Source organism: Dermochelys coriacea, chromosome 6 (genome assembly GCF_009764565.3).
Source record: "Dermochelys coriacea isolate rDerCor1 chromosome 6, rDerCor1.pri.v4, whole genome shotgun sequence".
NCBI lineage: Eukaryota > Metazoa > Chordata > Testudines > Dermochelyidae > Dermochelys > Dermochelys coriacea.
In genome coordinates this window covers 39,383,161-39,656,274 of record NC_050073.1, presented here as the reverse complement: position 1 = coordinate 39,656,274, position 273,114 = coordinate 39,383,161, and the positions used below count along the sequence as shown (strand labels likewise).

At 41.1% G+C, this 273,114-nt stretch overlaps 3 protein-coding genes across 7 annotated transcripts; all 3 read right to left on the bottom strand.

Annotated features, from left to right (window-relative positions):
• Window positions 1-14,751: 14,751 nt before the first annotated feature.
• CCDC34 (coiled-coil domain containing 34) lies at window positions 14,752-42,153 on the bottom strand. 3 transcript variants are annotated; one of them, XM_038406011.2, is made up of 7 exons: window positions 42,056-42,153; window positions 41,238-41,482; window positions 34,549-34,678; window positions 30,922-31,029; window positions 20,166-20,324; window positions 17,616-17,757; window positions 14,752-15,703 (listed from the first exon to the last, which is right to left on the bottom strand). In XM_038406011.2, exons 2-7 carry the CDS (start codon window positions 41,465-41,467, stop codon window positions 15,489-15,491), a joined length of 984 nt encoding a protein of 327 aa, XP_038261939.1. In that variant the 5' UTR covers window positions 41,468-41,482; window positions 42,056-42,153; the 3' UTR covers window positions 14,752-15,488. The 3 variants fall into 3 exon arrangements, with proteins under 3 accessions (XP_038261939.1, XP_038261938.1, XP_038261937.1); XM_038406010.2 differs by lacking the exon at window positions 42,056-42,153 and adding an exon at window positions 41,989-42,051; XM_038406009.2 differs by lacking the exon at window positions 42,056-42,153 and adding an exon at window positions 41,983-42,038.
• A 13,389-nt stretch (window positions 42,154-55,542) lies between these two features.
• On the bottom strand, window positions 55,543-176,354 carry LGR4 (leucine rich repeat containing G protein-coupled receptor 4). Of its 2 annotated transcripts, none has more exons than XM_038407450.2 (18): window positions 175,505-176,354; window positions 119,472-119,543; window positions 95,833-95,904; window positions 93,532-93,603; window positions 78,990-79,205; window positions 77,978-78,049; window positions 75,810-75,878; window positions 75,152-75,223; window positions 74,988-75,059; window positions 72,009-72,077; window positions 71,120-71,191; window positions 68,803-68,868; window positions 66,789-66,860; window positions 65,265-65,336; window positions 64,820-64,945; window positions 62,676-62,797; window positions 61,488-61,568; window positions 55,543-58,329 (listed from the first exon to the last, which is right to left on the bottom strand). In XM_038407450.2, exons 1-18 carry the CDS (start codon window positions 175,987-175,989, stop codon window positions 57,053-57,055), a joined length of 3,159 nt encoding a protein of 1,052 aa, XP_038263378.2. In that variant the 5' UTR covers window positions 175,990-176,354; the 3' UTR covers window positions 55,543-57,052. The 2 variants fall into 2 exon arrangements, with proteins under 2 accessions (XP_038263378.2, XP_038263379.2); XM_038407451.2 differs by having other exon boundaries at window positions 61,488-61,562; window positions 175,505-176,307.
• A 20,584-nt stretch (window positions 176,355-196,938) lies between these two features.
• Window positions 196,939-216,687, bottom strand: LIN7C (lin-7 homolog C, crumbs cell polarity complex component). Of its 2 annotated transcripts, XR_005293556.2 has the most exons (6): window positions 216,520-216,681; window positions 205,515-205,633; window positions 203,982-204,053; window positions 203,450-203,659; window positions 200,276-200,354; window positions 199,611-199,717 (listed from the first exon to the last, which is right to left on the bottom strand). XR_005293556.2 is itself a non-coding variant. In XM_038405891.2 (5 exons), the coding sequence occupies exons 1-5, from the start codon at window positions 216,554-216,556 to the stop codon at window positions 199,601-199,603; spliced, it is 555 nt and encodes a 184-aa protein (XP_038261819.1). In that variant the 5' UTR covers window positions 216,557-216,687; the 3' UTR covers window positions 196,939-199,600. The 2 variants fall into 2 exon arrangements, 1 of the variants encoding a protein (XP_038261819.1); XM_038405891.2 differs by lacking the exon at window positions 200,276-200,354 and having other exon boundaries at window positions 196,939-199,717; window positions 216,520-216,687.
• Window positions 216,688-273,114: the final 56,427 nt, after the last annotated feature.

Sequence of the window (273,114 nt, the reverse complement as noted above, 5' to 3'; positions counted from 1 at the left end):
TTCTTTACTCCACCCCCAATAAGGGGATTAGAGCTGAAATCAGCCTTGCCAGGTCGAATTTGGGGTACTGTGGTCACAATTCGACGGTATTGGCCTCCAGGAGCTATTCCAGAGTGCTCAGTTGTGACCACTCTGGACAGTGCTCTCAACTCAGATACACTGGTCAGGTATACAGGAAAAGGCCCGCGAACTTTTGAATCTCATTTCTTGTTTGGCCAGCGTGGTGAGCTCACCTGCACAGGTCACCATACAGAGCTCATCATCACAGGAGACCATGCAGTCCCAGAATTGCCAAAGAGCTCTAGCATGGACGGAATGGGAGGTACGGGATCTGATTACTGTATGGGGAGATGAATCCGTGCTGGCAGAACTCAGTTCGAAAAGACGAAATGTCAAAGTATTTGAAAAACTCTCCAATGGCATGAAGGAGAGGCTATAACAGGGACTCGCAGCAGTGCCGTGTGAAAATTAAGGAACTCAGGCAAGCCTACCAAAAAACCAGAGAGGCAAACGGTTCAGAGCCCCAGACATGCCGCTTCTATGATGAGCTGCATGCCATTCTACGGGGTGCACCACTACCCCAACCCTGTGCTTTGTCCAAGGAGTAGGAGGCAACACGGAAGTGGGTTTTGGGGGTGAGGAAGATGTTGATGAGGAGGAGGCTGTAGATAGCTCACAGCAAGGAAGCGGAGAAACCAGTTTCCCCAACAGCCAGGATCTGTTTATGACCCTGGACCTGGACCCAGTACCCCCCAAACCTACCCAAGGCAGTCTCCCGGTCCCTGAAGGCGGAGAAGGGACCTCTGGTGAGTGTCCCTTTGTAAATATTATACATGATTTAAAAGCAAGCATGGTTTAAAATGTTTAATGATTAATTTGCCCTGGCATTCGCAGCCAGTACAGCTACTGGAAAAGTCTGTTAATGTGTCTGGGGATGGAGCAGAAATCCTCCAGGGACATCTTCATAAAACTCTCCTGGATGTACTCCCAAAGCCTTTGCAAAAGGTTTCTGGGGAGGGCAGCCTTATTCCGTCCTCCATGGTAGGGCACTTTACCACGCAAGGCCAGTAGCACGTAGTCAGGAATCATTGCAGAACAAAGCATTGCAACATATGGTCCTGGTGTTTGCTGGCATTCAAACAACATCCGTTCTTTATCGCTCTGTTACCCTCAGGAGAGTGATATCATTCATGATCACCTAGTTGAAATAGGATGATTTTAGTAAGCGGACATTCAGAGGTGCCCGTTCCTACTGGGCTGTTTGCCTGTGACTGAACAGAAATCTTCCCCACTATTAGCCACGTGGTGGGGGGAGGGGTAAAGCAATCATCCCAGAGAATTGTGGGGGGGGGGGAAGAGGAAAACTGTGTTTAGTTGGGTTTCTGCTGCACATGAACCTGGAAACCGCAGCCCCTCCTTTTAAATTGCCAACACATTTTTAATGGCCATCCCAACAGCTACTTCATATGGGAAATGAGGGTGCTGCTGTTTAACCTTCATAACATGTGAGAATGGTTTCAAAGAAGCCAAAAAACTGGCTTACCATGACTGCCTGCAAGCCGAATTCTGCTGCCCAGCCCTGTGTGAGTGATCTCACACACCAAACCAGCATACCCTCAATAAGCAGTAAAATGCGACCTTGTAATGAAAGCACATGTGCTATGTAATGTTAACAGCAAGGTTTACCATGAAAGAGTGTACCCATTATTCTATAAAATGTGTCTTTTTTAACTACCACTCTCCCTTTTTTTCCCCCTCCACTAGCTGCATGTATTTCTCCTTCCCAGAGGCTAGCGAAGATTAGAAGGCGAAATAAACGCACTCGTGATGAAAAGTTCTGACCTCATGCTGTCCTCCCACACTGACAAAACACAGCAAAATACATGGAGGCAGACAATCTCAGAGTGCAGGAAAACACAATATGACTGCGAGGAGAGGTGGTAGGCTGAAAATGGTAGGTGGCGTCAGCTTGCTGAAAGAAGGCAGGAGTCAATGCTCAGGCTGTTGGAGGATCAAACTCTCATGCTCCAGCGTATGGTTGAGCTGTAGGAAAGGCAGCAGAAGCACAGACCGCCGCTCTAGCCCCTGTGTAACCGCCCACCCTCCTCCCCAAGTTCCATAGCCTCCTCACCCAGACACCCAAGAGTGTGGTGGGGGGGCCTCCGACCACCCAGCCACTCCACCCCAGAGGATTGGCTGGCATTCAATAAGTTATAAAAGTGCTGTGTGGCCTTGTCCTTCCCTCCTCCACCACCCCTCCTGGGCTACCTTGGCATCCCCCTATTTGTGTGATGAATAAATAAAGAATGCATGAATGTGAAGCAACAATGACTTTATTGCCTCTGCAAGCGTGATCGAAGGGGGTAGGGGAGGGTGCTTAGCTTACATGAAAGTAGAGTGAAACCACAGGTGGGGAAGGGGACACTGTAGCCTGGCCATTCCTGAAACTGGTTTTCAAAGCTTCTCTGATGCGCACCACTCCCTCCTGTACTCTAACTGCCCTGGTGTCTGGCTGCGCGTAATCAGCGGCCAGACAATTTGCCTCAACCTCCCACCCAGCCATAAACGTCTCCCCCTTACTCTCACAGATATTGCGGAGCGTACAGCAAGCAGCAATAACAATGGGAATATTGGTTTCACTGAGGTCTAACCGAGTCAGTAAACTGCGCCCATGCACTTTTAAGCACCCAAATGCACATTCTACCACCATTCTGCACTTGCTCAGCCTATAGTTGAACAGCTCCTGACTACTCTCCAGAGTGCCTGTGTATAGCTTCATGAGCCATAGAATATCAGGGTTGGAAGGGACCTCAGGAGGTCATCTAGTCCAACCCCTGCTCAAAGCAGGACCAATCCCCAACTAAATCATCCCAGCCAGGACTTTGTCAAGCCTCACCTTAAAAACTTCTGAGGAAGGAGATTCCACCACCTCCCTAGGTAACGCATTCCAGTGTTTCACCACCCTCCTAGTGAAAACGTTTTTCCTAATATCAAACCTAACCCACTGCAACTTGAAACCATTACTCCTCATTCTGTCATCTGCTACCACTGAGAACAGTCTAGATCCATCCTCTTTGGAACTCCCTTTCAGGTAGTTGAAAGCAGCTATCAAATGCCCCCTCATTCTTCTCTTCCGCAGATTAAACAATCCCAGTTCCCTCAACCTCTCTTCATAAGTCAGGTGTTCCAGTCCCCTAATCATTTTTGTCGCCCTCCGCTGGAGGCTTTCCAATTTTTCCACATCCTTCTTGTAGTGTGGGGCCCAAAACTGGACACAGTATTCCAGATGAGGCCTCACCAATGTCGAATAGAGGGGAACAATCACGTCCCTCGATCTGCTGGCAATGCCCCTACTTATACATCCCAAAAAGCCATTGGCCTTCTTGGCAACAAGCGCACACTCTTGACTCATATCCAGCTTCTCGTCCACTGTAACCCCTAGATCCTTTTCTGAAGAACTGCTGCCGAGCCATTCGGTCCCTTGTCTGTAGTGGTGCATGGGATTCTTCCGTCCTAAGTGCAGGACTCTGCACTTGTCCTTGTTGAACCTCATCAGATTTCTTTTGGCCCAATCCTCTAATTTGTCTAGGGCCCTCTGTATCCTATCCCTACCCTCCAGCGTATCTACCTCTCCTCCCAGTTTAGTGTCATCTGCAAAACTTGCTGAGGGTGCAATCCACACCATCCTCCAGATCATTTATGAAGATATTGAACAAAACCGGCCCAAGGACTGACCCTTGGGGCACTCCACTTGATACCAACTGCCAACTAGACATGTTACCATTGATCACTACCCGTTGAGCCTGACAATCTAGCCAACTTTCTAGCCACCTTATAGTCCATTCATCCAGCCCACACTTCAACTTGCTGGCAAGAATACTGTGGAGACTGTGTCAAAAGCTTTTCTAAAGTCAAGGAACAACACGTCCACTGCTTTCCTCTCATCCACAGAGCCAGTTATCTCGTCATAGAAAGCAATTAGATTAGTCAGGCATGACTTGCCCTTGGTGAATCCATGCTGACTGTTCCTGTTCGCTTTCAACTCCTCTACATGCTTCAGAATTGATTCCTTGAGGACCTGCTCCATGATTTTTCCAAGAACTGAGGTGAAGCTGACTGGCCTGTAGTTTCCAGGATCCTCCTCCTCACCCCCCCTTTTTTTTTTTTTTTTTTTAAAGATGGGCACTACATTAGCCTTTTTCCAGTCATTCGGGACTTCCCCCGATCGCCATGAGTTTTCGAAGATAATGGCCAATGGCTCTGCAATCACATCCGCCAACTCTGTTAGCACTCTCGGATGCAGCGCATCCGGCCCCATGGACTTGTGCTCGTCCAGCTTTTCTAAATAGTCCCAAACCACTTCTTTCTCCACAGAGGGCTGGTCACCATGGCATTAAGGGGTAGGCTGGGTCCCCAAGGATAACTATAGGCATTTCAACATCCCCAACGGTTATTTTCTGGTCTGGAAAGAAAGTCCCTTGCTGCAGCTGTTGAAACAGACCAGAGTTCCTGAAGATGCAAATGTCATGCATCTTTCCCAGCCATTCCACATTGATGTTGGTGAAACGTCCCTTGTGATCCACCAGTGCTTGCAGCACCATTGAAAAGTACCCCTTTCGGTTTATGTACTTGGCACCGGAGCACGAAGGCAGCAAGATAGGGATATGGGTTCTGTCTATCACCCCACCACAGCTAGGGAATCTCATTGCAGCAAAGCCATACACTATGACCTGCACATTTCCCAGAGTCACTACCCTTGCTATCAGCAGCTCAGTGATAGCACTGGCTATTTGCATCACAGTAGATTTGCCCACTCCAAATTGATTCCTGACTGACCGGCAGCTGTCTGGCATTGCAAGCTTCCACAGGACTATCGCCACTCGCTTCTCAACTGTGAGGGCTGCTCTCATCTTGGTATTCTTGCGCTTCAGGGCAGGGGAAAGCAGTCACAAATTTCCATGAAAGTGCCCTTACGCATGCGAAAGTTTTGCAGCCACCGGGAATCGTCCCAGACCTGCAACACTATGCAGTCCCACCACTCTGTGCTTGTTTCCCGGGCCCAGAATCGGCATTCCACTCCATGAACCTGCCCAATTGACACCATGATGTGCACATTGCAGGGGACCGTACTTTGTGATAAGTCTATGTCCATGTCCTCATCACTCTTGTCACCGCGCTGCAATCACCTCCTCCTCACTTGGTTTCACTCTTCTTGCAGGTTATTGTTCTGCATATCCTGCGGATAACGTGCGCGGTGTTTATAGTGCTCATAATTGCCGCGGTGATCTGAGTGGGTTCCATATTCCCAGTGCTATGGCGTCTGCGATGAAAAAAGGCGCAAAACAATTGTCTGCCGTTGCTCTGATGGAGGGAGGGGCAACTGACAACATAGCTTACAGGGAATTAAAGTCAACAAAGGGGGTGGCTTTGCATCAAGTAGAAACAGAATGGCCCCCTCAAGGATAGAACTCAAAACCGTGGGTTTAGCAGGCCGTTGATTTCATGGAGGGAGGGAGGAGAAAATGAATACAAAACAAATCTGGTCTATTTCTTGTTTTGATCCACTTCATCTATCTTTATACACCTTGCTGGCAGCAGACGGTGCACTATGACTGCTGGTCATCATTGTCTCCTGGCTGCTCATTAGAAGATGGTGCAGTAGGACTGCCGGCAGGACTGAATCACCATGAGATGAAACTTAAAAAGGAAATGACCTGGCTAAGTCACTCCCATGTTTGCCCAGGCGCCCCGACCGACCTCACCGAGGTTGGCTAAAAGAGTACGACGACGGAGTACGGCCCTGGAGTACGGCGACGATGGCTACCAGTCATACTGCACTGTCTGCTGCCAAAAGGCAATGACCTTCTGCTGTGTAGCAATGCAGTACTGCATCTGCCAGCACCCAGGAGACGTATGGTGACGGTGAGCTGAGTCGGCTCCATGCTTGCTGTGGTATGGTGTCTGCACAGGTAACCCAGGAAAAAAGGCACGAAACAATTGTCTGCGATTGCTTTCACGGAGGGAGGGAGGGAGGGAAGGGGGTGCCTGACTATATGTACCCAGAACCACCAGCGACAATGTTTCTGCCCCATCAGGCATTGGGATTTCTACCCAGAATTCAAATGGGTGGCGGAGACTGCAGGATAGCTACCCACAGTGCAAGACTCCAGAAGTCAACGGTTGCCTCGGTACTGTGGACGCACTCCGCCAACTAAATGCACTTAGAGCATTTGTGTGGGGACACACACAATCAACTGTATAAAAACGCTTTCTACAAAACCGACTTCTATAAATTTGACCTAATTTCACAGTGTAGACATAGCCTGTGACAGCTCTTTACTTACAGCAAGTGTTTCTCACCTGGGCAGATCTGAGCCTTGAGTAGGAGATCAACTAACGCAACTAGCACATGTTGAATCTTACCCAAGAGACAAGAAGTCTTAGAAATGTAGATACGAGACTCGTCTCACCTCAACTTTTCATTAATTGTAACCACAGAAGATAGGACACAGCACATTAGGCTACTCCAGTGTTTTGTAAGAGAAGCAGACTGCCTGTCCATAGGGGAGGCACTGATTATCTTCATCAATGTTAGGCCCAGCACCTCCCGGCTGCCTTGGGAGCTGAACTCCCCACTGACACTTTTTTATAGCACAAATAAATAAGCATTAATTAGCTACAACATATGAACTTGCATTTTTTCAGTCTGAACAATGAGTCAAGAGCATTTCTATTCACAATTTTTTTTTGAAAGCCATACAGACCAAACTGATAGTTGAGCCAAGTTTCAAGCTCATACGGAATCCAGAAAAAAATAAAGTTCCACTTATACAACATTCCTTATATTCAAGCAGGATTATCAGTGCATAACTTTAAATTCAAAAACTTTGGGTTTTTTTTTGTTTTTTGTTTTGTTTTGTTTTTTGTTTTTTTTTTAAAAAAGCACTCAGATTGGTCCTAAATCTGCACCTATTAAAATCAATGGGAGTTTTGGGAACAAAGTTAGGCCAGTGCTGACTCTGAGTGCTTTTGAAAAATTCCATCCTTCAGTTAAAATTGGAAAGCAAAACAATCATGTTTCTTGACTACCCTGGTCTAATTTTATTCTTCATAAGGGGGTTCATTTTGTTTGCTTGGGATTTTTTTAATATTTCTTTGTGCATATGTACACATCAAATCATATGAACATAAGACACTATACAAGCACATATTAACATGGCATATAAAGAAATAAACTGCATATGAAATAATCTGAAATTCAGTTTTACAAACTCCCATATATTATCCCTGATTCACCTCTCACACTAGTTTTGCACTAGTCTAATGAGTCCATTGACTTCTGTGGACTTTCACACTTATTACTAGAAAATCAGGCCCCATGTGCTCACAAGCTGGCCTGTTGAGAAAGAGGAGGTTGCTCACCCTGTGCAGTAACTGACGTTCTTCGAGAGGAGTGTCCCTGTGGCTGCTCCACTTCAGGTCAAGGTGTGTCCCAGAGCCTTTGATCGGAGATTTCTACAGCAGTACTCCTATGGGCTGTGCATGCGCTGTGCCTGCCTCTCGAGCTGTCAGTGTTCTAATAGTGCATGCACAGCCTGGGTTCCTCAGTTCCTTCTCTACAATGGAGTGTTACAAATTCCGAAGTAGAGGGGAGGAGGGCAGGCAGTTGAGCATCCACAGGGACACTCATCTCGAAGAACGTCAGTTACTGCACAGGGTGAGTAACCTCCTCCTCTTTGAGAGTGATGTCCCTGTGGGTGCTCCACTTCAGGTGACTGAAAAGCTGTATCCCTTAGGGTGGTAGGGACTTTGGATGAGGCAAGAAGGCTGTTGACAAGGCTGTCTACCCAATCTGGTGTCAGACGCTGCAGTGTGATTGGCGAAGGTAAGGTTTGATGCCCAGGTAGCTGCTTTGCATATGTCAGACAGTGGGACATTATGGAGAAAGGCCGTGAAGGTGGAGACAGCTCTAGTAGAGGATGTTCTAATTGATGTAGGAGGGTGTATTTGCCCGAGTTGGTAACAAAGGCGTATGCAGTCAGCAATCCATTTGGAAAGTTTCTGTGTAGAGATAGCACTCATGAGGAGACAAGTAGTAGAAACAAAAAGTCTGGGTTTTTTTCTATCCAGGTAAAAGGATAATGCTCTGCGAACATCAAGAGTGTGCATTGCTGTTTCAAAGGTGTTAGCATGAGGTTTTGGGGAAAATGTTGGGAGGTGTACAGGCTCATTGAGATGAAAGTGTATCTTAGGTAAGAATTTTGGATGCGCGCGGAGTGTTACCTTGTCGCGGAAGAACGTGGTATATGGAGGGTCCACCATAAACGCCCCCATTTCTCCTACTTGTCTGGAGACATGATTGCTATGAGGAAGGCGGTCTTCATGGATAGGTGAAGAAGGGAGCAGGTAGCCATCGGTTCAGAGGGTTTATCCATCAGGGCTTTGAGGACTAAGTGTAAATCGCAAGGTGCAGCAGGTGGTTTCACATCTGGGTATAATTCTGGATACCCTTCAGGAACCTTTTAGTGATTGGATGGGCAAAGACTGTAATGCTGTCAATCTTATGGTGGAAGGCAGTGATTGCCGCGAGGTGGATCTTGAGCTCATAGAGAGGCCAGATATTTTAAGGTGTAACAGGTAATCCAGTATCAGTGGGAGTGAAGCAGAAACTGGAGAGGTCTGTTTGCCAGCGCACCAAGATGTGAACTATTTCCATTTATGCAGGTAGGTAGTGCATGTGTTGTGCGTTCTCCTGTGTAGCAAGACAGTGCGCACTCAGTCCGAATATGTTAACGCCTCATTAGAGAACCATCAATCAGCCAGGCCCTCAGGTAGAGACATTGTACGTCGGGGTGAAATAGTTGTCCCCGGCGTTGATAAGAGGTTGCTGAGTGGGGGAAGGGGAATGGGTGACTTGACAGACAGGCGCAGGAGGAAGGGGTACCATGGTTGTCTTGGCTACGCTGGGGCTATGAGAATGATGTTGACTCCGTCTGTTCGTATCTTCTGAATGACTGTCTAATAGAGACATGCATAAGAAGGCATACATAAGAGCTTCGGTCCAAGGGAGCATAAAGGTGTCTCCCTCTGAGTGTTTTCCCAGGCCCGCTCTGGAGCAGAATGTCAGGCATTTTGTTTGTTTGTTGCTGGGGCAAATATATCCAGTTGGAAATAACCCCAGGTCTGGAAAATGTTGGAAAGAATGGCGTCGTTGAGTTCCCACTTGTGCTGTATGGGAAAGGATCAACTGCGCTTGTCTGCAGTGGTATTCTGAGAACCTGGCAGGTAATGAGATGGAGATATGCATATTGTGTTGAAGGCACCAGTTCCAAAGTTTTACCGCCTCTGTGCAGAAGGAGTGGGACCGGGCTCCCCCATGTCTAGTAACATAAAACATGCATGCGATGTTGTCGGTCATGATTTGAATTCAACGGTTTTGGATGATGGGAAGGAAATGGAGGCAGGCATTGCATACGGCCCTGAGCTCTAGCAAATTTATGTGAAGCTTGTTTTCCGAAGTGGACCAGAGTGTTTCTGAAGCGGTCCTGAGTGGTGAGGTGGCCCATATGTGCTCCCCATCCTGTGAGGGATGCATCTGTGGTGATGGTAATTGAAGGGGGATCTTGTCGGAAGGGAATCCTTGTGCAGAGGTTGATGGGAGAGGTCCACCACAGAAGTGAGTCCTTGACTTTCTGGGGCATAGTTAGTAACTTGTTTAGCCTGTGCTTGTTTGGTTTGTATACCGTGGCTAGCCAACCCTGAAGGCATTGCATGTACAGGCGAGCATTTGTGACCACAAATGTGCAAGTAGCCATATGTACTAAGAGCTTCAGGGAGTCTCTGACTATAGTCTGTGGGCTGGCACATAAGTGGGTAATAAGGTGGCCCATTGTGTGGAATCTGTCCTGGGGAAGAGATGCAAGACTAGTGGTGGAATCAAGGTGGGAGTCGATGAAGTCGATTTGTTGGGTAGGTTGCAAGGTAGATTTGTTTTTGTTTATTTGCAGACCCAAGGTGCGGAAGCAGTGAAGGATTGCAAGAGTTGCGTGGTTCACTTCTAACTGAGTGGGAGACTTGAGGAGACAATCATCCAGGTAAGGAAATATGAGGATCCCTTTTTTTCCCTGAGATGTGCTATTACAACTTCTAGTACCTTGGAGAAGACATGTGGTGTGGTGGAGAGGCCAAAAGGGAGCACTCTGTATTGGTAGTGGTGCGCTACAACAGCAAACATTAGGAAACGTCTATGGGCAGGGTGGATAGAGACATGAAAATATGCATCTTGGAGATCAAGGGTTGAAAAACCAATCTCCTTGCTCCAGCATCGGAATTATTATTGGGAGAGTAACCATCCGGAATTTCTGTTTCTTGATGAACTTGTTCAAACATCGAAGATCGAGGATAGGGTGCCAACCGCCATTTTTCTTTTCCATCAAGAAGTAGTGGGAGTAAAACCCTTTCCCTCTGTGTTGAGGGGCTACCTTCTCTATTGCTCTGAGATGTAGGAGATGTTGTACCTCCTGACAGAGCAGTTGTTCGTGAGGGGGGTCCCTGAAGAGGGATGGTGTGGGAGGGAGGTAAGGTGAGGAAGGGGATGGCATAACCAGATCTGATAATTTCCAGGATCCATCTGTCCAGGGTAATGGTTTTCTAGTTGGGTAGGAACGGATGCAAATGGTGTCCAAAGAAATGGTTGGTTGGAGTTGGCGCTGGAAAGGGTGCAAGGTTTTCTATACCCTCGATCAAGACTTCAAATTGTTTATTTCGGTTAGGAGGGTGGGTCGCTGTTGCTTGCAGAGGGCGAAGTCATCGGCTCCTGGGCCTATGTCACTGTTGTTGTTGCGTCTCATATGGTCTTAAAGGTGGATGTTGCATAAAGATATGGTAACACGGTCATTGACATGGCTGATATCTATATTGTCTTTTCTTTGAGGCAGGTGTTTGGATGCCTAAGGATTGGAGCGTGGCCCGGGAGTCCTTTATGGAGTGAAGGACCTCATTGGTTGTAGAGGCAAAGAGCTTGTCTTCATCGCAGGGAAGATCTTCGACCATATTCTGTATCTCTTTTGGAAAGGAGGAAGTAATAAACCATGAGGCCCGCCAAATGATGATGGCCATGGCTGTGGATCTGGCCACTGCGTCCACAGCATCGAGGGTGGCTTGAAGAGCTGTCCTGGAGATCAATTGGCCCTCGAACACTACTGCTTTAAACTGTTGTCGTTTATTGTCCGACACATCATTAATAAATTGCATTACCTTAGCATAATTTTTGTGGTCATATTTTGCTAAGAGCGCCACATAGTTCGCTACTCTAAATTGCAAAGTGGAAGAATACACTTTGCGGCCCAAGGAGTCCAGTCTCTTGTTATCTTTGTCCAATGGAGTGGACCGGAAGTGCTAATATTTGTTTTTCTGATTGGCCACGTCGACCACTAGTGAATTAGGTGAGGGTGCATAAATAGAAACTCAAAATCCTTAGATGGGACAAAATATTTGTGGTCCGGTCTCTTGTTAGTGGGGGTTATTGTGGATGGGATCTGCCAAATAGATCGTAGCTTGAAGGATGTTCTTAAGCTCGTGGCGTATTTCAGATACCTCCTCCAGAGTAACCTTGAGATCCTCTATTACTCTCAAACAACGCTTGAAAGCGAGTGAGCTCATCAGTAATGGGAGGGGGTGGTGGGAGGAGATGGTGGGGGATACCGTGGTGTCTTGTGCTGTTATAGCCGTAGAGGTGTGCGGTGGAGTTGACTAACCAGGAGTCAGTGCCGGTACAGGAGTAGGAGCCGCTGAGGTAGGCACAGCAAGGGAGGCTGGAGAGCTCAGGGCGGTTAGTGCTGAGAGTAGCTGTTGGAAAAGCAGCGCCGCAAGATCAAAGGATGGTGCCGCAGCTGCCACCATAGTAGCAGAGTTGGCTGAAGGAGAGCTGAAGAGGCGGGCAACCGGAAGCCCTGAGCCTCGGCACCGTGTAGTGGGGCAGCCGACTCATGATCGGTACCCGAGGTGCCTGCCGCATTGAAGGTGCTGAGCCAGAGTTAGCAGAGACTGGACAGCCGGTTTTAATTTTTTCCCCCAAGGAACGGCTCCTGATGGGAGAGGAAGCTAGCTGGGTTTTTTTGCTTTCTCTTTGCCTCTGGAGGTGTCACAGAGGTTTGCTGGCCAGGGTCAGACGCAGGTCTGAGTGAGTTTTCCAGGAACAACATTTTAAGTCTGAGCTCCCTGTCCTTGCGGGTTCCCGCTTTCAATTTGTTACAGTGGACACATTTTGGGGGTTCATGAGACTCCCCCAAACAGCGTACACAGTGAATGCCCATCCAAGATGGGGATGGCATCCTTACAGGAGATGCATCTCTTGAAGCCTGGGGAGCCAGGCATGTCCGAAACCACGGAGGGCACCCCCCCCCCGCCCCGGCAAATAAATAAATATAACAGTCAATGTAACTTATCTAAGTAGTAACTCGAATGACTGAAACCAACTAACTAAACTGAGAAACAAACTAGCTAATCTCAAAGAGCACTGAACTCCGTCTCTAGCCAGGGACGGTAGAGAAGAAACTTAGGAGCCTGGGCTGTGCACGCTCTATTAGACCACTGACAGCTCGAGAGGCAGGCAAAGCGCATGCACAACCTGTAGGGGTACTGCTGTAGAAATCTCCAATTGAAGGCACTGGGACGCACCTTGACCTGAAGTGGAGCACTCCCAGGGACATCTCTCGAAGAAGAATACTAAGTTTAGTCATAGATCTGTATTGATATTATTAATAATGCTGTTGCACAAGGAAAGCAGAATTTTTTAAATCTTAGAGGCATGTTCTTTTTAGCTGCCTGGTTAAAAATGGAGTCAGTAAAATAAACCGCTGCTGATTTATCAGAGGGAAATATTTTATTTTTAGAAAAATTATTGAGAGGCAGGATAGTCTAGAGCAGAGGTTTCCAAACTTTTCTTATTGTGTATCCCCTTCTGGATCTATCAGCTGCCCGTGTAACCTTAGCCTTCTCATCACAGATACTTTGTGTGTTCTTCTTAACACTACCTTTTTAACACCATCTGTTCATATTTCACAGTTACATACAGATGTAGTTATAGTGTGACGTATACAAGCAAAAAAACCCACAAGTTCTGAGCTCAGTTAAACTGGACAGCTGGTGGGCAACTGAACCTGCTCTATATGGTGATTGTATGTGAGAGCTCTAGTCAGCATCTCTGTGTTCTCATTGGTACATCTTGAAGTAAATTAACTACCATATTTTATATAACAGAGTTTTAAAGCTTTGTCTGAGTAGCCTATTATGAAAATGCAATAAAAAATAAAATCCACCATTATACACTTTCTCCCACATACCCCTCAGAGGTACACGTACCACAGTTTGGGAACCACTGGTCTAGTGGATAGAGGTCTGAGCTGGGAGTCAGTCCTGTCTCAGACTCTGTCTGACTTTGGATAAATCACCTCACCTTCTCTGTGCCTTTGTTTCCTTTCCTACCTTTTATCTGGTTTGTCAATTTAGATGATAAACCCTCAGGGCAAGGACAGGCTTGTACCATGTGTACAGTGCCTAGCACAATCCTCCAGATGCCACGGTAATAAAAATATATGTTTCCAGTGTTGTTGTAGTCATGTTGGTCCCAGGATACTAGAGAGACAAGGTAATATCTTTTATTGGACATAATCTAATCCTCAATTGCCCATTTCATTTCAAATGACCGCCTACAACATGCATTACCCATTATCCTTAACGATCCGTCCCAACATGTATTTAGCTCAGATACTCTAATTTCTTTCCCCAGATTTGAAGAACTCTGTGAAGCTCAAAAGATTGTCCCTTCCACAAACAGAAACTGTTTCAATAAAAGATATTACCCTTAACCATCCTGTCTCTCCCATACAAAAAACAGCATTTATTCCCTAAAATAAAAGTCATTGCATTCTACAGCAATTCATTTTTAAATTTTTGATTTTTGTAAAGAAAAACTTATGTCCACGATTCTATTTAAGTTTCACAGACAAATTAAATGGATTTTCATGAAAACTTTCAACACTGTTTAAAAAACAAATGAACAAGAAGTAGTTTGTGAAAATTTGTTTTAGACATCATACAAAGAAACAAGTTTATACATGATAAATCATTGACAACCTGTAACAAAATATCTATTTGCTCTAGCAACAGCTTACTGTCCTAAAGCATGCATCTTTCACAAAGCCATCAGACACCACTCTTTAAGGCTATAGCAACACTAGAAAACTTACAGCGGTGCAGCTGCACTGCTGTAAGCCCTGTAGTGCAGCCACTCAAAGCCAACAGGAGAGAGCTCTCCTGTCAACTTAATCCACTCCCAACGAGTGGCAGGGCTCTCCTGCCGACATAGTGCTGTCAACACCGGCGCTTAGTCGATGCAACTTGTGTTACTTGGGGGCAGAGCACTATTCACACTCCTGAGCACCGTAAGTTATACCGATATAAGTGGCAGTGTAGACAATGACCATTGCCGACAATGGAATGCAGCATCTTAGGCTGTTGGCATTATCTAGAAAATATTATCTTACAAGTATACTGTATAAACTAATTTCTTTAAAAGGCAAAAAAAACCAAAACCTTCAGTCCATTGTAAACTACAACTTCTGTGTTCTCCAAATAACAGTTTAACAAAGCTTTCTTTCCCTCGATCAGCTAGAAAGGAGCTGAAGTTGACTACCATTCTTACAATTACTATCCACAAAGAATAATTTTACTTTAAAAGAAGCAGATTTATTATGTTGGGATAATGCAATCGTTTTATTTTTGGCAATCAACCAAAGAGTCTAGATAAGTATAACTCATATAATACATTTACTGGTTAACACAACACTGAATTTGTAATATGTGTAATGGGTCCCATGTTGGTTCTGTAATATTTACAAATTAAACAGTAAGTACTGGTATATTTCCTACTGTAGCATAAAGTTTTTGAGTCTGGGAAATGAAGTTTCGTTCCATTCCCCCTTATCTCCCTCCCCCCGCCGTGGCCTACTCCTCCCCCAGTAAACCACCTGTCAAAATTTGCTGCACCTGGCATGTTTAAAACAATAAGCATAATAGACCAACTAACCACTGAAAACACATTTAAAAACAAACAAAAACACCACACCCCCTATGAAGACTCTCAAAAACTAATCACTAATGTTTTATTGATATCAAAGAGTGGTTTCAATATAACTGGCTACATATATATTTTTTAAAAATAAACAAAGGTCACCTAAGTGACTAAAAAACTGGTTCACAAATTTTTTTAAAGATAATTTTCTAAGTGTTAAAATAACTGAGTTTAAAAGTCTTTGGAAAGATATTCCTTAGCTAACATTAAATGATCATAACTGTTAAAAGATGATAAAATTTTGTCTTTCAAAACTGTATTTTTAACATTTAAAGAAACACTTAACCAAGAAAACTTTTGTACTTTAAAACCTAGTTAAATCAAGCTAATAAACAAAGTTATTTTGCTTCCTACACTATCTTTGTTTTCTGTGCAATGATCCAATACAAAGATTGTTCTTGGGCTTATGGATTACCATAGATGAGGATCTATATGACTGACTGGATATAGGTCTCTTATTTTTTTTCACTGTAACATTCTTGTCTTCCTTAGGAGGTGGCACATGAATTGGTTTCCAGGGAATAGGGTTACAATAGGCTGGAGCTGGATATGAATTTCCATCAGGGTATCCTAAAATATTTAGAAAACACAAACAATTAGAAAAAAATATTTTTTACACTGAAAACACAATAAAAAATTGAAGCATACTGGATAATTTTTTTTTAAGCCAGAGGCATTTCCTGCCTAGCAATTCTTTCTTGGGCTAAATTAAATAACTTGTTTATAAATAGTATCATTTAGAATAGCTTTAAGATCTTTAATGGAACATGGCATGTAACAGTTTAACACAATTTATCAGTCTCTACTGATGGCTATCAGTCATCCACTCCTGAATTCACCCAGTCAATACATCCCCCATTTGTATTTTTAAAGAACACCAACATAAATGTGTCAAATACTGTATAACGAGAACAATGCTTGTCAAGGCAAACATTAAAGGAGCATGTACACGGTTAGGAAATTACCATTTGGTATTATTTTCAAACTTAATTTATAAGTGTTGTTTCCCACAGCCTTGTCCTGGAATTCACCCTTCTATTTCAATCTTTGCTTAATTGTTACCCTTCTTCAAACAAGGGAAAAAACATTCAATATCTGCAATTAATGATCTGAGCGCTAAACCATGAAGCCTGAACCATGACAACAGGAATGCATTACCCTTGCAATGGCAAGCCACTTTGTCTGTAATGAAATTTCAACACATACTTCACCAGGGTGGTCAAAACAAAGTCTGGAACATGTTCCATTGTGTGAACTAAATTGGGTATAGAATTATTTTTAATAAATCACTTAGACAAGGGATGGCAGCTGTCAGCAAGTTATGAGGTTCCAACACAAAGCTTGAAAGCAATATGTATTACCATCTAAAATCAGACTTAGCCAAAAGAGCAACTGGTTGTGTGTCTGGTGTGTGAGCTGTTTTGTGTTCAGATCTTAGAGACCGGTAGTCTCCCTGTCAACAAATATTTTAAGTTTTAAAATATAATATCAGCAATTTATAATTTAAAGAAAAATGCAAAGAAGAAGTATATATTCAATATCCATTAAGGCCTCACATTTATAATACAACAAGTCCATTTGTAACAGTTTTCCATTTTGTCCTTCCTCCTGCCCCCACCACCCCACAGAAACTGAAGACAGAGGCCCAGGAAACTCCATGTTGTGATTATCAAGGACATTCCTCTTATACTTCCCTCAGAGCAGGAAGAGAATGAAGAATAGGGCTGTGGAGATGGACAAGAGCATGGGCTCCATGTGGATCTCCAGACTTGGAAAGGAGGGCTGGCTCTGCATGGGGATGACCTGCCAGGATTCTGCCAGACCTCCTTTAGGAGTTATACTCCCACTGGCTCCACCACCTCCATAAAACATCCTTCTCTGAGAAGACTGCATATGCAGTGAGAACATTAAGCTGCTTTTTGCACCATTAACTTTGGGAGGGTGTCCACGTAGGATATCTGCCCAGCAGAGCATGCTGGACTGTGGTGATGCCCCTCTATGCCTCACAGTCCATCTAGGAACCATGAAGTGGACACAAAGGGGTACCATCAGGAAGGTTCTCTCAATAAGAAGCCTCAAACTTTTTCTTTTCTGATTTTCATCCCATTACCCTTAATTGTGTTCCATTCTCTTCTCCTTTCTCCATCTCTCACGACATCACTGAATTTCACTATCCAAAGTGGATGAAAATGCACAGTAAACAAAAAAAAACCCACAATATCCTTGTTGTCTAATAATTCTGAATGAGTATAAAATGCATATTTCAATATAGCCCTCATAGTGCAAAAAGGTATTACATTTGCAATATATCTGTAATATACTATATCTGTTATCTACTCACTAATGTGACAATATTAGATTCAGGATGAGAATGTCAAATTAACTTCCATTTAAATAAACTGGAAAAAAGACACTATGAAGCCTGAGATTCCCACAATATTTAAATAGACATCATGGTATGGGTCTAGTACCATGTACAAACCTGAAAGTTTCCCATTGGTATAGCCATAACTGTGTAAAACTGGGCGGGGTTTATTTCTGGCATGCTGTAGCCACTCTCTAAAGATCTTCTCTGATTTCTCTTTTTTCTCCTGTAATTCAGCTACCCTTTTTTGTTCCTTTTCCTAAAAGTGAAGAAAAATAAAATGTCCAGAGACAGAATTCTAGAAAATATGCAAAAGTTCTTTACTACTACAAGGCATTTCCCTACAACCAAAACTTCTATCATAATGTTCAGCAACTACTCGTAACAGATCACTTCACTTTTAAAAGGTTACGAGTTTTTAGGCTAATGAAGTTGTGTGTGTTTTGTCATGATTTGCAACAGCATCAGTGTTTGCTACTTAGTCACATTCAGGATAAAACTGTTGTCGTTGTGTAGAAAGATATCTGTTGTGTATTCATTTGCCGTAGCACAGTCAACAAACAAATACCCCAAGGTTCAGAGACTGAAAAAATGATAATTTCCCAAATGATATGGCCAATGTTAAGTAGCTTTTGTGAAAGTTAAATACTTGTGCACGTGAAACCTATGGAACATGCCTACTTTATGACCGTTGTCCACAAATAAACTTGATCATTGAATGAATATGCACATACACACAAACACTACTATTTCTATGCAGCTGCTAATAAATCATTGTCCCATGGATATCATTTGGGGTGGGCAAGTGCAAAGGGGGAAAATATGCCATCCAACAAGGTTCTCACTGTGGTAGAAAGACTAATTTTCTCCATCGTTCAGCTGCATAAAATAATTTAACATAAGACCTAGGCCTTGTACTCCCATCCAATTAGAAGTCTCTAATATTTAAAATGGATTTAGTATCAAATTACTATTCAGTCTGGGTTCACCGATGACCAAGTTATTACAGTAAACATAGCAGTACTGCAGATGGATTGACTATATTTGTCCACCCCAAAGACAATGAGCAAGTCTTTACTCTAACATGGTAAAGAATGGAAACATTTACCATCAAGTGAGCCAGGGTGAGATCCTTACCTTCCTTCAACTCCTTTACACTGGGTAAAAGGGTTCAGCAGTGTAAAGAGATCTTAAAAGCCCATAAGCAGCTGGGGGAGGATTTCCCCCAACATAAAAGTATTGTAGAAGAAAGCCATAAACTACCTTCTCAGGACCTTTTTACAAACCCTAGTGTAGCGGGGCATAACTCACAGCACCACAGATATGCTGGATAGTACTGCAGCCCAGAGAGGCTCCCAAATTTAGATCAGTCTCCAGCAATATTTAAGTTACTCCAAGGTCCTCTCCAACACTTGGAGAAGTCCAGGATTAGGAGGGTGCAAGGATGGCTTCCTACAAGTTCCGTGCTGTGCCTCTGTGCTAAGCCCCTAAGAATCTCACCCACAGCTGCATACGTTGCTGCCATAAATAGGTCTAGAAGAAATTACTTGGTATGTAGAAGGTTTACAAGTTTGTTATAATAAAAAACCCACTGTACTCATTAAATCAAGTGCTTTTTGTTTAAGTATAAATCAAATTTTTATAAACAAATTATTTTTCTCCTTCTTGCTATGAGCTCTCAGTTTTCTCAAGTATCTCTGACATCAATCCTGCAAATCACTAAAAGATTAACTGGAATATTATAAGTTTTCAAAAGTATTTGGCTCTGAAATAGTTGTAAAAATCTCCCCAAAAAAATACAAAGTATATCAGTGGATCACACTAGATAGCTATTTGCTGGTATTTGCACCTTATTAAAAATGACAGAACCACAAAATTCTGCCAGCCTTAAGATGTACTCAAGGAGATGGTTGTCCCTGAAAGTAACGGTGACACCACCTTCCTTGAAGGTAGCTTGACTTCATTCCTACTGGGAACAACTGGAGATGGTGGCCATTTCAAAGAGGGACCTTTTTTTATTTGTTTTTTGTTGTTGCTGTTTTTCTAATAAAGATAGTGACAGCTCAGTTGCATTGTTCCCAGTGAGAATAATAGGAAATTGCAGACATTTTGAAAGAGGGGATTTCTTTGTGGAATTTTCTGTAGAAGAACATTTATCAGGCCCTGCTGAAGGAGAAATTTTCAGTTACAAAGAGTGGCAAGAAAATGACCATTTATCCTTTAAAAAAAAAAGTCTTGAAACTTTGCCAATGCACAAGATTTCAATGAGTTTTAGTTATGTTGGAAGTTGGATGGGGCTGCATTATTAAGATCATTCAGGTCATAAAAGTGCTCTGACACAGGCTATAAAATTTCTTAAAGAACCAATTTTTTAAATTAATTCAACTAATTAACAGCTTTATTTATAAATTCTCAGAAAATTCATTCAGTGCCAAAGACTAAGTGTTATAATTTCAAGAATATGTTGTTTTAAAGTAGTTAAATTCCTGCTTTAAACTGAAACTCATCTCAGTCTTAAGTATGGAACCACAAGGGCTTCCATAGTGTGTGTATGCGCATATGTATATATGCGCATACATTTTTTTACTAATGTTAATTTAATCAAAACAAGGCCATTTCATGTACAACAAGCCTGACAAGCTGGTATCAAAGATGAATGATTTCTACCTCCTCTTTCTTCTTCTTCTCAGACTCTTCAACTCTTTTCTTCTTTAGCCATTCTTTATACTTTCCTTTAGCTTTTTCCTGCAATTGGATTCTCTCTAGATCTCTCACTGCTTTTTCTGCCATCTTTTTGATGAGCTTTCGTTCCTTTTCCCTTCTTTCCTACATGAAACAGGTCAAAGAAACAGTCTTTTCAGTATTTTCAAAAGGTCATTATTGGCTTCTTATTATAATGAAAAGGGGTTAGCTAACTGTGTAGGAATTAACTCCAAGTAGAATTGGTACAAGCTGGAGAAATCACTGTTGCAACCGTTTAGAATTTTGGTTTGAGAAAAGCAGCTGGACATCACCTTTTGGAGATAAAATAGCGTTAAAGCATAAGGTTGGCATAAAATATAAGTGAAATCCAACTTCAACTCTCACTGTAATATTTTATGTTTACTATAAAAGAAAACAAATAAGACACACATTCCAAACATAACATTACATTGAATAATAAATAAAGAATAAATGGCACATTTAAAACTGTATAATGAAGTAGCAATTTTATCAGTGAATCTCTTAGACCCAAATCTTTACCATTTTGGCGAGCCACAGAGATTTGTGGTTTGTTTGAACCCGAAATGCCAGCGTGTGAACTGATGTGGAAATCTAATTTCTTTTTTAAAAAACATGGCTCTAATGAGAACAGACTGACATTTCATGACACTTCATGATTTTTCATATGCAAAATTTACTTGTGAACCAGACTGACAATTGATAAGAAATCAATTTTTAACGGATCATGAGTTTAAAGAGAGAGAGAGAGAGAGAGAGAGAGAGGGGCATTCTTTGGTCTGTAAACTGAAGATCAGATTGATCACTGTTAAAAGTATCCATGTACGAAATAGTGAAGGAAAATTTACTTCCCTTGTAATGCTCCTTCTCTGGAGATACTTTTACTGGATTCTTACTCCCTTCCCACCTCCCCTTAAAGTTTGCAGATTTGGGAGGTTAACACTGATGTGTGATTGTCATAAATGTAAAGGGAAGGGTAACCACCTTTAAATCCCTCCTGGCCAGAGGCAAAACCCTTTCACCTGTAAAGGGTTAAGAAGCTAAGATAACCTCGCTGACACCTGACCAAAATGACCAATGAGGAGACAAGATATTTTCAAAGCTGGAGGGGAGGGAAGAAAGGGTCTGTCTGTCTGTGTGATGCTTTTGCCGGGAACAGATCAAGAATGCAGCTCAGAACTCCTGTAAAAAGTTAGTAAGTAATCTAGCTAGAAATGCATTAGATTTCCTTTTGTTTAATGGCTGGTAAAATAGGCTGTGCTGAATGGAATGTATATTCCTGTTTTTGTATCTTTTTGTAACTTAAGGTTTTGCCTAGAGGGATTCTCTATGTTTTGAATCTGATTACCCTGTAAGGTATTTACCATCCTGATTTTACAGAGGTGATTCTTTTACCTTTTCTTTCATTAAAATTCTTCTTTTAAGAACCTGATAGATTCATTGTTCTTAAGATCCAAGGGTTTGGGTCTGTGTTCACCTGTACCAACTGGTGAGGATTTTTTTATCAAACCTTCCCCAGGAAAGGGGGTGTAGAGCTTGGGGGGATATTTTGGGGGAAGACGTCTCCAAGTGGGCTCTTTCCCTGTCTTTCTTTAACATGCTTGGTGGTGGCAGGATAGGGTTCATGGATAAGGCAAAGTTTGTACCTTGGGGAAATTTTTAACCTAAGCTGGTAAGAATAAGCTTAGGGGGGTTTTCATGCAGGTCCCCACATCTGTACCCTAGAGTTCAGAGTGGGGAAGGAACCTTGACAGTGATAAAGAAATAATTAGGAAACTGCATGCTAAAGAGGTCATGAGCCATTGAACAAGATTTAACAGGTTTCCCCATTGAAAATGAATGTAAAAGGGCCACAAAGGCAGTACCAGCCTCCAAACTCTTCAGTGGCTGACTTCATTTAATCAGCTTTACACATGAAGCACTAGCCCCAAGGATAGGCCATCTACTTTCCCTATCTTATTGCCGTAAACACTGACTTTCACTCATCCTAGAGGAGTACTGCGCAAGATGGCATGAAGTTAACTAATGAAAGCATATCAATTACTGAATGCTTTATGTTGCATAAGTATCTGATTAAACATCTGATTCGAAGTGTACTGCTGTGAGTCAATATTCATCAACAAGGTCTAGGTCCAATGTATTTAAATGTAAATGAAAAGTTTCTAAGTTAAATACAGAGTATGATGGGAAATAGAGAGAATATATAACTTGTTCATACTTGGTGTTGTCAGATTACTGTCACAGTACTCTTGGATTCAGGTTCATGATAGATTGTGTCTGTTCAAACTGCTGGGGGGGGGGGGAGGAGGGGCATGAAAGGTATTTGGTGTGGGTGTCAGACTCAGAAAATCCCAGGGGAGTAGGTGCATTTCTTAAATCCCTTCCTCTGCTCCTGGATGAGCACCTAGCATCACACACACACACCTTAAACCCTTCCTCCACCCAAAAATGATGATATCAAAAACTAACTAAAAACAATCCTAACACTAAAAAATGAACACCATTAGAAATTAATTAAAATCTATCTAGAGCTAAAGTCTGACCAATTCAGACCCGAGTACTGCCTGCAGTTATTACACTGTCTATGGAAGTAAGAAAGGAACTGAAGTGGTTAGGGCTGCACCTCTCATGTAACAATAAGGACTGGAAAGTTCAGTGTTACAAAACATTAAGAATGCTGCCCCCGCAAGAGATACTGCTTTGTAAAATGTTCTAGAAACACACCATTGATCCCAGTGGGAATATGCAGAGGCCACCCCAAAGAAGCTAAAACTATTTAAAATTCTGAATTTGTCAGTAGCTAATTGCTAAGCTTTTAGCTTTAGTAAATCCCACAATGCTCTGTCCTACACATGATATCACCTTATCATTCTCCCTACATGGCTGCACAATGGGGCTCAAGTATAGAGTGATGCTGATACTGCTCCTGAGACAATCTGCCTGAAAGAGATTGTCTCACTGAAGGACAGAGCAAGATCCACCCCAAGAAATCCTGCCCTTAAAAAAAGCTTACACAAATAGGAGAAAATTGAAAGTGAGCAAGAAAAATGTAGATCCTGCAGTTTTAGCATCTCTGCCATTTTTGCATTATTCCATAATATTTTGCTAATTCTAGGCTTTTAGTTTTGATTACTTTCTTTTTCTTATGTAAAGATCCAGTCAATGACTAACACTGATATCTCATTCACCCCAATACAGTGAGAACATCAAAGTTTAAATGGGACCATTTCAATACTATTATTGTTTATTTCCTCCCTCTATTTAAAAAGAAGAGCAAGAAAATAAATCTCTCACACAAAATCCCACCCTATGTAACTGCACCATTACAAGCTGATTAGTAAAATATTACAAGTCAGAAAATGCAAAAAAGAGTAAAAGTATTGCCAGCAATGTTAACTCAGCTGTTTTGCTCATTTATAATGTTTTCTATTCAGAGCTTTTTAATAATATAATCCATTACTCCATCATAAAATATTCAAGACACAATAATCAAAATTAATGTTGCTGTTAGAACTTAAATTTACATTTTCTGATTTTGTATAATTTCTTTCACTATAATAATCTCTGGTGCTAAGGGACAATGCATTGCTTGGTCTTTGGGGTGAGATGTAAAAGTGCTGTAGCTTAATGTCGCATTAATGTGGATTCTTACATTTGATAATACATAAGTTACAGTTTTAAGATTGCTATATTGATAAAAATGTTTACATCTCATGTCGTTCAGTGCTACATTTATGATTTGCAAAGTAACAACAGTAATTATTCTATTTGCATACAGTCAAACATTCAATACTTGGAAGTTCAGTTATTTTTAAGAAGTTGTATTAAAAGATAAAAATAAAAAATACGCTATATTCTCTATACCCATCATAACTTAGAATGGTGGTATAATTGAAACTAAAGGCAAGTCAACGCTACAAAATTTAATTGACTTAAGTTACATCGATGTACAGCGACAGCAGTAATTGAATGGTTTTATAGATCCACACTATGTTCCTGTGTCAGCGGTGCGCATCCTCACCAGGAGCGCTTGCACCAATTTAACTGCCAGTGTGGGAGAGTTTCTAAAAGACAGCAACAATCGATGTAAACAATATAGCGTCTCCACTGAGACTGCAGCAACCTAACTACATCAAGTTAAGCACTACGCCTCTCGTGAAGGTGGAGTTATTAAGTTGGTGTACTGGGCAAGTTACATCGGTGAGACCTACATTTTAGTGTAGGCACTTACAGAGTTAGGTCGACGTAAGCTGCCTTATGTCAATTTAGGCCTGGTCTATGCTACAAAGTTAAGAGTCAGACAGGTTAGATTAGTGAATAAAGGTGTGTTTAATGGGATTGGAAGATAAAATACAGATCTTCTTACCAAAGAGAAGATAAGAGGGTAGAGCACATTGTCAAAGAGATTTTTTTAAAACATTTAAAGCAAAAGCTTTTGTCTCATTCTTCTTCAATAATCCTTCTAACCCATTTTATTTAGCATTTATTCATGAGCGTCTCACTATTTTATGAGATGCTTCTAATTAATCAAACTATCACACCAGTTTAGCTATACCTGTGTTTAATGATACGCCTCATCATTCAGTATCAGATATTCCAGTTGGATAGTAATCAGGCTACATTCAGGAAACTTAGACCATTTAGGTCCCTATCGTGCAATCACGATAACTGAAGGCAATGTAAACTGAAGAGGCTCAGTACCTCGGGATCAAATCCTTCAAGTAGGTAGAAAAAACCCAAACATACCGCTATTATAATTCTGGCAAGGCAAAGGAAACTAACTCACATATAGCTGGAGTTCTCCAAGTGCAGTGCTCCTAAAGATAAATGCCCTTGACAAGTGTGCAAGCCTTGGATCCAAAAATTATCTAGAACTACTGAGGCCATGCATGTTCTTATGGAGGTCTGAATGTCTGGCATAAGACTGGCATACAAAGATCTGTAGCCCAAACCGTCCTCAATCTCTTTCAGTTTTTGAAGTACCACTAAGGACTCAGAAGAAGCAGGGAAGAACGATGGGCAAGCCTAGGTCGGCAGAGGCACTATACTTAGAACTCTATTTGTAGAGAGAGAACTCTTTTGCCTTTGCAGCCCCCCACTCTTAGGAGATGGCCCTTCTACAAGGTTGCTACTATTGGCCCAAATAATTACAAATAAAAGGTTTGCTCTGCCAAAACAAGCATCTGAATTAACTAATTCAAGGAGTAGCGGTGGGTAAAAATGTGACAAACTTCATGTAACAGCTTACATATTTCACAGAAAAGTGTGTTACAGAAACTGCCTTCAACCAAGCACAATATGATAGGCTCTCAAGTGCTAATTCATGCTTGGTCATAGCAGAATTGATCTGAGAATCTAATCCTTTTGGACAATTTCTGAACATAGTTTTCTCCTCATATTATAAAAAGATGGTTAGCTATGAATGAGAACTTAGTGAGTAAGTCTTTGTTGATGCACATGAACTCCCCAACACAAGCTGGTACTCACATTTCTGTTGACAGAACAAGTTCCCTGGAAGGAACTATCCACCAAAGGAGGTGTTCTTGAACTTCCTGAAGCATTGCCAACCCTATTTGCAAGATACCCCTCCCATAACTGTTAATCAAGTCTGCGCCTGCTAAGTCACAAACACAAAATGCCATCTTCTATGCAAGTCACAAAGAAGAATGGAGTCTCTGCATTTATGGAGTGCTTTTCATTTTCAACACACAAATCACTAAAGTGGGTTCATTAATCCTCCAAATAGTCCTGACAGGTAGAACAACAATGGAAATAAACAGTGTACATAGTTGTTAGATCACTACAAGCTATTTAAAAAAAATCTAAAAGTTGGATGTTGGACAGACTTCTTAATATATTATATCAACTGTTACAATTTAAGTGGGGGTTGATTTAAGAACAGCAGCATAAACTTGAATGAAAAAAGCTGACAATTATTATAGCAATTTAGAAACCAATACAATTTACACACATACTTTACATAAGTTTACCATATCCTTGCTTGAAACTAAATTGAGTCCTAAATTCACTTCATAAAACATGCCTTACTTCTGCAATTTTAATAATTTCCTTATAAGGATGGTGCAATACATTCTGAACAAACAGTGGTCTGAGCTACATTGGTTTCAAGCCAAAATAAATTATTCACTATGCCAGCAAACTTTACCCTTTTAAAAGTTGTTAGAATTATCAGAAAGAAAAAAAGTTAATAGATTCATAACCTTTAAGATTAAGGAAAAACTTTTTAATAAAAGGGAATTTAAGACCCATGAAAAGTGCCAGACTCAAGTTCTCTATTTACAAAAACAAATGAGATAAAACACAAATAACTGTACAGCAAAGCAAGTTTCCCCACAAATTAACTCTGACCAGGAGAGATAAGACAGTAGTTTGTTTTCCACACCCTGTCAAGTCTTAGGCCTCTCTAATGAGATGGCAAACAAGAATATCTTTAAAAAAATGCACATGTCCACTAAGTATTGCCCTCAGAGAGCTCCATGTGAGACTGGGGGTTATATACAGTACTGGACTTGACAGACAAATGCATACCTAACATAAACCAGAAAGAGACTGTAGCAAAAAGTGCTCTCTAATTACCTGCATCAGATTTTAATGGCTCTGTTAACCTATTTCCAATTCCTGTGCCATTCAGTTCCCCCTAAAGTAAAGGCTATTTTAACACTGAAATGGCTTGTTGAGTGTGTACAATCATAATTAATCTGCTTATAAATTATACATGGAAATCCACAATACCTTATGGTATTTTTATACATAAATCAGAAAGTAAAACAAAGGAAAAGTGTGTCTGTTACACACACAAAGATCATGCTGTTCTTCATTTCGATCAAATGTTTCCACTGGATTCAAAATAGTATTCTGTTGGTTTTTGAGGCCAGTGTGTTTTGATCTGTGTTCTTTTGATTTTGTAAGCAGTAGAGACATACTACAGCTTAACCAACACAAGTTAAATAGATAATCTGCCTGCCCACAAATGACTCAGTACTAACTTGACAGAAAAACAAGTCTCCATTTTAGCTCGATGGAGAGTTTTAGACCCACCCACTGGCCAAGCCCAGAGGGGATCTCAAAGCCTAGGCTCCAGCCCAAACGTTTATACTGCAATTTTATAGCCCAGAAAGCCCAAGTCACCTGACCGATGCCAGCCATGGCCAGGTCTTTTATCGCAGAATCCTAAGAGTACTGTATACTAAGCATTTGTTCCTACTGAAATGCAAAATTTCATGTCAATATAAATATCTTTCACAACTGAACACAGTGCTTTTTGACAGCGCAGTGCCATAAAGAGTTATTTTTAAACCCACAAACTACCTCTAAAAATTGTAAATTATGTTTACACAGAAGCATGCCAACTGGTGAAGTTAACTTTATTTATTTTCCTAATAATTTAATTTAAATTAATTTAATTAGTAATTTAAACAAGATGACTAAGAAGATATAGAAGTCTCCATTGAGTAAGATATTATATAACATTTTAAAACAGGAAAAAAAAAATCCCTCACTGCAAAAGTCTCCAAATTTCACCTTGTAGCACTCTGGTGAAATGGCTAGATTTCACAACTGGGACATCATAATTGATATTTAATATACATGTATTGTATATTACAATGCAAGAAGAAAAAAACTGTGGTTCTTCGAAATGTGTTATACACATGTATTCCACTTCTGGAGTGTATGTGCTCCATGTGCCCGATATCAGAATCTTTTGTCCAGCAGAGTCCATTGGGGCGTTGCATATGCCACAAGTCCTTCGTGCCTAGTACTGAGGGCACAAAAGAGGGAGACCAGACCCAACTAGTTCCTTCACCAACACAGAATTCAATTGTTCTAGGATTCCATGGTAGCAGGAAAGGAGGACAGGTATTGGAATGTATGTTGACAACACATATTAGAGAGCCACAGTTACAGTAAGGTAAGCAAGTTTTCTTCTAGTCATTGTCAACATATATTCTACTTCTGGTGACTCACAAGCATTAACCAGATGTGAAGTAGGTGGGTGTTTGAAGTCTACTTAAAAGATTTCAGGATGGAGGCATCAGACCTCAATGCCTCACAAAGATATAGACCAGGGGTAGGCAACCGAAGGCATGCGTGCCAAAGGCAGCACACGAGCTGATTTTCAGTGGCACTCACACTGCCCGTGTCCTGGCCACTGGTCCCGGCCACTGGTCCCAGGGGTTCTGCATTTTAATTTAAAAACCTTATTTACTTTACATACAACAATAGTTTAGTTATATATTATAGACCTATAGAAAGAGACCTTCTAAAAACGTTAAAATGTATTACTGGCACACAAAACCTTAAATTAGAGTGAATAAATGAAGACTCGGCACACCACTTCTGAAAGGTTGCCGACCCCTGATATAGACCAAGCCCCACACAGAGCTTTCTCATGCATGTCACAGACGCTGCCTGAGCCCTTGTGGAGTAAACCCTAATCTGTACTGGGGAATCTAAACTTGCCTGCTTATAACAGATCTTGATGCAGTTAGACATCAACTTAGTCTCTGGATTAAAAAAAAAAAAACACAAATCTGACACTTTAACCTGTCTGTAAATGCCACAATTTTGAAGAGTCTCTACGTAGAAAGGACATCTAGAAAATGTAGTCTAGCCTCTCCTTGACTGGACTGTAATTTAGGAAAAATGTTTGACAAATGATTCATCTGAATGAAAATCAGACTACTTTTAGTTAAAAATCTGGGAGAGGGCTTAAGGGTGACTTTATATTCTTAGGTAACATGGCCACAAGTGCTTATATTTCCCCTCTTCTTCAGGATGATGTGACTGCCACCAAAAAAGCCATTTTCATGGACAAGTGATGAAAGGAGCGAGTTGCCAAGAACTCAAGAGTGTGTCCCTCATTAAAAGCACCAGGACTACATAAAGGTCCCCATGTAGGAGCAGGCTGGGGGAAGAAGGCTTCTGGCAGCCTACCTATTGTTGCTTGGGGAGGTGAAGTTCTGACAGCAATAGAAAAACCCCTCTGTTGCTGTAGTCCGCATCCATGCTATGCGGGTTAAACGGCTATGCTGCTGTAGTAGCGTAGACAAGCCATAAATCCTGGTACTGCGGAAAATTTACTCCCCGGAGTCAGAGAAAAAAAAAATTATTAAAATTGCCAACAGGCAAACTATACTACACATTACTAATCCTATTTACCTAAAAAAACCATATACATAAAAGTTTTGGAAACATGTTGAAACATGGACATTGCAGTGGCGCCATAGACTCATAGACTTTAAGGTCAGAAGGGACCATTATGATCATCTAGTCTGACATCCTGCACAATACAGGCCACAGAATCTCACCCACCCACTCCTGCAATAAACCTCTCATTTATGTCTGAGCTATTGAAGTCCTGGTATTGAAATCAAATCATGGTTTGAAGACTTCAAGGCAGTTAAATTCTTGGTGCAGTTCAACCGCTGATGTGCTCCATGGAAATTCTAGCCCTTATGGCTTGGCCTAATCTGGAAAGAGTTTTTACTCAGATCCTCAAAGGCTGATTTCAATGAGGGTTAGGTGCCTAAATACCTTTGAGGACCTGGGCAAATTTTGTTTAAATAAAATCAAATCTTCCTCCCTGGGAGAAGGTTATGTCAATGAAAACTAAACCTGGCTCTATGAAGAGATTCAAATATAAGAGACCAGCTTTGGCAGATGGCCTCATCCAGCATTTCATGTACAAGGAGATGGTCAAAAATCTAGCCAGCCACCCATCCATCCTTCTCCACTCCTTCCGCAGAAGGCAGCGTTTTGGTGCTGATTCCATGGCTCACAGTTAATACTGCTTCTTTTCTTCTGCTATCTGAATAGTAGCAGCCAAAAATGTCCACCATCCACTTGTACTTCCTGAATGTCAACAGCTCATCACAATAGCCCGGGGCAGCGAGAAGGGACTGTGGGATAAATGGGCCCGATCTGCCCTTTATACCTTCTGTATGGGGTCTCTGGACATAATCACATCCACAATGGATGCTGAAGACAATTTAATAGACAAAGACAAAAAATATATTTTTAAACTCAGCACTGGCCATACCTGTGGACACCCAGAAGTCCAGAAAAATAAAGTTTAATTACTGGTCACCGGACAAGCTAATGACTCCATCACAAATGGACTTACTGTTGATTCACTAAGATTCAGGTCAGGTGTAAGTGGCCTCACACCTCATTTATTCCTATAAATTCCACGAGGCAGAACAAACATATGATTTGCCTGATACTTATCTAAATCTTTCTTGGCTCTGCTCTACTAGATGCACCATATATTGCATATAATTAACACATATGCTCTCCCAAAGTTCTTTTGCAATGGGGTCCTAGGCACTTAGCGAGTGAGACACTTCACCAAAAAAAACAAAAAAAAAAACAAAAAAAAAACCCACACCACACACACACACCACAGGGACATAGCAGGATAATGTGCCAGAACAGTCAGGCTAGCCATTAATCTTCTGAATTTTCAAATACAAATTTCCCTTATCAATTGTAGCAAGAGTGAGCCACAGAACATTTTGGGATACCGTCTTAACTTCAGGGGGTGTGGCTTTTTTAAGTTTCTTATTAAAATGTGTGCTCACTTAGAGAAAGAAATATGGATGCTTAAAAAGTCTGAGTAAAAAGGACAGATTTAAATTAAATTACTGGATATTTGAGTATTTTGAACTACTGCAGTATTTACCTCTTCTTTCTTTTTCTGCACCCATTCCTTGTGTTTCTCTTCAGCAATCTTTTTTTTCCTTTCAAGCTCCTGCTTTTCTTTTCTTTTCTCCAGTTGTAAATTCATTTCCTAATTAAAACAAATTTACATACATAAATTACTTTCAAATATAATAAAAAGAAAAGGAGTACCCGTGGCACCTTAGAGACTAACAAATTTATTAGAGCATAAGCTTTCAAATATAATATAAGCCAAAGTCATTTGAAATGTATAAAATTCAGATTTAACAAAATCATTAAGCTGCAGTGATTCCCAGAACTAGCTTATAATAAAGAATCTCAGTTCCTTTTATATAATATATAAATTTAAAGGTTTTTTTTTTTTTAAAGGAAGTGCAGAAAATAGTTTTTCAGATATGAACGTTACTGGTTGACAATAAGACACTAGAGATGCTTAAGCTGTCACTGCTAAGCACCACTTTCTGAAATCAATTCTTCCATATGTATGCCGTGGCACCATTGAAAGTCACTGTACCAATTCAAGAGTTCTAATGATTTTTTCCCCAGTAGAAACTGCTTCAAATTTCTTGCAATTACAAAGGCTGTCAAATATATAAATTTCTACATGACCAATACCGGGATCTTTACAGAAGATATAGGGCCAATGTAAATCTGCACAAAAATGCACCAGCAGTGGATGGCCTAACGCAGACAGGGTGCTGGTTGATGCTAACATTTTAAACATCATTTCAGTTACAGCTGTTCTGAGCAGAATTAGGTGGGCTAGAATTTAAAACAGCCATGACAACCCATTTACACTAGCACTTTCAAAGCTGCTAATCTTGGTGGTGTTAAATATGGTAGGAAATTCCTGAAAGTTTTCCCTAGTTCAGAGAGGGTTAAAAATCAGGGAGGAGGGAGAGCAAGCAAAGAGGGAAAAATCCTTGAGGAATATTTCAGTTTTTATGAGCTGAAAATGTTTCCATTAATTTAGAGTCAAACAGCAAAATGCTATTTTGCTGCTATCTCAGCTTATTTAACTGCCTCTTCATCCATCTGCACACATTGTGGCAGAACTTTCCTACATAAAAAGGAACATACATGGTAAACCTAACTGCAAAAACCAAGGCCATTCAGAGGTAGATGGCATGTCACTCAGCAGTTGTGAGTATCTATCAGTGATAGCATTACAGGAATGTAAGGACCTCGTGGAAGCCCAAAGCCCACTGAAGTTACTGGAATGATTTCAATAGGCTTTGGATCAAGTCCATACTCATGCAGAAGTATGTGTTCTGAGAGTCTCTCCTCAGGACACAAGTTGGTGGGAGTTACTCATATCCTGCCAGGAGGGCTGAGGAGGAGTAGTGTGGGGACAGGTTGGGGGTGGAAAAGGAGGTTTATCATCATGTCCAAAGAGTGTATTCTGCAGTCAGATTGCAACAAGTCAGATCAGGAGGTGCGAACAAGATTTCAGTGTAAATTTGTCAAGTAAATTGTCATCACCAGAAAGGCTAGAATGAAACTTCATGTTTTTAAATGAATTGTTTATATTATGGAAAATATAACAGTCTGTATTATTCTTTCTATATAGTTATTTCCCCAACACAAATTTTTAGGGTCCATATATTACAATCAATTTTCAAGTGAGAATTTCAATTTCCAGTGGCAATTCTTGGGTTTGAAGTTAATACAGATAAAAAATAAATTTGCCCTTAACTTTTGTAAGAGCTCAAAAGAAAAAACACAATATAGTCATTGTTTAAAAAATTAATTAGCGATGTGTTTTAACAAGAGCCAGGCAATTGCCACCTCATTAAGGACCAGAGGAATCTGCGCTGTAGGCATGTTCCTCTGTTAGACTGATACCAAAAGAGTCCTAGGACAGCAGTTATCAACCAGGGGTCAACACAGCCCCTGGGGGAGCCGCAAGGCCGCTCGGCTGAAGCCCAGCTCCCTGCGGGACTAAAGCCCTGAATCCTGGTGCCCCCCACGGGATCCTGGAGTTTTTATATCATGCTGGGGGAGCCTCAGAAAGAAAAAGGCTGAGAACCTCTGTCCTAGAAGATATATGCTGAAAGAAACATCCATTGCAAATCACTTTCTACATATTCCCTTTGTTTAGGATAGTTTTAATGTCACTCATTCTGAAAAAAAAAAAAAAAAAAAAAAAAAAAAAAAGCACAACACCACACACACACACACACAACACAGAAGCTTCTCAGGATCTTAGTCTAACGCTATTAAAAAAATCTAACGTGATATTTTAAAAACAGATGTGCTTTTCTCTTCTTACAAAGAAGTTTTTATCAAAATCATTGCAAGTGTCAGAAAAGTGAAGGTTCCTAATGTCTAATATTTATAGAACTATTTTAAATCAATTAAATTCAGAATTTTGTTTTTTCCCGTTCTACTGTTTTCTTTGTTGCCATGTACTATTTTACCAGGTCACTAATTTTTAAAATCCATTTAAAACACAGTGAGACATTCCAAGTTGTGTACTAAATAGACATTCCATTGTTTCAAGCATATAGAAGTAAATTACTTTGGTTCTGATCCAGTCTTGATGAGTGAGGTTATATATGAATCACATTTTTCCCCACATACCACCAGAAATTAGCTTGGATCAAAATTTTTTTTGGGAGGTGGGGTGGGGGAAATGAAGTGGGGAGAAGAGATGAGTGCCAACTTAAAATCTAAAAGGAAGTCCAAAATATGTGCTGAATGTTAGGGAAGTTAGATCAAGTGATTTTAGTTTTCCATTGACCTTTAACAAAAACATAAAACATAGAACACTTCTCTAGAGCCTTCCAGCTGAAGACTGCAAGTACTTCACAAACACCAATGAGTTAAGCCACAAAAAACCATCTGTGGTGTATGTTATACTCATTTTACAGATGGAGAAAACATAGCACAGAGAGGTTGACATTTGTTCAAGGTACATGACTAACCAGTGACACAGGTTAGAAAGGAACCCAGTGATCCAGCTTTGATTCTATTGCTTTAACCATTATGATATGCTTCCCCAACCTGATTGTAAATGATAATAAAGCTTAACCAACAGGACTGCACACACACCAATTAGGAAAAGATGGCTCACTTAATTCTGCCAGTCCTACTATTCAGGAGTAGATTATTTATAAGAAAACAACAGATGGATAAAGGAAAAGAAATTCTGGGGTGGGAAGCACTTATTGTGAATATTCTGGGAAGAAGCATCAAACAGCTGTATAACAACATACCTAGGTGGCTGTCAACAACATGTCTCATGTCTAACCATGTACCTTGGCGTTCCTATACATAACGCACGCCCTGTCGTGTTTTATTGCTTAAATGCAGGCGCATGTAACCATGAGGAAAATCAAGGTACCAATTACACAGATATGTTTTAATCCTTTAAACCTGAACCATTACCAGACACTTGGAAAAGCAAAATATATACTCCACATTTCCAGTTAAGCATAACATTTAACAAAAGAGAAATGCATGGGACATGAATCACACTGGTTTACCCAAACACAAAAGCTAAGCATGTCTAAAGACATTAAAGAATAAATGTATCTTGTTTTCACAATAAATAGTAAAAAACCCTGCAATTCAGTGCCTGTTAATCTGCTGTCAAATCTAAAGGAAAATAGTCAGAAATATTCACCTCTAAAGCTCTGGCTTGTAAGCGGACACGTAGCTCTTTCTCTTTGCAAATGAACCATTCTTCCCACGGTGAGAGATTATCTGTCGGAGGTGACTCCTTTCTCTTTTCTGTTACATTACAGCTTTCAGCACTACAGAATTACAAATGAGAAATATAAAGGGAAGAATGTTTGGTGGATACTATTTTCAAATCAAATTTATTTCAAAATTAACCAGTGCAACTGACACTAAATAATGACATGCATTTATACCGTGGGTATTCATGACAACCATGAAACAAACACCTTTACTTCTGCAACTCTGTGACAACCTGTAGAACCAAGTGATAAATTATATTTTTTGGCACTTTTGATTATCTCACTTTACTCTGCCTATTAGCCCATCTTCTTAAGGACTAATTTTAATGTGCCAAGCTATGGTGCAGATTCAAACAGCTACCATTTAACAATAAAACAAAAAACCTGTTCAAGTGTTTCCTTCCTTCTCCTGAAGTATGGATCAAGGAAAAGCAAGGAGTTAAAATTACATTTGCTATATTCCATCTTTGTTGCTATATTCCATCAGTAACAAGTCCAGTATCTCACATCCCTTCACAGCTAGTAACAGATTTTCATGTCCCTTCAAATCCTGGTTTCATAGTACCAAGTCCTTTTTACTCAGACTCTTTAAGCATAAATTGTTGGTGGAAGAGTCAACATGTTTTTTGTAAAAGGGAAATCATGCCTTATCAATCTACTAGCATTCTTTGAGGGGATCAACAAGCATGTGGACAAGGGGGATCCAGGGGATACAGTGTACTTAGATTTTCAAAAAGCCTTTGACAAGATCCCTCACCAAAGGGTCTTAAGTAAAGTAAGCTGCCATGGGATAAGTGGGAAGGTGCTCTCATGGACTGGTAACTGGTTAAAAGACAGGAAACAAAGGGTAGGAATAAATGGTCAGTTTTCAGAATGGAGAGAGGTAAATAGTGGTGTCCCCAAAGGGTCTGTACCAGGCCCAGTCTTATTCAACATATTCATAAATGATCTGGAAAAAGGAGTAAACAATGAGGTGGCAAAACTCCTCAAGATAGTTAAGTCCCAAGCAGACTGCGAAGAGCTACAAAGGAATCTCACAAAACTAGGTGACTGGCCAACAAAATGGCAAACGAAATTCAATGTTGATAAACGCAAAGTAACGCATTGGAAAACATAATCCCAACTATACATATAAAATGATGGGGTCTAAATTAGCTGTTATCACTCAAGAAAGATCTTGGAGTCATTGTGGATAGTGCTCTGAAAACATCCAATCAATATGCAGCAGCAATCAAAAAAGCAAACAGAATGTTGCGATTCATTAAGAAAGGGATAGATAATAAGACAGAAAATATCATATTGCCTCTATATAAATCCATGGTACACCCACATCTTGAATACTGAGTGCAGATGTGGTCACCTCATCTCAAAAAAGATGTACTGAAATTGTAAGAGATTCAGAAAAAATGATTAAGGCTATGGAACAGCTGCCGTAACAGAAGAGATAAATAAGACTGGGACTTTTCAGCTTGGAAAAGAGATGACTAAGGGGGGATATGATAGAGGTCTAGAAAATCATGACTGGTGTAGAGAAAGTAAATAAGGAAGTGTTATTTATTCCTTCTCATAACACAAAAACTAGGGGTCACCAAATAAAATTAGTAAGCAGCAGGTTTAAAAACCAAACAAAAGGAAGTGTTTTTTTCCACACAACGCAGTGTCAACCTGTGGAACTCCTTGCCAGAGGATGTTGTGAAGGCCAAGACTATAATAGGATTCAAAAAAGAACTAGATAAGTTCATGGTCCATCAATGGCTATTAGCCAGGATGGGCAAGGAGAGTGTCTCTAGCCTCTGTTTGACAGAAGCTGGGATTACCTGTTCTGTTCATTCCCTCTGCAGCACATGGGGTTGGCCACTGTTGGAAGAAAGGATACTGAGCTATATGGACCTTTGGTCTGACCCAGTATGGCCGTTCTTATGTTACAGGAAAAGTAACATGAAGAAAAGATATAGCTTGGTGAATTAAGGAAATAGATTAGTAAGTATTTAAAGGGTGTAAAAACCAAAACAAAAATTATTTAGGGTGGTAAAAGAGAGACTAACTATGAGTAAATCAGATCAAGTTAAGCAGAGGAAAATATAGGCTGAATATGATCATGAGCCATTATACTGGTAGGATAAGATCTCAAAAAATCAAAAGATCTCAAAGGCATTAGCCTAATTCTACTCCTATTGACTTCAACCCTCCGTAGCCTCCCAGGAGATGGGATGGAAGCCATATCTGGGCTATTTAGACTATTATAGACCGGATAAAACATATTGGCTGAAAGGGAAGTCTCTCTATAACCTAGAAAAATATGTAGAAAACTCACAGATGAACTCACTGTAATTTTATAAGTTAGTTTTGATCATAAGCAAGAATAGTTTGGCAAGCACTTTCGCACTGCCAAGGACGGAGTCTTTTCCATCTTTTAGATTCACAAACAAAGAATTCCCAAAACATTAGCCACTAATGTGTCAAATCCAAAGCAATTTTGGGTAGTGTATTTTGTTAAAGCAAAGAGCTTTTGCTTAAAAACATCAGGCTCATCTGACAAAAACACCCTTTGTAACAAAACAAATTGATGTAATGGAATCTGAAACAGGGATGCAGTAATCTTAAAATTCAATTATTTTTATTTTATATTGCCACCTAAACATGCTGTACTCTGTACTATCTACCAGTTGCGATTCATTATCAGCTAATGATTTTGTGATACGGATGAGCTGAATACTGCTTGCCGATGTCTGAATCACGTAAAAGTGTGATAGAAAGTCATAGGACCACTTTCTGAAGTAACAGAACAGTGGTTTTCAACCTGTGGTCTACAGGTCTATGGGGGTCGGCAGAATTATGTGAAAGAGGTATGCGAACGGTGATTATGAATTAAGTCTCAGATCCCAGAAAAGGCATTCCATTTTCTCTGATCAAAAGTATGTGAATATCCCCACCTATAGGTCAAAACCTGGAAATGTTGTCGTTACTATAAAAGTCCATAGTTTAACGCCCTTTCTCACACTGCATCAAATGCCATGCTGAGCATGTGCAACTTTTATAGTTGAATTCTATTCAGCCAGTTTTCAGTGTAAAAGTTCTAAGGTTGGGGTCCATGGACCACAGGTTGAATTTCCAAAATTTATATTAGATTAATTCCCTAACTCAAGTTATATGTATTGAGTCAGAAGAACTGAAATTTGATTAAATAAAAGTCACTAAGCTTTCTATAACAGTACATTCACTAAGTCAGTATATCAGAGTAAATCTATCCAGATGCCTGCTGAGAGCAAGTGGCCCAGGATCATAGGTGGAGCTAGCAGTATCACCTATAACTAAGGTTGCCTAACATTTTTCATTATAAGACTATTTTCAGTTGTTTATAAAACTTTGCCAAGCTTTAATTGTTTGAGCTGAAATTTCCAATGATGAGTGTCTTCCTCCCTTTTTTAAAAAAAATTTCAAAACAAAAGATTGACCTGTTAAAGAAATTGAGATTAGAGAAAAATACATTGTTTTACCAATGTTTAAAGATTCTTAAACGTTTCATTCAGAAGTTCCAGAGCCACCATGCTTTGGAGCAGAGATCTGAAATTTGGCCAAGTTGGCAGGAGGCTAAAGAGGTGCTATTTGCAGTTCCTGTGATAATACACCCAAATTTCGTGGAGTTATAAGTGTCTGAAAATTGTCATATATACATGCTCAGTAGAGGTATGTTAAGAGTTTGGCAGCAAAATTATCCAAAATTCTGTCAGTAGCGAGTATACTCTATCCCCAGGGAGCTAACCGAGCACATTCCAGAATGGGACTGAGCAGGGACTGTGATGGGATGTCTCTGCCCCACACTAAAAAGCAGAGGTTGAGGACACAGAGAGACTCTGTGGCAACAAGAGGGTTAAAGAAGCTTGTGGATCCAGCTGACCCCACCCTGCTATATTTGCAGCTATCAGGCATGGAAAGGGGAACTAAAAGAGGGAGAGCTAGGCCACTCCAGGGCTGACCAGGAAGGAGAAAAGAACTATGCTACTTCTTTGACAAGGGAAGCCTGGGTCCGATCAGGAAGACCAATCAAAAGGGATTAGATGCTGTCATAAATATAAAGGGAAGGGCAAACACCTTTAAATCCCTCCTGGCCAGAGGAAAAATCCTTTCACCTGTAAAGGGTTAAGAAGCTATGATAACCTTGCTGGCACCTGACCAAAATGACCAATGAGGAGACAAGATACTTTCAAAGCTGGGGGGACGAGACGACAAAGGGTTCTCTGTCCGTGTGTTGCTTTTGCTGGGACCAGAGCAGGAATGCAGGTCAGAACTCCTGTAAAGAGTTAATAAGCAATCTAGTTAGATATGCATTAGATTCTGTTTTGTTTAAATGGCTGAGAAAATAAGTTGTGCTGAATGGAATGTATATTCCTGTTTTTGTGTCTTTTTGTAACTTAAGGTTTTGCCTAGAGGGATTCTCTATGTTTTGAATCTGATTACCCTGTAAGGCATTTACCATCCTGATTTTACAGAGATGATTCTTTTACCTTTTCTTTCATTAAAATTCTTCTTTTAAGACCCTGATAGATTCATTGTTCTTAAGATCCAAGGGTTTGGGTCTGTGTTCACCTATGCAAATTGGTGAGGATTTTTGTCAAGTCTTCCCCAGGAAAGGGAGTGTAGGGCTAGGGCGATTTTGGGAGGAAAGACGTTTCCAAGTGGGCTTTTTCCCGTTATTTTTGTTAGACACTCGGTGGTGGCAGCAATAAGGTCCAGGGACAAAAGGTAAAATAGTTTGTACCTTGGGGAAGTTTTAACCTAAGCTGGTAAGAATAAGCTTAGGGGGGTTTTCATGCAGGTCCCCACATCTGTACCCTAGAGTTCAGAGTGGGGAAGGAACCTTGACAGATGCCCAGAAACAAGGTCTGAAGCAGACAAGCAAGAGTCCTTTCAAGAAACCTACAGATGACACTTTTCAGAGTAGCAGCCATGTTAGTCTGTATTCGCGAAAAGAAAAGGAGTACTTGGGGCATCTTAGAGACTAACAAATTTATTTGAGCATAAGCTTTCGTGAGCTACAGCTCACTTCATCGGATGAAGTGAGCTGTAGCTCACGAAAGCTTATGCTCAAATAAATTTGTTAGTCTCTAAGATGCCCCAAGTACTCCTTTTCTTTTTACTGATGACACTGATTCTGAAGCTTAGGGTTCTTAAGTTTTTGGGCTCTGATACCCTAGAAGGGGCAAAAGCATGCCATAGCCAGAGGGCTAAAGCACCAAGCTCCATAATCTCCAAGGGGTGACACACAGGGACCCACAGTGGGGTGAGTCACGCTCTGACCAGCCACAAAAGGGTGCTGCTCAGACATGGTTACAAGGACTTTTTCTGCATCGGCATTCACAGCTGCCAGGGATTGCTGTAGTAATGGAGCATCAGAATTGAGATCCATAGAACGGTTTCTTTTGCTCTCTCAGGATTCTCCCAGCTGGTGTTCAGGCAGCATGGAGGAGGAGACAGTAGCTTGACATGAAGGTTGAGGAACAGAGATCCTTGGACAAGCTGGTGGGTGGGTAGTGAAAAGAGGAACAAGGACAGGAGTAAAGTGAAACAGGGACCTGAGAACTTCCCTCAGGGCTCTAAACGTGCCTGGAAGGGGGACTGGGCCAAGCTTTATCAAGTAAAAGTGCTGTGTTTACCATTCTTTTTGGCTCAGTCCTCTTGAACCTGGAGAAGTTTTCCTGGAGTCATCATCTTATAGATAAAGTAGGATGAAAGTTCTATGCAGAAATTCATAATAATGAGATGTTTAATGCTGCCTTGCCAAGTTCTTTATATTTTCGTCTCTCAAGTGGAAATGCTTATTGGTATCCAAGCAAGCTTTTGAGTCCAATGCATAAGAGCTGAAGAGACTCATTTATTTGAAAGAGAGTCCCAAATTTTACAGAACCATGCTGTCTAGCACACACATTTTGACTAGTATCTTGCTAACTGTGCCTATTCTTAGCCAAGGTGTAGATCTGGTATGCTTTTCAATGGAAAGTGTCCTGGCTGCTAGGTCTTCTCAGCCACCTTTTGAGGAATGCATCGGATTATTCAACATAACCCTGTTCCCAACCACTAGGGTGGGGAGAGGAAAGAAAAACAGATGGGGAAGGAAGAATTATTTGAAGAAACGGAGCAATTAAAGAACGAGAAATGGAAAGTCCAAAACCCTGGAAGCCAACGCAGTACAATTGATACACCTCAAATCCCTGTGTTGGGAAGTAATTTTATATATTTCAGAGAAAATAACTTCTAACCCTTAACGCACATTCGAAAAGTAGGCAAGTATTATCGTTCCCTTTTAACAGAGAAGGAAACTGAGGCACATAGAGATTAATAACATTCTCAAATCGTGGATATTTACAGTCCCAAATCCATTGTCTAGGCACCTACAGTAGTGATCTGAGTATATATCAGAGTATATATCAGAGATGAAAAACCGAGGACCTGAGACTCCCACTGACCTGAACAAAATGGAAATTATAATGTCTCACTATCTCAAAGTTAGATTGTCTTCATTAGGTGACCACATAAGTATTTAGCTGTGTAACTACCTGCTGGGCCCTTCTATTTTAGGAAAGACCGCCAGGGAATGGGAGTGCATGAAGATTACCTATTGCGTTTATTCCTCTTGAAGGTTCTTTTCCCTCTAGCTGATGGTGCCGTTTCCTCCCTATCCTCCTCCTTCTCCTCCTCACTGCAGCTCTGGAAGCTCTGATGGTAAATAGGGGAGAGCAAGGAATAAGTGGAGGAGCTCAAAGGCTGCTCATCCTCAGAGGTGGTTGGGGACGAAGTGGGGGAGCAGGCCACCCTACTCCTACTTCTGGGTCGAGCACTGAGCATGGAGGCAGTAAGTACCTGTCAGGAGAAATTAACAGGATAAGGGCAGTACCCTTTCATAGGCTTGTCACCAATGGATCTTACCCTCAAGCTACACCCCCACCATTAGCCAAAATCCTCAGCCCTTCCATCCTCGTCTCCTACTCTGCCAAGCCACAGGCCCCCATCACCTCCTAGCCCCCAGCTTCCAACCCACAGACCCCTAGCCCCCAGCTTCCGACCCACAGGCCCCCCCACTACCCCCTAGCCCCCAGCTTCCAGCCCACAGGCCCCCCACTACCCCCTAGCCCCCAGCTTCCGACCCACAGGCCCCCCACTACCCCCTAGCCCCCAGCTTCCAGCCCACAGGCACCCCACTACCCCCTAGCCCCCAGCTTCCAACCCACAGGCCCCCCACTACCCCCCAGCTTCCAGCCCACAGGCCCCCCACTACCCCCTAGCCCCCAGACCCCGCCCCCAGCTTCCAACCCACAGGCCTTCGCCATCCCCGGCCTCTCAAACCACCCCCTAGCCCATACTCCTGCCTCCAGTCCCATCAGCGCCCTCCCCGAGCCCCGCCATAGTCGCGAGGCGAGGACAGGGCCGCTCTACCTAGTTGCCGCTTTGAAACTCGCAGCGTCGGCTCCGCGCTCCCATGGGCCCCCGGGGCACCGCCCGCTCCGCCAATCAGCGCCCGCAGCGGGTTCCATGGCAACGGGGACGCTTTGACGTCTCCGGCCGCCCTACTGCCCGCCAGCCAATCCCCTTCTCCCGCAGCTCCCCTCCCCCGCGCTGGGCTGCCTCCTCCCAGCCGTGGCGCCTCCCGGGTGGGCACTGACCCGTGCCAGCGGCAGCCCCGCGTCCTCAGGCGCGCAGCAGGAGGGGGGCGGGGGCGGGCGCGGGCGCCCTGGGCGAGCAGGGGCAGGTCGCTCTGTCACGGCGGGGCTGGGTTAGTGGGGACGGAGGCTGTGGCGTGGCTGAGCGGGACCAGACACGGGAAGGGCTCGGCCTCGTTGCCAGCCCCGCTGGGCGAAGAGGGGGCAGGTGGCTCATTCCCCGACCCCCCACAGACTAGAACTAGGGGCTTGGGGCACCTTAGAGACTAACAAATTTATTAGAGCATAAGCTTTCGTGAGCTACAGCTACATCAGATGCATCCGATGAAGTGAGCTGTAGCTCACGAAAGCTTATGCTCTAATAAATTTGTTAGTCTCTAAGGTGCCACAAGTCCTCCTTTTCTTTTTGCGAATACAGACTAACACGGCTGCTACTCTGAAACTAGGGGCTGGAGCCAGACCGGAAACCCCGTGGAAAGTTTTTCCCCCACGGTGACAAGAATTAAAGCCCTTGCAACAACTGCTGAGGCTTGATGAAATTCTCTTCCCCGCGTTATGCGGGAGGTCCAATTAAATGACCATAATGATCTCATCAAGCCTTAAAATCCACGATATCATACTCAGCAGCGATCTGACATGCATGTGATGCAACTCGGTCCTCAAGTACTGCAGTCACCTTGGGTGGAATCCACAAAGGTACCTAGACACCCAAATCCTGTTTTTAGGCCTCAGGGGACACCACCAAACTCAGCTCAGCAGCCACCCCACCAGGCAGGCACCTAAAGTGCCTTGGCACCTAAAGTTTTTGCTGCTGGGCATATGCACTGCAGCCTTGCTCTAAGAGCCTGGGCCCCTGCTCCTGCTCGCTCAGACGTTCTACTGCCTCCTCCAGGGCAGCTGCCCGCCCCCCAAGTCCTGGAGCAACTCTCAAATTGCCCACATGTGGGGCCCTAATCCAGTAGCTGCCCTCTGAGCATAGCTACCACCTCAGGCCCTTCACCTTAGCAGTGGCAGGTCCCTTTTCAAATTCCTTCATCCCTTACATGCTGTGTGAGAACTGTATCCACCAAGCTGAAAGTTATAAGGAAACTGCTTTCTTTCGGGCCCTACCTGAGATTGATGCAGCTGAACACAGCTTCATGGACCACTGGCAAAGCTAGGCACCTATGGAGCAGGGCTTCCTGTGATTTTCTAGGCACTTAAAAGCCATTCAATATTGCCATGTATAAGTCCTTTTGTGGATCCCACCCTATAAGTAGAAGGGTAGGTATTAAATATGTACAAAACACTTTATCCACCACTGAAATGCAGCCAAATCTGACCTGGAATGCTACATCTACTTAACAGCAAACAGCTTTTAATGACAAATGCCCTGATCTTGAAAAAACTTACTTCACATGTGCATAAATGTTTGCAGGAATGGGGCAAAAAAGATAGTATTAATCTGAAATGGGAATTTAGAAAAAGTAATTATCAAAATTAGAATTTGACAAAGATACAGGAGTTATGCTGCCAGGATTTACTCCCTCTACCCAGTCCTGGAATGTGTTCTAGTAGATGCTCCCCTTGTATATCAATTTGTCTCAAGAATCCCACTGGAGGTGGTGGTGCGATTTTGTATATTCAGGCGTGACTTGATCCCGTCTCATGACTACCTACAATTGGCAATTGTAAAGCCTGAGATTTTCCTCTTGAGTCACCCCATCATTATGCTTAGCTTTCTCTTTGCCTTTTGAAAAATAGTTGGCATGTCAAACACATTTTTATATCAGGAAAATAAAACCACTGCTTTCTCAAAAGGAATCTAGACTACAATGAAAACTGTCCCCTTTGGACCTATCTGGACAGACCCCTCTTTCTTGCTTCTTTAGTCTATTTCAATGAAACTTCCAGGTTACAATGCATTTGGACTTTCAACTCATACCACTTCCAGCCACATCACCATTAAAAATTCTGAGATTTTGGGGTAGTTGTGAAATCCCTTAGAAGCCCAATTCTTAAACCAAAAGCCCTTCCTGCCTGAAGATTCCCATCACTGCCCAGCACAGAACTCTCCAAGGGGGCCCAGATTACCTCAGAGGCAACTCATCTCCCTTCCAATTTGGCAGGGCAGATCTGAGCACAGAGCACCCCCTCTACGTATGGATCTGTGGAACCTGAACTGTTTTCTCTCTCTTTTAAGTGTTCATACCCCTTTCTAGTGTCATTTGATTGCAAAATGAAAGAGAAGATGCAGAAAAAAAATGAAGTAATTCCTTACCAATTTCTTTAGACATATTTCTGCTTTAGCACTGCTCTGCCATGCGCTTCCCAGATAATTGGAAACTGAGTAAGTTGCAGGATAATGGTATTCTTTGCAGTCCGTTTAGTCCACAGGTGATACAAAAGAGCCAGAATCTTCAGCTGGTGTAAATCAGCACAGCTCTACTGAAGTCAGTGATGATTTGGTCCAAGATATTCGTTACAGACGGGGCAGAGTTTCACGATCTGGTTTGATCTTGCAATACACAGACATTTTTCCCGCACAAGGACTGTAGGATTGGGCCCCAATGTATTTTAACTTGAACTCGACGATAACAGAATGTCAATAAATAGGACTTCTTGGCATCGGTAGGGTACCACAACATTCAAAACATCATAAGTGGGGTATTAAACTAGGGTTGCCCTCCATTTCTTCTTTATTATTAAAATATATTTTTCATAGAAACAGAGTTTATGCAATTTTTGGTCCCCCTGTCCATGCAAGATTGTTCCATACAATGTATTTTCTAGTGATTTATGCAATTTAGTTTTAAATAGGTCACACACTTCCACCGCTTCCCTTGGCAGACTATGTTATACTCTAGCAGATCTAATTCTCAAGAATAATTTCTCCTAATATGCAGGTTTTATTTTCCCTTTCTTAATTACATCCCTTTGCTTTTAGCTATACATCCTTTGGACTACCTTAAATAATTCCTCTCTTCTCATGATGTTTTTACCCATTAAATATTCATACAACTAGGGTCCAATTGTATTCCCAGGTACTCCACTGAGACAGGATTGGGCACTTACATTTCAGCATTATTGTCTCTTAGTCACACTATACATATACAGCACTTTAATCTTTCCTCATCAATCAGTCCTTCCTTGTTGCTCTTCTGTGGACTCTTCAGTTTGTCAATATATTTACTGTATTAATGTGCCGAGAATTAAGTGTAATATTTTTAGATAAGATTGTTATCTCTCTACTCCATGAGGTATATGCCTCTATATATGCAGGAAAATATTCCAATGACCCTTTCTGCTACCAACCATCAGACATAGTTTTTTCAACATTTCTGCTTTCCACATGTCCACCTCCAACTGAATATGTTTCAGCTATTTCCCCCCAAATTTACTAACAAGGTGAATTTTCTGTCATTGTATCTGTGTTTCTAATCTTATTGTCACTTTGTTGTTTAGCAAATTTCAGAGTATGAATTTAACATGCCTATAATTGAAGGAAGTGGAAGGAAACAAGCATTTGAATGGCCTAACAGTGATGGTTCCAAGGGTACCCAGGACTGACAGTCACCTTGTTACGTACCTGCCTGCAGAAAGAGGGAGATTTAACTGGGTGTCAGCAACCTAACACCACCGGCCTTTTACCCACCAAAAACATCTCCTCTGGACTCTGCCAGCCCTTAGTTTTTTTTTGCAGGTTAACAATATAGTTACATCCCATTCCCCAAGCCTCTTTGAGGTGTCCTGGAGACGGGACACTTCACCTCTTGTGAGTGTCTCTGGTGGGCAGGGTGTGATACTACACTCTTACCTGGTCCTGGCACCCCTTGTAGGTTGTTGATCCTGCTAGGTGGGTCTTGGGTGCTTTTCTCTCAATTTGCTCATAAAACTTACCTCCATTGTCTTAATGCAGAGCTGCAATTAAATCTCATGCTTCAGGGCTACAGTCAGCATTCTGAAGGGATCAGGAAAGAATCTTTATCCTCCAAAGCACAATTGACCAGATGTATTGTGGATTATGCTTTGGTGTTTTTTCACCTTCCTCTGAAGCATCAGAGATTTGCCACAGCTGGAGATGGGACATTGGACCGGGTGGGCCACTTGACTGAAATGGTGGAGAGAATTCTCTTTTTTAGAAGCTTGGCTGATATATCTTGCTCACAAGTTCAGGACCAATCTGGTTGCCCAATTTGGGATTGTGAAGGAATTTTCCTCCAAGTCAGATTTGCTAGGACCTTGGGGGGGGGGAGGGGGTTCACCATCTGCTGTAGCATGCAGTGAAAATCACATGCTAGGATCATCCAGACATTTTACCTTATCTATTCCCTGCCATTGCAGGGGACTTGGGTATTGGTGGCACCTTGGTCTCTCCCATTCTCTGCCTATGGCACACAGCAGTTTAGACTCCCGAGGACTGAAATGCTTTAGTCTACCTAATGTCATTGGGCTCAATATAGAGATATTTGGTGAAATTTAATGGCCTGTGATAGAAAAGGTGGCCACACTAGAATAATAGAAGATTAGGGTTGAAACAGACCTCAGGAGGTCATTTAGTCCAACCCCCTGCTCAAAGCAGGACCAACACCAACTAAATCATCCCAGCCAAGGCTTTGTCAAGCCGTGCCTTAAAAACCTCTAAGGATGGAGATTCCATCACCTTCCTAGATAACCCATTCCAGTGCTTCACCACCCTCCTAGAGAAATAGTATTTCCTAATATTCAACCTAGACCTCCCCCACTGCAACTTAACACTATTGCTTCTTGTTCTATTTTCTATCACCACTGAGAACAGCTGAGTTCCATCCTCTTTAGAACACCCCTTCAGGTAGTTGAAAGCTGCTATCAAATCACCCCTCACCCTTCTCTTCTGCAGACTAAATAACCCCAGTTCCCTCAGCCTCTCCTCGTAAGTCATGTGCCCCAGCCCCCTAATCTCTGCTGGACTCTCTCCGCTTTTTCCACATCCCTTCTATAGTAGGGGGACCAAAAGTGGACACAATACTCCAGGTGTGGCCTCACCAATGCTGATTAGAGGGGAATAATCATTTCCCTGGATCTGCTGGCAATGCTCCTACTAATACAGTCCAATATGCCATTGGCCGTCTTGGCAACGAGGGCACACTGCTGAATCATATCCAGCTGCTGGTCCGCTGTAATACCCGAGTCCTTTTCTGCAGAACTGCTGCTCAGCCAGTCAGTCCCCTGCCTGTAGCAGTGCATGGGATTTTTCCTTCCCAAGTGCAGGACTCTGCACTTGTCCTTATTGAACCTCATCAGATTTCTTTTGGCCCAATCCTCCAATTTGTCTAGGTCACTCTGGACCTTACCCCTACCCTCTAGTATATCTACCTCTCCCCCCAGTTTAGTGTCATCTGTGAATTTGCTGAGGATGCAATTCATCCCATCATCCAGATCATTAATAAAGATGTTGAACAAAACCGGCCCCAGGACCGACCCCTTGGGCACTCCGCTTGATACCAGCTGCCAATTAGACATCGAGCCGTTGATCACTACCCGTTGAGCCCGACAATCTAGTCATCTTTCTATCTACCTTATTGTTCATTCTTCCAATCCATACTTTTTTAACTTGCTGGCAAGAATACTGTGGGAGACCATATCAAAAGCTTTGCTAAAGTCAAGATGTATCACATCCACTGCTTTCCCCATATCCACAGAGCCAGTTACCTCATCATAGAAGGCAATCAGGTTGGTCAGGCATGACTTGACCTTGGTAAATCCATGTTGACTGTTCAGGATCACCTTGCTCTCCTCCAAGTGCTTCAAAATGGATTCCTTGAGGACCTGCTCCATGATCTTGTCGGGGACTGAAAGGAGGCTTACCAGTCTATAATTCCCCGGGTTCTCTTTCTTTCCTTTTTTAAATATGGGCACTATATTTGCTTTTTTCCAGTCGTCCAGGACCTCCCCCAACTGCCACGAATTTTCAAAGATAATGGCCAATGGCTCTGCAATCACATCAGCCAACTCCCTCAGCACTCTTGGATGCATTAGACCTGGACCCATGGACTTGTCCATGTCCAGCTTTTCTAAGTAGTCCTTAGCCTGTTTTTTCACCACTGAGGGCTGCTCACCTCCTCCCCATAATGTGTTGTCCAGTGCAGCAGTCTGGGAGCTGACCTTGTCTGTGAAGACTGAGGCAAAAAAGGTTTCAGAGTAGCAGCAGTGTTAGTCTGTATTTACAAAAAAGAAAAGGAGTACTTGTGGCACCTTAGAGACTAACAAATTTATTTGAGCATAAGCTTTCATGAGCTACAGCTCACTTCATCGATGAAGTGAGCTGTAGCGCACGAAAACTTATGCTCAAATAAATTTGTTAGTCTCTAAGGTGCCATAAGTACTCCTTTTCTTTTTTGAGGCAAAAAAAGCATTGAGTACTTCAGCTTTTTCCACATCTGTCACTATGTTGCCTCATCAATTCTGTAAGGGTCCCACACTTTCCCTGACTTTCTTCTTGCTAACATACCTGTAGAAACCCTTCTTGTTACTCTTCACATCCCTTGCTAGCTTAAACTCCAATTGTGCCTTGGCTTTCCTGAATGTACCCCTGCATGCTCTAGCAATATTTTTATACTCCTCCCTAGTCATCTGTTCAAATTTTCACTTCTCGCAAGTTTTCTTTTTGAGTTTAAGCTCACCGAAGATTTCACTATTAAGCCAAGCTTGTCACCTGCCATATTTGCTATTCTTTCTGCACTTTGGGATGGTTTGTTCCTGTGCCCTCAATAAGTCTTCTTTAAAATACAGCCAGCTCTCCTAGACTCCTTGCCCCCTCATATTAGCTTTCCAGGGGATCCTGCCCATCAGTTCCCTAAGGGAATCTAAGCCTGTTTTTCTGTAGTCCAGGGTCCGTATTTTGCTGCTCTCCTTTCTTCCTTTTGTGAGGAACCTGAACTAAACCATCTCATGGTTACTGCTGCATAGGTTGCCACCTACTTCTACTTCCCCTACCACTTATTCTCTATTTGTAAGCAACAAGTCAAGAGGAGCACGGCCCCTAGTCGGTTGCTCCAGCACTGTACCAGGAAGTTGTCCACAACTCTCTTCAAAAACATCCTGGATTGTCTGCGCATTGCTGTATTGCTCTCCCTGCAGATGTCAGGGTGATTGAAGTCCCCCATTAGTACCAGGGTCTGTGATCTAGAAACTTCAGTTGTCCGAAGAAAGCCTTGTCTACCTCATCCTTCTGATCCAGTGGTCTATAGCACACACCCACCACGACATCAACCTTGTAGCTCTCGCCTCTAAACTTAACCCAAAGACTCTCCACAGGCTTTTCTCCAGTTTAAACTGGAGCTCTGAGCAATCATACTGCTCTTTTACATACAAACAACACCTCCACCTTTCGTCCCATACCTGTCCTTCCTGAACAGTTTATACCCATCCATGACAGTGCTCCAGTCATGTCAACCAACTTTCTGTTATTCCAATCACTTTATAGTTCCTTGACTGTGCCAGGACTTCTAATTCTTCCTGCTTGTTTCCCAGGCTTCTTGCATTCATGTTCATGCACCTAAGATAACTAGCCAATTGCCCTACTTTCTCAGTATGAATCAGAAGGCTTCCCATCTTGTACCCTCCTCCTTGTCCTTGTGTTTCCTCCCGGTATCTCACTCCTCCACTTACCTCTGGGTTTAGGTCACCATCTAATGGTTTCTTCTGGCCTGCAGCTCTATGAAATGTATGAAATCATCATTGAAATGTAGCTGTAATGATAATTTAAGGCCTGGTCTTCATCTAAAACTCATGCCCAACCTGTGGAAAATTCACTCCGAGAGACAGGTAGGTCGACCTAAGTCCCAGTACAGACACTGCTAGAATTCTTCTGTCGACCTAGCCACTGCCTCCCCAGGGCATAGTTTAACTACAGTGATGGAAAAACCCTTCTCTGTGCTGTATCAGGTATCTACACTCAGGCACTACTGCGCTGTTGCATCTGTGATGTAGACATACTCTAAGTCCCTGTTCCAGGAGGCATTCACTAAGGAGACATCTCTTTTGGTGATTTGATTATGTTATGTCTTGACTAGTGGGCTTTGGCTTAAACCCTCTAAGATCAGGCTACTTATTAATTACATATATTTTCTATTGCTTATTTTTTAAAACTATTTACAAATTTTTAATTATAACTACCCAAAAGTTATCCCTAGAAAAACTGAAAAAGTCCTTATTAGATACTAGAAAATATATGCTACTAAATAATCGTACACAAAAAGCAATTAAGAAAAAAACCCTCCTATAAATAAGGGAAAAAAGGGCAACTAAAATATTTATGAAGAACAGCATTTATTACCATGTTGACATTTGGAATGAAAGATATTTAGATTGTTATAAAAATAAATCCTTTCATTATATTCTTATTCTTTTAATAGCATAAAATTTAAAAATAGGATAACTAGGCATTAATCTCATTCCTAGAAGATCATGATTTACACACAGCAGAAGTAGTCAATTTAGACTAAAAACGTCTTCTGGCGGAGTTTCAGATGTATTAATCCTTATTTAAACGTGCAATTTTGCAGATTAAAAAAACATGTTATCTGTATACCGCTTCAAGACTCAGACATTATAGCATTCATATTTTCTTTCTGTGGATCCGTCTGATGTGAAGAATCTAGAAATATACAGACTTCCCAATTAACCAAAATCTTATTTCTGAATTCTCATGCAAGTTAACAAAAATGGAGGGAAAAATATTATCATAGTTCATCATATTTCACCAGAAGCAGCATCAAATTAAAATAATGTGGACAACTTATTCGTAGCTGTATCTAATAAAAGGAAACATTAAATTCATATTTTATATTGTTTTCAATAGATTCTCAATACCAGGAAGTATGTCTAAATCTTGAAAATCTTCTTCTGAATCTTCTTTTAATACCACATCTAAAAATTTTAAATTCCATATATTCCATTTTTTTGACTGTCCATATATTTTGGTGTAAAATTATGCTGTCTAATCTCTTCATTTTCACCATCCTCAGACAAATTCACAGATTTAGTATTTGGTCTTTAAATCTGCAGTTTCCAGCAAAGGGAGGAACAGCAGTCCTTTGAGCCAGGGAGAAAGCCACCTGGCCTCATACCCATCACCCCAGCAGACCAGGCTCTGATGGCCCACCCTGCAAGCGTCTACCTTTGTGAAGATGTATTGGCTGCTTTTAGTTCTTTTTGGTCATATTTTTTTCAGAGGCTGTGGAGTTTTGGGGACCTTAATTATAATGTGTTTTAGCATCTCCTCATAGCTGGTATATTTAAAACTTCTTTCCACTGCAATGGAAGTAGCCTAAAGATGGGGACAATTTCTTTCTTCTGTGGGAAAATTCTGAAGGAATCTGTATGGAATATTCAGAGTGAAATCCATGGCAAGACTCCCATTGACTTCAGTGGGTCAGGATTTCACCCTGAGGGTACGTCTACACTGCAGTAAAAAAAACCCAGGGCACTGAGTCTCAGAGCCCAGGTCAATTGACTTGTACTTGGGCAGCGGGGCTAAAAATTGCAGTGTACACATTCAGGCTTAGGCTGGATCCTGACTCTGAGAGCCACCCCCCTTGTGGGCTCCAGCCCGAACCCCAATGTCTATGCTAAAATTTTTAACTGCACAGTCTGAGTCCAAGTTGGCTGACCCCCAGATGTGGCCATGCCCCAGGTCTTTTATTACAATGTCGATGTACCCTCAGTCTATATGCTCATGCCAAATTAGTCTAATTGTTTTTAGCATTAATTACAGGTCACTATCAGTCAGTCAACCGTGTGGCCCTTTTTTCCTTTTGCAACAAGTCTTCACTTGAATGATCATCTAATTGGAGTAAAAACTCCAATTAACAATATGATTCTTTTTTTTTTTTTTAGAACCGATCATACAGTTAGATTGAGCATTTCAGAGGAAAATGCAGGTAGTGCCTTGTGGCTTTGCAACCCAATGAATCATCATATTTTGATATAGTAGAACTCTGCTTATCTACCCAGAAACAAGATAGTGTACTGTATCCCCAACTCAAAACAAAGATTTTATAGGAAATGCAGCAGTATATTCCATTTACAAAATCTATTACCTCTCATTTCATATTATAAAATAACTTTAATACATTAAAACGAATCATCCATATCTAAGTTATGGTATGTGAATGCCTCTACAATTTACAAGAAACAATATTATGCAATATCTTCTCTTTTCAATTTTTTTCATTCACTCAATTAATTGTATAAAATTCAGTCATTAGCAACAGGTGTCCCAGGCTTTAGTGGAAATTAATAAGCTTCTTCTGTATATAACAGTGACTAAGAAAACCTCCAGCCAAAAAAGAAATTGAAACTTGGAAGCTAGCAGTAAGAGATCAAAAGCACCTAGATAATTAAAAAAATATAATTAAATTGAGAGTATGATATTTGAGATATGGATAAGCTTCTGAAGAAAACTATACATGTTTTGATTAATTAAAAAGTATTAGCTTGAAAATTAGAACAGAAGGCTGGTAAAAACTGTTCAATAAAAGTCAAAAGAAAGTGAGAGAAGTTAGACATAAAAGGATTTGTGTGCAATTCTGAAAAACGTATTTATAATTACAAAATTGAACACAGGAGATTCAGCTGGAACGGTGCAGCTTGAACTGAAAACTTAAGGCATGTAATTGAGAACTTGAGACTTGTGTAGAAAAATGTACATCACTTAAACTGCAAAAATGTCCTACATCAGATTAAGAAAACAACATTTGTACATGATAGATTTAATTCTGCAGGTTAAACTAGTGTTTGAGTTTAATTTTTTTTAAAAGCATAATACAAAAACCCATTTTTGTCTTTGATCTATGTTAATATTTGAAATGTTCTTATAAAAGCATGAGCTTGCAGACGTTACTTGCGTAAAACTTCCATTGAAGGAATAACTGCATGAAGTCTGCAGGAATGGACTCCCAATTACAGATTTTAAACTCCAGGTGATCACTCATGCACAACAGCAAACTGCCAAAATATTTGAAGTAGCTGATTTCAGTAAGCATCCAAAATGGGAATGCCTTTTTTTTTTTTTTTGCTTTTTAATACATTTCTTTTTAAAACAAATAAAACTAACTAAACAGTGAACATAAAAAGTTATTTCTAAGTGGAGACCTTATTACATAAAAGATTTAGCAGTTTCTGTCTTCAGTATCCTATGACAGTCTAAACAAAAGGTACCCCACCCCACCAGCAGGAGACAAGAAAAATAGCCGAAGTTCTCGTAGTGTCACTACACCTATAGAATGTGATGGATAGATGACCCGGCTCAACTGTTTTCCTGTATCCCGCATATTGGGTAAGTTCTTTCTGGCAGGCTAGGTTCCATTTTCTTTGTGGGACTTCTCTCCAGAGCTTGTATTTGGCAGAATTTAGAAAAAAGCTCATCCTTATCCTTGCTGTGTGGATGGTTTTAAGTCTGTCAAAGTAATGGGAAGGGTTAGAAAATCAGTGATCCGTTTGTTCTGTTTCCTGCAGAAACCAAGAAGGGTTTAATTTCCTAGGATTTCAATTACTTTAAGTTCAAAACTGAAGTCAGGAAGCTATTGTTATCAGAAGAAAAGAGGTTCTGCCTTCAGTGAACATTAATTCTGTAAGTAATGTTTTACTTGACTGAAAAAAGTAAGTTACTCACTAAAACTATGTAAGACACCTGTGTGTCCTTATTATATTCACCTCTTCATATCATTATTGGGGATGGGGAGCCACAAGATGCCACTTTTGGAAGGTGGATGCTGACAGCTGTATTCTTTGTTGGTGATTTTTCCTGTACCTACCCTGTGGTTGTTCTAGCATTGAGGATTACTACTTCAACTAACTTGTGAGGCATAAGACATTGTTGGCAGACCTTTCCTAGCATTTAACTGGATTTCTCCAAGTTCTCCTGTGCAAGCCCACACCTGCCACTTTTATCTTGTGTTGGTGGAGTTGGGCCCCAGCTCAGTTTTGCAGCCCTCTTTCTCAAGGGAGTGGCTTCAGGGGACTATTGCTTGTATTTCCCACCCCCCATCTCTATCTGATGGTAGAAAGAAGCTAATTCATGTTGGCTAGCTTTGGAAGAAACTGGGAGGAATACAATTAACAAGCACCCATTAAGTCACAGTCACAATTAACAAGCACATTACAAACCAATATTTTCCAGGGTTCAAAATGGAAACATTAACGTATCAACTGAACAATATCTGACAATTTTACTAACACTTTAAAGAAAGGTATCAATATTTAATAAAGACTGATTTTTAAAAAAAAAACACTTTGTTGGTCTATACCCTCTTGAAGAGGTTCTCAAACTGGGGGTCCAGAACCCTCTGGGGGTCGCAAGGTTATTACATGGGGGTCGAGAGCTGTCAGCCTCCACCCCAAACCTCGCTTTGTCTCCAGCATTTATAATGGTGTTAAATTTATAAAAAAGTGTTTTTAATGTATGGGAGGGGTCGCACTCAGAGGCTTGTTATGTGAAAGGGGTCACTAGTACAAAAATTTGAGAACCACTGCCCTAATGGAAGCTTGACAGTTTTTCTTTCCCTACTGACTGTATTTTTCCATTTGAAACTTATTTTCCTCTTTTCAAATAGAGCTGAAAGTAGCTACATATACGTCAAACAGTTATTTAACTGCTGCTACATTGCCAACAGAAGGAATGTTAAACAGATTGTGCATCTCTCACACAATGGCTCAAAAAAAGTGCATCTTGGCAATGAAATGATGGGTTTTAAAAAAATAAATATTTAGCATCTGGATGACCTTCCAAGTCTACTAAAAATGTACAGGTACCTTTGGGCTTAAACTCTACTTCACAATGAGGAGTGCTTTGTAAACATCCAGAGAAGTGTTTGGATTTTTTAACTTACTGCAAGTCTACAGCATTAAGTTTAGTTCATAAATTCACATTTAAACCGGAACTCTTTTATTCTGTTGGCACATCTCTTTCCAAAACTCCAACCATAGGTTGTATCTGACACCATATTTATGAGCATAATTTCCCATGCTGATTTTGTGCATCTGGAACATTTCCAAGATCTTAAGCATTTTTTAAGAAGTGTCATTTCTAGAAATATCCATGTACACTTTATTTGCTTTTACTGAGACACTCCATGCCAACTTAAGATGAAATATTTATGAGTATAACTATAAGAAAAGCTAAAACTCTGGGATGGTTTTCTTCTCTCTGCTTTTGTTTGTTTTTACTTGATTAGTTTGGCTTACAAAAATTACAGCATATAGTAAATGAAACCCTCCCAATATTTTGTACAAACTACATGATTTGATATACAAGGATTCTGTTTTATTACAGTGACAATGTACAACCATGTCTATTTACAATGCAAAAAAGTATATAAACCACAATTACTGGCAGCCACTATAGTTTAGGAGGTAGCTTTAATTAACAAAATGAACTGAAGCCATATTTCCCATCTTGTGTTCTATCAAATAATTTACAATACAAAGATAAAAATTCAGTATATGCACAGTATGTACAGTTTAATTCTCAAAACAGCAATCTAGCTTAAATCTTAACAAGAACATTTCCAGAGTAACTGGTATGGCAGTGGATTTGCTATTGATTCAGCATATTGTTCAAGAAACTTCTATAATTACTTTGATCATGCATTCATAACTTTATTTTGATCAAACTTCAAATGAAGCACAGATAAAAGGATAATTGATGGTAATTAAGTGATACTTGGGCTTAGATGCTTAAGAAAAAATTTAAAATTACCGGTAATTCACCAATTCATATGAAAATTAGTCTGTTTCACCACACTGTATTTTACTCAGGGAAAAATAATTGGCAGAGATACAGAAGTTTCTATATTGAAAACTGCTTTTCATTGCCACCCCTTCTGGTTAAGTCTCAAGATGCTCAGACACATCATTGTGTGTATAAGCACTGTTGCAAACAGTGAATAGGGCTGCAAAATATTTTGGCTTCTCTCTCTCTCTTTCTAAATAAGCATGCTAACCTCACACACGGACAGCACTGATGATATACACTGTCTAGCCCATGGAAATTTCTTCTGGTAGTATGACCTTACATAATACTGAAGAATGGTACTATGGTTTTCACCTGAAGCAGTATCTCTCCACTGAAAACCATGTGCAGTTCTACTGACAACTGTTAATATTCTTATTTCATACAGTCTGCAGATCTTGAGGGATGATAAAAGATTTTTTTAAATAAAAATAGTTCTTATTAAGATCAAATCTTAGTTTGAAATATAAAAAACAAAAACGTTATACCTATATTGCTCTCACAGTTCTGTATGGGAGACTTAGTCCCTTCTTTGGCCCTGCAGTAAGTCATCCTGAGATTAATGCTGAAAATACTATACAAAGCTAGCAACAATTTTTTTCTTAATTATAGAAAATCACATTTAAAAATAATTTCTTAATATTAACAGCTGTCCCTTATATTGTGCTTAACCAGAAAGATTGACAGAACTTGCCTCACACAACAGTAGAAGCAAAATACAATGGGAGTTCAACATGGAAACAGACCTTTAGCACATAAAAACTGTATAAAAGAAACCACTATTGCTTGGAAAGAATAAAAATATTGGTTACAAGTTTTGTTTTACCAATTATTTACAGTTGGCAACTTTTCCCACCCCCCTCAAATGTATGGCTCAAGAAATTTACTGCCCACTTCCCTTCTTTACAAGTGACACCACACAATGATTACAAAAGTGCTTCCTGGTTGAAAGGTCAGAACAGGTATGGTCTATGAAACATTGTACTTCTTCCTTATGAGAACAGCTTACAGCAAAGCCTTTCAGTCTTTAATTCTTGGTATATTGTAGGCATAACGAACCAAAGGGAATCCTCTGCTTTGATAGAAACATGCGCGACCACAGGCCTGCACTTGGTCTGAACTGTCCGACACAAAAGAGTCGTCCTCATCTGCATAATCAGAATGGGCAGACTGCGTGCCACAGTCTGACCAATACCCATCTGGCCGTTGGCAAGGCACCACTGCCAGTGTAGGACAACTGTGTGATTTTATTAAGTGTTTGCATGGTACAGGTTTGGATAAAAGAAGTGATTCACAACATTCACATATGGTAAGGTTACCCTGCAAATGTGAATACATGCCACAGTCATAGTAGAAATCCTGTGTCACACAGCCACCTTGCGTATTGACAGCAATTGCCACTGCTCCATTTTTTTTGGTGATACGCCGTCTGAGCAATTTCCAGTCTTCCTTGAACATTGGGTTGAAAAAAACGTACAGGACTGGATTCAGACAAGCAGGTAATGGGAAAAATATTAGAGTAACAGACTTCATTATTTCAGGGCTGATAGAGATTGCAGTTATCAGGGGTGCAAATGAGAAAAATGCAACAGGACAGAAAAAAATGCAGTTGGTGAAGATTAGCCAAGCGACATGCTTAATCATGCTGGATTGTGTATTTTCTGAGAGGTCCTCTTTTTCCAAGTTGCAGTAAAGTTTAGTATAAATAACAGCCATTAGCAAAAATGCTAATGAGTTTAGGAGCACTAAAGTTACTGTAAACCCTAGTGAAGGTATTTCTCCAGTAGGGAAGGACAAGCAGAGGGGTGAGGCTGAATACTCCCCTTTATGGAAAAGTGGTAAGCATCCAGCTACCATAGCACACAGGAAAGCAAAAATTGCAGCAATTTGGAATTGTTTTAGGTGATTGCTTTTCCCATTTTTAATTATCTCTTTTGCAGAGAAGCTTCGTTCAACAGTTGCCAACATCAGGAAAAAAATGGCACTTTCTGATGAAAAGACTGCAAGAAACCCAGTAACTTTACAACCACGGCCAGTCTCCCACCATATGCCAAATTCAGCAAATCTTCCCCAAGAGATCGCATCCAAGAAAGTTAATATACCAGTATAGATTCCCATAAATAAATTAGAGACAGAAATCAGGCCTATAAACAGTTTGGAGGAAGACAATGGAGTACAAGATGCAAATATCGTTAACATGACAAGCAGGTTGAAGAACAGGGCAACCAAAAAAATAAACCAGACAGTAAGTCGAATCATCCAACTTCCCAGTAAATATTCACAGGGCTTAAAAGCACCTAGAAGAAACACAACAAAAAGGACAAAGGATTAAGAAAAATAAAATAGCATTGAAAATCTTGCATAATTAAGCACTATTACAAGCACAGAACTCATTATTTCTGGAACAACAGCACTCATCTGAACTCCTAAATAGGTCAGTTGAAAGTAAACTGTGCTGCTGAAGCTATTTACGAATTAATTAAGCCTGAAGAGATAATTACTAGGAAGAATGGTCATTCAGGAAGTTTGTGTAAACAAAATAAATAATTAAACCCTAATTGTCTTTCTGCTACTCAATAGAGCTTTTATTAGGGTCACCTAAATAACTTATATTTACCTCCATACTTTTTATAAACACAATGGTACAAAGAAATAGAAATACTTTACTGTTCAAATTAATCCTGAAAAATTTGCCCCACTCCTTTTTTTAAAAAAACAAAAAACACAAAACAAAACAAGTTCCCATATTATGTGATTCACAAACAGTCCCTTTGGAGTAGCTCTGGGTTACTTTAAGTTGTCAATGTTTCTTCTTTTAAAAAAAAAAAAAGTTACAAGGAAAAACACTTTTGTAAAAAAATTTTTTTACTTAACCAGGGACAGGATTTCACCACAAGTTTTCTGTTCTCAGCCCTGTCAGTGACACACTGTTACCTTGGGGAAGTCACAGAAGAAAATTATACTCTACATTTTTTGCCATGGAGATGAAGAAATGAGAGATAAATCAACTTAAACCATAAATCTGTCACAAGGAAAGGGATTGATCTTAAGCAGCATCATTGCTCCCACACTCCCTCAAATCCCCTCCACATGAACTCCTATAGGAGATCACATGGATGTCATGAAGGTTATTTAATGAATCTATCTAGTGTATTTTGAAAGTCAATGATAAGATGTGCATGCTCTCTCTAATTTATTTATTTACCTACCTATATATCTATATATGCAAAGTAATATTCTTGGGAGTCCTCAAAAACTTTGTGATAGGCCTTGGCCCTTGCTGTGTCCCAAGCACTGACAACTACACTAAACATCGTAAGTGGCAATCCCTCTTGCATATGAGGAATCTCAGATGGCCCCAGCTCTATGCCACGTGCCAGTGGCCGTTGGGTGCAGTGAGCCTTCTAGGGCAAGGAGGAGCCTGAGCAGAAGGTGCTACCATTTTGAACTGGTGAAAAGCTGCTGGAGGCTGATCCAGCCAGCACAAGGTAACCCCAATTTAGAGTGTCAAGAGCCACAAATGGCCCCAGGACTACACAGTAGATACAGTATACTCCAAACTCTGAATGAAAGTTATTGTGGAAAACCATCAGAAGGTCAGTGCTAAAATCCCTCAAGGTCTTAACTGCCTTTTTGAACTCTGCTTCAGAACCCAGTAGAATTTAATCTTGCCTCCAGTTTATAGCCAAGACAAATGTTCTTCTGCATTGAGTAAAATCAGTTTACATAATGGTACAGTTGGATCATTAGAAAATAGACCAACCAAAACAGATGACAAATTTCACTTTTTTGCAGTAGTAGATTCCCACTGTATTATTCCCAAGTAGTAGATTCCTCACTGAATAATTATTTTCAAACCATATTTTTTTCATAATCACATGAACATACTAATGTTAATCAGAATACTATAAAACAAAAACTGCATACTATTTAGGAAAATAAAAAGGGAACAAACAGTGTTGACAGAAAGGGAATTCAATATTTCCAAGACCAAATTGCAAATAATTTTCTAACAGCTATAGGATATGCTAGCGGCTATCTCTACCACTTAGACAGAAAAAATCCCCTTCTGCCTTCAACCACCTTCATCCATTGCCTTCGCTGCCACATCAGGTTTCTCGTTCCCCCAGGAAAAGTATTCCTTTTCCCATTCTCAGTGCAAGCACATGGGTAATGTCGGGAGGGAGGAGTTGTTGATGATTCTTATTGCTGGCTCCATTAGTTAAGTGATTGGCAATCTGTTCTCTGCAACTAGGCAAAGTGAGGAATGGACCTGATGTATGAACAGTGATTCTGTATTTACACAGAGGGCAGGTGTCCTACTCAAGATCGGAGCAACATCTTGAATTGGGAAGAGATTATGAGCTAGGGAGGGGGGCTGGAGTTATGCAGTAAGCTTAAAAAACAAGTAGCTGTGCTTAGCTCCTTAAAGAGCCGAAGCATCACCAGCATGTGCAAAATGAGAGAGCTAAAGGCTGTAAAGCTTTTACCATAGCACATGAATTAGAATTCCTGTGAGCAACCTAAAATCTAAAAGCAAACAAGCAGAAAGCAGCACAGGTTAAATTCATTCCTAATGTAACTCCTGAGTTCAGTGCAGTTATACCAATGATGAATTTTTCCCTATAATCATAAACTGCTTTTCCTGTGACCCAGGAAATCTCTTTAACACTCCACATATGAAAACAGAAGCTGGCACAAAAAGACAAAAGCCAGTCTGGTGAATCCAAATAATGGATTCAAAATATTGCCCATAAGAAGCAGAGATAAAATAGGTGCAGGCCCCTCTCCGTCTTGTGGCAATTGCCTTGACAGTATGCCTCTGTGCAGGGAAGCAGGGGGATGGGAGAGGAACGGGAAGGTGGCAGGTACATGGCAGGAGCCATATTAGCTGGCTGGAACAATGTGCAATGGTTCTCAGCAGGTCTGCAGTAGGCAGTGACTTACTCGGTAGTATGTCTGAGCCTTCTGGGTGACCTGGCAAGGAAGGAGTAGCAGCTATGGAGAAGGAAGATAGGTGGGCAGAAAGAGTAGCAATGGAAGCTGTCTGTGGTGTTTCTTTGTAATATCAGAGAATTTCAGCAACTCCACAAGCACTGTAACCCTTTATAGTTGGAGCAGTTCGGATGCACTACTAATGTGGTCCACAGCATTAAAGGACAATAAGTACTGTCAACTCTAAATATAAAGGTTAAGACTCTGTGTGCACTGAGCTTGGGAACCGCGCATGGACTTTTTCCAACACGGCTCTCTACTACAGTGCTAAATTGGGCCAAATCCTGTGGTATTTACTTATCCAAAGATACCATTGACATCAGTGGGAGTTTCACCCAAGCACTGCAGGACTGTGTATACACAGGGACCATGAGGCATTAGAGACATAATTCAATAGACAGCAAAAGCACAATGAAAGGCTAGAAGTTCAGAGTACAACTAAAGTGGTTGTTTTAGTTACCTGTTGTGGGTGTACAATGAATAATTGTCTGACCCAGTTCTTCATTCTCATCAGTGTTTGGAACATCTGCATCTGCTGTAGCTGAGTAAAAGCAGGAATTTTAGTCCCGAAATAGCATGAGTTTGATTTTTTCTAATATTTTTAGCCAGATACTACTTTTTTTTTAAACCACCTAATTGAGCATCAAAGTATTTTTAAATCATGAAGCAATTAACTCCTTTCTCTGGGGATTATATATGCTCAATGCTATTTTAAATATCTATCTATATTCCACCCCCCGCCCTTCAAACACTCAGACTATTTAGCTTCTATTTTGTTCTGAGGGACTTGAGGAACTCTGCGAAAATCCCCAAGACAAATTCCATGGATGCTAGGACCCAGCAGGAGTTCAAGAAAGGAAGGGAAGGAGCAGGCCACTTACTCCCTTCCTCCTGTTGTTGCTCCACCCCTACAGTAATCCCATTACATCTTGTTTCTCCCCTCTTTTATCCCCTTCCCTGTACAGTACTACTGGGCCCTAAGATGAATGCTATGTGCGAGAAAGAGTTGGGAGATGCACTCCCATCAGCAACCCCTCTCCTCTCTTTGCCCTACACATTCAGCACTCCCTACTACAACATACAGGCAAGAGTTCTTGCCATGCAGCAATCCTTAGTGCCCACAACAAATTGTGGGATCTGGCTGGCTCCTGGAAAAGAAATACAGATGGACTTTGGGTCCCAGGAATAAGAAGGGTTGAGAACTACTGCTTTAAGACAAGGCAGCCCCAGCCTCCATATCGAGAGGAGAACGTAGAAACCTGAAACCAGGGATTGAAAGCTCACAGTTAAGACGCTGTCTCTAAAGGGAGATGGAGATGCTAAGACCAGCAGGATATTTCTTAGAGAGAGCTCTGGGGAGCAAGTGAATAGCAAGATAACTGACCCTGCCAATTTAGTACAATGGAAGAAGAAAAATTTATTTTCTAAATAAAACAGGGAAGAGCCTATGTTAGCCAACAAGACTCATCCCACCTGTTTGGAAATAGGAATTGAATCATATAGAACCAACTATTTTGTAGGAGGTTCTCATATAATAAAATGTCTTTAAATGAGTTTCTACATCTGTTTGTTGGAGAATGTAATTATCTCCCTGGTCGGGCCTAACTTATGCAATGCAGCATAACATCTAGTACAATGGAGCACTCACCTCTATCATGATCTATCAACACACTCTGATCGTGGTGGCTGGAATCTTCCATGTTAGAATTCAAATAAGAGTCACAACCCCAAAATGCACAGCACTGGTAGGCATATGGAACAGACAGAGACCTGAAATACAGGCAAAACAATGAACAATATTAGCTGGCAGCATCTATATTCTTTTTAAAAGTGGGATGCCTCAAAGCTAAAACTGTTCAAGAGCAGCTTCTTTTTGACACATTCATTAATAAAGACCAACTTCAAACTAGAATCAGTTATGAGAATTTCTGAAGAGCTTTTACTTTAGGATACTAAAACTGACTAGAGATGGGAAAAGAAAGGGTGTTCTTAATTTTGCAAAAGAAACACTAAAGCAGAGGTGGTTTGGATCAGGATTCCTTTTCATCCAAGCCCTCAGTCTGCGGTGAAGGTAAAGAAACATTCCTCTGGGTTTGGCTCAACTCTGTCTTATGCAAAGCAAGTTGTTACTAGTATTCATGTTATCACTTGTATACATAGAAATGAAAACTAATCAAGCTGGCTGGAGTGTAACTTTGTTGTGCAAGTAAGTTAATTCCCAGGTGACCATGTTATTAAGCATGCATCTGTCATCCTTATTGTTCATTTTGTTTACATGAAATCCTTCACTGTGTAAGTTAGGATTTCCTGGTATGCACCTTCCTTTCTGCCAGTAATGGGACATGCTAAAAAATAGTGCAAAAAAAGGACGGGAGGGGCTGACCACATATAGAGTTCAGCACTAATTGGTTGCCGGAAAAATTTTGCAAAAGCAGTGGCCTCATTGAACTTTATCTGAATTTTTCAGGTAAGATGATGTAGCCAACCTGATTGCTAACAATGTACCCAACTGTTCTGCCTCTTCTCAGTCAATGGAACAGATTATATTGCTAACACTGAAGGATATTTTTCTTTTAAGATAAAAGAAAATTAAGGTGGAAGGGTGGGGGGAATAGTACAATAAACCACACTTATAGGAAATGGGACACTGAAGAGATTTAGAAAAGGGGTGCATATTCAAAGAACCACCACAAGATTAGTCAGGTAGGTTGCACTTTGATTTCTGAAGCATGGTCTCTGTAGTCTAAAACAGTGGTGCTTCCTCACCACTCTTGCAATTCCTACATATGGAAAGTGGAATTTTACAAGGTTCATGTCAAAATATGGTAACTCTTACCAGTCTAGAATGTCCCTGTGCTAATCAATATTAAGCAATGTACATAGGTATACAGTATTTTGAGATGGGCATACTTCTAATTACCCTTACAACAAAATCTCACAAAACCAACGTCATTCTGAGTCAAGACTATAATGGAAATCCTACAAGAACTGTATTGTGCCTGGACACTATTTATATGCTCATCTTGGAGGAGTGTCAGAATACAGAGTGCCATGCTACAGTAGTTTTCAGCTTGTGGATCAAAAAAGCTGAGTCTCTTGTTAACACATGACTGAATATCACGAACTCCTGGGATTGAATCCTAGACGTCTCTGACTCTTTCCTCTGGTCTTGGGCAAGTAACTGTCTTTGTCTCAAATTTTCCCATCTGTAACAATTCTTACCTGCTTCATAGGGGACATAAAAGAATTATGTTTCTATAGATCTTTGAAAATGAAAAAATCTACATAATGGTCGATCCAAAGCCCACCAAAGTCAATGAGAGTGTTTCCACTGATTTCAACAAAGCTTTTGGATCAAGCCCTAACTGCCTACTGTCGTTATTGTGCTGGGCCTCACAGAATAACCAACATTTGTATAAAGGGTTTGGGTGGTGGAATCATAAAGCCAGCTCCCATTTTCCAGATTTTAGGAAGCGGAAATGCTCAGTCCCTAGCAAATGGGTCTTCACAGGTGTCCAGAACTCCATCTATACAACTACTCCACTTCAGATATAAGGGGTAGGGTGGAAGTGTGTCAAGGATTCCAAGAACAATAGGTGAGAGGAGTCTTATGGAATAAGAATGGTCAAGATCCCACTTGACTTCCTACAAAACTCCAGCACAACTGAGCTTACTTAACAGGAACACAGTGGCCTTAACTGAGGTGACTTGACTTGTGTCACATTGTTTGTTCATCTGAATGCTATTTTAAACGTTCATCTGAACAGTCTGTAGTTTTATCTACCAACATACCGGAGCTTCACAAAGTCCTTTGCTGCCAATGCGTCTTTCAGCTCAGAGTTGCCTGCAAGTTTAAGCTGGTTTAGTCCATTCAGTCCTTCAGTTGGAAATGAAGTCAGCTCGTTGAAACTTAAGTCTCTGAAAGGTGAATATTAAAATTGTTACACACAATAAGTCTGAAGATCCCATGGCATGTTTCATTTGAGTAGGGATCTGCTCTAGTGTTTTTTCGCTAACAGTCTGTCCTCCAAAACCCCCATCAAGCTGCATGTTGCATGACAGCTGTCCTCCACACAAAAGAGAGGAGTGCCTCATTTCATTGCGGTGTGTGTGTAGTTTGGGGATCTATAGGGATGAAAAGTGATATGAAATGCACACACACATCAGGTTGGAGTGAGAAAATTTTTACCATTTCAGCAATTTAGTGCTGATTTATTGCACAAAATGGCCTACTTACAGATTAGTTATAGCACCAAGTGTAGTAAATGCTTCTTTGTGAACCTGCTGGATCAAGTTTCTACTGAGATCACTGCAATTAATAAAAAATGCCATTTAGTTAGCAATTTCATTGAAATTTCAGAACCACCATTGTTTGGGAGCTCGGCAAGTGGCAGTCACATTATACCTCTCACAGGAAAGCCAAGCAATCTGTATGGTTTAGCAACATTTTGGTAGCTCCATGACATTTTCCATATAGAATCATGTATATATGGGCTTAATCCTGCTAGGTGCTGAGCATCTGGAGAGAGGTGAGAACATAAGCTCTTTGGGACAAGAATGTGTCTTATTTTATATCAGTTCAACACAATGGGACTCTGACTGGAGCTTTGGAGTGTTACTGTAATGTAAATAAGATGGAGAGAGCAGTGAGTTTTCACATGCAGGATCAAGTCTGGAAGCCTTACACTGTAGTGACCAACTACTGCTATTATTTACTTAATAGCAGCAGTGAATTTCTGGGATCTCATATCTCCCTTTTATTAGCTCCTCAATAAGTAATGTACACTTTTGTATTATCAGTCACATTTTAAGTCCTAATGTTTACCAATAAATTGTTTCATATTATAAATCTGCCAACATCAAGTAAAACACAGACAGAAATGCTTCAGTAAAAACATTAACACGAAAGTGAACAGCCAAAAACATCTCCCAAGAAATTTAACCTTGATAGTTCTCAAACACCTTACTATTTGTCCACTCAAAAGTAGGCATGTCAAACCCATGGGGAAAAAAAACACAGAAATTGGGCTCGTTTTTGGATTAATTGGCTTGTGAGTTGCTTGTTGGCTAGTTTTTGGCTTGTAGCTTGTTTGGCTTGTAGCAACTTAGCTCTTCTTTTTGATCGGCTCCCGGCAAGTAGGGGCAAGGGGCAAGCAGGGGTGAGAGAGAGTCAGGGGTGCACAGTGGGCCCACCACAGTCCCTGACTGCACACCGAAGGGATCTAGTCACAGAGTGTTGGGGTTCTTAGGGACTGGCTTGTTTTGGCCTTGTTTTGAAATGGGATTAGCTTGATTTTTGGTTTATTGTGAAAGTCAGGTGCTTATTTATTGCATGAAAGTTGGTAACTGTGTTCATGTTTACTACTTTAGGTCTGGGAGAACAACATTTGCCCTACTTTACTTACACTGCTTTTTGCAATTTACTTTAGGTAAAAATAGTTAACTTAATTATAAAAAAACAAGAACCACTTTTTACCAAACTTGGCATGCAAAATACATATTTTCTTGCAATGTATTTATACGAATATATAAACATTAAGTACAGAAAAAGAGTAAAACTGGTGCCTAATAAAAACAGTAATCATCATATAGATCACGGTTAGCTTTGTCTTGGATATAGAACATCTAGCCTATTAATACAAGACAGATTATTACCTTCAAACCCCCATATTTAATTATGAATCATAATTTATGTCCCACAGTATTCAGAAAGTAAAAATATATATAGTAAAAATAAGTAAATAAAAATATATATACTTACAGGATGCGTAGGGAAGTTAGTTCCTGAAAGGTGTCTTCTTTGATTTCCTGGATTTGATTATGTTGTAAGGAACTGGAATGTGGGGGGGGAAAAAAAAAAAAAGTTATTTGGAAGCTAATTTCCTCCAAAATGAGGGATATTTGGCTTTTGTTTTTTCCCCTCATCTATTTGTATATCATCATCTACTGCTTTCCCCAGTCTGTCGCGCAACTAAGCAAATCAGAACAATGGGAATAAGATAAGAAAGATACTAATCAATACCACTGACTGATGAAATTATTTTTCTGATCATCCCTCTATTTTGAGCCCACTGTTTAAATAACTGTTCTCCACTTCACCACAACACGCATGGCTATTTTCTCTTGAAAGGTTAATTCAATATTTGGAACCCCCTTATGGAGTTTCCAGCCCATTTTATTCACAACCCATTCGGCAGAGGTGAACACTGACAAGTGAGGTTTGAACTACTGCCAAGCAGTAAGTGTCACTTTGTGACACAGATGCACCTTGGCATTTAAAACAAACCTACTCACTTCCAGGTTGAGATGATTTAGGCCAAGCTCCAACCCAGAGTGAACTATTACTTCTTAAAATATGGATTTATAAACGGAAAACACTGTGAGACCCTTCATTATGCAAGAGCTAAGGGACAGGTTTTATTTCCAATTCATTCTCTTCCTATGCGCCCATTTGACAGTCAACATTCATTGAGGGGCTCCTGCATTCTAGGCCATAGATCTGAACTCTAAGGAACATGAAAGCAAGGTAGCTTTAGCAGAGGGCAGCTGGCCCCAGAATTTGCTGCCCTTGGTAGAAAACTTGATCTCTTTTGCACTTATAGTCAGGGCACAGGACAAGATTAATCTGTTTACTCCACCTGCTTGCCGGTGGATGAAATATCAACACTTTTCTCTAAGGGCACCTGGGGATGGTGCATTTCTATGCTGCCTTCAACCACAGGACTGTTTCTGGCAGTGGAAGAAAGTGGTGGAGATTGGAGGGTTGTTATTTAAAAAAAAAATCTATTTTTGAATCAGGTAAATTTATCCTTATTAAAAATCAAATTATGTGGTCTCATAAATTGACCAGGCACTTTATAATGTGCAACATATTCCCTTACGAACTCACAATCTGAAGGCCTAAACCTGCAAGGTGCCTACTACCCTCAACTCTCAGTTATTTCAGTGGAAGCTGAAACACTCAGCATGTTGCACGATTGAACTCTGACAAGAAAGCACATGACAAGAGAATAAGGCAAGAAGGAAGGCAGGCTGGCTGGATACTTGTAAAAAGTAGGTTTTATGGGGGAGATAATGGGGTCTTGACAGGCTTTGGAGACAGATCCAAGACTAGAGCGTTACACATTGGAAGGTGCAAAGCTGAAAGTGAAAGAAAGACCAACGGCACAAGAAGAAAAGAGGACTGGGAGAGCACCCGGGGTAGAAATGGGAGCAGAGATATAAGCAGGGGAAAATATCATATTGGGCTTGGAAGGAGAGGATGAGGAGCTTTATCTGATGTGGTAAAACACCGGAAAAACAATGAAGGGATTTGAGAAGGAAAAGTGTTTCTTGGCTAGGAAGAGGACTTTTAACAGTGCCATGTTGGATAGATAGAGAGGAATGAGAAAACTTGGGAGGGGAGTGGTGAAATGTAGGGAAGAGAAGGTTACAGTAACCCAGGGATTAAGAAGTAGGGATACCAAGGATGAGGAGTGCCTATTTATAAATATGACAAGCTTGCTATGAAAAGCAGAATTACTGAGTCTTTCATTCTTTTTGTGTCTAAATAGGAAGAAATGTTAAACCTCTGACTATGTGAGTGAACTCAACGGGTGAAATTCTCTGGCCTATGTTATACAGGGAGTCAGACTCATTGCAAGATTTTCTTCTGGCCCTAAAAATCTATGACAGTTTCTTACTGTCAAACGTTAAGTACAAGAACTCATTATTGGAAGCTGTAGACTCAGTACACTAAGGGTTATTAAGGATAACGTACATACATTTCTACTTACATTTCTTCTAAGGAACTGCAGCCCTTAAAACTCGAAAGCTCTTTTATGTTATTATAAGACAAGTCCCTTGAAATAGACAATGGAAAGAGTGTGGTTAGTTTAACTCTTCTCTGTTTGAAACGTTACTTTACTCCAACCATAAATTCAATAAAAATCATCCTGCATATGAACGATCCAGCTACCATAGTTCTAGAGAAAAACTGAAGACATTTTAAAGACACACAAAAGTCAGTGGATTTACAGCTATGCTCTCCTCAGCAACCAGCCCCCATTATGTATACTGGCTCTACATATTACAGACAAAAAGCTATGAAAAACAACGTAAAGGTTGCAAAGTCAAGCTTCAAAAGTGAGGAAATGCCATAATTAAGGTTGCTCATAAAGCATCCCTAAATCCTAGCTCCGTGTTTTAAACGCAGGAGAACATTCTCTCTGCTGTTGTAATATTGCAAAACCATCTATTTTTCACTCTCACTCTCTTAAATGGCTAAACCATTTTTACTTAAGACTTTTCAGAAATATTCAGCCCGAGACTGACAGCAAGCATGAAAAAAAAAATTCAGCCCAAATGGCTAAAGTTTGGCAAAATTATAAACAACTGAAACTATATAATGGAAAGTGTCGGGAGTATTAAACGCAGGTGTTGCTATTAGCTCCGCATATAAAATAGTGCACAAAACATGGCCAACTAACCCATGCAATGGGAAAATAACTACTGTATAAATCCCCTCAATTTTGATAATTCAAAATTAAAGGTGCATATTTGCCACAAGAAACTGAAGGAATGTGGACGTAATTCAGATCTGTTGAAAGGGTGCAGATCACTCCCCATCCAAAGCTGGGAAAGTTTTCAGATTTTTTGCGGGGCGGGGGGAATGGGACAGAAAGGGGCAAGAAAGGGGGCTGGAAACAGCCAAACTACCATTAAACTACAGATTCAAAAAGCCAATGGTTGACAGAAAAAGCACAAAGCTCTGCTGTCTTTCCCTTCTATAAAACAGAAGACATATTTCCCCCCCCGCGTCTTTTTCAGTGAAAAGAATTTATCCTTTGATATCATCTTTTCCATACTCCCTCCAAAACCTATCCTCTTTCTTAAATACATTTTTATTTTCTAATTTGCCTTACCATCATTTACTTTTACATTCTGAGAGCATGCTTCCCCTCTCTCTCATGCACTTTATCATTCTTTCCCTCCACCACCATTTTCTATTCTCCATTGGTCTCCTCTCCTCCACCACAGTAATTACGAGTGCCGCCACTCTTTACTCTCTGTGATACATGAAGGGCGGGGGGGAGAGAGGAGTAGCAGCTCCCTTTGATGGGCACCCAGCCAGCCAGCCAGCTGTAAAATCCCTCTTGGTAGCTGTTCTCTGCTTGCTTTACATGTAAAGGGTTAACAAGTCTCCCAGGTAAAGAAAAAAAAGTGGGCACCTGACCAAAAAAGCCAAAAAGGTAGAACTTTTTAAAATTGGGAAAGAAACTTTCCTTTTGTCTGTTGGTCTCTGGGCTGGAGGGACAGAGCAGCCATGCTATAAGCAGCTTAAACCAGGTATGATCATAAATTATCAGATCATGCCTAGAACTACTTATCTGAAGTACAAATGTGTAAGTAGATCAGAATGTTTAGTTAGACGCAATTATGGTTATTTCTTTTATTTCTTATTGGCTTGTGAACTCCCTTGTGCTAACTCCAGATGCTTTTGTTTGCTTGTAACCTTTAAGCTGAACCCTGAAGAAAGCTATTTTGGGTGCTTCGTTTTTGGAATTGCTCTTTTAAAATCTAGCAAAAGCCTAAGTTCCAAAATGTATTTTCTTTCTTTTTGTTTTTAATAACATTTACCTTTTTTAAGAACAGGATTGGATTTTTGGTGTCCTAAGAGGTTTGTGCATATGTTGTTTGATTAGCTGGCAGCCACAGCTAATTTCCTTTGTTTTCTCACACTCTCCAAATGTGGATGATGAGTGTGGTCTGGAGAGTGAGTGGGTGGCACAATGAAATGTGAAGACATTCCCATGCAAATGCTGTTACACTGACATCCTTACAGCGGTACACAGCCACAGGTGAAGAAACACCATGTACTTCAATAAATGCACTGCTGTCTCAAGGATTTGATTTGGTACATCAACATACTACTCTGCAGCACCAGGACTCCAGAGGACTCAAAGAGGGATCAGACATTTGAACAATTTTGGGGCCTACCAACGTTGACAGAGTGACTTTGAGCAATGATACTTTCTTTAAATATAGTGCAATAGTTCTCTATCAAATTATTTTTTACTGTTGGTAAAACAGGAGCAGGAAATATTCACTTACAAAGTCCGAAGCGTCTTTTGTTCTTGGCATAGGTTAATGGGAATGCTGCTTATCTTGGTGCCTGTAAGAGTCCTGTGTTAAAAACAAAACAAAAACACACATACATGTTTGAATGCTCAAACAGTATATAGTAGGTCTCAGAAATGTAGGACTGTAAGGAACTAGAAGACCTCTGATGGTCCAAGACCATGCACTGGGGCAGGACCAAGTAAACTTCGACCCCCTCTGACAGGTGTTTGTTTATCTAACCTGTTTTCCAAAACCTTCAATGATGGCGATTCCACAACCTCCTTTGGTAACCTATTCCAATACTTAACTACCCTTATAGTCAGAAAGTTTGTCCTAATATCTAACCTAAATCTCCCTTGCTGCAGATTAACCCCATTACTTCTTGTCTAACCTTCAGTGAATTGTGGAAAACAATTGATCACCATCTTCTTTATAACAGCCCTTAACATATTTGAAGATTTATCAGGTCCCTCCTCCTCAAGTCTTCTTTTCTCAAAACTAAACTTGCTCAGTTATTTTAATCTTTCCTCAGAAGTCACATTTTCTAAACCTTTTTATCATTTTTTTGTGCTCCTCTGGACTCTCTCCAACATATCCACATCTTTACATCATAAGGCACCCAGAATTGGGCACTGTACTTCTCCTGAGGCCTCACAAGTAAATACATTCAAAATTGTGAGGCACTCCATTACTTTGGTAATAGCAGTCATATAATTACCTAAAATAGATAGACAGGAATAGATTCCAGATCTCCTGGCTTCCAGCCCTGTTCACTAAGCCACACTTCTACCATTGGAAGTTAATTTGTAATAATAATTGTTCCAAGAAGAGACAGAACAAGAAATTAATTTATTGGCAGTGTTTGGTAGAAGATACTTACAGGCTCTCCAGATTACTGGTTCCTGTCAAATTAGGAAACCACTGCACCATGCTGGCACCCCGAACGACCCTAAATAAAAAAGATCATCTGTAAATTATATTAATCCTGGACGCCCCATCATCTCAGGCATTGGCACCCTGACAGCAGGATTGTATGGCTATGTAGACTCCCTCCTCAGGCCCTTCGTTACCAGCACTCCCAGCTATCTTCGAGACACCACAGACTTCCTGAGGAAACTACAGTCCATTGGTGATCTTCCTAAAAACACCATCCTAGCCACTATGGATGTAGAAGCCCTCTACACCAACATTCCACGCAAAGATGGTCTACAAGCCGTCAGGAACAGTATCCCCGATACTGTCACGGCTAACCTGGTGGCTGAACTTTGTGACTTTGTCCTCACCCATAACTATTTCACATTTGGGGACAATGTATACCTTCAAATCAGCGGCACTGCGATGGGTACCCGCACAGCCCCACAGTATGCCAACATTTTTATGACTGACTTAGAAAAACGCTTCCTCAGCTCTCGTCCCCTAATGCCCCTACTCTACTTGTGCTACATTGATGACATCTTCATCATCTGGACCCATGGAAAAGAAGCTCTTGAGGAATTCCACCATGATTTCAACAATTTCCATCCCACCATCAACCTCAGCCTGGACCAGTCCACACAAGAGATCCACTTCCTGGACACTACGGTGCTAATAAGCGATGGTCACATAAACACCACCCTATATCGGAAACCTACTGACCGCTATTCCTACCTACATGCCTCTAGCTTTCATCCAGATCATACCACACGATCCATTGTCTACAGCCAAGCTCTATGATATAACCGCATTTGTGCCAACCCCTCAGACAGAGACAAACACCTACAAGATCTCTATCATGCATTCCTACAACTACAATACCCACCTGCTGAAGTGAAGAAACAGATTGACAGAGCCAGAAGAGTACCCAAAAGTCACCTACTACAGGACAGGCCCAACAAAGAAAATAACAGAACGCCACTAGCCATCACCTTCAGCCCCCAACTAAAACCTCTCCAATGCATCTACAACCTATCCTGAAGGATGACCCATCACTCTCACAGATCTTGGGAGACAGGCCAGCCCTTGCTTACAGACAGCCCCCAAATCTGAAGCAAATACTCACCAGCAACCACACACCACACAACAGAACCACTAACCCAGGAACCTATCCTTGCAACAAAGCCCGTTGCCAACTCTGTCCACATATCTATTCAGGGGATACCATCATAGGGCCTAATCACATCAGCCACACTATCAGAGGCTCATTCAACCGGCGCATCTACCAATGTGATATATGCCATCATGTGCCAGCAATGCCCCTCTGCCATGTACATTGGCCAAACTGGACAGTCTCTACGTAAAAGAATGAATGGACACAAATCAGACGTCAAGAATTATAACATTCAAAAACCAGTTGGAGAACACTTCAATCTCTCTGGTCACTCGATCACAGACCTAAGAGTGGCTATCCTTCAACAAAAAAGCTTCAAAAACAGACTCCAACGAGAGACTGCTGAATTGGAATTAATTTGCAAACTGGATACAATTAACTTAGGCTTGAATAGAGACTGGGAATGGATGAGTCATTACACAAAGTAAAACTATTTCCCCATGGTATTTCTCCCCCCCACCCCACCCCCCACTGTTCCTCTGATATTCTTGTTAACTGCTGGAATTAGCCTACCTTGCTTGTCACCATGAAAGCTTTTCCTCCTTTCCACCCCCTGCTGCTAGTGATGGCTTATCTTAAGTGATCACTCTCCTTACAGTGTGTATGATAAACCCATTGTTTCATGTTCTCTGTGTGTATGTGTATATAAATCTCTCCTCTGTTTTTTCCACCAAATGCATCCGATGAAGTGAGCTGTAGCTCACGAAAGCTTATGCTCTAATAAATTTGTTAGTCTCTAAGGTGCCACAAGTACTCCTTTTCTTATTACGGAAATTGTGAGAGATGGGGGGGAGTGGAGGGAGGAAGGGGACAATTCTTTCATACTGTTATGAAAGCTTTCATGAGAAAGTTACATACTAATAAATTGATTGCCTCAATGAATTTTGTTTACACCATAGGTCTAAAGACACTTGTTGAATACACTTAAAGTAAAAATATGTTTAATCAAATGCTATGAAAGCATGTGATATTGCTCAGTGGGTTTGACATACTGTCAGAATCATGCTTGGAATTCAGAACACTGCTAATGTGCTAATTTTCTGCAGATGGTGCTGTGATCCAACTTCCATGGCTGCTCCATTCCAACAAATAAGATCAGTGCTGATTTTTACATATGTGCCATTTGAAGGATCAGCATGAAGGAGGCATCACAGTAGTTCTGCAAATATCAGCCCTCATTTAACATACTAGAACGTATGGTCTTTGATTAGGAGAGTCTGGCATTGGCACCCAAGTGGAATCCTGCATTTGTACCTAAGCAGGATCCATCCACTTGGAAGTGCCACTTAGATATACATTCTGAATATAGTATAAAGTATGCAGTATACTATAAAATCTTTTGATTGTAGCTCAAATCTTGAAGTTTTTAAAGTCAGTTTTTACTTACTCATTACTCAGAACTCCGAGACTAGAAATCTTTTTTGAAATGTGCATGTACTTGCCTGCAAACATATTCCCAATGTCCATCCATATTCAGAAATATACATAGGCTCCATTGGCTTCAGTGGGAATTTGTCTGGGCAAGGACCTGAGCATTTGGCTTTAGGTTACTTTTCTTATGCGAGTTAGCTAGGAGAACAAAAGATTTTAAGACTATCCAACAGACTCTCAAACTACTGGACATTTCAAGAACAAACAGCAAAGTTTACTAAAACTAAATGCAAATAAAAATTGTATATGAAGTAACATCTGACCAGCAAAATCAGTTATTCTAGGGGCACAGACACGCTATTTCACTTCAGATATTGTTTTATAAATTGAGAAAGTACTTACAAGGAGTGCAGATCTGATAAATTCTGAAATGCTGAGTTCCCCACAAGAGAGAGAGGATTATCATACAAATGTCTGAGGAATTAAAAACAGATTTCAGTTTCCCATCAGTTCATACCATCACTGTCTGGTAATTAGACTACAAATACACACATAATAATACTTACATAGTTCTTAGAAGGGGATTTCCCCCAAATGCACCATTGGGGATTATGGAAATGTAATTACTGTGAAATCCCCTAAAAATATATTGACAAAAGAGAAATAAATCTTAAAATATAACATTATTAGAGTCGATCAACTGTCATTTTGCTTGTGTTCAAATAATACACAAACTCAGGGCTCAATCCTGCGAACAGTTGCACCAAAGTCAAATGGGACTATGCACAATTGCAAGAATAATTCTGAAGGATCAGACCTTTGTCTACTATATAGCAGTAGTTAAAATGGAAACATTTTGGGGAGAAAGCTACACTCTGCATAAATCTGTGATAAATGTTTTTTAAAAAAGCATAATGATCAGTAATTACATAATTTTGCTACTGGAGACCCCAAAACAGTGTCAGAATAGCTGATGGTTAAGATCTATGTTAATGGCTATCCTGAATAATTTGCTTATTTTTAATCACTCCAAAAATAATAGGCTCTCTCACTAACTGCTGATTACGCTCTCCTGTAATTAGAGCATTGCTTAGCATAACCTAATCCATTTCAGATTACTGGGTAATGAGACAAGAGAGGCATTCCTAACCTTGGAGTTAGGATTGCTTTTTTATTTACGAAAAGGATAAAGAAAATGGGTAGAATAAGATGAGTAATACTCACAGCTCCTTTAGGCTTGGAAGTGCTTTAATGGCTTCAGGGAATTCTACTATGTTGTTATAATTTAAATCCCTAGAAGAAACAGCAGCATCAGCAAACACTCAGCGCTAGCTACATGTTTTCACACTGGACACCTCATGTTAAATTGCTTGATCTCTCTCTCTCTCTCTCTCTCTCTCTCCATATAGTGAAGCTATATACTTCTTTAGACAATGATTTATCTTAATGATGATTTTATCCTTCAGAAGCCTTTAAAATGAAAATATAGTCTTTTAAAACACTCAAAAAAGTGCAGATATGAATGACAATTTTGCATAGCCTATTCAGAAAATCTCTTAGGTTTTATTATAAAATATACACCAACATCAGCCACGAGAGAACAGACCTCGTAGTAAAGACAACTATTCTAATTGAACAAAAGAAGAGGTACAGTCAAATAAATCCTAATATACAAATCCTTGTTACATTAGCAAAGTGGATTTGTTGGAAACGTTTACTGTTCAGCTACACCAGAGGTGGGCAAACTGTGGTCCACGGGTCACATTCGGCCTGCGGGACCGTCCTGCCTGGCCTCTGAGCTCCTGGCCGGGGAGACTAACCTGTGGCCCCTCACCTGCTGGCCCCCCCACCCAGGCAGCCTCAGTGCGCCGCGCCACCACCACTCTGGCCCACCGCTCCTGTCAGGCGGCACGTGTGGTGGGGCTGCAAGCTCCTACTACTGTGACCGGCATGGTAAGGGGGGGTGGGGTTGGATAATGGGCAGGGTGTTCTGGGAGCAGTCAGGGGACATGAAGCGGGGGCGGGGGTTGGATAGGCGTGGGAGTCCCGGGGCGGGGGGCTGTCAGGGGACAGGGGTGTGAATAGGGGTCGGGACAGTCAGGGGACAGGGGAGGTTGGATAGGGCGGAGGTTCTGGGGGGGGGTGTCAAGAGATGGGGAGTGGTGGGGGGGGTGGATAGCATGGGAGTCCCCGAAGGCCTGTCTGGGGGTGGGGTGTGGATAAGGGTCAGGGCAGTCAGGGGATGGGGGGATTGGATGGGGGTGGAGTCCCGGGGGTCCTGGTAGGGAGCGGTCAGGGGACAAGGAGCAGGGGGGTTGGATGGGTTGGGGATTCTGAGGGGGGTGGGAAGAGGCAGATAGGGGACAGCGGCCAGGCGGTTTGGGGAGGCACAGCCTTCCCTACCCGGTCCTCCATACAGTTTCACAAAGTCGATGTGGCCCTCGGGCCAAAAAGTTTGCCCACCCCGAGCTACACAATAAAATAATCACAGTTGCTCTATCACCATTCCAGCTCAAGAGCCACTCAAGCTCTCAGTTTTATGCTGGCTGTTTGTTTCACAAAAATGCACAAGGGCAAAGGGCAAAATTGTGCAGCTTTTCCTCAGACTACGTTCTTATTGATTTTTTCCCTGAGAAGGGCTGGGCCCAAAGAGCGTACTTTCTTTCCAGCTGAGAAGTAAAAGATTTATTTAAAAAAAAAACAAACCGAAAACCCTATAACTGGTTTCTAACTTTAAAAGATTATCAAATTACAAATTTACCCTGATAACTGACTGTTCTAAATATTAAATAAAGATTTACAGGGTTTCTGGAGCAAGTAAAGTTCCAATACTCCTCCAAACCCTCACAAAGTAGGAGTAAAATGCCACCACCTCCTTTTAACTAGTGGGAGCTGTCACTGGTTCAATGAGGCCAGGATTTCACGACAGATATTTTTTGCATTCTTTAAACGTAACAAATTTTTTTGTTAGTGAAATATTGCTTACTAGACATTCACGAAGCAAGCTGAAAGGAAATCTGCAGTCCATGAAATATCATACAACACACTTAAATGGCTATAAATTTTGCTTCTGAGCCCTCTATCTTAAACTCAAGATTATTTTATCCACTGACATTCAAGCATATCTCACTATTACACAAAGACTGAAGTAATTAGTATTGTCAAAGACAATTGGCAACATATATTTTTGCAATATGTTTTAAATGAGTTTATTGCTAAAGGTAAGTTGAGGTAACAAGTATTTATCAACTATAACACTAATTATAAACACAGGGATATCTGAGCAATTTTTTCCAAGTCTTTTGTCAGAAGTGCTAGTTTCCATAACTAGTCTAGCTACAGAGATTTTCTACAAACACAGACCAAAAAATTAACACAGAAAATGTACTTACAAAGTTTCTAGGTTGTCTAATCCATCAAAACAATGTTTTCCTATTGTTTTTATTTTATTGTTATGAAGATGCCTAAAGAGACAACAAAATCAATTTCAAAATAATCAGTTTCTCATGGATAAGTTATAAAATTAACATACATTTGACTATTTGATATTACAATAGCAGGATGTTTTAGAAAAACCATTAAAAGATGAGGGGAAGTGATACTTTACAAAAGAATGCCCCTATTACCAGACAAGAGATGTCACAATCTAGGATGAGAGCAAGCATAATCACAATTACCTACCTGAGACTCCATTCAGCACTCCTGATTCTGACAAAACTGCAATTAATTTCCAAGTACTGAAGTGGGGCCTTCAGATTATAGCTAAGGCTTTTAAACAGTCTTCAAGCAAAATGGTGCAAACAATTAGAGCAGTTCAAAAACAAAAACAAAAACCACCTCCACAAAAAAAAGTCATGAAAGTTTAATTATTATTTTTTGCTGGCTTTTTGAAACTGACAGAGCTTTTTGAAAACTGAAAACTTCCAACAAGCTCTACAGTTAGTTGAGAAACCCCCAAGAGTGTGATGAAAATTTGAATTAAACAAATAAATTCAAAACATTTGGACCAGCTCTATTGTTAACACTAGTCCCAGGCACATTTAAGACTACATAAAACATTAGAAATATATCCCATAAGGAACAACCCTGTTGAAGAGGATATTTCCATCTCTAAAAACTACAATGCCTTCTTTTGCCAACATTTTTCAGTTGTCAATTTTCAAGAATGAGTACGCTACCAAAAAGAGATGCAAACAAAAATCACGGAGCAATCTCAGTCATGGCATTTTTGATTTTCTGGTAGCAGACCTGTCTAACACAGATGATAATTGTACCAGTTTGTGGTGCTTCTGGGTTACAAACTATTAACCAACAGAGCACACTTCTCATTGCAACCCTAGCTGAATCAGGTCCACACTTGGAGGATCAAACTGAGTTGTAAAGTGAAATGCTGCTAATACTCACAGAACGACGAGACTTGAAAGGTTTGTAAATGCAAAGTCAGGAATGTGCGTTATTTTGTTAAGAGCCAGAGTTAAGGCCTGCAGAGAAGGAAGATTGCTGAGTGGATGAATGGGAACTTCTGTCAAGCTGTTGTCATCCAGCCACAGGTGACGTAGCTGGACAAGACCCTCAAAACTGTCTTCTGGGACTGCAGTAATATGGTTAGCATCTAAACGCCTAAATGGAAACAAAAATAATTGAAATTAGTGAAATTCACAAGCCTTTGTTAAGTACAAGTATGGATTAACACACACAAACATATTTAAAAACTCAAATAGTTTTACTGGAAGAATTCATCATCTGAAAGTTTTGAGAAGCTGCTGAAAGGGCCCCCCCACCCTGGAGCACAGGCCAGCCCCCATTATGCCCCCAGCCCCAGCCGGCCACAGGCAGCCGGACGTGGGGGTGGGAAGAGCTTCCCAGGAAACATACAGCCTAGGAAACAGGAAGCACAAGAGCACAGCACAAGAAACAGGAAAGGGCCTGGGGGCAGAGTGTGGGTGGGGCCATGCAAAGCTGTATGGGGAGGCACAGCCTTTCCCTGCCTTCAATACCCACTGCCCATGCTACTTGCTTACAAAATCAGACATAAAAATACAAAAATGTCACAGCACACTGTTACTGAAAAATTGCTTACGTTCTCATTTTTACCATATAATTATAAAATAAATCAACTGGAAATAAATATTGTACTTACATTTCAGTGTATGGTATATAGAGCAATACAAACAAGTTATTGTATGAAATTTTAGTTTGTACTGACTTCGCTAGTGCTTTTTATGTAGCCTGTTGTAAAACTAGACAAATATCTAGATGAGTTGACGTACCCCCTGGAAGACCTCTGCGTGTACCCTTGGTTGGGAACCACAGCTCTATGCAACAAATCAACAACAAATTCTTATCTTGAGTTGTGAATCATACAAATGTAGGGCTCAAAGGGACCACAAGAACTCATCAAGTCCAGCCCCCGGCACTGAGGGAGTAAGTAATCCTAGAGCATCCCTGACAGGTGTTGGTCCAACTTGTTCTTAAAAACCTCCAATGAAGGTGATTACACAACCTCCCTTGCAAGCCTATTTCATAGCTTAACTACCTTTCTAGTTAGAAAATTTTTCCTAATATCTAACCTAAATCTCCCTTGCTGCAGATTGACCCCATTCTTGTCCTACCTTCAGTGGACGTGGAGAACAATTCATCATGCCCAGTTATTTTAACCTTTCCTCACAGGTCAGGTTCTCTAAACCTTTTATCATTTTGATGGTTCTCCGCTGGACTCTCCACTTTAGTCCACATCTTTCCTAAAGTGCAGAACCCATTGGACATAGTACTCCAGCTGAGGTTTACCTATGTCAAGCAGAACAGGGACAATTACCTCCCTTGCTTTAGATACAACATTACTGTTAAATGCACCCCAGAATATTAGCCTTTTCTCAACTGCATCACATTGTTGACTTGTATTCAATTTGTGATCCACTATAACTCCCAGATCCTTTTCAGCAGTACTACTGCCTAGTCGGTTATTCCCCATTTTGTAGTCGTGCATTCAACTTTTCCTTCTTAAGTGAAGTACTTTGCACTTATCTTTATTGAATTTCATCTTGTTGAATTCATAGCAACTCTCAATTTGTCAGGGTCCTTTTGAATTCTAATCCTGTCTTCCAAAGTGCTTGCAACCCCTCCCATGGTGTCATCTACAAATTTTATAAGCCTACTCTCCAATCCTTTATGGAAGTCATTAATGAAAATACTGACTAGTACCAGCCCCAGAACTGACCCAGGAATGGCCACACTAGTTTGACAGGCCTTCCAATCTGCCAGCAAAACACTGATAACTATCCTTTGGAAATGGTCTTACAATCAGTTGTGCACCCACCTTATAGTAATTTAATCTAGACCACATTTCCCTAGTTTGCTTATGCAAAGGGAGTTTGGTGTTGAAACAGTTCAAATCTTTAAGATGTTTTGGGAAAAACAGCAGAAGCTGAATTCCTTTTTAATAATAAAAGCTATGAAATGCAGCAAAGTAAGCCACAAGCATACAGGCATAGGAAGTGGGAAATTTAAATGTTCTGAAGCCCAAGGTTTTTTTTTATTTTGTTTGGTTTTGGTTTTAAGATGAACAAGGTGTCATTACCTCTAAAGCTATACATCAAAGTTAATTCCTATAGTTCATATACTGGCAACTGCATATCATTGGCCAGCCCCATGAGCTGGCAGGTGTGTACATCTTTATTTGTGAATACTTTTAGCCTGCACTGAGACTAGAACATTTCAGAGAAATTAAATGACTGGTGATAAAAAAAAGCCTACGGCTCCCTTAGGGGGAAAAAAAAAATCAACTAGAAATTATCTGTGTGTCTTTCTCCACCTCCTAAAGTCACACACCTCCCTGAAGATCAAAAATTATTTTCCAATGGAATAAATATCTCCAGCTCATTTCTTCAACAAATGCCCTTGTTCTTTTTTTGCAAATCAACATACTTTTGAGACACATGCCTCTCGGTCCTTGTGATTACTCATCGACAGCTCTCCTGTTTCTGCTGCAGGGAATTGTGTATTTTCAGAGTCTCTTTTCTAAATATGCTCACCAAGTTACAGAGTAGCAGCCGTGTTAGTCTGTATTCACAAAAAGAAAAGGAGTACTTGTGGCACCTTAGAGACTAACAAATGTATTTGAGCATAAGCTTTCGTGAGCTACAGCTCACTTCATCGGATGCATTTGGTGGAAGTGAGCTGTAGCTCACGAAAGCTTATGCTCAAATAAATTTGTTAGTCTCTAAGGTGCCACAAGTACTCCTTTTCTTTCACCAAGTTATATTTGCTCAGGCATATTCGACTGTAAAAGGTCTCAGTGAGCTGTCAACTCTACAGCTAAAGGGCTGAAAAAGGATGGAGCCACGCAATGTTACGGTTATGATGTAAGCCAACTACAGCACTGAAATTCAAAGTAAAAGATGACCGATACTTCATCACTAATTATCTCTGCTAAATTCTGTCACAACTTGGATGGCATTGGGCTTACTCTGCAGCAAGGGAGATGTAGGCCAGATATTAGGAAAATGTTTCTAATTGTAAGGTAGTTAAGTTCTGGAACTAGTTTCCAAGGGAAGCTGTGGAATCCCCATCATTGGAGGTTTTTAGCAACAGCCTGGGCCAAGACCTGCCAGGGATGGTCTAGGTTTACTTGATCCATCATAGGGGAGCGGGGGGAGGGAGGGGGAACAGGGGGGAAAGGAGGGGGAGAGAGGGACTGGATGAGATGACCTTTCGAGGCCCCTTCCATCCCTACACTTCTACGAATCTATGCTCAGACACTGTTCTGAGATTCTACAAGGCTTAGAACCTGAGCTCCAAATGGGATCAGCCACTGGTTTGAGTATTTTACTATTCCCATATCAGTGATGTCCAACCCCTGGCACTTAAGCCACAAATGACTGTTCTAGGCCCCAAAGAAGAAAAAATGGTTCTGACTAGTCCCTTGCATCCATAAATTTTGAAGAGGGTAAGCAGAGGGAAAAAACCTCCCTCAATTATCTCTGATAGAAAGATGTGAAAGGTGACATGGGAAATGTGTTATGGAGTCATAGGGAGTAAGAAAAATAATCATTGTGTCATGCTCACCTGTGATGTTGATATGGTGTTAACAGCATTAAGTACTGATGCAAGGTCATGAAGTCAGCACCGCAAAGCAGTGTTAGAACATTTTTCTATGATTATTTTGTGCCTCTCAGCAACTCTCCAGTTACAAAGTGACCTTCCATTTCTTTAACACTGAGTGTCATTACCCTAGGTTTTTCAGAGGTCCAAGGGGCTGACTGACAAAACACTTTGGAAATATAAGCATTATGTCTAGAGTTTTCATAGAAATTCATTTTTATAGTATTAGGGATAAACCTATGCCATAATACTTTGTAAAATGATATTAAAGAACCAATCTGGATATTTTTATGGTTACACCAAATGGACGGATCAAGCTGCAGCTGTGCCACTGTAGCACATAGTGTAGACCTTACCTGTCCTACGCCAACTGGAGAGCTTCTCCCATTGGCGTAGGTAATCCACCTTCCCGAGAGGTGCTAGCTAGGTGGACTGAAGAATTCTTCGATCTAGCACTGTCTTTGCCAGTGGTCAGGTCAGCATAGCTACGTCTCTCAGAGGTGTGGATTTTTCACACCGCTGAGAGATGTAGTTATACTGATGCAAGTTCCTAGTGTAGACTAGGCCCCAAAGTGTTACATTTCTGTTTTTGTTTTATGGCATTCAGAACTTAACTAGATTTTAATAGTTGTGCTACTTTTTGTTTCCCAGACTCAGATCTTGTATGCCACAGTTTAGTCTAAATCTATTTTTCCCCCCTTCAAATGACTAATTCTTACCTAAAGTACTCTCAAACAGGGCTATAATGCAGCTATTGAATCTGAACATGCATTTTTTTTTATTAACCTGTACTATACATGTTGGTATATCTTAAGGATCAAACTGAAAAGAAAACTTAAAACAACAAACCGCTAAATATTTGGTAACTCTTTATAATATTCTTGCTAAAGAGAACAATCAATATTCTTGCTTTTTGGAAGGTGGGATAGGGAAAGGTTTACTCACACTAAGTAGCAGAAGGGGGCCAATATTCCTCAATGGGTTATAAGTTTACAAAAATTGTCTTTTTTGTCCATTAAAACATTAAAAATAAAACTTCATGTTGTTTAAATTACAGCTTGCAGCATATACTTAAAGTCCTTAATCTTTTAGAAGCCATTCCAATTCCAGCTTCCCTATAGGCATTGGCTTGCGAGAGGCCTACTTTAAATTCTAGTTTATAAATTCAGAGTTTATTTGCTGAGCTGTCATCTTTACTATTATTACCTTTCAGGTTCCATACTCACATAAAGCTCAAACTGCACAAATGGGGAGAAAGAGAGAGAGAGAAGCAGAGAAACCCAGGTGTCCTGTAGTTCTCATAAGAGCACAACATTAAAATTAGATGTAAACGATAAAACAAACCTGTAAGCTAAACAGCTTTCAACTACCAAACTGGCTTTGTTTAGAACTAAGCTGTCAAAAAACACAAGGAGCTGCTGTTTTATCCTTTCCAGATATTTCTTACTCTCTCAGAAGTGGACACCAAGCTGGTGGTTTTGAATTATCTTTTTATTGCAACTACCAAGTTATGGTTTTGAATCAAACATTTAAATTGCTTATAAAAACTCTCTAACACAATCTGCTGAGGATGCATCAATCATGGAGGGTGCAACGCAATTCTGGGATAAACATGACACATGGACCACTACTTTCCTGAACTCAACAGGAAACAACCTTTAGTACAAACACAGATAACCACTAAATAAAGAGGCAAATGCAGTGGCTTTCTGTTGCACAGGGAGCCCAACAAAATATAAAACAAAGCACCATGAGGTTGCCTGTGCTGTCCCTTTGGAACAAGCCAACCTTCCTCAGTTGCAGCCCTAGAAACCAACCCTACAGTAAAAGGCTCCTCACAATCAGCACTGACAGCTTGATAAGACAGTGGCTTTTTGAGACATACAATGGTAGAGTATAAACCATCAAGTGCAGGTCTACACTACAAGTTTACATAGGCACAGCTTCATCGATACAGATGCACTGCTGCAGCCCATCTGGTGAAGATGCTTTAAGCCGACAGGACAGAGCTCTCCTGCTGACATAGGGGGGCTAAGGTTGGTATAACCACGTTGATCAGGGGTGTGGATTTTTCATACTCCTGAGCAACGTAGTTATACTGAAGTAGGTAGGTAGTATAAACTAAGCCCTAACTAAATACAACCATACAAGAATTAGCAGTTCCCCAATAACGCTGTAACAACAGCGGATTACTATAACACACATTAAGCACACAATAAAAGGTCACACAGCAGGAGCATTCTAACAGTAATGCTCTCCAGCTGAAGGTTCTGGGGAGCACTTTGTATCAGAGCCAGGGGAGGAGCTCAATGGGTTAAAGCACCTTGGTCATCTGTCCAAACGGTGATGCCCTGGTATAGGCCTATTTCTTCCTGTAGCAGGAGTATCCCATATTTGGGACTTCTCCTGTGACAGTATGTGAGCCTTCCATTGCCTGCCTAGTCCATTTTGTGTTATTTCCCCAGCCTGTTCCTTTCCTTCACTAACTTCTGAAACATGACAGGAAGGAGTCTTGCACTCACAAAAGGAGAGCTTCATGCTCAGTTTAATTTGTATTCCTCCCCCCACCCTCAACTGATGCTCAGCTCACAGCTGCAAGCCTTCGTGATTGTCAGAGCAGGGAGACTAACAATTAGTGTGACAGTGATTGATTGAGGCGCACAGGATGGCACTTTGCAGGTGTGCATGATGCCAGCAGGATTGGAAGGAGGTGAAAAACTGAGGGACAAATGTAAAGCAAGACAGGAGGGGAGGGCAAAAAACAGCATGAGGGGAAAAAAAACAAAATCCAATTCTTCCTCCAGTTCTGTAGTCTCTCTTCCAGCACTGAGCAACTCTCCATCCAGCCTGTAACTGGTATTTGGCTTCTCTATTTTATCTCTTAAAAGAACAATCAATCAATCAGATGGCCCATCACCCCGGTTGGCTTCAGATCTCCCTTAACAGACCCGGGCCACAGAACCCCAGCAAAATCCATCAGGCCAAAGTGGCCAACAGATCAAAAATCTCATAAGCATGATTTTGGTAATGTTAATACAAATGTATTCCCAGCAATTGGTCAAACCCCTCCCTCACATACATTTTGTTTGTGTTGTTTCCTTTAAGAGGGAAGAAATTCAGAGCTTTGTTTAGGACTAAGCTCTCAAAAAACACAAGGAGCTGCTGTTTTCTTTTCCAGGTAGTGTTTTCAATCACACTACTCCCTCCCCATTCTTCAGTTTACATGGTTCTGGAAATGTAACAGTATTATACTAACAGGGAAAGTTAAATGTTGATATTAATAGAAGGCAATCACTACTGAGTGTACACTTGTGTTAAACTACTTTTGGTCAATTGCAATCAGTAATGAACTTTGCTCCTTTCAAGTGCTACTTCAAAAACCACAAGGAAAATCACTCAAACAACTCTAGAGTAGGTTTTAGATTTTCAAAGTGAAGTACTGTTAAGCCTGGATACAATGGAAATTCTGTTAGAATGTAGGACAACTAAATCCACTGTGTTAAGAAAAAGCACTTTAAAAAAATATTCTAACAAAATGACTTCACAAGTACCATTTGCTCATTACATCTAGCAGCTGCTCGCTATATCTCAAGTACTAAGGGACACAAATGTATGGATTTGCTCCACTCAAAGTATGGAGGTTTCAGCAAATATCCTAGTGTTTCATAAACTAATTTATTCAACAGTCAAGTTTGATTTGCCAGGTATGTTTTTCCATATGTATGATCTCGGAATACCACCCATCTGACACATTTAAAATTTGCTACAAGTTATCTCCACACGTTGGAGTTGTGTTGGGTGTTAATCTTTCACCCACATGCCTTGTAAATAGAACCATAAAACAATTGATAGGCCAATCGGAATGACTACTACTTAGGTGAACAGTCAACTGTCTTCTGCAGTTATAGTTTAAAAAAAAAAAAAAAAGACGCTCGTGCATTCAGTTTCTAAATCACTCACTCCCTGATTCTTCACTCAAACATTTAGACTGTAATTCCTCAAGTAAACACAATTAATATATAAGGTACAAAATTTGAAGGGATTCCTGAAGCTAAAAAACACCCCACAATTCAGATTAAAGTGAAACCGGCTCCTGAAGGTACAAACACTATATGGAAACCTCACTCAACAATTCTGTAAAGTCCATGAAGGAGTACATTTAAACAGCTGCATATTAAACAATCATTTATTTCCTTTAGAGCACAGCTCGAAAGAGCACTCAAACATTTACTATTCTTAAAAAATGTAGGGATGGAGAAGCAAATTCAGTGTATCTGAACTTGTATTTCTTTTGCCGGTTAAGTATAAACATACTGAATATTCTCTGGTCCCCACCACCTTCCTTCTTGCCCATCAGCACAATTCTAGTTTACTATATATTTACACTTATGAGCAGATAATCTTTAACCCTTCAGTAATAGTGGAGAAACAACAAAACAGAATTGAAAACTTCAGGGGGAAAAAATCCCCCCAGATTAGTTAGTTTAAAAAAAAGAGGACTGCATCAAAACACATTGATGCTGATTACCTTAAAATAGTTATTGGTGCTCACTGTTATATTCCTTAAATCCATCATTCTTTAAATCCATCCGATTATCCCGAGAGAGAATGCTGTAATGCTAATGCCCCTACTCTACTTGCGCTACATTGATGACATCTTCATCATCTGGAGCCATGGAAAAGAAGCCCTTGAGGAATTCCACCATGATTTCAACAATTTCCATCCCACCATCAACCTCAGCCTGGACCAGTCCACACAAGAGATCTACTTCCTGGACACTACGGTGCTAATACGCGATGGTCACATAAACACCACCCTATATCGGAAACCGACTGACCACTATTCCTACCTACATGCCTCTAGCTTTCATCCAGATCATACCACACGATCCATTGTCTACAGCCAAGCGCTACGATATAACCGCATTTGCACCAACCCCTCAGACAGAGACAAACACCTACAAGATCTTTATCACACATTCTTACAACTACAATACCCACCTGCTGAAGTGAAGAAACAGATTGACAGAGCCAGAAGAGTACCCAGAAGTCACCTACTACAGGACAGGCCCAACAAAGAAAATAACAGAACGCCACTAGCCATCACCTTCAGCCCCCAACTAAAACTTCTCCAACGCATCATCAAAGATCTACAACCTATCCTGAAGGACGACCCATCACTCTCACAGATCTTGGGAGACAGGACAGTCCTTGCTTACAGACAGCCCCCCAACCTGACGCAAATAATCACCAGCAACCACACACCACATAACAGAACCACTAACCCAGGAACCTATCCTTGCAACAAAGCCCGTTGCCAACTCTGTCTACATATCTATTCAGGGGACACCATCATAGGACCTAATCACATCAGCCACGCTATCAGAGGCTCATTCACCTGTGCATCTACCAATGTGATATAAGCCATCATGTGCCAGCAATGCCCCTCTGCCATGTAGATTCATAGATACTAAGGTCAGAAGGGACTATTCTGATCATCTAGTCTGACCTCCTGCACAGCGCAGGCCACAGAATCTCACCCACCCACTCCTACGAAAAACCTCACATATGTCTGAGCTATTGAAGTCCTCAAATCGTGGTTTATGTACATTGGTCAAACTGGACAGTCTCTACGTAAAAGAATGGAAACAAATCAGACGTCAAGAATTATAACATTCAAAAACCAGTTGGAGAACACTTCAATCTCTCCAGTCACTCGATTACAGACCTGAGGGTGGCTATCCTTCAACAAAAAAACTTCAAAAATAGACTCCAGAGAGAGACTGCTGAATTGGAATTAATTTGCAAACTGGTACAATTAACTTAGGCTTGAATAAAGAACGGGAGTGGATGTGTCATTACACAAAGTAAAACTATTTCCGCACGTTTATTCCCCCTCCCCCCCCCCCCCTCACAGTTCCTCACACATTCTTGTCAACTGCTGGAAATGGCCCACCTTGATTATCACTACAAAAGCTCCCCTCCCCACCCCTCGCTCTCCTACTGGTAATAGCTCACCTTACCTGATCACTCATCTGATGAAGTGAGCTGTAGCTCACGAAAGCTTATGCTCAAATAAATTCGTTAGTCTCTAAGGTGCCACAAGTACTCCTTTTCTTTATGCGGATACAGACTTACATGGCTGCTATTATGAAACCTTTAAGAGGAAGTAAGCCAGGAAATAATGGCATTTAAAAAAGTGATTTAAGTTTTAACAAACACATATTTGAATATTTTTTCACACTTCTCACTAACTTAATATGTAAAAATGTTATGAAGACAATAAGCAAAAATCCTTTATTAGGTACAGCACATTGCAATGCTTTCAGCTACTATAGAATACTATAATTATTCACATATATATGGGGAAGGCCACAGAAGGAGTCTATCACTGCCGGAAGAATAACAGGAGTTCCTGTACTGCAGTTATGAAAAGTCATCAGTACAATGCACTTCTTTCTCATACTCTGATTGCTACTGACTAAGATTTTTAAAGCCGACTCATGGATTTAGACCCCCAAATCCCATTAAAATGAATGGGAGCTAAGTGTCCAAATCCTATAGGCAGCTTTGAGAATCTCAGCCAGTGTTAATAGAGTTGAAAGTTAGGATTTTGAGGGAAAAATGGAAATGTGGTAGAACCAGAAAGCAGCAGGAGTGAAGCTGCAGGGACTGAGCTCCATATGCAGACAGCTCTTTTCCTGTAACTGAAGGACAAATGGTAGAGTAGTTCTGTTAACCCAACTTGAACATGCCTCTTATCCCTCCACTTAGCACACCTGAACTCTTCCACTACAAATAACTCCATGCAAAACAGTGAAGCAGGAGCTTCTACTTAACGCTACTTTAAAAATATTGAAATATTTGAGAGGAACTTCTCAGCTTCTAACATTCTGTTCAAAACATTAAAGATGGTCAGTTTAATTTTCCTTTCAGGAAAATGATATCTGTCAATGCTGTCTGGGTTTTTTAGAGCAGCAAAATCTGTTAAGCAAAATCTGGGTCTCTATTCCCTGCTGACCTACTGAGCCAAGCCCTTCACTTCGCTTCTGTGTGAAATAATGGGATAATACAATTTTATAAAACATTATACAGACCTTGGATAAAAAGATTATTCTATTTTGCATACCTAAATGCGGCATATCAAGGTTCATTATATAGTTTTAGCAAGTCAGGGTTTCAACACAGTTAGGGGACCTGAGGAGAAATCCTCTGCTATGACTCCAACCTTGGAAGAGAGTTGGTAAAAGTTGCTTTAGATTTTGGACTGGCTGGGGGCTGGCATGGCCTTTGGCATAAATCAGAGTGATACAGGGGTTGCTCTAATTTACAGCAGCATCCCAAGGACTCCCTACAATTTGTATTACAGCCCAAAAATCAGCCAGTGCTATAGAGATACCCACCCTCTTCTCCCAACATGCCTCTGATGCTGTGGCTTGTGAGGTGGGCATGTAGGGCTGCCTATGGTGGCTCTGTGCAGGCCCCATACCAGGCAATTCTCCATTAGTCCCCAATTGCCACTGTAAGCTGCTGGAGCTGTGTATATGGGTCAGAGTGGAAGAGAGACTCTCCTTTGGTTTCTATCTTTGGCACCGCCACTGACTCCTTTTGTGACCTTGAGCAAGTCTAACTTCTCCGCATCCATTTTCTAATCTCAGATGGGAACAAGGTCACTTCTCTACCTGTGTAAGCTATAGATGCCAAACATTTTAAGTGACAAGCATATACTGTTAATATTTGGCAGTAAGTCAAAAAGCAATAGTACCAATTTTATTAATTGGGCTCCACATTTGACAGGTTCCTGTTCTAGCAACACCAGATATAATTTCAATAAGAAAAAACAAATTGGTGCATTTTGTCTTGGTAATTTACTTGAGAGCCATGTTTTTGCTCAAAGAGATCATTGCATCTTGCAATGTGAAAACACATAATTGCAGATAAAGCATTCTGAGGTGTTTCCATTCACTGTAACCCTTCATTTTGGTAAACTGCACTCTTCATAAATAATGACTATATTCTAGCTTTCCTCAGGAAGAGAGACTTGGGAAAATAGCCAATATCAACAGAAAATATAGAGTTGCCATTGTGTATTCAGAACCACACTGGCTACTTTCCAGCTATCATGAAAACATTAAGAATTGTAAAGCTTCTGTAATTATTTTATTTATTTTCAACCAGGTACATTTATGGGAATCATGAACACATACAACGTGGCAACTATCTATGCAGTCTGCACCTTCATGCAATAAAACAAAAGCTATACAGCTATGCAGGAACTGCAAACCAAATGGTTATCAGTATATCCTGAAATGTTAAGGAAAGAATAATTTGTGTCCTCACCAAGAAAAAAATCTCCCTTAAAGCTTCCTTCACAGCAAGTTGTGGAACTGCCAAGAGATAACCCATTAATTGATGTTTAAACATGTAGTTTTTGAATGGAGATTATATAAATAAATAAAAGTCAGCAACAATTTTCTAGCATGCATCATGCAAACAGCTATCTGTTTTATACAAAGATCATCCCAGCTGAGTGGCCTGAGATTTTTTTTTTTTTTAGGGCAAATTCCTATGTCAAAGGTCATCTTATTAATACAGAAGGACACTCATATCAATGTTTTTATATTTTCTGACATGGAAATTACATGCCCAATCCTGCCCACTGTGAACTCTGACATGAGAGTTTGCAGGATCAATCCCTAATTTATTGTGGTTCTATTATAAATGGAAACTTTAGTATCCATGAAAGAGATAGTATATTCTAAGGCCCAGCACAATTTGCCTTACATGTTTTTTCCACATACACATCTACCAATGCACCTGTCTCAAACTAAAACATCACCACAGTGTTGATATCAAGTGGCAGCCAATTGTAACAAGTTGTGGTGTTTGTATTGTGGACAGATGTCCTCTTGGGAATGGAGTGAAACAGAAATCTAATTTGAATCCATCTCTCTAGAGAAAAAAATAGTCTGAAAAATGACTGCTAACATGTCATTGTGGGGTTCCAACATTTATGCTCAATGATATCCAGATGCTTAATACATTTTCTAACTGATAGTCCTGTAAACTCAACTTGGGATCTGAAAAGGGGGAAAAATAGGGTTGTTGGTTTTTTTTGTTAGTGTCCTCCTCTTCAAACTCTTCAACATTCACATTACTTACAACTCATCTGTCCCCAATACAGCTGTAGGGTGACTTTCACTTAATTCATTTAATTTTAATAAACACATTATAAAGAATGGCTCTGGATAATTTGTTCATTCACTGCTTTTGCCTTGGGTTTTTCTTCTTTCCTTTTTATCACAAATTGTTATCAAAACCATCAACTGCTGGGTTAAATAATCTAAGGCTTAATCAGAGGACTGTTTAATCAGAAGTGCTGTAGGTACTTGAAAACAGAAGCATATTCAGTACAGATCAAAAGTATATATTCCAGACCGTGAGACTATTAATGGATATAATATTTTCTGCAACATAAGCAGAATATTGATATTGAGTAAAAAGTTCTTTTTTCTTGGTAAGGAGCACATCACAACAATGAAGCATTATTTGAAGTGTTTTCTTCTTAGCATGAGGCATCCCTAGACACCAGCCTATAGTCTTTTTAAATTCAGGCAGATAACATACACTGGAGTATAATCTCTCCAGAGATATGTACAGTAGTTCCCCATGAAAATTAAAGTGGTTCACTTGTATGTATCAAGAAAAGGCTGCATAACTGATGGGGACGGGGGATAGCACATATCAGCCCTACTCTTGGATCCACAAAGACTGGATGGTCTATAGACAGACTCTCACCACCAGCTGTTGAGAAATGTCTATGTTTTATTCTGCTGTGCTCAAGCTCTGCCCACAACCCCAACCACCTTTCGTGTGTGTAGCATCCAAGAAGCAGCAGAACAGCAGTGGGGAGGAGGTGCAGAGAGGCTGCATAAATCAATGCCACACACTTGCACACTGTAACCCACTGCTCCACAGCAGCGCATGCTGTAGCCAATCCTTAGACTGTCTGGGGCAGTTTCTTTTGGTTTCCAGAGAAGGGGGGAAAAGGCAGGGGCGTAGCAGAGCACAGCCTACAGGATCAGAACTATGAGACTGCAGTGCCCAAGATCTCTGCTTATGGAGTGGGGAAGCAGCTGTGCAAAACTTGTAACTGGTGCTCCATGACCAACTGCAGAGTTGGAGGGGAGAGGACCTTTGTGCAGAAACCAGGATTTTGGCATGCGAAGAACAGAAAGTAGATAGGAAGAGGGGAGAAAAACATTCACCTTGTTCAGAGGTGCAATTGACCATCAAGATCTGATCAAAATGCCCTGCAAGAGGAGCCAAACCACCAAAAGCCACAAGATAATAAAAGCCCCTGTACAATACTTTGTGGGTGGCTGGAAATAATGGTGGGGATTTCCTTAGCAACCTACAGGATTTAAATGAATTCCATTAAAATTAATGCTATGAAAATCTCAACCAATCAGCAAACGCGTCCTCCCCAACCATGAAAGACTCGCAAACTTCTGCACAATTCTTTAAGTTGCTTAATACCTTAGGACATGCTGGACCATCCAGTGTGGACCTTCCTTATCTGCACTGTATTTACATTCTTTTTTATGGATGGATTTATGAAATTATTCTTTTCAGAGATAACATTGAGAAATTCCTTTCTATGTTTGAAATTTCTGCTCCACTTCAAATTAACATATTAAGCCCACAAGCATTATTTTACATAAATCATTGCATTTCAATGTATTCTAGAATGCAGCAAATATGTATATAGGGTTGTAGAGGCAGGGGCAGAAGCGGGAGAGAGATAAACAGAGAGAGGGAAGAGGAATAAATAAATAAAACTTACAGAGATTGTAAACCACTTAGTCCTCTAATGGCCTCATTAGGTACAGTCTTCAGCTGATTGTTCTGTAGGGTTCTGTAGAAAAATCTTTGTTAGTGAAAGATTTTCACAATAATCTTTAAAGTATCTTCTATTTGACATAAGAGATCATATTCCTTGTTAGTAGACTTTTTGCACAAGAAAACACATTTTGGAATTCTCAAGACAAAATACTCAATCATTTTAAAAGAAGCGTGAAAATGTCTTGCTTCAGCTCCTTACACAATCACTCCATTAATTGAACAATCTATATCAATGGGCCAGATTTCTTGAATATAATGGGCCAAAATCATCTCTGATATAAACTGTTGCAATTCCCCTTGACTTCATTGGGAACTGCAACAGTTTACATTGGAGCTCAATTTGCTCCAAAAAATGGCATTTTATTATTTACCAGTGCTTGCATTTTCATGGTTGTTTCTACTGATTCCTCTATTTCTAGAAAAATGGCACCAAAGTATAATTTATTTTAATAATTGCATTTGCATAGTGTGCTGATTATAAAGCATTTTTGGGCACATTCACAGTATAAAATACCACACAGAAATGTTACTGAATAATGTCAGCAAAAAAATACAAAATGGTAGAGAGTCTGCAACGAACTATTCAGGAATCCAGCCTGTTCTCTACCGCCATGTAACCCTTCACCATTCTCTATAGCCTCACCCACACTTGTCTTTGCCCCTCCATTTTGTTCTATAATGGAACCATACTGTGGGATGTACATTGTTGATTTTATAGAGATTTTTTTTAAAGAAAGGTAGTGACAGTCTACATTAAGTTATATCAATTCTATAAGTTACCTTGTAAGACAATATTTTGGTCATGGTGAAGAATATTTTTTTATCAACAGCATTTTAATGGTTGATCTGTTTGCTGTTACGAAATGGGTCAATAGATGGTTTGTGTAAGTGTAACTATGCAAGTACATTAACAGTCAACTAATATACTTAGGTTTAAATTTTGTAAGAATTGACAAAAAATGTTGGATGCCCAGCTTGAGATCATAGGCACTGACTCGGTGGGTGCTCTGAGGCTAGAGCACCCACAGGGAAAAAATGGAGGGTGCAGAGCACCCCCAGTAGGCTCCCCTGCTTCCCCACCGATCAGCACCTTCCCCTCCCTCCCTCTCCACGTCTCCCACGATCAGCTCTTTCGCGGCATGCAGGAGGTGCTGGGTGGGAGGGGCATGACACACTCAGGGGAGGGGGTGGAACAAAGCAGGAAGAGGAGGGGCAAGGTCTTGTGGAAAGGGGTGGAGTGGGGGCGGGGCCTGGGACAGAGCCAGGGATCAAGCACCCCCTGGCACATTGGAAAGTGCTAGTGCCTGTGCTCGAGATACCTTATAGGGCCTGATTTTGAGTACCTTCCCTGCACTTACCTTACAAAACCTCCAGATGATGAGTTTCTCAGACCTCCCCTCTTAGTCCTGGGCCTATGCTTCTTTCCTCGCTGAAGATTTCCCTTTTTTCCCCCTCAGGGGCCTTCTCTCAATCTCTTTGTATCCCTGCTCTATTGGGCCAGTCTTCGTGTAAATATACCCCGTTACCCAAGCGCTAAAATTTCAGGACAGAGATTTGTTTCATTTTTAAAATCTGGTTTATAACAGGAAGCTAGTTTCAGCCTTAACTATAGAGCAGCAGCTGTAGTGGATATTCTCATTTGCTGGGGACAAATAGGGCACAGCAAGAGTGGCACTGCCTCACTTAGAAATCCTTCTACTGGTCAATTTCAGTTACAGGAGTGCACTACACTGTTATATTCTTTTCTGAGGGAGTTGGAATGGCACCCCAAAACTATTTAGGCGCTCATACTACATACATTACAGTAGCGTCTGAACTCCTGACAGGATAGAAGGAGAAAAGCCTGGGTGGCTTCCTCTGAACCCTCTTGGGTCCGTTGTTTCTCTCTGTTTTGGATAGCCAGAGAGGAAGGAGAAAAAGAGAAAAAAGATACACCCTATGGTCTAACAGTTAGTATTTTTCTACCACAAGACATATCTGGGAGTCAAACACTATTACTCCAATAAAATGTAATAATTACAGTTTAATCTAGGTGACAACTGTTTTTATTATTGAATGCACATCGTCTTCAAGATTAGCACTCCCAAGGGATTATGGAAAAAAATAAAGCAGTAAAGATTTTCAGGTTACTGTACTGTCTGAACAAAAAATTCTGTTTCTGTACAGCCTATCAGTAAACATGCTGACTGTGCAAGAAGAAAGTACACAGCTAGCTGTGAAGCTCTAAAATTTGATTACTTACAGCACTTTGAGTTCTTTCAATCCAGACAAGGCCTTCGTATGGATAAAAGAAAGGTCATTGCCAGCCAGTCGTCTGGAAAAAAATTGTAATAATAATTCAGACTCTGAAAATACAGTACATTTACCACTGTCTAATAGATGAAACCATCAATGCATCAAAACTTGCATCAGATTATACCATATCTGCGATCCTTACATTTACCACCATTCACTCACAATTCACAATTCATTCACAATTACACATTTTTAGTAAAGCATAATGCATTAAAATTACTTATCTGGACTCAACTTTGTGATCAACCCATGTAATCATATACTTTCCTCTTACTTTTACTATAGTTATCGGATTAATGCAATACATGAAGAAGCAGCTCTCAGAAAGTAGAGAGCGCTCACACAGACTCTTTCCGACTTGAGATTTTCCTTTATGATAATTTAAGAATATGTTTATATTCCCACCCAGCCACCCTTGCTCAAAAAACAATAAAGTCTGGTATCACCCCAAAAACATAATGCTGTAAAAAAAAAAATCAGAAGGCCTCCTCATTCTTCAGCCCCTTATTTATCAGCAATTAAAGGAGAGACTGAAAATGTAAAACTAACACACCAATGGATGAGTTAAGATTCTTCTTATGAACCTGGGTTTGAAAAATGAGTTAACTGCTATCAGTTTGTTCCTGAGGCTTCCAGAATAGTCTTGGTGAAAAGAATACTCAGTTATCCATGTTTTTAATCTAGCCACCAGCTTCTACAGAAACTATGCAGTCAAGCAGCAATAGTTAGTTGCTAGACAGAAGGATGTGGAAAAAGGTTTGTGCTGAACATCTTAAAATTCACATGATGTTTACTACTAGATTTGGGGCGACCGCCTGGATCCACTGAAGTCAATCACAAAGCTCTCATTGATTTCAATTTGGCCAAGTCTCTCCTAGATACTAATGCAATCCACATTAACAAACTAACATTAATAGTCACTATAATAAGTATAGAAATTTCTTCAGAACACAAGGTGAAAAAAAACACTCCAGTAACAGAATTTCAGCTACTTATTTTTCTCCTTGTATTTTCTTCAAACCTTTGCCAACTTCCAGATCTGTATTTGCTGCATGGTCTAACTTTGCTGAGCTCCTAATATTTGCGACACTAGATATTTTATTAAGGTAAAAGATAAAATGCAGAACACCTGGTAATCCCTAGCTGCCAAAGAAAGAGAACATTACAATAAAGGATCATGTTAGCCAAAATATTAGCTTCCTTATTTGCTTTATTATCTAAATTGAGATCTGAAGACATCAGTGTAGTTTATATAATGGAAACATACAGTGGGAACATTTGTACAAAACATAATTGTTTCTGACTACTATCACTCACTCTTCATAAAAAAAAAAAAAGTTAACAGCAGATTACAAATGATCATCTCTGTTCCAGAGAATTGTAAATTGATCCAGCATCAAGAAGAAAACACTAGCACATTGTTTCTAAAGGGGAGATTACAGTAATAGCAACAAACCCACCTACCTGATTAATAGGTAGCAGGTTTAAAACTAACAAAAGGAAGTACTTCTTCACATAATGCTCAGTAAAGCTATAGAACTTGTTGTCATGGGATGTGGTGAAGGCCAAAAGTATAACTGAGTTTCAAAAAGAATTAGATAAATTCATGGAGGATAGGTCCATCCGTAGCTGCTCGTCAAGATGGTCAGGAATGCAATCCCATGCTCTGGCTGTCCCTAACCCTCCAACTGCCAGAAGCTGGGACTGGATAATAGGGGATGGATCACTTGACATTGCCGTGTTCTGTTCTGAAGCATCTGGCATCTTTCTGAAGCATCTGGCACTGTCAGAGACAGTATAGTAGGCTAGGTGGACCACTGGTCTGACCCAATGTGGCCGTTCTTATGTTTCTTCACTCGAGTCTTAGAATGGTAAAAAGGTAGCAAAATTACTATTTTGTTCATCTCATCTCTGTAATCTCTCACTGTGCATAACAGATCATCCTAGATATTAGTTTTGTCTGCTACGGAAATCTGCCTATGATTGAATGCATGCCAAAATAAACTGCTGCATTAATTAGCTTTCAATCCACCTGACAACAATAGTATTTTTGTATATCAACAAATGGAGGAGTGACTATCCTTCATGAACAGGAAGGTGATGGTGTAACAAGTGTTATCAGTGCCCATGTACTAGCAAGCCAAAGAAAAAGGGAGTTTATTATTTTTGTGAATTTGTTCCAGATGTCACTTGAGACTCTGGTGGCATGAATAAACCCCCCAGGTCTAAGGTTTGATGACATGGTTTAGGTAGTCATGGTCAGAATCCATCCGAAGAATTGCAGCTGTAGGCCCCGATACTCCAAAGATTTAAGCAAGAGTGTAAAAAGCATGCAAGAAAAGAAGCCTTACTGAAATGAATGGAACTATTCAAGTCACAAAGACTTAGCAGGATTGGAATTTTAATATGCATAGTTCAGGCACACTACTTTTTTTAAAAATTACAGTAGCACCTAAAAGTCCCAATCAAGGCCATGGCCCCATTGTGCTAGGTGCTGTACATGTTTTCCAGATTCAAAAAAAACCTTACTCTTTCCCACCCTCTCAAATAGAACAAACTGCAGAGGTACAAGTATACAGTGTTGCCAACTCTTTATTATTGGTAGCATTACTCTAGCACCTAGAAACCCTAGTCACGGATCAGGACCCCATTGTGTCAGGCACTGTGCAAACTTGGAACAAAAAGATGGTCCCTGCCCTGAACTGCTTACAATGCAAGTATAAGACAAGAGAAAACTCTCTTGTAATTTTATGGCAAGTCACATTGTCACTGTGTGTTGTTCTTAAAGCCCTGTTTCCTGGAGACAGGTAAATAAATACACAAGACACTCAGCTTTTTTTGTTTGTCTTTGTTAAAATCAGTTTCTATCCCTCCGCTTACAGAGGGTACAGAGAAAAATTGAGGGCATGCCCCAAGTGCAGTCTAAAGGCTTTGACACCAGAAGGCCAAAAAACCTAAAAAGATCTGACATTGATCAATATATTTTTTTTAAATCTCATGATTTTTTATTTTTTAGAATTCAAACTGAAAAACTTGCATGGCAATGAAAAACAAATAACTTCAATGCTATGTTTCCCAGCCAGTTGCTGAAAATGGTTTGTACTAAATTTAGATTTTAATTTTTTTCTTGAAAAAGTATGCATGTCTTTCTTTTTAACGATTTCCTAAAAAATGCACTGAGAACTAATATGTATAAAATGTATTGGCTCCCTGCAAAGTGTATGAGTACTTATGAACCTGCATTTTGCCAGTTATCTCCAAAACGCAGCTATTTATTAAAAGAAAATGCAAACTGATTTTTAAAAATCAAAACAGAAACTCTTACACAAACAAACAAACTGAACATATAGCACCAAATTATATCAGCAGACAGTTATTGACATTGATAATCTAGCATTTATTCAAAAAAACACTATTCCCCACAAATTTATGAACAACAGCAGTTGTGGTTCCAACAGCATTAGACTCCCTCCCTGCTTAGGGATTTGGACAAACACCTGCTATAATATTTTTTATTAAAAAAAAAAAAAGTTGAACATCAATACCATCCACGGTCACGGAAGCAACATATTGTGCACTAGAAACAAGATGCAACTAAGCAAAAGGAAGGCTTGCGTGACTTTAAATAGAAATACTTAGTCTACCTTAAGGCAACTCCTGTTTATTCAGCCTGTTGCAACCAACCAACAGAAAAACTGCAATCCATTACATTTCCGTTTAGCTCAAGTCTGGCAGCCTTCCAGGAAACAGGATGCAACTGGCCAAGTGTGCAAAGGCTGTACTAATCAGTTTTCCAAATATACATTTATCATGCCTATACTAGCCTTGGGGACTATGGCTTCTCATCAGGAGGTTCCAACTACCGTTACCCAGTAGGCTAAGACTAAAATATCATGCACCATTTTAACAAACTTTCTTCTGCTGCAGTGGTCAGGATGGGGATATTTTTCTTCATAGAATAAGGCTTCGTTTAAAACCAGCCAAAGAGAAATGGGGGGGGGGGGTCAGGTCCACATCTTCACTTGTTTTGCATATGTGCTGTAACTGAAAAGCCCTAAGTCAGATTCTCAACGTTATTCTTAACACATGTTAGAGGAGGAATTAATGAAAGATCAACAGATTGTTTGAGCCATGCCCAGGGTTTTTTGGTGGAAGATTACAAACTAAATTAAAAACATACACAAACAGGCTCAGTTTACACTTTTAACTTCTATTGGCATAGCTATGTTGCCTCAGAGTGTTGACTGATTGTAGGAAGGCCGGAGACCAGTCAAGAGATTCATCTCCCTACCCGTATCTATCATCGGGTTTAAGATTGCCCAAAATAGAAACCAAGAAGGGAGTGCAGGAGTAAAACACAGGTACATTTATTAGACCAACAACAGTTAAATAAGGTAAGTAAACGGGGTATACTATAAAGGACTCCCAACACAGGTAAATAGGTAAAGGTGGCACTACAACTATACTGACTGTGACCAAAAAGGGTTTTCTCTCTCCCTAAGACAGGTCCCAGGTGAGGGGTATGGAAGACTTAAAAGGACCCTACCATTTCTTGCAACTTCCGTCTGGAGCCTCATGACACAAATCAGGTCTGGAACCAATCAGGTCACTCAACATGGTGAAGAGTGGACCTCAGGCAACAGGCAAGCGATAACTCTGCTTGATGCTGGTGATTCTTCTTTCTCCCTCCCCGTGTCATCGTAGGTGCAAGTAAGATCCCGATGAGAGAGTGGCCCCTAGCAGCTCACCCTTGCATGCAAGTGTGTTAAACCCTCTCACAACCCTAAGGCGCCCTGCTCTGTCTTACGCACCCAAGTAGACCACACTGCTGTGGCCCAGCACTCAGCCACTCATATGGGCAGCCCCGTCCTTCTGGCGTGCTAGCCCTTATATGCCCTGCTGTTCCCGGGCAGATGACATGTCACATGGCTACTTGGTTTCCCACCTTTTCGGTAGAAAGAGTGGGAAACTATACCTGAAGAGGGGGAAGAAGGGCAGCCAAGATGGATTCCTAGTTGTTGTTGCCAGAAATTCAAGATGGGCACGTGGGTATTAATGCCAAAACAGAAATCCCCCCCCCCCCCGGACAGTGAGTATGAAAAAAACCACATGAACAGTGGACATAGCTATAGCAACAAAAACTCCAGTGTAGACTCAGCTACGCTGACAGAAGAGTGGCATAGGTAACATTGTTCGTAGAGGTGGTATTCCTAAGCAGGCAGAAAAACAATTTTTGTTGGTTTATGCTGCATCTACACTAGAGGGCTATGCTAGCATAGCTATGTCAGCACAGGTTCTGTAGCGCAGTCATGGCCTATCTACCATCTATTTGCGTGTCAGTTTGTCTCGGTCTTTAAGGAAAAAAATCAGAGCTTTACCAAGGGAGAGAAGTCTCAAAACTAGGGAGGTAGTGCTGCCAGACCAGTCTAGAGTATTGATCCTGGATGTTGGAAGCAAATGGGTGATGTTGGGGGCTGTGATTGGTGGAGTGAGGTGGGTGGGATGTATGTCAGGATTGCTGGGATGGGGAGGGGTCAGGAAATTTCAGCATAAGTGAGAGTTGGTAGAAAACCACTATAAACCTGCTCTGATCAGCTAATTAAATTAGCTTTATGGAGTGGCCCAAAAATAGGTGAAGCATACCAATTAATCCTGCCCTTATTTGAAGTTTGTAGAGACTATTTACATTGCAAAAACAATATTTAACATGCACCGCCAATGGGCTTTTTGACTAACTATATGTGTACTTCAGATGTGCCTTGCTCAGGGGCAGCTCTACCAATTTTGCCGCTCCAAGCAGTCGCCACCGAATTGCCGCTGCGGGACACGGACTGCCACCCCATTCTAAATTCAGCCCAGAAAACCTGCTTGCAAAGCTGGTGCCTGCAGCCGGCCCTGGCCTTGCTACAAAGTCTGGCACATAAAAGCTGGGTTATGAGTGTTTTATCTTGATATAGTATGTGTACTTATCACTAACATATACAGTCGCATAATCGCTATTGCACTGATTTTCAATGAAATAAAATTTACTGGAAGAAGGTTAGGTGATGAATAGGAGTGCTTTATCGTGTGTGATATCATATAAGAGAATCTCCAAAAATTTCTTCACACATGACAGAATTACCAACTTCAGGTCACATCTGCAGGACTCCTGCACTATAAAAAATACATCATTGCTTAGTACCCCTGAAAATTCTTTAAAAGAAAAAGGGTGAGAGCTAAATTTTGCTGTAAAAAAAAAAAAAAAAAAAAAAAAAAAAAAAGTAAAATATTTACCCAGTCCAGCGAGGTGTTGAGTGCCTCCTCCCTGCAATGGAAGTGGATGACAACTCCACACCTCAAAGGAGTTACCTTACCTTGAAGGACTGGTCCCTAAATATCTATAGTTTAACACAGAAATCAAACTTTTCTCCAGTTCGTCAAGAATAGTCTTCAAGGGCTAGATTTTGACCAGCCCCAAAACAGCCAACCAAGGGAGTAAAATGTCCCTTCCTAGGATAATTACATTAAGGCTATTAGTTCTTGCCGTGAGTGCTGGGGGGAATGCAGGGGTTGTGCATCAGATGTCCCTTCCCAGGAAACAGACTGGATGGGCACTAGGCAGAGCTATTATTCCATTGTCCTCCTGCCAGGCATGGCAACAACGCGGGCCTGCTCCATGGTGGGGCCAGGGAGAGGCAGTCCTACACCCTCAAATGGACTGTAGCAAATTCCTCCATCCTGATACCAACAGAGGGGCCCTGGGAAGAATCAGGCCTCTCAGAGGCCCGGTAGTTCGTGAGGCTCTTCCTGAAGCAGCACAGCTTATGCTGTTTCCAAAGGGCTGCACTAAAATGCACAATCTAGCCTAGAGCTGTTTTTTTGGCATTCCCTTAATTTCTTTGGCAAAAGACTGATGAAAAATACAGTTATGCTGCTGAGTGATGAAGCAGAAGGAAATCAGCTATCAAAAGATCTTGATTAAATGCAAATATTTATACCATAAATGACAGTGCAGGGAATGGTACAGCTGCTAAAAATCTCAGTAACATTACTTTCCCCGTACAACCTTGCAAATATTTTGCAGATTATTCTGGCTGTCATCACTTCTGGCTCTAAATACGCTTTCACCTTTCATTTTCTGAAATTTTTTAAAACTGAGTTTGGCTATTTCACTTGCCACTCTGAGCTGAAAAATTAAGCATCTTGACGTATGGAGGAAGGTTTGTAATCATGCACTTACTGAGAAACTTTACTATGAAAGAATCACTAAGAATTTCCTGTTCAACACATTGTCCCATGGTCTGTTCTCCTTACATCAAAATAGACACTTCCAAACTCTCCAGAATATCACACTGGTTCTGTTAAGAACACAGATATCTGGAGTTAGCCCAATGGTCTTGTCTTAAGTGTTCGCCAATGTCATAATACACAAAGTTAATTCATTGTCTCTTACTTCTCAGGCAGGAAGGGGTAGGAGCATTGCAAGGACCCAACCTGAGGTGAACTAAGTAGTGTCTTGCATTGTTCAGAAAAATCACTCCAACCAATAACTCCTTGGCCGGAAGTAAGTGGAACTTTAAGTAAAATTGTGTGCATGAATAACTTGGAGGCTCCAGCAGGGAAGTATCTTCCCCCAAAGCCTGGTAAAAAGATTAAAAAGAAAATGGATGGGAGAGTCCCCAGGCCAGCCACTGAGGAGAAGGGCATGACAGACGAGGACAGATCCTGTGAGTCAAGCTGTTAATAAGTCAAGCAGACTGCGTGCTACAGAGAATTCAATGGATAATGGCTAGTGTTTAATGCAGCTAATTAGCAACAAGGGCTGCTCCCAATTGCCTTAAAGATATTCTTGAAGAAGAAGGAATGTGGCAGGGTAACACCAGGCATTTTGATAACCTCATTTCTTACTATCAAAGTCACTCCCGAGAGTACTGACTAAAGATGTCAACACTTCAAAGAATGACATTCAGAGCACAGAAATGCTGACATGCTGGTACTGCACCATCAATTCAAGACATGCTATTTGGGAAGTAACACTACTATACAGATTACAAAGGCTTAAAAATCAGATTGACCTAGCTAAGCGCTCAGGATTGTGAAAAATGTTGCATCTTGAGTGCCATTGCTAGGTTGACCTAACTCCTGGTGTAGACATGGCTAGGCTGATGGAAAAATTCTTCCATCAACCCTAGCTACTGCCTCTCAGACAGATAAACTACATGATGGAAAAACCCCTTCTGTTGACATGGGAAGCGCCCACATGACGGCACGATAGCTGCAGTACCGTAGTTGTGCTGCTGTAATATAGACAAGGCCCTAACGCCACTAGCTCCTGCAGGTATATAGCATGCAAGCGACCTACGTATCAACTGACGAAAGTATACTTCCTCTGTGTTCATCATAGGCATCCTATTGGGGTGCTATATCGATGGAACTGCTACTTATAACCTGCACTAAAGGAACTGCTGCATTAGACTGTATAGCTCAGAGTTGTAAGAGTAAAACAAATTACATTTAACTACTTCATGATGTTAGGTTCTCTTTCATTCCTATTATTATCTGTACTACCATAGTGCCTAGGAGCCATAAATAGGGCAGTGCTTCCAAGGAATAAAATAGTGAGGGAGAGAAAACCTTTGCATTTATATGACTATCAAGAACCACTCTGTTATGATTATCTAAGCTCGCTGGTTGACTAGTGGGCTCAGAATAATTCAGTCATTCATAGTATCCCATTGTTGTACAGTTGAACAAATTCAGGAAGTGGCCCATTGCCCAAAAGAGTTGGATTTTTTGGGCAGTAGTAGGTAAGATAAATTAATGTGTCTCTCGTAGATGGCACAGCATTTTTTGTTAGTTACAACATGCATCCTTGGTAGGAGTTCAGTCCCATCCATTATTTTACATGGCATAGCCAGTGACCTCAAGTCCAAATGCACCTTATTTGTATTATGAAAAGAGGATTCAGAATGGCTGGGGAATACCCTCCATGACATCTTCCGAGAGTTTGATGCCAGACATAGCACACTGAACCAAAGCACTTCTGGAGGCTGCAAATTCTTGAGTCCTCTCTCTTTTGGTAAGTTAAATGGTGCAATTATGAGACAGTCTGACAACCCTGTTACCGAATTGTTGGGACACGTTAACCACTGGTGTAATTCTACCAAAGTCAACGGAATTGTCTCAGGGATAGCATTTGACCTATCATTCAATTAAAAACATCACTCAATCTTCTCTCTTATTCTTGACTGAATGCAACATGAAACCCTAGGAAGTCTTCTGTTCTTGTTTTTCAACCCAGATGGTGGTGAGCCTCAAGATATTTGAGCAGGGAATTAGGTCCCCTCCTCTCCCTGTGAAAATCTTCATGCACAAACGTTTGCTGTAATTTTCTCTCTGCAGTTTTCTGGGATGCTTCCCACCCTAGCTGTGTCTCTTGTCTCTGTAATAGCTTGTTAGCTTTTGTATGTCTGTCACGGGTTTGCTATATAAATGCATACGAGGTAGTGCCATCACTCACTAGAAACTAGTATTCCTCGCTGCAAATTAGAATATTGGTGAGGAATGCAACACCCATTTGTTGTAAGATTAATAAGTAATGTGTCCTTTTTTAAATTTAATTAATTGCATTTTGGCAGCACGCCTAGGGATCCCAGTCAGGAATCAGGGCCCTACTGTACTACATGCTCTACAGACAGATACCATAAGATATATGTTGGTGTATTAGCTCTGACTGTGAAGCAGCTTTGCAAGCAAGATCCAAAGCAACCTTCCTGATCTCTTGCAGTTTAATTTATCACAGGTCCTCTACACCTTCTGTGATAAATGGGGGGTGGGGGGGACTCCCTTTTGTGGACACCCAGCCAGCCAGTTAGCTATAAAATTCCTCTTAGTAGCAATTCTCTACTTGCTTTACCTGTAAAGGGTTAAAAAGTCCACAGGTAAAAGGAAAGGAGTGGGCATCTGGCCAAAAGAGCCAATGGGAAGGCTAGAACTTTTTAAAATTGGAAAAAAAATTCCGTTTGTTCTGTTCTATTGTTGTTCTCTGAAGAGAAGGGACAGAGCAGAGAGGGCTGGGACTATGCTGTAAAAAGCTTTTTGCCAGGTATGGAAATCATCAGATCATACCTAAACCCTACTCAGAAAATGTCCAGAAATGTCAGGTTTATTTCTGTTTATTTCTTATTGGCTTGTGGACTCCTCTGTGCTAACTCCTAAATGCTTTTTGTTTTGCTTGTAACCTTTAAACTGGACCTCAGGAAGGTTATTCTTGATGTTTAATTTTTGTAAGTGGCTTTTTTAAATCTAGCAAAAGCCTAAGGTCCAGATGTATTTTCTTTCTTTTTGTTTTTAATAAAATTTACTTTTTTTAAGAACAGGATTGATATTTTGGTGTTCTAAAGAGGTTTGTGCACATGTTGTTTAATGAGCTGGGGGCAACAGCTAATTTCCTTTGTTTTCTTTCTCAGCTCTTCCCCGGGGTGGGGGTGAAAGGGCTTGAGGGTACCCCATAGGAAGGAATTCCCAAAGGCACCTTCCTGTGTCCTCAAAGAGGTTTTGCACTTGGGTTGTGGCAGCATCTACTCACCCAAGGTCAGAGAAAAGCTGTAACCTTGGGAGTTTAATACAAGACTGGAGTGGCCACTATTAATTTTTAGAATCCTTGTGGGCCCCCACTTTCTGCATTCCAAGTGGGAGAGTGGGTAATCAGCTTTGACAACTTCTCTATAGACTCCTTTTCTTTGTTCCCTCACCCAACTCCCATATTGTGCTTGCATTTTTGCTGACTCCCTGTACCCCCTTTCAGGCACTACTTCTGGGACCATGTAATTATTGCTACTACTGTCTCCCCACCCCTGTCCCTCAGGTCCAGTTCCTCAGGCTTCCTCAAAAAGCTTGAGTTTCGCTTCTTGCCCCCATAACAGGAGTCTCCAGCTGGACCTGGTGCACAGAAACACTTGCTGTGCAGGAGTCCTACTAGTGGACTAGGCATCAGCCCCATTCAGCCCTAATAAAACTGTCCCAGATGTCCCTCAGCCCCAGCACAGCATCTGCCTTGAATGGAATTCAATTTTCCTGTCAAATGCAGATGTGCCTAGAGGGTGCTGCCCTCTGCTTTCCTTCAGCTGGTGAACAGTCCCTTGGGGACCAGGGTCATCTGGAGCAGAATAAAGCAGCTCCTAATTTGTTCTAACCCGCACTAGGGATGTGCGGATAATCAGGGAACCATTGCCAACTCCCTGATGGCCCCCTCATGGGTGGGTGGGTGGGTGGGTATACACACCAAGGCACAGAAAGAAGTTATATAAAGGGTATGCAGTTAGAACCAGTACCACAATCACAACAGTATAAACCATCAAGTTTTGAGGGGGCCACTTTTCATTCTGAACCCCTTTTTTCTGGCATTAATATTTTTCTATAAATAAATAATCCCTGAGATAAAAAGGCTTTCATCGTTCTTATTCTCAGACATTTAAAATGGCTTTTCAATGGACTATACAATGAAAAGTTTGAGAATTAATGTGCTAAAATTCTGTCCTCAGATCATAGAAATGTAGGACTGGAAGGGACCTAGTACAATCCCCTATACTAAGACAGGACGAAGTATTACCTAGACCATTCCTGACAGGTGTTTGTCTACCCTGTTCTTAAAAAGGATGGAGATTCCACAATCTCCCAGTGGAAAATTTATCCAATAGATTTTGGCCCATTACGTTTGGTTTGGTTTTAAAATAAAGGAATGTTGGTTTTGGAAAAGGCAAATGTTTCAGCCTATAAAAAGGTGCATTCAAATTCTACTTACAAGTGACATCTATATTTTGGCCAGACTTCCTTAAGAGGACAGCCCATTGAAAATATGTAAACTATTACCTTTTTAAATGGCAAAGTACACAACCATCAGCAAAGATTACGCAATCTGAACTGTCAGAGCAAGTTGTCATAGCAATTCAGTCATTTATCCTCCAGCACAAAACACAAACTACACCCATGTAAGAAAATAGTTATGTCTTTTAAAAATAGGTGACTAGTAGTCTACAGTAGTAAGTTACAGCACTGTCAATACTTTGGACTTCCCAAACTGATTTCGAAGCAAAAAGAAAAAGAGCGTATTTTAATGAATGCCTCATTTTCCTATTTTCTTTCCACTTTCTATTTTTGCATTACAGTCTAAATATGAACTTTCCTTAGCTCTGCCCCAATCTGGCTGAAGACTATCCTTGGTGAGGGGGAGTGGGAGGGGGACCTTAAAGCATTTGGGTTAGTCTGAATAAGTAGCTGTAGGGTTCTCTCTCTCTGGACCTCCACTCTTCCCTACTGAGCACATGGGGATTACTGCAGACTCTGTTGCCTTTAACGTAGCAGGAGCTACCAGTAACCAGGTATTCTGCACTCATCACCATGATAACTGAATTTAAAAACTGGGTTTGTTTGTTTGTTTTTTTTAAAAGGATTCTTTCCCTCCTCCCCACCCCCAGCTCCAAAGGGTGTTTTGTTTGACTGTGGAAAAGCCAAGCCAAAAATAGGAGTTTTACACATTTTGCTCTGAACATTCTGACGTGCTCTGGAAACATATTTCGTCAGCGAGGGGTTAGCTGTTGTGGGAAAGCTCTGTTCTCTGCACTCAAATGTTTTGTGGCAGACAGTTCCATTGTTCCAAAGACTCTGACTCCCAGGACCAGATCCATGAGTTGGATTGTGTGTTCCACGAGGAGCCAGTGCAGAGAGTGCAGCACCTGGTGAGGTGCTCTCAGCTGCCTGCATTGCTCAGCAGGTGGGCCTGCTACATCCTGAACCAACTGGAGCTTTTCCTGCACCAGCACCTTTGTTCCTAGCTGTAATAAAGCCTAGAGATCACGGACACATGCCTCAGCATAGCCAAAACAGAGTCTGATAGATCAGGATGTAATTCTCTGGCCAGCTTTAGATGGAAGAGGATGTTTGAGGTTTTTTTCAGCCGTAGCTACTTGGCTACCCACAGGGTCCCCAACGTTGTGGACAATCTTGACAGGAAAAAATACCCTTGATGAAGGATGATTAGGATGGAGATGGCAAGTTGTTTGAAATGTCTCATTCTCCCCACTGCCGTAGCCTCAGTCCTCCCCAGTTTGGTTTCAGCCAACTACTCTTCATTTGTGTGTTGATGGTTTCCAAGCACTCCGTTAGTTGGGAAATGGTGCTGATAGTGATGACAAAAATATAGAGGTGGATACGATGCGTGTACTTGTGGCACCTGACCCTCTGTTGCAAGTCCACCAAAACAATTTCAGACAGAGATTAAATGGGATTGAGAATCAATCTTATGGAACTTCATATGTGAAGGCATAGTTGCATATCATGGCTCTCCAGGAAGGGTCTGAACTAGGTGACCTGTGGAATTCTCCCAGGTACAAATCCAGGATTTTGAATCAGGATCCTCTCCAATTACGTTAGGGATTGGCAACATTTGGCATGTGGCCCGTCAGGGAAGGGCGGCCGGCCAGCCAGCCCATCCCTCGGCTCACACCGCTTCCCACAGCCCCCATGGGCCTGGAACAGCAAACCGCAACCAGTGGGAGCTGCGATTGGCTGAACCTGCAGATGCTGCAGGTAAACAAACCGGCCCAGCCAGCCAGGGACTTTCCCTGGCAGGCCATGTGCCAAAAGTTGCCGATCCCTGGATTACATCATTATCTTTAGGTGGGAGTAAGGGAAACATTTAGGAGGACAAAATGTGTCAATAAAGAATACCTCAGAGAAACTGATTTAGTACTTAAAATAAATTTATCCTCTCTCTGTTATATTTCACATATAGTATTTCACATATAGTATGGCAAGTGGGTGGAGAGGGAGGTGAATTGAATTTAGCTCCATATCATTTCTTTGTGTGCAAGCTTACTGTCAAAGGCTAAAAAGCTGCATTCAGACCCAGGCAATCTTTCTTAGAGAAGGTGTGCACAGGGACTATGTGGCTACTGCCCATATACAGAGAGTGCCATTTCTACTCTGAAATATCAATGGCTTTTGTAGAGTTGGGTCTGACTGCTCATGGGTTTATAAGAAGCTAACTATTTTTGTGCGTGTGCGCTCACAAATCAGGTTGTCTCCTACTCCATCCCCAGTAACAGAATGGGGGCAGACTGCAACACAAGTTGTTTTTTTGGGACCCACAGCTGCAGAGAATTAGATTAGGAGCTGATGAGGCTACCACAAAGCCTCAAGAAGTTTCTTATCTAGCTTATGCTTCAGGGCAGCCCCATCCTGTTGGCTCAGGAAACCAACTAAATCCAGAATTGTAAGGGGGTCTTCAGCTTAACACCACATAGTGCTACCTCTAGGATGCTGAGCCAGATAGTTTTTAAATAATGCCAAAGAGGTATTTGTGTGCTGAAGACTCAGTTAGTCATACAAAAGAGATGAGCATAAGAAAGGATCTTGAAAGAAGGAATTCAAAAAGACTTTGCTACAGAATAACCAGTTTAGGTAATACTAGGGGCCTAATACACAGTCACTTGGAGGTTGAAATTAACTTGTCAAAACAAAAACCATAAAGGAATTTTAAAGACTTTCCCACCCTCCCAAAATAATACAGTTTACTAAGCTCACTAGCATTTTCTCTTGAAAAAAGGAAAGCATAGGAGTTATGAGCTTTGTTAGAGGTTTCTAGAATACAAAAATCCTCTTCTTACATTGGTAGGGTTGGAGTTCAGCTAGAACACATTCATTTAAGGCTCATTTAGACAGGAAGTGATTAATTAACAGAGATCGGCGAACATGTTTTTCAACATCACCTAGGGTGGACAAAGTCAGTGATGTTTAGAAACTTAGCTGGTCATGGTTAATCCTACTGGGGAATCTTTGCCCAAGAGTTTGCCTTGACTAGAATTTAAAGGTATGTGTGAGACACATTCCAAGTCTCTAGGCTAGACAAGGCAATGTATACATTTACCATGTGCTAGCTGGTCAAGCTGAAGCCTGGGCTATATCCCCAGGTGTGTCTCTAGACTTGCCAACACTACAAACTTCCTTGTCTTCACTAGGACGTGACTATGAGTTAGCTAACAAACACATCTTTTTTCCTAGTGAAGACAGGGCCTTATTTTTGCAGACTTGACAGGCTCTTTGTCACTGGCTTCCTATATCTTTATGTTAGTGAGGAAAGAATTATTCATCTTTTTATTATCACCTTAAACACCCGAGTGCTCAATACCACTTTAAAAAGGGTGTGCTAATGCTATTCTAAACCACCTCCATTTAAAAGTCACATTTGCTTACATTCAGATGAAACATCTTCCACCTGGAACCCAGAAGGATGCCTCTTCTAGTCCAGGCTTCTTCTCATACTAGCAGAGCTCAGCCCTGGTGGCCTTGATATAAACGCCACACACTATTATTTGTAAAACCAAACTAATAATCAAAAAGGGAGGAGACTGCAGCTTAGTGCTGATGAAGAAATAGGAACAAAAGGGGCATCTAAATTACACACTGAAATAGATACTATGAATGCAAGCAGCTGTAAAATTTCAGCCAGGTGGTCATCTTCAGCTACAGCCAAGAGGAAAAAGTAACTCTTTTTAGTAAGTTAGTCTTTTTCTTTGCAGATACTCCCTGACTGCAATCCTAATGCAAAACACCACACACCTCATTTTCTACCGTCAGCGTGCATTTTAATTAGTTCTTTTATTCCCAAAACAAACACCGTCTATTAAATGCAATGGTCAGAAAATTCTAAAGCAGAAACAAGATGGTTAATTCCGACCACGAGCATTTTAGTGCAGTAAATTGCACAGAGGCAATTAAACATTGAGCAGTTCTTCATTCTCCCTCCCCTGGTAAATTACAGTTACTTTTATATCTCTTGCTCCATTTACCCATCTCAAAACAAGTGGTCAGCCTTCCCCCCTACTCCTACAGAAAGGAGAAAGGCCTCACTTGTCCTATTCTAATAATTCACCATCAGCTTCAATGCAACAACCAATTCCCTTAACCCCTACATATTTTATAACTGGAGAAGTCTTAGTGTAATTTGGCCTTTATGGATACAAATTCAAGAGTTGCTCCATAAAAGATTTTGTATTCCTTAGCTAACTTGGTACTGGTGATGAAGCTGGTTATATTTCACAGTATATGGACTGGCCATGAATACTATTTGTCGAGGAGCATATGTACACAAGTGCATAGGTGCTGACTCCATGGGGAAAAATTAGCGGGTGCTCTGCACCCACCGGCGGCCAAGCTCCCCCCTCCTCCGAGCGTGCTGTGTCCCCGCTCCTCCTCCCTCTCCCTCCCAGCGCTTCCCACCCCCTGCTGCTTAACAGCTGTTTGGCAGCGCTTAGGACTTTCTGGGAGGGAGGGGGAGGAGACAGAGAAGAGGCAGGGCAGGTTGGGGGATTGGGGGAGGGGGGTGGAACGGAGGTGGGGACTTTGGGAAAGGGGTGGAATGGGGGTGAGGTGAGGGCAATACAGGGGCGGGAGGGGTCGAGCACCCGCCGGGTAGAGGGGAAGTCAGCGTCAATGCACAAGCGTAATGTCACTGTCCATTGTTTTCCCAATAGTTGTATTATTGAACATGATCTACTTCTCAATATTTTCACATTCACAGGTCAGTGATCTATTGGTTACCCCATGCAATTTGGAGACAGAGATCCCAGTTTATATTCTCAGCTCTGCACCAACTCACCACAGGTTGTCTTCATTGAAATGCGAGAACATGCTTTAGCCCAGTCTCAAGCCTAACCCCTTCCCTATCCCCGCCCCTTGCATCTACACTCCAACTGCACTAACCCAGGAGTCGAACCGAGACTCCCAGAACCTTGCAGGGCTGGAGGGGTTGAGCTCAAGTTAAGCTGGGACCCAGGGCCTGAACACTATTATTTTGCAGTGTAGACACAGCCCCACTTGACTTGGGTCCCAGGAGTCTGCCAGAAATATCCTACAGTTCCAACTTCCTAAGGACAACTTCCTTAGTCCTCTCTATCCCAACAATCTGCAAAACATTCTACGGAAAACAGAAGCTGTCATCCTCCCTTTGCAAATGGCAGCAACTCAGATAAGTGTTAACCCATTCTCTTCTGATCTCCGATCTGCAAGCACGCTATCGGAGAGGATACTGGGCTTGCAATGGAGAGCAAACCGAGCAAGTTGCAAAGTGAGCTGCTTCAAACTTCCTGTAACATGCAGAGCCAACGCTAAAGTGTTCCCAGTGCACCATGGTCCTAGGGCTAGAGCAGCTACATTTTGGGAGTGTGGGGAATGCTAGGGACTCGGCTGTGGTTACTTTGACTCGGGTTTGCACACCACAGTGTGGACACCAGAGGCCTAGGTTTGAGCACAGATTAGAAAAAGGGTTAAAGTACAATCTAGACTCTCAAAGCCAGGGTTTCCTAACATGGGTCAACTGACACAAGTCCCACTAATCCTGGGCTTACATTGCACTGTAGACATACAACATGTGTCCTTGGTGAAGACATTTAAGCTGTTTCTGCCTTAGAATATATATATCTACAAAATATATATTACATGGCCAGAGCTACTCACAGCCTGGCTGTGTTGGGTTTACAATAGTTTTTTGGAATAGCACTCTGCAATTTGGTTAGGATGAGACTAGAAGCAAAATAATCCCTTTAGGACTGTTTGGAGGTTCAACTCTAACAAATTTCAACCTTTAAGGAGCAATATCTCCCACCACTTACTGGATCTCCCATTTTGTCCCCACCCATAACCTCAAAAGCCCCAGTATCTCTCAACTCTTCAAGAAGTCTCAGTACTCCTTGCTGGACAAAATGGTTCCCCCTTGCTCTTTGGAGAGTTCATGAATGTTGCAGCGGAGAGAGCATTCTCCCAATACATTAAGGCAATGTTTATAATACACACCTCCAAGCTACAGTTGAGTGGATTTAGAGCACATGTTTCATATACAGGACCAAATGCTATTTTGACCCAGCAAAACAAATTAATAAATTACTATGGCAAATATGGACATGAGGCACTGAAACTCCCCAGAAAGAAGCAGCAGGACTATCGGCTTAAATTAACCATTCCCTAGCAGGGGCACTTACTTCTCCATTACCAGCCCTCATGTACAGATAAGGAACTGGGGTGTTGGATCTTATCACTTAAAATTTACACACTCACCCAGGGTAAATAAGGAGCCAGAGGTTTAAAAAGCTGAAAGTGGAAAAGAAAACAAGCCAAAGGTCATAAAGTCAAGGAGACATTCTGTTTTGAATAAGTTAAGCCTCTCCATTCACCCTATAAAGTTACCTGCAGTTACATATCCTGAAAATGAAAAGCCTTTTGAAGAACTGATGGATTAGAGTACTTGGATTAATTTGGTAAGTCATGCAACAAACAAAGTCAGTGGAAATCACATGGCTAAAACCCTGCATGACACTGTAAAAAGGGGGTTAAATATCAGAAGGAACTAACAAATCATTTAGAAATGCATCAGGACATCATTAAGACTGATTTTTCAGTTAAGAATTCATATTAGCAAATGGTTTATGCTTTTCAAAAACACTGTAGTATCTAGCTGCATTGCTCTTGTAGCAGTCTATAAATACTTTATAAGTTTGGTTAGGAAACTGCGGCCAAATTCTTCCAGGATTTCAAGTTTCCATATCAAGTTCAGGGATGTAGCATGTTAATGTTAACATTTTGTAGAGAATATACCTCATTAACTGCTGTGGCAAAAGCCTTGGTGGTCTGCTCCTCAACGACTTTGACCACTGCAGTTTCAGTCACTTGCAAATTACTTCCAGATGAGTATCAGTTACAGCAAGATGGAGAAGTTTTACAACAACATTTATAAAGATTGCAAGAATCCTCAAGGCATATGATAAAGTGCACTGTGAGTTTCTCTGCCGTAAGTGTATGGGGAGGGTGAACAGCAGCAGGCACAGCACATATACCCAGAGCCTGATTTTCAGCTGAGAATTAGTTGGGCCTACCCTATTCGTACCTGCAATTATTTGCATGTAGGATGTCATTTAATCATCAAACACCACTGGATGGGCTTGCAGATCAGATACTTAGTGATGTTGCCTGCACCTTTAATTAGGAGATAAGCTTTTACATGCCAGGACGCTTAGAGCTACTTTTAATTTTGTTAATATTCATCTTAGCATTTAAAAAAAGGATCCTGTTTAAAATCTGACAGGCCTTCAAACTATCCACTTCCCTAACGCAACGAAAATAGTTGCTTCAAATGAACCTTACTCCTTTTTGTTTTGCAAGGCGCAGGGTCCTAAATTATGCATCTATCTGCCTCCATTTAGGCATCATAAAATTCTGTGACATTATTTGGCAATGTTAATAGATTGTGAGATGGTAGGATAAACCGAGGTGTTGCAAAACTGAGGAAGAAGGCAGGCAGCGGCAGGTGGGGCTGAAGCACTGTCTTTTTGGAACAGCAGGAGGATATTTGCAGGGGAAGTCTCCTGCATGGAGAGCTTTTGAAGCCCTGTAATAGTGGTGCTCTATTCCTGTATGATTTAGGAGCTATGCAGCAGGAGGCAGCAGCTGCCATCCAGAGCTCCTAAGACCCATTAGAGTAGAGCTCCATTCCTCCATGGCTTAGGAGCTGCACAGATGGGGGATTACCTGCCATCTGGGGACCCCAACTTCTGCAGAAGTGCAGTTGTTGCCTCCTGCACGCCTCCACTCTACTTCCTCTATGGCAGTGCTGCGCACTGTTGTTTTGTCACTAGTGCCCATGGAAATTTTCCACTCTCCAAGCTGGCCACTTGGTCCTCTTGCTCCAAACATCCTAAAATGGCAGGGGGGAAAGCTGAGGACCTAAAAAAATGCCCTTTTGTTTGGATTTATCTGGCATAATGGGGTTCTGCTCATTAACTATTTAAAGTATTTATGAAGCACCTTTCAAATCAAAAGAATGAATGCCCATATCAAAAAGGAGAGGTCCCTCACCATTCCTCTCCGCGAGGAGGTGCAAAGTTGGGATTCTTGGGTCAGTTTTAAGGATGTCATTCCTAAGTACTGAGTTATCAAGGAAAAGATGCATCTCACACCTAGATCTCATCAGGCTTTGCCTCTGCCTCTCCTCCTCTGGCAAGGAGTCCCACAGAGTAACAGTTCAGTTTTCATTCAACAAGGCTCTCTAAGATCTTGCTGGTTTTGTTTTTTGAAGTGGACCTCTTTTTAGATGAGGAGCTTGTCCCTTTCAAGATCTTCCGGTCACAGAAAATGTCCAGGTGGCTCTGAGGGGAGAATCAGTTCACTGAATGGGCAAGAATGGGTCCCTTTAAACACTCTTGAGAAGTGCTGGTCGTGGCCCTTTCAGGAGTATGGTATGCTTTCAGTGCTTCTAAAGTTCTAGGTCAGGCATGCATCTAGCTGCACATGCAGTCTGAGATGGCCCGGGCAAAACCCGGTCCGTCATGGCTCATAGCATATCTTGGGCTGTTATGTCAGATTATTTTTCTACATGGAATTTGAAGTCTCCCAGGACAATGAACCTCAGTTGAAGCTTGACTAATTCTTCTAGAAATGTGGCTAAATTCTTGTCAAATGATTAAGTCTGATATATAAGTTAGAAGAGTCTTCATGATTTGTTTCCACTGCATTCACATTCCAGCTGAGCAGACTCAAATATTTTTATTTTGGAGACAGAATCTTGCTTATTATTGTAAACTGGATGAAATTATGATCACATAGCATCCACTCTTGGCCACTGTAAACCCACGATGTATTAGGTATCTCACAGAGAATGGCTGGGGCTTCTGCCGGTTTGACTTAATCACCAAACCCAATTTTTATGATGCATGTCAGGTCAGGAACCTTGTGATCAGTTCACAGACTATTGTCACAAACAACCTTGCATTCACCTGTACAAGTCTAAGGTAACTGGTTGTCAGCTGATGCAATTCTACCAGTCACTGTGGCATCTGAGAGGTGCAGAATATGCAGCAGTTGCCTGTTTGGCGTTGATCACCTTGGGGATTTTTTCTTAGATGGAGTCTTCTTGTATCAGTGATAGGTTGGACTGAATAGGTTGGGTAGGTTTTAGTTTCAGTGCTTCTGGGGATTCCAGATGCTGCACTCGAGTGTCCCATGGTACAGTAATGGTGATGGGTGCTTTTTAGGACAGGGATAGAGCGGTGATATAGCTAAAATTGTTGCTGCTTGTGAAGTGGGGGTGCGCATCTCCCCCCTGCCCCACTGCCATGCAGAGAAAGGAATGGAATAGCCTTAAAAACAAAACAAAAACAAAAAAACACACCTCAGCTCTTGGGCCTACGCGACTCCCACATAGAAAGGACTCTAGGATGGTTTCTTTTGCAACAAAGATATGAATGTGTCAGAAATAATGTCTGACAAATACCAATTTCATTCTAATTTTTTGAGTTGTTTATTTTGATACATCAAATAACTATGCTAGCAAGGATTTAAAACATGCAGATGTTCAGAACTACAGCCTAGTTTAAAGCCAGGTCTGATTGTTTTTTCCCCCTCCCAAATTCCAGCATTACAATTTCCAGTGAGATACATTGTAGAGTATGGTTCTTGAGCAATAAAGCACAAGTATATGGTGGCTGAAGGCTCTGCCTTTTTGCCTCCTTACTTCATGACACACCCCAAGGTTTATGGAGATTACATAATGAAGTGCACACCCACACAGTTAGGTTTTATTGCTTCATTACTTATAGGGAAAAACTGAAGGATCCCACAGTCTGTGTGAAGACTGGTTTTTAAATTTAGTGTGAAATATGAACAGGCGAGGAATTTGAGAAAACCCTGGACAGAAAACAAAACAAATAAGATGCACTGGAAACTTAAACACACAAAACCCAGAAACACATTTACATCTATTATAAAACACTTAGGGAGGGGTCAGACAATCTAAATCCTGAGCCAGCTGAGCCTTCCAAGCCTGTAATTTTGCATGTAGTCGGCACCTCCTGCCATGACACAAACTTTTCTTACACTGTTCCATTTTCAGTGTAGCACTGCTACATTTTTAAAATTATGGTGTGGGAGAAAACACGGTCTGGAATCTTGAAAGCAACTATATTACTTCACTAAACAGTTCTAGATTTTATTGACGTGGGGTGACCAGAGCCTGATGGGAGAAGACAGTTCTTTTGAGTACATTAATATAAGGAATCTCATTTACAGTTAGCCTGGGTTGAATAAACTCATCTTTGCTTCACAGGCCTATTGACCTGAACCAGAATCATGTACAAAACAAAGTGAAAATCTTGGGGTCACGTGTACTTTACAGTGATATCAAAATCACTGTATCACCGTCTCCACATTTTTACACAATACCTCAACCCTACCAGGGAAAACGTGTGATGCAACAGTTGGAGTAGGACACTGGGAGCCAAAGGATCTGCAATCTATTCCTAGATCTGTTACTGACTCACTGTGTTATATGTTCTTGTACAAATGGCTTTTCCTCTGTGTGCCTTACTTTCCTCATCTGTGAAGTAACGATAATGCTGCCTTACCTCACAAGGCCTTTTTCTAAATGGGGAAGATGAGTTGTGTTTGAAAAATGTATTTAAAACATTTTAACCAGGGGGATTTTAGTTAACACATTTTGAAATTCAATTTCCTTTCCCAGTCTAGACAAAATCGCAGACAAGGTTAACAGCATTTATCATCTCAAAGCACTTTTAAAGACTGAAATTATGACCCAACTCATAGTCAAGGGGGAAACAGAAATTTCACTTGTATATTGCTTTTTATTAGAACACCTCAAAGCTCTTTGCAAAAGGTGGGTAGCATTATCCTCCTTTCCCCATAGATGGGGAAACCAAGACACAGAGTGGCTAAGTGCAATTTATTACTGTTATTGAAGTGGTAATTCTTACTAAGATAAAGTCTTGTCCCTTTTCCTGTTGAAACACAAAAATAATTAGAAATATTTAGACCTTTCAAATAGAATCTACATCATAACTTTTTTGCTTCATTTTTACAGGGGGCTTCAGCTGCTCAGAATTCTGAATTAAGGCCCCAGTTCAGCAGAGTACTTCCATGAGTGAATAGTCTCATTCAAGTCAACAGGAATACTAATGTGCATAAAGTTAGGATCACGCTTACTGAACTGGGGCCTAATGATGAGGCTGGATGTGAGGTAGCTGAGCGATGTGTGAGGGGAGGGGGAGACAGGACAAGGGAAGATGCCCTGCTAAAACTAAGAACGAATTATAAAAAGAAGCTGTAAACACAAGGCCTCTATTTCTTTTCAAATTCATCCTGACCTACACCATGCTGCCTCTGTCACCTATAGGAGTAATGGGAGTTAACTGCACAGTAACTGAAACAATGTATTTATGGAAGCTGTGCAATAACTATACTGTAACTCCATTGGAAACAATGGCAATTACACTTCTCCTATGTTATCTCTGGATAACACTATGATTAGTATGCGTCACCACTGTAGTCATGATTAAAATAATTACTGTAAAAAGTCTCTCATTACTAGCATTAACCACTCTGGCTTTCAAACATATGTGTCTTTTTTTAAAAGGTATAATTGTTCTCTCTGTTCACAGCTCATCCTAACAATACAATTTGCTTTCCCATCCATTTTCAGGTTAACTGCACAACCACCCCACAGCACTGTAAAAACAGCCCTGACTTTACATGTGAAATACTTACAGCTCTTCAAGATAAGGAAAGTTCTTAAATGCATCCTCTGGTAGCTTTGTGATGTTGTTCATACTGATATCCCTGGGAAAGACGAACACACAAATGGATCAAATGATAAGCAATGTTACAATTTAGAACATGAAGTAAATTTAAATAGATCAGCTGCTGAGATAACAGAAAAAGCTGTACCAGTGTAATATTGTGGTATCTGTAGGAGTTTGCAGGCTAAACTTTCACAGTGTGGTGATCTAAAAATATAGAGCATCATGAAAGATTGATACCAAAGGCTTTCTTCTGACAACCAGAAGGGGGAAAATATACCTTGAAGTTACAAAAGAGAGGAGGGGAAAGCCTATTAGAAACCTATTTTCTCCAGTCCTGATTTTACTGACTCTTTACACACACACACACACACACACACTCTTGATACACATAACTAAAACTGCTCTGAAACCACCGCCTGTAAAAAATGTGACCACCCAGTGTTCAAATATTCATACTGTAATGTCTGGTTTTTTTTTAAATAAATAAATACATGCACTGAGACTTGATAAAATAAAGACCTTCAGGCAAGTGTGGCTTTTGAAACAGCTTAAAAGAATAGCAGAAACATGCCCCAGCTCTACCGCAGTCATATTTTCTGCAAAACCTATAAAAGTCCTCAAGGTAATAGTTTTAAGTATAATTCATTTTTAGCCCAGGAGCACATCATGCAAGCAGCAAGTGCTTACATGATCGGTATGCAGACCAATTCTTTCTTGTTTTTATATTGGCAGTAAGTGGCAAACTCAACTCCACCACCCTCAACTCATGTTGAGTAGCACTTTGCTCCATGAGTAGTGGAGTGAATAGGAAAAAAACCTCCACACATTAGTTGCATGCCTATCATGAAATCAGTGGGACTACTCGTGAAGTAAGGTACTACTCAACCTGAGTAAAAGCGAGAGAACATGGCCAGAATCAAGAATTTGATTTGACAAGTATTAAGTTTAAACAGCTGCCAAATTTAATTTTTATTATTTAACCTTTTTATTTTTACTTCCCACTTTTACTGCCCTTCAATTTTAATTAAAAAAAAAAAAAAACGTGTAAAGAAGACTTAATACCACAGCTGCAATGTTCTTCCAATCTCCCTTGCATCATCGGTCTTCCAAATCAGAGCAAAGCCTCACTCTGGCATCAAGCTTGAGAAAACTTTCTTTCTTTATGGAATGCACAGCAACACCTATCACCTAAACAATGCAAGTTACATGCCTTCTTATTTCCAGAAAATGCGTGGAAGACATAGTCGGCCTAGAACCACCAGATGTTCCTGCATCCGAGTACAGACAGAGGTGCGTCTCATATCAGCAATACACACACAAGTACATCTATCCTTTAGCCAATAAACACATGGATGTCATTTATTTTTTCTTGTCATTCCACATGCCCTATTTGCAATTAAAACCAGACCAGAGGATAGTCTGTTATTTCAACCACTGGGAATGGTATCTGTTTGGTACCGAAGGGCTATACTCAGAAAAAAAAAATTGGCAGGATCTTCTATATCCATATTAGACCTGTTTAGTTTGAGATCCTGGCTCCATAAAAGTCCAGCCTGTCCAGATGAGCATTTGTTCTGCTGCAGAATCCTGTGATGGAATAAAACCAGAAACACTGACCAAGCCAGAAGTTGTAGGGCTCATCAGCCAGGGGAGCAAGAACTACAGGCCATGAGCAGTTGCGGAATTCTACAAGCATGTGTTTATAGCCTGCACCACCATTACTTTTGAAACTCTCCACCTGAAAAGCAGAGTCACTACTTCTAGAAATAAAACAGCTGAGCTCACTCAGATACTACCCTACAGAAGAGTGTGGCACAAATTCCTTATCAGCCATTTTGTGGCAGCAAAAGAAAAGTATTCTGCTGAAGAATCAAAAGCAGTTTCCATGGCCAAGGCCAAATCTTTCACTATTTTTCTCAATAGGAGACTTGGTACTAACTTTAACATGTGCAGGCTCCTAACGACCAAAGGAAGTCTCCAGACCCTCTGACGGCTGGCAGCCACAAAGGTCATTTCATGAGGGAATAAACCTCCAAGGCTTGAGCCCTGCCTTGTGTCAGAATAGGAGATGAAAACATGTCAGCTTCCATATAATGTACATTAAAATATACCCTCAATATACCAAGTAGCTTTTTCCTGAAAACTCTACAGGTAATGTCCATGTTATTCCTGCAACTGTCAGGCCACAACATCTAGTCATAGTTCATAAAGAAAAAAGTAGCTATATTTATAATAAACATCCAAGTATGTTACAAGGCCAATAGGCCTGCTGAAATCACATATTGGTTATTGAAAAACAATCCTATTTTTTGCCACAGAGAAAGAGATCAAGCTGGCACTTGATGGAATTTACATCAGGCTCTCTTTGCTCACCCAATGGATAAATAACCAGTTGCTCATTTGCTGCTCCCCTGCTGCTTAATTTCCACACACATGCGCACAGAGCACTAGCAGAATGATAGCAAATAATTCTTATATACACTGAGCAACATCGCATTTACTGGCAATTGCTTCTTTCACCAAGATGTTTGCCCAGTTCTGATTTCACCTGGCAAATCAAGAATTACCTCACTGCAAGTGACAGAATTACACCAGTGTAAATCAAGAATACAGGAGACCAGAATAAGATGTAACACAAACCCAGCTGTGAAAGTGACTAAAACATGAACCACAGTCCAGACTCCCTCATTAAATTCACGGAGTCAAATGAGAGGTGCTTTATTGGTGAGCTCTACAGTCTGTTTATAAAGGTGCTTTGTATCTCAGCAACAGCTTGGGTACCATGGGATGTTGCAGTTGCTGTGGGTTGTACATTTTTCTTCTTGTGTAGAAAAGTAAATTAAAGTATCAGATACATGAATTGTCAGCTGTCTGCTCCACAGGAGGCTGCAACTTTTACTCTCCTCCTCCCTGCATTTTTCAAATTGTCATGAATGCATGCATTTCACACACCCAGGCTAGGCCATTCCTTTCCCAGATGACTCCCCTTCCAGTGCTTAACTAAAGTATTTATGAATTAGGCAAAAGAAAAGAGGAAGGAGGGGAGACCCAGAGGAATCACCAGTGGATAACAAGTTATACAAGAACACCACAATTCATGTTATTTTGGTAGGGTGTCCTAAAACAATATCCATACAACATACTCTTTAAATTATTATTAATAGTTTCATAATTTGGGATGGCAGTAATAATGTTTAGATAGTGCCTATTATCCAAAATGCCTTTTATATACATACAGACACACACACAAGTCATTTCACTCATGATTTGAATACAGCTACTTCTGAGGTAAAATGTGACAGCTGTTTAACAGTGCATGGTAACACTAAACAGTTTAGGATAGGAACAGGATACTGTATCCAGTTGAAACCAATAGTCTCAACAAAGTAGAGGACAGAATGAAAATTTTTATAGCTATAAAGGCCTGATTTTCAGAAATGTCAAGAACTCATGACTCCATCTGAGTCAAGACTACTGGGATTTAAACACTCGTAGTTTTTTCCACCAAACCTCCAAAATATGTTATATACTGAAGCCTACTTTTAATGAAACTCCATTCATAGCAAAGCAGAAAGACTCAGATTGTTTCGACACATTATAATATGGAAACTTCTGCTCCTATATTATGGAGTCAATCTCCAGTCAGAGCAAAGTTGTTCTGTGGAAAAACAACTGATTTTACTACACAGAGTTTCATTGCATTTTCAAGTTGCTAATACAACAAGGTTCATATTGGAATTTACTTCTGTGTTACATGTGCCATCTTAGTTTTGCTCATGAACATGGTATAACCAGTTTCTTAAAGGATTAGATTTCTGGTGAGTACTCCAAATGCTTTCCTCCAGAAGAACAATACATAACAGCAAGTTGAAACACAGATATCAACATATAAAAGCAATTAACGTTTCAGAGAGAAAAAAATAGGACTAAATTTTATCTCCCAAATGAATACAAAGCCAACAGAATTTTAGTTATAGAAGAAAAATTTTCTGCAACAAAAAAGGACACTGTGTATACATTGCAGTCAACAGATGTTTTTATTTGCTTATATGGAAATAAGTCACTGAGTTTAAAAACAAGAATTCACAAGCATTATTTGTAACATCGATATCTATGCTGCAAGTGTGAAGTCAGAAGATTCAATCACACTTGCTAATGCTCTTTTAATTAGCAAGGACAATATTTAAAATTACTTACTCTTGGGGGAAAGCTGTATCAACACCACAAAAATTTGTGCTGAAGTAATGTCAGACAATTGGAGGCATAAAAAAAATGGAAAATAGACTGAATCAAGTGAAAAAAGAAAAGGAGTAGTTGTGGCACCTTAGAGACCAACAAATTTATTTGAGCATAAGCTTTCGTGATCTACAGTTCACTTCATTGGATGCATTACCCCGCTCTCCCACTGGTAATAGCTCATCTTACCTGATCACTCGTTACAGTGTGTATGGTAACACCCATTGTTTCATGTTCTCTGTGTATATAAATCTCCCCACTGTATTTTCCACTGAATGCATCCGATGAAGTGAGCTGTAGCTCATGAAAGCTTATGCTCAAATAAATTTGTTAGTCTCTAAGGTGCCACAAATACTCCTTTCCTTTTTACGGATACAGACTAACACGGCTGCTCCTCTGAAATTTTTCCAATTGTGCTTCAGTTTCAACCTGTGGTTCTCAGACCCCTAGGAGTCTGCAGACTATGTCTATGATTTCCAAAGGAGACCGCACCTCTATTTAAAATTTTTTAGGGATACGCAAATGAAAATCACTGTTCTAAAGAAAAGGTGCATTCTCACTGGTTGATATAACCATTAAAAATGTCGGTTTACAATGTAACAGCCTTTATACTAGATTTGGTACTTTTTTTTTTGCTACCTAGGCAGGTACACTATAACTATATACATTTATTTAAGCAATTAAGTAAAAAACTTAATATTTTCAGATTCTTACTAAAATGTAAAATTAGTTAATATGTTAGAAAATGGTGAATGATGTATAGCTTTTTTACGAGATGATTAACTTCTTGCTCATGATTTGCATCAAGTTCCATACGATGGGAACTGGAATTTAAAGGAACACACAAGACAGTACAGAACACTTATATTAAAACAAAACAAGCCCTTATTATAGGACGTGACCTATTGTGTCACATTTATAAGCTTGACCTCAAAAGTTAAACATTTTTCTCCAGATTTGTTCTTTATACAGAAAAACAGCCTTTAACTCAATGTTTTTGATAGAGGCTCATGAACTCAGCATATTTATTTATTTAATTTAAATTTTTATTTATTTAAATGTTTTGAGAGATTATAATAAGTTTAGGCCTTAGCATAGTTTAAAATTAAATCTGCATTTAATACAAATAAGTTTATTTTTAAAAAGAAAAAAATAATTTAAAAACAAAATAAAATCATATTTAAATTAAAAAAAAAATCCATCCCTCCCAAAAAAAACCCATTGATTTTTATCCACCCTGCCAGTTGGGCTTTGCACCAGTTCATTTTGGGTTAACAGTGACTCATTTTGGTTTAGTTTAAACCTGTTCCTAATTGACTTAAGCAACACCAAAATAAGTGAGGTTTAAACCAGCAGGATAGAGCCCATACAGCATTTTGTACTCGTTTAACTGAAACGGTTTAAAAATCACATTACGGGTGCTACCTTTTCATATAAGGCAGACGTAACTGCTAGAAGATGGTACCCGTTCCTTTGTGCAGCTGCTACCACAGCCACCAGCAGGGCTGATCTCCTGAAAGACAAAAGCCTGGTTGCAGGCCTCCCTCATTCAGTTGGAGTACTTCTGGGCACTCACCAGTCTTCCCTTCCTTTCTAGTATTTTTCTAGATGAAGTTCAGATACAGCATTTTGGTCAAGTTTCAGAAAAACATAGCCAGCTCGTTTTTCAGAATACTCATGTCAGGGATTCCAAGTCAGGACTTAAAAAAAAAAAGGAGTACTTATGGCACCTTAGAGACTAACAAATTTATTTGAGCATAAGCTTGTGCGAGCTACAGCTCACTTCATCGGATGCAACAAATGCATCCGATGAAGGGAGCTGTAGCTCACAAAAGCTTATGCTCAAATAAATTTGCTAGTCTCTAAGGTGCCACAAGTCCTCCTGTTCTTTTTGCGGTTACAGACTACCATGGCTGCTACTCTGAAACAAGTCAGGCCTGATTCACATCATCTTGGATGGCATGAGAGAGCTATAGCTACAAAATATAAATGACTTGAAACCATTGTTCTCCTCACAGCTGTGATGCAATGTGATCCACTAAGTCACGGAGAGGTCTATCAAGATTGGCCTAACCTTTGGGGACACACCCAGAAACTAGACTTGTTTGGTGAGAGTTTTCCCAGACATACTTAGCAAGGGACTGAAGACAAAATCATTTATAGTAACAATTCCTATTTCATTTATAAATCCATCACCCCATCCTTTTTGTTCTTTCATAATGTCTTTTAAGCAGATGTTAAAACAAAGCTAGTACACTAAAGGCACGTCTACACTTACCTCTGCAGTGATCGATCCAGCGGTGGTCGATTTATCGCGTCTAGTGAAGACGCAAAAAATCAACCGCCGAGTGCTTTCCCGTCGACTCTGATATTCCACCGGAGTGAGAAGTTTAGGTGGAGTTGATTGGAGCATCAGCAGTCGACGTACCGCAGTGAAGCACACCACAGTAAGCGTCTCTAAGTACATCAACTTCAGCTATGTTATTCACGTAGCTGAAGTTGTGTAACTTAGACCGACTTAACTCACAACCCTCGCCCCCCAGTGTAGACCAGGCCTAAGATTCCTTGAATTGTCAGTATAACTCAGAGTTCCTTAACCAGAACCCTTTGTGTGGGTCCAGTTCCTTAATACCTGATTTTTACAAGCCACATCTGAATGTGAAATGAGGAGAAAGGAGTTTAAGGATAAAACATTTTCTGTCTTTAGTCAGCTTCAGAATGTTCCCTTCAGGATATTCTGACACTGCATATGAACATTGCCTTTGTTGTTTGTTTAATATTAATTTAATGAAGTCATCCCTCCCCTTGCACTTGCTATGAGAATGTAAATATATTTAAAATACTTTAAAAAAAATCTAAACACTGATCAGTTAGAACATTAGCAGCTGTGAAATCTGCCTGTATTTAAAATAGATATACAACCAGCTAAATCATCATGGGGGAAAAAAGAATAAATGCATTTACTGTATGCAGTTAGCAGCCTGCAACATTGGAGCTCCTCTCTCAGTGCTGAAGAGAGACTTGAGAATTAACCTTCACCTACGCAATTCGCAGCAGTGAAACAAAAGCCTTGATTTGCGAGACAACATATTGCACTAGATGAACTTTTATAACAGTGCCCTTGTGCAAATACACATTGTTAAAGAAATCTGGGCTGTTAATATAGACAGGAAGTAATCAGAAAATTCTTGGATAAGGGGTCCATGCCATCCCACACAGCTGCATCTGTGCCTCCCTGTGCTCTGACAAGGGCTCTTGCAGCTTTCTTCTCTATGGCCTCCCCAAGACAAGCTTTCCCAGATTCCAAGATGAGCAGAAACACAGTATCCTGATGCCTCACATATAGCTGGAAGCAAAATCACATGCCCATCCTATAAACAATTCCCATTCCATTCAGGATCCAGACCATTTCTAAAAACCCTGTGCAGACTTACGATAGCCTATCAAATTGCTCAGCAAATATCAGCCTTCTCTCCGCACCTTCACAGAATCTCCCCATTGTTAAATTGCCTGTCGTCTATTGCCTCAGAATCGTCATTACGTTTCACATTTCAAATGTCAGAAAACGGACCAGCACTCCCCCTGCAACTTCTCAGTGAAAATTATCACATCCCAGCTGAAGGAATCTTCCCATTCACTCAGCACTGGGGGAGTGGATGTATGGAGGGGAGTTCTGCCTGAGTAATTTCACACAGGGACCCTGCACTAGTGCTTTCTATTCCCAATGTTTTCCTTCACAAGGATTTATTCTAGCCTATTATGCACTGAGCTAGTGGCATAGATCCTTTACTGCAACAGTTTTACACTGCATTTAAAAAACAAGCCGATTTACTTCAAATACTGCAGCTTGCAAGAATGTGCAGGAGTCTGAAGACATGAAATGCCCAGCTATGAAAAAGGAGAACTGGATCCTAGCCAGAGCGTCAGCACTAACTGATTGCCTAGAGAAATCAGAAAGACTCCAATCTTTAAAGCCCCTCATGCTTTATGAATGGCTAACCTCTCCCTTTCGCCTCTCCAGCTTGCCTCCACCTTTTGTGAAGTTTAAAAAGGTGGGGGAGGGGGAAGTGGCTACTGAAGGAAAGAAGATCATCATGTTTCAACAAGGCACCTTTAAAACCCTGTAAAACGCTCCCTCTGAGCAAGCTTAACCTGTTTGCTGAAAGATAATAGCATGTAATACTGTAGGCTCCACTGAGTCTTTTCCAAGATCTGGGCCCTCTGCCACTGAATTATTTAATTATAACACTTACAAAATAACTTAGGCAGAGTTATCTACATTTGAATGAAGTCCTCTTCATTGTACAAAAACCATTAGGTAAGGCCGTATCTCTGTTAGCAAAGGCCTACTTACACAAGGAACAGCCTCTAAAAATTCCCCACATTTGCTGCTGCTGTTTCAGCAATAATGGGACCCCTAGTATAGATAGTTTGCCTATGTGTTTAAACATGTCGCAGAACCTTGCCAAGTGCAGCTCTAAATCAATCTGAGGGGAAGCAGTAGATGTTGTATATCTTGACTTTAATAAGGCTTTTGATACTGTCTCACATGACTTTCTCATAAACAAACTGGGGAAATACAACCTAGACGGAGCTGCATAACTGGTTGGAAAACTGTTCCCAGAAAGTAATCATCAGTGGTTCACAGTCATGCTGAAAGAGCATATCAAATGGGGTCCTGCAGGGATCTGTTCTAGGTCTGATTCTGTTCAATATCTTCATCAATGATTTAGATAATGACATAGAAAGTACATGTATAAAGTTTGTGGACAGGACCAAACTGGGAGGGGTTGCAAGTGTTTGGAGAATAAGATTAAAATTCAAAATGATCTGGACAAACTGGAGAAATGGTCTGAAGTAAATAGGATGAAATTTAATAAGGACAAATGCAAAGTACTTCACTTAGGAAGGAACAATCAGTTGCACACACACAAAATGGGGAAGGACTGCCTAGGAAGGAGTACTGCAGAAAGGGGTCTGGGGGTCATAGTGGATTACAAATTAAATATGAATCAAAAAAGCAAACATCTTTCTGGGATGTATTAGCAGAAATGTTGTAAGCAAGACACAAGAAGTAATTCTTCCACTCTACTCCGTACTGATTAGGCCTCAACTGGAGTATTGTGTCCCATTCTGAGCATCACATTTCAGGAAAGATGTAGACAAATTGGAGAAAGTCCAGAGAAGAGCAACAAAAATGATAGAAGGTCTAGAAAACATGACCTATGAGGGAAGATTGAAAAAACTGGGTTTGTTTAGTCTGGAGAAGAGAAGACCGAGAGGGGACATGATAAGTTTTCAAGTACATAAAAGCTGTTACAAGGAGGAGGGAGAAAAATTGTTCTTAACTTCTGAGGATAAGACAAGAAGCAATGGGCTTAAATTGCAACAAGGGCGATTTAGGTTGGACATGAGGAAAAACTTCCTAACTGTACAGGTGATTAAACATTGGAATAAATAGGGAGGTTGATAGAGATTTTTATGACCAGGTTAGACAAACACCTGTCAGGAATGGACTCTAGATAATACTTAGTCCTGCCATGAGTGCAGGCGACTGGACCAGATGATCTCTGAAAGTCCCTTCCAGTCTTACAATTCTATGAACAGTTAGCAGCCCATCTACACTAGCAGTCCCAATGTTGCAAATGCTGATTGAGATCAACCCATGTTGCCAATGGTGGGAAATTATTGGAGAATTTTTGTAGTGTAGACTTGGCCAGTGTTTTGATATTACTTCTCAGGTTAACTAAAATCAGAAAGATATGGGACTGCATTGTGCTGGTACTGAGGATACAAAACCTCTCTCTTTTAGGTCACTAGTTTGAATGCAGCCCAGGACAGGACAACAGTAACCAACCTAACTCTCAAATGTGTCTCCCTTTGAGGATATCACTCATCGTCCCCAAATTACCTATGTTCCACAAACAGTACCCTGTCTCTCATTTTTATTATGGTAAATTGTTTTGTGTTTGTTTTTTTACACAGCAGACAAAGAATGACCACTAAGACTACACAAAGAGTTATTCCCACATTTTAAGTTTCTTGCATGAAATCTGTGTGTGCACACCTCATTACAAATCTTTAATGTACTGAATCTCTGCAGGTTCAAAAGAATGATGAACAAAGGCTTTGCGGTGGCTGAAACGGGTCTTGTGGTCTCAGTTCAATTCCTACTAGGAAATGTTCACATTGCTGAATCCACAACTTTCAATCAACTGCAGTCTTAGCAGAGGACAAAGTGAACTTTTTTTTATTATTTGTATTACCATAGCAACGAGGATGCCTACTTATTGGCTAGGATCCCATTGTGCTGGTGTTGTACAAACTAGATCTCAATCCTAGAACTACCCTCCCATCTATCTGTCCCTCTGGAGTGTAGCAGAAGGGCATAGGGATAGCATAGGAAAGCTTGCACTGACAAGGTGTTGCGCTTTATTCATGTTCTCTGCATAAAGAGAGGATCTGTTAGCCTCTAGGACCATCAACAAAGCAATGTTAGCAAACCTTAAATTCACTGAGTTGGAAAAAAATGGAGGAAGACTTGGTATCTTCCAGATAACAGAGGCCAACAATTGTCTTAGAGAAAGTCACATTACTTTGCTTCTAAAGCTACTGTTTTATACTGTAATTGTATGGGCTGTGAAGCAACACAATACAGTAGTGTAACAAACTTGAAGACATATTCTACAGAAGGACGCCAATCCCAATGGGTAAAATCATGAACAGGAGGCAAGGAAATATCAGGCGGGGAGCTCTACATCATAAGCTTGCACTTAGAAGCTTTTGTTGGTTTGCATTTTAAAAACTGAAATAGTATTTTACTCTGGTCAACAAAAGAGGCCCTATTGTAGGGGGCACTGCAAATACATTTATTAAATAATTACACTACTTGCCCTTTAACTAGAAAGTCAAATAAAAATTAAAAAAAGAATAAGTTCTGGCAAGATAACCATTTGAATTCATACTCTTAAATTTCCCTGATAAACGTCAGTGAAAAATTTATCACTAGTATACTAAAATATAAAACTAAGTTTTAAATCATTCCAGATATTCTTGCTTATGTCCATTTGTCCTTCTGGTAAGCCACTTTGTTAATCTATTGTGGGTACCTATATAGCTCCCCATTACCACAGTATCTGAGCACCTCACAGTGTTTACTGTATTTATCCTCACACCATCTCTGAAGTAGGAAATGCTATTAAGCCCTCATTTAACAGATGGGAGACTGAGGCACAGAGAAACTAAGACTTGGCCTACACTAGGAAATTAGGACAGTATAACCACAGTGCTTAGGGGTGTGAAAAATCCTCTGAGTAATGCAATTAAACTAAACTAACCTCCAGTGTAGACAGCGCTATGTTGACAGGAGAATTCTCCTGTAGACTTAGCTACTGCCTCTTGGGGAGGCAGAGTACCTATGTCAATGGGAGGAGCCCTCCTGTCAGCATAGGTAGTACCTTCACTGAAGCGCTACAGCTGCAGCATTTTAAGTATAGACAAGCCCTAAGTGACAGTCACACAGGAAGTCTGTGGTAAGAGAAGGAAATGAATCATGGTATCCCAAGTCCTAGGCTAGCACCCTAACCATTGTACTATCCTTCCTTGGTCTGTTAATATGATGTTCAGCTTTTTGGTAAAAACAAGGCAGGTAGTTATGAAAAGCTTTAAAGCATGGGTACTCAACTTAAGGTTAGGGATTTCAGCTTCACTCGTTTTCTTGATGCCTGCGTGGGGGTGTATGTGAATTGGGAGGGGGGATTCTTTAAACAAGTTTAAACTCAAGACATTTCAAAAAAATTTTAAATCAAGAGTTTATTAATATAGTGCATGACCACCTACAGGAACATAATATCTGCTTGTCAAAACGACAGGCTTTTTACTAAAATTACACAATTCCCACCCTACCCCATACTTCCATTTTTGGGGGTGGGGTAGAAAGGGTAAGGGAGATTGTTTTTAAGTAAATAGTCCATTCATGAATTTATGAATGATTGACAATTGTGTATAACAAAAACCAACCCCACTTTTGCCAGCGGGGTTTATTAAACCAAACAAAGAGAGCAGAAATATAAAAAGAAGAAATGCATCTCTAACCATAAGTTGTCTATATAGGTGTAATATATATAATATAAACCATAATATATAGGTGTAATTTTCATTGAGACCCTAACAGGCATAAGAACAATATTTCCATGTTTTTTGGTTTAGTTTACTTACGTCCTCTCCATAAATTCTTTCAACATCAACTGCAAACTTAAACAGCTGTTACGTTAAGCATCGTCACACACAAAAAAAATTCTTTTTGTATCCATTTTCCGCTTGATGTTGACAATAAGCACCTTACATGCAGAGATTCATTCATGGGAACATTTTGGAATGCTTGGGACATGTTTCCTTTTCCCTAATACCTGTGAGGCACTCGTGAGATAGGAAATACCCAAACATTTAAACTTTCATCCAAATCTGCTGTGATGCTCTAAATGCTTCATATTAAATATTAGGCCACCACATTGTTACAATCCCACAACAGCAAATACATTTGCCACTTCTCAAGCACTTCTATCTTTCTAACGATCACAGGGGCTTATTACGCATTACATTAGTTCTGGATGCCTAGTACTGTGCAAACACATTGTGACGGGATCGATCACAGAAACCCCCTTGGGACTGTCACCTGATGTGCTGAGATTACCTCTGAGCCAGTTTTCTCTGCCAGTTTGTGCCTCCAGAACCCTGTCTTGTTGAGCTAGACATGCCAGGATCTGAACCACATGCCCCAAAAGTGCAGACTTAACTGAAAACAGCTTAAGAAGTGATCCTGTCTCCAGCACCCAGATACCCAGCTCCCAATGGGATCCAAACCCCAAATGAATCTGTTTTACACTGTATAAAGCTTATGCAGGGTACACTCATAAATTGTCCATAACACTGATAGAGAGAGAGATATATAAATATATATATATACAGCTGTTTGCTCCCCCAGGTATTAGTCACTTACTCTGGGTTCAATAAAAAGCAAAAGTGATTTTATTAAATATAAAAAGTTGGATTTAAGTGGTTCCAAGTAATAACAGATAAAACAAAACATGCTAGTCTAAGCCTAATGCATTAAGAAACTGAATACAGGTAAATCTCACCCTCAGAGATGTTCCAATAAGCTTCTTTGACAGACTAGACTCCTTCCTAGTCTGGGCCCAATCCTTTCCCCGGTGCAGTCTCCGGCTCACGTGGTGACTAGGGGATTCTCATGACTGCAGCCTCCCTTGTTCTGTTCTACCCTCTTTTATAGCTTTGGCCCAAGGTGGGAATCCTTTGTCTCACCGAATCCCCACCCTTCCTTCTAAATGGAAAAGTACCAGATTTAAGACGAATTTCAGTATTAGATTACATGGACACATATCACTGTAAGATCTCATTCTTCATTACCCACAGGCTGGCCCCCAGGTCCATAAGAAGGCTTGTAGGTAAATAAACCAGATACAGCCAATTGTCCTACTCAATGGGCTCCATCAAGATTCTAAACTACCATTAATAGACCACACTTTGCTTAATTACAATAGGACCTCAGAGTTAACTTCATATTTCTAGTTTTAGATACAAGAATGATACATTCATACAAATAGGATGAACAAACTCAGATCAAAGCTTTGTAATGATACCTACAAGAGACCTTTACATGAAGCATATTCCAGTTATATTATTTCACACTCATTAGCATATTTTCATAAAATCAATGGAGTACAACGTGACACACATAATGAGACAGTCCCTACCTAGAAGAGCTTGCAGTCTAAATGAACGAGGCAGACATAGGGTGGTAGGAGAAACAGAAGCACAGAGAGATTAAGTGACTTGCCCAACATTACCCAGCAGATCAGTGGCAGAGTGAGGAGTACAACCTAGCTCTCCTGTTCAGTATCCCCCATAGACCAAACTACCTCCCAGGATTTTCCTTCTACAGACACACAAGCAATGAATGTAGTCGGTTAACTAGGATAGACTGAAATGCAAGGTTTAGAAAAAGGGCGGGATGGAACAGAGGAAAGCTTGGACAACTGTCAGGTTGAATACAGCCCACTGTAGCCTATCACACCTCAGAGTGTTAACTGAGAATTCTTTATTCAATATAATTAATACACAACCCAGAGATGTGGCAACACCATGTTGGTACCAACGGAAATAAGTTACACTTGGATAGCTATTCAACATGCAACATGTTTCTACCCCCTTCCCGTGGACCATGACTCATTTGGCACATGTCAGCGCTCGTGTGTTTTACATGCTTTCAAAGAGAACCCACCAGTTCTCAGAATAGTAGCAAGTCCTAATTTTTAGGGGAATTGTGACACTCTTCTCAAGAAGCTCTAAGAAATAGAACACAAGCTTCCTATATAGCAATATATGCTACAATTCAGCAACACCTCAAGCACATGCTGAAGTCTATCATATTCAGCAAAGCATTAAGTAAATGCTTAAATTCCACCGACTTCAATGAGACGTAGGCCCTGATTCAGGAAAGCACGTACATAACATTACCACTAGGATAGCCCCAAAGGCTATGGGTTTTTGTTTTTTTCCCCCCCAGATAAGTCTGTTCCTGCAACAGCAGCAGTAAACTATTTGTTAGTAGTTATTTTTCTTCCTCATTCCCATGTCACGCCATCCTGTTTTTCTTCCAACATGTCCTCTTAGCTTTCTTTCAGACACAGTAACTAGCTGTAATGTACCCTATTCAAACACCAATCAAGCCATCACCATATAGAGAACAATACTTGTATCCAAAGACTTATTTTGAATTAGTTTGAGTCACTGCATGCCAGCCATTAAGCAATCACAAATACTATTAATGTTCTACATTAACAAATGGTATGGAATTAAATTGAAAAAAAAAATCAACTGAATTATTGTACAGATCATAGCATGGAAGAGAAATCCAGTGCAAGTCAACATGCTCTCCAGGTAGACAAGGTGGGGCGAGGTAATATCTTATACTGGACCAACTTCTGTTGGTGAGAGTTCTGAAGAGACCAGAAGAGAGCTTTATGTGGCTTGAAAGCTTGTCTCTCTCTCCAACAGAAGTTGATCCAATAAGAAATGTTACCTCACTCACCTTCTCTCTCTCTCTCTCTCTCTCTAATATCCAGGACCGACATGGCTACAGCTACATTGCATGTTCTCAGCAGTAAGTTTAAGAGCCATAGTTTTGTGCATTATACCAAGCTGCTTGTTAGAAGTAGATCACAGGGTGAAGGGCAACTTTACAGTAGACTTCAGAAATAAACAACATCTCTTTCAATGTGAAAGCATTTCCTTTACATAGTTAAAGATTATTTACAATAAAAAGGACCGTGATGCATTGTTCATGATTTTATAATTATTTTTTTTTTATTACAGTAGTGCTTTTAGAGGCTCCAATCAGATCAGGGCCTCTCTGTGCTAGGCACCCAAATGAAGGTAGTAACCCGTTCTGAAAAGCTTACAGTCAGACTAGATAGTCAAAAGTTGGGAGAAAAGAATTCCCCATATGAGACCTACACCTACATCAGTTAATTGACTTGTGCAAGGTCACACAAGAAGTCTATGGCAGAAATGAGAATCAAGCCCAGATCTCCTGTGTCCCAGTCCTGCCATTTAAGCTCAAGAACAAACTTCACCTCAAATCTTGCCTTCCCCAATTCAATAAAGATCCTTAGTAAGTTGGCTTTCAGTGCAATGCACCAAAGCTACTCTCTGGTTTTAACCACAATTAACGCTTTTTACAAACTAAAATGAGTAACATCATTAAACAACCCACCTGATTTAAAACAAGGGAACAACTTATAAACAATTTATTTGTAAACAAAACCTATTTGACACACAGCTGCATTAGATGACACTTGCTGCTCTTATTAATCAGAGATAATTCCTTTGATGGTTAAAAATTGTTATGTACTAACAAAATCTATAAAAGAGTCACTTCAAAGTAGCTCAGTGAGAGACTCAATTTATCCTGCAATCAGCAAGGTGGCTTTTGAGGGGTCAAATGTGAGTAATACAATCTCATTAACAGAAAAGTGTAGTTGGATACTTCTAAAATCAATGTGAATAAGCTTATTTTACATTCAAATTGTTACCAATGCTATTATGAGATGTACCAATACATCACAGTACAGCTCCTATACTGTGCAAATGTTCTTACTTCTGTAAATCGCTGTGGGAAAGAGAATGGGGGTTATATTCTATGACCCTACTGAAGTGTCAGTTTGAAACATTACTAACTAAGGACCCAATCCTGTATTTCATGGTATGAAGAGCTCCTATGTAGTCAGTGGGGCTTTCTGCAGATGTAAGAACTTCTACGATCAAGGGCTAAGAACAAAGAGTGCCTCAAATGTAAGAGTTGAAGCCTAGGCTTCACATTTTACCTCCTGTTAAAAGGAGGTTAAAAAAAAAATCAGTCATGTTAAATATCTTCTCAATTATGGAATATGAATCAAGTTAAAATGTGTGTGTGTGTAATTTGAAAATTTTCCTTCTTGTTTTATCAATCAAGCCTGAAGTCTGTTAAAAGAGAAGGAATATTAAAATTCTAAAAAGTTCATTCCACCATTTATCCTACCGGTTTGCTTTTGGCACTTCATTCAGCTTGCAAATGAACACGCACTATTTGGTCTCTATTGTTTCTAGTCAGTTTCACATTCAGGTTCTTACGCACTAGCACAGGAAAGAGTGTTTAGATTACAAACACTATAAAGGGATTGTTTGGATCTAAATATAAAAAATCTGCTTATTTTTTTAAATGTCATTAGACATTTCTATTGATATTGGGCTCTCTGTGCACTCACATGTTTGTTTTTTTAAAGTCCTACTTGACAAAAATCCCAATTCATTGTCTGGGATATCAGTTCCCTGGGACAGATGTTGAAAATGTGGGAGTGGCCCAATCAAACCAGGGCTGCCAACAGGTGTGCCTAAGCTCTCTATGTTCCTTTAATTTGTGTGCAAGAGGTCATTTGTAACAGCAGCTGAACATCAGTGGAAGTTTTTCACTCTATAGATCTTGCTCAGATAAATCCCTGAAATCGAGTCATATCACCAAGGAGGGGGAGAATGGGATAACACTTAATGCTTACATATTTAAGGCCTTGTCTTGCTCACAGTGAAGTCAATAGCAAAACTTCATAAGGGATTTTTGTGGATCAAACCCCGAGTTTCTTCCTCTGTAAGGTTAAAACCAAGTCTCTATCCAAATGAAAATAAGTAGGAAACAATTATTTATTGTAAGAGTTGGTTGTCTTTGTCTCAGTCTCATCCTTGAAATAAATGTTGCTTAAATTACTCTATATTCCCTTTTCTGAGGCAGCAAAGTAGAACCAGGTTAAATCTTGGAGAATTTTAATTCAAAGCACATTTTTCTACTAAACGAGACGAGACACGAAACCAAATGAGTCATCCAACTGAGGCCCTGACACTGTGGTTACTTAAAAAATCTCAATTATTTTCTGCCTAGCAAAATCTTGTGGGTGCTCATTGTTAAAATATTGGCAAGAACGTTTCCATGCTTAGCTATACAAGAATAAGGAACTTTTCTTTTTTTTTTTTAAACCACACACTCAGGTACTTAATTCCGTACCTGTTTTAAGTACATAATTAAAGCATATATTGAACAGTTCCAAGGGCAGTTATAAATAACAAGCTGCCTAAAAGAGAGAGAGTGTGTGTGTGTGTGTGTGGTGTGTGTGTGTGTGTGTGTGTGTGTGTGTGTGTGTGTGTGTGTGTGTGTAGACCCCGAGTTTACCCTTTGGGTATCTCTGAATCCTTGGATATCACCACGTAGTCGGAGTATTTACCACCATAAATACATAGAAGTTGAACACTCCTCTTAAAGGAGCAATGGTCTCCAGCTTAAAGCACTGGACAGGGCTGCGGGCATCTGGGTTCAGATCCTTGATCACTCTGACATCTTGGACAAATAGTTTTGTTTCTCTGTGCCTCCGTTTCCCCCCACCTGTAAAAAGAAATTAATCTTTCCCTATCTCACACAGGATCTCATTAATGTTTGGAAGGCCTTACATAATAAGGTGACAGGTGCTACACAGGCACTAACTTTTCAAAGTGCTCAACACCCAGCTCTGCCCCAGGCCCCGCCCCCAGTCCATCCCTTCCCCCAAGGTCCCCCCACCTCTTCCCACACCCGCTCCACCCCCACCCAGCCTCTTCCCGACCAGCTCCACCCCTCCCCTGAATGTGCCACATCCTCATTCCTCCCTCTTCCCCCGCCCACCCCAAGCCTCCTGAATACTGCGAAACAGCTGATCACAGTGGGTAGGAGGCATGGGGAGGGAGGTGGAGGTGCAAATATGTGGGGCCTGCTGGCAGGCGGAAGACACTGGAGCGGGGGAGGAGCTGATAGAGGGGCTGCCACTGGGTGCTCAGCACCTACCATTTCCCCCCTCCCTCGTGTATGCTCCAGCCTCGGAGCACCCATGGAGTTGGCGCCTATGAGGTGTTATATGATTAGACTAGCAGAATATTGCGTACTACTGCATGCTTTTGTTATAAATAGCATCTGCTATTTCACCCTGTTGCAAAAAGGGACATTAAAAACAACTACAACCCAAATCTCATCAAATGTCAAGTTTAGTAAGTATTTTAAATTTTGACCATTTTCATCCAGTTTATTTTGGTCTTGTTGGCCCCACCCAATGTTTAGAAAGTAACATGAGCCTGAAACGTTGGGGTAAGTCTTAAATTTTGCAAGGCCAATGCAAATAAATAAAAATAAAAAGTTGGCATATACACACCCACTGATATAGTTAAGCCAGAACACAATGTAAACACTTCCATCAGTCCAAACATACATACAGTAGCTTTTATGTTTAAATGTTTTCTTGTTTGCATCTAAGTTATTTATTTTAAACTAACTAGGAATTATTTCTGGCAAAAGAAACTGCTGTTGCAATAGAGCATTATAATTATCTATATATTGTGGGAAAACAAAAAGCATACTCCAGTTTTCTACTGTCAAAATAGATTTCATGGCAGCACCCGGCATTGCCGTTACAGAACAGAACATTGTTTTATATAGCAGCTTCCAAGGCATCTCACAGTGTCTGACTAAGTATAAGCTACATTTTTTTAATAAGATGTAAAATAGAGGTCTTGAAAACATCTGGTCACCAATGATTCCATAGCATTTTATTAAAGAGCAAAGTTTTGTCCAGGATATTGGAATTGTTAAGTCTGCCTGCTGACATGTCTTCTGAAGATTTCATTTTCTTTCTTAAATTGTTGTACAGTGTTGCTGCGTGCAGTTATATAGCTCTGTTTCACCCTAGAAATGGTGCAATTCAGGGCAGGGATGAAGAGGGGGCTGTATATTGATAGGAAAGATGTCAGTGATTAATTCACAACAAAAATAAAAAGGTATCAGGAAATCTGGATTCTGTCCCCAGCTCTCTCATAAACTGCCTATAACTTTCAGAATGGCAGAAAATTTTCAGATTTTAACTATATTTTTCTCCTTGGACTCTTATGTGACCTGTGGCCAAACCCTGTGCATGCATGAAAATTTGGGTTGAGCCTCCAGTTTACCTTGCTCACATTGCCACGCTTGAGAAAGCCAAGGCTAAAGAACTAGCCACCAAGCTGGGCTAAATGTTCTGGACTTACATTTTTCTGTACATAAAAAAAAAATCTAAAACCTTGAAGGAAAAAAAACCCTAATCCCAGAAATGAATTAGAATGAAAGACATGCAAAATATTTTCCAGGACACCTAAATTCCCTCCTACTCTTGAGTAGACACATGGGACCTTCAACTTCCACCTCAACAAGAGATATAGACGGGGCACAACAAGGGATTTCAAATGAACACTCTGCAACTGATGAAACAATTTACAATAGTCCCCAACATCCAGCATTGCTCTGGAAGCATTGGTATTACAAGTTTACATCACAGGATAGAACTCTATGACCATCTGTTTACACGTCTTATTTTGGCTGTTTCATTAAAAGCTTTGGATTTCATGGTTCTGTAATGCAGTCATTTTAATTTCCATGATGACAAGACTTGGCTCAATAGATTCTCAATCATTATTTAAAATTTCTGTATAGACCTCAATTTGATAGAGCACTTTCTATGTTATAAAAGCATTCTATCTTGCTCCTGTCTAAATACCTAAATATTGAGCTAACATTCCTCTGAAGTTGAATTTTACAGGCATTATTGCCTTGTCATCAGCAAATACAACTCTTTCCTCCCGGTTGAAGTTATTTAACTTGGAAGAGCTATTTTCATGCTGCATTAGCTATGTTCTTTATGGAGAGTTGATACACACCAGCCCAGTGACAACATCGAGAGCTGAATCAGGCTGCCAGCTATATCATTTCAAATGCAACTTCTAATTTCAACAGGAGGGGTTTTTATTCAGGATAATCAGGTTGCAGACCTGTCAGCTGTAGCCTGTTCTCATTCAAGCATTTCCACCCCAATGGGCTGCAGCCCTGGTGTCATGGCCATGTTTAGGGGCAACAAGACCAATTGTCTCTCTCCCCCTCTTACCCCTCAATAGATGGCAGCAATCAGTCAGTGATACCACTCCTAAGGAGATTATTGGTTGGTTGCTAATCCTAGGAGGACATCCGATTGGTAAATATGTTGTTGGGCCACGGCGGGTGGGGGGGGGGGGGAGGAGAGGAAAAAAAAAAAGGCCAGTTGCATAAAGGAAGTACTACTCCCTTTTACTCCCAACACATCTCCACCAATATGAACACATACAACTTCATAGGAATGTTCATCTGTGTAAAGTTAGTCACATGTATAAGTATTTGCAGAATCATGGCTCTAGCTTGGCACTGCTGCTGACACCAGCCAACAGGTGGCGGCACAACAAAGTTCCTCAGAGAATGTTAACTTTGTGAGGATTTCGAGAGTTCAAAATAGGGCAAGTTATGTTTACCTATCCCTACAGTAAATGCTATTTATTTCTAGACATTAAGTGAAAAGCTTATATATAAAACACAAACACAAAGATCTAAAAATCTGAAATGGTATAATTTAACTTAAACTGTATAATTAAACTTATTTGAAATGAATTGAGTACATGTGTCCTCAATACTTAAATTACCTTATATTCCATTTGCATGTTCACCTTCGGTTTTTAAAAATATGTGACACCCAGTCTGGGGGGTGGGGGGGACAAAAAACCCCTAACCTTGATCTTTTTGTCATCTGTACAGAATTTCCCTTTTGCTCCCATGATATGGATTGGTCAAGCTCTTCCAAGTTTTTCACACCATAAGTAGATCTACTCCATCTCCCATAACAGCATTTTCAAGGGAAGAAAGGGACAAGCAACTAGGTACAGAGCCCACCTCCAGTTTTGAGAGAGTCGGAGCTAGACCTCAGATGAGGAATGGAAGGGTAGATATAGCGGGGGGGGGAGGGAGTGGAGGATAGAATGAACCAGATTTGGAAGGATCAACCAGATTTAACCCTGCTTTGGATGGTCAGTCTGTGCGCACTGCTCCCAAGAAGGATGCCAGACAACTGAAGTAGGCACAACCATTAGGAACTGGATTGAGAGCACAAGTTCATTTCATATAGGCCACATTACCTCAGACAGACAGTAGTGGTACTTTGGCTACCACTGACCAAAGCCTGTACAGCTTTGCATTCCATTCCCTATCACCACAAGAAAGACAGCCCTCTTGCACTTAATATTCATAGGCAGCTTCTATAACTGGTATCCATCTGTCTTAGAAACATAACAGGAACTGGCAAGAGCAACCAGACCTGCATGTTTGGTGACGTGGGGCAGTAACAAACCTTCTATTTAAAATTTTCTTCATATAGATTATTTTTTCCACATGCCATATAACTGAAAGCGCACACACTTTGCTGTATGGCTTGAAATGTTGCCTCTGCAACAACAATGAATACTCAGTACTCCTCAGGATGTTAGGGCAGACCCCTCTTTCTCTAGCAGAGCAAGAGCTTTTGTCACAGAGCTGTACTAAGATCAGGCCATAGCCTTTTCTACGCTTCAAAGCCTATACAAAGCACTAGGCGACCCCAAAACAAAGTACTGTGCTGCCCGATATGCCAGCCACAGCCAACTCAGGAGCTTGTCCAGTGCACCCAGCTATGTTAGATAATCTTTAGGGATGGAGCCTGACTCAAACAAACCTTCAGTGGTGGGAAGTAGGGGAAAGAAGGACTGTACTCCAGAATCCAAAAACAAAATGCAGAACTGGGTCTTATCTCTTTGAAGAGCCAAACCAAAGTTAGACACAAACACACAACTTTCAGTAGGGAGAAGAGAAATAGATGGAAATCTAGAAGCAAATTTATTTTATAGCTCAACCTATAATTAACCCCAGCACTGTTCAAGTATATGGACAACAGACAGAAAAGCAGCTGGCACAGTTTGAGCCTGCATCTACAAAAGGGTTAATGAATACTGCACATTTATTTAAAATCTACATTAAAATTAGCCATGATTGGAAAAATCACACACCCCCACTCACCCACCCCCCACCGTACATTGCTAGTGTGGGGTAATCCAACCATTTTACCCGACTCCATTCCAAACAAGTACATTCACAGTACCTTCCAATAAACATCTACACAAGTAGTTGGGGGGTAGAAATCTGTTTTCTTTAATAAAGTTCCACAAAAGTAACTGTCATCACAGACATCCTTGTGACAGACAAGTTCATATTTGCCTGCAGTTAAATCTGTCTGCAGCTGCCCTGTGGAAAAAACAGCCAATAATTGGCTTCTTTCACCTCTGTTAACCACGAACAAAAGTGTCATTCAGTTTCAAAATGGACAAAATGCACCAATAGATGGTCAGCTAGCTGAGTCAATGGGGTGGAATAACAATAACCCTGTAGCATTTTCTTTTCCTTCTGTTTAGTCTTTCAAAGCCCTTAATTAAGACTTGCACAAAGCACCCCCACAGGCTTTTTTCAATGAAACATTACACGCCTGTTTTCTTGTATTTAAAAAAAAAAAAAAACCACATTAAGCAGTATACACAATTTCCATGCATTTACAACGGAAATACTGTAGCATTTTAGCTCTTAATATTATAGCCATTAACCGAAGTTCAAGTTCACTCCCCCCCCCGGCTATACAATTTTTTTTTAAAATGCATGTATCCATAAACTGGAAATAACCAGAATCGTTCCTTCAACTCCATCAAAGGCCAGCACTCCCAAACTGAAAGCAACAGGAATGCATGTGGATGAAACATCCTGAGGCATCCTGAAGCAGACAGCTGAGAAAGTATTTGGTAATCCAGGGAACTAATTTGTTGAGACTGAACGTAATACTGCAGCATTGTCTAAAAATCAGTTGTTTTGAATGCTGGGTATAAAATGCTATTTTTAAAGGGACTTCTCATACAATTAATATGCTTGAAGCTAAACTGTATCTGTAAATGTATCATCATTAACCTAATGTAATAAAAGCAATATTTTACATAAACAAAACATTTCAGGACTGTGTCTACTTTCAGTAGGAAGGATATCTTGGCTTAACAGACATTCATATTAAGATTATTTGCAGTTAAAAATAACACATTAGAACAGACGATCACAACTTTGTTTTTTATACTATGTAGCTTCCTATCTCTAGAGGAAGAAACCAAAAACAAAATGCATTTGGATGAAAATAAAATAGTTAGAAGATTACAATGAAATATAATCCTCACAGTCCCAGACTAGTATGGCAAGCCCACATTAATCTCTATTCTCCTTCCCATTCTTAAAAATCCTCTGAGTGACAGGTTAATGTGATAGCTTTCTTTCTGTAGGTCACCAAGTGTGGGGAAGTGGGGGGATGAGAGGGGATCAGGTAGAACAAATACCTAACAAAGCCATCATCCTGGGGAGTTACTGCCAATCCGTCAAATGTAATGTGGTCTCTATTCTCTTGTAAATGTGCTTATTCTGTGTAAACCATGGGCAGCTTCCTTTCAGGGGACGGGCTGAGCAATAGAAGATGCAGTCAAAACTACCAAAATGATTATTAAAGAGCATTTTTCAGATCAAGGAATCGCAGGCTAGTTTGAGGTTGGTGATCGGTTATATTCTTACTCACTAGCAGCAATACACCAACAGTATTTTTTTTTTTTAATAAATTAACACCCACAAAAAGGTGGGGAAGAACACAAAAACAATTTCCTGATTAAGATCAATTTGAACCAACTAGAAAAGTAATTGTTTTAAACCTTTCTTCTCAGAATTTCACAACTGTACCCAGCAGTAGCGCCTTAAAGTTTCATTGTATCCAAGTTTAAAAAAAAAAAAAAAAAGGCTGAATTTGCCCAAGTATAAATACATTTCATAGGTACAAATCAAGAATTTTAAAAAATAAAGTGCATAAAGGCTGGACTCCTGAGACCATATTTAGATATTTAATGAAGGGTCCTGACCTTCAAAAGTGCTAATCTTTCAGTAGCTCCCACTGATTTCTGGAAAAAATCAGATCACCTGTTTGGGTGCCTAAATACCAGAGTCTATGCTAATCAGGTTCTTATACTGCACCAGTCATCATGGTAACCAAGCACCTTTCAATAATGCATTAATCAACATGAGTTATCTGTCCCAAGTGTTAAAGAAAGAAGAGGAATAGTTGTAGGACTTGAATTTAGAAGCCTAACGTTAGGCACACATTTTTGAAAATCTTGTCCAAACTTTTATTAGAATCCATTCTAACCTTGCTACAGTTTCAATGCCCAAGAAAAAGTTTGCTCAAGTTATACTACATTAACTACAGAAATGCAGATATCTGCCATAAGACTTAAAGAGGAAACTTAACAGGGACGAGCAAGATTTAACTATCTGTTCAGGATGAAGTTAATCCACTGCCACAAAAAGTGCATTTAACAAATAAGTGACAAGTCAAATATTATATAGTGTTAAGTGATAAAATGTCTTAAGTAACTTTGATATAACATGCTTCAAAACACAACCCACACTAGAAATGTTCAAAGGGTGAGTACAGTACATAGTGCAATGGGGTCCTGAGTTCTGACTGGGAATCCTAGCTGCTCTTGCAATACAATAAATAAATAAATAAATAAATGGCAGTTCGAAGTGTCATAACACATAACAATTAAGAGAGTGGGCTGTCTCTCACTATATGTATGTGTACACTACCCAGTCACAAAGGAATGCCTGTCACAACTGGGGCCAGGTCTACACCAGGGGCATGTTGCTCGTATAGCTATGACAGCATACCATACTGGTAACGCACTCCTAATGTGGATGCAGCTTATGCGGGCAACACTGCGGACTTTTGCTGGTATAAAACTTATTTCATTCCCTCCCCTGAGCAACATAAGCTATGCCAGCAAAAGCACAGCTTTGCTAGTATAATTGCACCTCCACTATGGGCTTTTGCCAGCACAACTGTGTTGGTCTTCATCATACCTTGACAACCTAGCTATGTCAGCAAGAACTTGTAGTGTAAACCTGGCCTTGGATTTCTGGGAGCTGCCTTAATATGAATAAATAAGAACAACAAATAGGCAATGTCTACACTACAAACTTTGGTGAATGCAATTTTATGACAGCGTACAGCCAGAAAAGTTTGCATATTGCTCGTGCATGCTAACACTTGGCTGCTTGTTTCAGCACTGTATGTACTCACCAGGAGTGCTTGCATCAATGTAAAGTGCAGTGCACCACAGGTAAGTATCCCAGTATACCATGTACCACTCTCCAGCACAATGCCTTTTGGGACATTTTCGCAGTGTTTTGTGGGATAGTAACAATTTGCACAGGGATTTCTGGGAGCTAGGGGTCAAGTTCCCAGTAGGTATATTTTTCCAGTTAGACAAGCACTAGTGGATCACTGGTTATGCTTTACTGATATCAGTCTGGGTTAGTTGAGGAAGGTGCATGATGCTCGCATCTTTAAGGACACAGGACTATTCAGAAAGCAGGGATATTATTTCCCGAGAGGCAATTTACATGGGTGATGAGGAAACGACCGTGGTGATTCTGGGAGGACCCTGCCTACCTCTTGCTTCCCTAGCTCATGAAGCCATACACTGTCCATCCGGACAGTGCCAAGGAAAAAAAATCAGCTAAAGGCTCAGCAGGTGCAGAATTATTTTGGTACATTGGAGGGTGATTTCAGTAGACTGAAGGGTCACTGGCATTGTTTACTCACTAGATTAGATCTCAGTCAGAAAAATATCCAATGGTTTTGGCTGCATGTTGTGCACTACATACTACATGTGAGGCAAAGAGAAAAGCTGCCACCAAGGTGGAGGAGTGAGGTGCAGCGGCTGTCTGCTGAATTTGATCAGAAGATCCCAAGTGAAGCTATGTGTTTAAGGGATTCTTTAAAGGATGCTGTGACTACTTTCACAGTCAGCCATGGTAGAAGCTCTGATGTCTGTCTTGAGTAATTTAAATCATGTATTTTTTTGATTTTTGCTGACTGGTCTCAATTCTGTTGTGCCTGCTGCAAATTATAAATACTGCTGGGCTTGCAGCTTTGCGTGACACTATGAACAGTGTGGTGCTTGCTGTACATTTATAAAGACGGCTAGGTGTTTTCCCTCATGCAAGGGCTTGGTTTCCATTTATAAGTAGTTTGATTTCTTGATTACTGCTTTGCATTCTGTAATATTTATTGTGAACTAAAAAAAAAAAGATAGTTTGACTCTCCAAAAATACAACTTTATTGAGTGCAAGAAATCAGGGCACAAAATCAAAGTGCAAACACACACATACTATGTTATATAAACTTTCAACAGAACTTGAAGTGAAACATAAAATTCCTATTAAAAAGTAAACACTTATGTCCATTTGCATAAACAAAAAGGTAGTTCAGTGTAGACCACAGCGACCTGTGAAAACCACAGACTGGCGTATGTGAAGCTGTGGTTTTCCTGGCTGAACCCTGGCATGGAATGATAGAAGTCTGAGATACCACGTATATGGTAAGAGGTGTAGGGAGCAGTGACCATGGAGTTCTCCATGGACTGAAAAGGCTGACAAGTTCAGGATTTGTAGACCAGGTCAACTAGTGTCTGCAGTGTTTGGGTTTGCTGCCTAAGAAGATCTATTATGTCCTAGTGCATTTCCTGCTCCCTGTCCTGCTGGGGTACCTGGGACTTTTGCTTATACTCTGTCTTTCTCCATGCTCTTGCATATTGGCCCTACAAACCCTTTGCTCACGGTCCGATGCAGCACTGGCTTGCAGGATCTCGCAGAGGCTATCCTCCCTAGTCCTCTTCCTTCTCCTCATCATCGGGAGCAGACATTCTGCAGGCGTGTATGGAGTGTTTTTCACAGGCAGTAGTGATTTTGACTGATGTCTCACTCCTGAAGGTCACAAAGGCACAGAACACAGTTGCTACTGGCACCCCAAAACCATCTGCATCCATATGCCACTAGCTGATTTCCTGCGATGGTGCCAGCTGAACTCATTGCTGAGTGGCAGGTGAAAGAGTCCTTTCATGGAGGAAAAAGGGCACTCATCCCTAGAAACCTTCAGGAGAGGACTGCAGAATATCTCCATAAATGTTTCATTGAGATCTCTCAGGAGAGATAAAAGGAACATCCCTATTCACATAACAAGCTCCTCCACCCCCATCCCAACCCAGCAAGGGAATGAAACAGCAGATGCTGACTCTACGTCTATGCGAGCACAGGACACTGAACCAACGTGGATTGTGCAATCAGACTGCCATAGTACTGGTTCAGGAATTTGTTTTGAATTTACTTTCTCATTTTTATTTTTTTTTCTACCGAGTACCAGTCAAATCCTTGTCTTCTACACTTGATAATGGGCCAAGCGCCATCTTGAAATGGGGGGGAAGATAGGGAGGAATTGAATGCAAATAAAAAATTGCAAGGAAAGTTGTGTGTACACACTTACCTGAGCTTTCCCTTTCATCAGTGGACTGACTTGCACTTGCCTGGCAGGAGTGGCTACACTCCTGCAGAGTTTCAAACAGGTCACGGCTCATGGCATGGTTGGAGTCCCCGCCATGTCTCCTTCCTCTTCCTCGCTGTTTACAGCAGGAGTCTCCATCTTACACTCCTCCAAAGTACACACAGTGACCCACAGCATGCTGGTGGATTCACCACCAAATATGACATGCAGTTCACTGTAAAAATCAGCAGACTGTAGGGCAACACCTAACTTCTTGCTGCCCTCCCTTGCCTTGTGTGTTTCTCCTTTGCAAAGTTCCTTCACTTTCACATGGCACTGCTGTTGATCCCCATCATACACTTTCACATGCATCCCTTGTGCAATCTACTTGTAGATGTCCATGTATCTATGGCAGTTCCTCTGCTGTGCTTGCAGTCTCTTTCCCCCATCAGCCAAGGAGATCAAATACCTTCCATCTACTCCAGGCAGGAGTGTGTCTAGTACCTGTAATGTATTCATGGAGCCAGCATGGTTGATTGGGCAGTTGCACATAACACAGTGAGCAGTTCTGGGTGCTCACCAAGGAGGGCAACCAGAAAATGGCATTTCCAAAACAGGCAGGGTTTGATTGGTTTGGGGGGGGGGGGAGAGGAGAGTGGAGTGGGAGCTTCCAGACTCTGGGACCCCTACGTAGAGGAATTTAAAATTTTGAGCAAGGAGGTCACTGTCACAGAGACACGGGCACAGCTGCTGGAGGACTCTTCAGGTCAATACTGCTTGCGCTGTGTATACACTTGCACTATGTCGACCAAAGTAGATCGACCACGGTTCTACTCCATTCAGGGAGGCATACTGGGAAGCTTATGCTGGCCAGAGACAAACTGAGCATAGACACATGCATTTAATTGGTCAACACAAGGACACTTATGTCAACCTAACTTTTGTAGTGTAGACCAGGCCATAGTTTGACCCAGCTTCTTGCTGCAAGATTTGGCTACACTTGGTAAATAGGCTACCATCGTGTTTTGGAAAGCAACAACATTTACCACACCTTTAAAATTTGTGCCAGTAGCCAGCCACCAGATCTGCACTTGAGAAGCATAACAATAAAAAATAGTTAGTGCACTTTACTGGATTCTTAAATAAAGAACAGTATGTAAAGTCTGACAACTTCAACACAAACCCTCAGCCAAAACAGTGGACAGCCTTCACCTGTGGTTAAAATCAAGCAGTGTCTAAGAAGCTTTTTATTACCTTTATTTCAAAGGTAAGGCTGCCCCTTCATTTTAACACTGCTGTTTATATGATGGCTGTAAGACAACTGACACCTTAAAACTAATGAATTTCATGGCTAGACAATCAAAAAAACAACTTCTATCGTACAAGTATTGATGTGAAGAAGATATACAGTGACTATTCAGCTCTGTTCTCTTAGGAATGGACTTTAAGGCTTGACAAGTTTAAGCAGTACTTCATATGCACATACCCATTGCATATGTGCGAGAGGGAAAAAAAGCCCAAACTAACCCACAAAAGATAGTCACTGAAATTAAATTTTTATTTTTACTACAAATATGCTGTATTTGAAAGGTGATCTGCAAACAGGGGTGTCATTTCAGAAAAATTTTTGAGGGGGCAAAATTGTATCATCATATAGAACACTAGATATGATTACATTCTATCCCGCAAAGTCTTGGAGGACAGGTGCGGGGCAAAGAGTGGAAGACAAAATGGAGCATACAAACCTATGAAAAATCAGGGGAGAGGAACCAAGGTCTGAGGAGCGGCAAATGCCCCCCATACTCTATAGCAAGTAATGCCCCTGACTGCAAAGAGTGAGGAAAACGGCCTTGTGAACAAATTTTTGTTTCTTTGACTCTCTTTTTATATCAAAATTGCTCATTCGAGTTAGCTGTCGCAATGCAAGACCCTAGTCGAGACAAGGCACCAGTAGTTTTTAACTCAGTGCAGTGAGTTGAGATAAAACATAGAAATATATTTAAAATAAAAAGGCAAGATTCACACACAACTGTATACCTCCAAGAAATAGGGCTTGCAGAAAAGCACCAAATCTCTCACTATTAGTGATAAAAATTGAAAGATTTGGCAACTCCGAAATTATGCAGCTAACATCATGATTAGACTATCCATTCATAAAACTGTATAGGGAAGAGTTACACACTGATTATGCAGGGCTAATTATATCCACGGATCAGCCACTGGTTTGAATGTAGTCTAGATGTACAAATGCCACACAGTATTTGTTGTGCTGTCAAGCAAATTTTGCTAGGCATTACTGACTCAGCTTCCCAACCGTGAACTTTAATAATAAAAAATTCCAAAAACTTATGAACTGTAAGTGATGCACATCAATCTTTTTCATAAGGAGAGCTTATAACAGTGGATCTCAACTTTTCCATACTACTGTCCCCTTTCATGAGTCTGCTTTGTCTTGCGTACCCCCAAGTTTTACCTCAGTTAAAAACCTACTTGCTTACAAAATCCGACAAAAAAGTGTCACAGCACACTTATGGAAAAAATTGCTTACTTTCTCATTTTGTCTGTATGAAATTTTAGTTTGTACTGACTTTGCTTGTGCTTTTTATGTAGGCTGTTGTAAAACTAGTCAACTATCTAGATGTTGTTGTGCCCCCTGGAAGACCTAAATGTACCCCTTGTTGAGAACCCCCGCCTTTATATAGTGTAAATTTAAAAATAATATTTTGGGGAACCAAATGTAACCATCTTTATTATTTAAAAAAAAAAAAACACAAACAAAATAGGCAGGCCCCCTAACATTGGGCAAGCCTTGGATTTGTTATTTTAGCACATAGTATCTTCACAGGGGCAGAATACAGTCCCAGTGAGTGATTTCTCTGATACTGAACCAATACAGAATTTTGCTGTTTCATGAACAGCGAACTTGGCAGTACTGCACAACATTCATCTTCAGGGCCGGCCCACAACATTTTAGCACCTGAGGCGGGGAGCTCAAATGACGCCCCCATGTCCGTTTGCTTGGGCCAAAACTTTGAAAGGTCTCAATTCTGCCTTCTTCCTGTCCTACTCCTCTCATGGTATTGCTCTGCTACCTATCACAATAAAGGAGAACTAACAACTCAAAATGCCTTGTTCAAAATTTTTAAGTAACACTGAACTTTCAAACACCTGAACAGCAAACATAACTTTTCTTGTCTGCATAGTAAACATGGGCATTTTTATCTGTTTGAATAATCAAAGTGATGCTTACCGTGCCTTCTTGGTTGCAAAGATTTGAACTGCTTCCTGATGAAGGTCCAGAGTCTGGGCCAGCTCATGCTCTACTGAGACGGTTGCAAGGCTGACCAACCTCTCCTGTGTCATTGTGGAGCGTAGATATGTTTTTATTAACTTCCGCTTGGAGAAACTGCATTCTCCACTGGCAAATGTTACAGGAAGTATTAGAAGTACGCACAGAGCGACAAAAAACATTTGGAGAGAGGGTGTTCATCTTATTTGTGCACACATATTCCAGAACAGCCTTTGGAGTTGCATCTTGAAAGGGCTTTCAGTTCATCACCTAAATCACTCGCATCAATATCGCGCATGTCATCATGTGTCAACATTGTCTCTAGAGCCCTGCATTGCTGGTGTAGGTCTTCTTCAGGTATAGGGAGGAGTTTTGGAATATCATACAACATCCCAAATATGCTGCTGTGTTCCTTGAGCTGCATGAAACGTTCTTCCACTGACTATATTGCACAGTCTAGCACCTGGTTAAAGAATTTAACTTTGAATTGTTGTTTGGGGTCTCATGGGATTATCCCATGCCTCATAATCAAAATGTCATCTTCTTCAGTGACTCTTGTATTCTTGAATGGGTGGGAAAATAGCTTCACTGTGAAGTTCCTCTGAAGAGGGCACAGAAGTTGTCAGAAGGTTTTGAAATCCCTCATCTGACCGGTAAGACTGTAGGTATGACTTTGCTTTGTCCAGTTGTTCCATTGCTTCAGATACATCAAGAACACCACCTTGGAGTCCTTTGCTCACAACATTTATTTCAAACAGTACGTCATGCCACAACACTAAGCCACATAGAAATTTGAAGTTACATATGTTTCTGGTGATTCCATTTCCCTCTGCCACTGTTCTCCCACGAACAGTTCCTGTCATAGCATTATCCTCCGTAATGGCAACTATGGCATCATCTATCTTCCTAATTTGGTACTTGATAGGCTTTATCGCCTCCACTCGACTTTCCCATTGTGTGGCACTCAGTGGTTTCAGTGTCAGAGAGGATGGTCCCAGATGTTGCTTCAAAATTTGCCATCGATGAGTTGATGCAGAGAAAAATACATACATGCTTTGAATTATATTAAAAAATTCAGCAGCTTCACTAGAAGTTGATGCTGCATCACTGACCACCAAGTTCAATTAATGAAAACTGCTTGGGACAAAAAAAGCTCAAGGGTTTAACTTTTGGATCCATGTCTGCACTCCCATGTTCTTTCCTCTCATGTTGGCACCATTATCGTAGCCCTGACCTCTCATGTCAGCTATAGCAAGTCCTGTATCTTTCAGCTTTTTAAGATGCACATTTGTCATACCAGTTCCTGTAGTATCATCAATGTCAATAAATCTAGAAAATGCTGACAGTCACCACTGCAGGCACATTTTCACTAGGTGGTGGTGGTTGTTGTTACAAAACGCAGCATTAAAGTCATTTGTTCTGTATGGCTGATGTCAGGTGTGCAGTCCAGAACAACAGAGTAATATCTTGCTGACTTCAGATCTGCCACAATCGTCTGTTTGACTTTTGTTGCCAGTAACTGTATGATCTCATTTTGAATTGTTTTTCCAAGGTAGTGGTGTGTGTACTTTTCTTGGGTGGTGACTCTTCTTAGATGATCCTGGAGTACAGCATCAAACTCAGCCATCAGCTCCACAATTTTAAGGAAGTTTCCATTGTTTGGCATCTACAGCTGATCTGAAGTGCCACTCAGTGCTAGGTTTGGGTAGCAATCATTCTTGCAATGGCAATGAGCCTTTTCAGAACATTTTGCCAGTAAAGAGACTCTGATGCAATCTTCTCTTGATGCGGATCATCCATGGTGGCCTTTAACCTTAGTCTCATCTCAAGGTCTTTTCACCTATGGAATGCTCTCTGGTGATTTGCTGCCTTCTCATGGCATGCCAGGTTTCTAGCCAGATTTTTCCAGTCCTTTGTTCCTGTAGAACCCAATGTGGTTGGAACATTAGACTGGAAGAGTTTGCAACACCACCACTATGCAGCATTCTGGGTTTTTGAGTACATAAGCCATGGCCTCTCCACTTTGTCACCATTGAGGATTTCATGCCAGCAATGTGTTGGATGGAAACTTCTATTTTCATTGTCTTTGGGGAACATGAAGTTTTTCACTTGCTGTGGCCTATGCAGTACAAGGAAGTCCCTCAGGCTACTGCTCACGTGGATCCACAGACCTGGATGTAGACTTAAGGAACTAAACTCAGCAGCAGCTGTTTCTTGCACCTCCACCACACTCTTCTCTGAGCTCCACTTTTTTTCAGGAATGTGCATGGTTAATCCATTTGAGATGGAGATATGGATGCTGCAGTAACTGCCAGGTCACCTGCACTCTGACTAACTGGAAGATCAGGCATCTCCTCACCACTCGCATCCTCACTGGGGCTGGAAGGCTCACCATGAACATTTGTGTCTATGCATCTCAGGAGAGCTCTTTCCTGCTTAGATAGAAAAGCTTCTTTGCTTTCTTTCTTTTTCCGAATGCTGCCTCAAAGGGGCATTTTCTTCTTTCATGACTGCTATTCTGTGCCAGCTCTCATAGCTCTCAACACTCAATGAAGGGAGAAATAAGCAGGTTGGTAGCAGGGCCTGAGTGAGGGAAGATATCACTGTCTTAAGGGCCTAACTGGCTCCTAATACTTTAGTTGACTGCCTGTTCTCCTCAAGTGGGCTCAGGGAAGCAGCAGGAAACAGGAAGCTCCCTGACAAGCTGGTGTTAATCAGTCCAGGCTCCTGGGGATACTAGAGAGGTACACAAGAGGCTCCTCCTCTCTCTCTCCTGCAGCTCCTGCTTTCCGTTATTCCCTCTCACCTTTTCTTCTGCCTGCCTATTATGTCTCTTGTGCCCTCCTTCCTCCAGCACAGCACGCACCATCTCTGTGCATCTAGAGAGAGATACACATGCACCAGCAGCAGACACAATTTTCTACACTCTGGGTCCTAGTGGCACCCCCTCCCCCAGTCTGGCACCTGAGGTGGCCACCTCAGTTTGCCTCATGGTAAGGCCAGCCCTGTTCATGTTGTAACTAGGTAATACTGTCTTAATACATTCAGGATAAGAAAAATTAACACTGGAAATTACAATACTGAAGAGGTTTGCAAAATAATGAATTTTTATTGGCTAACCACAGCCACCAACGTTTTTGCTCATAGCCAGTGCTGGACTAGCCACTGGGTCAACAGGGCCTGTGCCCAAGGACTCTGCCCAAATGGGAGAGCCCTGGAAAAATGGACACCCCAGCTCCCCAACCTGCTCTGCCCAGCCAGCGCTCCTGACGGGGAGAGAGGTCGGAGTGAGGGGGCTTGCCCCGCTCTGCCCATCCCACATTCCAGCCAGCCAGGCATGCAGAATGGGGAAAGTCACCACGTCCCGACCCCATTTCCCCAGCAGGAGAGGGGCAAGCCCTTGTGCCCCGACCCCATTTCCCGGGACGGGCCGACCCCATTTCCCGGGACGGGCCGACCCCATTTCCCGGGACGGGCCGACCCCTTGCTGTGGCCCAGGGCCCCACAAAACCTTAATCCTTCCCTGCTCATAGCACTGCAGCATATTTGCTATATATTAATAGGCCAAAGTGTGATACAGGCTAACATTTCACATCCATCTCTAATTTCTTTAGAGAACACAGAAATTCTACAATGCATTAATTCAACACATCTAGCAGAAGTGTTTCAGGCACTGAGGCCTAACATACTACGTCAAAGGTATAAATTATGTTTCCAAGACAGCTTCAGGCACTGCCTTGTTTGGAATTGCTTACTGAGCAACAAATGTTTCTCCAAACAAACTAATGTGCAAGAGGCTAAAGGGCAGTGAAGGTAATTATTGGAAGGAAATCTTTCACTAGGCCAGAAGGGAATAATTAAGCCTGTGACTGCTAAATCACATCATGGACATTAAACAATGAACTAATCAAGTGTAAACGATGGCAAAACCCTATCTACACAACTCCTGAAAGCTAATTAAGGCAATGGGTAACCTAGACTATGGTTGTTTAAGCAACACAAAAGTAGGATCCCCAAACTTCATTCACTATTCTTTGTAAAATGAATATGCTGAAGAATAAGTAGTTAAACAGCATTCTGCAATTCTAGATCCAACATAGTTACTTATTGCTCATTAATCTCTACAGATATCTTTTTCCAGTTAAAAATGGATAAAATGTGACCAAAGCTTTACAGCATTTAAAATGCATGTTATGCTTTCAGACCACAATTGTATTTTGAGGGTTATTTTGCTTAATTAAATAAAATACATGAGAATAAATGCACTGAGTTCTAGTCCACTCCTTCCTCCAATGCCTTGGGCTATAGTGTGGAAACTTAACCAAAAGGCACTTGCGCAACTCTGGAGAGATCCTGAAGAATAGCTGGTTTCAGAGTAGCAGCCGTGTTAGTCTGTATTCGCAAAAAGAAAAGGAGTACCCGTGGCACCTTAGAGACTAACAAATTTATTAGAGCATAAGCTTTCGTGAGCTACAGCTCACTTCATCGGATGTAGCTTATGCCCAAATAAATTGGTTAGTCTCTAAGGTGCCACAAGTACTCCTTTCTTTTTGAAGAATAGCTGGAATAGGAGTCTCTCATTTTAAGTGAGTCAGAATTCTGGAGCAAAGGAGATCTTTAAAAGGTTTAGCATACACTATCCATAGTAAGTAGTTCATGGTTATTTTCATAGTCCCAGATGCCAGCTTTGGGATAATTGGTAAATATTCTTTTTTAAAACTTTGCAATACATGCAAAATGTTGCTAACGTACAAGGCAGAAGGAACACGTCTCCATATTTCTAATGTCCTAAGCATCTGATGGGAGTTTCAAGCCAACAGACTATAAGAGTGTTCATAAGGACAATGATCCAAAGCCTACCAAAGTCAATGGCTTTCGATCAAACTTTAGAAGTTATGCAAGATGTTTATTGAAAAGAGACTCTGCAGATGTGTATCATTCAGAAACTGAAAGGTTTAAAACTCTTAGAGAAACTATGGAACTGAATATGTGCACTGACTGGAGTAAGGAAATGGAACAGCTTTAAGGAGATTACTAATAGCACAGATTAATGCTCAAGGCTACCTCTCTCGCTATATAAAGACAGAACTATAAACCAGGACACTGGGATTATCTTATAATAAGGAGTTCGTATTCCATTGGATCTCAGACATGCTCCTGGACAACCAGCAGACAGAGGCAGAAAAATTCTCTGCTCACCATTGTGCTGAGGATGAAGATATCCCCCACCCCACTCCCAAAAACTGCACTAAGGAGAGAGCACTCAGAAAGAGCCCAAGTGGACTAGAATGTACTCTAAGGCAGTGGTTCCCAAGCATGGATCCGGGGCCCTTTGAGGGGCTGCAAGCAGGTTTCAGGGGGTCCTCCAAGCAGGGCCAGCATTAGACTTGCTGGGACCCAGGATAGAAAGCCAAAGCCCCACTGCAAGGGGATGAAGCCCAGAGCTCTGAGCCCCGCCACCCAGGACTGACACCGAAGCCTGAGCAATGTAGCTTCGTGTGGGCCGCTCTGACATGGGGCCCTGGGCAATTTGCCTGCTTGCTACCCCTTAACACCAGCCCTAGCTTTATATGCAGAAAATAGTAGTTGTGACACAGATGGGCCGTGAAGTTTTTATGGCATATTTGGGGGGGGGGGGGCACTCAGAAAGAGAAAGGTTGAGAACCCCTGGCCTAAGCAACTGTTTGAGATCAAAGATGGAAGAGGCCTATCACATCACTGAAAACGATCATATTTATAGTGACTATCTCCAGAATTACTACACCACATTGATTCCCCTACTGTCTCAAAATGCAGTAGTTTAAGGGACACCACAATTTGAAATGTAGTCTGTGTAAAAAAAAAAGTCGCTGTAAGTGCTACACCTCCCCTCCAATTTACTGAATTTCATAATCGTATTTTCCTTTCTTCTTTTATTAAAGCAATTTCCCAGAAAGACCTAAGCACAAGAAAATGCCTACACAGGATCAGCAGAGTGCCAGATATCCCTGAAAGATTTAAACACCTGTGCAGGAACTACTGATGGAACCCCTGTATCTATTCTGTGCCCCTCAAAGAATCCCCAGGGAATATAATAATAAAGGAGAGGGATAACTACTCAATAATTATGCAAGTCCTGGATGATTACATAAGGGTGGACAGGCAAAGGCAGGAATTTTCAAAGACTGCTTGTTCTCTGAGAATTCAGAAGGGGCTTTCAACCAAACAACATTGATACTAATGGTGTTTCCATCTCCACTGTGATTCCAGGTGACCCTGTATACCTACCTTTTGCCTTGTCTAATTAAACCATTCCCAGATTACGCAAACAGATACAGATCCAATGGTACTCTCAATAAGTATGGGATATAGTTTTGGCAGACAAAGCAAGGTGGAGAGGTCCACTCATCCACAACGACAACTCATTAACTAACTTAACTATTATAGCACTGCCGTGCTGCATTTTTCAGACTGCATATATGAAAGAAAAGGCAATGTCTTCTAAGAATACAAGTGAGGAGACAGCAGGGTTTACAGCAACAGATGTACTTTGGGACACGCAAGCTGTTCCATCCAAGATCAGCATGATGCCCAAATTAGAAGTATTCTGTGCACTTCTTTTCAAACCATTAACGGAGATTGAACAGAACTAAATATTACCCCTTTTTTTCCTGTATTAGGAGTCATTTATAACAGTCTCTTCATTTGTACAATGAGGGAGTTCACGGAAGAGGGATTTCATGCGGTACTGATATGGCAGTAATCACTGACAACTTGTGCTACTAAATGGGTTTAAGAGTATTATGATGCTTTGATAGTCTGATGCATTTGTTTTTCTCTTGCTTTGTTATTTGTATTAGTTATGGTAAGGGAATTTATGGGGACACAAGTTGATCTTTTGTACTGATACTGGCCAGTATGTTCAATGAACAAATTGCACAGAAAGTACCTTCTATACAAACGAACTAGCAGGACACCAGTTCCTTCATATCGGCCTCAAGCCAGCTGGCAGCATGCTGTGAGGAAGGCCTCCTCTGAGACATGCAGGTGACAGAAGGAAAACAAAATCAATGACATTGATCTCTGTGAGAACACAAAACTGAGCTCCACAGTGCATGCAGCATTATTTGCACAGGTAAGTGGCTTCTGGGAAATATAACCCTGTGTAGAGTTCAGAAAGCGAATGAGACAGGCCATTTAGGCAGCACACAGTTTATTGTGAGATAGTATTGGGAAGACTGTTTGCCTTTTTGTGCTATTATGCCACTGGTCCCCATGCACATTGGAACTGCATCAGTGGAGATTGCCATGGGGGTTAGCATTGCTTGCAGCAAGCATCACTGTTAAGTAGTGACACAAACATCCATGTATATTTGTATGTGCGTGAGTTAACATGAACTGTGTTACGAAAGTGCTTGGAAGAACATGCTGATGGCTAGTGTCCCACAATTTCTCATGTGGATGAAGATAGTGACAGTCCAAGCAAATGTTCTTACACAGGATTTGGGGTGAATGACATGCAAAGCCACAGCAATGACTTGTGGCATCACACTGGATTTATTCTGATGGTCCAATATCTTGAGGCAGTTGGCAAGAGAGAGAGAAGCTGACTCTAGATGGTTAAACATGGACGCTTTAGCTGGAGTTCTAAAAACTGTCCAGAGGCTACTACATCCACCAATTTTCCTCTGTGAATCCACACCCTACATAAAATGTCTGAAAATCAGGACACTAGACACTATTGGCCTGGAAGTTAGAAGCACACTGACTCCCTTTTACCATATTTTTGGGAGGAAGTGGATATAAATATGTACGTAAACTAGCTGGAGTTCTTAAAACCAAATATTTCAAGCAAGAGTATGTCAAATCAAAATAAATGATTAATTGACCTGGATATCTAAGGGATTTAGTGTCTCCAGTAAACACTCAACACGGTTACCGTGCCTGCAGATTTGCCCTTGGAACAGACATGACTTTTCTACACCTTATGAGATTCCACACACTAGTTCTGTAAAATATTAACAGTTTGGTCAATATTAGCACTTTAAACAAAAAAACAAGTGTTAAAATCAACAGCAGTAAGAAAGTATCAAAAGGTAGGACTGTGTCCAACTCCAAACCTCCAGCTGCCACGTGTCAATAGTAGAATCCCACAGTACTGGAACATAAAAATCTGCATCAGATCCTTCTCTCTCTACTAGATCTTTCACTCAAAACTTCCATAAAGGGACTTGTGATCAAGTAAGGACAGCAAGATCGGCCCTATATTAAGAGTAGTTACTATGCCAGTTTTAAAAAAGGTTTCAGAGTAGCAGCCGTGTTAGCCTGTATTCGCAAAAAGAAAAAAGAGTACTTGTGGCACCTTAGAGACGAACAATTTATTAGGCATAACCTTTCGTGAGCTACAGCTACATCAGATGCATCCGATGAAGTGAGCTGTAGCTCACGAAAGCTTATGCTCTAATTAGAGACTAACAAATTTATTAGAGCATAAGCTTTCGTGAGCTACAGCTCACTTCATCGGATGCATCTGATGTAGCTGTAGCTCACGAAAGGTTATGCTCTAATAAATTTGTTAGTCTCTAAGGTGCCACAAGTACTCCTTTTAGTTTTAAAACAGTTACTTTTCAAAATATCTTAAAGTAAAAGTTCCAAAAAGTGTTTAAGTCCCATTTTCACGTGACTTTTCTGAAAATGGGACTTAGCCACTTTTAAAAATAAAGACCCCAGGTAAAGTTTTCAAATAGACAACCATACATTAATCATTTCTTAAACTACAAAGCATTATTCTTCCAGAGTAAAAACAAATTATAAAAAAAAAAAACAAACAAAAAAAAACCCACACCCCCACATGGAATTTTTTTTTCCCCCCTTTCTCACTTATTTTCCCTGAGGAATCAACAGAACCATGATCTATTGGAGGAATCAGCAAGAGCAGCACCATTAAATGAACACTAATATAAACATTATGGGGGAAAATGGGCTTTGTACAATTTCAAGAATTCCTAATAATTTAATTTTAAGGCATATTACAGACAGTGATCTTGACCCTGAAATTTTGAGCTCAATGGGAAGTGTGCATGCAGAGAGCCGGCAAGACAAGTGTTGTGAAGACACAGACATTCAAGTGTATTGATGTTAGAAATCAGAGACAGAGGAGACTGCATTATCATTTAGTCCAAGAACTGGAAGATGTCACAGAATTGTTCTCCAAATGATTTACCCTGTGTAATTGTAATAAATCCTTCTAGCAACAGATTTCCATCACTTCTCTTGACAATTTTTAGGCCCACTACCCAAAAGATCATACAACTGGGACATTTTTCCCCAATATCCAGCCCCCATTTTTCTCTGTTCATGTCATTAAGTACATGTAAGTTCAGCTATCCAAAGGAACTGCCTACAGAACATGAACAGAAGAGAGCCCACCACTACCTTTGTAGCTATGAGGCCAGGTAATCATTCCCTTGTAAACTCTTCAATGGGAGTCTTTGGCACAAAATGGCAGCCCCATCCAGCTGTCAGCCATTTTACTCTTTTAGGAAGCTGAAGTTTGACATAAAATATTGCAATATTTTAGTTATTGAATGGTCTCTGGCTTTCTAGGTTTATAATTAAAACAACCTGCTAAAATTAAACTTTTCAGGCAATTAACATGGACTTGAAAGGTTTGAAATTAAAATAAACCACCACCGCAAAACTTGAAAAGAAGCCACTTCACAGGAGATCTTAATGAATCAACCCCTCCAGTTATGCTTGGAAATAGAGTTCCAAGTTCTCCAAGGGAAGCATTCTAGAGGGTGGGGTCCCTGGCCTGGAAGGCAATGATCTGGGTGGGGTGAGGGAGGACGAAGACTAGCAAGAAGTTTTGTAGGATGCAGCTCAGACAAGACTCCCCAAACTTTCCTGAGAGAATTTGTGTGTGTGAACCTCAGCTCATTCAACTTCTAAGGCAAGACTCAACTCAATGAGTTCAAGGATCAGCTCAGATTAATAGAACTATAGGCCCTTTCCTGGTCTGATTTTGGGCTTTTGCTAATTAGAAACCAATATGAATTCTAGATCCTGCAATCATGTAACCTGGGAAACAGGACAGCTTCTTTCCTGTTTCTGGGTGCAGGAAAGGAATTCTAAGGGATAAGTACTGGATCTGTCTAAATCTTGCCTAATCTAAAAAGGGTCTAGAAGGGGGACTGGAACCAGCAATCCAAGTGGGATTAGTTTTGGGGTTCCAGCATGGGTCTGCACTCCAAAGCTGAAAATTAAATAGGCTCTTCACCTTCACCTGTCCATCCTATACACTGCTGAGCCTGTATTTGGAAAAATAGCAGAATCACCACCATAGTAGGAATTACTTTAAAATCATATTTAAACAAGTCAAAATAGTGCATAAGTACAAAGAACATGGAAGAAATTATTGGAAGTGACGAGAGGGGTAAATTCCCTGAATCCCCACTTAACTATTTCACATATTCCGGTGGCAAGTGTTTTTTTCATTCCCCCCCCAGCCTTACAATGGCTTTTCTTTCCTTTGGTGATGAAACAGCAGTATTGTGCCTTGATTTCTTGCTATGCTCCTGATGACTGAGCAGTAACCCACTGGCTAGAGTGGAATGTAACAGCAAACTCTCACTTTGTTACCACACAATAGAAACTTTAGAGTCAACACAGTGCGGTGTTTGGTTCGGATGATAGGAAACAATTGGTCCCATTTTGTGGCTTGAAAGGGGAAATAATGAATGTAAGGGGAGACAGCCCCCATGACTTATTCCAGTGGGAACCATGCATCTGTGTTCATATCTTGTGTATCTGCCAAGCAAATAGCAAACATCAAACACTGACAACTACAGTTTCCAAATATTTTAGGAAAATTGTCACTTGGTATCATGTGTCATTAAAGATTAAATGAGACCATGGAGGAGTCTGCTGCTTACTTAAATTATTAATATTCGATTGCTGAAATGGATTTGTTCTACATCTGGGATTCTATTCCCACAGCAACACAGTGTGATGTGAAATAATAGGACTTTGGCAAAAGCACTTTGATTACTAACAGGTTTCAGAGTAGCAGCCGTGTTAGTCTGTATTCGCAAAAAGAAAAGGAGTACTTGTGGCACCTTAGAGACTAACAAATTTATTAGAGCATAAGCTTAATGCATCCGATGAAGTGAGCTGTAGCTCACGAAAGCTTATGCTCTAATAAATTTGTTAGTCTCTAAGGTGCCACAAGTACTCCTTTTCTTTTTGTGACTACTAACAGTAAACCTTGTGGTTAACTTACCAATTTACCATGAAGTTTGAAGCTTGCAGCCCTTTGCCCTTACAGCCCCACGCCCTGTTTGTAAAGACAGGAATGAAATATTCCGCATGTTTTCTTTGTCAGTAACAGGGCTATCGAAAGCAGAGCCACATTAGTCTCCCTGCTGTGGGACTGGGTCATGCTATTCATGTGTAACCATGCAGATGTCAAGAAAGTAATGGGAAAATTCTTCAACAAAAAAACATTTTCACAGAATGAGGTTATAAAATGCACAACTCTATTTGCAGCATTATTCAATTAAGCTAAATTAAACAGGTTTGGAAGGATTATTAAATTAAACTAAATTAAGCTGAGTAGCTCTGAGGTCACACAATGTTTTATGATTCAGTACCAACTGTGTATTATTAGAAGTCAGAACACAATTTCTTGAAGTTTTATGGGGAGACATTCAGTAGGCTCATTGTTTTTCTATTGTTAGGTTATTCAGTTTTTAAAATAAGATGTTTTAAGTTTTAAAAGGGAAAGCTTAGCTGAACAGCCATAGGAACACAGTGTACAGCTGTTTCATTCTTTAGGGCCTGATCCTTCAAGACAATAAGCTCTCCCAGAAGGTGCTTAGCAACTGCACTGCTTTGGGCTTGTCTTCATGGGGAAAAAAGCACAAAATTAAAAAAAAAAAAATGTACAAGCTAGCAAGTGCTGTAAACACCACAAAGATACAACCCTTTTACTGCTAGTCCCTGTGACTCCCAATGGTGCTCAGCCCTTTGCTGGGTCTTTATGGTGTGAGCTTTCCCCTGCATTTTTATATACAACATATAGGAACCAGTTACTAATTTAAAAAGGTGAAATTCCACAAGACTCATAGCACTTTACTTACATGTAGTACCTGAAGATAGGATCGAGTCCCAGGTATTTTAAACTGCAAGTCAGATGATGCAAAATAGTGGTTTCAAAATGGAAATTAACCTTCACGACGCAGAAATCTTACGGCTCAATTCTCAAAACCAGCAAATGACTGGAGACTGCTTAGAACGAGTAGATCCTACAGATGTCATTATTAATGTAGTTATAACCACTGATTTCTGTCCTTTTCAAACAGTTCCTAAATCTTAGTTCTTCCTCAGTCATTTGTCCAAGTTTGGAGAGCTTCAAAACAAAAAAATACATCACACCTATTTTTCTCCTCGGGAGAGTTCAGAATGTGGGACTGTCTGGCTCCTAATTTATAAGAGGAAGGAGTTGCTGCTAGTCAGAGACTTTTTAAATGGGGGATTTTTGAGGCATTGAGGACCTTCTTGGAGTCTGGAAGGGAGAGGGTGAGGCACAAGTTGACAGACGGATGTAACCTGATGATGATCCCACACAGACCGTCTTACTGTTTGTAAATCCATACCACATTTATATTGACAGAATGCCATGTTGAAGGATCCCAAAGCACTTTACAGATACCCCAGAGATGGGTTTACACAGCAGATTAACAGTACACAGTAATTTAGGACAGGGCAAAGACTGAAAGACTATTCCAGTGCAGCACTTCAATAGCATTTCACCCTCACCATTAAAATACAGACAAAATTACAAAATTCATCTTGCTACATATTAAAGCATCAAGCTTCCACAATCGTTATGCCATGTTATAGTAAAAATACTTCTATCTAGTTGTATCAAAAACTGCATTCAATCAGTTAAGTGCAATGAAATGACAATTTCATATTTTTAACTGTGCATAATATACTGCTCCAATCTCTCAGCATAATATACCTTACTTTTCAGATGTCCTTATTAACATAAGTTTCCTCAAGCAGAAATCCAAAATCAACACAAAGGTTTAAAAAAAAAAAAAAAAAAAAAAAAGCAGGTTCACTTTATCTCTGTCATTACATGGAGTCCACAATATTTCAAATGTGTCAGTCTACGTTTCAACTAATGTTTTCTCAACAGCCAAAATGCATTGAACAAAACACTCCTTGAATGGGTTGGTTTCATTTTAAAAGCTTAACTGACTTTTTGTGGTTTTACTAAGCCCCAGGACACCATATCAGTGTGCAGATATAGGACAATGACACAACTAAGAAAAACTATGACTTATCTATAATTCCAAGTAGACAAATACAAAATACCAGAAGCATGAGGTTGACAAAAACAATATCAAGTGATTTTTTTTTAAAGTAAAAATAAGTTCTTTCACAGATGTCATACTCTAGCCAACTGGAGAAAATGCCGACACCATAACCTGTTCAGAAACAACTCCCTTTTGTTTTTTTAAACATATGTTATAATATTGCTATACCCCAGTATATAATGTCATTAGTCTGCACAAAAGACCTGTATATACAATAGGGAAAATTGATGGACGACTACACACACAAATTATTGTCACATGCATACAGTAAACAAACAAATAAAGAAACATTTTATTGTCCAATCTTTCAGTTGTAATAATAAGTGTTAGCAATAGAATGTAAAATCATTATAAGTTTGGAGGTGTCTGACATGAAAGTCAACAGGAGTAACAGTAGCTCAGCCCCTCTGAAAAATCAGGTCACTTCTTTTGCCAAGCATACCAGCCATCTCAGCATTAGTCTCACCAGGCACTAACGTATGCAGTGAACTACAGTACATTCTACACAGGCTTGATATCGCACCATCAACAGGAGTTTAGCCATTTACTTCAATGGGAGCTGGATCAAGTCCTGTAACATGCATTCTCAAACATTTCCAGAGTGAGGACAACACTAGATCGTGACAGGGACAACCTTCCCTCCCATTCAGAATTGTATGGGCAACCTTCCTCTCTCATTCATGGTGACCTAAAATCCAGTGGCAGCTAAAGCAATTGCTTACATACCAGTAGGAGAGAGATTAGGAAAGCATTTAATCCATTTTTAGCTGACTTGTAATGCAATTTAGCAGCTGGAAATAATGAAGAGCCAACTTCATGGGACCAGATACCCCTCTACAGATCACAGATTGAGAACTTCTCATTAGTAAATAGCAGCAGGGTTGTTGTTTTTTTTGTTGGAGGGGGGAGGGGGAGAGGACCAAGCATGCCAAGAGGCAGATATGAAAGATAAGGGTAGGTAGGCTTCACCAGCAAGGTTCAAGGACAATGTCCAGATATAGATGAGGTGCCCAACCCAGATGCTGGGGAGGTTGCTGGGATTTCTAGAAAAGTGCTGCCCCTTAAACTCAAATTGGGGTCTCTCTCTTATATCAGCCTTCTGCTAATAGGCGTCTTAAGTTTGGAGCTCATCTCTTCTCCAACTTCCAGGAGAGAGAAGGAGCTTTCTGTCTCCTCCTTCTGTCAGCACAGCCTCCTGGGTATAGAAAGACCGTCTGGATTCTCTAGCCTCCCTCTCTCTACACCTCCCCCACAGTGACGGTGATGAAGAGAAAATATTTCTGCTATTCTTTCAGGTTCTTTATCTTGTCTATGAACAAATCCAATAGCCAAGCTTTTTCCAGGTGGCAGCAACATAGAATTGACATGATTTTTGACAGTTTCACCGCTGCCTACAGAGTTCAGAGGGCAAGGTGAAAGCTGCTCAGTCTTGCTAATTTCACTCTGTTGAGGCTTTGGAAAACTACGAGCAGCAGCAGGGGCACTGGAGCTGTCAGTAGACCTTCCACAATACAAATAATGCACCAGCTTACATTTGGTTCCCAGTAAGAAGGCAATCTTCACTGATGAAGGCTAGAAACGCTCAGCCTGATTTCCCAAGAGACCAAGAACACAGTTGCTCTCCTTCACCTTACAAGGAGGTAGGAATGCTTTGCCCTTCTGAAATCTAGGCCAGTAACTTTCTCTGTGTTCATAAAAAACAGGGGAAGTGTCTCATGAATGTTTTTTTGAATGCCTGAATTGCATACTCCAGTATTTTTCATGTTAAACATATATTTACTAGTAAAAGCCTATCAAGGGTTAAAGGGAATGATTACCAGTACACACTTGTTTTAAATTAATGTCCTGAAATTTTTCACAGAGCAAACTGATTTCCATGCTCCCTGAAGTCACAGTTCCGAGCCTCTGCTAGTCAGCATCAAAGAAGAAATGACATATGGCTGACAATAATGAGCTCAAGGTGCAAAAATAATTGTCAAGTGCCTGACAAATTAGACACTGTGGTAGGGCATTGATTTTTGAGGAGAAGAGGAGGCACACACGAGTTTTGTTGTCAATTACACATTTTACACACTTTTTCCTTAACACCTAAAAACCATAAAAAAAAATCTCTACCTTCTTGTGTAATACCTAGGACTTCATATTTCTTATAGAAGAAAGAAGATGCATGAAAAATTACATACTTTAAATGCCCCAATCTTGCAACCAGATCAGCTTGAGAGACTGACACTGAATTCAGTGTCACTCTCCACAGCTGCAAGGATCAGCTCATCTGGATCCAGTTGCAGGATCTGGGCTGATATATTAACCAGCCCAGACCCACGAAGAGTCTTATACTCTGCATGGGTGCAGAGCTCAGTGGTAGCAGATCAAAATGTATTCTGACAGGGTTTTGTTTCGTTTTACTTTTACAGTCCTTTTAACTGTTCGCTGTTTATGCTGTTTTTAATTTTTGTTAATGAATAATGAAAATAGATTAGTCAGTTTCATTTCCTTTTCACTCTTGGTTTTCATCCATTAAAACAATGCTAGAACACTGAAGGTGGGGGGATGAAAATATTTCTTTTTAAAGCAAAACAGTGTTTTTAGTTTGTCAAAATTATTTGTTATGTGTGTGGTCTGTCTTTTTCTTTAAAAAGCCTTAAAAAAAGAAGAAAGCAAGCTTCCAGACATGCCCCTTTTAAAGAAAAAAATGAGTCTTTAATATATGAATAAAAGTGGACTTTATCGCTTATCAGAATATGTGACATAGGCAAGTAAAAATTAAACTGCAAAGCCTTCAACCTATAATGAGATAAGGCTTTTCTATCTCAGGAAAATTATAATTATGCTATATTTTCCAACTTGAAGGTCATACCTGGCCATCCTTACTTTTCAACATATTCCTTCTGTTAGACAATGTTCATTGCACCTAAGCCGGCTCCTCACCATTCTAATGCAATAGTAATGTTATGGATCAGTTACAAGGCAATGCCTTGTACATGCTACCTACCATTGGTTTAAGCAAAATGCTACATAAAAATTCCAAATGGGAGGGGGGGGGGTAGGGAGGGAAGACATTCAGTTATAAAAACACACAAGTTTTGTTGGATCCAGCAGGACCAGTCAAGTGATTATATATATTCAGCAGGATTATAGTAACTTAGCCAAAAACCCAGTTGGACCAGATTCAGGTGCATTACCTTCTTCGAGATGGGTACAACAACATTACAAATGCAGAGACACCAATTATCAAATAGCTAGACCCTGCTCATTTAAAAACAAAAAAACAAAAAACAAAAAAAAACGTTTTGATTTTGTGAAGCTGCAGAACAACTGTAGAAAATACAGCATTCAAACGGATTGTTTTTAAAAGCCATTTAACCTGATTTCGGCAAATAGCAAAATTAACATTTCCTTTTTTGAAAGTCTACTAGAAAAAAAAAAGACATTTTTTTTTTCTTTTGTGAAGTGATGGATTTGGGAGAAAGGAAAGACTAACCAAATACACAGTAACAACAGTGCATTTAAAACAAATTAGGCAGCAATTGTATTTTTTCTCCATGCAGGGAGGAGAGCAGAGAATAAAATCCAATGCAAACAAACATGTGAAATGGGGTAGTCAATTATTTTTTGTCAAGGTCCAAATTTCTTGGTCAAGATATACCCCAGGTTCAGACTCCAAAGAAACATTTTTCACATCGCAATAACAATAATGATAATAATAAGTAAATAAAAGATTTGACAGTCCATTCAAAGGTGTTTGGCGGTCTGGATTTGGCCCACGATCTGCCTATTAATTACATCAAGACTGTGCCGAATCATGTGGACACTAGAATGCCTATGGTCTTGAAAACATACACACAAAAACTGGAAAAACAGTAAAATTAAAGCAAAGTAACCAATCCCCCCAAAATTGCAAACACTGTCAGGAAATAATTTTGTTCTAAAGAAGTTCTTGGAAAGTAGAGGGGCATGGAATACTTGCAATTTTAAGCTTTCAAAATTTTTCGGCAAATCTTGAAATAAAATGCTACGTATCCCAACAATCATCCTAACAAGCAAGAATAAGGATTATATTTATGGATAGGTAATATACCTTTCATTTTTAAGATACTAATTAAATACTAATTAATTAAATACTAATTAAATGCATCCGATGAAGTGAGCTGTAGCTCACAAAAGCTTATGCTCTAATAAATTTGTTAGTCTCTAAGGTGCCACAAGTACTCTTTTTCTTTTTGCGAATACAAACTAACACGGCTGCTACTCTGAAACCTGTAATTAAATACTATATTTTATTATTTAAATAGGTTGGGATTTAAAAAAAAAAAAAAAACAAACAACTAGTGATTTCAGAAGCCCAACTGAGTCACCTCAAAAGAGCCTGATTTTCAGGAGGTATCAAATACCCACCCTGTAAAAATATCAGACCTATTTAAAGTGTCTGAAGTTGAGAATCCAGATATCCAAGTTCCCAAAGACCACTAATCATTTCTGAAAAATCTCAGTCAACGTGTCTCCACCCTAGACTTGCACCAGTATTAGACTTGAAAGTATAGTATTTGGGGTTAAGGAATACCAGCAGAAATATAAAAGACCCTCAGCATAACTTGCTTTGACCATTCTTTTACATAACGTATTGCCAGGTCATTGACAACATGCATAAGATCATAGTGTGGTGCAGGGTAAACTCAGTTTATCCACTTCTCATCTGGGGAATATGGAGTTAAGTTTAGGTTAGTTTATCCACTTCTTTGGTTACCACTACACCACTGAGTAAGATCACATCAAAGAACAAGAACACATTGCATCAATTAAAAAAACAAAACAAACAAAAAAACCCTCACAGATAGATTCATAGATTAAGGTCAGAAGGGACCATTATGATCCTCTAGTCTGACCTCCTGCACAATTCAGACCACAGAATCTCACCCATCCACTCCTGCAATAAACCTCTCACCTACGTCTGAGCTACTGAAGTCCTCAAATCATGGTTTAAAGACGTCAAGGTGCAGAGAATCATCCAGCAAGTAACCCATACTATAGAGGAAGGTGAAAAACTCCCAGGGCCTCTTCCAATTTGCCCTGGAGGAAAATTTCTTCCCAACCCCAAATACAGCGATCAGCTGAACCCTGAGCATGTGGGCAAGATTCACCAGCCAGATACCCAGGAATGAATTCTCTTTAGTAACTCGGATCCCATCCCATCTAACATCCCATCACAGGCCTTGGGCCTATTTACCATGAATAGTTAAAGATCAATTAATTGCCAAAATCATGTTATCCCATCATACCATCTCCTCCATAAACTTATCGAGTTTAATCTTAAAGCCAGATAGATCTTTTCCCCCCACTGCTTCCCTTGGAAGGCTATTCCAGAACTTCACTCCTCTGATGGTTAGAAACCTTCGTTTAATTTCAAGTCTAAACTTCCTGATGGCCAGTTTATATCCATTTGTTCTTGTGTCCACATTGGTACTGAGCTTAAATAATTCCTCTCCCTCTCCGGTATCTATCCTTCTGATATTTATAGAGAGCAATCATATCTCCCCTCTACCTTCTTTTGGTAGGCTAAACAAGCCAAGGTCCTTGAGTCTCCTTTCATAAGGCAGGTTTTCCATTCCTCAGATCATCCTAGTAGCCCTTCTCTGTACCTGTTCCAGTTTGAATTCATCCTTCTTAAACATGGCAGACCAGAACTGCACACAGTATTCCAGGTTAGGTCTCACCAGTGCCTTGTATAATGGTACTAACACCTCCTTATCTCTACTGGAAATACTCCCGCCTGATGCATCCCAAACCGCATTAGCTTTTTCACTGTCATATCACATTGGCAGCTCATAGTCATCCTGTGGTCAACCAATACTCCAAGGTCCTTCTCCTCCTCCCTTACTTCTAATTGATGCGTCCCCACCTTATAACTAAAATTCTTGTTATTATCCCTAAATGCATGACCTTGCCCTTCTCACTATTAAATTTCATCCTATTACTATTACTCCAGTTCACAAGATCATCCAGATCCTCCTCATTAGCTGTCATCTTAACATTTCTGCTTTGGCATAATCAACTTGCTAGATAACAGTTATTTGCAACAAAGCAAAGCCCCAAATCCTATTATCAAAAAAAAACAAAGTAGCTGATTGTATAATTCTGACTTTGGGACCCAACTAAATTTTTCCCAAAAATGCCTCCCTATAGTAACTGTATGAACATCTATCTCCTCTCTTGTTCCTCCTGATACCCACTGGAATCACCCGCACCTCATCTACTCTAATCCCCTCTGTTCATATACTTCTACTCCACTCCCTTCTCTGTGTTTTTCCCCCCCAGGCTGCCTTGTTCATGGAATATCATCCAAAAAAAAAAAAAACCTCGTTCATCAAAATATCAACCTTCCTCATTCAAATGCATCATCATCATCATCAGAACAACAATAATAAACTTCCATGTCACCCAAAATTCATGAGTTATCCTCCTTTAAAAAAAACCCTATCATTATATGTTTAATGGAAACATCCTGCTCTGCTCATACCATAACTGAGAATATGTCTTCACTAGCAACGTTAAAGCGCTGCCCTGGCAGCGCTTTAACTGGGCTGTGTGGTCGCGGTGCAGTGCTGGGACAGAGCTCTTTTAGCACTGTAAAAAAAACAAAACAAAACAAAACAAACACCCCCACGAGGGGAGTAGCTCCCAGAGCTGGTGCACTGTCTACACTGCCACTTTACAGTGCTGAAACTTGCAGTGCTCAGGAGGGTGTTTTTTCAATCCCCTGAGCGAGAAAGTTGCAGCGCTGTAAAGCAGCAGTGTAGACAAGGCCTAACTAGATGATCTTGTTATTGAAACCCCAGTCCTTCCTTCCTTCATCCCCAACCGCTACCACTGTGTGGTATTCACTGATTTTGTCATATGTAAAATTAGACTGTAGACACTCCATGGCAAGGGACTCAATAAATCCATTTGACTCTTTGAAAAATAATAGTTTTATGAGTCGTACAATAATAATCAAGTATAGTAAAATAATGGATGTACTGTGAACAAAACATACCAAGAGGAGTATCCAGTCTAGGTTACTTAATTGACCATTGTAAGGTACCTGTACAAGCAGAAAGGAAGAGACAGGAATGCAAATGGACATTCACTTGTGGTTCTATTCAAGCTAACCTGATATGGAAGATCAGGGAATACATCAGTATATTTTTATATAGATAGAATGTAATTAAGATTACACAGTTAAAAGTTATCAAGAAATGCAGTGTAGCTGTAACGATGTTGGTCTCAGAATATTAGAGAGGCAGGGTAGGTGAGGAGAGAGACTACAGAAGGTGGTCCAATAAAAGATATTGGACCACCCCTCCCACCTTGCCTCTCCAACATCAAGAAATGGAAGACTTTACATTCTTGCAGGGTACAGGGCAGGTGAAGGATATGGCCACTGTTTGTCTAGAGAGACCATTTTCTGCAAGCTTGGGTTAATAAGGCAGCAGCATACCACCATGGCAGTTTCTTGGACAAAACAAATGCAAAACTTAATTTTGTTTCTAAATGAAAGTTTAGAACTCAGAATATCAGGCTAAGATGATGCTTATCAAGTGTGCTGAGTTTTCTATGGCTTATAACTATTCTGCCTTTCCCCCATATCCAAAACTTGGGAATGGCTACACTCCAAAACAGACTATTTAAATGCAAAGTTTCAAAAAGCAGCCATTGTTGAGTTCTGTGTTTGAAAAAATCAAAGCAAGAACAATAATTGGCATGTATGTGGGGAGCATTTTTAACTCTTGCAGAACAACAGAGCTGAAAGGATTTTGTTCAGACGTAGACTGCCCAAACACCAACATACACTGCAGTATGTATCACATCCACCTTCAAACAGAAACCAAGTACAGAATTCGTCAGCCCCAGAGGTGAATTTCTGGAATCTTATCAGCATATGAAAACAGGGAGTTACAACTGAAAGAGTTTGGCAACTATATCTATAGTGGGTTCTCGTTTTAATGGCTTATACCACTTCTGGACAATAAAGGCAGTCTCTCAGACATACAGGGATGATAGCCTAATAATCATAACCCCAAAGCACCTTTCTCCCAAGAATCTTAAAGCACTTTACAAAGTTTGGCAAGATCCCATTTTACATAGGAGAAACTAGGGCACAGGGAGCTTATTAGCAAGTCTTAGGGCATGTCTACATAGCCCGGCAGTTTGGACTACTGGGGCGTGAACAGCACTGCGCACCAAAGTGCTGAACTATAACTCCCCCAAGTGGATGCTGCGGGCGCGAACTAACATGTTCACAGTTCACATTCATGTAGTCCTTCAAACAGGATTACATTAATGTTAATGCAAAAGTAGGGACCTTTTAGTTTGACCTGCAGCAACTGGAGAGTTACAGCACAGTACTTTGCTGCACAATGCTATTCACACCGCCATACTCTGAGGCCATGTAGACATACCCCATGTCTGCACAGTAACAGTGGCAGAGTGAGATCCTGGTCCTCCTGTCTTGCAGTCCCCTGCTCTAACCATGAGAAACACTGCCTTTGCAAGAGAAACACAAGGAAAAAGCCAGCTCCCACTATTACATGGTACTACTTTGTGGTCTTACTGTACAATACAAAGTAATTGCTAAATAATAATATTTATTCACTGCAATATGCAACTTCCTGCTAACTAACAAGTAAAACTCATAAGATTCCAGGCTCAATAATCTGCTCTACGCAACCCAAATGATAAAAACCTGCACACCTCGTACATGAGACAAATGGGACATCTTTTGCTAAGGTAGAAACTGATGAACAAATACTGGGAAACCCTGATAATTCATGCTAAGAACCAGCAGACCCTTTGAATAGTCATGAATTTCATGAACAACAAAGTAAATGAACCAAAACACAAAGAAAAATAACGACAATTTCATCAAAGTGTAGTTCAGTATTGATTTATGAGTATACATCATAATTTCCTATAATGTGCACTGTAATACATTTTGCAACAGTAGTGAAGCTTTAGTAATACAAAATCTCACTACAGCCCTCTGCTATTAAATCTTTGCTGAGAAGTGGGATAAGCCTGGTATGTTTTACTGTGAAACTTAACAGGTTTGTGGATTAGCAGAAGTCTACCATATTGAAAGCTCCAAATCCCTCTTCAGGTCATCTCACTACACAAGGGAAATATACAATTAAAAGTTTATAAAAATTACTGAATATTAACACAGATGTCAACTGGCAAATCTTGCCTAAAGTGCCAACTTTCATGCAGGACTTTAAAAAAAAAAAAAAATCCAAAGAGACAACCAAAGGTTTAGTATGAAAGAAAACTGATCAGCCAAATTCACATGATAATTAAAACAAGGTAAATAAAGCTGTATCAGAGATAAAAGTTTTCTTGTTCCACCTTAAAGACAGTATTTTGAACAAATTAACATTATTGTGCTTAATTAATAACATCTACCTACAGACTTGACATGATATTTTGGCAGAGGAATGGTTAGTGATGTTTATGGATGGACTACCTAATTTACCTTCCAGAAAAAAGAGCTTAAAACTTTTGCTGGGAGCAGCACATCTAATTCACACATCTAATTCTAGCTAGTTAAATAATATACTCTGAATTAATATGAGGATGTTGCAAAGGATACAAATACTTGACCTCTTTCCATATTTTAAGGTGGAATTCTGAATTAAGGCAGGTAATGTAGTTACCTGCTATATTTACCTCATGTTTAACATTTACCTATTCTCCTATTCTTTTTCCGGTGTATGCAAACCATTTAATCCTCCTTGACCTTTTATACCTGAACAACAATTAACATTAATCCCTGAACTTCTCTGATCCTTTGAGCAATATGATACTGCTACACAATTCCATTTTCAAATGTAATAATTGATTGTTTTTCTCCCTCACCTCCAGCCTTCTCACTTGGCATATTCTGCAAGTAGTTGGTCTCCTGCCATTCTAGATACCTAATCCGCACTTCACTGCCTGAAGTTTATACATCTCTTGTTGTTTCCTTTTTCAGCTTTGGATCTTGCAGAGGCAAGGTAAGTAAATGAACCTGCTTAGGAAATGCCAACTGGGGAAAGCCATCTCCTGCTCTTGATTGATACAAACAGACTTGTGGATTTCTACAATAATTTTTTAGGAAATCCTTCTGCAACCCCAAATGCTTACAACCCAAACGTTCACAGGGAAAGCCCCAGGTGCTTAGATACCAAGTTGATATACACACTTCAGAAATGCCAAAGACAGAGTTCCCAAGTAAAAAAAAAAAAAAAAAATTAAATGTCATAGCACTGCTCATTTTTTATTGTTCTTAGATAATGCGGTCTCCACTTCATAAGGCTCGGTTTGACAGACCGAAGGGTCAGAGTTTGCTGTACTGAGACCTTAGAGCCAGCAAAATCAAGGTATTTGCTCAGTAATAGTGCCTGGATCAACGGGTTTTTTTTTTTTGTTTTCATTCTTGTTTTTGTTTTTTACTGATTATTCTTGAATCCAGGTGTTTCCTTTCCTCACTCAGCATGCCCAAATTTGGCAGCACAAGAATATTATCTCATTGATTCTGCCTTGCTCAGTTCGTGGTCTTGGCTTGTTGACTGGGAATGTCATGCACCAAGCAGCACGGTCTGGGGTTCTGTTTGTTTCACACACACACACACACACTAAAAAGGTGTCTAGGTCCAACTTTTACCCAGATCTGCGGATACCCGGCCTCAAGATACTAAAAGCCTGTAGGATGGGGACAAGGAAACACGGACACCACGAGGGGTCTATTTCTCGGGGGAAGGGGCTCTATTAAAACAGACACAATAGCTCCTCTCCGCTTCCTCCGTCGGGCGGAATGAGGTAGTAATAAGGTACGGGCCACCCACCCTTCTCCCACCTACTTGTCCAATGGGATGCAAGGCCAGGGGGAATTAAGATCACCAGAAAGACTGGCGGAAAGTCGGGCTGGGCTCTAAAGAAACAATCAATCTTTTTTTTTTTTTTTTAAGAAAAAATTCCCGACTTTGTTTGTTTTTTGAAAGCCCTTGGCATTAACCTAGCCCGGCCGCAAGTGCCCAGACGGTCTCCGTACCCTGCCACACTAACAGGTAGGGCAGGCATCTGCCCAGGCCATGCTGCCCACACACCCACCCGGGAAACCTGTTTGGGAAAGGCTGGAGGCAAAGGGGGACCCCTTCTAGCTCCCCCCCCCCCCCGCCGCACCGCGGCGAAGCCCCTGCTGGTCGCCCGGACTTACAGGGCGTGAGTGAAGGCGCTGAGTCCCTCGGGCAGGGCGGTCAGCCCCCTGCCGGAGCAATCGACTCCTCCGTCCCCATCGCAGCTGCAGGAAGCCGGGCAAGGAGGAGGGGAAGCTCCGCCGCTGGGCCCAGCCGAGCTCCCGAAGCCCCAGGCGAAGAAGCCGAGCAGAGCCAGGCACCGCATGGCGAGCCCCCTCCGGTGCGTGCGGGACTCTCGCTCCAGGCAGCGGCGAGACTGCCCGGGCGGGACGCTTCGGCTCCGGCCCTTTGCAGACCGATTCCTCCCCGCGCCCGCTGCAAGGCGCCTCTCCGGCTGCCCTGGCCCCGCGCGGAGCGGAGGCGAGTCCTTGTTCCCGCAGCTCCCTCCCCACCTCCGTGCCCAGCGCAAGCGGCGTGTCTCGCCCTCTCCCCCCTCTGGCTTCCCCTCAACCCCGTGCACAAGGAGCCAGCACTTCAGTCTCTCCCCTCCTCCCTCCCGCCCCATTGAAAGGCAGCCGCTCCCTTCCCTCCGCGGGGCTCATCTCAAGCCAGCAGGTAACGTGCGCTGGGCTTTGCCTCCGCCCTGGCGCTCTCCCTGGTGTTGTTGCTACTGCTGCTGTGCCGTGCCGCGTTGCAATGCCTAGGAAGTGAACCGTGCAGCCATCCTAGCGCCCGCCTGCCTCTCCTTCTCCACTCCCCTGCTTGCCAGGGGCCAGACACACCAGCCCAGCCCAGCCCAGCTCCGCAGCCTCCCCTCCCCTCCCCTCCCCTTCCCTGCCCTTCTAGGGTTGCACAGTGTCGGGGCTCTGGCGGCTGCTCTATGCAAATGGCCTAGGGTGCGTGTCGCGGAGAGCGAAGCCGGCGCCCGCATTGGTGCGGAAGAAATCTGAGGCTGATTAATATGCAAAGAGGAGCCTAGCAGCAGCCAACCGGCGAAGGGCGCCCTGGCCTCCCTGGTAAGTGGAGCCCTCGGTGGGCGTCACCCCGACGGATGAGTGACAAGGCGGTGGTTCAAGTGGAATCCGTGAGCGGGCTGAATTGGAGATTCAAGGTTGCACGCCAGGCAGCAGAGGTGAAGGTGGTGGGGTGACTGGAAACTGCACGCTGCGAGGAGTGCGCTGAAACAGAAATGAATTCATAGAAACTCGATTCATCTTAATTGTGGTAAAGGGAAACATTAAAATTAATATTTTAAACAGCGGTTTCCATTTCCTGCATGACAAGGTACTTTAGTTATTAAAATCAAAAACTGTTTTAAATCTGATGTTTTCAATTTTGTTTGTTTGTTTAAAAAACATGCATGAGTCCTGAAGGCCACTTCTCCAAACACTTACTTACCTCAGTAAGCCCTCCTGTGTATGATCCAGGCCTAACTTTACTTCCATGAGCAATCCCCTTAATTTTCTCCGGTATAAATACTCATTTTAATATTTGGGTGGGTCTTTCATAGGGCAACAGGATAAAACATTTGCTTTAATATGGAAATGTCATCATAAAACCGCAGAAAAATTGGCAGGGAGCTTCAGGGGCAGGTTTAATACCCAAAACTACTTTGAACTCTTCTTTTTTTAATTGAATGTGTTTTAAGTTTATGGTGTCCCTTTAAATGTTAAGGTACTGGTGTCTTTGGGATGTGTAATATAATTGAACACATTACTAGTCTGTGTAATCATGTGTCTATCACTTGTACCCCATTCTCTATTCCCTTGGTTGGTTGGTTTCCATGGCCTGGAATTAAGCCACATTCTGCAATGAGCTCCACATGCAGGGACTTGAGCCTGCATTGAACAAGGTGCAGGATTGGCACTTTAGATCATAAATTCTGAGGGGCAGGGATTATTTCCAATATACAGCACCTCGTCCAAAAGTGTTCTGACGCTGCTTAGGCATCCTGAACAAATACAAATAAATTATTTTTATGCAGTTTATTTTCTCACTTTCTATTTGCATCATGGAAATAAATTAACCCTGTTCACTTTTGCTTATAGCCAATTTCTAGTCAGTTTCACTTTCTAGTTTCCAGACTGCAAGGACTGGGTTACAAACATTGTAAAGAATTTTAAAATAATAAATGTTTCCTTTTGGCATAAAAAAGCATGGTAGCTTGTTTTTATAAAACCTACAAATGTTGGCCAAGTTTTCACTGGCTGGGGTCCTGTATTGTTCATTTCTCACTTCCTTCAAAAACTTCTAAAACCCCATTTATTTTTGCTGTAATAGCCATATGTCACTCTGTGTGTGTTCTGCATTGTACTAACTTTTTACATACTTTTTGCCATCAGGCTGAGTGGGGATCTGTTACTCTTAACTCAATTCACCTATTGTACACCACAGTATATATTCACTATATTATTTAAAACAATAATAAAGATTGTGAGAGCACTTTAATACCACTTTACACTTTTCATCCAAAAATCTCAAAGTATTTCACTCACTAGTGCCCTGATCCTGTAATGGACACTGAGCAAGTGGACCCTACAACCTCGTGGAGCGCCAATGAAATCACTAGGCTTCTGTGCAGACACAGCCATCTGCCCACAGATCTATTGCCTTACAAGACTTCTCTCTGGTAGATAAATATCATTATATCCATCTTACAAACGGGAAAACTTAGGCACAAAAGTTAAGTGACTTGCCATGGTCACTTAGTTCTTACGCCCAATAAGATACACACAGGTGAACCCCTGTCTCTGCACAAACTCCATTGATTATATTGGGGCTATTTGTGAGTGTAGTGGTCTGCTTCCACATATCTCACTGCTGGATCAAAGCCTTAGGGCCTGATCCAAAGCCCACTGAAGATTCCCATTGACTTCAATGGGTTTGGCTCTGGCCAAACTCTGGAATCCTGCATTTCAGTTCTGTTCTCTAAATACTAGCTAGACCATATTCACCTTCTTCCAATGCCCCATAATCCCAGGGAGATTGAAAGATAGAATTTACTTACACCATATATGAGGCAGAAGTTTGGTTAAATCCTGCAATGACTTTTTGGGGAAGATTATTAATAGATATTTGGTGAGATTAAAACAAATGAAAAAAACCAAGGAGACTTTGAAACACCAGTACACTAAGTAAGCCACACTCTAGGACTCTCATTGAACTGTAGCAGTGACCCTAGGGACATTTGTGCACAGCAAGCCAGTGCATCGTAGATTCACACCATGCTTAGCCACATACTAACTCGCTGTGTAAGAGACAGTCAGTTCTACTACTGCCTCACTGCATGAGCATGACCAGGTCACTTAACCTCTGGGGGCCAGATTCTCATTTGCATTCTGGTCCATTTGTGCTACCAGAAGAATGCAAAGGGACTGGAAAGTAGCTGAATTTGGTGCTGTGTGAGGAGCTCTGAGGTGGAAATGAGGCAGCATAGGTAGGCCCTGTGCCACCGCAGCTTTGGTGCAGGAGATGGAGAGGGAGCGTATCCAACAGGAATGCTCTAACCTTTGCCAGGGCTCTAGGCAGTGCTGAGTCACCCAGTTGTAACTAGCTTCCTGTCACCACCTCTCTTGCTGTTGTGGGGTGCACCAACCAGAAAGCTCAGCTCACCTGAGACTCTGAGCTCTTGAGGATTGTTTCCTGTCTGTAAAATGAGAATAACACTTACCTCCCATCCTGTCACTCTTATCCATTTAGAAAGGGTCAAAAAAAATTTTTTTGGCCCCAAAATGTCCTTTTTTAAAAAGAAAATGTTCATGAAACATTTTAAATTGTCCATTTTTATGACAAAATTCTGAAAACATTTTCTGTCTTTTTGTTTATGGGCTGTCAGATTTCTCTCCCCCCTTCCCCCAGCAGTGGCAAAATGGAAAAAGGAAAAAAGTGTGCATGGGGAGGGGGAGAATAAAGCCTAAACACTTTTAAAAGAATCACATAAATGAAAAATCATTCCTTTGTGAAAGCTGTGGAACAAAAATATTTCACAATTTTTGAGTTGTGTGTGTGAAAACTCTACCACTTTTCAATGAGCTCTACTCATGTTGAGCAGTTCCTTACTCTGCAAGTCATCCCACTTTACTCTCCATGCATAAGAGAATAAGGCCCTTAACATCTGCACGGTGTTCTGAAGTTCAACAGTATTATAATATATTCTTTGTACTGCAGTGAATCTTTCATTTGCAATACCTAGAGAACTATTTATCTGAAAAATGTCAACAAAATATTTCTAGCAAACAAAATAAAGGAACCCAACTTTTGACTCTTTATTTTAAAAACTACTTTAATTTCTCCTTTTCTACACTTTCACATTCCTTCCGCCACTTTCTTCATCTTCTTTCCTCTCCATCTTACCAAATAATTGTAGTTCCTTCTTCCAATATTATTCCAGGTCCTCTCTTCCCTTTCTTCCTCAGCTCAGCAATCTCTCTCAGCTCATCTTGTCCCTTCCACTCAACTCAGTAATTTCCTAATCTGACTACCCGGACAATGGTTCTGATGCTATTCCCTAAATTCTTACTACTCATCTCAGCAACATAGCATGAGTTCTCTCCTACCATATTTCATCAACATTCCCCCTCCAATAGCATTGTTCTAGATCCAGTGCCCATTCTTCCCTTGCACCCATATCAACAACCCACTCAGTCTCCCACCTCTCCTTGTTGTTTTTAAGCAGCCAACTATTCTTCTTTTCCCCGCAAAGTAAGTAGCAGAAACGTTTGTGTTGGTTGTAATGGTGGTTTGTGGAGCTAAGGGGGGTACATAGTAAGGTAAGGTTTTTTTCAACTATCAAAGTGTATAGATACAGTTTAGCAGTTGCCTTGTTAAGTAGCTGAAAATTATACCCATAGGCTTTGAAAAGCTGCTGCAAAAATGGTTATTTGAGACCAAAGTCTTGCTGTAACAGACTAAGAATTCTGAAAAAAGAAAAGGAGTACTTGTGGCACCTTAGAGACTAATAAATTTGTTAGTCTCTAAGGTGCCACAAGTACTCCTTTTCTTTTTGCGAATACAGACTAACACGGCTGCTACTCTGAAACCTAAGAATTCTGAGGTGCATTTTTGGAAGCAAATCATGAAGCAGCAAACAACGGGCCTACAGCCAAGGAGGAAAGAGGAACAGAGACAATGAGTTGATAAGTCAGGTGAGGGAAATAATAAGTTGATAAGTCAGGTGAGGTTGGCATTACTTGGGATGACCCACTGAACAGATTACAAATCCTCGTGGGGAACCCCAATCACTTTCCTGAAACTATCAGAAAGCTGAATAAACCTGCCTCTGTGCAAATGAAATCTCTAGGATTTTAGAGTCCAATATGTAAAGAATGTGCCTGTGAAAAGGGTGACCAGACAGCAAGTGTGAAAAGTCGGGACAGGGAATGGGAGGTAATAGGAGCTACATAAGACCCACAAATCGGGACTGTCCCTGTAAAATCGGGACATCTGGTCCCCCTACCTGTGAAGCATTTGCCAGGAGGTCTCTGAGAAGGCATTAGTAAGAGTTTTGAAGCCATGGAAAATTAAGGAAAAAATGACAAAAATCTTGATATGGGATTTTTTTTCTTCCCCTACCACAAACCCACTTCCTGGCTCACTAAAATTCAGCTTAAAAAAAGCTATTTCATTTGTATTTGGTGGGCGTCTGTAGTCAAATGACAGATAAATTAAAGACATGAAGCAAAGGAGTAAAATATAAAGCGATCTACACTTTGGTAATAAGCATAACATTCCTCAAAAGTAGAATTGTCTCATAAAGGCAGGACAGGATACTGTAAGGCCTACACTACACAAAAATTGCCCTGCATGGCAGGTTTCTCTCACTTGTAAACAAACGTGAAACATTATGGAATATGTGTTGTACAGACATCAAACCAACAGTATAATGCTCCAGATTTCTTTTGCATCATCTATTGATTTTGCTGGTTGGTGTAATGAAAGATGCATAGATTTAATAGCTGCTGTCAGAATAATGCAAATTCTTAATGTTCTTCAATTTTGTAGCTTCATGAAAGGTGTTAGATAGCTCCAAAAAGCCTCTATGCAGAGATGATGGTTTTGGGTTGTGAATACCTGCTTCTAAAACCATTGCCAATTTCACACAGCAATTTCACCAACAAACAGACATCATATAGGAACAACTTTCTGGAGTTTCTCCTGGTCCAGCTGATCTGTGTTCAGCACACCATGGAGGGAGGTGGGAAAAGTGATTGAATTTGTAGACCATCTATTATTCCCCTTTATCCTAAGGCTGATGGGGGACTGTTTTGATCTCAGATTTTCAGCTGGCTGGGGAACTGCAGAATAGTCTGGCCCATACTCACACCCCGGAGAATGGAGCAAGAGGTTGGGGTGGTGGAGAGCTGGCTACGATGACTAAGTCAATTTTAGTCCCCTTTTCAACTCTAGAGCAGCCCAAATGGAACTTAAAACTTGCACCGAGGACTGGGCTTTTGGTCTCTACAGATCTAGGCTGGAATAGAGCCAGCAATCTAACAGATGAAGTTCCATAATCTCCTTCCCAATCCAATTCACACTGGACCACTCTTCTTAGTGAGCCATTAAAAGATTGATTTTTTTTAAGCAGGGCTTTAAATTAGATTTAGAGGTCTAACAATAATAGGAAATGCAATTTGTCCAAAAGTTGCTGTATAGAATCTGAAGGGCCATTTGAGTCACTTTATTTCCATTTTCAAGATGAGATACAACTGTACCATTAAGTTGAATGGAGATCATTTTAAACCTCAGTGAGAGGGGAAAGGGATGAAGTTGTAATTTTAAAAAAAATTCCCTCCAAAATATGGTCAATCAAGTATACATCATAGACACTTTTAGCATAACTCTTTCCAATCACACAATCATATGCTCAAACGTGAGTATGGGAAGTGACCAGAGGATAACAAAACATACACCAACCTGAACACCCAGAAAAAAAAGCTACAACTTACAAACAACTGAACTAGATCTGGAAATTGTGTAAAGAAAAGAATAGCCCATGAGAGAGAGAAGCTTAACACTAGTTCAAAACTTTGTAAGGTTGTCACAAGGTCGCTGCAGGCTTCCTCCCTCTTGAGCCTGTGCCCTGTGTTTAGGCTGGTATAATAAAGAATTTTCCACGCCTTCTTTTGCTTGATCACCCAAGTGTCTTTATTTACAGTGTTCATGCAGTTTCCAGATCCCCAACAGCTAGTGCCCCACAGACCCTCCTCAGGGTCTCCTGGCTTTTGAGGCATCCATCTCTGGTAAGGAGACAGCAATACCACCTTCCTATCTCCTCCCAGGCTAGCCTCGCTCTTGAGGTTTGCCCAGGACTTTTATAGCCCTCTTGTGCCTCATCCCAGCTGTCAGTACTTAGCTCAGCATGTTCCTGGGAGCCAGCCCTCATTAGGGCTTGCCGCTGGAATCCCTGCTGAATACCTGTGTCTCTAGCCCTGGCCTCCTGGCCAGAGGGCAGGCTGCTGCCAGCATTTTGGCAGGGCCTTAAAGGGGCTTACTCCTGCCCTGCCACAAAGGTGTGTGAAGATCTAAACTCTGATTCAAAGTCAAAATTAAGACACATTTGTAGTCTTGCATAAAATGGCTAAACTGAAAAAAACTCCATATACAGAGAGCTCTGTTAGAAGAACGAAAAACTGTCTAAGACAAGGACAATTCAGAGAGAGAGAGATTGATGTCAAGGCATATTTTTAAACCTTTTCGACATGATAAGGGAAAGGATGTCAGATCAGCAAGGACACTGACCCTTTCAAAACAAATCAGTGAGAAGAACAGTAACTTGAAGACAGTATGCAGCAGAAGAAAAGGGAAAAGGACTTCAGTACTGGGGAAAGTATCGGACAATGTATTTTAAAAAGAAAAACTACAAAAGCATCTTTGTAAGATGTGAATGAGAAATGCATTTAGCAGTATCCACCGCAATAATCCTGTTTGCTTTCATCCTTACCCACTTAAATCAACTTTATCTCCTTAAAATATCAATCACGTATACATCTATATTTCACTGTCCAGGTTTTAGCTTCTACTCCATCTTCCCATTGGTTCCTCTTTCCACCTTATTCTGTATATTGCTACTGGCCCTATATTAGATGCCAAATTCTTCTGGACGCTTGCTTTTCATTCCTGCAAAGAGTTTGTGATAGAACCATTAAGTCTTTGCTTCGGTTGTCTTCCCTAGTTTCAGATAAAATATTAGCCATGCTAGGCATAAATCCTTATCAGATCTCACTTATTTTCCTCACAGTGAACTTTTCTTTTTTCATCCTTGCAATGACCACAATTTTTAGTCTTCAGACTATTGTTTCTGAATTCTTTACTGTTTATATTCAGGTATCTTAGAGTTTCTTCAGGGTTTATAGGTTTCACAAAAGTGATTAATGCCAGTCTAAAAGGAACTCTAGTAATGCACTCATTATTATTCTAAGTTTCAGAAGACCTTCTACAGGAAAGAACTGAAGGGTTTGAGCAAAATTAACTACAACAGTTTGAAACTCAGAGTCTGGTCTGCATGAAATTTCAACATTTCAAAACATTTTGTTTCAACCTTATCAGAATGACATATTGCAGTTTTTGTGTGGATCATTTCCACACAATAAATTGAAACAAATATTTCATTCTGATAAGGGTCAAATAGAATGCTTCAACCTTATTAAATATCTCATTTCAGTTTTTTTTTTTCAAAATAAAATTTCTTTGAAATAGACATATTCCATCCTAACCTTTTTGATTTTGACTAATCAGCTTTTTCAGGCAGAACAGCTTGTGAGAAAAATGTCAATCAGTACCAACTGTCACCTTGTAATAAACTTAATCTCTCACTCTCCTGATCACAATTAAATGTTACTCCGCTATTCATATATTATAGTTGTGAATGGTTCCAACTCCTACCCCCTCCATTTTCCAGCATTATTTCTATAGTATCAATTGCTTTTTAATCACTTAAATTGTGTGCAAACTTGTATTTTTCAGAAATAGATTCACTGAATCAGATTCTGATCAGTGACCCCCAAAAGCTATCCTTAGATTCCAGTGGAGTTGCTCAGATTTACACTAGAGCAAGACTGAAATCAGTCCCTTTTTTCTATTTCAGATTTTTAGAACTGATTGATTTCTCAGGCATTTCTCTGATCATATGTCCAGAAATCCCCACTGTCTCGTCACTGATGCTTTTGTGACAGTGGAGCTCTCTAATAACACTGACAATAAAATGACTGGACTGTAGTTCTTCAGATCGCTTGTATTTATGAGGTAATACCTCTGTTGCACGTACCACTTTGATGGAAAATTATTTCCTTCATGTATGTGACAAATAGTTTCTATAGAATATCCGGGTTAGAAGGGACCTCAGGAGGTCATCTAGTCCAACCGCTGCTCAAAGCAGGACCAATCCCCAATTTTTGGCTCAGATCTCTAAATAGCCCCCTCAAGGATTGAACTCACAATCCTGGTTTACCAGGCCAATGCTCAAACCACTGAGCTATCCCTCCCTCCATACTCATTTGATACCTTCTGATGGACAGTTAATGCACATCATCTTTTTAGGATTTTGGCTCACGCTGTGCATTTAGGAGGCCCTTCTGCAACTTTTGTTTAAAACTTCAGAGGAAGAGACATCTGCTAGCAGCAGCTACATCATCTATTACAATTCGACTTTAAAGAAATATACAATTTTCATAATGTTTAGTCAGTAACATCTTATTTTTGTGTAGAACTAAGTCATCTTTACTCCTGTCTTCCTCTGAACAAGATGTTCAAACTATTATGCTCAATTTGTCTTGAGAAGGTTTTGTTGATCTTTCTTATGGTGTTGCAGAGGTTTAAAATAAATAGGGGTGGTCTATGCTAAAAATATCTAATGTACACTTAACTGGCTATGTTCTTAAAAAACTCCCCCTTTTTTTTTTCCTTTTAAAAGATAACTTACTTCCAAACAATAAATGGTAAAGATTTTACATACCTATTCCTGCATGAAACCAATTGACATTGGAGACAAAAATGACATGATAGCCAAAAGGAAAGAATCTTTATCTGGTACCAGAAAGTTAGTAGCTAATCAGTGAAAACCTAACAAAGCAGGGTGGCAAAAGAAAAAAATACTTTTAATAGAGTTCTGACATACAGCCACCAATACTAAGAGATGGAAGGGGTTGGAGGGCTCATCATTGCTATGACCAGTGGAAAACAAGCACCTGTAACAGTAAAGAATGGCGACACAAAAACTGCCTATCCTTTTTCTTTCTGTGTTCTAGAGCAATTTATATATATTTATGTACTTTTGTATAGCCATACAATTTGAAACTTATTAAACCAACTCTCAAAAGATAGAAATAGACTTTTGAGGGGAAAAAAGCAGCATGCAGAGGAGTAAAACCAAGGAGAATGCCAAAATAATAAGTAATTATAAAGCATTGTCAGCATTCACTATTAACAACTAGATTATTACTGACAGCCTTTGAAAAATCCACACTGTAGCACTTTGGCAACACCTAGTGGCAAAAGGTAACAAAAGATTGCATATGCTTTGGAGATATATTTTGTTCTGAATGAACTGTTGCTCTGCCAATTCTCTTCTTGCAAGATCCTCAAAGTTTTGCTCTAGTTTTCAATAAGAAAGATTTTTCTTGCTTATGAAATTAACCAACTTTGTTTTATCCTTTGTTCTTTCTAGCAGTTGAGGCACTCTCATGTAGATTAGCCTAGTAATGAAGACAATAAATTGCACTTCTTCCATATGGCAATAGTAGAACAGTGAAAGCAGTGGTGTGGCTACAGTCGGATCTTAAGGTCTCTTATTCAGGCAAGAGCAGAGGGGGTAGGTCATACGAATGACTGCAACACCCCCAGAATGACCATAAATTGGGTAATTGTCCATGAAGCGTCCAACAGTTAGACTATGCCACAGTTGCAGTTCAGTGATTCCCTCACTTTTAATCTATGGAGTAAGTATATGCATCTTCCATATTGGGTTCGGATACAGTTTAGAGCTGGCCATATGCACCATGGGGAAGAGAAGCCCAGCATTTGCAAATTGGGTCTTCGGTGAGATTTTCGTTCAGTAAATTGGCAGCCATCTAAGCTTCAGACCATCTTCTGAAACATCCTTAACTTCCGCAAGCAGAGTTGTGGCACCAGACCAGAAAGGTTTTCCTAATTTTAGTCTGTGGCCAGGGGGATGTTCTAGATCACAGTGGAGCAATAGTGTGGTATTTACCAAGATCTTTATGTACTCTCCAATTGTCGCAGCATCTCATCGAATATTTGCTGGCACAATGTTAGCCAATACTGATAGCCATTGAAGTGGCATTGGTGTGAGGGTGCCGTTAATTATATGAAGAGAGGAAATTATTTTGGTGTCCACTAAAATGGTATATACGCTTCCGCTCCATATTGAGGCATAGTATTGCACTGTTGAATGGACTATGGCTAGTGTCAACATTCAGAGCGTACAGGCGTCACTTCCCCAAGATGTTCCTGCAAGCTTTTGTATAATGTTGACCCTGGCCTTCATTTTCCTTTTTGGTTTGTTCAAGGTGGCAATGGAAGCTGAGCATGCAGACCAGAATTATCCCTACTGTAACAAAGCTCTGTCCTTGCCTCCGTGGGTCCCGCATTTCTTGGTGGATTTCGCTAGCCTAAGAGGCTCACTGTGACCCTCCACATAACCCTTCTTTCTCTAGGGACAAGGGTCACAGTTTACTGAGCCATTTTCATCATAAGCCAGTGAGGGAGGTGAGGAGATTATTCTTCCTTGCACAGTCTCTGTTGTCTCCCAGTCTCAGTGATTAATCAGGGGCAAAGGTGGGGGGGGGAAGCCCGGGCCCACCCTCTACTCCGGGCTCCAGCCCAGGGACCCTAATAGTATCAGCTATGGTAGCTGATCTTTTAGAAACATGATATGTACAATTCCCTGGGCTACTTCCTCCACAGCAGCCCTCACTTCCTCAAGCTCCACTTCACCCTTACCTCAGGGCCTCCTTCCTTGTACCTGATATGGTGTGTACTACTCAGTCTCTCCAACAGCGCAACTTCCTCCCACAACTCCTGACATACACTCCCACTTGACTAACTGGGAGGCTTTTAACTAGTTTCAGCCAGCCCCTGATTGGCTTCACATGTCCCAATCAACCTAGCCTTCTCCCTGCCTTCTGGAAAGTTCTTAATTGGCCCCAGGTTTTAATTGGTCTTAATTGACCTGGAGCAGCTGCCAGTTCACTTATCCTGGTACCAAGGATTTGTTTAGCCTGGAGCTAATATATCTATCTCCCACTACTCTCCCATAGCCATCTGGCCTTGCCCGTCACATATCCCCCCCCCCTCTGCTCAACACCATAGAGTTGGGAAACTTGGGACGCCATGCAGTATGCTTGTGACAGACCATCAGCGTTGCCATTGTGGCATCCAGCCCCGTGCCGTACATGGAACTGGAATGGTTGGAGGGATAAGAACCATCTGGTGATCCTTGCATTCTTTTCCTTATTAGGCTGCATCCACTGGAGGGGCATGGTCTGTCACAAGAGTAAATCGCCAGCCTAAGAGGTAATAACGCAGTGTCTCCATAGCCCATTTGACAGCAAAGCATTCTCTCTTGACTACTGTATATTTCTGTTCTCTTGGGAGAAGCTTTCTGCTTAGGTAGAGGATTGGGTGTTCCTCTTCTCCCACCATTTGTGACAGAACTGCTCCCAACCCAACCTCAGAAGCGTCTGTTTGTAAAACAAATTCCCTGTTAAAGTCTGGGGCTATGAGTACAGGGTCATTACAGAGGGCCATCTGAAGGTCTGTAAATGCCCCCTCTGCTGTGTCAGTCCACTTTACCATGTCTGGACCTCAGGCTTTCACTAGGTCCATTAGGGGACTTGCCCTAGTGGCGAAGTAGGGAATAGACTGTCGGTAGTAGCCTACCACGCCTAGGAACGCACGGACCTGCTTTTTTCGGGTCAGCCAGGGCCAGTTTTGAATTGCCTCTAGCTTATTCATTTGGGGCTTCACTATGCCCCTTCCCACAATATCCCAGGTACCTAGCCTCTGCTAGCCCTATCGCGCATTTAGCGGGATTAGCAGTGAGGCCAGCCCGCCTTAAGGTGCGCAGTACTGCCTCAATTTTCTCCAAGTGGGTTCGCCAGTCTGGCATATGGATGATGACATCATCTAGGTATGCAGCTGCATAACTAGTATGGGGGCGCAGCAGCTTATCCATGAGGCGCTGGAATGTGGCTGGGGCCCCATGTAGCCCAAAGGGAGGACGGTGTACTGGAATAGCCCATCCGGGGTGGAGAATGCTGTCTTTTCTTTAGCTTCTTTGGTCAGAGGAATCTGCCAGTACCCTTTTGTTAGATCCAATGTAGTCAAGAATCAGGCACTACCCAGTCGGTCAACGAGTTCATTGATGCGTGGTATGGGGTATGCATCAAACTGGGATATTTCATTCAGTTGACGAAAGTCATTACAGAATCTCATGGTACCGTCAGGTTTAGGCACTAGAACAATTGGACTGGACCACTGACTAAGATTCTTCAATAACCCCTAATTCTAACATTTTCTTTACTTTGGCCTTGATTTCCCCTCTTTTGGCTGCTGGGATTCAGTAGGGTCTCAATGTTATCTTGGCTCCGGGGATCGTGCCTATATGGTGATAGGTCTCAGTCGTCCACCCTTGTTTTGTAGAGAACACATCTCTGTTGTGATTAATCATGTCAGCTGCCTCGATCTTTTGGATCGGCATCAAGTCAGATGATATCCTCACTTGCTCGTTTAAGTTATCCTCCTGGGGAAGGGTCTCCTGCATGACTAAGCATGCCTCTCGATCATGCCAAGGTTTCAGAAGATTGATATGGTAAAATTTGCTCCAATTTCCGGCGGCCTGCTTGCCGCACCTTATAGTTCATCTCTCCCACAGCTTCGATTATTTCGTAGGGTCCCTGCCACTGGGCCAACAGTTTACTTTCTGCTGTGGGCACCAGTACCATCACCCGATCCCCTGGTTGGAACCGTAGAAGCTTCGCTTGGTGGTTATAATGAGTTTGTTGGGTCTCCTGTGCTTTCTCCAAGTGTTCCCGTACAATGGGCGTAACTCGGGCTATCTGATCTCTCATCTGCAGTACATGCTCAACTATGTTCCTTCCGGGATTTGGCTCCTCTTCCCAGGCTTCTCTGGCTATATCCAATATGCCCCAAGGGTGGCGCCCATATAGTAGTTCGAATGGAGAGAAACCCGTGGAGGCTTGCGGAACCTCCTGGATGGCGAACATGAGGTAAGGCAATAGGGTATCCCAATCTTTCCCATCCCGGCTCACCACTTTCCTGATCCTATTGAGGGTCCTATTGAACCTTTCCACTAGGCCATCTGTTTGCGGGTGGAATACAGATGTCTGTAGGGCTAGTACATGGAGCAATGAACAGAGATCTTTCATTAACTTGGACATGAAAGGTTTCCCTTCGTCAGTCAATATCTCCTTGGATAGCCCAACCCGGGCAAAGATCTGTACTAGCTCCTTAGCTATCGTCTTGGAAGCTGTGTTGTGCAGGGGAACAGCTTCTGAGTAGCTGGTTCCATAGTCCAATACAACAAGCACTTGTTGGTGGCCCCCAGCTGTCTTCTCTAGGGGCCCTATCAGATCCATGGCTATCCATTCAAAAGGAACCTCTATTATTGGAAGAGGTTTCAAAGGAGCCCGCAAGTGTGGGCGAGGGCTGTGTAACTGACACTCCGGACAAAAGGTGCAGTATCGCCGGACATCTTCATGTATTCCTGGCCAGAAGAACCTCCGCAGGATCGGTGCCTGGCTTTTCTCTACCTCTAGGTGTCCTCCAAACAGGTGACTGTGGGCGAGACTCAATATGGCTTTTTGATGCTTTTGTGGCACCAGAAGTTGTTGTATCTCTTGCTCCTGCATTTGCACCAATCGGTACAGGAGATCTTTCTTCACTATAAAGTAAGGTCCAGGACCCCGGACCTTCCCCTCCATGGGTATCCCATCAATCTCGGCCACCTCTTTCCTGGCGTTATCATATCTGGGGTCCTCCACCTGGTCCCGCCCAAAAGTCTCTCTCCCGGGACTAACCTGCCCAAGCTCCCAGGAGCTGGCTTCTGTTTCTTCCAAAGGCTCGCCACCGTCATGGCTGGGGCAGCTTCTGGCTCACCTTCTGTGGTGGAAGTTTCTCTGTTGGCTGCTCGCGTCCATCTGCCTACTAGGGAGGTCTTCTGGCCCTGGGTCAGGATCCGGATTCCCAAGGCCTTCCTCTCCTTTTTTGTCTTCCGGGTCTTTCAGGGTACCGAGAACAGATCCTGAGAAATCTCAGCAAACATTGGGGGTTGACATTCGCCCGGTGACAAGTTGCTGTCCTCAGGGTCCCCGCCTCCCTCCAGCCTCTCCCGGAAGAGTAAATTCAAACCCTGGATAGTCCCTCCCAATGACTACAGGATATGGGAGTTTAGGAACTATGCCCACGATCACCTCAATGGGGTTTCCCTGAACCTCTATCTCCACTGGGATGGTGGGTAAAGGCTCACGGCCCCATGCACGCACCTCACTGCTACGCGATTGGCTTGTAGCAGCTGATTATTTTTTACCAGCTTACCCAATATGAGGGTGACAGCACTCCCAGAGTCCACAAGCGCTGAAGTCTCTGCTCCATTTATCCTCACTGGCCTGGTGTAATTATGCGGGGCTAATGCGACCCCCGTGAGGTGATAAGGGAGCATGGGACCTCCCAATCCCCCAAGTTACATTGCAGAGGCTCCTCGGTGCTGGGAGACTGTGCTGCTATGTCCTCACATTCATAACATCTATAATTGCTTTTAATCACTCCCCTATCCTAGGGTTAGGGGATTTAGTCCCGGGGTTCCCTCCACTCAGGCCAATCCCTTCCTTCTGGGATCCCTGCTGGTTTTTGGCCTCCCCTTCCACCTAGGACTCTCCAGGGGTTTGACTGCCCAACCTTCCAAGGTTGGGGTCGGGTGCTTGCTTCGAAAGGGGCCTTCCTTGGGTATCGGGTCAGTCCCCTGGCTGTCATCCGTCTTTCTACCAGGGTGATCATCTCGTCGTGCGTGGATGGATCGTTCTGGCCTACGCATTTGCGGAGATCTGGCGGCAGTCCCCGCATGTAATGGTCTATGACCAGGGTTTCCACAATCTCCTCCGCCTCACACCTCAGGCTGTAACCACTTCCGTGCGAGATGTACGAGGTCGAATAGCTGGGACCTCTTGGGGGTTTGTTCTCCTGGTATTTCCACTCATGGAACCTCTGGGCCCTTACCGCTGCCGTTACCCCTGCTTGTGCTAGGATCTCTGCCTTCAGATAGGTATAGTCAGTGGCATCCGTGGCAGGCAAGTCAAAGTAGGCCTTCTGGACCTCTCCACACAAAAAAGGGGCAAGGATGCTTGCCCACTGCTCCTGGGGCCACACCTCACGCTGAGCAGTCCTTTTGAATGAGAGGAGATATGCCTCTACGTCATCTCTTGATGTCATCTTTGGCAGAAAACCGGCGGCCCTCAGGGTTTGCGTCCCGTCGGACCACTGGGCCTGGGTGGTGAGGATCTTCAGCTGGTCCACCACCTCCTCAAGAGAGTACGATCTTGGGTCGCCTGGCTCATCGATAATTGATTGGTTTCCTGCTGTAGCCGCATAGACTCCTATTGTGCCATTGCCTGAACCCAGGTGGCCTCCTGCTGGGCTGCCATGGCTTGTACCAGAGCTCTTACCATCTCCTCCATTGTGGTACAAAGCAAACAAACAAAAACGAAAAAAAAAAATCCAAACCCCCAGTGCACTTTAAAAAAAAACAAAAAACAAAACCAAAAAAACTCTTTCTTCCGCCACACTGTGAACGAAATCCCATATATATTCCCCTTTCACTTTTGGGGGGAGAGGGTGCGGGGGAGAGATTTTGATAATCTGGCCAGTAGGGAGGGGAAAGGACTGTTGTGGGGCTTAGGTTTTGTTTACATTTGCTGCTCATTAGAGTTAGTGTTTAGAAGTAGCGAGCAGAAAGGGGTGAAAGAGTCAATATTTAAACTGTGTATTTACAAGATTGTCAAGGGCATGCTGACCCTAGGATGGGTGGTTTTACAGTAGTATAAATCAAAATAACTTTAAACTATGTTTAGGATCAATTCAGATAGCCTTTCATTGGACTGCTAGATTATCATGAATGTGCAGTAGCAGATGTCATTTAACAGCAGCTCAGAAGTGCCAGTGATCATTTATGGTAAAATACACTGCTTACCTTTGATACATGCATCAGTATGCCCAAGGAACATAGTACAGAAATCCATGTTCCTCCATCCATGGATGGGACACAGGGACTATGATTCGAACACCCAGGCTTCTTGAATTCAGCACTCCTCATTCCACCTCAAACTGTGACATCTCATGCCCATGAGGTGTTTGCGGCATGGGCTGAATTAAGATTTTTTTTTTTTTAAATTCAAGTCTTAAACAAAGCTCAGGCAAAAGTAAGTATAATTTTCAGCAAACACTGTAGAGGTCCCTTGTCCTTTCAATTAATTTTAAATAAATATTAACTATACAACTTTGGTCCATTAAGTATTTTAAAGATCTACAAATCGGTAAGTGTGTGGGTGTGAGCATCTGACAAAACTTGGAATTACACTAATACTCAGGTTAAAAGTAGCAGTCGTGTTAGTCTGTATTCACAAAAAGAAAAGGAGTACTTGTGGCACCTTAGAGACTAACAAATTTATTTGAGCATAAGCTTTCGTGAGCTACAGCTCACTTCATCGGATGCATTTGGTGGAAAATACAGTGGGAGATTTATATACACAAGCAGAAAACATGAAACAATGGGTTTTATCATACACACTATAAGGAGAGTGATCACTTAAGATGAGCCATCACCAGCAGCGGTGGGGGGAAAAAAGGAAAACCTTTCATGGTGACAAGCAAGGTAGGCCATTTCCAGCAGTTAACAAGAACATCTGAGGAACAGTGGGGGGGGGGGGAGAAATAACATGGGGAAATAGTTTTACTTTGTGTAATGACTTATCCCTTCCCAGTCTCTATTCAAGCCTAAGTTAATTGTATCCAGTTTGCATATTAATTCCAATTCAGCAGTCTCTCGTTGGAGTCTGTTTTTGAAGTTTTTTGTTGAAGGATAGCCACCCTCAGTCTGTAATCGAGTGACCGAGACGGAAGTGTTTTCCGACTGGTTTTTGAATGTTATAATTCCCGACGTCTGATTTTGTCCATTTATTCTTTTACGTAGAGACTGTCCAGTTTGACCAATGTACATGGCAGAGGGGCATTGCTGGCACATGATGGCTTATATCACATTGGTAGAGGCGCAGGTGAACGAGCCTCTGATAGTGTGGCTGATGTGATTAGGCCCTATGATGGTGTCCCCTGAATAGATATGTGGACAGAGTTGGCAACAGGCTTTGTTGCAAGGATAGGTTCCTGGGTTAGTGGTTCTGTTGGTGTGTGTGGTTCCTGGTGAGTATTTGCTTCAAGTTGGGGGCCTGTCTGTAAGCAAGGACTGGCCTGTCTCCCAAGATCTGTGAGAGTGATGGGTCCTTCAGGATAGGTTGTAAATCCTTGATGATGCGCTGGAGAGGTTTTACTTGGGGGCTGAAGGTGATGGTGAGTGGCGTTGTTATTTTCTTTGTTGGTCCTTCCCATAGTAGGTGACTTCTGGGTACTCTTCGGCTCTGTCAATCTGTTTCTTTACTTCAGCAGGGGTATTGTAGTGTAAAGGAATGCATGATAGAGATCTTGTAAGTGTTTGTCTCTGTCTGAGGGGTTGGCACAAATGCGGTTATATCATAGAGCTTGGCTGTAGACAATGGATTGTGTGGTATGATCTGGATGAAAGCTAGAGGCATGTAGGTAGGAATAGCGGTCATTCGGTTTCCGATATAGGGTGGTGTTTATGTGACCATCGCGTATTAGCACCGTAGCGTCCAGGAAGTGGATCTCTTGTGTGGACTGGTCCAGGCTGAGGTTGATGGTGGGATGGAAATTGTTGAAATCATGGTGGAATTCCTCAAGGGCTTCTTTTCCATGGGTCCAGATGATGAAGATGTCATCAATATAGCGCAAGTAGAGTAGGGGCATTAGGGGACGAGAGCTGAGGAAGCGTTGTTCTAAGTCAGCCATAAAAATGTTGGCATACTGTGGGGCCATGCGGGTACCCATTGTAGTGCCACTGATTTGAAAGTATACATTGTCCCCAAATGTGAAATAGTTATGGGCGAGGACCAAGTCCAGCCACCAGGTTAGCCGTGACATTATCGGGGATGCTGTTCCTGATGGCTTGTAGTCCATCTCTGTGTGGAATGTTGGATCCATTGTCTACAGCCAAGCTCTACGATATAACCGCATGTGCTCCAACCCCTCAGACATAAAGAATAAATGGACACACATCAGACATCAAGAATTATAACATTCAAAAACCAGTTGGAAAACACTTCAATCTCTCTGGTCACTCGATTACAGACCTAAGAGTGGCTATCCTTCAACAAAAAAGCTTCAAAAACAGACTCCAATGAGAGACTGCTGAATTGGAATTAATTTGCAAACTGGATACAATTAACTTAGGCTTGAATAGAGACTGGGAATGGATGAGTCATTACACAAAGTAAAACTATTTCCCCATGTTATTTCTCCCCCCCCTTTCCACCCCCACTGTTCCTCAGATGTTCTTGTTAACTGCTGGAATTAGCCTACCTTGCTTGAAAGGTTTTCCTCCTTTCCCCCCCTGCTGCTGGTGATGGCTCATCTTAAGTGATCACTCTCCTTACAGCGTGTATGATAAAACCCATTGTTTCATGTTCTCTGCGTGTGTATATAAATCTCCCCACTGTATTTTCCACCAAATGCATCCAATGAAGTGAGCTGTAGCTCACGAAAGCTTATGCTCAAATAAATTTGTTAGTCTCTAAGGTGCCACAAGTACTCCTTTTCTTTTACTCATACTCAATCAGGCTAGCCAACCCAAGATGGCTCTCAGGGAACCAATTTATCCTAGCCATGGTGAATGACACTGATTGAATTCTGCTTAGTTAGAGTTAAACAAAAATTCTACTTTATAAGGGTGAATTCTGCAAAGCTACACAACAGGATAAGGGTATTGCAATCTAAGGGGTTCACTGTATTTTGTGGTTATATTCTCAAATTTAATGTGCATTAATTTAGGTTTTTACAGAGAAAATATATCTGTTCCGGGTCTAATCCAATCCCCCCTGAAGTCAGTGGGCCTTGAATCAGGTGCTGTGTGTTTTGTACAGCTAATTGTTTTGTTTGCTAAAGATGGGGTACGGTCACATTTAGAAATCTCATGGTTTATGAATATGGATCATATTTGGGAATGTAATTTTCCGCTATGACAAAACTGAAATTACACATTAGCTCAAGAATTCAAGCAGATACAAAGCTGTTTATGCTTTTCAAGTCATACTGCAGAACCCATTTATCTCCATATGAATTATTCCAGTCTCATAAAAGGCAGGCTTTCAGAGTTTATTCTAGAACAGCCTTAAGCCAAATGTTGGCTATGAATTAGAATGTTACTTTAATAGTAACCTAACTTAAATTAAACTGAAAGTTACTTTCAGTCTTGGTCGGTCCGAGGAAACTAAAACAGCATCTCCTGTCCACATTCTATTATGGATCACTGTGATAGTAATGGATAGATCAGTGAGCAGAGAAGCTATTTTAGCTATTAAGTCTATTTTTCAGATTACATGCTGCATGACTAAAACATGACTCAACAGGAATAACGTGATAAGGAAATGTTTATTCAGGAAGTACAATTGACTACAGAATACTTTTGATCTTTTAGCAATCTTCCCCCATTTTTTCCTTGCAACTGTGCTAATCTATGTCCCATTCATGCTATTTTGTGTGTTCAGATGAAGACATTATCTTCTCTATTAACAGCTAGAACGTCAACGATACAAGAAGTGAAATAAGAAGTGAAAATTAAGGACGTGTTACTTCAACACACCATACAGTCTAGTAAAACACAATATCCTTTTAATAAATAAGTTTGGACACTAAAATCAGCATTTGTTCAGTACTGAAGAGTTATATCCCAAGCCAGGCATATTTTATCAAAGAAGATAATGACCTTACAAGGTAGTCAGCAATTCAGATACTTATCTGAGACAGATGGCAGTAGTACCTCCATAATCACAAGAATTTTTCTTAGTTTCTTTCTATTAACTCCAGACAGACTGCAAAATAAGGGGGAAAAGTGAGACCCTCAAATCCAACCCAATCAGCTGTTCAGAGAGCAGACCAATCCAACCCAATCAGCTGGTAAGAGGGGAGACCAAAATGTAAACTTGATAGGATTAACTTCCACACATGCATTTTAATTTGCATAGCTGTATTCTCCTGATATGAATACTCTCAGCTCCAGGAATGATTCTGAATTGACAGTCACAGGTAGTGAAATTTTGAATAGCCAGTCACAACACACTCTTTCATAAGACTCACTGAAGTAGAGTAGCAAATGAGGAAGCAAAAAAAAAAAAAAAAAAAACCTACACACAAATTGTGCAATTCCACCTCTTTATTTTCTGTGTTCCTAAAATCCAGGGACTCTCAACAGCAAGAGATACATAACATCATCCACAGACATTATTTCTGTCCTTAACTCATGACGGTGTGCCCAAGTATTGCACGTGTAGGGACTGATGTACTAACACAGTGCAGCCCCTGCACGTACTCAGTAGTAGTTAAGAATGTACGTTTGTTGGTGATTTTTAACCCATCCTTACTTTAAAAATTACAGAGAGCTTTCAGACCATGCAAGAGGACAGACTGCTAATGTAATAATTGCAATTTTAGAACAAAAAAGGTAATTTCAATTGTTTTTTTAAATTAACCCACCCCCCAACACACATACAATAGCATGTATGCCAGGCTTCAACCCAAAGAGTTTTGGAACAGTTGATATACTGAATTCAAAAGCCATAGTTTATAATGGAAATGCTAATGCATTTACCTATAGCAGCTCCAGCTACTCTAAAGTAAATATTTCTTTAGGGTAACAAAACACATTGCTTTACCCAGTAACACAAGGTATACAAGTTTTATAATACATATTACTGTCTTTACTTGTACTCATACTTCTCTTTAATATAAAGCTCTAAAAACAATTCTCTACTATTTTACAATTAAATTAAAACATTTCCATGATTGGCCTAACTACTGATTTTGGTCTAAATATTTTAAACATTAACCATTCCATAAAAATATACAGTTCAAAACATGGTCCCACCAGTAAGAAGCAGCCTTCTGAAACAGGCTAACGATACTCAACCATGCAATTCAGTGCTCAATATCATCTAATTGATAAATATTATATGCATTTCAGACTCTACTCTCAAAAATCTTTAGAATATTATCTTTAAAGTCTTACAATGCTTACAAACATCCAGAAAGGGTTCACATTTCTAACTTGCTTGTAGCAATCATGCAAGTGTTATTACTTATACACTGGGCTAGTTAAGCATAAACTTCATGCCATTATTTTTAAAATTTTTAACATTTACCATCTTTCATACAGTGGAATTAAGTTTTCAACTGACTTCATATTGTTCCATGTGAACACAGATTAGAGATGAGCCAGACACTCAGAACTGTACTTTTCAGTTTAAGCCTCTAAGAACTAACTTGTTTACAGTCAGTAGGATGCACTTAAAGCTGCCTTTCAATTGAACAGATACTCAGTGTACTGTCAAGCTACCTCTAGATGTATACTAAGAGGTGAAGTCATTACAAGAAAGGGCACAATCCAGAACTTGGTAGATTCCAAGAAATATGTAGCTGTTCAAAAATGTAATAGTCTTAAATGTGCTTAAAAAAACACTGCACCACAACAGAGAGTCATTAGCCACTTCACATCTGGTGGCATCTGATCTGCAGATTTCCTTGTTCCTACCCCAAAGCAGGTAACACCACATTCTCTATTCATGGTATATTATGATGCTGCTCATTCTGGACTAGGAACCAGAAGAATCAGATTTCTCTAAATTAGAAGTAGCTAATAATAAATCACGTTTTGTTAAAATACAATGTTATCAGTATTTTTCTTCTTTTGGAATCCTACAGATAATTTTGTGAGGTTTGTTAACTTTTGCAGGTCACTATAGCTGTCAACCAGCATATCCCACACCACTGTTTAGTCTCGCAAAAGGGAAAATCTTTATTAATTTAGGTATTAACTGCCCCCAATCCTGTGTGACTCATCTCTATAAATGATAGGATTGCAATTGGATAAATTCAAATCCCAGTTAGGACAAATACCTTTTAAAACAAGAAGTGGAAAAGTGAGGGAAATACATATGAAATTCTTTCTGCATTGCATTAAATATATTGTTCTTTTTTTTTGAATATGAATAGACATGGATACAATCAAGATGAATAGCAATCAATATACAATTTTTCTCTAACTGCTCAAAAATTAGTATAAAATAATATAATTATAGGAATGATTGTTCCAGATTTTTAGATGTCAATTATTTAAAAAAAATCACTAAGTGAATGTTCATTGTAAATTATTTACAGAGGGTAACAAAATTTCCAAGTTAACATTTATCATTGAGTTATGACCTAACACATATGTAAAAACAATGCACTCATCAAAAATTACAAAATCCAGTACTTATTACCAACTACACAATAAGTCATGATTAGCTTTATGTAGCTGATGTACAGTATGCTTTTAAGAAGAAAAGTGCCAAAAGCTTCATAAGTAAAAGTCTTTGATTTTTAATCAGTAAGCACAAATTTTTTTGAAGAAGACTTTCATCAATTTTAAAGTAATGCCAAATGAAAATCTTTAGAAAAAAAGTTACAAATGTAGAAGTACATCTTATTAAAAATGCATTTAAAAAAGTCTATAAATTTGTCTCACAGTTAAAGATTTATTTGCAAAAGATCTGTCAGAACAACTGGATAGAAATGCTTGTGTAAACTATTTTTCAAGAAGCATTTGGGTGTTTTAGAACTAAGCAATGTTAATAATGAAGGCATTTATAAAATTGCAAACAGATTTTTTTTTTTTTAAAAAAAGGATAGCATCTTTTATAGTTTAGGGCAGTTCATGTTGTTAGGTCACAAATCAAACGGTTAATTGTAAAACCGAGTATAATTTTCTCCATAAATTATAATGTACAGTATTAGTTCTGTTGCCTGCGTTTTGCCGATCTCATTTTTCAAATCGTGACTCCATCTCTCCAGGACCTTTGGGTGTAACGTACAACTAACTTAACCTTTCCTTGAGCTGCTTTCAGCAGTTCTACTGCTTTTTCATGGTGTTCTCCTTCAACGCTCTGTAAAGCATAAACCATTAAATACTACATTAGCAAAGAATACAAGTGTTGCAGAAGATTCTTTAGCTCCTTTGTTACACAAAATATTTCCATTCTAATAAACCAGAAGTATGGCAGTTTTGAAACTGTAATGCAAGGGGCGCTATCACCCAGTTGAAGACCTGAAGCTTCAACAAGACACCAAACAAATGGTGATGGCAGACTTTGTGTTTTCTTTTCTAACTAGTGTAAAAAAAAGTAATGTGGAAATGAGTGCCAAGCAACTAATTTATCATGAGAGACAGGGAACAAGCAGACATACTGAGAGTCCCTAGATTTTATGTTCTACACACAAAATAAGAGAAACATTTTAAAACATGGTCCTTTAGGTTTTAAAGTCTACATTTAATAGAATTTATGATATTTTCCCTCCAGACAAATAGTATTTAGCAACTTCAACCCACCACTGCATCCGTTATAAGATCCAGGCATCATATGTTTTATCATTAGTCAGCAAAGTTATTTCTCTCAACTTTATTATAGTTATCAAACACAATGACATTACTATCCCAAGCCTACCTCCCACTGCTGCTATTAGAAGCTAGAAGGCAGGTGGTGTACCTGTTGATTGGAGGGTTTCCCCGTTACTATAAAGTTACTTACAAAAAGAAAGACAACAGTTAAAAAAAAAAACACCAAGTTATTTCTCTTCTATCAGATTTAGAAAATGTGCTTGGATATTTCATTTTTTGTTATTCAGTTGGATGCACAAGTCGTTCTCTTTTTGAAATGGCATGAGAAGCTTGTAAGGATATATGGGTGTCAGTAAGAGATTTGAAAAAAATCAATTGCAAAATATGTGAGATTGCTTACAGTTTCTAAACTATGTCTATACAAATATATTGAATTCTGTTGTAAACGAACAAAATATACTAAATGTTACTAGTATAAAAATTCTGGAAATGTCCATTAAAAATATTTTAATGGACAAGAATCTAGTTTTCAAAATATTCTTTATTAGTTAGGTTCTGGCAAAGGTATAAACATTAAAGCCTTTGCAACAATACACTGAACCTTGTAAGTGCTAAGTGTGACAGATATTGCAGCCACATGCAGTGTCTTTGGTCAGCATATTGCATTAAATTTATTAATATTTTATGTATTATTTTGAGCCAGAGACTGTATGCAACTCAATGGGAGAGGGTTACCAGAGGCCCTTCAGGAACTAAAAGGGGTGGGTGGGTGTGTGTGTGAGAGAGAGAGAGATTACTACAGTTCCTGAGATTGTAAACAGTTTGCATATACTGATCCAGGCTGCATTTTTCCAGAAACTAAGAAACAAAGAAAGGCCTTTTGGTATAAACGGATGAGCTTGAACTGACTTGGGGTCTTCTTTTTGATTCAACAAACAGGCAGGAACTTGAATCCAGGGGAATTTCAATCCTTGGTCTGAAAGGTTGGAAAGACTTTGGTCTACTGAGGCTCCATAAAACAGATGAGCAATTCCTGGTATGTTTAGTGTGGGGTTTAAATCTATTTATTGTTGGGGATTTTTTTTTTTAATGTTTTCTCTGCAATGCTTTTGACCTAAGAATAAATGTATTTTGCTTTGTTACAGTGCGTGGTCACGGGTTAACAAAAAACAAAAAAAAAACCAAAGCAAAACAACACTGCCATTGTCCTCAGAGAGAAAGCAATGCACAGGGCAGAGCCTTACGCAGATTAGCTTGCTGGAGGTATCACAGTGTAAGGCAGGCAGCTGTACAGCCTAAAACTCCCCATCAGAAAGGAGAGCCATGAATCTCCATCCAAGAAAGGTGACTAGTAGGAGCCTGAAATGGTAAGTGTGCACCCTTGAGGGACCGCAGAGGGGGAATACAGGTGCAGTTACTCCTGAAACTGTGACTCTAAGTTAATTCTGAATACAGTTATTAAAAACAAGTCTGTTGCATATATATATTAAAATGTTAGGAACGTGCTCAGAGGCATGAGAAAAATATTTTTTCATTTAAAATTGGTAACATACAACCAACGTATCTTGCATGTGCATGCACACACATCCCAATTTATTGTTATAAATATATATTTAAATTTATGCCCACTGTCTGTTAAGCAGGGTGGGGTTTGGTTTTTCTGGAGTGTCTGTGGGTGAAGAAGGCAGAAGAAGCCAGTTGAGGCTTGTGGATTCTGGTGTCAGTTCTCTACTAGTCTCAGTATATTTTAGAGCAACTTGGGAATTTCTATAAAGATACACTGGCTAGCCCAAGGAACCATGGTACCCGCACAGAACAACTGTAGCACTTTGGCCATGACCCCTTCCCATTCCATATGCTGGAGGCTGCAGAACCAGGTGACTTTAAGAGATGACTATGCCTGCTGGGGATGTCTCCATGTTGGGGACATCTAATAGCTCTCCAATTAGCTTTGCATCACAAGAGTGGCTCTGGTTACAGACTACATGATTGAATTAAAACCTAATTCATAAAATAAGATTAGGTATGTACAAGTAGTTACTAGAGCCTGAATTTTAACGAGTACATATAGATTAAAAGCACAATCAAAATTTGTGTAGTTCACTCAGAGCTGTCTGACAGTATCTGAGGAGCAAGAATTGTTCCATAAAAATATACACCAAAATAATTTAAAATCCCTTTAGCAGTCTCATTTTTCTCATCACACAGAGGCCGCAGATTGGTATTTTGTGTGTCGTGGCTGAATTTAAAAAAATCAGTGACTGAGTTTAAAGTACATGCTCCCTTTTATAAGAAACTGGAGGAATGGTTTTTAAAATCTCAGCACTTCAGGGAAAAAATCACAGTGCCTGCAAAAATTACTTTATAGCTTGCACTTTGTCACAGTTTCATTCTCCAGCAGCATTTTTATCAGGACAATGACAACATCAAAGGACCGTCACATTATCTTGCCTTAGATTGAATGGTTTGGTACTTACCTTACAAGTTGCAAAAATTCACATTATTAAAAGTCTGCAACATCAGGGACACATGTAGCAGAACCACTTTAACACCACTGTAACTAGAGCTGAATGAATAATTGCTTTTAGGTTTGGTGGCCAAACCAAAGAAATCCAAAAAAAATTGCAAACTAAAACCGATCCCCCCATCCCATTTCTCTTGCTGAAATAAAAAAAGCAAAAAAACCTCTCTTTGGTCAGTTCAAAATGACATTTTGAAATGGTACAGGCTGATTCCAAATAGTTTAGTTCAAAAATTTCAAAAAAACCATTTTGACTTTTGAAATTTTTTTTTTTTCCCAGTTTTTATTCAGCTGAAGCTATTCACTGGATTTGACCCCAATTTGCAAATAGTTTTGGTTGCACGAAAAGAGCATTTTTCAGCAAATTTACTATTTGTTGAAAAAATTCTGTCCATCTGTAACTGTAAAACTATTTCATAAGGCAATAATACAGTTTGCTTCAAAATAGAGTACTTAACATCTGACTTTATTTATCCTCCCATGCTCTGAAATACTGCCTCAGGTAATGGTATACTAGTATTACCATTTAGTGAATTCACGTACAATTGCAAAGCATAGTCCAAGAACTCTTGTTGTACTCAAGTTTTTGTCTAATATCCTAATCTTGCTAATTATGAATCAACTGCAAACAGCAGGATGAAATTTCTATCACTTTGCCAACACTAAAAAAGGCACCAGGCTTATGCAGACTACAGTCTCTATACACCCTCAAGTGGACACAAATAGTTACTACAACTGAAAGTTAAAGCCAATTCCTACCACTCCGTTTACAGAAAGCAGCTGGTCTCCACGTTTCAGTCCCCCATGTCTATCAGCTATACCGCCTGGGATAATTCGAGAGATATAGATCGGAGAGTTTTGCTCTTTGCCTCCCATAATGTTGAATCCAAGACCTTCTTCTGTTTTTGGCAGTTCAACAACTCTGGGATGTGAATGACCTTCACTGGCAGCAAATGCAGCAACTGTGGCCTATAAGAAACAAAACTATTTAATTTTTCTTAAAATCAGAATCTTAGAAAGTCTCCATCTCTTATACTCAGAGGTGGTAAGCATCTGAAAAGGTTTTTGAGACAGACAATTAAGTAAACATAATGTGTTTCCTAGGTACCAACATCAGAATACGAAAACTAAGGGGCGTTTTGAATAAAATAAATATGAATGTCATTTTAAATAACAAGTCTTTCATATCTTGTTTATTCAACTTACAGATTAGCAGGTCATATCAGGAGGAGACATCTATATCACCCTTTTTGTGACAAACTATTACATTCTATTTAGTATAGACTTTTACCTTTGCTGTAGCATTAGCTCTCACTTCTGGGCTACTGCTGATGTCCACAGTTTCATATACGTGCTCATATACCTTTAGGACAAAGTTATTTAGTAGGTACATAATTTAATGGGAATAATGAATATATAGGTTTTCTGCTTAGATGGTGTGACAAATAATCTACTGTGTTAAATGTGTGACAAGAGATCAATACTTCTGCTGCTACTCTCAAAATTGCATTTCCTAATTTACTGAAAAAGGGTATGTGCCTGAAAGAGGATGAATCTGCCCTATTGGAAAGTCACCTCTAGCTGACGCCATGTCTATACATAAAGCACTGTAATGGCACAGCTGTATCGACGCAGCTGCGCCGCTGCAGCACATCTGGTGAAGACGCACTACGCTGCCAGGAGAGCTCTCCAATTGGCATAAAAAACCTACCTTCACGAGCGGCAGAAGCTCTCCCGCAGATATAGTGCTGTGCACAAGAGCACTTATGTCAGTGTAACTTATGTCACTCAGGGTGGAATATTCACACCCCTGAACAAGAAATTTTGTAGACACAGGCTGTATCGTAGACATAGCCCGAGACAGGACTGCGATAGTAAGTCATACTTTCCCCTGGGCCTACTGAATGGGCCATTAAAGTACAGAGAATATTACCATTACAACAAAATAGCACTACTATCACCCAAACCAAAAGCAATAGTTGGATCTGCAGCTACTCCCAGCCATGCCCACACACCTGGAAGAACCATTCCGAGTGCAGGTAAGGGAGTGAGAGCCTGGGGGAGATAATAATTAATACTAGAACAGAATGTTAATCATAAGGTGGAGATAGAAGGGCGTTCAGATCTGTACTGACTCAGAGCTTGTCTTCATTACTAAAAAAAAAAAGATGCATTTTTTACCTCAGGGTAACTAATGCACATGAGCTATCCCATAACAATACCATGAAGACAAGACACTTTCATTTTACTGCAAAGTAAACTCACTGAGGTCAAACTCTGGCGAGCTTACCTTGTGGTAAAACTGAAGTGTCTTCCCTGTGTCTTTGCCTTGTGATAGCTCATGTGTTAGTTACCCTGAGGTAAAAAAAACAGCCTCCTCTCCCACCGCCGGCCTTTTTTTATTTTTTTGTAGTGAAGACAAGCCCTCACTTGCACTGTAGGGTACAGATGCTTGTAGCTGACAGGAAAGTCAAACCCTCAAGTTCTCTTTCCAAGAAAGGTGTGAATTGTTAATTGGCTTTCTGTAACCTAAGAATATATCCTTATCTAGGTTACTTTGGGCCAAAATTTAAATCTAAGTATGTTAAGACAATTGTTCATTTTCTTTTAAATCCTTCCCTACTTTTTTTTTTTATTTTAAATAAAAAATTAAGCCCCAAAGTTTGCAGATAACAGATTTGAGGTCAAATTAAAAAGTAACTCAAAACAAACTCTTGTAGCAGCTAGCTTTGTTCCTGCTTAGCAGGTACAACTGTACATATGTTAGAAGCCGGCATATATCTGGTATTTTTGGTAGCTATTTGTTTATGTCAGGTTAACTTACCTCCCTCACAGCATTACAGAACTCACTTTGAAGGACCCTTTGCAAAGCCTGCAGTTTTTGTGGTGGTACTTCTCCACTCCTCTGCAATTTTTCCAGCAACTCAATAGCTCTGCAGATGTCTGGGAAAAGATAGAATATTGATAATGATGAACACCTGACTTTTAATCAGATAACGTTCTTTTAGGGCATTCATGCGCACACACACACGCCACCTTGTAAGTCAGAATTAAGGATGCTTAAATGACAGGTTTCAGAGTAGCAGCCGTGTTAGTCTGTATTCGCAAAATGCTTAAATGCGTTTCCTTTAACAAAAATCACTAAATACTACTGAGAAGACACCAGTTAATGCATCAACATCCAGGCCCTCCCTCCTCCAATGACTCCTTGCATATCTCATCTTCAAGATCCATATATGTTGAAATCTACTTGTCCCTCTGATCCTTTGAACCCATTCCTAGCTGCCTTTACCACTTTCCATGCCCTGTCAATGTGTGCTTTTTATGGTCCCTGTCTCATTGTCTATTCTACTTTGTTTAAAATCAACATAGATCAATATCGGCATTCACATGGAATGGGGAAGGCAACTACACAGGGTAGAAAAAAAAGAATTGAGCAGAAGAGCTGGTATGGGTATACTGGGTAACAGTGCACACTGTTTCAGTTACCCTGATGATTTATCTACTCTCCATCAGTAGGGAGACCCACTGCCCAACATAGCTTCCTGGTCACTGCATATTCTGACTTCCTTGCCTTCCTGGCTCTACCTGCCTTCACATTTACAGCCCCTACCAACCTCTGAGTCTTGTTGCCTCTATGCCACCCTTCAATCCATATTTATCCACTGTGACAGAATCTACCCGTGTTCACACTACATACTATTGTAATCATTTTTGTACAAGGCATGTCTTGTAACCATTTTGACTTTTATGTCTCATTACTTGTATTCTCTCTCTTTGTAGTTAATAAACTTGTTTTATCTAATCCAGTGTGTTCAAGTTGAAGTGCCTGGGTAATGCCATTTGGGGTGACAAGTTATGTGCATATGATTCCCTTAAAGGACTTACAATATTTTGTACTCTCTGGGAGAGGGCTGGGCTGTACAGTATAGATTTCTAGTAGAAATATGAGACTGGGGGTAAGTTGGGGGTGACCCTGCAGTATAAGCAGGGCTGGTGAGAGCAAAAGTGTAACCCAAGTGTGGTTGGCAGGCTGCAGTTACACGTAGATGCTAAGGGTGTGGCTTGCAAGCTAGAAGGCTATTTGTGAGTGGCCCAAGTGAGAGCTACTACACCAAGACATTGTAAGGCACCCAAGGTTGCAGGGCAGGGGTAATACAACTGCTCATTAGTCTGGATTGTACCCTGGTATGTCACCCACGCATCTCATCCATGATAAATATTGGCAATGGGAGCTCCTGTCTGGCAGATCCGAGATCTACTGTGACAAACCACCATGGCTTTGCTAGATGGAGGAATTACTTGCACGGCAGAGCTACAAGTTTCACCTGCCAGGCAACTCTGTACAAGCCTCCCCCACTACTTGCCTACATTGTTAAGGCTGAAACATGATCAGAGGTGGCAAAGAGAATCCTACAGGAAAATTGCCTGAAAAAGCAAAGTTCGTTGCTCGGCTTATTTCAGGTGGTGGAATCACCTATGGATTTTCTGAGTAGATTTCTGGTCCAACTGACTGCTAAAAACAGCTAAGGTCTGTTACTGGGCAACACTGGCCCTTAAGAGGAAGCCGGGCCAAAGTTGTGTCATCAGCTCACTTCAACTGGGCTTAAAGGGGAGAGGAGGAGGGGGGGAGAAAGCTGGTGAGTCTGAGAAGCCTGAGAGCACTGACAGAGAGATAGAAAAAGGCAGGTGAGAGCTGTCTGAGGAGGAACAGACCCAGGAAAAAGAAAAGGAGTACTTGTGGCACCTTAGAGACTAACAAATTTATTTGAGCATAAGCTTTCGTGAGCTACAGCTCACTTCATCACGAAAGCTTATGCTCAAATAAATTTGTTAGCCTCTACGGTGCCACAAGTACTCCTTTTCTTTTTGCGAATACAGACTAACACGGCTGCTACTCTGAGACCCAGGAAAGAGAAGCAGCAGCAGAGGAGAGCTGGTAGAAAGCCATTGAGAAGAGCAAAAAGTTGATGGTGAGGACTGACCAGAGCTGCGGAAAACCTGTCAAGTTAAAGGAGAGCTTGTGCAGAGGTTCCTAGGAAGAACCACCACCACCTGAGTAGGAGAAGCTGAACCCAAAACAAGAGTTGATGCTGGAGAGTGGATCTCAGAGCAGGAATAGGACTCATAAGCAAAGAGGCTTGGATGCGTGGAACACTGTGGGAAGAACTCCTTGCAGCAGGCTTGAGTGGGGGGCTGCAGGAAGCTCAGCTCCAAACAAGGGGTTTGTCATGCAGAAACATTCCCTGAGCTGGGGTATGACTCACAGAAAGGGAGGTGTGGCTGAGTGGAACAGTGTGGGGAGTTCTATTGCAGGAGCCCTGTCTCAGGGCTATGGGATGAGACTTATGGGAGAGAAGCAGGTCTTGGAACTCTCAGGCAGAAGACCTGGAGAGCAGGGCCCTGGAACAGCAGCTAAATGAACCATGATAGAGTGGTTACTGACTCTCAGATGGGTGACCTAGGAATCATGACCTTTGAATGGGATTAAAGAGCTGATGGACTGCAACCTTCTTTTACTTCAGGGCTTCAGAATGCTGGTTTTATCATGAATTCTGTGGACTACTGCTGCTATACAGCACCATTCACTAGGGCCAGAGACAGATAAAAATAGCTCTCTCCTTTCTGTGGGCAAGATGCTACAGAAAGAAATTGTTACATGGGAGATAGTTCACCTCACAATGACTTCACAAATATCTGCCTCATTTACCTTTGGTAAATGAAATAGCCAAACAATCATTCATTTTCTGATATAGCTGTAAAACTAATCTGAAAAGTTTTCAAAATAAATCACTGTTCAAAAATGTATAGTGTGGACCTTCTAAAAATGAAACCTACATCTATCTCTGAGTTGTGAAGAATATGTATTAAGGTTAGAACAACCAACAAGAATGCACTTTTATGTAGAAAACCATGATTAAATCGAGTCTTCCTGACTAATGATTTAAATCAAATCCACCCTGCTTTCACAGGACGCTTACACCCTTCCAGTTTTACAAATACACAGGGGAGCAAAGATCAGAAGTTTTCCCTCATGCAAATCTACATATACATACAATACATTACAGCTTTATTTATAAACTATTCATTCAACCACAAATGCAATAACTTTTGCACAAGCTTAAAGGAATTTAGTTATAGGGAGAAATTAGGCAGAGAATGATAAAACTTATTTTTAAGGACAGCTGATAGCTCCACCTCTTCCAAACAAAGCTTAAACAGCATAGTGTGAAAGAGTACCTGAAAAGTTAGATTATTCTCTTTGTGACACTGGCAGACCAGATGCCAGCTCTTGCCAATGCTTTAGGCTGCAGCTGAGCACTGACAAAGTCATTGCTGGAAACCAGTCCAGCTCACCTGCATGTTAGTATGATTAAGATAAGTATTGGACTTATAACTATCTGTCTGGACTTTATGAATTACTAGTAAATTGCTAAACATATTAATCCTACTTATAATGTCTGTATCCCATGCTAGAAGATGATATTTAAGTATTTGCTATATAGTTCAGAGCATAACCCACCAAACAAGAAAAAACTTAACCTAGTACTAAATCCTATGAAAGATGATTTCCTCTTGCCCATCAGGAAGGGCTATCAAAACTAAATGGGCTATTGTGGAACATCACAATACAAAATGTTGCTAATTGTTCCTGCACAGGCTATGTGCAAAAGGGCTCATCCCATCATCTTGAATTCTGGAAGAAGGAAAAAAGGATAGTGAACAAGAAAATTTGTCATCTCTTTGCTGTTTGAATTCTGACAGGGCTGGAGCTAGGAAACAGATGCAGAGATCCCCCATGGTCAACCTGGGTTAGTCCCAATAGACATTCAGTGCCGACAGATTGGTACAACTCTGTCACCTTTTGAACCCATAGACTGTAACTAATTTGTGTGTGTGTGTGTGTGTGTGTATGTGTATATATATATATATATATATATATATATACATACACACACACACCCATACATAAATATATACACACACACACACACACACACACACAGGATTTATTAACTATTCATTTCTCTTTCCTGGTTAATAAATCCTTGTTTACTTTAGGATTGGCTACAAGCAGTTGTCTTTGGTGTGATATCTAAACTACCTATTAACCTGGGGTAAGTGACTCATCTCTGGGGAGCGGAAGCAACCTGAATCTTTTGTGATCTTTGGTGTATGGCAACTATCACTAAATCCAGCTTGCCTGGGTGATAAGATAGACTGGAGTGCCTAAGGAGACTGTTTGCGACTCCATGGTAAGACTTCACAGTGTTTCAGGGATTCATATTTGTTACTGGGTTGGTGAAATCTAATTACTGCTGTGGGAATTGTGCACCAAAAAATTAAAAATTCTGTGCGCAAGTTAAAATTCTGCAAATGTTATTGTTCAAAATAATACTGTATCATCTCACCAGTTTCAATTATTTTGGAAATTTATTTCAAAATATCTGTCAGCAAGTATGTCTGCAACAATACAAACACCCACAAAAATTCCCTCAGGAGTAACGAATTAAAGAAACCCCTATGACAACTCAGTTCCTATTTCTCTGCCCCCTCCCCGCCCCAGCCCAGACATTCACACTCCCTACCCTCCAGAGGCCAGCTGCACATTTCCCCCCTTCCCCCCGACACTCATACCCCCCAAACCCCTAGGCCAGCTGCAGCCCCCCATCCTGACCCAGACATTCACACCCTCTACTCCCCAGAGCCCAGCCACCCCCGCCCCCACAGCCAAGACACTCACATCCCCTATCCCACAGAGACCAGGGATCCAGAGCGAAAAACATTCCTTTGCTGGGTCCCAGGCTTGCACGGAGTTTCCTGCACGCTGTCATCCTTCCTTCAGTGCTGGGAATTGTAGCTGCTGGGAACCCTCCAGTTCCCTCCTCCTCCCTCATCTTTGTCTTTTATTTGCACGCCGGGCTATACCAGGTTCAGCGGCCCCCAGTAGCAGCCAATGTCTCTGTAGCCCATTTTGGGGTGGGGGGGATTTCTGCAAAATTCTGTATTGCACAGTAGCACAGAATTCCCCCAGGGCTATCTAATTATAGAACACACATCCAATTTGGGGTGTCTGCCCTGCTTTTGACAATCTGCCCTGAGGTTGGCACTCTGTCGTGAACCACTCCAGACAGTGTGATGCTCTTTTAATGAACATTTAAGGTTACAGAACCAGTCTTAGAATACCTGGAAATATAAATAAATAAATAAATATTTTTAATACATGCAAATTTGATTTGGTTTAATTTTTTTCAATATCAAATCAGGCTCTGTTAACACGTTCCTCCAACACAATAAAAAATTTCCCACCAGAATCAAACACTGTATAAATAATTTCATTATATAACCATAATAGTACTATTACATGTGCTGTGGAGTATAACATTCCTTTCTGTAGCAAGTCTTCCATTGTTTGCACTTCATGCTGTACTAGACTGAACTGTCCATCCCATCTAAAGCATTTATAATCAGATTACTAATATCTGGATGCCTAATACTCTACTTTGAAACAATTTTTTTTTTTTTTTTTGCCAAATGGATATCGTGCTAGGGTTTGACTACCTTCTCTTCATTCTTTAGTTTCTACTATTCAAGACAGAAACCTGATAAGTTTTTTGTTTGTTTTTTTTTTTTTTTTTTTTTTTTTTGCAAAAAGCTCAGAAGACAGACTAGATCTTCTCTGGTAAGGTATTCCATAGTCTAGGAGCTGGAACTGAGAATGCCTTGCTTCCAGCTCCCTGAAATTTCATTCTAGGAACTCAATTTCCATATCCCTCTGAACGCAACTGTGTTGGTCAGTCAAAAAAAGGCAATCTCTGAAGGACCCTGGCCCCAGCCCAAAATGCGTTTCAAAGATTAAACTAAGGATGCAAATAGGGAGCCAATAGAGGTACAGGGCACTGATGTGATGTTCTTTTGGTTGTAAGTTCCCCAAAAGAATGGAGAGGCCACACATTGTGTTATACAAGGTGGAGTAGGATTTAATTTATGTCTGTAGAATGCTCAGAACGTTCAGACACTAATTTTGAGATCCAGTGTGTCTTTTATACAAGTACAGAGTAAGGGGCAGTACACAACTGTATTGCCCCAAAAGCAGCTCAAGCCTGGTTGATACATAAATTTTGTACCATTATAATTATTTCATGCACCCAGATTCTAAGGCCAGAAGGGACCATTGTGATCATCTAGTCTCATCTCCTGTATAACACAGGCCACAGAACTACCCCAAAATAATTCCCAGAGCAGGGGTAAGTTGATTATTTTTTTGTCAAGGTTCAAATTTCTTGATCAAGATATAGTCAAGTTCCAAATTCCAGAGAAAAATAATAAAAATAAGAATAATGATGAGTAAATAAAAACATTTTGGGGTCTATTCAAAAGTGTCTGGAGGTCCAGATTTAGCCTATTGACTACCCTTATCCTAGAACCTATCTTTTAGAAAAACATCCAATCTTGATTTTAAAATTGCCGGTGATGGAAAATCTACAGCCCTTGGTAAATCGTTTTAATGGTTAATTATCCTCACGTAAAAATTCACACTTATATCTGGTTTGAATTTGTCTAGCTTCAATTTCTAGACATTGGATCGTGTTATACCTTCCTTGGCTAGACTGAAGAGTCCTCCATCATCACATTCCAGCTTCCCAGGTAGGTACTTAAAGTAAGCTACTTATAAATTAATCAAGGCACCCCTTTACTTCTTTTTGTTAAGCTAAATAGATCGAGCTCCTTGCATCTATCACTAAAAGGCACATTTTCTAATCCTTTAATCATTCTTCTGGCTCTTCCCTGAATCTTCTTCAGTTTAACATCATTCTAGACTTGTGGACACCGGAATTGGACACAATATTCCAGCATGGGTCACAGCAGTGCCAAATAGGGAGTAAAACAAACTCTCTATTCCAACGTGAGATTCCCATGTTTATGCATCCAAAGATTGCAATGGCCCTTTCATCCAGTTAGGGGGCGTGATTTTTTAAAACAAAAATAGTTATACAGGTGTAACTGGTATCCAGAGAGTGAATGCTGATATTCCAAGATAAGCACTTTTATGCTGGCATATCTTTTTTCATACTAATACAGTTAACGCAGTACAACTTGTGTATAGACAAGGCCTCAGTCCCAATCTCTCCAGATTCTCTGGAGAGGGAGTAAACTGAGCTAGGTCTACAACTGGAACATCATGCCTTCCCAAGTGTAGCTATGTCTCCTCCACTCAGATCCTGCCCTATTCTGCCCCATTCACTCCCACCCACCAGCATGAGGTTGAGGAGGTGGGGGAGATACAACAGTTCTATAGAGCCTTCCTGCACTGCTACCCATAATGTGGTTAACTGGGCACTTTGTGCTCCCTTTCACTGCCACACTAGGTATGCCCCAATTCGGGCCATTATTCAAAACAACAAGAGACTAAATTGGATACTGAACTGACTCAAAAGGGGCTTTAATGAAAAAAGGCAGCAAATTAAAATAATTAACAAAAGCAATGTGACACCAAACCCACACCACACTATTTAAAGGATGGATTTTATTTGCAGCAAGAAGATTTTCTGATCATCACACGCACTTTAAAAGTGAATTTTTGGTGACTGTGGTAGGCACTAGACTGACAATCCTGGAGGCAAAGTTAACTAGAGCAGAGGTATATTAAAGACAGTAGCAGTGCAAGGTTCTCTACACTATTCTACTAGTGCTACCACTCTAATAGGTAACCTCAAGGTGTGAGAGGTTAGTCTCTCATCCTTGGCCGCCAGTGAAATTGCTAAAAAGGATGTTGGTTGTGATTCAAGCAAGAGAGAAGAGATTTCTTCTATATTTGCCTCTGTATGCAGTATCGTAGCCATGTTGGTCCCAGGATATTAGAGACACAACGTGGGTGAGGTAATATCTTTTATTGGACCAACATCTGTTGCTGAGAGAGAGACATACTTTTGAGTTTTCAGCTCTTTTTCAGGTCCTGAAGCTTGTCTCTCTCACCAACAGAAGTTGATCCAATAAAAGATATTAACTCACTCACCCTTGTCTCTCTAATATGTGCCTCTGGATAGCAGATTTAGTCCTGTTGCTAGTAAATGTGTGGTAATTTTTTAAAACATTTTCCCTCATTTCCTAGGTTACATACCAATGCCCTGTAATCAGTTATTCCCTTACCTTGATAATGATATCATTTAATTATCCAAAGCCAACACTACCAAAATTAACAGAGGTTGGTTATTTCTGCAAATAGTGCTGCCCGTCAGTAGATGTCATATATACACACACATAACTATAAAGTACTCTTTTCCCCCCTCCTTTCTTAAGAGGTAAGACCAACATGCAAGAAAACATAAAATAGTTATTTTGTTCCTACTAGATAACTCTGCATAGGTTTGTTTGTTTTCATGGATAAAGCACAATGGCAGGGTAATGAGGTGGAGTAGGATGCTGCCCCAGGTTTTACCAAGAGCAGCTAATCCCATTGCCAAAGCAGCTGCTCTAATTCGCAAGCTTTGGGGGAGGGGGACTGCTACAAGTGATTTATTTGTGGAACAGGGAGAAAAGAAGAAAATAATCAGAAAGTTTCAAGAGCTGCATTCTGACGTAGACAACATATCTGAACAATATATGCATTTACTCTCTCTCACACAAATATATTAACTTTGAGTTAAGACTATCTCATAAATGCACATTAGTAAAAAGCAATGAAATAGGCTGTTAAGTTATCCACACTCCCGCCCATTTCCTTTTCTCAACTTTAACTACCTCCTTTCCATCACCCAAATCCCACTGCAACCCAAACAATCAATATTCAGCCTAATGCCAACCACTGATTATGCATTAATATGTTCAGAGACTCAATGTGGGATTGATGTGACTTTCAAAAACTGCACTGTACCTGTACAGGATTTTGGATTGATGTGACAGACATGGTGCTAGACTGAAAATATTCATTAGAGAAGGGACTTGAACTTGAGTCTCTCTCCTTTCAGGTGAGTACCCTGAGCATTATGCTACAAACTCTCTCAAACGGTGTCTCTCTCTTGTTGACCCAATGGCTATTTAAGTATTTTCTACAAAGTGGAACAGCTTCAACAGAAGAGATAGACAGCCTCATCCCAGAATCCACCATAGCCTAGTGGTGAGGTACTCACGTGAGTTAGAGATGGGGGCAAGCCTATGCTCTGACTTGGGGCTTTGAAGCAGGGGACCCACATCCCGGGTGAGTGCTCTAAGCACTGGACTATTAGGTATAAGGTGGAGTACAGGCAGAAGCACCACCACTCCTTCCCCATGATAAGCTTACAGCTTTCTATGAATCCCACACTTAGACTATGTCTACACTAGAGAGCTTACAGCTATACCAATGCAGCTACGCTGCTGTAAGATCTCTCCTGTAGCCACTCTGTGTCAACAGGAGGACAGGTTTCAGAGTAGCAGCTGTGTTAGTCTGTATTCGCAAAAAGAAAAGGAGTACTTGTGGCACCTTAGAGACTAACACATTTATTTGAGCATAAGCTTTCGTGAGCTACAGCTCAGTTCAACAGGAGAGCGCTCTTCCATTGACATAATTAAACCACCCCAATGAGCAGCGATAGCTATGTTGGGAGGGGGAGAAGCTTCCCCCCCCCCACATAGTGCTGTCCACACTGGTGCTTCTGGCAGCATAACTTATGTCGTTCAGGGGTGTGGGTTTTTTTCCACACCCGAGCAACATAAATTATACCAACGAAAGTGGTAGTGTAGATGTAGCCTTAGGTATTTAACTCTCCCATGTACTGTACAGGCCTAGGCACCTAATTCCACTTAACAACAGGGTGCCTATAAATCAGGTGCTGCAGTGTTCAGGTTGAATCCTAGCCTGGTTGGTCAGGATGAGTGGAAATAATATGAATTGGGAAGGGTGAGAGAGGATAGGAGAGAATTACTTAAAGTTGAATAGATGGTTTATTAAATGATGTAAATGTCTATTTCCTTGTTTATTGCCTCTTTCACTCATTCTGACAATCTATCAAGTTTAATTCAAAGTTGAGAAGCTTCCTATGTGTAAAATTCCTTCTATGGCTATCCCCCACAAGCTGTGTGCAAAACACTATCCAGTAAGACACAAGTCCAGGATGGAGCGGATGGGGAAATTCTAACAAAACTGTAAAGGGGAAGTTTTTTTCCTCACTGAAAAATCAAACTCAGCCTTGCAGACATTCACTTAAGTGATGAAAGCCAAAAGGAAAATCCGGGTCTAAGATTATCATCCGCGGGAGCCTGATGAGAAGGAATTAATTGCCTGCCTTGGGGGTAATTAGAGGAACCCAGAGACGTGTTTGGGGGGAGAGGGAGAGAGAAGAAAGAAAAAGAGACTAACGGTTAAAATGTTCCTGCTGCTCCAACCAAGACTTCTCGCCTCGAAGATGCGCAAGGACAATTCAAAGGGCCCGGGAGGACTTGGCTCGGGAGAACGAACAGGGCCCCGCTGTGCACGCACTAGAAGACCCCAATGCGCCCACCCCCCGGGGCCGCCGGGCACCTCGGCGCTCGCCCCGCCCGGCCAGCGCAGACGAACGTCGCTCTGGCACTCCGGGGGGGGGGGAGGGGAGGTGTCACTGAATTGCCGCAGCCAGGAGGGCGGTGGGGAGAGGGGCCCACCCAGGGCTCCGCCCCCTCGGACCGCGCCCGCCCAACAGCGCTGCCCGGCTCCGCTCCCCGTCAGGAGCCAGCGGGCCGGCCCCGAGCGCGGCCGATGCGCCACCCGGCGCGGGGAGCCGGGCAGAGCCCCGCACGCAGCTCCCGGCCGGTGGGGGTGGCCGCTCTTCCCCGGGGAAACGGCGGCGAGGCTGGGCCGGAGCCGCGCTCACCTCGCTCCAGCCGCACAGGTTCCCCCAGCGCCGCCATCTTCTCCTCGCTCGCGCCCGCACCCGGAAGTGACGCGCGCCGCGCGGAAGGCCAAGGCGCGCGGTGGGGGGGGCGGGGCTCAGCCGCTGCCTGCCGGGGCCCGGGGCTGCTCCCGCAGCGCGATCTTGGTGCGTCTGTGTCCACGCCCGCCCCTCCAGGCCCTGCGGCCGCGCGGGCTCCGTCCCAGCGCCGGGGCGGGCCGGAGGCTTCGCACCTGGGCTCCCCGCGCAGCGCGGCGGGGGAGGCGCACGGACGGTGCATGCTGCTGCGGTGCCCCCGCTGTGTGTCGGCGGCCTGGGGGAACCCTAGGGCACGTCCCCGCGTGCCATGAATCCCAGCGCAGTGTGCGTGATGTACTCACTGTGTGTGTGGGGCAAGGGCCTTGCGTGGTGCTTGTGTGTTGTTAAAACCATCTCAGCCAGGGGTCCAAGGAGGACAAACGCAGGGCGTGCCTTTACTTCTCTGTAAATACGCATGGGACTGCCCAGAGGGCGTGTGGTTTCTATGTTGTTAATTTAATCTAAGTGCATTATTCTCTGCGTTTCATTTTTGTTTTGAAAGAGTGGTTCTGTTCTCTCAAGGACCTTTTTCACAAGGGCATGCTCTCAGTTCTGGGATTCATGATGAGGTTGTCACTCTTATAATGAGGGAGGCTGCTAGGTGTGGTTCACTGAGCCATTTAACATGAATGGAAATGGTTTTGAGTTTTGCACGTGAACAAAGTGAATGCTTATGCACATGTTTTGAGTCAGAAAAAAAATATTTTAGCTGCTGGGACTGTAAAAGTTATAGAACATTTCTGGAATAAAATCCAGAAGTTTGTATTTCATAACGTCACTTGAAACTGCTTGTTCTGCTGCCCTTGTCACTTGTTCAGTAGTGACTAAAATGTTTAGGAGCCTTCAGGTGACATTTGCACAGTAATGTTTATAGACCATGGCAGGTTTTCACAAACATTTCTAAAATTTAAGATATATATATTCAATGCATGAAGAGAATATTTTAAATAGCTCTTTAAAGTAAATATTTTGTCAATTCACACACTCACGATACACCATCCTTTCTGTTGTCCCATTGTCATGCTTGACTACATTCAATCCTAATGTCATATTGTGAAGCTAATAAAATCTGAAAAGTATAATTCTGTTGACTTTCCACCAGCATAGTCCTGTAGAACTTTTTGCCTCTGGGGATGTGCAGTGATTTATAGCTTCTGTACAGGTGACATAGAAAAAAGGTTTGTGTCCCTGGATCATTTTTTTTTTTAAATGATGTATGAGGTCAGTCTTAAAGGTTTACTGGTCTTTGTATACTTGCTTGCTTTTTCTTTTCCATCTGATTATTTACTTTAGAAATTCAGGTCTTGATTACACAGGAAACTCCATGGATGACGAGAACACTAATGGGATTATGAAATTACAAGAGACTGAAAGACAAGCAATTGAAGGGAATGAGAAACTTAATCAGACTGCCTAAAACTTTTTACAATTTGGTTTTCTTAATGTCTGTCTGTTTAACTCAAAAGCCTGAAAACCATATGAGAGAATATAAATCTTTGGTAAAAATTCAATAAACTAAAAAGTTGTGACAGTACACATTTGAAAGCTTTAAGGGTTTTTTCAAGAAAACAAGGAAATCCCAGACTTGAATTTCTGATATTTATAAAGAAGAAACCTGGAGGGGAACCCCTCCCCCTGCACCACAACTTCTACTTTCTGTATAAGCCTCCCTCCATAAGGCCCAAATCCATTTTTTCTTTAGCAAGTAACACACCTTTAAGTGTGTTGCTATATTTCTGAATAATTTCCAGCATTTTTACAATATGTTGAATGTTACGGAGTTAGTAATTATAAGGTGAAAATGTTTTAGTGCATTCTTTTTTTTCAAGAAAATAGTAAAAGTATTTGTATCAAAAATAACTACTTTTACAATTGATAAGCCTGACACATCCACTATAAGGAGTTTAGCTATTGAGTCTGTGGGGAGGTGCAGTTTGTTCAGGGTGTACACATCACAGGTGGACACTAAGGCATCAGAATTTTGATGACAGAATATCTATGCCATCTGCTTGCCAGCTTGAAGAGGCTGCAAATAAAGCACTGTCCTGGAAAGGGGGGAGGGCGGGCAGAATGAATGAAATAAAATGTAATAAAGTGAAAAATACCAGACCTATCCAATTTAGTAGGATTGTTGATGGCAGGTATGGACAAGTGAAGATCAGATTTGTAAGATCCTCTGCTGTTCTCTGCTTAACATATGGGCACTTAAAAAAATACAGCTATTGAAAATGTATTTAAAAGCTTCCTTCGGTATAGATTCAAATATACACCAGTTTCCCCTCACTTCTATCCAGAGTGGATTGATTTGAATCATTAGTCAGGAAGACTCAATTTAATCATGGATTTTTACATAAAAAGTGCATTCTTGTTGGTTGTTACCAACCTGAAGATCCTGCATGTTCAGACATGTTCCTTTCATCATCTTCAACACAGCTTCCTCGTGAGAAGGAATGCTTCTCATGATGTTGTTTAACTCGGGCAACCAGGCCTTGCATTTCTTTGTTGCACTGTTTGCATTTTGCACGCATGCCTATCTTACAGGTATTTTAATATTCATTAAAATATTCCCAAACTGGGTCTCTTTTACGGCCTGCTGCCATTATAGGTTTTCCCTTCTAATGAGAGAATGGTATGGTAGATATCAAATCAATGAAGGGTACACTCAGAAAGACCTCAAGACTTCTGGAATATGCTCAAATAGTTTCACTTTTGTTTCTACTGTCTGTCCCTCCCTTCTCACATTTATCGCCAGACTTCTTCTCTTTGTCCAGATCTATTCCACCCCCACAATCTTCTATTCATTGAACTTTAGAAACTTTGCACATTTAGAGGTAAGGGATTGACTGTGTACACAAATTTGCAGAGGGACAATTGGGTTGAGGTCTTATTTCTCACCTCTATATATTATTTCTTTATTATTTAAAACCATTTTTGCTGTTAACAAGCATGTTATCTCTGGAGACACAAATGAACAGTCTGAAAACTGCAAAACTAAGCATCTCTGATGGTATCTTCTAGACTGAGCACTAAGTCCCATTGGGTAGATAGAAAGATTAACCTAAATAATCTATACAGAAGCCACTGGAACTAGGGTTACCATACGTCCATATTTTCCCAGACATGTCTGTCTTTTTGGTACTTAAATCGCCGTCCGTGAGGAATTTTTAAATATCTAAAAACGTCCAGGATTTTGCCATTATTATTTTTCCCCAAAGAAGAGTTGATCATTCAAGAAAGAGTGAATGTTGATCACTCGAGAGAGTGCCCGCTTTTCCCCCCTAACTCCCAGCACTTGCGCCGCGAAACAGCTGTTTCGCACGGCTGGGAGGGAGGGGGTACGCGGCACGCTCGGGGGAGGATGTGGGGCTGGGGATTTGGGGAAGGGGTCCAATGGGGCAGGGAGGGGGCGGAGTTGGGGCGGAGACTGTTGGGAAGGGGTGGAGTTGGGGCAAGGGTGGGGGGGCACAAGCAAATACCCCTTCCCCCGTGGAGTGCTTTATTGAATGTTCAAATATGGTAACCCTACCTGGAACCCCATAAGATTGGAACCTCCCTAATCCATAAACTATTGGAACTCATTTACAAAACTTTTCTTAAACATTATATGAATATATTGTCTCATACTATAGAATTAAATTAGAATTCTAATCCCTATTTCATGATAAGATATCTTTGAGCTATAATGTATCTTAATTAAAACTAGATTTTTCTGCACTGCAAACCCATATGTGAGTTACTAAGCCTTCACTGGTACTGTGTCTATCATGTGTGTTGCCAAGACATTTGAAGGCACATCCTATTGTTCTTTCATGCTGTAGTAAGATGAGCTGCTCTCTGAATTTTTCCCCAGTGAATTGTTGGAGAACTTGCCTGTCTTTCTGGGTGCTTTTGGGGAACGGTGGAAAGGCATTGGAAAACTATGAGCAATCAAGGGATTTAGCCTGCGGCCTCACAGCCCAAGTGAAAACGGAACCCTGGCTTTACCCTTATCCCTAGCTATGCCAGCTAGCCCAGGCTGAAAGACAGCTACACTTGGATGAGAGGTTTTGATGTAGTGATGGGAGATAGGTTAGGGAAACACCAGGGTAAAAATATGAACTAATTCTGCAATGAAGACATACTCATATTGGAATGTGTATCCACTTAGGGTGACTTTTTTTTCAGTTTAGCATAAATCCCGTTCCAAACAAACAACAACAAAGCCACTCTTATACCTGAATAATCCCTGTATGTTTTACTGCTATAACTATAGTGGGTTAAATTGAAAATATGAAGTAATTAAAAGAAGGTACGAAAAGACTCTTCAGACCTTGTAGTGACCACATGAAGGTACAGTTCTAAGATTTTATAATCACAAAGACCTTTCCAAACTTGCAGCAATGCTGCTTAATGTAGTTCTCTGATGTGATGGTAGAATTTACTATGTGCCCAAAAACACACACACATATTTACATTTATAAATCTGAAGGATCCTGAAGCACTTTTCAAACTGTTAGCCAATTCTTGCAATGCTAACTTAAAGGAAACACCAGTTGACTTAACACACACACCACACACACACACACACACTCCACCAGCTCTGGGGAGGAGACTGGCAGCCATCTAGCATATAACACAACCAATAGGGAAGGGAAATTATGGCCAACAGTGAATACCAGAGCACACCCTATTCTTACAAAAAAGAAGTGTCCTGGAATCTTTACTGTCCACATAGAGTAAACAACTTTAACAGTTGCTTTGGAAGGCTAAATTAATCATGGTAGGACTTTAAATTATGATTCCAGTCAGTGAAAAGAGTCTAAGAATTGGATTTGGACCATTAAGATATCTGTTTCGGCTCAGCACAACCATAATAGTAAAGTTTTATTGCTTAAATACAGCTGAATTTAATCCTTAAAATCTTTGGCAGCTGCATATAGTGTTTGAATTTTTAGCTGTAGCTTGAACCATTGGCAGAGTCCAGAAAGAGTTTCACGGACTGCCACATGCTGATTGCTGTTGTCTCCTGTCAGAGTCCACAGCTTTGTACATGATGTCACACAACATGTTCCATGATTTGTTATCAACACACTTACGGATTGCCAGGCATCATGATACAGAGCAGATTTTTGCTTTGTTACATGTGACAATGTGCATCATGATCAATTTCTTACACACTGATTGATTTGCTTGTAGGAGTCATTCACCATTTTCATCTGTGTCACACAATGTTTCTCCTGATTAATTTTTTACAGAGTCTGGCTGGCACAAGTTCACACAAAGTTTTTGTAGTCACTTCTGGCAAGCATGGAAGCATGCAGCAGACATATGGAAGGACCTTGTTCTTCTTCTGCTGTTTAGAATTATGATTTTTTTTCCTGTTTGTGCAGATGAAAATGCCATTTTTGATAATGCTGACAAGTAGTAAAACTAGAATTCTAGTTAACTCCCCAAACAATTTGTTTAGCACTTCGTATTTCCCTGCTTGATCTTAAAAAAGGAACACACCCAATAGTGTATTACAAGTATGTAAGAGCCCTTTTGGTATATATAAAAGGGGTCTATATATTTTGAAAGTGTGTATGAATTGAGATAGAGCCTAGCCTTGTTGTATGGTATCTTAAGTGCACATTCAGCACACACACAACTGCATTAATTGAGACAACTGTTGCCCATTACATTGTATACAGGACAACATTCTACTGCTGTCTAGTAAACAAAGACAACAGAGAACAATCAGAAATACCTTAATTTTTAACTCCATTAAAAATAGAGAACACACACTTGATTCTCTGTCCCATTTGTGTATGGATGATGGTCCAAACTTTAATCATGGTCTGTTCTCATGCAGAACTACTATTGCCTTCAGTACACTGTTTGAAGATGTGCATTGAACAAGGCATTAACTGAACAGTGAGTTTAAAAAGGATAGTGAAGGAGGTAGCAGTTTAATATCTATCTTGAATGATGTAGGGGTCCTTGGAAAAGACCAGAATGATATGCTATTATGTATACATAAAGTTAATGTACAGGCATCTGGTATTTTCTGATTTTGGAGTGCTTCACTGGGCAATCTCTTAGTGTTCTTTTAACAGTTTTGTAGACTATCTTATTTTACTTTAGCAAATGTTAGCTGGACACTCAAGATTTGGAGGTGTAGTTTAAAAAAGAATTAGTATAGGAAAGATTCATAAGTCTTCATTGTCCTGGGGGATTTCTTCTCATTCCACCCACACAAGGGTTTGTCAGTTAATCCCTTTGGTAGAAGTGTATCAATTTTTAAAAGCACCCCATGCTTCCATGAGTGCAGAGGACTGCTGCCCAAGGATCATTGCTGGGGATGGGGAAGGTGTCAAAGGAGGAAGTGCTCTTGTTTCCCCCTAACTTTGCAAGGTCTCCATGGGACATAAGCTCCCAGCTGGGAGAAGGTAGAATGCTTGATATGTTTTCCTGGATTCCTCCCACAACAGGGGAGGCCAGGGTAAGTTACAGCAGACATGCTACAGTAACTTCGATTGCTTCCCCACCACAGTTTGGAACCATCAAGATGGAGGTTCTGAGGTCAGGTGCAATTGTGGGAGTCAAGCTCTCTAGGGACTGATGGAAGCCAGAGGGGCTAGCAGCCTGTGCAGAGGTAAGGAACCTCTGCACAGAAGCCATAGACTTTTACACAGACAAGGAACTCCAGTGGAACTCCTCTTCCACCCCCAGCCACACCCTGCTGAGTGCAAGTCTTAGAGGATCTGCAAGTTTCGTGTGTGGAACTTTCAGCTCATTGTGCACAGGAATAAAAGAGTTACCAGGAAATTCCAGGAATCATTACTTGTGGAATTTACACTCCCCTATATAGGGAGAAGGTTTTTAACTAAGAAGTACAATAATCCCAAATAGACACATCTAAAGAATGCATATGGGATTCTGTGGAGTTATGTTATTTTATCTATACGATGTATAAAACTCTTCAGGAAAAAAAAAAATCTTCCTTTTCACATTTTCAAAAAAAAAAAAAATTATTGCAATTGGAATAAAAAAAAAAATACAGCCATCGTGGTAAAACTATCTTTAATTACTTATTAGAGTTAAATGTGATCTCACACCAGAGAATAGATCAGGGATGGCCAAACTGTGGCTCAAAGGCTGCCTGTGGCTCTTTCACAGTTAAAGTGCAGCTCACAGCATGCTCAGCCCTCCACCCCCATTCTCCACCTACCAGAGTGTATGTGTGGGGAGCTCAGGACCTCTGCCTTGCAGTGGGGTGGTGGGGTAAGGGCTTCTCTGCCCAGTGGGGAGGGGGTCTCAGGGCTTCCACCCCACAGGGCACACCTGCCAGGGCTCATGGCTTCAGCAGGAGCAGGGCTCAAGCCCTGAGCCCGGCAGATGCTTCCTTCAGGGCTGAGGCCCCAGCTCTCGAACTTCTGAAGATTGTTGTATGGAGCTCTGAGGGTCAGTAAGTTTGACCACCCCTGGAAGAGACTACATATGCTTAGGATTTTGATTAAGATATTCTTTATTGAGAAAAATAAGGGAACCAAATAGCTCAAAATTTAAAAAATACTGCATGTATATCATTATGCAACACGAATTTTGCTGTTCCTCATCCTTGAAAATAACTATGCTAAGCAGATGAACAGTTATTATGATCAGCACAGGCCATCATAAAGAATTAGTATCTGTGCAGTACAAGATCTTGTGTTATTTGGACTGGAATTTAATTCCACCTTTTGGCTGTTTTCCCTCTGCACTGAACTTCTCCCAGAGAAAAACAACAATAGAACACTGACATTCTCAAGCCGAGTTTGAGACTTTCAATTGACTTCAAGGGGCTTTGGATCAGGCACAGGCTATTCCTGTATATACATTCAAATGCAACCATCTGAGGCAAATCTCTACAGGATCAGAAAAGTCTGTAGAAAGCAGTGGTTTGGCTCACGGAATCTGAAAGTTGTACTGTGTATATTACTATGTCCTTTACGCTACAGGATTCAACCCAGCTCTGCTGAAGTAACTGAAGTGGGAGTTGGATCAGACCCCAGACGACCAGTCAAATTAAGCAAGATGGTTCCTGCTCAAATCTCATGCAAGTCAGGCAACTCTAACACAAGTCAGATATATCTTGAGGGTTGAGGACTGAAGAACAGATGGACTTAACTATATATGGGTAACACATTTCTGGCTTCATTCAGAAATAATTTCAGTGCTTCTGGCCAAAAATAAAGTATAAATACAATTTCTCAAAGGTCTTATTGTTATAAAATGGATACAAACAGCAAATATAATATTAAAATTACACTATCAAACTGTTAGGCCCAGACTGAAGTGAGCATCTTCCAGGGATCCTGAATGGGACTATCGACATAACTAGATCCTTATTTTTGTTTTAATAATGAAGTTAATTCAAAGATATTGATTGGGCCCTCAGCCACCTTGGTGAAGGTTAAGACCAAAGAATGCTTTTAACTGATTGCATTTTTTTACAACATATAGAAAAGAAACATTAAATATTTTTAGTGTGCGAATATTAGTCCCTTTTAGAAATATATAGGGCCCAATCTTAAAATGGTATAAATCCACATAGTTCCATTGACTTTAGTGGAGCCACACTTTGTATATAGTATGCACACCAACTGAGTATCGGGCCCATAGAAAATATTACAGCTACAGCAACAATATGGAGAGCTCAGTTCTGCTTCCATGTGACCAGGAGTTTTGCCACTGATTTCAATATACTTGTAGAAGAATGGATTCATGGCTGGTGTGCCTCCATGTGGCTAGGTATAGCAGCTCTCCTGTCCTGTTGACAGTTGATCTGCTCCCAGGGTATTCAGCCTTTTCTTGTGACTTGACTTTCCATTGAGGTTAGGATTCCTCTCTCCCACCATAACAGAAAGTCCAAATAATTCCAAGACCCCATCAGGTCTCCAGCATCCAATGCTGGGCCCAGTGTTTTTTATCCCCAGGCTCCCACTGTGCCAACTTCCAGTTCAGGGATCCTATAACTAACAGCCAAGGTACACTCCACCCAACTCCTCGCTGTTGCCTTCCTGGACTCCTTCCTACCATAGCCTTTTCTCAGGCTCTTTCCAAGCTCTTGTGATGAGCCAGGCCTTCTAGGGATTCTCCCTAGTTCCAGTTCCTGCCCTTATCTGTATTCCCAATCCACTGCAACCCTCACATTAGGACTCCTGTGAGTAGGTTCCCTGAGGTCTCCCTGCCTGCAAGTCCTACCATCTGTGTAGCTCCACCAGGACCACACTTCTGCTCTTGGGGTCAGCCTCTTCCTGGCTGAGCTCGCTCTTTCTCTGTTACCTGAGGATCTCACAGGATCTTTCCATCAGGGTTCCCTCGCTTTGACCAAGTCCATCACAACCTTCACCATCAGCACCTGCTGCACCCACTACTACCAAGACAGTAGCTTCTGAGTTCTTCCCTTTCACCCTTCAGCCCCATACAGCTCCAGAATTCCTCTTTTTAAACTATAAGTTTCTAACTTCTCCGTCAGAGGAGACTCAATATGAGTTAGAGCTGGCCCACCCTCCAGGTGTAGCAAGATGCGTTAACTGAGATCTGCAGCTCTAGTTAACTCCTTTGTCACCTGTGTGGGGTATATACCCCCATCACAATATGATTAATCCACTTTCTGAACATTAGTAAACTATGTAGCAACCAAGAAAAGGAAAATTTATATTTTTATATCTACACACATTCTATTTTGATTGTTTTACAGAGGTTAAAAGTTATAAAAAGGCCCAATTTAAAATGAATTTTAAAGATAAATACTGTATAAAAGTGTATTTTCAAAGGCAGCCCTGGCCAAGGATGCTGCATTTTGGGGTAACCCTTCTAGTACTTGTTGAAGGTGCCTAACTGACAGTACTAGAGTCTGAATGCCGCTTTTGTTAAAGTACCGGATCCTGCCATATAAACATTTACGCTTACATTTCCTGCCATGTAAACATTTACACAAGTGCTTATCTTTATATTCAGGTTCAGAATGTTAACCAGGGGCATAAGTGGTTGCATCATAGGGGGAGCTATCACTCCAAGTGAAGTGCTAAGTATTTGCAACTCCCACTGAGTTGCACAAGCTTTAATATCTCAGGTTCAGGCCCTGTGGTTTTGTAGCCATTAGATCAATGGGAATCTTTCCACTGGGCTTGATCCAAAGTCCAGTAAAACCAGTCTCAGGAATACCTTTTGTCCTCCTTGCATCAGCTTCAGAGTAAGATCCTTATAATGGAAACTCATATCATAGCAAGGCACAGTCTGCCCCTACTTCTTGCACCACAGAAATCTGCTCAGCCACCACTGGTAGGATATCCACACCACGCTGTTTATTTAGGTTCCCTCCACCAACACCTTTATTGCAGATCCATGCAACAGTGTTATTTACAGTATCCCCTGTGCTTTCAGCCCAGCTTAAAAGGGGTAGAGATTTCTCTTTTCCAAGAGCGCTATAAGACAGAGCTCAAAAACACCCTATTTATTTTTTCTTTTTCTTTCTCTCTCACTTCTTTCCTGTGCCCTTATCAGTTTTGAGCTCACCCAGCTCCTTCCCCCATCTGATTAGATAATTAACTTAAATTACCCCAATCAGCCTTTTCTGGGGAAATAATTGGTGGCAGAATGATCAGAGTACAATTTCACCTATTAACTCCCTGCACTCTGTCACAACATGTTTACATTTTTATGTGAAGAGGCCCTGGCAAGATTCAGGGATTTTCCATGAGCTTTACTACAGTGCTTGACTTTTGTTGTGACAAAGCTATGGACCCTAACTCCACAAAAAATTATGATAAAAATACTGCTATCTCCATAATTATGTCTTGCATGCTGAGGAGTCCTGAGCAGCATTCTTCTCCTTCCCACACTCCCAGCAGGTTATGGCTATTCAAGAGCAGTGTAGCCAGCTCCCACTCTCAAGAGTCCAAACTTATTACTTCTCCTACTTACCCTGACATTTCTTTTCACCAAGAAACAGAGAAGACTGTTGCAGTGAACCACAAAAAGAAAATAAAAAGGCGCAGTGGAATTTATACACAAAGAGAGGTCTCAGTTATAAAATTTCAGCAACTGCTTGAACCATCTCTCCAGTGCTCTGCTTTGTTGCCTTGTCACTGTCCACCTGGTTAGGGGATAGGCAATAGGAGAGTTTAGTAAGCAATTAATTCCCTATCTTCCAGCACCAGGACATGCCCCTTGCACCAAAGGACTGGATTTTTTTGTTTGCTACATACTCTTTGTGCTGCTTGAGCAGTGCAAAGTGGACCTAAACTGGACCAAAACGGCCACTGGAGAATTTGTCCTGCTTAGTGGAGCTCTGAAGGACCTTATGCCAGTGATATAAATTAAAGCTACTCATCAGCTCTCATTTATTTTGAGGCTGGCAGTAAGGGATCAGGGAGTAGCCATCACTTCCCTGTGGTTCCCCACTCTCCATTGCATCCAAATTGAGCTTGGGCAGGGTGGAGAATGTAGCCCCTGGTCTTCTAGCAAATTGCCTTCCTGTTCCTACCCCTACAGCCTTTTCTCCTGAGACTGCCAGGGCTTTCCTATCTGCATTCACTCTGTTTACATTTTTTCCTTCCACTGTAATTCCCTTTCCAATGGGTTGCTGTCCAATTCAATTTTTCCCTGTCTATAAACTTTTGCATGTAATTTTCTACTGCTGTTCTTCCAAACGACAATGGAGTCTGATAAAAGTTTTCATCTGCAAATCTAGAGAATACTGACATGCAAACTTTCTGCAGTCATGCTTTGATTCACACTTACATGAGGAGATTCAAATGCCAAAAGACACATTCCTGGGGGGTGCCATGTGCTTTTTGGTTAAAGGGTTTTCAGGTTAAACAGATACACCAGACAACCCCCAACCACCACTGCCATGCCAGCAAACATTGACAATGTTTAGAACTGAACTCGAAGGAGGGAGATCAAACAGAACAACGAAGACTGAAGATACTAAATCAAAATGGATAAACAGCCATGGTGAAAAAAATTAAATTAAATATGTGACATTGGCAAAAAGCTGATGGATTAAATTGCCTGGTATGAGTAGACTGAATAGCAGCCAGTTAAGGGAAAATGTACTGTTTGCATGGCTACAGAGCAGACAAAAATGGAGATCAGTTTTCTACTAACAGATGAGAGGAGCACGATGATCTGACACTGTTGAGCAAGCTCAGTAGGAGGAGTATTTCTTATTCAGACAGAATGTTAAATGCTTTGGCAGGGAGAGAATATTAACAATAAAATGATAAGGATTATTATTCTGTCATCTCTCATTAACAATTTTGCATGCTCTGGTTTTTAAGCAACAAAAATATTGCTAGAGCAAATGGGTTGACAGTATCGTGGTATTTTCTTTTTATTTCTGTTGAAAGACATTGTGATATACATGTGGTATATACATGCCCTTTGAAAGTCAGAGTAGAATGTGTGGAATTTGGTTGTTCATAATTTAGACCTCTACGCTACAAAGGATTTACAGGTATAGCTATACCAATTAACCTAATTAGTGAAAATACAGCTAATACTAACAAAAGACTTCTTTGGCCAATACAGCTTATACCAGTTCCCTGAACTAAATAAGCTATACCAGCAAAAGGACTTTTGAGCCAGTATAATTGTGTCTTCATTAGGATTTTTGCCAGAAGAGCTATGTCAGTCCAGAGTGTCATTTTTTTCACACTCCTATCTAACATCGCTATGCCAGCAAAACTTTTAAGGAAAGACCAGGCCTGAATCTTAAAAGAATAATTATGTGAGCATCAAATAGATATTCTAAAAAAATCCATACAAGGAATTCAAGAGCCGCAAAGGAATAGTAGCTTTTACCTTAGCCTATAACAAGTTAAGGTCTGATCCCACAAACACTACCGAGTGCAGGGCCTGCTACAGATTTCAGTTGACTACAGTGTGTCCCCCATTGTGGTCTATATACTACAACTGTATTCATCTTCAGAAAGATAGGACTGGAGCCTTTAAAGAATGATTATTCACCCAAGCTGAAGTCCACAGATACCTCTAAAAAAATTCATTATCAATTATATTAAAAGATTGATTACTGATCTTAAAGAAACACTGTGACTTTCTCTTCATCCACTGTTAAGAAGAGATTATCAGATAATGCAGTCAGTGCAGTTTCAATTCCATAACCACGGCTATTACCTGGTTTTCCGGGGTCAAAAAATCCTGGGGTCAAGTGAGTAAGTGCACTCAAGGAAATGCCAGAGTTGCTTCACAACAACCATCTCTGTGACCTTCCCCCCCAAAACATTTAGCAATACTTCCCGCATCAGGTGTTGATTTCTTGACCAGAGGCTGCACAACAGCTTTTTAAAGAACCACTGGCATCTTGTCCATCCACAGACAAATGCTGACCATTCCTGTCAACAAGGGAACGAGTCCTCCCCTGCCAGCCAGGAAAGACAAGGGTTACACTCACAGGCTACAGCCTGGTGCTGCTTCAGCACCTCAGTTGAGTGACTTTGAGCAAAACCCAAACACACTTCCTGCTCCCCTCCACAATAGTCTGGATCTGGGGAGTTTATGCATATATAATTAGGCCCTTACAAAATTCACCATCCATTTTGGTCAATTTCATGGTCATAGGAGTTTTAAAAATTGTAAATTGAATGATTTCAGATATTTAAATCTGAAATTTCAGTACTGTAATTGTTGGGGTCCTGACCCAAAAAAGAGTTGTGGGGGGTGTTGCAAGATTATTTTGTGGGGTGGGGGTATCACAGTATTGCCACCCTTACTTCTGCGCTGCAACTGGTGGCAGCGCTGCCTTCAGAGCTGGGTGGCTGGAGACCGGTGTCTGCTGGCCAGGAGCCCAGCTCTGAAGACAGCACCACTGCCAGCAGCAGCGCAGAAGTAAAGATGGCATGGTGGGGCACTGCCTTCAGACCTGGAGCCCTGGCCAGCAGCCACTGCTCTCCGGCCACCCAGCTCTGAAGGCAGCGCAGATGTAAGGGTTGCAATACCACAACCCTCCTACAATAACCTTATGACCCCCCTGTAACTCCTTTTTGGGGTCAGGACTCCCCCCAGTTTGAGAAACACTGGTGAAATCTGTATCGTATAGGGCAAAAGTACCCAAAAGACCAGATTTCACAGGTGAGACCAGATTTCACAATCTGTGATGTGTTTTTCATGGCTGTGAATTTGGTAGGGCCCTACATATATAATCTTACAGGCACTTTAGAGTTTATGTATTTATGTAAAATAATACTTTGCTTTTATATAGCTGCTTTAAGACAGAAAAATCCTGGAGTACTTCATAGTCTACAGGTAGAAAGTTCACATCATCTTCCACTATTTTGCAGTCATCTCAGAGGTGGAAACACAGTCATTCTGTTCCAGTAACACTACACAATGGTATTTTTGAAGGGAACATGAATAACAATATATCTAGTTGCAAGTATGGTACAGAGGGTATTTAAATACTTACATTTGAATTTAGCCTGTGTACCAGGACTAGTCATCCTAAAAATCACACTAATTGTGGAAAAGTGGGTAATATTAACTTTTACTTAATAGAATCCATATGTCTAATTCAATAGAGTATATGTATAAGTGCAGGATTTGCTAATATATCTCGTTGTATTCCCAGCAGTATGTTCAGAGAACCCCTTACAGAGCTCCAAAGATAACAAGGTCAATAACAAGGTGATGTTGAGATGCATTTTGCAGCAGTGAGTTTGAGGAGCTGCCATTTATTGCCTGTCTGAATCCAGTTACAGTTGTACTATGGGAAAATATTAATGTGCCTGTATATTTCATAAGAGGGCCTCTATTCCAATGAAGTGCATGCTTGCCAAATGGTTACTTAACATGGCATCCCCAAATGCATTAGTAATCTTTGCTTATCTTGTTTCGCTTCTAGTCTTGCATAATAACCTAATGACTAAGCGCCATTCCCTACCATCCACTGACTTGTATTCCATCTTATTTTATATATTGTGAAAACATTTTTTATTTTATATTCATTCCATGATGTATTGAATAGGCCTGCCTAAAATGATCCAGTAGTTTGTGCAGACTATTATCAGGGAACTCTCACAGCCCAAGGAAAGGCTTAATTTACATACCTGATATTTCACTTGATGCTTAGGTTTTAGAAGAGAAGATTATATTTGCACAGCTCAGATTCTTACGCTCTTCCTAAGGCTGGACATCACTTTGACAACAGTACAAAGTCTATCTGAGATATTCATCAACTTGTGGAGAGGGGACACCTGAGTAATATGGAAGAGTTGCCTAACTTGTATAAGTTTCAGAGTAGCAGCCGTGTTAGTCTGTATTCTCAAAAAGAAAAGGAGTACTTGTGGCACCTTAAAGACTAACACATTTATTTGAGCATAAGCTTTTGTGAGCTACAGCTCACTTCATCCGATGAAGTACTCCTTTTCTTTTTGCTAACTTGTATAAGGAATGGTATATAAACATTTTAGTTTTGCATCACGCAAGTCCTGGCAGAGAATACAGAGAATCAAAGCATTAAGGTGAAGTTACTAAACACAGTATCTGGGCATGAGAAAAGAAGAAAGAAATCCTCCTTCACAAGCTGTGGAGCCATTCTGGAGCCTCTTTGTGAAGGTAACTTGTGGCCTGATGGCTGAGGTAGCCTCTGCAGTCCCTTACACAGCCCCTCTTCTACATGGAGGGGGGATAAGAAATAGAGGCTCCGCATAGAAGCAAATCCTCTGGCTATGCCTCTCCCTGATTTGCCGATGCTCTGTGGTGGCTCCTACCTCCTTTGATGCACAGTTTGTCATTGTTAATAAAAAAATCAAGGACATTTGCTCCAGAATAACATTAGACTGGACAAAACACTAGTTAATATATAATAGGGAACCATCTGGTATTGGCAAAGAGGAAGACTGGATAACCTAACATTTTGTTCTCCATTGCTAATTTATAATTCAAAGAGAAATGTCCATTGCTTGCTTTTGGACTTAATGTATGAAGTTAAGAATTATTCAGAAGAAAAGATTATGGAAAGTTTATATTTTTCAAAGACATTAAAACCTTTTTAATTCAGAAAAATCACCTCTACTTGTTTTTCCAGTTATTTTTCATACTTCAAAAAACTCACCAGTATTTATGCAAGGCACAGATTTAATTTTCACACATCGAAGATTGTTTCATAGGAGTCATTTGATGCAATATAGTAAGAACCACTTAATCAAATACTCTGCAGAAGCCACAAACTACTTTAAATAATGAACTTTCTGCTCTTGAAAGGTAAATTATAACAACAAGTGTTCAGAATGAAAAAAAAAAAACTTCAAAGGTTAGTCTTTAAACAAAAAACATTTCCTATGTACTGAAAATCATAGAACCATAGGACTGGAAGGGACTTCGAGAGGTCATCTAGAGTAGACCATCCCTGACAAGTGCTAGGGAACTGAAAGTGGGATGGTGCTTTATTATGATAATATAAGGTAGCTGCGGGGTTTTTAGGAACTACATCTGGAATAGAAAAGGAGTACTTGTGGCACCTTAGAGACTAACAAATTTATTTAAGAATAAGCTTTTGTGAGCTACAGCTCACTTCATTAAATGCATTCAGTGGAAAATTCAGTGGGGAGATTTATATACATAGAGAACATGAAACAATGGGTGTTACCATACACACTGTAAGGAGAGTGATCACTTAAGGTGAGCTATTACCAGCAGGAGAGCGGGTGGGGGGGACCTTTTGTAGTGATAATCACGGTGAGCCATTTCCAGCAGTTGACAAGAACATCTGAGGAACAGTGGGGGGTGGGGGAATAAACAAAGGGAAATAGTTTTACTTTGTGTAATGACCCATCCACTCCCAGTCTCTATTCAAGCCTAAGTTAACTGTATCCAGTTTGCAAATTAATTCCAATTCAGCAGTCTCTCACTGGAGTCAGTTTTTGAAGTTTTTTTGTTGAAGTATTGCAACTTTTAGGTCACTGTGTCCACATATCTATTCGGGGATACCATCATAGGGCCTAATCACATGAGCCACAATATCAAAGGCTTGTTCATCTGCATATCTACCAATGTGATATATGCCATCATGTGCCAGCAATGCCCCTCTGCCATGTACATTGGTCAAACTGGATAGTCTCTACGTAAAAGAATAAATGGACACAAATCAGACGTCAAGAATTATAACATTCAAAAACCAGTTGGAGAACACTTCAATCTCTTTGGTCACTCGATTATAGACCTAAAAGTTGCAATTCTTCTACCAAAAAACTTCAAAAACAGACTCCAACAAGAGACTGCTAAATTGGAATTAATTTGCAAACTGGATACAGTTAATTTAGGCTTGAATAGAGACTGGGAGTGGATGGGTCATTACACAAAGTAAAACTATTTCCCCTTGTTTATTTCCCCCCTCCCGCCTCACTGTTCCTCAGACGTTCTTGTCAACTGCTGGAAATGGCCCACCTTGATTATCACTACAAAAGGTCCACCCCCCCCCCGCTCTCCTGCTGGTAATAGCTCACCTTAGGTGATCACTCTCCTTACAGTGTGTATGGTAACACCCATTGTTTCATGTTCTCTATGTATATAAATCTTCCCACTGTATTTTCCACTGAATGCATTTAATGAAGTGAGCTGTAGCTCATGAAAGCTTATGCTCAAATAAATGCGTTAATCTCTAAGGTGCCACAAGTACTTCTTTTCTTTTTTGAATATAGACTAACACGGCTGCTACTCTGAAACCTACATCTGCAATGAGGCAAGATGGATGGAGGAAGCATGATTAGATTTGTTTTATCTGGAAAGCAGCCATATGTAAATACTGTAATTAGCTCTGGAAGGTGGTGAGTTGGACTTAACTGTGCTCACAACCACAATTTCATTAGTTCAGTATTTGATACGTTTCCAGGAGAACAGCCAGAAGGCATGGGAAACATTTTTTGTTCTTCACCTGATACATTGATAGCATTCCTACTTTTAGTAGGATGACACATTTCAGCTTCCCTGTGAAGATGTCCATCTCCAATGAGCTTTATTTGTCTCAGAGCATGAACAAATGTGCTGGTACTGGTAGGGTTAAAGTAAAGTCCTTTTGCTACATTTGTATAGCTTTTTTTGGTTGAAACACAATGGAGAAATTTAGGGCAACCTGAACTGTGCTAATAATGATCTCCTATGGTATGTTATATACTATACAGCAGACCAGAAGGAGAGAGGGAAAGTCTTATTACCCTTTATTATTATTATATTCTTTCTATTATCCTAGTTATCACAACACAATAATTTCAACTTGATTTCCCCTTCCAAAACAGGTCTGAAAAACTGTTACAAATGAATCTAGCTTTAGTTTAAGGTTTCCAGGGGTGTGTTGCTAAGAAAAACAATTATTTTAATTGCATTTTGGCAGCTTTCGATTATATTTTACGCTGTTCAACATCTGCACTCTACAGGTGTTTAAACACAGCTTTTTCAGTGACTAAAAGTTTGGCAACATTTGTAGAATAGTTGGACTGCATTAAAATTCTAAAGTTATAGGAACATGATACTGGGCAGCTATAGTGTAATAAATGCATTTTTTGTATTAAAATAGATGTTGGAGGATGTACACATGATGATAACAATTGCTTCATATCAGTATTTTATTTATGAGAGTCCAAAACCCCAAAGTCTTTACTCAAGACCTAATTCTAGCATCTGTACTTCCATTGCATACTCCACTGAAATCTATGGGGCTGCTAGCATATGAGGAAGAGCAGCAGAATTAGTCTTTTAGTTTTCCCTGAGTCCTTCCTCAGGCAAACTCCCATTGTTTTCAGTAGGAATATTTCCAGTGTTAGGACTAAGAAGATCAGGATTAATGACAAATTTGAAGATGTTCATGTGATTTTTCTCTCTTTAATTGGAGACAGCTGTGAGAATGCAAAATACACAAGATCTGTAGGAAGGTGTGGTAGAAATGAAGTGGGATACCACCTAGGAGATAGGCTTGATAAAGCATTTGTTCATTGCTTGCTTAGAGTTTATTTTATTCTTTTGTATCATTGTTTTAAAATAAATGAAGACATTTACAGAATTATCTATGTAATCTACATATCTATCCCCACACATCTATCTAATGTATCTCTTACGTTATTACCTTGGTAGGAGCTTATCTGATATAAATTACTTAAATAATAGGTGGCATTTTGTTCTTATTACTCCAGGGAAAGGCAGTCAATACAGAGCACATCAATGCCTTAATATAAAACCAGAAGTCAAAGAAAATTTATATTAAATGGAAATTCAGGATCCATTACACTGGACATTACACCTCAATTTCCTGAACTAGACTTGCCAAACCACCAGTAAATATCCAGTAGGGAATAGTCTTGCACTGGCTTCATGGACTAGATAATTTAATAGGTCTTTCCCCTCTGTAACATCTATGAACATATGAAAATCAATGACAGCCCACTTAGTGAAAATACCTTGTCCTGATCTGCACAGATGCTTGGAGCCTTTTCCTGCTACTTACATTCAAGCACAGTCAAAGAAGTACTGACTGGGAGTTTTGCTCTAATGAGGACTGAGTTAAAACACCATATGGACTCCATGCTTCGGATATTATTTTTGGCATTAAATGTTCTATTTTTAAAAGTGCTTTCTCTGTGCCCCAAATCCACAAGGTTTTATCACGTTTTACTCTGGCAACCCTAGTCCTGCTGCCGACTAACTGAGGTGTTTGAATCACAGCCCCGCCCGGAGGGGTGGGAGGAAGGGGCACAAAGTACAGTAGCATAGAGGGCATTGTACCAGGCCCAGGAACAGTGCCTAGGGTTGCCAACTGTCTAATGACACAAACCCAAAACCTGAGGCCATGCCCCCACTCTGCCCCTTCTTACTCCATCGCTCGCTCTCCCCCTCCAAGGGCATTGGGGTGCGGAAGAGGGTGTGAGCTCTGGGCTGGGGTGGGGCTGAGGGGTTCGGAATTGGGAGGGGGCTCAGGTGGGGCAGGGGGTTCGGGTGCAGGAGGAGGTGAGGGCTGCAGGCTCTGGGAGAGAGTTTGGGTATGGGAGGGGGCTCAGAGCTGGGGGGTTGGGTTGCAGGAGGGGGTGCAGGGTGTGGGCTCTGGCCGGGTGGCGCTTACCTTAAGCGGCTCCCAGAAGTGACCAGCATGCCCAGATCCTAGGTTCAAGGGTGGCAGGTGGCTCTACGCACTGCCCCTGCCTGCAGGCACCATCCCCACAGCTCCCATTGGCCACAGTTCCCAGTCAATAGGAGCTGCCGAGCCAGCGTTTGGGGCAGTGGCAGCGTGCGGAACCTCCCTGATTGCCCCTGTGCCCAGGACATGCAGGTCATGCTGGCTGCTTCCAGGCAGGTAGGGAGCCTGCGCCGCCAACCAGACTTTTGGCTATTAAAATCTCCCGGATTATTTTTTATAGCAACTGGGAGATTGAAGCTGATTCCGGGAGGGCTGGCAACCCTAGCTGTGCCTTCCAGAGTTCTGAGAGTGCAAGGGAACACAGTAGCACCATTTCCAGGGCACAGTGTCTAATCCAGGGGTCAGCAACCTATGGCAGGCGTGCCAAAGACGGCACGCGAGCTGATTTTTAATGGCACGCTGCTGTCTGCTGGGTCTTAGGCGCCGCTCAGCCCACTGCTGAACCCAGGCCAGCAGCGGGCTGAGCGGGGCCGGCAGCCGGGATCCGGCAGGCAGCAGGCTACCATTAAAAATCCGGCCTGCCCCGGCCCGCTCTTTTCCATCCCGCCCCCTGCGGGGCAGGGTGAAGAAGCTTGGTCCTGCCGGCTACTGCTCCTATTGCAATCCAAGAAGTGGGCGGACGAAGCCTGCCCACTGCTAAAGGATCCTCCCCCAGCTTAAGAGGGGGACCCACAGAACCTGGAAACTAAATGATTATGGGGGACAACTAATGAAATGACAGGGACAGGAGTGTGGTCAAAGGGTCAAACGAAGGGAACCAGACGGGGACACCAAGCAGAGAACCCCGGACAGCGCCCACTGCTCCTCAAACTGCCAGCTACTGCTGCAGGGCAGGCAAGCTCCCCTCTCCCGACTCTTCCCCCAGCATGCTTAGTTCCTGCCCCTCCTCCTCTCCCTCCCTGCTGCCAATCAGCTGATGACCCTTGCAAGGGAGTGGGAGAAGCAGAGCCACAGCGCGCTTGCTGCTCCGGGGAGGAGATGGAGAAGAGGTGGGGACGGGGCTTTGGGGAAGGGGGGGTGGAATCAGGGCATATCCCCTCCAGCCCCCCACCACGAGCTGCTCTGGGCAGGGGGCTGGGAGCACCCCCACGACCCTAGCCCATACCCCCAGCCCTCTGCCCTGACTCCTGCACCCCCCCAAACTCCAGCCCCCTGCCCTGACCCCTGCACCCCCTCACACACCCCCAGCCTCCTGCCCTGACTCCTCCACCCCCACACATGCCCAGCCCCCCCACCCCATGCCCTGCCTCTTGCACCCCCCACATTCCCACCCCCACCCTGAGCACCAAACGGGAGCTCCTGCACCCCCCCCCACATTCCCACCTGCACCCCTCGCACCAAATGGGAGCTGCCCAGATAAGCACTCCACACCCAAACCTCCTGCCCCAACCCTGCGCCCCCTCCCTCATTCTAGCTCCTGGCCAGACCCTACACCCCAACCTCGAGCCTGCTCCTTCACCCCCAGCCCTGTGCTCAGTGTACTCCCACCCTCAGCTCAGTGCAGAGAGAGAGGAAGAGAATGGGCTAGAACCAGGGAGAAGGTAGATACCCACTCTATGTGCACAGGGCTGGGATCCCAGACTGGCAGCAGGCTGAGCGGGGCCGGCAGCTGGGACCCTGACTGGCAGGAGCCGGTGGACGGAATCCCAGACCGGCAGCGGGCTGAGCTGCTCAGCCCACTCTGGTCTGAGGTTCTGGCTGCCGACCCCTTCCCAGCCGGGGTCCCGGCCGCAGGCCCTGCTCAGCCTGCAGCCGGCCTAGGTGAATGGAACTTAAACATTTTGAAAATCTTGTTTACTTTATATAGGACAATAGTTTAGTTATATAATATATAGACTTATAGAGAGAGACCTTCTAAAAAAAGTTAAAATGTATTACTGGCACACAAAACCTTAAATTAAAATGAATAAATGAAGACTCGGCACACCACTTCTGAAAGGTTGCCGACCCCTGGTCTAATCCCTTCCATATTAGTCAGCAAGGGCAGGGGGGAAGTCTGCCCTCATCACCTATATCAGAGCACTGTGAGGTACTCAAAGGATGTAAGCAATGGATGTGAAGGGTGGGGCGGTTGCACACACACTCTGGTACTAAGCATGATCTTGTCCTGAAGAGGGATTATCTCTGCATTTGTAAGACTAGATTAATAATAAAAAGTATCTTAGTAATAAGCAAGATAGAATTTGTATGTGAATTTCCACACTGACTTTGCAGTTCCCATTACACATTTGATTCACTGAAGCTGTTTGCAGGCCATGCTAGTATGTGGGCTAGGGCAAGCCTGCCTATTTTTTGTGCAGTGGGGGTTGCTAGAAAATCACTTTTCCACATCCAAGATTTGATTGCATTCTTCATTGCCAAGTTGTCATTTTGTTTCATTCTCCATACATAGTCCACTCCAGACAACAGCTATCTCTGGCAAGTGCCATTCCTTCCCTAAATACAGATCTCTGCAGCAACTTTTCTTTGTGCATTTTTAGAAGATAATGAAAATAATCTTTGCATATTCAATACCTGATCACATTGAATAATGAAATAGATTAATCAGCATAAAAGACAGAAAGAGCCAGGAAACGGGCCTGATCCTGCATAGTTCTTGGCAAAAGCTCCCACTGAAGCCCATGTTGTACAATCACTGCAGGACTGGATCCAATTTTTGGTGCTTTTTTTCTTTTCTTTTTTTTCCCCAAAAACAATGGGAAAATTGCACAACTTCACATAATATATCAGTTGGGCTGGCAGTAAAGAATTTCAGATAAAGTTATTTAAAAAACGGATTATGTCCAGATCTGGTTAAAAACTCGTACTTATATTCAGTAGCAAAGGAAGAGAGAGAATCTTATAAAGGGCTGAAATGTAACTTATGTTTGTGAAGATATATTTAACTTACACAGGTAGCAGTTTGGATAAAATGCCTAGGCTCTTTTTAACAGAATAAGTATGGTTTATCTGTAAGCCAGAGATCTCTGTTTTTCAGTTGACCCTTTCCTTTGAAGAAACTTTCCCTCATTAGAGCAAAACTCTCAGTCAGTACTTCTCTGACTGTGCTTGAATGTAGGTGGAGGGAAAAGGCTCCATGCACCTGTGCAAAACAGGGCTAAGAACTGTCCATGAACAAAGAGGAGACATGCTCCTAATTTAGAGGATTTTATAATCTAAGAACCCGATATAACGTCAATATAAAACAACAAAGATGTTCCACCCCATATAAAAGATACCACTCCTGGTGCAAATACTCATATGTATTCACTACCCATTCACTACCTACAATTACTCAAGCATGCAAGCTTAACATTCACCTTTTGGAAACATCCATGTGAGAAAACTATCCTTTGAATGATTTCAGAAAGCAAACACAAAAGCGATACAAGCTTGCCCCAGATTGGTTCATGTTTACATTTGAATGAATACTCGCAGACATATTTATGTGGTATTTGCCCAGCTAGTTTTTCAGGGGTTTTCACTTGACCTTCTCAAAAAAGTATGGGAGTGTGGAGGTAGATTTTCTGATTCCAGAATCTCTTTTAAGAAATGTTTTGTGATGTGACCCTCCCAAAATCTTTTAGGCCATAGGCCTTAATTCAACTGGAAAGATTTATCTCCTGCTTTTCAGCTATATGCCATTTGTACGATATATTCTATTGGCATAAAAATAAAGTACAGCTCCCTTTAAAACAGCCAGCCATTAGAAAGTATGGAAAACCTCCTTCTTATGTGAGTGGGGCCAAGACAGGGGAGAGGTCCTTACCAAAGTTTGTGTTTATGTTATATATAGCTATGCCGTGTGCATGCTAACACTGAAAACATTCAGAGGGTGAAGACCTGAGGCCATGGGTCCCAAATAAAGTAAGTCATAAATTAATGTTTAGCATTGAAAACAACTGAATTCCTGTTTGAAGCCTGCCTGGGTATAAGAAATAGAACAGATGTTCTAATACTAGGGGCATGTCTACACTTACCGAGGATCGATGATGCGGTGATCGATGCACCAGCTGTTGATTCAGCATAGATTATTCACACACCTGAGCAATGTAGTTATACTGATGTAAGTTTATAGTGTAGATCTGGCTTAAGAAGTAATGATATAAAAGTGGCCCTTTAGCAAACTCTTACATGTGTTTAGTCAGAATCATATCTATTCACTTTAGGGACAACTGGCAACCCTACAGAGCCAATAAAGCTCAAAGAGAACAAACTAGATTATTTTCTGGCTCATGCTTCATCCACAGAATTGTTAACTGCGTTCTGATTGCAGAACAACCATATTATCTTCAAATTATATCTTCAGTTAACCCATAGAAAGTGGGAGGGGAGGGGAAAGTGGATTTCTAAGTACCAGATTTTACATATACAATAATTTTTGTGTCGCTAGGCCATATTTTAGCTGCAATTTTGTGCCTGTATTTATGTGTTGTATCTATTGCTGTTTGAACAGTATGTGCTTTGAAGCCCGAATTCAATCCCTGCTGTGTAAATGAGCAGCTCTCAGAAGAAAAGGTTCAGGCAATCTAAATAATAAAGCCTTACAGACCTTTTATTGCAAAATTAGCAAGAAGAAAAAGAAAAAGGGAGTGTAGATTGTGGCTATATTTAAGTAGCTCCAAACTGAGTAATAGTAGCAATGATAACACTTAAAGTAATATTTTGTACTTCTATAACAACTCTTCCAGGGATCTCTGAGACATTAATTTATTAAGACTCACAACACCCTATGTGGTAGGTAATTATTTTTTTCTGATACCTTCATTAAAAATTTAGAATAATTATTAGCACTGAGTTGAGTTTATACTTAGCTGTCAGGGAAACATCTGATTTAGGTCTTGGCTGGAATATTTTTAAAACTGCTATAAACTGAGCACACCACATTGATTCTACGAGCTAGAAACAAGCCTTAAACACAGTCTTGCCAACTCTTGTGGTTTTATTGGGAATCACACTATTTGAGGTTTTTCTTAAAGCCTTAGCTGCTGGAATCATGTTATTACACGACAATCTCAGCTTTTATTGAAAAAGTTTCTAATGCCCCGGCTGCAGAGAAAATGTGAAAGCTAAAGGCTCCCAAACAAGAAAGCAAGTAAGAAGAACCCCAAATGTTATTATTTTAACAAATCTTGTGGATTTTAGCCAATCTCATCATTTTGGGGCTTGCTTCATGAGTTTTGAATGCTTGGTGTTGACAATAATGTAAACAGGGGGGTACATGGAGTTACTGAAATCCTGGGTAAGTTGCAGTCTGGAGCCAGATATAATAATATTTATATGGTACAATCATTTATCAAAATAAATGATGAGGATTAAATCCTTGGAAAGTGTTTAACTTGGGTGAGCCAGGATTAGTTTAACTGCAGTAGTGTTATTTGTACATGAAATAGCCATTTAATCCAAACACTTCAACCAAGGCCATAACCTTACTGTAATATGGTGGTTTCCTCCCCCACCCATAACCAACATTTGTTTTTGGTCCTCTCGCTGAACTCTATTCCTCCTCCACCTGTTTCCCAAGACAATTTGTTTTGCATTTGAACTTTAGCTGTCAGCCAGATAATGTCAAAAGCAATCACTGTAGAAACAAGCTTTGCAAATAGGATAGTTTTGCTTTGCATAAAAGATAATCTTTGTTGAACATTGCGTGGGAATGTTGATGCAGAATTAGGAGAAATGTGAACACAAAAGCATTCCAGAATGCAGTCTACACAAACCAATTGCCATTTGTCACAGTGGTAATCTGATCGTTACAACACATGCAAAAACTAATAGGGTAAAGTGTCATGTTGGCACATCAAAGGGCCGTTATTATGGACATGATCTGCTAATTCTTGCACTGCAGGCAGAAGGGGTGCAAGTTTGTTGAACTCCAGTACCACCGTGAACAAAGGCAGCAAATGGGATTAAGCACTGAGCTGTTGATCTTTCATGTCCTGGCATCATAGGCAGCAGAGAGAGTGCAAGGGATGGGGGTAAGGGTGCCACAAGTGGAAAAATAGTAGGCCTAACTCTGCATTCAATACAATTTAATTTCCAGTTCCAACATGTCCTCTCCTTTAGTCTCAAGAACCCAAAGTTAAAAAAAAGGGGGGGGCGGGCAAAGCAGGGGATTTTGTGATGGATTTGCCCTGGAGTGCCATCTGCAATTGGGTACTACTGAGCCCCTCCGCCCCCCAACCCAACAAGCAGCGGTGCTAATAAGCGATGGTCACATAAACACCACCCTATATCGGAAACCTTCTGACCGCTATTCCTACCTACATGCCTCTAGCTTTCATCCAGATCATACCACTCGATCCATTGTCTACAGCCAAGCGCTAAGATATAACCGCATTTGCTCCAATCCCTCAGACAGAGACAAACACCTACAAGATCTCTGTCATGCATTCCTACAACTACAATACCCACCTGCTGAAGTGAAGAAACAGATTGACAGAGCCAGAAGAGTACCCAGAAGTCACCTACTACAGGACAGGCCCAACAAAGAAAACAACAGAACGCCACTAGCCATCACCTTCAGCCCCCAACTAAAACCTCTCCAACGCATCATCAAGGATCTACAACCTATCCTGAAGGACGAGCCATCACTCTCTCAGATCTTGGGAGATAGACCAGTCCTTGCTTACAGACAGCCCCCCAATCTGAAGCAAATACTCACCAGCAACCACACACCACACAACAGAACCACTAACCCAGGAACCTATCCTTGCAACAAAGCCCGTTGCCAACTCTGTCCACATATCTATTCAGGGGATACCATCATAGGGCCTAATCACATCAGCCACACTATCAGAGGCTCGTTCACCTGCGCATCTACCAATGTGATATATGCCATCATGTGCCAGCAATGCCCCTCTGCCATGTACATTGGCCAAACTGGACAGTCTCTACGTAAAAGAATGAATGGACACAAATCAGACGTCAAGAATTATAACATTCAAAAACCAGTTGGAGAACACTTCAATCTCTCTGGTCACTCGATCACAGACCTAAGAGTGGCTATACTTCAACAAAAAAGCTTCAAAAACAGACTCCAACGAGAGACTGCTGAATTGGAATTAATTTGCAAACTGGATACAATTAACTTAGGCTTGAATAGAGACTGGGAATGGATGAGTCATTACACAAAGTAAAACTATTTCCCCATGTTATTTCTCCCCCCCACCCCACCCCCCACTGTTCCTCTGATATTCTTGTTAACTGCTGGAATTAGCCTACCTGCTTGTCACCATGGAAGGTTTTCCTCCTTTCCCCCCCCTGCTGTGGGTGATGGCTTATCTTAAGTGATCACTCTCCTTACAGTGTGTATGATAAACCCATTGTTTCATGTTCTCTGTGTGTGTGTATATAAATCTCTCCTCTGTTTTTTCCACCAAATGCATCCGATGAAGTGAGCTGTAGCTCACGAAAGCTTATGCTCTAATAAATTTGTTAGTCTCTAAGGTGCCACAAGTACTCCTTTTCTTTTTGCGAATACAGACTAACACGGCTGCTACTCTGAAACAGATCAAAACAGATTACCAATCAAACAAAACATGCAAACTAAGATTAATATAGAACAGCGATTGCTTATGAATAGCAAATCCTCACTGTAAGTGATGATATAAGCAGGCTGCAGTTTAAGGGACAAGCTGAACTGGCTTACATCTTAGAAACCTCAGATGTTCTATTCACAGGCTAAAAATCCCTTCCACCAGTTTAATCGTTGTTCCTCAGATGTTTCAAGGAGTCTCGTGGGTGGGGAGTCAGTGAAGAAGCACAAAGATGTCACACCCCTGCCTTGAATAGCTTTTGCATATGACGGGAACCTTTTATTTCAAAGCTTGTTTCCCACGCCAGTCAGTGGAAAAAAATATGATATTCCAAGATGGAGTCAAGCACCAGGTAACCTGGTTACATGTCTGTGTAGTGTTACAGCAGCCATAACTCAGAGGCTGCCTGTAGCGTCCTCAGGAAGGCTCCCAGTGGGAGATAAGCTTCTTCTAAGGTCTATTGTTTTCTCTGAATGGCTCATTAACCTGAATGGGCCCTTCCCAGCCAGCCATCTAGACTGAAAGCCTTTTGCCTAGTGGGTGTTCCCCAGGTATAAACACATTTGTAATACAGGTTTCAGAGTAGCAGCCCTGTTAGTCTGTATTCGCAAAAAGAAAAGGAGTACTTGTGGCACCTTAGAGACTAACAAATTTATTTGAGCATAAGCTTTCGTGAGCTACAGCTCACTTCATCGGATGCATTTGGTGGAAAATACAGAGGGGAGATTGATATACACACACAGAGAACATGAAACAATGGGTTTTATCATGCACACTATAAGGAGAGTGATCACTTAAGATGAGCCATCACCAGCAGCAGGGCGGGAGGGAGGAAAACCTTTCATGGTGACAAGGTAGGCTATTTCCAGCAGTTAACAAGTTAATCATCATAGGGCCTAATCACATCAGCCACACTATCAGAGGCTCCTTCACCCGCGCATCTACCAATGTGATAAATGCCATCATGTGCCAGCAATGCCCCTCTGCCATGTACATTGGTCAAACTGGACAGTCTCTACGTAAAAGAATAAATGGACACAAATCAGACGTCAAGAATTATAACATTCAAAAACCAATTGGAGAACACTTCAGTCTCTCTGGTCACTCGATTACAGACCTGAGGGTGGCTATTGTTCAACAAAAAAAATTTCAAAAACAGACTCCAACGAGAGATTGCGGAATTGCACTTAATTTGCAAACTGGATACAATTAATTTAGGCTTGAATAGAGACTGGGAATGGATGAGTCATTACACAAAGTAAAACTATTTTCCCATGTTATTTCTCCCTCCCACCCCACCCCCCACTGTTCCTCAGATGTTCTTGTTAACTGCTGGAAATAGCCTACCTTGCTTGTCACCATGAAAGGTTTTCCTCCCTCCCGCCCTGCTGCTGGTGATGGCTCATCTTAAGTGATCACTCTCCTTATAGTTTTCAGAGTAGCAGCCGTGTTAGTCTGTATTCGCAAAAAGAAAAGGAGTACCGGTGGCACCTTAGAGACTAACAAATTTATTAGAGCATAATAATTTATTTATTATTATTTATTATTAGAGCATCGAATGCATCCGATGAAGTGAGCTGTAGCTCACGAAAGCTTATGCTGTAATAAATTTGTTAGTCTCTAAGGTGCCACCGGTACTCCTTTTCTTTCTCCTTATAGTGTGTATGATAAAACCCATTGTTTCATGTTCTCTGTGTGTGTATATATCAGTCTCCCCTTTGTATTTTCCATAAATGCATCCGATGAAGTGAGCTGTAGCTCACGAAAGCTTATGCTCAAATAAATTTGTTAGTCTCTAAGGTGCCACAAGTACTCCTTTTATTTGTAATACAGATACATAGTCAATATTCCTAACTTCAGATACAAAAACGATACATGCATATACATAGGATAATCATAATCATAACTTTTCCAATGACACCCCACAAAACTTATCTTGCTTAAAATATAATATGATTATGACATAATCATAATGTATCTCCATGAAGAATTTGGGGTGCTGTGTCACAGATGTGTCTGAAGAGACATGGATTCAAATATGATCTTAAGTGTGCAATGTTGAGATACACATTATTGCGTCAGTCCTTAGTACAGATCTCAAAGAGGAATATCTTGGAAATCTTTATAGCAGCATTCTCTTTGACCCAGAACCAGGTTCCCAGGAACTCCTTGTATTTCACATCACATAGCAACTCCCCACACTTGCATGTTCATAATCAAACCCTATTTGTTCTTTGATTTTTCTTGAAAACGGTTTTGTGCCCATGTATAACATTAGGGGGGCAGGGGAGGGTGGGGTAAATGAAAAAAAATGTGTTGACATGAGAACACATTAAGACTCCTCTGTCTATGCAAGACTCTGCCACTAATTCACTGTGTGACCTGGGACAAGTTCACTCTAAGATCAATAAAATGGGGATAATGATACCTGCCTCTCTCATAGAAGTGTTTGAGAGTGAGTGCTTTGAGATCCTCACTTGAAAGCTGCTGCAGCAGTGGCAAGTATTATTTACCAATGACTTCCTTAGCTTTTAATATCTTCCACAGAACATAAGTCAGTCAGTCAGGAAGGAACAGGATGCACTGCTTGTGATCTTTCCCCTTCATGCAAATAATAAGCTAGGTCACATGCAAAGGATTTTGCTGCAATCAAAATAAATTATTGACTTTCACTTCATGCCCATTCCTGTTTTGATACAGAGAGAATTATGACATCAATTAGAACTATTTGGAAGAGAAAAAAAAATCTCCTCCTTAAATATAGAAAACAAAAACAGTGGAGCTTTTGGTTATACTTACACAGTTACACATTTTCCATGGTATTTTTCACATTAATTTGTTTATTTCATACTGTACTGAATAGCCCAGTTTCTGTGGTGTCTATACGAGACAAGCAAACTAATACAGCAGCACTAATGTGGAGAAACTGAAACAGACATTTCCAAAAGGTATAAGTAGTACTGCATATTATAAACAGAGGCATTAACAAATGCTGTAGACTAAGTTATCCAGTTCCTTCCACAGGCATATACAAGTTTGTTATGCAGCTCCAGTCAGTATTCTAGCTGTGACCAAGGTTTATATTCTCTTTGCTAGTGTTTAAACAGCTGAGTCCTGGTGTTGAGCCCCCTGTGGGGCCTGGACTACTGGTCACTCTTCAGCAGGTGGGTGGCACTCCTGCTCCATTTCCTATGCTCATTGAATTTGGGCTGACTATGCCAAATGGCTCCAGAACCAGCTGAGAAAAAGTTACAAAGCAAGTAGCATGAATAGTCTGTGGGCTGGGAACTAAAGGTGACTGAGGAGTAGGGACCATTGCAGCCCAGTCCAAGACTTCACACTTCTGGTTTTTGGAAGGTTTGGCAAACACTTTTGGTTTTGGTTTCTATGGACCTGTGCCCCATAGATTTCTTTGGCCTTGAGGTCTGGTCTGAAGTGGTAATTGTTGCACTCATTTATATTGAGAACTGCATTAAAACAAAAACAAAATCAGACAGTCTTACCCAAGGGGAACTCTCTGGGATATTGTAATGATAACAGGGAAAATATGTGTCCAATTGTTCATTAGTGAAACTGAGATTTGAGCGAATTAAGGCTGATGAAAACTCCAGATTTGCATACTCAAAGTTCAGATCCAGATCCAAACCTTGCAGATGGTCCATATTCTTGTTATAGGCTGAACCAAAACCTTAGTCCTAAACACCTTTACCACTATTCATAGCTTAGACTTGGCTTCAGTTAAATGGATAACAGGGGTGACTGAATGGATAACAGGGGTGACTGAGTGAGCTGAACAGGTGTCTTGGTCCCCAAAAACCTTTCTACATTCCCGCTCCATAATCCCAGTCAAGTATTTCCCATTGGACATTCTCTCTCTCTCTCTCTCTCCCCTCTGGCACCACCTTACTTCCAAATTCATCTGGAAGGTGCCACTGCTGCATGTGAAAGTCTCCCAAAAAATTTCAGAGAAATCGCTATGTACAAAAACCTAACACTTCAAAATGTAAAGAGTAAATCAAATACTCTGACTTACATTTACTAGCCAGGATGTGACCATTCACATTTTTTGTATTTGATCCACCATTCCATAGTACTGTTATTTGTGAGTTTCATACAAATGCTAAATCCAAAGACAAATATCCAATCATGTCACAAGGTTGTGGGACCTCTGATAGCCATGAGATTCTTGGATGGATTGGTGGTGCGTGTTGGTGTTAGATGAGAGCCACAGGGATTGCAGTATCCATTGCAGCAGTAAAAACCTTGCAAACTGGGATTCTGCTACAACACCAACTCTACTGAACTGCAATGTTGATGTTTGTGATTTCTGTGGGGATTGTAACATATTCTTTACACCTGGGTGGAACCTGTGATCTTCTATACTCTTCATTCAGCATAATAAGAGGGTGAAGGTATAAATAAGTGACTATAGATTGGCTGGCAAGTTTCTAGTTAAGAAAATTCTGCGGATGACTGAGGATTCAGTGTCCTCTTCCTGCCAACAGCCTGAATCAGACCTATAAAGGACAGTAAGAAGCTGATGCCACTCTGGAGTATACATGGAGTGGCATCTCTCTCCTAAGGCCCTTTGGTTCCACAGCACTAGACCTGAGCAGATAATATGCAATTAATGATTTAATCCATTGCCCACTTTTTTCTACCTGAATTTCCAAAAGCCAATCACTTTTTTTGCCCCTTAGCTGAAATCTGGCAGTTTTTTAAAAATCTCTGTGATCTGATTACAGTTTCCTGTGAGTATTCACTATTTAAACTATTATTACTTATTTGTACTGCACTATCATGCAAAGGCTCTCATTAGGACAGACCTTGTAAGAGGTCAAGTTGGCCCATTAAGGCAGGCTACAGGTCCAGCAAGGCCCCATTTCTGGTTTACATCCAGAACAATGGAGTTTTGTGGATTGTAGTTCCCAGGGAGAGTGGTCTCTTCAGTCTTAATAGCCAGGCATGCTGGAAAAAGGGACAGGGATAAGCAACTTCCCTTTCCTCAGGAAGACAGTGACCAGGGATGGAGCAAGTGGGTCTCCCAGATGACATTGTGTCTCCTGCTAGGCAACCAACTCCACCTCCATAGACCCTCCAGAATGGAAGGATCTCTGCTTCTTCTTGAAGTACCATGTGGGGCAAGGTCACTTACCTCTTCTCATGCAGGTGCAACCATTGCCTTCCCTCTCTGGGAAGATAGGTTAGCCTTGCAGCTCAACCAAAACCTCCAATGCTCCTGGGGTAACAAGAATGCATCTGATGAAGTGAGCTGTAGCTCACGACAGCTTATGCTTACATAAATTTGTTAGTCTCTAATATGCCACAAGTACTCCTTTTCTTTTTCAGAGTCTAGTAGAAGGCCAAATCATTATGTTCCAATAACAGCCACCCTTGAGTTAGATTTCTCACTCTGGATCACCAGCTCTTTTCTAAAAGTCTCTGTCCCTTCACCCAATCTCTGACCCTAGAGAATCAGAGCGCTCCCTGAGAAGTAGGTCAGTCTTTTCCCTTTTCAGGTTTACATGTCAGCAACACTCCCTAGTAGTCTCACAGAGCCCTGTGGAATGCCAATTCTTTATCTTCCATTAGTTTCAGCAATGGGGCCCCTACACAATGAAGTAGTCATTAGGTCTGACCCCAAACTATCATTACTTCTCTTGCTCCAGGGTTACTTCCTATGCTCCGCCCCCACTCAAGTTACTCCAGGAAACCCTCTTATTGTCAGTTACTAGTTCTATCTACCTGCAGATTCTGTACCACGGCATAAATAAACTGCCCCTCCCACAATGTTTTACTATTCTATCTGGTCACCTCTCTCCAAATGCCCTTTTAGGAGAGTGACCTAGACCTCCTGCACCTACCCCTTTCCTAGTCTGTAGAGGGTCCAGAACCTATTCCATCCCATGCTCCCTCCTAGTCTCTCTGCAAGAAACTGCCCTGTCCCAAATTTATCTCGAGAAGTCAGCCACAGGCCTTGCTCCCTTCCCAGGCACTTTATCCTGAGGAAAGGAGAGTTACTTATATCCTTGCCCTCTTTCCCAGAATGCTTTGCTATCGGGCCTATAGTTCTCTTACACCTTGGGAACAACAATACCCAGAATCACATTATCTGGGCAGAAATGAAGAACTGGGCCATACTGGACCTGTAGCCTGCCTTACAGTAACAGTATGTTCTGTTAAAGCCCCCAAATACATAGGAAGTCAGTCCCTGCTCAAAAGAGCTTAGATTCTAATTTAAACAATATGCAGCAAGTGAGCATAAAATAAACAAACAAATCAAAGGGAAGTGAGGAGAGAGGGTGAGAGTAATGATAGATCATGCAGTAACACAGTAATACAGTAAAGTAAAAGTAATGTGATTGCAGAGCCCTTGGCCATTATCTTTGAAAACTCGTGGTGAACGGGGGAAGTCCCGGATGACTGGAAAAAGGCTAATGTAGTGCCCATCTTTAAAAAAGGGAAGAAGGAGGATCCTGGGAACTACAGGCCGGTCAGCCTCACCTCAGTCCCTGGAAAAATCATGGAGCAGGTCCTCAAAGAATCAATCCTGAAGCACTTAGAGGAGAGGAAAGTGATCAGGAACAGTCAGCATGGATTCACCAAGGGAAGGTCATGCCTGACTAATCTAATCGCCTTTTATGATGAGATTACTGGTTCTGTGGATGAAGGGAAAGCAGTGGATGTATTGTTTCTTGACTTTAGCAAAGCTTTTGACACGGTCTCCCACAGCATTCTTGTCAGCAAGTTAAGGAAGTATGGGCTGGATGAATGCACTATAAGGTGGGTAGAAAGCTGGCTAGATTGTCGGGCTCAATGGGTAGTGATCAATGGCTCCATGTCTAGTTGGCAGCTGGTGTCAAGTGGAGTGCCCCAGGGGTCGGTCCTGGGGCCCGTTTTGTTCAATATCTTCATAAATGATCTGGAGGATGGTGTGGATTGCACTCTCAGCAAATTTGCGGATGATACTAAACTGGGAGGAGTGGTAGATACGCTGGAGGGGAGGGATAGGATACAGAAGGACCTAGACAAATTGGAGGATTGGGCCAAAAGAAATCTAATGAGGTTCAATAAGGATAAGTGCAGGGTCCTGCACTTAGGATGGAAGAATCCAATGCACCGCTACAGACTAGGGACCGAATGGCTCGGCAGCAGTTCTGCGGAAAAGGACCTAGGGGTGACAGTGGACGAGAAGCTGGATATGAGTCAGCAGTGTGCCCTTGTTGCCAAGAAGGCCAATGGTATTTTGGGATGTATAAGTAGGGGCATAGCGAGCAGATCGAGGGACGTGATCGTTCCCCTCTATTCGACACTGATGAGGCCTCATCTGGAGTACTGTGTCCAGTTTTGGGCCCCACACTACAGGAAGGATGTGGATAAATTGGAAAGAGTACAACGAAGGGCAACGAAAATGATTAGGGGTCTAGAGCACATGACTTATGAGGAGAGGCTGAGGGAGCTGGGATTGTTTAGTCTGCAGAAGAGAAGAATGAGGGGGGATTTGATAGCTGCTTTCAACTATCTGAAAGGGGGTTTCAAAGAGGATGGCTCTAGACTGTTCTCAATGGTAGCAGATGACAGAACGAGGAGTAATGGTCTCAAGTTGCAATGGGGGAGGTTTAGATTGGATATTAGGAAAAACTTTTTCACTAAGAGGGTGGTGAAACACTGGAATGCGTTACCTAGGGAGGTGGTAGAATCTCCTTCCTTAGAGGTTTTTAAGGTCAGGCTTGACAAAGCCCTGGCTGGGATGATTTAACTGGGACTTGGTCCTGCTTTGAGCAGGGGGTTGGACTAGATGACCTTCTGGGGTCCCTTCCAACCCTGATATTCTATGATTCTATGATTCTATGAACACTGCTTAATAGTGTGTACAGCTTTTTGGTTCTAATGTTGTGGTTATCTGTTCATTCACAATGCACCCACATGCTATTGTTTGTGTTCCCTGATTGGGTGAATATGCAAACATTTCCAGCACAAACCCTGTTTTCTGGTAGTACTTGTGTGTGTGAACTGAAAATTCATTTTCCAAAAACAATTGTGAATCATGCAAATATCCATGGAAGGGGAAATGCAAAATGGATTGGAATATATTAAAATTCTTAGAAGTCTTTTTGTAACAGTTGCCAGAGATACAGACCTGGATGGAGGAGACTAGAAGTTGATGCAGCCCTCTTACCAGGCCCTGGAAATTCTGACGCCACCGTTTTCTTTCATGGAAATCCTCCACATAATAAGTCTGTAGACAGTTCAAGTATGAGGCTTTTATAATTTCAGAATTTTAAAAGGTGTAGCAGTATTTTTAGAGTTTGAGGGGTAGGGATGTTATAAACTAAACTTTAAACTATCAGCTTCCAGTGTGGACATTTGCATCAGTGATTAATACAGACTATGCTTGTCTTGACTGTAGCACACACCTTTTGGTATAGTTTGTTGTTTGGTACGTTAGTATATACTAATGAATAAATATTTTGTTATAGATAGTTTAGAGAGGGATGAGTGGGAAATGTGTAATTTTGCATACATTGCAAATGACATCTGTGTAAAAAATACTAAAATTGCATTTCATAAAACATAGTGATACTGATTCCAAAGAGTGGGAACTTGCATTAGAATTGTTTGGAGGCTTGATCTGCTGAGGTTCAGGAAGAAAACACTAAAATTAGTTTATAATTAGAATTTTGACACATATAAAGTGTGTATATTTTATTAGTGTTTCTATTGTAAGAATGGCCATACTGGGTCAGACCAGTGGTCTAATACAATATCCTATCTTTTGAAAGTGGCCAGTATCAGATACTTCAGGGGGAAATGAACAGAAAGGTCAATTGAGTGATCCATCCGCCACTGTCCAGTCCCAGCTTCTGGCAGTCAGAGGGTTAGGGACATCCAGAGCATGAGGTCATGTCCCTGACTATCTTGGCTAATAACTATTGATGGACTTACCCTCCACTTATCTAATTCTTTTTGAACCCAGTTATACTTTTGACCTTCACAACATACCCTGGCATTGAGTTTCACAGGCTGACAGAGTTGTGTGAAGAAATACTTCTTTTTGTTTGTTTAAAACCTGCTGTCTATTAATTTTATCGGGTAACTCCTGGCTCTTGTATTAAATGGAGGGGTGTCATGGGGTGGTCGCCTTAGAGACAGACCATGCTTACTCCAGGCTAGCCACCACCGTGCTTTATTATAGTGTTCTATCAGGCTTGTAGTACTATTTTCACACACACACACACACACACACACACACACACACACACACACACACACACACACGTTAGCTCCCCTCTTACTTCTGGGGGAAAAGGAAGCGGTACGAGCAGCAACCAGCTCTGCCTTCCTTCCAGCATTGTACCTCCCTCCCACACTTTTCCAGTGCTTCTTTTCTCTCTATTTATCTGCTCCCAGCTGCTACAGTTGCTTCTCCCTCTAATTAGCCCTTCAGCTTTGGCCATTACACTACTTGTTAATTGGTCTTCCACAGAGATCCCAATTAACCTATATTAGTAGGAGATCTGAGTGACAGCCTTACTAAGAACCCCTGCCCCACACATCCTCCAAATGCTCTGTTTTCTTTTGGGCCAAGCTCTGCCTTTATCAATATTCCCTGGTTTTTGTAGGACCCCAGCTTTGGGTTTCTTCCCACCCCCTCAATGGGTGTCCTCTGCTTTCCACCCACAAAAAAGTAATCTGTGGGTGGGGTTTTCCCCCCACAATTCAGTCTCTGGGCTTGTTCTTCACCAACTTGTCACAGGGTGCACCTGTTACTCACAGCTGGGCTGCACCTCATCCTGACTATTCTGGGGATTACCTCTCTTCCTGGTCCAACACCTCCCCTAGTAGTTTCCCCACATTGTCCTCTCTTACTGTACAGCCCCTCTCTTGCTCCAAGAGCTGCAACTTCCTCTTTGTGACTCATTCCTTTGGCCAGGTCAATATGGTGTTTCCCCTTCTGGGTTATAGAGTCTCACTGGACCTGCTCTCCAGACACTACCACTCTGTCAGTGGCTGGTAGGAAAAACTGGGTTCCAACCAGGTTCCAACCCAGAGACCCTACAGCATGCAGCCAAGGTCTGCTGAGTCCCCAGTCTCGCTGCTCTCTCCTTAGGCTGCTTCCTACATGCTTCCCACAGGCTCTCTTCTTCACTCTTCTCACTTCTGGGTATGCCCCCTCCCTCAGAACCAGGGTCCAACTCTTTCCCTAGGTTTTCTCTTTCTCTCTAATGCAGAGGGTGACCATAGGCTTCCTCACTGCAGCCATTGCTGTTGCCAGCTTCCTAGCTTTATATTAACCCAGGCCAGCCCCTTGCTCAGTTGAGCTCCACCTTCCAATTGGGTTACTTCACCAGCCTAAACCCCTCATGTGTGGCCTGTCTCATTAATTGGCCCCTTTCTCAGCTTCTTTCACTCTTTTGGGGCTAGTGTTTAGTGAACACCCAATCACTAGGGTTAAACAAACACTTTTAGTCACTTTCTCCACATCATTCATGATTTGATAGACCTCTTATCATATCCCCTGCCTCAGTTGTCTTTTTTCCAAGAACAGTTCTCTGCCCTTCTCTGTATCATTTCCAATTCTAATATATGCTTTTGAAGATAGGGTGACCAGAACAGTATTCAAGGTGTGGGTATGTCATGGATGTCTATAGTGGCATTATATTTACTGTCTTATTATCTATCCCTTTCCTAATGGTTCCCAACATGCTGTTTGCTTTTTTGACTGCCCCTGCACATTGAGCAGATGTTTTCAGAGAACTATCCAAGATCTTTTCCTTGAGTGGTACAAGCTAATTTAGATTTCATCATTTTATATGTAGTGTTGGGACTATACTTTTCAATGTGCATTGGTTTGCATTTATCAACGTTGAATATCATCTGTCATTTTCTCACCCAGTTTTGTGAAGAAATAAAAAAGATCTCACTATCTGCTTTAGACTTAACTATCTTGAATAATTTTGTATCATTTGCAAATTTTGCCACCTCACTGTTTATCTCTTTTTCCAGATCATTTATGAATATATGTTGTACAGCACTGGTCCCAGTACAGATCCTTGGGGAACCCTGCTATTTACCTCCCTCTATTGTGAAAATAGACCATTTATTCCTCTCTATGTATCCCGTCTTTTAGCTAGTTATTGATCCATGAGAGGACCTTTCCTCTTATCCCATGCTTACTTTGCTTAAAAGCCTTTGATAAGGTCCCTCACCAAAAGCTTTCTGAAGTCCAAGTACACTATATCTACTGGATAATCCTTATCTATATTTGCTGACCCTCCTCAAAGAATTCTAATTCATCATGAAGATTTATTGATCATTCTATAACTATGGTATAATTAAGCATACAAAGGCTTGGCAGTTAGAGCAGAGGCATATCCTTTTAGAAAGGCTAACAATATGTTAACCCAAGGAAATTTCAATTTGAGATTGAATTTATAGATGACCCTGTAGAGTTCTATGTAATGGATATAAATGGTACCATTTCCAAAAAACAGGGACATGACCAGACTATAGATATTAAATGTATGTCTCATTTGTTCAGTTGTTTATTCAGACTGCTTTAAAAAACCAATCACCCTAATGTTTAGGTCAAATCCTGTAAAACTTACTTAAGCAAGTAGATAGACTGGGCTAGTTTCTACTACAGATTACATGGTGTACATGTGGAGAAATCCAGGAAGTCAATGAATTTATTCTGGAACTGCAGTAGTGTAAATTAATCTGGCCCAGTAAAACGGACTTTACTGGGGCTACTTATGTGAGCCAGATGAGTAGAATTTGATCCTCACTGGTGGAAACATTCACGTTCAACAACCAAGATTTGTTAATGCATCCGATGAAGTGAGCTGTAGCTCACGAAAGCTTATGCTCTAATAAATTTGTTAGTCTCTAAGGTGCCACAAGTACTCCTTTTCTTTTTGCGAATACAGACTAACACGGCTGCTACTCTGAAACCAAGATTTGTTAGTGCATCATTAAGCCAAAAGGGATAATTACAACTTAACCAGAATTTAAATTTCTTTTTATATGTTAGACCAATAGCAAATTTACAGTTGAAATTTGCAGAGGCAGACAGTCTTCTACTTGAACCCACATGGATCCGTTCCTCATAAAGAAGCCAAGCCACAAACTGCTTAGAATATTCAGTAGCCCCTAATAGAAAAACATGCTTAAAAAAAAATACCAAGGTTTAAGAAAGATGCCTGCCACATTTAGGCTTACTAGGTTATACAGCACACCAGTAATGTCATGTTACATCTCTTTAAAAGGTCACTTTCTCTGAAAGGCATATTATTTTGGATCCTGTTTTGTGAAATGTGATGAGCTTCTAATATTTTGGATTGGATACTAACTATTCAGAACTTTCTCTCTGTAATTAGGCTTCCGAGTACTGAAATAGCCTCTTCACCATCAGTCTGGTGCCAAGTACTTGTCTCATTGGTACCTGATTTGTGTTCCAGGCACCAAGCATGTTCGCTTTTTTATGAGCCTTTGTGCAGGACAAATGGATGAGATCAGATACTTGTCAGCCCACAGCACAAACAGCTGAGCAGTGGGATTAGCACATTAGGGTATTCAGAAGAAGAGAGCCTACTAAACAAGATTAAAGCATTGGTCAGCCTTATCCATCCCATCCTGTAACATGATGTCCTGCTATGCTGCTAGAAAGAATGTCAGTGAACAATATTAGTTAGTACACAAGAGCTAAGCAGAATTACTACAAGAAGCCTGAAGAAAGAATGAGATGAAGCAAAAAAAAAAAAAAAAAAAAAAAAAGTTACACAAAGATACAAGAGCCCGTGGAGAGACCAGAACACATTGTGTGGAATGATTACTAATCCGAGTGGGGAAAAGTGCAGCATAAATGCTGGGTTCTGTTGTTAGAACACACAGGTATGTTCTTTTAATTCACACACTCTTTTAATCAATTGAATTGTGAAACTCCCTGGAAGATTGTGTGCCCATAAAACCAGTGAAAGGATCATATATAGGCTTTTTTTCCCCCAACTGGGATGGACACAATATGGAGGAAGTTATTCATTTGATGGGAACACTTAATCCATAGTATTAGTGAACAAATCCTGATCTTGAATTAATTGGCTGTGTTCTGGGGAATGTCATGGAAGAAACCCTAGGCTGTAAAGAAGCAATCCTTATGTCTCTGATGTTTCTCATTCCCTCCTGGGGAGAGCAGTCAGTGGCTCCTGATAGCCAAGTGTCCCACCAGCTCTTCCCATTGTCCCAATAAGGGTGTAGGGAACTCGCAGAAAATCCATACTGCATATTATATAGGATTCCAGCATCCTGCTCTCTCACCTCGGCACCCCAACCTTGTGGATGTTGGTAGGATTTGCCTTTTAGTTAAGAGACCGAATTTTAATTCAATAGAAATAGTGACTACTGCATGTTAAAAATATTCTTTGTTTTCTGTATCCCTCTCAGGCCTCCATGTGTGATAGGACACAAGAAAATCCAAGCTGCTTATACAATGTGTGAGAGAGGGTGCTACATGCTGTGGAATGTGGCATGCAGTCTCTCAGCAAAGTGGATGGCATGTGACACTCTGGCTTTTTGGCTGAGAGATGTTGACTAGGGAAGTCAGATTGAAACATGCTTTTCTTCTCACTGACATGCAAGAGGCCAAAAATATTCTGCCTCCCCTCTGGAAAAGCAGTATACTGGCATGCTGATCAGGTAATACTAATATTACTTAGCACTTCTACATTTCATATTTTCAAAGCCCTAGACACTCCTTACTAAATTAAAGCTCCTATTTAAGGAAGGTATCTAAGCATATGCTTAACTTGAAGCATACGAGGTGGGGTTCTTTTGAAATCAATGGGACTCTTCAGGTGGTTAGTTATCTTCCAGAATAGTGGCCTAAGCCCGTGAATGTGGTAGGTTAAGTATTATTACCCCGACTTAAATGGAGAAACTGTTTGTTACATATAGTAAAATAAATTTAGTTGTATGTAATCATTTTTAGGAGCATCTAACCATAGCTGAGGATCTGAATGTGGTTTGCTGGGGATTTGCAGCTGTTAGCTGGAACCAACTAATTTGCTTTAAAGCAAGCTGGAGACCCTTGAAGCATACAACAGCTGCTGAACATCTGCCTGGCATTGGAGCTCAGAACTGTACATTTTAGCAACCTGTTAAAAACAAAATTAAAAAAATCCTTGACCAAAAAATCCCAAAACAAATAGGGACACAGAGCCAGAGAGTTTAAGTTTGCTCAAGGTTATACACCAAGTTAGTGGCTAAGCTGAGGAAGGGTTAGCTTCTATCCCTCTGCTCAATTCACTAGACTACTCTGCATTTCAATTTATATATATATATATATATATATATATATATATATATATATATACACACATACATACACACACACATATATATATGCGCCAAGTATGAAATGGTTTGATGAAATGTAAGAATGTTTTGCTTGTAATAATCAGAAATAGATTATGAAAAATGTGAGTGAAACTAATGGATTGTATTCTCATTTACTGTAAGGCCAATAAAAGGGAGTTAAAGTGGTCATAAATTACAGTTGCACTCACTTTAAGGACATTGCCAGAATGGCCTAGGTCCCAATATTTCTATGGTAACTTTACAAACTGTGAGATGGTCCATTAACTTCTATAGAACCACTCACTGAGCACAAAGTTATGCACAGGTTTCAGTCTTTGCAGGATCAGGGCCTCAGTGTAATTGATAATAAAACCCAAAATATGTTGTGGCACTAGTGTTGACACTTGGTTTCTAATTTTCTACACTTATAGAACACTGGAAAACATCATAGCATTTTATTAAAGTTCAAAATGAGAAGCCAGATTAAATGAAACACTACTGGCCAAATTCAGCCCTCAGATACTTGGGTACAATGCCCATTGAAGTCAATAGACCTGATCCTTTTATAGATGTAGCCAGAATTAGGCTTTATGAATGAAAGAAAAATGTGAGATGTGCAGAAAGATCTGAAATCTTTCATACATTGGTGTTAGTGGCTTGGGGCTCAATCAGGAAGTACTAACAGGCATATTTATCTAGTACCAGGTGTGAAATGATACTTGCTATAGATTTTCATGGTCATGTGGCTAAAAACAAGTGTTTAATATCTGATACTCTTTACTGGGGACTCTGAGCCAGATCATAGGATTTTAGTACTACCTACCTACTGTACTATAATCCATATCAGCAATATAGTATTGTGGTAAAAAAAAAAAAAAAAGGGAACTTTGTGATGTAACCCTGGTTTGACTAATGGATTGCAGGCCCCTGAAAACATCTAAGACTTCAGCTACTCTTTGTTTTAATGTCTTCTCATACCAACTTCCTGCATAAAAAGTTACTAGAAAGCCGTTAGCTTGTGAGGCTATTCATTACATTTTCAATAACAGCCAGATCTTATTATTTTGTGTAGTTATTGTTTGCAGTACTTTTATCTTCAGTGTTTTTTAGATTTTTTTTTTTTTTGGGCTGGCAATCATCCTAAAGCCCTAAGGACACGTGGTTATGTTTGTAATCTATGTTTTAATTTAGGAAAGGTCAATAAAAGAACCATACTAATACAGATGCTTTTGTGAGTGATTTTTCTTTTAGGGTTCAGTGGAAAGTAAGCTGAATTTTAAAGTAGGGAAATAAAATATAGGTTCAATCCTACATTTGTGCTCTCTAAACTATAATTAGAGTCAAGGAATAGAAAAATAGGCTCTGTCACATGTTCCATAAAACATTTCAGCTTGCTTGGAGATCAAAGTTCATGCCTAAGGCAACAGATATAAATAAAAATTTCCTTGGCCTGAGGAAAGACTCCAACTTCCAGAAAGTTAGGTGAATATCCTTAAGTAAAAAATAGTGTATGAGCACTGTTGCTGCTATGTGAAAATATGCAATACGTTTTAGTGGGAGCTATGTAGGACTATAACTGCATCTGATTTTAATAGCCTCCACTGAGTTGTTTTAGTTTCCTATGGAAACTGAAGCAAGATTTCATTTAATATTTCTTTGTTATGAATTTTTTTGAACAAGTATTTAACAAGCTTTTTATTTTTTATTTTTAAGTGAAGGAGATTTATAGATAAGGCTGAATATCCAGAAATCTGGAGATGTTATGCAAATGATGCAAGGCATTAGTTGCATATATAAATATGCATTCTCTCATTTGCATATTCTCTTATTACTTTCAACTGAAAACTATTTTCTACTCAACCCTCACGATCTGTTGCTCTGCTGCAGTGACAGGCAGGCTATCAAAGTAAGTAAAAATAAATTATGTTACTATACATTTAGGTCCTGGAGATACTGAATCAGAAATACAACATTTTTGATTTATAATTTAAAAAAATATTATTTATGGGCCACTTGATGGAGTATCATCTATTAGAATAAAGGAGGAGGACAAGGAGCCCAGATGCTCTGATGAGGGGCAGGAAGAGAAATGCTCTGTCTTGCCCAACCAAGGAAAAAGCCACGTTAACTTCATTGATGTTACAGACCCCACATTATCCCCAGGTAGGGAGATCCCTGAGGGCCTGGCTCTTTCAGGGTACTGTCTGTTTTAGGCCCAGCTCTCTGAGATATGGGGTCATCTCCAGCCCTTGCCCTGCCATTGCTGATGGCCTTGTTGGTGCAGCTCCCACTGTGATTGCACTTTTTTGCTGTAACACAGGGATCATGAGGTTCTCTACCCCAATGCACCTGAAGTTGTGACACTCCAAGGCCTGACAGGAGGGGAGCATGAGATGCTCTGCTCACACAGCCTGCAGAAACCTGGCTGACACCATAAAGACATGTAGAGATGAGGAGTGTGTGTGGGCAGAGAGTCTTATCCCCATTTCCTGTGAGAATCTGAGAAGTAATGGGATCTGGATCTCCCCAGGAAAAGAGGTGTCCAAATGGGTCCAGAGGCCAGGGAGCTGGTGTGCTGAGAATGCAGGGGCAAAGGTACAGAAGGGAATCGGGTCAGAACCCACCTGTGCTGGCTCAGGGATAGGTCCCAACACATATCTTTTTCCAATCTGCACTTTGGCGCTTTTATAGAGCGAATTATACCACTGGTGATTTAAATTGGGCAGTATCAGATCTGCCATTTTACAGCCTGTGTTTCCTTTTAACCACATTCAACACGACAGTATGCCCTCAGTAGAACAAATTGACATAGCAGCCAGGATTGCACACATTCACACACATCCCTTACTGGAGAGCCTGCCCTATACCAGGTTTAAATGGTTTATAGAACCCGACCACCAATTTCTCAATGCTAGACTTGTTTTTTTGATTGGTTTTAATTTCCTCCTTGCTACCACTAGTGTGGCTCCAACTAGTGTTAGGAAAGGCAAATATACTAGCAAAGACAGATCACTGTCGACCATTATTTGAACCACTGGTTGTCTAGATTCTGTTATACTTTGAATAAAAGCAGCAAGAACTTGTATTTAAAACACTCTTATTGTTTATATTATATTAGAAAGGCCAAAGCGCAAAACAAGATTAGAGACATAAAGGGTAACAAGAAAACATTCTAAAAATAAATTAGAAGCAAGAGGAAGACCAAGGACAAGGTAGGTCAGTTACTCAATGAGGTGGGAAAAACAATAACTGAAAATGTGGAAATGGCAGAAATGCTAAATGGCTTTTTTGTTTTGTTTTTTTACCAAAAAAGGTTAGTAGTGATTGGATGTCTAACATAGTGAATGCCAGTGAAAATGAGGTAGGATCAGAGGGAAAGAACAAATTAAAAATTACTTAGACAAGTTAAAAGTCTTCAAGTCACCAGGGCCTGATGAAATAAATACATCCTAGAATATTCAAGGAACTGACTGACGAGATATCTGAACCATTAGTGATTTTCTTAGAAAAGTCATAGAAGACGGGAGAGATTCCATAGGACTGGAAAAGGGCAAATATAGTTTGGCATTTGTCATATGCAGTAAATTCATTGAAAAAAAAATCTATTACACTTAGATATACACTGAATAAATAAATGAGAGGAAGCAGGGGGAGGGGAGATTTTTAGAGCCTGAGCATTTTGTGTTTGGAGAACCAGTCCTGATCCTAGAAGCTAGCCATGGTCTTTAATTCATGAAAATTGCTTGATTTAATCCTAGTAACTAGCTACTGTCTTTAATTCAAGAAAGTTTAACCATTTCACATCTAAAAGTATGTTAAAGATACACAGAAAGGCTACCTAGATGGAAACCTGTTTTCATTATTAGTGTCCCTGATTGTTGTGTACAAGTTACTATACATATTGAACTATACTGTTAAGGTGAAAGGTTCTAATTTTTTGTGCATTTACGGTCAGATGTACAAGTATCCAATATGAACCTCTCCATGGAAAGAGTTCGGCTATGTCTACACTACATTAGTAGCACTATTGGTGAAGATGCTCTAAGACAGGGATCAGCAATGTTTGGCATGAGGCCCACCAGGGTAAGCCCCCTGGTGGGCTGGGCCGGTTTGTTAACCCGACGTGTCCACAGGGTCGGCCGATCACAGTTCCCACTGGCCGTAGTTTGCTGCTCAAGGCCAATGGGGGCTGAGGGAAGTCGCATGGGCCGAGGGATGTGCTGGCTGCTAGCTGTGTTGATGGGAGAAACTCTGCCACCAACTTAGCACTGTCTACACTGGTGCTTAGGTCAGTATAATTTATGGTGCTCAGAGGTGTGGATTATTCACACTCCTGAGTGACATAAGTTATACCAAAGTAATTTGTAGTGTAGACATAGCCTTAGATACCATGCAGTAATGCCCCTCAGAAAGTCCTTGAGGGTATTGTGTTGGTTAAAGCACTCTTCCTTGTCTGGGCCTTTAGACATTTTTGAGCTGACTTGGGATTGCAGAGCATCAGCACAAAAGGAGGGTGTCACAGGGTAGATACATCAAGAGGTGCCCGGTCACATATGGTCAGCAGGGAGCTAGACTGATTGCTAGACTCTCTCTGATGGCCTAAAAACAGGAGAGTGCAAGCTAGCGATGAGAATCCTTTGGGCTACCCTTGCTCTCAGGGCAGTGTGACCTAGTAGTCAGAGTAGATTGGGCTGCTCCCCAGAGTCTCAGGCCCTCAAGCAGAGTCAGGGCCAGCCCACAACATTTTGGCACCTGAGGCAGGGAGCTGAAATGACACCTCCATGCCCCCTCACTTGGGCCAAAATTTTGAAAGGTCTCAATTCTGCCTTCTTCCTGTTCTACTCCGGTCATAAATATAAAGGGAAGGGTAACCACCTTTCTGTATACAGTGCTATAAAATCCCTCCTGGCCAGAGGCAAAACCCTTTCACCTGTAAAGGGTTAAGACGCTAAGATAACCTCGCTGGCACCTGACCCAAAATGACCAATGAGGGGACAAACGACTTTCAAATCTGGAGGGGAGGGGGTGAAACAAAGGGTTTGTCTGTCTGTGTGATGCTTTTGCTGGGAACAGATCAGGAATGCAGCCTTACAACTCCTGTTAAATTAGTAAGTAATCTAGCTAGAAATGTGTTAGATTTCCTTTTGTTTAATGGCTGGTAACATAAGCTGTGCTGGATGGAATGTATATTCCTGTTTTTATGTGTCTTTTTGTAACTTAAGGTTTTGCTAGAGGGATTCTCTATGTTTTGAATCGGATTACCCTGTAAGGTATTTTCCATCCTGATTTTACAGAGGTGGTTCTTTTTACTTTTTCTTTAATTAAAATTCTTTAAGAACATGATTGCTTTTTCATTGTTCTTAAGATCCAAGGGTTTGGGTCTGTGTTCCCCTGTACAAATTGGTGAGGATTCTTATCAAGCCTTCTCCAGGAAAGGGGGTGTAGGCCTTGGGGGTGGGGGGGATATTTTGGGGGGAAGACATCTCCAAGAGGTCTCTTTCCCTGTTCTTTGTTTAAAATGCTTGGTGGTGGCAGCATACTGTTCAAGGACAAAGCAAAGTTTGTACCTTGGGGAAGTTTTTAACTTAAGCTGGTAAGAATAAGCTTAGGGGGTCTTTCATGCAGGTCCCAACACCTGTACCCTAGAGTTCAGAGTGGGGAAGGAACCTTGACAACTCCTCTTATGGTATTTCTCTGCTATCTACCCCAATAAAGGAGTGCTAACTTCTTAAAATGCCTTGTTCAAAATTTTTTAAATACTTATCTTTCAAACGTCTGAACAGCAAAAGTAAATTTTCTTGTCTGCATAGTAAACATTGACATTTTTATCTGTTTGAATAATCAAAGTGGTACTTTCTAGGTCTTCTTGGCTGCAAAGATTTGAACGGTTTTCTGCTGAAGGTCCACAGTCTGGGCCAGCTCATGCTCTATTGAGTTGGTTGCAAGGCTGACCAGCCTCTCCTGTGTCATTGTGGAGCATAGATGTGTTTTTATTAACTTCCACTTGGAGAAGCTGTGTTCTCCACTGGCAACTGTTAAGGAAGTGTTAGAAGTATGCACAGAGCAACAAAAGCATTTGGAAAGAGAGTGTTCATCTTATTTGTGCACATATATTCCAGAACAGCCTTTGGAGTTGCATCTTGAAAGGGCTTTCAGTTCATCACCTAAATCACTTGCATCAATATCACGCATGTCATCATGTGCCAACACTGTCTCTAGTGCCCTGCATTGCTGGTGTAGGTCTTCTTCAGGTATAGGGAGGAATTTTGGAATATCATACAACATCCTAAATATGCTGCTGTGTTCCTTGAGCTGCATGAAACGTTCAACTGACTATATTGCACAGTCTAGCACCTGGTTAAAGAATTCAACTTTGAAGTGTTGTTTGGGGTCTCTTATGGGATTATCCCATGCCTCATAATCAAAATGTCGTCTTCTTCGGTGACTCTTGTATTCTTGAACGGGTGGGAAATAGCCTCACTGTGAAGTTCCTGACAATTTCCGTGCCCTCTTCAGAAGGTTTTGAAATCCCTCATCTGATCGGTAAGACTGTAGGTATGACTTTGCTTTGTCTAGTTGTTCCATTGCTTCAGATACATCAAGGTCCACACCTTAGAGATTCTTGCTTACAACCTTTATTTCAAACAGTATGTCATGCCACAAAACTAAGCCACATAGAAATTTGAAGTTGCATATGTTTCTGGTGATTCCATTTCCCTCTGCCACTGTTCTCCCACGAACAGTTCCTGTCATAGCATTATCCTCCATAATGGTAACTATGGCATCATCTATCTTCCCAATTTGGTACTTGATAGGCTTTATCGCCTCCACTCGACTTTCCCATTGTGTGGCACTCAGTGGTTTCAGTGTCAGAGAGGATGTTCCCAGATGTTGCTTCAAAATTTGCCATCGATGAGTTGATGCAGAGAAAAATACATAGATGCTTTGAATTACATTAAAAAAATTCAGCAGCCTCACTAGAAGTTGATGCTGCATCACTGACCACCAAGTTCAATTAATGAAAACTGCTTGGGACAAAAAAAAAAAAAAATAATAATAAAAAAAATAAAAAGAGCTTGAGGGTTTAATTCTTGGATCCGTGTCTGCACTCCTCTGTTCTTTCCTCTCATGTTGGCACCATTATCGTAGCCCTGACCTCTCATGTCAGCTATCGCAATTCCTGTATCTTCCAGCTTTTTAAGAAGCACATTTGTCATACCAGCTCCTGTAGTATCATCAATGTCAATACATTTTAGAAAATGCTCTGACAGTCACCATTGCATTTTCACTAAGTTGTTGTTGTTTGTTCTGTATGGCTGATGTCATGTGTGCAGTCCAGAGTAATATCTTGCTGACTTCAGGTCTGCCACAATCATCTGTTTGACTTTTGTTGCCAGTAACTGTATGATCTCATTTTGAATTGTTTTTCCAAGGTAGTGGTGTGTGTACATTTCTTCAGTGGTGACTCGTCTTAGATGATCCTGGAGTACAGCATCAAACTCAGCCATCAGCTCCACAATTTTGAGGAAGTTTCCATTGTTTGGCACATACAGCTGATCTAAAGTGCCACGCAGTACTAGGTTGGGTAGCAAACATTCTCGCAATGGCAATGAGCCTTTTCAGAACATTTTGCCAGTAAAGAGACTCTGATGCAATCTTCTCTTAATGCAGATCATCCATGGTGGCCTTTAACCTGAGTCTCATCTCAAGCTCTTTCCACCTATGGAATGCTCTGATGATTTGCTGCCTTCTCATGGCATGCCAGGTTTCTAGCCAGATTTTTCCAGTCCTTTGTTCCTGTAGAACCCAGTGTGGCTGGAACATTAGACTGGAATGTTTCAGAGTAGGAGCCGTGTTAGTCTGTATCCGCAAAAAGAAAAGGAGGACTTGTGGCATCTTAGAGACTAACAAATTTATTTGAGCTGTAGCTCACGAAAGCTTATGCTCAAATAAATTTGTTAGTCTCTAAAGTGCTACAAGTCCTCCTTTTCTTTAGGCTGGAAGAATTTGCAATAAAAACAGTATGCAGCATTCTGGGTTTTTGAGTACATAAGCCATGCCCTCTCCACTTTGTCACCATCGGGGATTTCACGCCAGTAATGGGTTGGATGGAAACTTCTATTTTCATTGTCTTTGGGGAACATGAAGTTTTTCACTTGCTGTGGCCAATGCAGTACAAGTTCCTCAGGCTACTGCTCAAGTGGGTCCACAGTCCTGGATCATCTAGACTTAAGAACTAAACTCAGCAGCAGCTGTTTCTTGCGCCTCCACCACACACTCTTTTCTGTTCTTCCGGAATGTGCATGGTTACATCCATTTGAGATGGAGATACGGATGCTGCAGGAGCTGCCAGGTCACCTGCACTCTGACTAACTGGAAGATCAGGCATCTCCTCACCACTCACACCCTCACTGGGGCCGGAAGGCTCACCATGAACATTTGTCTCTATGTATCTCAGGAGAGCTCCTTCCTGCTTAAAGAAAGAAAAAGAAGCTTTTCTATCTTTTTCTGAATGCTGCCCCAGAGGGGCATTTTCTTCTTTCATTCATGACTGCTGTTCTGTGCCAGCTATGGTGGCTCTCAACACTCAATGAAGGGAGAAAATAAGCAGGTTGGTAGCAGGGCCTGAGTGAGGGAAGACATCAGCATCTTAAGGACCTAACTGGCTCCTAATACTTTAGTTGACTGCCTGTTCTCCTCAAGTGGGTTCAGGGAAGCAGCAGGAAACAGGAAGCTCCCTGACAAGCTGGTGTTAATCAGTCCAGGCTCCTGGGGGTGCTAGAGAGGTACACAAGAGGCTCCTCCTCCTCTCTCCCTGCAGCTCCTGCTGCTTTCTGTTATTCCCTCTCACCTTTTTTCTGCCTGCCTGTTATGTCTCTTGTGCCCTCCTTCCTCCAGCACAGCACACCACCATCTCCGTGCATCTAGTGCAGAGAGAATACATATGCACCATCATCAGACACAATTTTCTACACTCTGGGTCCTAGTGGCAACCCCCCCACCCCCAGTCTGGCACCTGAGGTGGCCACCTCAGTTTGCCTCATGGTAAGGCCAACCCTGAGCAGAGTAGAGCATCAAATCAACAGTCTGGGTTGCACAGGTCCTCTGATAGGGTAGAACAGCAAACTCAGTCTCAATAGTCTAGCATTCTGACTCAGGTGAACAGTAGACAACTGCAAGCTTCTAGGATTAAGGTGGGGAGAAGCTGCCACCATGGTGTGGGGTTGACAGCAGGGGGGGACCTGTGCCTATCTGCTCCACTAGGTCCCAGCCCAGGATCATAACAGTGGCAGGAGGGTTCCACCACTGGGTCAGTGGGGCTCCCACTGAAAAACAGATGAGTTTTCTGCTCCTATGACTGGACTAGATTCTCTTTCCCCTGGGCTATTTCCTACCTGGTCTCCCCGTACAGCAGTCCATGGGCCCTCTGGTTCTCTAGGGTCATATGCTGCTGAAATCTACAATGACTCAGTCCCTTCCCAGGTGTTTACCTGAGGTTTGGTGTGACTGGCCTCTATGAGCTGGAGCTCCATGGCAGACACTCACAATATGCATCCATCCTCCTCAGTGGTCTGACCCAAATGAGCTGGGCTGCTTCCCTTTATACTCTGAGAGATGGAGGGGTGTGGCTTCCTCAGCCTGCAATGCACAGTTAACCCCTCCAGGGCCAGTGTGGGGTAGATACACCCCATAACAGAGCATTAATGGCCAGGACACCTTTCCACACTCTGTGGTCTGAGGGGTTTCCAGCTGTAAAATTTAGGGCTGAGGAGGAAAAAGAGCATGTGTTTAAATAATTGGATCTCTCTATGTTTTCTCTGAGTCCTGAGCAGCAGCTTCTTAGAACAGGGCGATGGCACCATACATGAGGTTTCTGCAAGAAAGGAGTTGCCTGTGTACTGTTTGTTATCATCCCTGTTGAAGGAAATAGGATATGTGAAAATTTTGCAAATGAGCAAATTACACTAAGAAAATGCTTTTCTACATCACTGATTCCTTCTTCAAAAGGAAAACTGACCTTGTAGGCCTCAGATTCTGCTACTGGTCAGCAAAGGGGCAGAAATACATTTTGTATTACTATCTTATGCTACTGTATTTGTATTATGCTTTGGACAAAGCTCAATTAGATCTCTGAAGAATAAAACAATTAAAATGAAACATTTTCTCATAGGTTTTTAACTTAGTGTACAAAATTTACCAATGTAACTCTTATGGAGTGATTAGGGTGACTAGATAACAAGGGTGAAAAATCAGGACAAGGATGGGTGGCAATTGGCACCGATATAAGACAAAGCCCCAAATATCAGGACTGTCCCTATAAAATCAGGACATCTGGTCACCCTATGGGTGATGCTTGTAAATCTATCTGTGCAAATAAAACACATGGATGAAGTGAGTATTCTGAAGGGTCTTTTAGAGCAGTGATTCTCAAACTTTTGTACTGGTGACCCCTTTCACATAGCAAACTTCTGTGAGTGACCCCCCCTTATAAATTAAAACACTTTAAAATATATTTAACACCATTATAAATGCTGGAGGCAAAGTGGGGCTTGGGGTAGAGGCTGACAACTTGCGATTCCCCCCATAATAACCTCATGACTCCCTGAGATGTCCTGACCCCCAGTTTGAGAACCCCTATTTTAGAGTTTTGATAAGGTCTTTTATAATTTGTTCACAAGTATTGACTCCAGGCAGAATCTTGGCCAGAATGACTTTAACATGGAGATTAATACTTCATACATATTTCCTCAAAATGTAATTTGGCCATTTTTTAGTGTTATAAATATGTGTGAAAGGGAATCAGAGGTAGAATAGTCACACTGGAAATTTTTTTTTGTAACTGTAAATAGCAAATTTAGCAGCAGAAACTTTTTTCATATGTGTCCATACAAACTTTACAGTGTCTTTATATGATGAGTTCTTATGATACAAAATACAGTAAAACTTGAATTAAGCAATCCAGGGAATGAACAAAAATTAATTCCCCAACAGAGATGTTCTTTAACTAAAGATCAGAAAAAAATGTATTTGAAAACCTCATAGGGTAATTTAAAGTAGTTATTGTATATGGGGGATGCCAGCAAGAGGGGATCCTTGGTGCAGATTTCTCTATATAGTTTAAAAGACAATTTGAGCAAATATAATACAGTGGGCGGGGAGGGAGAAAATAGTTTAGTCTTCATTTATAAGCTGGAGTTTTCGCTTTGAAATTCCAGTTCTTTATGGACTTAAGTCAGAACTGATTGCTTACACAAGTTCTATATCTTGGGGTCAGGAGCAGAGGGGAGGAAGAATTTCTATATAAACGATGGCTTATTTTATCAAGAGCTAAACATCTTCTGATGTCAGATGTGACACAATTACTGGACTCACTATTCATGAGTCTATAGAACCTGCAAAGTTTTCAGTTCTTGTGAGACTATCCTCTCAGAATAGTGATCCCAGCCTTTTGTACTTCTGTGTCACCTAGCAATATCACGAGAGAGAGAGAGAGACTGTTGACATCAAATAAGCCAAAGCAGTTTTGGAATTTATGCTCTAGTACCTCAGCTTCAAAGGGAGTTTACAGGCAATGGGGAGGAAAATTGTTCCTTCTTAGGCAAGTTGGAAATACTGTTGCAGCTTTAAGATATCTATGGTAAATATTTTTATTCATGCAGCTTATCTGTATCTTTTAAAATTCCTAGAGGCTTAAAGTCAGATCATTGGGGTTTCCACTTTTAAAACACAATGGATTGATAAGAATAGCACTTGTTGCAGAGGACTAGTGTTTGCTGCCTACTATAACCACATACAAATTATTTTTCTTTTCCAAACACTAACTACAGATTTTTGGCTCTGTTTCTATGAACCTATCTTTATATAGGTGATTTTATGGCTCTTGTCATTGTAGTATCTGAGTACTGAGATGACAATGGAAACTCTTAAATCCCTTGTCTTTTAACATGGATAAAGCCAATTTCGCCTAAATGCATTTTAATGTTTAAATCTACAACCGGCATGGTTACAAACCAAATGATTCCTCTTCCCTTATATGAACAAATGAGAACCTGAACTTGTTTCTCTTGGCTGGGAGTGGGGTGCAAGTCGGGAGTGCTGGAGTGTTCCTCTGTGCCTCCCCTCTCACAGTGGCTCTCCCTGGATGTCTTGGAGAGTTTGCACTTCAGGGTTAGTTGAGGGATAAAGCTGGGATTGGGACAGGAGGGCCGGCAGCACTCCACCAGATTGTCTCTATCTCCCAATAACGCTGTATGGGAAGACCAGCATCAGTTAATACTGTCTGGGTTAGCATTTGCTTGTGTGAGTCTCTCCCCTGTACTGACATGAGCCCCTCCTCCTCCACACTGCAGGGGAGTACGTCATGGCAGCAGGGAACCTCTGGCGTTCTAGTTCTTTCAGAGCTGTACAGTCAAGGACCATAGAGGTGGTGACCTAGGCCCTCTGAATCGTTCCGCAGGTGGAAAAATTAGCAGAGAAGCCTGTAGATACAAGCTCATAAAGTTTCCAGATTCCCCCTACAGGTTATTCCCACATGATCAATCTATGGAAGTTACACCCATGTAACTGGGGTCCCATTGCAAAGCCCACTAAAGACAATGGGAATCTCTCCTTTGACATCAATGGGCTTTGGATCAGGTCACTTATGTTTAATTCTTATACTGTGCTCATTGCCCATAGTATCAAAGCATAGGGTCCCAATAAGCACAAGCTGTGCTCATGTACAGCTGGAGGTTGTCTTTGCAGGGTTTTGGCTGGTCTGACTGCGTGTACCGATATTCTGTCCACACCAGAGCAACAAACCAAGCCAGTAAAAATGAAATAAAATATGCCAATGCTGTTTTTAATACAGGTAAAGCTTTCATGATTTGCTTCTTTGGGGTGGATAGGTCTGAGGAGTGCTTTGGGGTGGATAGGTCTGAGGTTACAGAGAAGGTCCAGTGACTCATTCTTTACCCTTGATTTGTATAGTCCTTTAGTAAAACAAAACTGCAGCAGCTGGATGATGTTTCTATGACAAATCAAAGTGCTGGGAATGCAAATATAAGCTTAATTTTGAGTTGAATTGTTTTTTCTAGCATCACCTATGAACAATTCTGTCCCTCAGTCTGCAAGAATGAATTCTATAAAGTTTGATTTGGAGAAGCACCCAAAAGTCCCGGTGCTAATCCACACCTTTTTCCTCTGAAGCTCTTGCAAAGTCAGATGTTTCATGGTACATTCTCATTAAGGACTAGCTGGAAATACAACTACAGCAACCCCTTTTGCCATATTATAATACTTCCATCTCTGGCTAACAAGAGAGGTATTAATCTGAAAAAACAAACAATAAGATGAACTCTTTTTAATCTCAAAGATGGCTTGTGGTTTGGGTGAGAGTTTGATTCAGTTTTTATTTCATCCAAACCAGTGCATACCTTTCTAATTCAATAGTCCTGACAGAATGAGTCTGTATTGGCTATTTTGCATCCTGATGAGAAATTAATTGGAAGAGGTAGGCAGTGGAAGCAATGTACTGCACATACCTGGGACTGCACGACATAAATGTCACGGCCTTCTCATTTCTTTTTAATGTTGCATTTATGTCCAGTTCAAAACCTCCTTTTGCCATGGTTCTCTGGCTGAATAATTTAAAATCCCTTTAGTTTGACTCCAAGATCCCAAGTTATGTAAATTGTTTGTCTCTTACAAGAAAAAAGAAAAAATTGGATAATCGTTGCCAAACTGCATTTCAGTCTCTGCAGACTCATTATAATCAGCCACTCAAGACCGGCTTTTCTAGTCTATCGACTGGATTATTTACACCTTCAAATTTCTAAAGTGTAACTGTAGGTACCAATCCTGTTCCCTGGTTACCTAGCCCATAAATTAAAACAACAAAATAAGCCTATAAATATATTCACCTTAAATTCACCATAAATCCAACCCCCTCCTCAACAGCCTTTGGAAAGGGGGAGGGGAGGAAAATGTGCACTGCAGCTTGCCTGAAGAGTTAATAAATCTCAGCTCTGGAAGACAAAGGGGGAGAAGCAAGTTCCAAAACCAAGGACATCTTGCAAAGAACGTACTGCCAGCAGCAGGATCAGGGCATAGCAGTAAGAGCTCTCTCTTACCGTTATTCCATACACTGTAACCATTTCAATATTTGTTATGGCTTTCGTTAGCCCTATTTTTAAGAAAACACTAAAGGGTTATGTGCATGCATGTGTGTTTAATATAAATGATAATCTGCAGAAGTACAATTTACTAGGTTCTGTGAAGGAATTATTGGCACTGATCTCTTGGGAAAGTTGCAACACTGGAATTTAAAAAGAATTTTTTTGTAACTTATTTGAAAGTTTTTCATTCATCATGATGATTTATTGATCATTCTATGACTATGGTATAATTAAGCATACAAAGGCTTGGCAGTTATAGCAGAGGCATATCCTTTTAGAAAGGCTAAACTATATGTTAACCCAAGGAAATTCCAATCTGAGA

Excerpts from the sequence above, each read along its gene's own strand:
- CCDC34 (XM_038406009.2), bottom strand. Across the intron at positions 34,679-41,237 it reads AAGAGGAATAAACGCAATAG|TGCTGAAAGCTGTAATGTAA; the intron begins GTAATCTTCATG and ends GTAATTCTGTAG. Across the intron at positions 20,325-30,921 it reads TGCAGAAAAAGAAAGAAGAG|GAAAGAAGGGAAAAGGAACG; the intron begins GTAAATACTGCA and ends TGTTTCATGTAG.
- LGR4 (XM_038407450.2), bottom strand. The coding sequence starts at position 175,989 with ATGGGGCGGGAGGGAGGAGGGGAGAGACTGAAGTGCTGGCTCCTTGTG. Across the intron at positions 78,050-78,989 it reads CTTTCAAGTCTCGTCGTTCT|GCATCTTCATAACAATAAAA; the intron begins GTGAGTATTAGC and ends TTGTCTCTTTAG. Across the intron at positions 66,861-68,802 it reads TGCAGTTCCTTAGAAGAAAT|TTCCTTACAACATAATCAAA; the intron begins GTAAGTAGAAAT and ends CCCACATTCCAG.
- LIN7C (XM_038405891.2), bottom strand. The coding sequence starts at position 216,556 with ATGGCGGCGCTGGGGGAACCTGTGCGGCTGGAGCGAG. Across the intron at positions 205,634-216,519 it reads ACCTGTGCGGCTGGAGCGAG|ACATCTGCAGAGCTATTGAG; the intron begins GTGAGCGCGGCT and ends ATCTTTTCCCAG. Across the intron at positions 199,718-203,449 it reads TGCTTTCTGTAAACGGAGTG|AGCGTTGAAGGAGAACACCA; the intron begins GTAGGAATTGGC and ends TATGCTTTACAG.